The following is a 288,358-nucleotide window of genomic DNA, read 5'->3' on the forward strand; positions in this document are numbered from 1 at the left end:
GACCAGGTGATCATCCCAGCTCGAGCTAAAGACAGCTATATCATCTAGATAAGCTGCACTAAAAGCTTCCAGACCTTGCAGGACTGTGTTCACCAACCTTTGAAAAGTGGCAGGTGCATTTTTCAATCCAAAAGGCATTACTGTGAATTGGTAATGGCCTCCAATGGTTGAAAATGCACTTTTTGCTTTTGCATCCTCTGATAACTTGATCTGCCAATCCCCTGCAGTCAAATCAAAGGTGCTTAGATACTTGGCAGATGCCAGTGTATCTATTAGCTCATCTGCCCTGGGTATAGGGTGAGCATCAGTTTTGGTTACCTGGTTGAGACCTCTATAGTCTACAGAAAACCGCATTTCCTTCTTTCCATCCTTGGAATGAGGTTTTGGTACAAGTACCACAGGAGAGGCCCATGGACTTTCAGAGTGCTCAACCACTCCCAGTTCAAGCATTTTCTTCACTTCTTGCTTTATGCAGTCTCTGACATGGTCAGGCGGCCTATAGATCTTACTTTTGACAGGCAAGCTGTCTCCAGTATCTATAGTGTGCTCACACCAAGAAGTGGTGCCTGGCACAGTAGAGAAGAGCTCAGAAAACTGACCCAGTAGATTTATGCAGTGGTCTTTCTGCTCAGCAGTAAGACAATCTGCCAAAACTACACCTTCCACTAGAGCATCTTGTTCTGTGGAAGAGAAGAGATCAGGGAGAGGCTCACTCTCTTCTTCCTGTCCCTCATCTGTTGCCATGAGCAGGGTGAGATCAGCCCTGTCATAGTAGGGTTTTAGGCGATTGACATGGAGCACCCTAAGGGGACTCCTGGCAGTGTCTAAGTCAACTAAGTAGGTGACTTTACCCTTCTTTTCAACAATTATGTGGGGTCCACTCCATTTGTCTTGGAGTGCTCTTGGTGCCACAGGCTCCAAGACCCACATTTTCTGCCCTGGTTGGTACTGAACCAAAACAGCCTTCTGGTCATGCCATTGCTTTTGGAGCTCTTGGCTGGCCTGAAGGTTTTTACTGGCCTTTTTCATGTACTCAGCCATCCTAGATCTGAGGCCAAGTACATAGTCCACTATGTCTTGCTTTGGAGCTTTTAAAGGTTGTTCCCAACCCTCCTTAACAAGTGTTAGAGGACCTCTTACAGGGTGTCCAAATAGGAGTTCAAAGGGGCTGAAGCCCACTCCTTTTTGGGGTACCTCCCTGTAAGCAAAAAGGAGGCAAGGTAACAGGATATCCCATCTCCTGCTGAGTTTTTCAGGGAGTCCCATAATCATGCCTTTGAGAGTTTTGTTAAATCTCTCCACCAGTCCATTTGTTTGTGGATGATAGGGTGTGGTGAACTTGTATGTCACACCACATTCCTTCCACATGGCCTTTAAGTAAGCAGACATGAAATTGCTTCCCCTGTCTGATACCACCTCTTTTGGGAAGCCCACCCTGGAAAATATTCCCAGGAGGGCCTTTGCCACTGCAGGAGCTGTAGTGGTCCTTAGAGGAATTGCTTCAGGATATCTGGTGGCATGGTCCACTACCACCAAGATAAACCTATTGCCTGAAGCAGTAGGAGGGTCAAGGGGGCCAACTAAGTCAACCCCTACCCTTTCAAAGGGAACCCCAACCACAGGCAGTGGTATAAGGGGTGCCTTTGGAGTGCCACCTGTTTTGCCACTGGCTTGACAGGTTTCACAGGACTTACAAAATTCCTTTGTGTCCTCTGACATTCTAGGCCAATGAAACAAGGGGACAAGCCTGTCCCAAGTTTTCATTTGCCCCAAATGTCCAGCTAAGGGAATGTCGTGGGCTAGAGTTAGGAGGAACTTTCTGTACTCCTGAGGAATCACCAATCTCCTGGCAGCTCCAGGTTTTGGATCCCTTGCTTCAGTGTACAAAAGGTTATCCTCCCAGTAAACTCTGTGAGAGTCACTGACATCCCCATTTGCTTGTTTGACAGCTTGCTGCCTTAGACCCTCTAGTGTGGGACAGGTATGCTGTGCCACACTCAGCTCCTCCCTGGCACGCCCCCCTTCACCCAAAAGCTCAGCAGTGTCTGATTCCAGCTCCTCTGGTGTAGGTTCTGCACAGGGTGGAAATTCTTCTTCCTCAGAAGTTGAATCCACTGTAGAGGGAGGGATAGTAGGTAGTGTTTTACCTTTACTAACCCTAGCTTTAGGGAGCACTTGGTCCATTCTTCCAGGATCCAAGTCACCCTGTCCTTTTTGCTTTTTGGCCTGAGCCCTCGTTAAAGCAAAAATATGCCCTGGAATGCCCAGCATTGCTGCATGAGCCTCCAACTCCACTTCTGCCCAAGCTGATGTCTCTAAATCATTCCCTAATAGACAGTCTACAGGTAAATCTGAGGCAACCACAACTTTCTTTGGACCAGTAACCCCCCCCCCAGTTGAGATTCACAACAGCCATGGGGTGGCTAAGAGTGTTGTTATGAGCATCGGTTACTTGGTACTGGTGACCAAGTAGGTGTTGTTCAGGGTGGACCAGTTTCTCTATTACCATGGTAACACTGGCACCTGTGTCCCTGTACGCCTGAACCTCAACACCATTTATTAGTGGTAGTTGCTTGTACTTATCCATGCTAAGGGGACAAGCAACCAAGGTGGCTAAATCAATAGCCCCCTCGGAGACTAACATGTAGTCTCCCTAATTAGACCAACCCCAACTAAGTTACCAAAAGTGAGCCCAGCTACTCCCTTGGATTGGCTATTAGTAGGTTTGCTCCCACCACCACTGCTATTACTAGGGGCACTAGGTGTAGCAGCAGGGGTTGTAATGGTAGGAGGCTTGGTGCTTTTCTTTGGACAACTGGGATCTGTTGTCCAATGGCCTTTTATTTTACATAAATAGCACCATGGTTTCTTTTCTTTGTTTTGATTTGAAGAGGATTTGGGCCCACCACCCCCACCAGAGTGTTTTTGTGGGCCTGATGAAGACTCATTTTTAGATTTGTCCCCACCCTTGTCAGAAGACTTACCATCCTTCTTCTTGCCATCTTTGTCACCCCCTGTATGAACTTTTCTGTTCACCCTTGTTCTGACCCATTTGTCTGACTTCTTTCCCAATTGTTGGGGAGAGGTCAGATCAGAGTCTACCAGGTACTGGTGTAACAAATCAGACACACAATTATTAAGTATATGCTCTCTCAGGATTAAGTTATACAGGCTTTCATAGTCAGAAACTTTACTGCCATGTAACCACCCCTCCAAGGCCTTCACTGAATGGTCAACAAAGTCTACCCAGTCTTGTGAAGACTCCTTTTTGGTTTATCTGAACTTTATCCTGTACTGTTCAGTGGTTAAGCCATAACCACCTAGGAGTGCATTCTTAAGAACTGTAAAATTATTGGCATCACTTTCCTTTACAGTAAGGAGTCTATCCCTACCCTTTCCACTGAAAGATAGCCATAGGATAGCAGCCCACTGCCTTTGAGGGACCTCCTGTACAGCACAGGCCCTCTCAAGTGCAGCAAACCACTTGTTAATGTCATCCCCCTCCTTATAAGGGGGAACTATCTTGTGCAGATTCCTAGAATCATGCTCTTTTGCAGGATGACTATGGGGAATACTGCTGCTGCCACCATGGGTTTCTAAACCCAATTTCTGTCTTTCTCTTTCTATTTCCAAGGACTGCCTATCTAAATCCAGCTGTTGCTTCTTGAGCTTCAGCCTGGATTGTTCCACTCTAAATCTATTGAGCTCCCTTTCTAACACTCTGTCATCAGGGTGGGTGGGTTGGTCATGTCTTGAAACAGAAGAATGGTGAGAATGAACAGAGGGAGACCTGGCCCTAACAGATGGCACACTAACATTTTGGCCTACAGAAGTGACACTTCTACTGTGATGAGAAACAACACTATTACTGTGATGTGAAGCAACACTCTTACTGTGATGTGAATTCACATCAGTACCAGCTATACTAGGTGGCCTGCTAAGGGGCGGGTTGGAAAGATTCCCTCCCAAATCTTTTGCTGGGGGGGCCCCAGAATCAGAGTGGGAACCATCAGCTAATTTCTCACCAGAAGTGCCAACAAAAGTCTTGTCTTGTTCAACTAGCATGTTAACTAATAGTTCTCTAGATGGATTCTTCCCTACCCCTAAACCTCTTTCTACACAGAGACTCCTTGCTGCCTTCCAGCTAAGGTGATCATAAGCAGTCTTGGACAGATCAACAGTTTGGCCTGTGCCAGACATTTTAGAAAGTGTTTAAGGGACAGAAAAAGAAAGAAAAAGTTTTCAGAACTTTTTAAAGGACAGAAAAAAAACTTTTTAAGAACTTTTTGAAAGTTTTAGAGGTACTTTTCAGCACTTAGTAAAGAAGTGAGAGAAGAAACAGCAAAACCTTTTGGTTAGGTGTACATACACTGAACTTGTTTTGTATATTTTTCTCTTATGAAAAGTACAATGACAAAAGTGGTAAGTAGTTGCAAAGTACTTATCCCACCGCTGCACAATCGATGTAGGAGGCTGGACTGGCTTGTAGTGAGTACCAAGGGGTACTTACACCTTGCACCAGGCCCAGGTATCCCTTATTAGTGTAGAGGGGTGTCTAGCAGCTTAGGCTGATAGAAAAGGTAGCTTAGCAGAGCAGCTTAGGCTGAACTAGGAGACGAGTGAAGCTCCTACAGTACCACTAGTGTCATATGCACAATATCATAAGAAAACACAATACACAGATATACTAAAAATAAAGGTACTTTATTTTTATGACAATATGCCAAAAGTATCTTGGTGAGTACCCTCAGTATGAGGATAGCAAATATACACAAGATATATGTACACAATACTAAAATATGCAGTAATAGCAATAGAAAACAGTGCAAACAATGTATAGTCACAATAGAATGCAATGGGGGCACATAGGGATAGGGGCAACACAAACCATATACTCTAGAAGTGGAATGCGAACCACAAATGGACCCCAAACCTATGTGACCTCGTAGAGGGTCACTGGGACTGTAAGAAAACAGTGAGGGTTAGAAAAATAGCCCACCCCAAGACCCTGAAAAGTGGGTGCAAAGTGCACCTAAGTTCCCCAAAGAGCACAGAAGTCGTGATAGGGAAATTCTGCAGGAAAGACCAACACCAGCAATGCAACAACAATGGATTTCCAGATGAGGGTACCTGTGGAACAAGGGGACCAAGTCCAAAAGTCACGATCAAGTCGGGAGTGGGCAGATGCCCAGGAAATGCCATCTGTGGATGCAAAGAAGCTGCCACCGGATGGTAGAAGCTGAGGATTCTGCACGAACGACAAGGGCTAGAAACTTCCCCTTTGGAGGATGGATGTCCCACGTCATGAAGAGTCGTGCAGAAGTGTTTTCCCGTAGAAAGACCGCAAACAAGCCTTGCTAGCTGCAAGGGTCGCGGTTAGGGTTTTTGGATGCTGCTGTGGCCCAGGAGGGACCAGGATGTTACCAATTGCGTGAGGGGACAGAGGGGGCGTCCAGCAAGACAGAGTGCCCACTCAGAAGCAAGCAGCACCCGCAGAAGTGCCAGAACAGGCACTACGAAGTGGAGTGAATCGGTGCTCACCCGAAGCTGCACAAGAGAGTCCCACGCCGCTGGAGGAGAACTCAGGAGGTCGTGCAATGCAGGTTAGAGTGCCGGGGACCCAGGCTTGGCTGTGCACGAAGGAAATCCTCGGTGAGTGCACAGGAGCCGGAGTAGCTGCAAAACACGCGGTTCCCAGCAATGCAGTCTAGCGTGGGGAGGCAAGGACATACCTCCACCAAACTTGGACTGAAGAGTCACTGGACTGTGTGAGTCACTTGGACAGAGTTGCTGAGTTCAAGGGACCTCGCTCGTCGTGCTGAGAGGAGACCCAGAGGACCGGTGATGCAGTTCTTTGGTGCCTGCGGTTGCAGGGGGAAGATTCCGTAGACCCACGGGAGATTTCTTCGGAGCTTCTAGTGCAGAGAGGAGGCAGACTACCCCCACAGCATGCACCACCAGGAAAACAGTCGAGAAGGCGGCAGGATCAGCGTTTCAAGGTCACAGTAGTCGTTTTCGCTACTTTGTTGCAGTTTGGCAGGCTTCCAGCGCGGTCAGCAGTCGATTCCTTGGCAGAAGGTGAAGAGGGAGATGCAGAGGAACTCTGATGAGCTCTTGCATTCGTTATCTGAGGAATTCCCCAAAGCAGAGACCCTAAATAGCCAGAAAAGGAGGTTTGGCTACTTAGGAGAGAGGATAGGCTAGCAACACCTGAAGGAGCCTATCAGAAGGAGTCTCTGACGTCACCTGCTGGCCCTGGCCACTCAGAGCAGTCCAGTGTGCCAGCAGCACCTCTGTTTCCAAGATGGCAGAGGTCTGGAGCACACTGGAGGAGCTCTGGGCACCTCCCAGGGGAGGTGCAGGTCAGGGGAGTGGTCACTCCCCTTTCCTTTGTCCAGTTTCGCGCCAGAGCAGGGCTGAGGGATCCCTGAACCGGTGTAGACTGGCTTATGCAGAGATGGGCACCATCTGTGCCCATCAAAGCATTTACAGAGGCTGGGGGAGGCTACTCCTCCCCAGCCCTGACACCTTATTCCAAAGGGAGAGGGTGTAACACCCTCTCTCTGAGGACGTCCTTTGTTCTGCATTCCTGGGCCAAGCCTGGCTGGACCCCAGGAGGGCAGAAACCTGTCTGAGGGGTTGGCAGCAGCAGCAGCTGCAGTGAAACCCCGGGAAAGGCAGTTTGGCAGTACCCGGGTCTGTGCTAGAGACCCGGGGAATCATGGGATTGTCTCCCCAATACCAGGATGGCATTGGTGGGGCAATTCCATGATCTTAGACATGTTACATGGCCATATTCGGAGTTACCATTGTGAAGCTACACATAGGTAGTGACCTATATGTAGTGCATGCGTGTAATGGTGTCCCCGCACTCACAAAGTCCTGGGAATTGGCCCTGAACAATGTGGGGGCACCTTGGCTATTGCCAGGGTGCCCACACACTAAGTAACTTAGCACCCAACCTTTACCAGGTAAAGGTTAGACATATAGGTGACTTATAAGTTACTTAAGTGCAGTGTAAAATGGCTGTGAAATAACGTGGACGTTATTTCACTCAGGCTGCAGTGGCAGGCCTGTGTAAGAATTGTTAGAGCTCCCTATAGGTTGCCAAAAGAATTGCTGCAGCCCATAGGGATCTCCTGGAACCCCAATACCCTGGGTACCTCAGTACCATATACTAGGGAATTATAAGGGTGTTCCAGTATGCCAATGTAAATTGGTAAAATTGGTCACTAGCCTGTTAGTGACAATTTGGAAAGAAATGAGAGAGCATAACCACTGAGGTTCTGATTAGCAGAGCCTCAGTGAGACAGTTAGTCATAACACAGGTAACACATACAGGGCACACTTATGAGCACTGGGGCCCTGGCTGGCAGGGTCCCAGTGACACATACAACTAAAACAACATATATACAGTGAAATATGGGGGTAACATGCCAGGCAAGATGGTACTTTCCTACAGTGATGTACTGTGTGAGGTCATAAACAGTGCATTGCGGGCCGTAAGTTATAGTTAGGTCTGGTAACTACATAACTGCTGCTGAATTTTTATGGTTTTGTGCAAGTAAATTCAGTACCTAACTACAACGTCCCTGTAACCTTCGGTTTTACTGAATACTGAATATATATATATATAAATTCTCTTTCCCATACTTCTCTCAAAGTGCTCCATAGCATAGCTGAAATCCGAAAATCGTGTTTGATGTGAAATATATTGAATAGCACTGTGGTCAACACAAATTGTGCATTCAATCCCCTGAAAAGTAAGTTTAATGGTTCACTCAAGAGTTTGAGTTCTAATTCAGCAAATATTAAGATTGTCACCTGAGTTTTACCGATTTTGCGCGAAACGTCGCTAACTGCAGATAATTTGCCAAAATTAAATGCAACAAATCAAGCAATCTCATCCACAAACATAGGCTCCACAGAAAACAAAAAATCATGCGGGAGCAGCTGGCGTTCAGCACACTTCTCAACCGGAACCAGAGAGTTCTAACGGCAAGAGTGGCGTGTTATGAAGCTTCCCCTAAATAGTGCTTGACTTTCGGTTTCACAATTCCAACGTTAGATGCCAAGTCCTTACTGGTATCTTCTCACCCAACCAGAGTGAGTCATTAACATTTCTTTTGCACATCATGAGACTAACACAAAGAATAGGTGTGGTAAATTGATGCAGGTCCCATAAATCCTTGAAATTCTGCTGATTTGCCACTGCTCACTTTTTCAACCACTACAAGCACTCCATGAGGGTGCATGTGTTTTCCAGCTCTCTCCCTGGTGTACTTCTCGTCCCCCCTCTGACACACCCCATTAAGCTCTCTCTCACCCGTGTGCTTCTCCCCCGCCACACTGCACTCGCCCTCTAGTGCTCCCTCCACGTTGCGTCTCACGAGTGCCCTTCTCCCCCCAGTTCCACGCTACTTTCCCTTGCGGATGTCCTTCTATTCTCCCCCACGCTCCACGCTGCTCTGTTTTCTGCTTCTTATCCGACCCTGCCTGTTGCTTCTCTCACCCATGCCCGCCATGTTGTTTCTGTCCCACCCCACTTGCCCTCTGTGTTGCTTCCCCCCACCAGTGGCCATGTTTTGTTTCCAAACTCCCCACCCACCCTCCACATTATTTCCACCATCCCCTTAAAAGTACTTTTGCACTACTTTTTTAAAAATTATTTTTATTTTCCGATCAAACTCGGACCAGTACATAAAAAGACAAAAACCTGCCTGTGGTAATTTGTAAGTTCGCACGTGCGTGGTGCGTCCGTCTACAAAATGTCTCGACCAACCACGTCATAGGCGTTGTGTTCTCCCCTTTAGCCATGTTCCACAGCCGTAGGGATGCTGCAGAGCATCGCTAAAAAGCATTGGCACAACCAATAGGTCACATAGGTGAGACCTTGTTATTTCTACACTGGCAAAACGTTTTTCCCCGGGAGCCAAAGCCTTTCGCACACCCCTCCATTAGATATGGTGGCTCCCATGCGCCCCTTTTCCACCTCCCACACTCTGTACTCGAGAGGACGTCGGGTGGGTCATGAAATGAGCCCCGGGACTCTGGTTAACCCCGACACGTATGAGGTCAGGCTTGAATAACCTTTGACCCGTCCCTCCTGCTCTGCCAGGCACAACTTCCTGTGGGGAAGGTATTCGAAATCAATTAGCGCAGAACAACTCATGGCCTAATGCTGCAGAGCCGCCCCCTCTCCCGACCCCTCCTTTAGAGACCACCCCGGGTACTGACGACCCTCCATTTCTCATAGGCACGTGACCCCTAGAACTGCAAACAGCCCCACGGGGCGAGGCCTCGTGAAATGTGCCCCACACGTGTCCCCCAAAAGTGCAAACAGCATGTCATGTGACCAGGGGAGCGGCTACAGTGGGGTGCTTGGTTTGCACCCCCTAATAAGTGCATTTTTTGTTAGGTTCTAGGGTTCAGGCACCCTAAATCCCAGATGCCGGTGACAGTTTCGGATTTCACCTGGGATTAGAAGCGCTGGAAAAACAGAAGTTTGTCTCAGACACTCTGAAGTGTTTTTTTTTTTTTTTTAATCTGTCCTCTCCTTTCTTTAAACTCGCGCACACATGCACGCACCTGCAGATCCTTTAACACTTAAAAATAAAGACCCAATCAAGGCATTTTGAGCTTTGATGGCTTTGTAATGTCTGAACATGATTCTATCCCCCACTTCCTTACCATACTTTGGGCCTCATTTACAAGAATATGATGCATCAGATTTCTGGCACTGCCCTGTGGCCCCCTAAGGACGCCATGGGTGCTCTGTATTTACAATGCAGCACTCCAAGGCGCGTGCTTCCACGGATGCGTCGGAAATTCTGATCCATTGCTGGACTGGTATAAAAACAATGACGCAACTCCAGCAATGCAAGGAAGGCTCCCATAGAGAAAAGCCAGCGTCAGTTTAACGCCTGCTCTGAGCAGGCGTTACATTTTTGACGCAGTGAAATCTTGTCAATTTCACTGCGCCAGTTCTGTGTGGCATTCAAAGTGGGACGCCTACCTTGCCTACATTATACCTGGCGCAGGTATAATGTCGTGCAAGGCTTTACAAACTGGCGCAATAGTCCCACTGCGCCAGTTTGTAAATGTGGCGCAGTGTAGGGGACAGCTTTGGGCCACTGCTGCATCAAAAAGATTATGCAACGGTGGCGCAAGGGGCTTGCAAATAAGCCCCTTTGTCTTTTTGCCCTGTATTTCAACTGGCGCAGCACTTGATAACAGAACTGGAAATAATATTTCAGGCAATGCCTTGCTGATGAAATGCCCGGTGGTAATTCACCTCCCCAGGCTGCACACATGCGCAGTGGCAGGTCAGCTGGATCAGAACAGAAGCTGCCCCAAGCGAAGACAATAAATCACTGTGAATATGGGGATTTCTAAAGAGACCTTTCTGTTTAGGACTTTTATCAACTTTAGCATGAGAAGAAAATTGATGGACGCATTAGTGGAGGGATGTAAATTATGTGGCCCTCCAGCAGAAGTCAGGGGCCCTGAAACCGTAATTGGACCTTAGGGACATACAAAGGCCTTCGGCCATCAGGATGTCGTTTAAAGAATGGGGTCCCCTCTACTCCAGGGACTGCAAGAGAATGAGGAATGCAGGGCCGTACTTTACCATGTGCGAGGTGGGCCTTCGCACAGGACGCCGACCACCAGAGGAGCGCAGGAGCACCGTGGAGCAGTCCCCTCTGACCACGGTCCAAAGAAAAGTGTGTTCAAACGCTGGCCCATATTTATGGGGAATTGGCGTGGGGCAGTGCTGTAAGTGTTCTTGCTGTGCTGCCCTACACCAGCGTGAAAGGGAAGGAATGCTCCACATTTATGATGTACAGTGCATTCCTGTCCTTTCCCCAGCACACAATTTGCAGTCTAATGCCAACGCAGGCACCCTTGCACCATGGTGCATGGGTGCCTGCGTTGCATGCAGGACTGTTTTTGTGCAACAATCCCAAGTGGCATTTTTCTCTCTCTATGTGTGCTGCAGAACACAGCACACATGGAAATAAAAAAACCAAGGAGAACTACAAATATTTCTCCTCGTTACGCCTGCTCTGGGGAGGCGTAAGGTTTTGACGCTGCCCCAGGTTTATGTCGTTAAGTAAATCTGGGGCAGCATCAAAATCCATGGGTGTTGCAAGGGAAAACCCACTGCAACGCCCAAGGCATGCAATCCTGGTGCAGAGTAAGGCAACGCAGCGACTTGCACTGGTTTGTCTCACTACATATCTACGAGGCCGTTCAAAGCCACGCAAAGTGGCTTTGCGTGGCCTCCTAGATATGTTTGTGAGGCCTGAAGCACTGGAGCATCAACAAAAGTGGTGCTCTGGCAGTGCAACCTCTCATAAATAGGCCCTCCTGTTTGTAGAGGCTGCTGACACTCATGTCCGCATTTTGTCTGTTTTAATTCGCACGGCGCTCCTTAATATGCTCCCCCTCCACTGTCCACTAGTTCTCCCAAAATTTTGACACATAAATAAAGACCAATAGGTGGGGGCAAGGCTGGACTGGCCGTACCATGCATCAGGCATTTCCCCGGGAGGCTGGAAGGGTGGGGGCTGCTTTTGATACTGGCGGCCGGTTTTGTAGCAGTGCTGCAGTTTTAAAAGCACTGTAGAGTTCCTTGTATATCCAACAGTTTTTTCAGGCAACAATAAAAGTGCCAGGATAGCTCTGGTGAATAATGTACCTGCTGGGGAGAGATCTGAGCGTTGTCTAGTGACAGTTTTGACTCATCTAAGGTAGTGCAGACAGTTATATATTATGCCTGCTGCAAAGACCGTGTACTATGCAGATCACAAAACAGTATTTTATGTGCATAGCTCAGTGGGATTCTGCGTCTGTCACAGAGATGCTCCTGTTACTGCGCAGTTCATAAATTACAATCATAATCTAGCCCAGTGAGCTATGAACTGCCATCAAAGAGCTGCATGCAAACTGCATGGTACAGGTTAAAAAGTTATGTTTCTTTCACAGTCTTTGATCATCCTAATTTTGGTAAAAGTTTTTTTTTTTTTTGGTAGAAATAAATTATTAGTAAAGTCAACCCTAAACACTGTATTGCGTTTTGAATCCTGAGATTATCCTTCTCCAGACAAAGCCCTTTTAAAACATGCTTACCAGTATGGATGACATGTGAATCCTATGCCTTCTAGTCCCCTGTTTCTTATGCAACATTTTCTATACACTGATTTACACATGTATGATTAATTGTCTCTGTTTGTGTGTGTGATGTAAAGTGCTGCGACACCCTACACTTGTAAGAGAGGTGCTATAAAATAAATTAAATACATATGAGCTGCTATGGAGAGATGAGAGGCGCTGTTAGAGGGGGGTAGTGAGGGAATCATTGAAGAGCCCCGGTAAGATTGCCTTATCCTGGTGCGCTGTACGGCCATCGTTTACTACGCTTTAAAAACAAATACAATTGAATGTAGAATGAAAAATGTGTGTAGAATGCACCCTTTTTGCCATTTTCCCCCAACTTTTCTTGAGGGGGGGAATAACCCCCCAAGCCCAATTGTAGTGGTGAGGCTCACTCACTATGCACCCTAGGGGGGCTGGTCTGACAACATTTGCCAGGGCTGCTTTGGGTTCCCAGTAGCCCTGGCTTCAAATTTGGTTTTACCCAAGACACTATGGGGGTCATTATGACCCCAGCTGTTGGTGATGTGGCAGTAGTACCGCCAACAGGCTGGCAGTACATATCGCCACATTATGACATTGGCTGAAGCCAACCCGCCAATTTACCATTACAACCGCCATGGCGGTAGCAGCCGCCGGGCCGGATATAACAATCTCCAGCCCAGCGGCCGCTATTGTACCACCGGCGGCATTTTTACCCTGCCTACCGCCATGGTTTTCGTGGCATTCGCAATGCCACGAAAACCACGGCAGTAGGCCCTACCAGTGACAGGGAATCCCTTCCCTGTCACTGGTAGGAGGCTCGCCCACCCCCACAAACACTCCCCAGACGCCCCCACCTCCCCCCTCCATCCACACTCCACCCTTCCAATCACCCCCATTCACGCACACTCGCAGACACGCACCATGCATACACGCATTCACTCACACAGGCATACACGCATTCATTTATGCATACATCCATTCATTCTTGCACACATCCGTACACACATTCACACTGACACGCATTCACATTTCCATCTACGCAAACAACACTACACACACACACAGACGCATTCACGCACACACTCACACATTCATGCACACAACCCCCCCCACACACACAACACCCCCCACCCCACTCCCCTGTCAGAAGCCCAACTTACCTGCATCCATGGGGTCTTCCGGCAGGGAACGGGACGGGGCGCTGCTACCACCAGCATAACACAGCCAGGCCGTATTATTTGTCATAATACGGCTGGCAGCGGTCTACTGGCGTGGCGCTGCTGGTGGTAGCTGCGTCACCTTAACACCATCCGCCTGCATGGCCACAGCCGGACTTCCGCTCTTCGTGTGGCGGAAATCCGGCTGTGGTCATAATTAGGGGGACAGATGTTCGCCGCGCCGGTAGGCGGCATTTACCGCCAATCTTAAAATGAGGGCCTATGTTAGCAAAGGCCAGCTATGGAGCAAGGGGCTTCGGTGCACAGTGAAGGCTGCATGACACCTGAGAAATGCGTCCCATGCATCAGAGGACCTGGAGGGCAGGTCCCTGCAGCCCCTGTGGTTCTGGGGTTGGTGGGGTACCCTTCAAGGGGCCCTCTTTTGGCCCCATGCTATTACTTTTTGTCACCTATGGGAGCCCCTGGGGCCACTCACCACATTTTGTTACCCCCCTGTTGAAGGAAGCCATGTTAAACCCCTGACATACAGCTGGACTGATTTGCCCAGGGTTATAAGCCTGGCGAGGAGAATGCTGGGATTGGAATCCGAGTCTTGACGTGGGGTTCGACAGCTGACAGTCCCGCCACTAGACCGCATCTCCTCCCATCACTAACAGAAGGCCAGCGAGGCGCTTAGACCGACGGGTCAGTGCGCACGGCCAGCAGGCGAGGCCCAGCTTTAAGAACCAAACCCTGCTAATTAAATCAGTGCAGGAAGCGTGCAGTCCCAGGGGGCGGCCCTCGAGCCCTGGACGGCTGTCCTCGTTTCTTTCCAAGGGTTTCCTGAAACCAGATAGGCCGGCATTAACGCCATTAACCTCCTGGCCTCTGTGCCTGGGCTATGCCATGTTGAGCCCCCACCCCAACTCCACTTCCTGGTCTAGCTATAGTGACGTTTGCTCATATAGCTACTGCTGTTACAGTTAGGAGCTCTCAGGTGATGGGAGGGGACCAGTACACATCCAAACCAGGTCCCATCATCCCATTCTCCGAATCATCCCAGCGGGGGGCCTTTGAGGAGGATACCAAGAAAGATGGTTAACTCGAGAAGTTCAGGGAACCACAGGAAAGTGACCTGTCTTGAATTTCAAAGACCAAAGGCAAATAAATCTACATCTTTGGGGTTTGATGACCAAGCTACGCCACACAAATTAATTTGCCTGCCCGCCGACCCACACTCACACTGCAAGTACACGTGGGAATAGAAACAAGGTCCAGCAGGCTTTGTACATTCCCGAATGTGGACACTTTGAACTGCACCTATCCTAAGAGTCTCCATCATGTCTTGATTACACATGCCTTCTGTTTTCCATGATCCCTGACCAACCACCTATGTGTTCAGAGATCACTATGACAAATGATGCTGAGTGTTACATACTTGGTCCATATTTCTCATTTTTTCCTGCAACGCAACTCAGCGAGCGACCTTACTGCGCTCCATGACAGAGAGAGGGCAGGACTGCGCCGTATTGGACATTATACTACACATTCCTGTGTTCTCCTGGCACTGGTGCACTTTTGGCTGCCTGGCGCCAATACAGGTCCCCTTGCGTCATGGGGCAAGGATCCCTGCTATGTAGGTAGGATTGTTTTTGTGCAGGGAGTGTCACCTTCCAGGACTAAAACAGTCCTCAGATGCATTTTACTCTTTCCATGTGGGTTGCAGAATGCAGCACATGTAGATAGAGGAAACAACACAGAGAAATAAAGATATTTATTCTAGTTACGTCTCACCTGCGGAGCAGCAGCATTTTGATGCATTCTCAGCTTCACCACCATGGTAAATCTGGGAATGCACCAAAATCCATCAGTGGATGTGTGGCACAACCACGCTCCTTCCATGGAATGCGGATGTATAATGGAACAACGCATGTGGGATCCACGCATGCCTTAACAATGCAGTCAGAACAATGACTGCGTTGTTTCCACGCAGGCCTTTACCACGCATGCCTTTACAACGATTTATTGTTGTAAAAGCATGCCTAGTAAAGGCATGTGTGGGAATGGCATGTGTGATTCTATCATGCTACCCCCCCAACCGACCCTAAGGCCCAAAAGTACCCTACCCCTAATACTTAAACTACCCGACCCCCACCTGCCCTAAAAACAAAACTACCCCAACACCCCCGCCAACCCTGAGCCCTAATACCTTCTCCCACCCCCCACCCACCCTATAAACAACCGACACACCCACCAGCCCCAAAAACAAGACTACCCCAAACCCCCACCCACCCCTAAAAATAAAACTACCCTGACACCCCACCCACCCTAAAAACAAAACTACCCTGACCCCCCCACACTGCCCCTAAAAACAAACCTACCCCAACCCCCCCACTCACCCTAAAAACTAAATTACCCGACCCCCCATCCCGTCCCTAAAAAAAAAAAAAAAATAGCCCAAACCCCCCACCGACAAACCAAGCCCTTTATCCACCCCACCCCTAAAAACTACCCCAACCCTGCCTCAACCCCACTTACCTGACCGTGTCCTCTCCTGATCCACTCTGTCTTTTTCTCTGCCTTAACCACTCATATGCGTAGTTCAGCACATGCGTGGGTAAGGCCCAACCCCCCCCACCGCAAACCCTTTATCCACCGCCCACCCCTAAAAACTACCCTCAACCCCACTTACCTGACCGGGTCCTCTCCTGATCCACTCTATCTTTTTCTCTGCCTTAACCACGCATATGCGTAGTTCAGCACATGCTTGGTTAAGGCAGAGAAAAAGTCATGCGTTGTTCCGGCAAGCGTGGTTACACTTGCGTTTGAAACCTCTGTGTTGTTCCCAACACATTGTTCAGGATGTTCCCCTGATATGCCTCCCTGGAGCACAGAAACGCCAGGCAGCGATTTGCGCTGCCTTGCCTCACTTCAGATTTATAAGCCACTCAGGGCCACACAGGGAGGCCTTGCGTGTCATGATAAATCTCACTTAGGTTTGGCGTTGCCTCCGCACCCCTTTGCATTGTGCTAAAATCCAGCACGTGGGGGGATGGAGGCCTTAAATAATCGCGCTAAGCTTGCTTAGCACCATTAATTAACGCCTGGGTATGGGCAGGCGTTAGGGGACCTGTAGGCATATCAGAGACCATGGAAAGAGCCCACAGGTGCCCTTCCCTGGCCCTAGGGACACCCCACCCACACCAGAGGGACACCACAGGATGGGGGACCCATTCCAGGTAAGTCCAGGTAAGTATTCTTTTTTTTTTTTTTTTTTAATTCCACACTCTGGGGCCTGACTTGGGGCCCCGACTTGGGGCCCCCTGCATGACGCTGGCCCCAATGGCCATGCCCAGGGGACATACATCCCCTGGGCATGGCCATTGGGGTGGTGGGCATGGCTCCCGTCTTTACTAAGACAGGAGCCATGTCCATGGGGGGTTGTGCAGTAGGATATGGCGCTACACTGCTTAGAGGCAATTTTTTTGCCTCTAAATGTTGTAGCGTCATAACTCGGTGCACAAGCCCCGGTTCCACCTACGCCTCCCAGGCTCTGTTACCGTCCTTTACAAGGACGCTAACAGGGCATTTGCGCCGGCTAGCGCCATTCCATAGATATGGCACCCGGCCGGCGTCTAGGAATGGTGCTAGCCCTGGCTATACCTTTTCACGCAAAACTGCGCTAACGCAGTTTTGCGTGAAAAAGTATAAATCAGGCCCTTTGTGGCCCCTCTGGTCCCCTCATTACGTTTATGTACAGCAGATGATTCATGATTTATACAAAGTGTTCCTGCTACTCCGCTGCAATGTCCCGTTTCATTTTAAAATACGTTTACTGCGTGTATCCAAAAAAATGTAGCATTTAAAGATCTATCACATCCTCTTTTTCCATCCTTTACACATACTTTTATAATATTTAAAGGTCTCTCGTGCCTCCCCACTCCAGCATTATTCATCTCAGGTACTGTTTCCTCTTGAATATTCCACTTCCCATCCTCTCCTGAAGCAGAGAGTTATGATATTTAAACATCTTGCATATGTCTAATCTTTTTCCAGTTATTTTTGTGCTGCTGACGAATTTCCCAGCTGACCCATCCTTGCACGTCTTGATTTCCACCTGACATCCTCCCTAAAAGTTTTAACTATGGCATTGCTGAGAGGTACCTAATCTACAGATATGTCCATACAGGGACCCCAGTGCTAACCTTCAGAGCTCAGTGCTGGCATGAAAGGAAATGCCACTTGGCTAAAGAGGCTGAATTGTGCCAATGAACCCCATTCAGAGGGAACAGTGCAAGTATTCACAAGATTGTGCCATAATAAATCCTGTATATAGAGGGCAAGCATCCTATCTAAAGAAGGCTCCACTGCGCACCATTAAAGAGTGGGGCCTGTGTGTTTAACTGTGCCCTGTAAATCAGGCCTGTGTGCATGACACAACAGTGGATGGATTTCTCTTGTTGCCATGAATGTCACAACATCTCATGGGCTGAAGGAGAATGTCTTGTGCAGCTTTTTAGTGTGCCGCTTTTTAGTTTGCAGCCTACCAGACAGCACAGCTGTCTGATATGCTGAAGACATCTTGGGGACTTTCAGAACGTTGACCTAGGAATGCACTGATTACCATTGGCTTTGTGGTTTGTAACTCACACTTTCTGGCTTTCCATTTTCTGGATTTATTTGCTTTCGGCTCTCCAAGTTCAGTTTATCTCTCCCATTGCCTAAACCATGTTTTCTTTATACTTCTACTAACTCACTTTCTGTTAACAGGCCTTTAAATCATGTTCTTAAGTCATCACATTTACTGTGCATTCAAAGCCTGAGGTCAAATGTCAAGCGCTGTCTTTTGTTCACTTTTCTTTCTCCGACTTCAAAGGGAGAGGATTTATGTGACAATCTTGCTGGATATTAGGGGTAAGAAAGAGTCTTTTTCTAGGACACAGCAACATTTAAGTGAACTTTGTAAGTATTTCAGAAAATATCAGAATTATGAACGCACAAATGAAGCACATTTTTTGTTATTTCTGAAGTGTGTTGGAAACAAATACTTTAATATGATCAAAACAAATCATAAATTATTATGGTTGTTTGATAAGCTTTGATATTGTTACTCGACTTTGATATCTTCACTGTTTTTTCCTTTAATCTCCCCTTCTCTCGTTTCTTTTTCCTTTATCTCTTTTTCCTTTTATTTACAGTCTTTTCCTTTATTTATTCAATAATCAGGTGCTAACATACTCTTGTTTATAGTAACTTGCAATATTATTATGGTTATCTTGCACCTTCAATAAAATTATTTATCCCAAAAAAAGAATCATTAAACTAGGTGATGCAATTTCCACACATTTTCGTCCGGGCACTGTGTAGTTTTATTAGTAAACTGTACGTCTGTGCAAACGTAATGGTCATTTCAATTGCAAATGTGTTGTCTGTGATGACAGTGTGCTACCATGAATACTCCACTCCATGCCACTCCACTCTACACTACTCCACACCACTGCACTCTACTCTGCACCACTCCAATTTACATCACTCCACTCTACATCTCTCTATTCTACCCTGTACCACTCTGCCAATGCACTCTTCGCAACTCTACTCTACACCACTGCACTCTAGACCACTCCAGTCTAGGCCACACTAATCTACTCTGTACAACTCCACTCTTTGCCACTGTACTCTACGCCACTCTGCAACACTGCACTCTACACCGCTGCTCTCTATTTCAGTGCACTCTATGCCAATGCGTTTTACTCTGTAACACTCTACTCTATGCCCCTGCAGTCTATGCCAATCCACTGCATGCCACTCTAATCTACTCTGCACCACTCCAGTCTAGGCCACACCAATCTACTCTGTACAACTCCACTCTTTGCCATTGTACTCTACCTCACTCTGCAACACTGCACTCTATGCCAGTGCACTCTATGACAATGCGTTTTACTCTGTAACACTCTACTCTATGCCCCTGCAGTCTATGCCAATCCACTGTACGCCACTATAATCTACTCTGCACCACTGCACTCTACACCATTGTACTATATGACTATATGCCATTACACTCCTCGCAATTGCACTCTACCATGCACCACTCCATGCCTCTTCACTCTACTCTGAAACAATCTACTCTATGCCACTGCACTCTGTGATACTCCAGTCTATGCTACTGTACTCTGTACCACTTCACTTTTAGCCACTGAAGTCTACGCCAATGCACTCTACACAACTGCACTCTATGTCACTGCACTTGACTCTGCAACACTGCACTCTCTGCCACTGTACTCTGCACTACTCCACTGTATGCCACAGCATTCTATGTCATTATACTCTACTCTGCACTACTCTATGCTACTCTGCTCTGCACCACTTTACGCCACTTCACTCTGTGCCACTTGACTCTACTCTGCACTCTATGCCACTGCACTCAATGCCACTCGACGCTACTCTGCACCTTTGCCCTCTGCGTAACTCAACTCAATGCCACTCCCCTGTGCACCACTCTTTGCCCTTCTATTCTATGCCACTCTACTCTGAAAACTTCCACTCTGCACCACTCCACTCTATGCACCACTCTAATCTACACCACAGCATTCTAGGACACTGGATTGTACACCACTAAATTCAATGCCACTGCTCTCAATGCCACTGCACTCAACACTCACTCTGCAACACTCCACGCCAATGGAGTCTACACCAGTCCACTCTACTACGTCATTCCAGTGTATGCGACTCCACACTATGCCATTCCAGTACACAACACTCTCTGCCACTCCACTCTACAACACTTTATGCCACTCTTCGCCATTCAACTCTATGACACACCACGCTACTCCACGCCACTCACCTCTATGCTACTAACTTTTAATCATGTTGAACATGCTTGTTTCCTATGGGGCCACTCTACAAACATTTCAACCCAGGCAGATTCTACAAGCAAGAGCAGGAGGGAAACCTGAAATCTACCCAGCAATAGCAGAAGGAAACTTCTTAGGTTGTGCTGCGAGGTCATACAGAATGTGTGTTTTAAATACATATGACACTGGATTACAAACAGAGTCGAGTTGTGCATGTCTGGCTTGGACACGGAGTACACACAGAAGGTTCCAGGTTAGGAGAGGTTCCAAGCTCGGAGCGCTTCTGAAGGCCAGGAGCTTCCCACCAGCACTCTGAAGGTTCCCACCACCTCTGCCTGCGCTGCCCTTATGTGCGTCCTGGATAGCAGGCTGCACCAGTGCTTAATTTGTGCTTGATGTTTCCGGTGCTGAGCGCTGGCGCTTATTTTTAAGGGCTGGCGCTTATTCTTCTGCCCCCAGCGCTTGCTGGGAGCAAAAGGCACATATGGGAAAGACAGAGGAGCAGAAAAATTAAAAAGTGTTGCAATGGGAGAAAGAAGAAAGCTGCAAGAGTGAGCTGAAGGGGCAGGGAGTGAGTGTAATGGATTGAAGAGGCCCGAGATGGCTTCAGGATTACTCTGCCTCAGTATTCCATGTACACACATTTAATTGCTGCAGGCACTTGTTTAAGAGGAGGGCTTTGAGCACTGGCACCTTTTTATTTACAAATTAAGCACTGGGCTGCACGATGCTGGTCTTTCCTCTAGCAGGCAATAAGTGCTGCATATTGCCCTGCTGCAGCTGCTGTTCGCTGAGGTGTTGTCTAAAAGGATTTCCAGCTAGCCTAAAGAGACCACGAACTGAAGAGGGGCACTCTGATCCCCCAAAGAATCACTATCACAGCCAGTGGAGAGCTACAGCAGCAAAGAGGAAGTGCAAGTGAGCTGGAGACCTGGAGCCTGGTCCCTTGCACCACTCAGTGGCCTTTTTGTTATTAATATTGTCCTTGCATCATCCCTTGCTACCCTTTAGCCTGCATCTGATACAGTCATGGACCTCACTAGCCTTTCTCTGGACCAGAAGAGTGGCCTGGTGTGACGCAAGAGAACTTCCCACACTCCAACCCCCCCTTCCTGGTCAGGAAACAGGGAACTAGCCACAAACTTGTCCCATGAACAGACAAAGAGGTACTACGTGGTAGAGTATAGGAGGGTAAAAACTTACCATCAGGAAAAGTAGCATCCCCTCAAACACACTGGAGGGCTTATTTACGAGGCCCGTGACATAGGGCGGTGCAGCAAGTGTCTTGCTTCACCACCCCTCACCACCAGAAAAGTGCAGACGTACCGTATTTACAAGATCCGCCACATTCCTGTCCTCTCCCCCTCACTGGCTCACAGATTGCTGCCTTGCACCAACACAGGCACCCTTGCACCATGGTGAAGGATCCCTGCATTGTAGGGATGATTGTTTTTGTGTAGGAAGGGACACCTTCCTGCACATAAACAATGACGAGAGGCGTTTTCCTCTCTCTGTGTGCTGCCGAATGCAGTACACATAGAAATAGGAAAAAACGGAGAGAGTTATACATATTTCTCCCCGTTGTGCCTCTGCTGTGGCGTACGAATCTGACGCATTCCCAGCCTTGTAAATCTGGGAATGCGTCAGATTCCTTTGTGTTCCATGGGTGTTGCGTGGGAACACCCCAAGCAACACCCATGGAACCCCTTCTTTCACGCAGTGTTATGCATGAAAGGTGTCCATATTCACAAGGCCATGAAAAGCCACGCAAGGTGGCTTTGCATGGCCTTCTATATGTGAGCCTGCAGACTGCACCACCGAAGCATTAAAAAAAACAATGCTCAAGTGGCGCAGTGTGCCGCTAGGGCCTCGTAAATGAGGCCCTAGAATTTATAGTCTTGTACCCAGATATAAGAGGAAGAATACAGTTTCAAGCATCCAGATCAGGGGAGCCTGGCTACCCAAGGCACATTGCCTCCACAAAATGATCAATTGTTCTAACATGAAAATGCCCACAGGACACATCCATTTCTCTTCTTGTCAAAGATGCTAATGAGGACTTTACCAGACCGTGGAGATCACATAATCCTGAAGAAGGCAATTTCACAAATTGAACTTGCCAAAACTTTGGTTTGAAATATCACTGCCCTTTCATACTGATGGACCTTGACATTAATGCGTTTTTTTCACTTTCAGGATTAATATATGAGTCCTAGTATCCAGTATTCCTTAGATTATACCAAGTTTCTTAAGTTTACTACTGGCTCTTGGCTTTCCATTTGAATCCTCTGCACACTTTTGTGGATGGGGAAGTTAAACTTCCACCCAAAGCCTGCAGCAGTGCACGCAACCCTCGTCGGTGCCCCCTGGCATCAGTGGGTACCACTCATCATCTCGCTCTAGAAGCCTACATTTTCTTGGTTTTAGGTTCATTTCCTGCTTGGTTACACGGAACACAACTGGGTATCTGTGTGCATTAAAACTGCAGTCCATCCTGTGTTCAGCGTGGACCTAGCAAGGGCAGATGTTTTCAGGGACTGATATTAACTACCGAGAAGGTACAAAATGTACATTTTAATTCATTTCATCAACGTTTACTTTGTCAAGATTACTGATATGTCATGGATTGGGCCTTCCTATCTTAGTCACCCCTAAAAACAGAATCCCTTCTAGGCCCAGTGTGTTATCCAGCAGCCCTCAGAAGTCACAATAGAGCTGGTAAATGGGGTCATAAGTCACATCAAGTGAGGGTGGAGGTACTAGTTTAAAAAGCATTGGCAAAGCCAATTAGGTTTCGCCTTTGGAGGCCTATTGGCTTTGGTTTTAGCCATGCTGTACAGCGTCTCCGATGGTGTGCAGCATGGCTAGAAAGGAGGAAGAAAAGCCTATGATGCAGCCGGCTATGTCATTTTGTAGGTACCGGCGTCAAGCATGCACACGCCACAAAAATGAAGCAAATGTTTTTTTTAAAGTTTATTTTTGTTTACCAATCAAAGTTAGATCACTAACCAAAGAAAAACAAACATTTGCAATACAATGGGTCTTGCATTTGCTCAAGTTAGAGCTATTAGCGTTGTACACTCCTGACCGAACCTTTCTTGCCATATAAGACATGACGTAAGCATGCCATTCACTAATGAAATCAAGCAAATTTGAAAAGGCAAGCCCACGAACCAACCAAACTGATAGGCGTGACATGGGTGTGGTTAAAAGACACAGAGAGATTGCAACAGGGGCCAGAACGCTTGCACGCTTGACCCTAAAAAAAGGAGCGCAAGAAGGAGGAAGAAACCCAGGTGCTGGGTAAGCAACGCAGATGACAGAAGCAGCACAGATGAGGACGAAATCATGGAGGCGGGGAAGCAGAAGGAGGGTGGGAGAAACAGAAGAGAGGCTGGCAGAAGCAACATGAGTGCGGGTTGAGGACGTGAAGAAAGTTAAAAAATGTGTGAAGAGGACAAACGTGGTAAGCGGAGGAAATGCATACATTTTCCAAGAGTGCTTAGAAAAAAGCATGACTAATATTTCTAAAGTAAAAATATGTAAGGAGCAAGAAAATACATTTGTATGTAGAAGAAAGGGGAAGGAAGGCATTAGTTCAAATGTTAAAGCACACATGAGAGCAGTTCGAAGAGTAAAACTGTAAAAAATAGAAAGCCTTGAGCGGCTTGAAGGACAAAGTTGAGGTACAATAAATGTTTACAATGTTATGAAAAGAAATGTGCTGGGAGAAGTGGCAATAACATTAAAAGGTAAAAATGCATTCAGTCTTCTGTGCAGTCTTGTGGAATGCTTAAGAAATGCAGGGATTAAGTTTTTCAAATTATGAAGATATTAACAGTAAGAAACACAGCGTGCAGAAGACAGAAAAACCCTAGATGGAAAGGTTTAAAACTGATAGTGCACTGGAGAGCAAGTAGCAGGGCCAAGTTGGGTAAAACTGTAAATGAACTGAGAGTCGGCTTGAAGAAACAAGCATTGGTAAAGCCAATGAGTTTCGCCCTTGTTTTTTCTGTTGCATCCTATTTTACTAACTGGATAATAAATATTAGAAAAAGGTTATAAAAATGTTTGTTTTAAACGTGATAAACCGTAAATAGTTGTTTATGTTGTGATGTATGTTGAATTAATATCCCAGTGTACCAAACTTGTAATTTGTACCTTTTTTAATAGGGCATTGCATTAGAGTATAGTAATGTGTAGTTAGTAAAGTGCCACTGCACCTGCTGCACCATTTAAATCATGCCCCTTTTAACTGTAAGGTAACCAAAATTGTGACTGACTGTTTAGTAGTAAAATATAGCAAAAATTGGTGTTTAGAGGAGTTATGATGACTTTTGGCCCCGGTACCACTGTACCTGCTGCATCATTCAAATCATGACCCTATTGCCTGTTGCTTTACATCTGGCTCGATACGCCATTGCAAGATGGCCGACATGTTTTCACACATTTTCAACGTGTATTGACTTGCGTTCAGTTCATCTTTTCGCGTACAAACACTAAGAAGTAACCAATCAACAAAAAACAGAAGGTGTACTTTGGGCTCACTCCACACGATGGCAAAAGCAGAAGAGCAGGAAGTGACCTGTTAGCCAATAAAAAGCAAGTAAATTCAAGCGCCGTTGGAGTGACCTGTGAATGAAGATACTGGAAGTTCAGGTAAGTAAGGGGCGAAGTAGGGGCGTGCTTTGAGTCCCTTTAAGGATTTTTTTTTAGTAACAGAAGATTACTCAAGCACAGCGAAAGCGCTGTGCAGACGCAACCTAAAAACATGTTTAGAGTGGAACTTTTATGATGTTATGAAAAAAAATGTGCTGAGAAAAGTGGGAAAACACTAGGGGTGGGCCGAATTGGCAGAGTTTCATTCCACAGAATTACATCAAAATTCCACGGAATTCTGCCAAGGGGCAGAGTGGGCACCACAATGTGCAGTGCATACCCCTCGGGCCCTTAGATAATTAAGTATGTAAGTGCACCAAGGGGTATCCACTCCCGTGCATACTCCTCTGTGCACTTACATATTTATGTAAGGGCACCAAGGGGTATGTGCACTGCAGTGCTACTTAAACAGGGCGGGAAGGGGGAGCAGCCCCCCTATGTTTAAAATCACTGCAGATTAAAGTTTATTGTTCAATGGGTTTTTTTTAAATAGAGGGACTGCTCCCTCTCAGTCCTGTTTAAGTAACATTGCAGTGCTGATGTAATTCTGCCGGCAGGACAGCAGAATTTATTAGTAATTCCATGATACACGACTAATGTGGAATTACTAAATTACTCCAATCCAGCTGGCGAACTTAAAAATTCTGCTTACTCTTAAAAAAACACAGACAATGTGGGAAAAGCATGCACTCTCATGGAGTGCTTTTAGACAAAGAAAAAAAGTTCTCCAAAAGCAGACACTTGTGCGAGGATAAAAAAGAGCCAAAAAGAGAGATGGTAAAGAGGCTATGTTCCACAGGAGGCACAAAGGCTAAATAGATGGACTAAAACAAATAAAGCCATCAAATAGAAGCAAGAAAATAAGAGTATCAAAACGAAAAGCCAATGGAAAGCAATGGACGGAGCTGCTCTCCAGGTCACCTATCGAAATGTTCCTAATAAGTCTTTTGCAATTAGACAGCTGCACTGTCTGGCAGGCTTTGACCTAAAAACATTTTTGTTCTTTCCAGAGGTTGGTGGGCATCAGTGTGTGTCATTTAGAAGGTGGAACAGCGCCCTCTAGTGCACATTTTGTGTTGGACAACCAACCCATCTATGAAGCACACTCCATAAAACCAGTTTTTCTTTATTTTTCTGATTATTACCATAGCCACGGGGCATTTGAGTGCGGGTGAGTAGTGCACTTTGCAAATGCTTTGATTGATTGATTAATATGGAGTCATGTAGTTTCTAAGCCACAACGTTCATGACTTTTATGAGTTCTGATACGTAAGTGATTGTCACTACCTAAAACAACGCCATCCAAGTGTTGGGGTCTGGGAAGGCTGCAGTTGAATATACCCTTAAGAAAGCTACATCATAGGAAGTAAGTGATGGAAGAAGAAAAGATCTAAAAACTTAAATATAGAAATATTTTTTAGTTTAAATTGCTTTTATTGTTGTCTTCTAGATTTCCTCATACTCCAACCTACAACCACTGGCCGGTGGCGTGATAAGCGTGCTGTGTCAGCAGTAAGGTACAGGAAAATACTAGACAACCAATCAACCCAATTAGCACGCCCTCACCCTCCCGGATCTATAACAAGATAGAGTAATTTCTACCATTGAACACATTAACAGCCAAGACAGTGGAGTCTCTCTCTGAGCCTTTGAGTCTCCCTCGATGTGGGAATGATGGAGCAGTGTTGACGCTCTAATTTATAGTGTAGTGCAGAGCTCAATTTGTAAATAAAAGCATGCTGGTGTCCAAAGCCCTCCTCTTAAACACGCGTCTGCTGCTGCAATTAAATGTGCGAACACGGAATACTGAGGCAGTGTAATCCTGAAGCCATCTCGGGCCTCTTCAATCCATTTACAGCCACTCCCTGCCCCTTCAGCTCACTCTTGAAGCTTTCGGCTTTTTCCCCACTGTGACGCTTTTTCGTTTTTTTCTTCCTCCGTCTTTCCCATATGTGTCTTTTGCTCCCAGTTAATGCCTGATGCAGAAAACTAAGTGCTGGCCCTCAAAAATAAGTGCTGGTGCTCTGCAGCACAAATTAAGTACTGGTGTAGTGTTGTGTGACACAAAGCCCCTTAGAAACTTGGGTCACACAAGTTCTCTAAGTTCCTGTGATAGGAAGGTAGTGCAAGGCCCCCATGTTTTCTCAAATTTGGTGAGAGTTTCCCTGTGCTTAGGAGTTCCCATAATCTGTTGAGCCATCAGCCACATTTTGGGGCAGTTTCCCTCTCCACAAAGCTGTAATCACCTATTTGGCAGCACATGCAGTTAAAGTAATGCCTTTGCCTCTCTCTGATGTAGTGGGTATGTTTGCTGTTAGGGAAGCCCAGTAGGATGTACACTTGGATCTGCAGAATGTCAATGGAAAAATTGGGTTAATACTGGTCAGTACTTCCGGTGAGTATCAGTTTAGTTTGGAACACCACATTAGCAAGTGGATCACTGTCTGTCTCCCTACAATTCCTCCAGCAGGTGGAGACCTTCACGTGGCACTAAATGTGTATAGAAGCCCAGGTATAGTATCAATCTAGTGTGTGTTTATCAGGAGCTCCATGACTGAGCTACTTGTGGCAGAAGCGCGGCTCGATGAAAGGTATCAGTCCATTCTTCTTCTCTAGATCTATTCTAAAGCATTCCATGAAAGTAAACTGAGGATAAATCATTACTAGATCTCGACCCAAACAAGTTGAGTTATCAAAAAAGAAAATGAAATCAATAGGAGAGTACTTTAAAACCACACTGGATAAGTCAATAACAATATTAGCCCAACTTCAAGTCATTCCCACTGTTGAAGCCTCTTGTCTTTTGATGAAACCACTGAAGACCGCTCAAGAACAAGATGCTAATGTTTTGCTTTCACCACGAGTTTTTTGCACCCTAATTTAATAAAACACAAAACACCTCGTAAAAGTACTGCAATGTTGGTAAATGAGTGTATCACGGCCTTAATTAACTATATGGTTGATGAACAGAAACAAATGTTACCCCAATCAATAATCAATAGCGAGAAGGTACCTTCAGAGAGGATCAGAATCCTCAGAGCTTAGATTCCTATATGGTGTTTACACAGGGTTCTCCCAGCTGTAATTTAGTTGACATTGAAACAGATTGTAGCTAATTAGAATATCTTAGAAACACCAGCTAAAGAACTAAAAGCAATGTCTGATATGAAATGTAACTTGATAACGTATGGCTGCACTATTTTTTGTTATATATATATATATATGTATATATATATATATAATAAAAAATGTGATTCAAGCAAAACACAAACTATGCAAACACAGCGAGTGATGTCTAAAAAAATACCCAAACCAACCCTTTGTGATGAAAAATTGAGGTCACAGAGATCAAGCATCAAATCAATTAGATGGAATCATAAATGGTTATGGAATTGTGGATGAAGATTAGGACCCAGAACATTTACAAAGATTATTTACTAATAACGATGATCAAATCAGTCCCAAAAAAGAGTAAAAGGAAAGTCTCACAAGACTAAAAAATATACTCTATCCACCTCGGCTCCTCTCACAGGCTTCTTCTATCTCGGCTTCCTCTAAACGTAGACCGGGGCTAGTTTTCGCATGAAGGAATCCAGATTATTCTAGATTTAAGATTTGGACATCACTTATGCTGCTCTGGCTGAGGTTCCTGTATCCTACCGGTTTCCAAAAGATGTTTTTTTTTGTGTAAGATGACAAGTGGCTTCCTCCAGTGTTGCTCTGTTTCTCGCTCTCCGTTCCGCAAAGTCCCTAGAGCCGCATTTTTTTGAGTTTGTCCTTCAGGTTAAGAGTAGAGCTCAGGGGAAGTGGGCCATTAACTTTTAATGTGCCTGCAGATTTTAGACATGACAGATCCAAGATCAAATCAGGGAATATTCGTTACTTAATGATAAGGGGGGATGTAGCCTTTCCATGACATGGGACTCCCATATTGTAGTGATTAGAGGAACCTATTTTGCTTTGTCAGCCAAGCTGGAAAAGATTCATGAAGGGGTTCTCTAGGACCGTAGACCCTTAACACATGAAGACCGTGTCCCAAAATACCAGGTGTAGGATGCTTGACATGAGAAGTCTGGTGCAGCTCACTGAGCTCAAAAAAGCAGAACATGCCTCTGCCAAAAAACAAAAAAAATACAAAAAGGGGCAACAAAACAAATACAAGCGGGAAATCTCAAGCGCAAAGATCAGGAGTGAAAGAAATGTTGGATTCCAGCAGGAACTAGATAGGTTAGACGCCTTCCATAGACATTCTCAGTGGATGGGTACCAAGGATGCTGTAAATGATACGTAGGTGAAGGGATGCATAACAAGAGCAGGATTAACCTCATTGAAGAAGAAGCAAAGAGAGAGCCTCCAAGGCACAACCTCCCCAGAGGAGGTCATCAGGGCTATCAAAAGCTTGCAACCAACCAAAGCACAGGCAGGGTGGGTTTCACTGCAGCCAGAATTGAAAGCAATAATGACCAAACTGAGTTTGCATCAGCTGGGAAGGTAGCTGCTATGATGGCAGAAGCTAGGATATCCGTGTTACTGGAAGTTGGCAAGGACCCTGAGGATGTTGATCAAACTGCCCCATGTCTCTGTTGAACTTCAATCTAAAGATGTTTATCAATGGCCCTTGACACTACACTTCAACAACTCGATATCCCATCAGATGCGTCTGGACAAGAGAGGGTTCCTGGCAAAAAAAGTAACTCACCTAGTGGCTACTGCACATCAAGGTGCAGGAGTGTACTGCTGCTGTCAGTAGATGCTGAGGAGGCATTCTGCAGAGGTGGTTGGAGCTTTTTACAGCCAGTGCTCTATTTGTAAAAGAATAAGAGCCGGTGCCCAAAGGACTGCTTAGACACCTGTGGTTGGTGCTATACAATATCAGAGCATGAATAGAAGGGTGCACAGTCCTGAATCAGCGCCAGGCCTCTTTAATTCACTGCCCGGCACTCCCTGCCCAGTTTTCTCACTTTTACAGGTTTCTGCTTTCTCCCTGGTGATAGATTTTCTGAATGTCTTTTCCTCTGTCTCTATGTTTTATTTGTTTTCCCTCTGTTGGTCCCTGGATATGTCTGATTTGGAAAATCAAGTGCTGGTCCCCAAAATAAGTGCTGGTGCCCCCAACTGGCAACCACCGGCTCAAATTAAGCACTGCTCACAGTGGCTTCGACATCCACGTGTTTCGGTACCAGTTTTAGACCTAGCAAAACATGAATCAGCTCATCACAAGACAATCAAGGACAGGTGCTCCTCGTAGATTCCATTAGAGCTAGGCAGGCTGCCCCTCTCTTCCCTGTTTACACTGTGTCTAGAGCCTCTTGTACAAAGGATGGGGATGGCATTAGATCTCAAGGGGTTAAGAATCTTGGGAGCTCCAGGCAAGACATAGTTTTGGGGCCCCTGTTTGAAACAACTTTGTATTTAATGACTTATCTTCAGGGTCCTTGATGCCAAAGATTATAGAACAGTGGTTGCAGCCTGTGGTCCGGGAACCCTGGGGGTCGGTGAAGCCTCCTCAGGGGGTCCGTGACTGCTTCAAAAAGTCAATAATATTAACAGATTAATAAAGTGCATTACAAAAAGTGGCTAAATGTTTTAAAATATACTGGAAATGTTAAGGACTTTAAAATTGGAGGCTAAAAATTAAATTAGTATTACATTGATTAGTGGGAGCGGCGCAGGTGCATGAAACAGAATATAATATGGACAATGCGTGGCTTCAATTGAATTTAGAAAAGCTCCAACCTTCATATTTAAATTATGTTGTTTATGTATATTTGATTGCAAATTAAATAACGTGGTATTTGTGTTTGATGAATGCTTGTTTGAAAATTGTTTGTATATTGTTGTGCACTACTAATCATTAATGATGTTTAGCCCGGGGACCCCAGCTTCCAGTAATGACACAGTGGGGGGTGTCCCACAATTCCACTAATGATTCAGAGGGGGTCTCTGGGTTCCAGTAATGATAAAGTGGGGGTCCCTGGATTCCACTTATGATTCAGTGGGACTCACCAGGTTCCAGTAATGATAAAACAGGGTTCCATAGGAGTCAAAAGGTTGGAAACCACTCACATGGAATAATACTTGCAAGGTTGAGAAATAGACTGAGATAGGAAGAGAAAGGTCATTTTTCCTGGGGGCCCTTTGGAAGGTGCGGGCTTTCGGCATTGCCTACTTTGTCCATGCCTTAACACACAACCATTTACAGATGATATCCTGATCTCCTTGTCAGAACAGATGCAATCGTTGCAGCCTCGGCTCGATGGGCTCCAGGGATTCTGCTCTCCATCAGGCTTTAGGTTTAACGTGCGTAAGTATTTGGCCCTAAATATCTACATACGTATCCCTGGCCAATCAGGTTTGAGCAAAAACACTTAACACACCTGCAGCGGATTTGGTTGGATTTTCTAGAAGGAGGGAAGAGATCAAGGGTGACATCCCAACCTGGATACCAACCAGTAAGAAGGGAGGGTTGGACATTCTCAGTTGTACTTTGTACTACCAATCAGAACCCCTCAGACATTTCCTGGAAAGAACAAAAGCAGAGAAAGACTGACATTGGTGTCTTACAGACCTCTCTGCAGCAGGGAGACCCTTGCAGGTGACCCTCTGGCTTTCCACGAATGATAGACACGTCCTTTATGATATGACGAGGTCTCAGTCACAGGGGCTCCGCTGAGAGTTGGGACGAGGTTGGAGTGAAACATGGGTTAAAGAACTTCTCTTCACACTACATTGTGCAGTTGGGCATTTCTGGGTTTGAGCCCGGCTGGATGGGGACCCCTTTACAAGCTGGCAGGGAGGGTGTGGTACCCCGCTAGGAGACCTCTCGGTCAAGGGTTGAAGAAGTCTTTTGAACATCTCGCATCAGAGTTTGGTTTCAGGGGCCTGAACGTTTCAGACATGCACAAGTATAACAATGGGCCATGACTGCATCCGGGAGAGAAGTGGTGACCCATCCGTGGCTCTGTCTGAGAAACTGCTCTGAAAGATACCCAAGAGGGACACTTCCTAGCCTGAATTTATAGATATTACTCAAAGGTGGGGGCGGTTTGAGGAGGGAGGGGTTGGCACATCTGCAGGGAGGTTTACTGCCAGATGGGTATGTCCCTTTTGTAAAACCAGTGCAACATGAGATTTCGCAATCCATACAAGGCATCACTCATGGCCGAGGACCAGCTATGGCGACCAACATTACGTAGAAGCTGCAACCCACGCGCACTCTCAAAACGGTCACATGACCTTGACTTGCCTTTGTGTTCTGCATCTTACTCCTCAACAATATAGATTTTTAAGATTAACATTTCTGCCTAACGTAAAGATAACACATCACAAATTGTTCAATACACTAAATAATATTTGTAATATTATTTAGTGTCATATAACGATCTGATAAATTGAGAATACAAAAATACGCATTGGCTACTATGAAGTTAAAATGATGATGGTTTTAATATTGCCGTCAATGTGACAAACAATACAAGGGTGATTATCATGTGCTGGAAAAGTCAATAGTGGCAGCTACCTCATAACATTAATTAATCATATGCACTTAAATGACAGCATTAGTTCATTTCTTTATATATATATATATATATATATATATATATATATATATATATAGTATAATTCTGCACATGTGTGTTTGGCCGGCTGCCTCGCAACCCGGCACTTTGCTGCCAGCACTGTGTTGCCGTGTTGGAGACAGCAGGCTCCCACCAGTCTGCCTTGGAGGGCCAAGCCAGGGCACTCCGCCAATCCCAATGCTGCTGTCATGCTGCCAGCAGCATGAAAGCAGCATTGGGATTGGCCGCATGGCAGGCTGTCAGCCTGTGCCCGCTGTGGGTGAGGACCAAGGAGCAGCGACACAGAGGCGGCGAGTAATTTATTTTTTTGTGTTTGTCATTCCCCCCTCCTCCCGCCACACGCCGCCCCGACCCTTTTCTGTGCCACGAGCTGCTACTGACTGTACTTCTTACAATATATTTTCAAAGACACGAGGCCACAACAGTGGAAGTTTACATGTATCATCAATAATAACGTTTTCAAAAACACAAGGTTTCATGATGCACATAGCTAAAGCAATGCTGCCACTAAGTGGACAGTTTAGGGAAGTTCACCAACCTCTAGTTGTCAATAACATTTTTAATAAATAAATATGTATATCATAGACGCTGGAATTAGGGGTGCGAGAGGCGCTGCAGCATCCCCAAAAATAAACGTGCTGAAGTTTTGAAAGTGAATAAGCGATTAAGATGCCTAACTTGTTACATTTGCTGCGTGCTCAAAGACAGACAGAAGTCTAATATCGAGCGTTGTCATCTGACAAATTGCTTTTTCTTTTGACATGAAAATTGTTGTTTACTTTTCTTCCGCTGAGGCGCAAGGGACTTGAAAATAAGCCCCAATATGTTTTCTGCCTGCATTTATTTTTAAAAGCTGATAAACACAGAAAATCGGGCTTCTTTTAAGCGAGTCTCCGTGCTGTCTCATGAATTATAGGCCAACAGCTGAGCAGAGGGACAACATGGAAAATTAAAAAATAGGATGAAATTTCTTTAAGTAATGGCTTATGTCAACATTTTAATGCAATTTGATGTAAAAATGCTGCTAGAGAACATGGTATGCAATTTTTGTGACAAATGAATAGTTCTGCAAGCTGCAAATACGAATAGTCTTGACTATAGTACAAAACTATGCAGGGTGAGCCGAGTATGAAGCTAAAATTATATGTCACAAAGAAATTTGAAATTGTTTCCATATATTATGGTTTCCTGTGAAATATGACTGATACCACTGCATTTTGTGCAATAAAAACACCCACATACAGTTTAAGGACAGCTATGGTTATGAATTAAAACCAAACAAAATTCACCAGTTATAACCGTCTCCACAGAACGTATCTAGAACAACTACCATGCAATGGTCTCTCACTCTAAATGCAATACTTAGGACCTCACAAAATGTTTACTAATACATAAAAGCACCTAAAAGGGTAACATAATTAAATAACACAATGAAACAAATACTTTATACATAATTACTTCATTGAGAGTGTTGATGAACATCTAACCTGTGTAATATTACATATTTATGTCATTTGTAATGGCATCACGCACATTAAGAATGAGGTTATGAGCATTGCATTCGGTGTGTTAGTACTGGTTTGCTGGCTGTTGCGCGAGCTATGGTTTGCAACGTTAACCATCACTGGTGATTTTTTTTGTTTTTTTTGTTTTAATTCATACACCTACCTGTACTTTAACTGTGCTAAGTGAATTTCTGAGTTTTTCAAACACGTTAGTCTTATAACCAAAACTAACCATGACTTCAGTTTAACGGCTTTCTCAGCAACTATATATAATTTCATTCAGTATAACATGTCAAAAGTGATGTCACTACAGACATCAAATACTGCCTTACCATTAACAATGTTAATTACTCTACTATGGATTATAAACTGAACTTTGTGTATGTGTTGAAATGTAAATACTTTCTGTGAAGCGCTGTCTTTTGTAGTACATTTGGTCTGGTCATACGCATTGCATTTGGGCATAAGCTATGGTTTACATGACGGTTGTGCCATGTTATGGTACCAAAGTAATTAGCAAGTCAAAGATTTTTCATCTCTTCCCCTACCCTCCAATTAAGGGATCTCATTGAACCTTAAAATGTGTGTACTGGGCTTAACTTGCTAAAAAAACTGCAAAAATTCAGACAGATTTATTACGCAACACCAATGTCATTATTCAATGACAAATTCCAATATGTGTGGCAACTCCTGTTACCATAATCATTGGAATTAGGAGTTTTGCAATAAATACCTGCAGATGAAACATGTTAATAGTTATCACTGGAAAAATGCACAGTAATTACCTGAGCATGTGGATTTTGGTGCACAAAGCACCAAAATCCATGTTCTTCCCATAGAATATAATAACCATAATTAGTGCTCCAATAAACTCCGAACATCTTGGTTTCTGTTTTTAATTGGGTGCAATAATTATTGCCCCCAGTAGGGGCCAACTCAATGAGGGCATAAGTGTCTGGCAGATCTGTGAAACGGTGGCAGAATTATTAGTCAATGAAAGTCTGTATGGCCTCCGTAGCCCCTTCTAAGTACCTGGATCAGCTTGCAACCTGAGATTTGAGATTCCTACACTTGGCTTAACTTGCTAAAAGGTTATCAGATTTCATGTAGATTCATTACATATCGCCCAGGTTATCAGCAAATTAAAATATTTTGCTCCCGGCCTTTTAAGCTTGTTCAAGCCATAATGGAGCTGCATGAAACTTGCCTACCCAAAGTGGGTAAACATGCAGCGATCTGCTGATGTTCAGGTGAATTGCAGTAAGGATGGTGTAGACATTAAATGTAAATTAGCACTTGTATAGCGCACTACTCACCCGTTAGGGTCTCAAGGCGCTGTACTCATACCGCTATGGAACCCCTCCTGGCTTTTCCCTGTGAGGCACCCACTCCTGAGCACCCCCAGGGTGAAGCCAGGCATCCAAGCGCTGTTGGGGCCGTTGTGGAGATTAAGCAAGCTATTGCCCAGAGTTGCAGAGTGGGACCCATGAATTAGATTAGGCACCGAGGCGAGAATTATCTGGTCAAGGGGAATTGAGCCCAAGACCTGCTGAAGCGGGACTTGAACCCTGGTCTTGAGCCAGATCTCTGCTTCAGGGTCTGCCGCTCTAACCATTGAGCCACACATTAGAAAATCAATACTCCCCTGGACCCCTTCCTGTTAACTACGCCCTCTTTTGACAGATCTTTTAATTAAAAAAAAATACGAAGAGTAACTAAACATTCTAAGAATCTGCCAAAGTTCATGATGATCCATAAAACAGCTCTAAAGTTATAGATACATCAACAAACACCTACTCAACTGTCAAGATAGCTCTACAATTTAATCATTCAAAGCTCGTCCTGATAACTAATGGATTTGCATCAAAACAAGCAAAGGTAGTTCTCTGAAAAAAGTTGTACTTTCATGCCAAGTATGGTGTAATTATCTTAAGTGATTTTTTTCTATAGCAATATCAAAGTTTCCTTTGGGATTTAAAGTGGGGGGAACTCTTTTTTTTTTATCCCTGTTGTACCTCCACGAATCTCTAAGAACAGGTCTCAATAAACTTCACACGCTGAAACAAAGCTTTGTGCACATTTGTCAAATGGCGCCAAAGATATAAACAAAACCAAAGTGACCTTTTCAATGGAAACTCAGACTTGAGAACAAATCTTTGAGGTCTCTGGTATATAACGCACAGGGCATTTAGTAATCTATTTTCACCCCTTAATCTATTTATTGTCATTCCCATTTTGCTTCTGCCAACCACACCTCACAGCACGGGGCAAGGGGTCAGCCCACTTCTGCCCACTGGGTCTTCGTAGTGTGAGTGGCATGTTTCTTGTGCACATCCGCTTAAAAAGTAGTCCTCTTCATTGCCACACTGGTGGGACAGTTCATGACTTCATTTCTGTTTTCAAACCACTATTATTTATTTTTATGACTCATTTTCTTTTACTTTTTTTCCAAGCAAATGCATACTAACTTTATTTGGTGGCATTTTAGTTTGTGGTATTTCTAAACTTGACACCTACTGATTATGGTTACAAAAATAAATAAAAATGCAGGCTGGTCAAGACCAGACCTGCTGGCTTTGTAACTGTATTTTAGAGACGTACAGAGCACTTTGGAAATAGACCAATACACTGTTTTTCACAACCGTTTCTTCAGTAAACCTGTTATGTACAGTGCACATCAGAGAAGTCAGTCCACATGGTCAGGGGTATTTTAAATCACCTCACAAGAAACTGAGCTTTTAAGACTTTGATTTACATAAATCACACCACACAAACCACAGCAGACTAGTCATGTTACCATAACATATCACATCTTACACAGCATTGCAAAAGATACAGAATTATGCAATGCACATCATTACAAAAAGAAAATATGTATTTGCTATAATCATCGGATTGCAGTGTCTCTCTGTCTTGGGGATTCTCATCCAGTGTCTACTCCTGCCATCTAGTGGTGGGTACAGATTTTTCCTTGAGGGCCCCAGGCATGACTTGGATGATTCATCCCACGTGTCTCTCTGGCCCACAATGAAATACAGCACAGACTCCAATCTAGATAATTTTAGTCCAAATTGTATTTATGTGGCTGTATGTCAAGAAATGTGCATAAGTTAACAGAGTTATCACTGTCTCCCTCTGCTTTCTGTCAACCGTCTCTGAAAACCAGAATTGCTAATTTGTTCAGAAATCTGAAGCCAGGAGAACTGGCTTGGGGTGGCTTCCTTTTCCAAGAGCCTCTCTACGCTATCCGGTAGAAGAGCCTTTGTGTGGGTGATGCTCCTAACAGAAGGGTAATATCCATCCTTAAGGACCCCCAACAGGGGACACAAAGAGGTGTGAACTATCTGCACAGGGCTATGAACAGCCACAAAGACACTGTTCAGGAAAGAGGTGGTTTTACCAAAATAAACCTTCTCACTAGGAACAAGAGACTGCATCCCGCTTCTCATCCATCATCTACCAAGTGGCAGTGCTACAGGAAGCCTTCTCAGCAGCCTCTCTCAGCAAAAGGACCTCATCCACCTACTATGGGAGCCTTGTCTCCTTTGTCCTCACTTCACTGTCGGTCTCCTCCCACCTGCATCTCTCGTGATACGCTTTCGCTGTCTGGGAAAACAACCTCAGCCCCATCTTGTGCACAGGAAGAGGCCGGGACTTCCCAAATGGAACCCACAGGCTTCCATCACGCAGCTTCCCTTGTAGAACATTGTATACACTGCAATGGCCACACGCACAACATACACTTGAATGGGATTAGGTAATAAAACAAGGTATAACTCTGACTCAGCACTGGCGAGACACTCTCAGCCACTGGCAAAGAAATTATTTTCAGAGAGTAAAATAAAATCTATTACAGAATAGCGAGGTAAGATCTTTAAATTAGACCTTTTCTGTGACTCCGCCCCTCACCTTCTTCAGAGTGCAGACCTGTACCAAAGGTGGGATACTGCAGATCCTTCCATCATCCAATGCGTGCAATAAAAACTCCATCAGATACTATAGTTTCACAAAGAAATAGGGAAAGGTTATCATCTGATTGACAAAGGGGATGACTACCAGGCGAGGCCCGTCCTTTAGGGCAGAGGCCACCCCCCCCCCACCTTTTGACCTTCATGAAGAGTGTGTCAGGCGGAGCAAAGGTCAGCCCTACAGACACTCATCATGTTCAGGTCAGGCAGCCAGGAGCAGACATGCTTGATTTGCGCAGACTCCTGACTGCTTGAGCTGAACTTTGCTGGGCTGAAGAGGTCACAGTTCCTGTGGGCGTGACCTCCTCGGCTCAGCAAAGGTGCCTCAAGGCCCTCCCCCGGGTGACGAGGGAAGCGTCACCCATTGACTTCGACCCGGGTGCTTCAGGTTTAAGCCCTCAAGCGCCCACGGCGAGTGTCAATCAGTGACACCTCGTCACAGAGTGGGGTGGGGTCAGCAGTCTCACTGACCCTATCCCACTCTGTGACGAGGCTGGGACTGCTGCCTTCGTGTGTGTGTGTGTGTGTGTGTGTGTGTGTGTGTGTGTGGGAGATCGATCTTTTAAAATGAATGTTTGGTGCATGCATGTTTGAATGTTATGAGCGTTGTTAATGGATGGGCGTGCATGCGTGTGTGAACGAATGTGTGTGTGTATGTGTGTGCGCGTGTGTGTGTGTGTGTGTGTGTGCGCACTTCCCGCCCGCCCCCTCCCTCCCTCCTAAACCTACCGGCCACCACTGGTGACTACCTTGGGCAGAAACTTTGTGTGTCACACTTGCCTGCAAATATGGCTCATTTCTGGCCAGTAACAATAGCTCACTGGATCTCCTGAATTAAATTATGGCAAACAAATGATACCTTCTATGGCTGAATGGTCCTGCATCCTGTTGGTAACTCTTGGTAACCATGGATGCTGGTGCGATATCACCAAGTTGAGTTTGCGGTGTGGAGGGTGGTATCCACCGCTCATGCTGGAAGGTTATGCTGTAGAGGTAGCTTTCTGAATCCTTCCACTAACCTCTCCATCTCATTCCGCCATTGGTACATCGTACTCATCCAATAAATTAATTGGGGCAAGGCACACACAAATATTCCCTAAACCATCTTTCCACAGTGCACCCCCCTGAGATTTGGCTGTGAGTACATGGAGGTTAGGGGTTCCCTTGCTGCAACCAGATGTTTGCAGGAGTGATCAGTTGTTTGGAGCAAGGCAACAGGAATGTCTTGTTCATCCATATTCATAGGTTTCTTTGTGATGACCACGTATTCTCCCCACAAAGTAGTTCTCACTGCATGATGCATGTTCAGAGAGGTTTAAGATTTACAAATGTGAATCCTGCTTAGCTCGAGTGTAGCCCCCTTATTTTTGCAAGCAGTATTTTTTGTTTCCAATTCAAATCACAACCACTCCACCTATGAGGAGTTTCATGAATGCTGTAGCATAAACCCCATCACCTTTAATTCCAAGAAACCGAGTACCAGACATGAACAATGCAGTAATACCTCAACACCCTACACGTTGAAGGACGCTTGCCATGTAGGCAAGTGCTTCAGTGCCCTACGTAGGGGCAGTAAGCACAATATAAATGTTGCAATACAATACAATGTTGAAGGGGGCATCGGGTGAGGTATACAAACCCTGTTTCACGATTGTTCATGCAAGTGCCCCACCCTGCTTGGGCTGCATCTGTTAACAAGGTCACCTGCAGGCTCCAACTATCAAGATGATGTGCAAGTTTCTCCACTCTTTGTTCGCCAACGGTGGTGATGTACACTTAGGCACAGTAGCACATCATGGCCTTCCACATCCAATGCCCATGGAATGCTGATGCTTCATCAGCAAGGATTGCCCAGGGTAGTTTCATCCTGGTGCTGACTGAGCTTGTGGTGAATACATCCTGTTCTTCTTCATCATCCTGCATGAAGAGTCATCTTTGCACTACTGTTGCTGTTACCATCACTAGATCCTAGCTGGACTGACTCCTGTGCTTGCAAGCAGAAGCTGGCATCAGGGACCAGAAGAAAAGGCAAAAAGGTGCCTTGCTGTCCAACCTTTCAGAGATGGAAGTCTTGTAGAGAGGAACCCCTTTTAGAAATGTCTCCACCATCTATTTGATGGAATAATCTCTGTCCACCTGTGAAGCCAACATTCATATCACCTACACAGAGATGCACCATCCAGCTCTGACAGACATTTGATTAAAACCCTCCAACAAGTGATGCTGAAGACAAGTACTATAAAGTGAGACATGCCACGTGCACAGGTCTTGGAGCAGTGGCTCTATCAGGATGTAAAAGCATGTGTTGTTGAGCTCGCTCATGGAGTAACACACGGACCTCCAGTAGAGTTATTATCAGACACGGTATTCTACATCGGCAGTGCAGGGGCCAACTTTATAAAACTTTAACTTTGCACTTGTATAGTGCACTATTCACCCGTTAGAGTCTCAAGGTGCTGTACGCATACTGCTGTGGAACCCCTCCTGGCTTTTCCCGGTGAGGCACCCACTCCTGGGCAACCCCCAGGGTGAAGCCAGGCATCCAAGCGCTGTCAGGGCCGTTGTGGAGATTAAGCAAGCTATTGCCCAGAGTTACAGAGTGAGACCCATTAATTAGATTAGGCACCAAGGCGATAATTATCTGGTCCAAGGGAATTGAGCCCAAGACCCGCCAAGGTGGGAATTGAACCCTGGTCCCGGGCCAGATCTCTGCATCAGGGTCTGCCACTCTAACCATAGTGCCACACTTCTCCACCCAAACTTTGTTTGCTTTATATACACAGGGTGAATGTCCTACCCTTTTCTACACATAGGGTGATTGCCCTGGTCTTCACATGGGGTGGACTATACAGGGGGTGACTGTCCCAGACTTTACTGTGTCCTAGAACTTCTCTTCTCCCAACTTTAACATTGTTTTGAGATTGGAAGGAAATTGATTGATCCACTATATGCAAGCCCTGTTTTGTTCCCTCAGCTTACATGACCACATCATGAAAGTAAGCCACCTTACGTGGAGAGCTCTAATGAAGCGAGGATGACACACAGGGGTGAGAGTATAACCCTTCTCCACTAATAGAATTCACAATTATTCCATCATCTTCCTCTTCCCCATCTGATCTACATTTATGCTGGTGCTACAATGTCTCATTTCAGGTTGCCTCAATCTTAATATAGGTTAAAAAAGATAAGAAAACTTCATGTAAAAAAATCTTTGGTAGAAAATGTGCATTTTAAATAAAAAGTACAAAACGTGAGAACATATTCAGTGAGTGTTTTTCTGCAAATTTAAATAGTGTTTTCCCAATTATAGCGTAAAACATACCCTCTAACCCTTAATGTACCTTCCTTGGTTTCACCCACGTCAAATCTAACCCTCTAGAAAGCCAAATCTGCAAACCAACCCTAAACCTCAACACTAAACCGAGGCTACAAACTACCCAACGTCTAACCTTCAACTGATTTTATTTATTTTCAGATTTATCTAGCGCTTACTAGACCCAGGGCTCTTGGAACAGTTTACAAACATTACTAGGAATATTATAACAAAAAGTATGCACGTTAAGTGCCTTGTAGCTGGTATATCATACATCTACTATTACATGAGCGAAGCCAATCAGATTCTATTTACAGATCAGGGGATAAGACGTTAACTATGTAGGTATTTCTGGATTAGTAGGCGTTTTATGCTCCTCTTGAGAGTATCATTTCACAGAGTAACCATATTCTAGGTGGACTTCCAGAGATGGGAGATGGTTTTTTTTTCTTGAACCTAATTGGTTTTAGAAGTACAGATTTCGCACTACAAAGAGAATGATTACTCCAGATACTTTCGCACAGTCACTCTGTGACAAACCCTTGACCAAACCCAGAAACTAACTCCCAAATCATTATCCTTGCCTACTAACGACTCCTTACGCCAAACTTAATCCTAGCCCATGAGCTATGCCTTACCATAACCTTAGTTTAAGAATTTCTCTTAATCAGCATCCTGTTTCTGTCCCCTAAGCCCAACTTTTTTGATACTTAAGGTCGGTCCTTTGCTTTCATTTCAAACAATTTTCTTCTCACTTTACTTTCTCACTGTTTTCCACTTTTGACCTATGGGGTATCTCCTAACTACATATCTTCTGAACAGGTTCTTTGACTCTCGGTCAATTGTTGGTTCAATACCGTATAACTATTTGAGGCCAAACCTCTGATCGAGATGGTTTGTAAGGCTCTCAAGAATCATGGCCTGTAATATGTGGTTGCCTCGAGTCCACTGGTGCCTAGCTGACTTTTGGTTTCAATCGTATGTGTGGCAACCAATGGGAAGAGTTGTGTCTTTAGTCAGGTATGTTGTGGGAGGGTCAAGACACGTCCAAAGCAGTATGCTACCCAACAGCAAGCCACCAGGCCTCAACTTTCACACCCCAAAAAATAATGCAACTTTAAATATTTATATAAAATATAATGCATATTTACAGACAGACACTAAGCACATCTTGGGGCGAAAGCAAAATGGCAAATTTGTTTTTTTAGCAAATCTTTATTTGAAGATATTTTCACCAATACAATATACAGATCTTATCTTTTTTCATCACTGTACTCACAACTCAGAAAAAGACTTGCTCATAACATCACAAAAATAAAACTAAACACAAAAATAAAAATAAATTTAATTAGTATAACTATGGTAAATGAGAAAGAACATTAAAGATTCTTACAGACAAAATTGCAACTAATCGGATATGAGCACAATCTGAAAAATGGACATCATTAAATTGAAAAAGATGCGCACACAAAAATATACAAACCGTCAGGATGCTGTAACAACACAATTACACATAAAATGTAAAAATGTTATCCTCTTTGTAGTACTGGGGTGGGGAGAGGAAGCAGGCACTTTGTGGGATACCCTTCAAACAGGGGGCACTATGTGAAATTTAAGTTACATAGTTGGTACAAATTCACAGAAACATTCATGGCACCTCAGTAATGCGAAGGCTAGTTTATGAATTCAGCATGAATTTATTTCTTTTTCGACTCAGCACGTAGTCACAAATTTATGTTCTTAGAACATAAAATGAACTGAGCCCTATTTAGATAAGCACGAGAAAAAAATAATTAAAACAAATATATGATCTCTGTAAGCTCTGTACTGGTGAAAGTCTAAACAATGCAGACATTTAAATTATGGGACCCAGATAACAGTGTGACGGGAGGAGACGACAAGGAGGTCTCACCCACTCACCACCTGATCTGGGAATCTTGTTACAGTCTCACTTTTCATCCCATAACCGGACAATATCCCAACAGTCTCACCTATCTATGATCCCACCCGGCTGTCTCACTGCCTTTCCTCTGTTTATCTGGGAATGTCTCTCACAACCTCCCAAGAGTCACATTACATCTGACCTCCGGATCACGAATCTCTCGACTGTCTCACAGTTTCCCCCGGTCTGGGAGTGTCTCTCCCAACAGTCTCACATATCTTTTTATCTAGTCGGCTGGCTCAGTCTCCCGCTCTAGTGATCTGGGAGTGTCTCACAACCTTTTAACATTCACACCGCCTCTGTCCTTCTGACTTGACTGTCTCGCTGCCTCCCTGATGCAGGCGTGTCTCACAACCTCCCACAGTCACACCGCCTCCAACCTTCTCATCCCTCATCTCTCCTGATCTGGGTATGCCCCAACAGTCGCGGTCTCAAAGCCGATGACCTCCTGAGGCGTTAATCTACAGACAGTCTCACAGACGGTCACTTTGTGTCCAGGATCACACATCATCCTCAAAACGAACTTATCTAAGATAACTGTGGTCTCACAGACCATTGGCTCCATATCTGTGCTTACCGACAGGTCTCACAGTCAGTTCCACCTGCCCATCCCCCCACCACCCACCTCCTGGTCCCTTCACCCTCCCCAGTGAAAGCAGAATGAGCGGACAGTATCACCTATAAGTCTAGGAGCGCATTACCTATAGGTCCAGGAAAGGAATGAATTCAAATATATCTATGTATGTACAGATCATGCCATAGGATAATGCCTATAGCACTAACAAGGGCCCTGTATTTACAGACTGATATCCTCAGCTCTCCAATCACTGCAGCTGTGCAAGGTAAATAAGGCACCTGGGGCCATATTACAGAATCACTGCACTGGTGCAAAAAAAGGGGACACACTCATGTGCCCCAATTTGCTGCTTGTGTAGCCTTTAAAGGAGCTAACAGTATTTACCCCAGAAAGGGCAAAACATTGAGCAAATTGATTTCACCTGCATTTTGTCCTATATATAAAATGTGAAAAATAGATGAAGTTTGAAGAAAAATCAATTTCTTGACTACCTATCTAGCAATCAAACCCTACAGTATGTATGTAGTGGTCAGTCGGCCTGTTACATTTTGTAGACTATTCACTGGCTAGGATTTGTTAAAATCACTATTGCACATATAAAATGATTTTTAATTAATGAGTGATCTACGCATATGTGTCTAGTGAAATATGGTTTGTGGTCACCGTTGAGGATGTGGAGACGAGATGGCACGCGGAGTTTGTTCGATGCCCCTTCTCGGACTCAACAATGGTAGTATATAGAGTGTTACTCGCAGAGGGTTTATGCTGTCTGTTCATGTGTAGCAGTTATACATAAAGGTATTTATCTTGCAGCAGAACAGAAAGTGCTGATTCTGCTAGGGTGAGATCAAATATCATAAAATTGAGTCCATGGACTGGGGCTGTAAAAGGGAATCGTGAGATCGTAAAAGGTTATTCCTCGAGCGAGACTATGCGAATAACACAAAGTTTTATCGTTGCACTAATTCTAGCTCGCACTGTCCGGACTCGTTTATTTCTAAAGAGGTGATCCTGCAATCTATTTCCTACATTATTGCCATTGTATGGACTGGGAGGAAACCCTTTTATTGCATTTCTCATTACACCAGCAGAAAAATAAAGCAACGTAGATTTACCCACCTAAGGTTTAAAGTCAAGGTGTCAGACTGCATGACTTGGAAGGCAGTAGAATCCATTAAAGACCAACCCCCTCTTAAAAGAAGATTGGCCCCACTATTTACATCAAATGGAAGATTGGGAATAAAGTGGAACAATGCTAAGCCACAAGACAATCTCCAGAGTCTAGGGGTGGCCAAGCACCTAATGAGCCATTAATGATGGAGACAGCAGACATGGAACGCCAGATTCCGATACCGACCCACCCCGCAAACAGACGACACAAGGGCCATTATTGGATGTCCGCAGAACCTCTGCACTCCAAAGACAGAACAGTCCCATAGCGAGTCATTGTAGACTAGCGAGTCCACTGTTGGTGGGACCACCAAGCCTGGTGAATTGGCTGTAGGCGAAACTGGAAGGTACCGTACTCTGGGCTCACTCAAAGTCTCGACCTGGTATCCACCGTTAACGCGTGCACATAGTCGGACACTCAGCGGACGGCCTGTTGGTGTGGTTTACATTGATTGTTCCAGGAGGCAAACTCTACATAAAGAGTGACAAGGAAGTGCCAACACAAAATATTTTGGGTAGTGCCGGCTTGTGCGGAATGGCTCTGAATCCGGAGCACGTCCGCCGCGCAGTGCATGCAGTCGGAGAGTGTCGTGTGCCGGGGCAACAGGGAGCCTTTGAAAAGGCACCTATTTCATGGCATGGTCAAGGTTATAAAAGTCAAAAGTCTATGAGGAACCCCTGCAAAGAGCTGTCACTTGTTCTGCAGGGGACAGGAAGACACAGCCCTGTTAATGTTCCTTGCGAAAACTCTGGGAACAAACACAAAAAACAGACAAACCACCCACAATCCACAAATTCAAGATCCATTGCCAGCAGGAATCATTAACGACGGGTGGTTCTTTTTACACATTATAGTACAAAGTGCAATTACAGGCTATATACAATGCACTCGCTTCTAGTTGGATGCGTATTTTCGGGAGGGGTGGGGGCGTGAAGAGTGTAACCACCCACCCAGTGTATCGTAAGGGTCCAATACCCTCAACCAGCTGAAATTGTGCCTGTGAGGCTGGCATGAGGTGTGCAAACTTGGCCGATTGGAATGCACGTTTTCAGTTAACAGTTCCGGGGTGGGGTGGGTGGTGCATGAAGTGTTGTCGAGAAACGTCTGTTACCGTCCATCGCTCGCCGTCGCTTGCTAATGTTCCGTTCCATGCAGGGCCCTCTCGGCGGTCACCCCTTCTCAGTATTTGGGGACTTTAGTGTAGTCTTCGTTGTGGACACTTCGGCACAGGCAGATGGAGAGAATCATGCCCAATAGCTGCAACGAGAGAGAGGGGGTACATGGGCCGTGAGGTGGGGAATGTAAAAGGAGGAGTTTAGAAAAGGTGAGGGAAGGTTGGGGGGGTTGAGACAGAGAGGAATATATTGACAGCCCAGGAGAGGCACATTATGAACACACATCTCTAGCCATACCTGGTCTAAAGCTAAAAAGACACCCCAGGCTCCATTTTACGCAGTGTAGAACCGCTCCACTATAATCTGTTGAGTCACAGTACATACAAACACAAAATGGCGCCTAGCCACCCCAGAGCTCTACTGAAACATGGCTCCCACTTCTAGACTTCGTGCAAGTATGTCATCATTAATTCCATACGCTCAGGGCATTTTCATGGGGCACTGGTGTTTACAACCATAACATCGTGGGGATGGTTTGCTACCGAACTGTATTACTATGGCCGGACAGGCCACTGTCCCGCTCGGGCATTTTCCCAGTGGGCTGCTTTTAGAGGCGGCTGGACTACCATCAAAGCACCCGTCTCCCTATTCTGGTAGCTGCCCTTCTGCAATGTGGGGGGTGGGTTCATATTTTTTGGCCTGGTCATGCGTATTCGATTTATTTGACTGCTCCGTATAATATCTTCGGAACAATGTCTGTACGCAATAAGGATTGATTGATTCTTTGAGGTGGTCTTTTATTTAAACAGAACCTACTGACCAGATTTGATAAAGAATGATTTTGCAACTATTTAATGAAATTCAATTTTCAATATACAAATAATGTTATTTAATTAGAGAAAAGCATATAATCCGCTCCGGACTATACTTTTTGCATAAAGATTTCCCTTTGTTTTGTGAATACCATACACTGCTTGTACCTTGGTGATGGAGGACGAACGAAGTTAAATATTGATATTTTTGACTCCTTTGGCAAGAAAAAAATAAAACAGGATTAATACAGACCTGTGTTATTTTCAGTGTTAAGCTATATGGCGAGGTAGTCCGTGTATCTGGACATTGAACTGTGACCATTCATAAATATCCCTCTCCTGGATCTTGGCAGCAAGGAAACATATTGGACATTCCTCATCATGTATTTGTTATATTAAACTGTTGTGAAAGCAATTCTTATCTTTCAAACTGGGACATATTTATTGCAGTGAGGAAAGTGTGCAGAAATGCGCAATTTTAATACCTTAAAAACCCGATAGGTCAAAGAACCAAGTAGGGATTCTTAGTTACAAAGAATTTCCAATTTAAAAGTATGCACAGTCAATGAATATGTGGATGAACTGGATAAATCAAGAAAAGAGATGAGTAACTAGCCCTGCACCTCATTGGTACATTTTTGTACATAACTTTAAGGAATGGTGTTGGTCAGCCTAATCTTCAAGAATTGAGTCCTTTTGAGATGCTAGAGGTGAGTTGTACAGGCACCGCCTTTCCCAGCCTCATATCACGAGGCATAACATTTTAATGAAGACAACTTAAACCTTAAGAAAGATTTCTAATCTGGGTTTGTGAGCAGGTCTTTTATTTGTAATAAACAGTTTCCATCAGTGCTTAATTTGTAAATAAAAACGTGCAGGTGCCCAAAGCTCTCCTCTGAAACACGCGGCTGCTGCATTTAAATGTGCGAGCACTGAATACTGAGGCAACATAATCCTGAAACCATCTTGGGCCTCTTTAATCCATTTACAGCCACTCCCTGCCCATTCAGCTCACTCTTGCAGCTTTCTACTTTTTCTCTTTGTGACGCTTTTTCGTTTTTCTCTTCCTACATCTTTCCCATGTTTTTCTTTTGCTTACAGTGAAAGCTTGAGGCAGAATAATAAGTGCCGACCCTAAAAAATAAGTGGCGATGCCCAGCACCGGAAACCACCAACACAAATTAAGCAATGGTTTCCATATGTTTTATTGGATGTCTGATAAATCACAACAATGAAGAAAGTTGAGCCATGTGAGTAGTTCAAAGATTTGACTACGAACATTTTTAAACTCAGGTACTTTCTGAGAAGACAAACAGTAGCTGACGGAGCCTTGCAATTATCAGATCACCAGTCGCCATTTTGTAAAATCCCTGGGGATTACAAGAATAGTTGGAACCTGGGAATTCAGCACAAAGGAAGCATTGTCCATCATTAACCACCTCTCCCTCCGTAAAAGTAACACACATTAAAGAGCCCATCTTCCTCAGGTCCCACGCTGACCAGTACCAATCCGAGACGTACTTTGGGGGGGGGGGGGGGGGAAGCAGAGGAGTCCGTGAATGAAAATCTACGAGGTGATGCTGCAAAACCTCCATCCTATCAGTAAAGAAGGCTTCCCTAGTACTCTCTGCTGCCAAAATACCTAGAATCCCAGGTCAGTACCCAGGCTCCCCGCAGAGCGGTACCCAAGACACTATCCTACCATGCTGGGGAGTACCCCAAGCCTCTATGACATCACTCTACAGAGTACCCCGAGCCTCTATGACTTCACTCTACAGAAGTACCCCAAGGCTCAATTCTACCATTCTGCAGAGTACCCAAAGTCTCTATATTACATCACTCTACAGAGTACTCAAAGCCTCTATATTACATCACTCTACAGAGTACCCCAAGCCTCTATGACATCACTCTACAGAGTACCCCAAGCCTCTATGACATCACTCTACAGAGTACCCCAAGCCTCTATGACATCACTCTACAGAGTACTCAAAGCCTCTATTGCATGCCTCTATAGAGTAACCCAAGCCTCTATGACATCACTCTACAGAGTACCAAAAGGCTCTATGACATCAGTCTACAGAGTACCAAAAGGCTCTATGACATCAGTCTACAGAGTACCACAACGCTGTATTCTACCGTCCTGCAGAGTACTCCAATGCACTCGTCTACTATCCCACAGAGTACCTCCTACTGCTCTATCCTACAATCTTGCACAGTACAACCAAGACTATATACTAATGACCTCAGAGTCCCCTAAGGCGCTATCCTACCTCCCAGCAGAGTACCACAAACCTGTGTTACCACCCTGCAGAGTATCCCAAGGCTCGGCCCTATGTCCCAAATTGCACAGCATGACAATGGCCCTTTCCTAAGTCCTACAGACAGGAGCCCGGACACGCAGCTCACCTCAGTAATCGCCGCTCATATTCCCTACTAGCAGAACCATGCCAGTGACCCTTCACACTCTACTCACCTCAATGACTGCCACTCCTATACACACGCCCAAAATGATGCCAATGTTGTCCTGCAGCCAAGTCTCCACCTGCTGCATGCAGCCCTGTACAGAGAAGACAGAGAAAGCAAGAGTTACAAGTGGTACCACAGCAGCAAAAACATCTGTCCAACCACTCCTCCCACTAAACTAAAGGAAGGTAGGGGAGTGAACAGAAATGTCATGCTCTGTACTGGGACTACTTCATCTCAGAAGCAAGGAAGGTCCAAGGTCATGTTCCATATGCTTGGCTGTCACTGGTAATGAGGTCTTAAAACCAAGTCCAACACACACAAAATGGGTGAGGAGGGAACTTCCGGAGCAGTCAGTTCCAGGTTCCCTCTTATCCCACTCCTAGACTGTCTCACTTGTTCTCTTATTTGTCACTTTACATTACTCTGAATCCTGTTCTGACCGGAGGCCCATGTGCCCTACAATTTGCAGACATGTACGATGGCATGCACTGGCTAAATATGCTTGTCCTAGAGCAGATAACCCTGCAACACCCCATGATAGAAGACTCGCATGTTGGCCTGGACTGGCCAGGAGTGGTTCTCTTAGAGGTGATACCAATGCTTCATCACGCAAGACTCTCGCATTGGTGTGGACAGGCTTGGCAGTGTCCCATGAACCAAGACCCCTCTACTTGTTCACCACCCCCAAAAACAGCACATACTTACATTGGTGTACACAGGCCAGGAAGCATTGATGGCAACAGTACAGAACCCATGCTCGCTTGCATTGTCAGCAACACCGCAGGAGCACGGATACTTGGTCATGCTCGAGTTGGCAATTACATGGTTCTCCGTCCAGTTCTGAGGGCTCGTCCAGCCGCAGCATTTCAGCTGAAAGAGAAAGGTGACATTTAGATCCACCTGGAACCACCTACCCACCCGGTTTGTTTCCAGTGGATGATCATTTGGTTGAAAGGATGAAGGGCTCAAGAGGACAAGGGGTGAAATCTGGTGTCCAAGGTCCTACGTGTTCAACCTCAGGGATTGAAGACGTTTCCAACAGTGGGCAGTTGGAACTTTACGGTGACTTTTACTAAGTGGCAGGGTTCAAGCAAAGGACGGGCGAGTGTGAACAGATGCATCTCATTTAGCTTAAGGCCACAGAAGTAAGAGATTAAAAGATGTCATTCAAAGTCAGTTTTATGACTGACTATGTATCGCCTATTCTAACTGGTCCATCATCTTAAATATTTAGTGCTAGTGTCATGATACAGAAACTTGGTTTGTGCAGAACGTGCTTCATTACACATTCCTGACATTTATATGTTGTGAACTGCAAGGGTTACTATTACCTGGTTTAATCATATTATATTTCATTTCTATCTACTGTGTCATTAGAAGTGTGCATACACAGAGAACACAAACATATTTAACTTCTGTTAATTGCCATTGCCATGCTGCATCAAATTATAACACAAGAAGGGTGAATGCCTGAAATTGAAAATAGTGTAACATGAGTTGCTGAGCTGCATATGTTCCTGTGGATTCTCTAGAAAATTTAATGTAACACGTATTTATTACTTTTGGCCACAGATCTGAGTTATTGTGTGAGGGTAATTATCCTGTAAGCATCTGTTTGTAGTGTGTACTGCTGTAGATTCACATGCTTTGCATCCCCCTGACGTCTAGTGTTGGTCTCAGATATTACAAGCTGAACATGGAATGACTCGTCCCTTAGTCCACAATGCATAGAGGCACCGCCTCCACCCCTAAGATAGTTTTGTGCACAGCAGCTGTAAGGTGAGAGTGGAGTGTAAGAGTAAGCATACTGTATGTGCTCTGTGCATTGTAGTGTAGTGTAGTCCTGGACCTACGGTCGATCAGAAAAGCACTGGGCCTGCTGTCTGTGACCTGAGAGGAGCCCGGAAGGACTGGACCTCCAACTTCTTATACTCAGGACAAAAATGTGGACTACAAGGGCCACAAGAAAGTTCTCCTGTGTGGCTACAGGAAGACAACAAGATGCACAATACCTTTTCTTGAAAGTACCCAGGTGACCAGTGGCAACTGGACTTTGACGGGACCCTGCTGTTGGCCTCTGCCTGACACCCTGTGAGTCTCCAAGTGTTTCCACCTGAAGTCCCGGGGCCTCCTGTGGTAGACTGCAATTTAAAAGACTAACTCTGAGGGTAAAATCTTTGACCAGGCAAAACCTAGTTGGCATATCCAACCTGCGCTCTATCACAATCAGCCTTAGTTTGTTCCTAGGCCCCGGTCTACTGAGACCATTGACTATCATTGGCATTTTCAGAACCATTTCTACTTATAAAACTTTAAAAAATCATATCTGTGGCTCACCTGAAGGGATTTTTGCAATTTTATTGTCATTTTTGCTTATTAACTATCACTCTATTTTTCTAATCCGATTGTGGATTTTTATTCCTTTGCATTTTGACTCTCTCACTTTTTTGGGTACTCCATAAATACCTTTACATTGCCCTAATTTAAGTGGGTCTGCTCTGTGCCAGAGCTATCAGGCGGTTGAGTTCAGGTTAATTTAGTGACTTGAAGGGTTAACCATGACAAGGATTGTGATTATTCCTTTAAATGGGTAGTCACCTATCCTAAACAATAATCCAATTTCTTCCAATCAACTGGAGGAAAAAAACACCTGTAATGTTCAATCCCAACACCAGATGGCAGTAGTACGCAACGCATGTGTATTTACAGGCATATTTGCTGTGAACACAATGTTATGTTGAAAGTAGGACAGGACCCAACCGATTTCTGAACTGCAGGTTGCATGCAGGTGCCAGTAACAGCTGTAGAACACGCCACGCTGAATAACTAACTCAAAGCAGATAATAACAGTGGCGGAGTGGTGGGTCACATATGTATAAAGGGCGGCATTTATACCGCCCTCACTCCCCCAAGTAGAGCACTGAAGCACTTGCCTACATGGGTAGCAGGCTAAACCTTATAGGATGTTTGTTTAGAAGAGTGTTTTCGTTTTTTTATCCTATGTAGAAAGTGTTTCCATGTTGTGTATGAAGTCCCCTGAGGTGGGGTTATTGCTCTATGGGATAAATTGCTTAGTAATGTGGTGCGAGAGAGAAAAGCACAATTTCTGGTTTTAAGTAAGCTGGCAGCTTTAAACAGCTCTGCAGGTCCACTTATGGTAGTTCTTATGTTGATAATCTACTCAGCTAGTTATTGCACTTGGTTGTCCAACGTGATGTTTTGTTTAAAGATTTTTGGTCCTTGTCAGGCATGGTTGAAAACAGACGTGGTGGGGAGATCTGCTGGGATGGGCTTTGTTTCTAGCATCCAACATCTGAATATCTGTGAGATGCAGAGAAGCTGGTGTGTAGCTTGCTGGGACCTGCAATGGTGGACTAGACCAGGAATTAGATTAGCACCGTGAGCTTGTTCTGTCAGGAAAATCAGCTTGAACTGCACTGCGCGGTGCACCAGGGGGCGCTGCTTCTTTCTGCCACTCAAGGAGATTTTTTATTTTTTATTCGAGCGGCACCTTTCTCAACACAAATGGTTGCGACCTGCTGTGACTGGCCGCATTGAGAAATCTCACCAGGAGGTTTTCTAGGGACTGAAAATCATGCTAGGGGATTCAAATTCTTGCTCGTACTCGCCAACGTAATGTGTGCAACCTGCGCACAGGAAAAATCTCTGCCACACGGACCTTGATGGCGTTTTGCCTGAACTCCACACTCCAAGTGGAACAGAGTGGGCAAAACTCTGAGGGCTGAGCTGAATTTTTCACCCACCCCTAATGGTGTGAAGGGCACTGGAAGCCAGAAATGTGTTCTATATGTTGTAATCAAACAGCTGGGGGAGGGGAGAGCGAAGCTCATGGTGTGAAGAGCTCTGGACCTTAGTGATGTGTTTCAGTCCCTGTAGTTGAACAGCTGGAGGAGAGCACTGCTCATTAGTAGAAAAGCACTGCACATCAGTGCGCGGGTCAGGTCCCATCAAGTACAACCACAGAGGATTCTTCACCCCACTCTTACGTGTCCTCAACCCCACTTTCATCCCCACACTCACGTTTTTTTGCACATAGTCCCAGGCGTCCTCTGTAGCCGTGTTCTGCATGTCCTCATAGTTGTACGTGATAATAAGTTTGTTGATGACTCCTGAAAGCTCTGTTTTTAGCTGTGAAAACAGAAAAAACACATTTGTACCAAACAAGAAAAAAAGACTCGTACCAGAAGTCATCACCCAGGGGCAAAATATCAGAGGTCTCTGAATAAGGCCTGTTGAAAAGTTCCCCTCCTGGCTTGTTTAGAACAAGCCTAAAGAGGGGGATAGACCAGTACGGCGGTAGTAGAGACCAGTTACCCTAAAAGCAAGAGGGGTTGGGGTACAGAGAGCAACATGTCAGGAGGAGCCTACCTGTCACTGCAGCCTCTCTACTGGACAGTGCAATACTGAATACAGAGGGAACCCACTTTCCATCATAATACTCTCAAGGTGAAGGACTAATGCACTGTTTCTCAAACCTATTTTATTTCCTAAAGAGGTTACCATCTAAAGTCTGAAAAGCACTGAAATTTACAATTTTTTAATTACCTAAGCAATCATGGCTTCTCCAAAAGATACTGCTCGTCCCTCACAGAAAACACTGCACATGGTACCACTGATTACTTTATTGGGGTGACACCGCCTACACCAGAACAGTGCTCACCGAAATTAGAAGGACTGCAATTCAACAGTATAGAATTCCTCAGATAATGCACACATATACCACGGTTTGCAACCAGATAAGCTTGGAGGGTTTATATAGAGAGGAATGGACGGAGAGTCCCACTCAGAAGTAATCCATGGACACAATGGATTAAATACAGATGGAGGTCTGCAGTACCACTGTCAGCTGCTAGATCTCCTCACAGAGTAGTATATAGAGGCACAAAAGGATTAAATACAGATGGAATCTGCAGTACCAGTCAGCTGCTAGATGTCCTCGCAGAGCGTGTATAAAGGGAAACACAGGGATTAAATACAGATGGAAGTCTGCAGTACCACTGTCACCTGATGTCCTCACAGAGCTTATATAGAGACACAAATGGATTAAATCTGATGGAAGTCTGCAGTACCAGTATCAGCTGCTAGATGTCCTCAGAGAGCTTATAGAGGGAAGACGAACTCCTGCAGTTCCCCTCACATGCTGTACAAGTTATTGTTGTTCAGTTATCTACAACTGGGGAAACATGTATGGCTTTTATGCTTAGAACACGCCTAAAAAAAAAAAAAAATTTTAAAATCACAACTGAGAATATTTCAGGGCATTAACAGATTTTTTTAGATCATTATTAACTGATATTGGAAGACAGATGTAACAATTGAAAACACAAGTATTTTTCAGTAACTATTGTATTTTAGCAATAATATACTTTATTAACTGGCTGGAATTTAGTTACAGTCTTGCACAACAGGCTGTGAGCATGGCCTCTGGCAATGTACTGTGACTAGAACATTGGCCCCTGTATGACTGGTCTTGACATGCAGCAGTGGCCAACACTCACTGGGCACAAGGCACGGCCTTCATTTACAACCTGTGCACAACACTCCAATATCAATCCCCTGCTGGGCAACCTTGAGGCATGGTGCTCAAAGGCCATGCCTCAAGGTTGGTGGGTCCCTGGTGTGGCTTCTGGTCATGCCCTACCACCAATATCAACTGTGGACTGGACTCCAAAACTTTCCAGGCAACATTCTAATATGTCCACCCCCCATAATCAGTCAAAAACACTATCCCTGAAAGTAAATCATGGCCATAATTACTGTTCCCGTGCTCTCATGCAGACTTTTAAACAAGAGTTTATTTACCGTTACTTATTTAGCACAAGGTATTTTTCTCAAGTGTTTAAATGTGAAGAACCAAAATTTCGTTTCATCTTGGAAACAAAGGCAACGGTTGTTGGAAATCTTGACGTGAATTTAAGATGTTTTTTTTATTTTTTTACAAGAGGAGAACGTGTAATGTGATCAAATGTAGTTAGAAATTATTATATGTTGTGAAAATTAACAATACAATGAGGGTATTAAAAAGATAATAAATGGTCTTTATGATAATTTGGTATGAATCATGAAGAATGCCAGTTAGGTGGGTTTAAAACTGAAATTAAATTTATCAAAATATAAGGCTTTTGTTTCTAAATAAGAGATATATTTGGGAATTAAATAAAAAAAAAATGTAATGATGCATTTAAAAAAATGAAGCAGGGAGGTGCTACTGTTCTCCAAGTAATACATTAGCATGCTACTCACCGAAAAGCGCTTCGACAGCTCGTCAGGCGTAGTAAGCGCTATATAAATAAAACTGCATTCATAGAGGGTAAGGTGCAAAAGTAGTATGTGACCTGCAAAACAGGCCATTCAGATTTACGAACCCTTTTAAACAGGGTTTCAATCTACCACCCTGCATAAGAAGCCAGCAAGAGAGTTTACACTTCAGTGGAGGCATCAACCCCTTTACATTAGGCCTGGGCAGAATTCGCGGAGTTCTGCTATATGGAACTCCGCCAAGTACTGAAGGAGTTTGGGTAAGTGGCGCTGTTTGCACCAGAGGGCGCTAACTTCTTTCTGCCGCTAGAGTAGATTTTATACTCGAGCGGCAGCTTCCTCAGCACGAGCGGCAGCTTCCTCAGCACGAGCGGCAGCTTCCTCAGCACGAGCGGCAGCTTTCTCAATGCGGGCGGGCGTGATCTGCCATGCCTGCCTGTGTTCAGAAATCTTGCTCACCAAAATAGCGATTTCTCTTGCTCGCGCCCGTCAACGTAACGTTGGTGAGCCGTGCAACAGTAAAAACTCAGCTCCACGTCAATTCACGTAGTTTAGTTTTTCGGAACTCCGTGCTCCAGGCGGAGTGGGGAAAACTCCGCCGGCAGAGCAGAATTCTTCTCTCAACCCTACTTTACACAGGCTTTGAAATCCACCACCCTCCATTCGAAGCCAGCAAAGATGGTTCACTGGGAGCATCAACCCCTTTACACAGTTTTTTAAATCTACGGACCACCCTACAAAGCCAGAAAAAAGGGTTCACAGTTCAGTAGTTACAGTGACCCCCTTTAACACTGATCTTTGATTTACAATCCACCCTAAAAGGCCAGCAAATATGGTTCACAGTTCAGTGGGTACACTGACCCCTTTTACACAGGTTTTTAACTTACCGTGCACCCTACAAAGCTAGAAAAATGAGTTCACAGTTCAGTGGATACGCAAATCCATTTACACAGGTTAATTTACCGTCAACCCTACAAAGCCATCAAATATTCTTTAGTAGGCTACACCGACCCCTTTAAACAGGTTTTTAATCTACTGCCCATCATACGAAGCCAGCAAAGATGGTTCAGTGGGATACATTGATCCCTTTAAATAGGTTTTTAATCTACAGTCCACCCTACAAAACCAGAACAAGCATTTACAATGCAACGGGTCTCGCGTTTGCTCATGTTAGAGCCGATCGCGTTGTAAACTCCTAACCCGACTTTTCACGTATCGGGCAAAAGTGCATTTATGTACATAACCCGAAAAAGTGAAATCAAGTACATAAAGCGCTCGACTTCTGCCAAGAGATCGGGCTTGTAAATTAGAGAAAAAAAAGTCCACGAGCCGATGGAAAACAGCGAGCCTCGCATGTTTTCTGTACTTGGCCACTGCGCTGGAGGAGGGCTAGCCACCGGAAAAGGCATGACGTATGTGTGCCTCCGACTAATGAAAGCAAGCGGATTTTATTAGGGAAGCCCACGAACCAATAAAAAACACTGACGTGAAGTTGACAGGGCTCCGAGCCCTTTTCTAAATACAAAAGAGAGTGCATGCATCGCAGGCTCGACCCTAAAAATGGGTTCACAGTTCAGTGGATACACCGATCCTTTTTACACCGATGTTTAATCTACCATCCACCCTACAAAGCCAGCAAGTAGGGTTCATTGGAATACACCAACCCCCTTACACCGGTTTTTAATCTACCTTCCACTCTACGACACCAGCAAACTCGATTCTAGTTTGACTGTTGTTCCTGTTTTCAAGAGCCCGGCGGGGCCAATTAACATGAAGATCCCTCGCCCTCTCCAGCTTTAAATAAACATTTCAGTGGCTGATTAAACAAACCCGGGGTTGCGAGGACACTGGAGGTTTGTTGAATGCCAGAGGAACTCTGCCCTAGTGCCAAGGTTTCCTGCTGCCCGGGGACAGCCAAACAAGGGCCGAGCAGAGCAAACACAGCCAGGCTTCCCCGGAGCTGGACAGAGCCAGGTGCGGTGAGCAACGAAAGACGGGCACTAGAGACTGCAGCTAGGGGCAAACCTGGCACTACCCAGGGGAAAACCCAACATGTGCACTACAGACTGTACCTAGGGGCAAGCCTGGCACTACCCAGGGGAAAACCCAACATGTGCACTAGAGACTGTACCTAGGGGCTAGCCTGGCACTGCCTGACGGGCACTACCCAGGGGAAAACCCAACATGTACACTACAGACTGCACCTAGGGGCAAACCTGGCACTGCCTGACGGGCACTACCCAGGGGAAAATCTAATGTGCACTACAGACTGCACCTAGGGGCAAACCTGGCACTGCCTGGCGGGCACTACCCAGGGGAAAATCTAACGTGCACTGCAGACTGCACCTAGGGGAAAACCTGGCACTGCCTGACGGGCACTACCCAGGGGAAAATCTAACGTGCACTACAGACTGAACCTAGGGGCAAACTTGGCACCGCCTGATGGGCACTACCCAGGAGAAAGCCCAACATGAGGACTACAGACTGCACCTAGGGGCAAACTTGGCACCGCCTGATGGGCACTACCGAGGGGAAAATCTAGTGTGCACTACAGACTGTAGCTATGGGCAAACCTGGACCTGCCTGACGGGCACCACCCAGGGGAAACCCAACATGTGGGGGAAAACACAACATGTGCTTTACAGACGCCAACCAGGAGGAAACCCAACATGTGTACCACAGACACCAGGAGTCACCACCCAGGGGAAAACACGTGCTTCACAGACACCAACCAGGAGAAAACCCAACATGAGCCCTGCAGACACTAGGAGTCACCACCCAGGGGGAAACACGTGCTTTATAAACACCACCCAGGGGAAAACCCAACACGTGCCCTAAAGACACCAGGAGTCACCACCCAGGGGAAAAAACACGTGCTTTATAAAAACCACCCACGGGAAAACCAAACATGAGCACTGCAGACACGAGGAGTCACGACCCTGGGGGAAACACGTGCTTCACAGACACCAACCATGGGAAACTCAACACGAGCCGTACAGACTAGGAGTCACCGCCCAGGGGAAAACATGTGCTTTACAGACACCAACCAGGAGAAAACCCAACATGAGCCCTGCAGACACTAGGAGTCACCACCCAGGGGGAAACACGTGCTTTATAAACACCACCCAGGGGAAAACCCAACATGTGCCCTAAAGACACTAGGAGTCACCACCCAGGGGAAAAAACACGTGCTTCACAGACACCAACCAGGAGAAAACCAAACATGAGCCCTGCAGACACGAGGAGTCACCACCCTGGGGGAAACACGTGCTTCACAGACACCAACCATGGGAAACTCAACACGAGCCGTACAGAGACTAGGAGTCACCACCCAGGGGAAAACACGTGCTTCAAAGACACCAACCATGGGAAACCTAACACGAGCCGTACAGACACTAGGAGTCACCGCCCAGGGGAAAACACGTGCTTTACAGACACCAACCAGGGGAAAACCCAACATGAGCCCTGCAGACACCAGGAGTCACCACCCGGGGGAAACACGTGCTTTACAGACACCACCCACGGGAAACCCTAAAAACCTTAGTCTTCAAGGAGGAAACCCAACATGTGCTTTACAGACACCACCCACAGGAAAATGCAACACGTTCTTTACAGACACCAGCTAAGGGATATAACTCAACACAGGTGGTACAGACACAGCCTAAGGGATATAATTGAACACATGCTTTATAGACACCACCTAAGGGATAACTCAACACATGCTTTACAGACCCAGGGGCAAACCCAACATGTGCTTTACGGGCACCACCAGGGTACATTAGACGTGTTTTAGAGACGCGACCTAGGGTGTAAACCCAACATGTGCTTTACGGGCACCACCAGGGTACAATTACACATGTTTTAGAGACATGTCCTAGGGTCAATCCAGCATGTGCTTTATGGGCACCACCAGGGTACATTAGACATGTTTTAGAGACACGGCCTGCAGGTCGTTCAAGCATGTGCTTTATGATACATTAAACGTTTTAGTGACACATAGCATATAGGTCATGCCAGCATGTGGTTTAGGGGGTCATTGGACATGCTTTATAGACACCATCTAGTGGTCAATCCAACAAGTGGTTTATGAACGCCACCTAGGGCTCATTAGACAGATCCCACCTGGGGGAACTTCAATGAGCTGCTTTACAAGCATCAGTTAAGATAAACTTAGATCCAAGCTTCATTAACATATAAAGGGAGTCAAAGAAATACAGTAGAGTTGTGAGAGAGAACATTCAATGTGCCCAACCCCCAACCTCTGCAAATCTACCAATCCATGGCCTCACGGGGAGCTCACGTCACTGTAAGCACCGCACCTAGAATGAAACAGAGTATTGCATGGCCATATAAACCTGAGTTCCAGGCACCGCTGCTGTCCCTCGCTCAGTAAACAAAGGACAATGATGGGAGAGGCAACATTACACAATTCATGGCACTGGTGGCCGCCCCTCCACCCACATGCCAGGAATCCCTGGGCCACAATCGAAGAGGTGGACTGGCAAAATGGAGCTCGGATGGACATGTGAGCGAGACATGTCCCAGCGCTGCTGGTCTTGCGGTTATGTTATGTGGTTTTGTACAGCGCACGACTCACCCGGGAGGGTATCCTGGCACTGAAGCAGGAGCTGCGTGAGGCCGAGCTGTGGCCGAGTGAGGAGTCAGGTCTTTAGTTTCTTGCAGAATTCAAGAACTGAGGAGGCAGCTCTGATATGCAGAAATCAGTTGTTTCAGGCTTTAGGAGTGAGGTAGGGGAATGCATGACCCCCGGATCTAGTTCAGCTTAAGCAGGGGGTGCAAGTAGATGTTTATACGGTTGTTGAGGTATGTGAGGTCCGTGCTGCGAGCTCTTTGAGGTGCAGGGTGATGTGTGTGTTCTCGCCTGGCAGAAATTCCCCTGAATTCCCAATAGGCCAGTCCACCTCTGCACACAAAGGTACCAACCTGGTATATTATTCTAGGAAAATAATTCAACGCTGGAGGTTGTTGCAAAACAATTTTGAACAGGCCTCAGCTGCGTGGAATCGGGACTTGTAAATATTATGAATGAAAGGTCACGAGCCAGACAGGAAATGTCTCAAGAGTCAAAGAAAATGCACTGTTGGATCCGACTGTGGGATCCAGTCTGATGTCAACCCTTTCACTGTTGACTGGTCAACATTACCTGTTGATGTGGGCTTGTGTGCATAGGCTAGCATTGCTTCAGTCCTTGGAATCGGAACCTCCCTCGCCACAGCGGAGGGCGGCTCATAGCACCATACCCATCGTCACGTGATCCCAACCCTCCAATCCATCCCCCACCGTAAGCAGGCAAAGTAAACTTTTTCAAACCCCTTGCGATTACCCCATGACAATGTAGATTTTGCAACCGGTGACAGCGCCAAAGCCATATCCATCTTCACCGTTAAGTATGTACAGCGCCTGATCACTGCCTTCCAGCCTCTTGGCGCTAGCTGTCTTGGACGTACTACTCAGGAACTGGGGAAAATGTAAATCTTTGGTACTTTACTTCTAATCTAGGAACAAACTATATACTCTGACCAGTTACAAATATTGGCGATGGACTCCATCAGACTGATCACAACACTAAGGGTCTCTCCAAGACGCCCCACACATCTTCCATGTACTATTTCGTCGTGTTCTCAGGTATCACACTAGTGGAACCCACTCTCTCCATTGAGATTTCCTCTTTTCTCCAATCATTCTAAGGTATTTCACAACTCCCTTTTATTTCAGGAGGGCTGGAGAAGTTGTGTGGACACTCATTACTGGAGGTGGAGAAGAAAAAAACATAATAAGAAAAACACTGATTTTAGTTGCCCTAAGTTCAGACGGTGGAAAGAACTCTCCAGCTTCCATCCAAACACCTGTTGGCCTGGAAGGCAGAGCCTCTCAGCCTTCTGAGGCAAGGAAGTGAGCCTTGATTAATCAGGAGCCCTCGGAAACAACAGTCCAACCAAACTGCGAGGTCTGGTACACACCTCCGGAAGGACAGGTGAAGACAGACAGATACACTTACGGTGTCACGCTGGAGGTAGATCAGAACTCCTGCAGCCACCTGGGCGATGAGAATCAGCAGGAGGCCGGTGAAGTACTGCAAAGAGAGGAGACAGAGTCACGTTAGCGCCAACACGAGGCGGACCTGGCCAATCCCTACTGAGCATCATCAGTTCCAACAGGGCTTCTTTGCACGGCACGAGGGATGGAAGAGGTTACAGTCCTTCTTTGATTTCACCCCACATTACCCAACTGAGGAAGATCTCCCCCACCCCCGAAGACATTAGAACAGGTCTACCAGATGGCTCCAGGTCACCAGAGCACAACTTTTACAACCCTTGTCTTTCTTTTTACAAATTATTTTTCAGATGAGTTAGTCACATTGTTCCAGCTGAAACAACAACAGAACTCTCAAAAAGTATTGTGTTTTTAATGCAATTAAAAGACGTTCAAAGACTTGAAACAAGTGTCAGGGACATAGGGTCACCCTGTGTTAAGCCATGTAAACACACCCTCGCCTTCCCAGAAAGGAGTGGAACACTCCAGCTCACCCAGATACCCTCAGTAAGAGAGACTAGGGAGGGTCACCAGTTTCTAGAGCATTCCATGTGAGTGGGGGGTCAAGGTTGCCAGGCTCACCAGATGGACGCGGCTGTTGCAGTAAGGAACTAGCCAGCATCCATCTTGCTGCTTGGTTGACCAGACTCATCACTGCATGAGGGAAAGTGTTTTGAGGGTGTAGATTGTCCAGTTTTCTTTGAACAGGCAAAGGTCTCCCTGGGTGGTTCTCAGTGTTCCAGCTCTGGAGCTCAACAGCAAGCCTCGCCTAAAATGTGTAGAACACCACCGAGCTACGAAGAACCGATCAGGTTCTTCATAAATATCCAAGAGGCGACAATTATTTCAAACCTTCCGAAAATATAGTCAAGGACCCGAAAGAATCTCAGGCAGACTTGAGCCAGTGTCGGCCAGTACTCACCATGCCCAGCAGGCAGCGGATCTCATTCACAGCCCCGATGCAGCCGAGGAAGCCCATCACCATGGTCACAGCACCCACGGTGATGAGGATGTAGGAGCCGGTCTTCAGCGAATCCGACGACTCCTCTGTAGGGACAAGAGTAGAGTTAATGTCACCTAAAGGGTACCCGAAAGCTACACTATAGTAACTCCTCCCAGCCAATGCGAAAGGACATGTCAAGAGGTGGCAACAAGCTTGTAGACCTTCAAACTAAACCTTTATCTAAAATCTTTAATATAGTTATATATTTTTTATTCATTTAGTGCTTCTCTCCACAGAATGGCTGCACCTTCCCTCTTACAAAACCATGAGGAGTGACTTGGGAATTCCAATAGCACCCAGGTGCCCATGAAAGGCTGGTGAAAGTGACACAAAGGTAGCCCCGTCAGGCCACCTGGCAAGGGATCGACTCTCGGAAGTCACTGCTCAGCGGCCAAGAGTTCGGCTTTACCGTGATAACCTGCCTCTGGCCAGGACACGAAGCAGCGTTACCAAAATGTTCCCATTTAAAACCGGTCGTTATGAAGGTAAAGCGGAGGACCATGGACACTACGCCCCAAGTGGGCACTTCAAATCAGACCTTCTGAAGGTCATTATCTGAAATTTTGTTAGTTTCATTGAATTAAGGAACCTCAGACCTAACAAATTGACCCAAAAATTGCCCCCAACATGACTGCCTGCATCTAGCCTAAAATGATGTCCTCCAACCTCCACTCACACGTACTGTTCATCAACGAAACTTATTACCTCCTGTTTAATTAGTCCATATTCACGTGAGTGGGTTTGAAGTTGACTTGGACAGGTAGACGGGAATCTGGAAAGAGCGTTACGTCTTCAGAACTGAGGATCTCCTTTCTATAAGAGACTTGTCCCACTTCGAGAGAGATCAGGGACCACTTCGAGAGAGATCAGGGACCACTTCGAGAGAGATCAGGGACCACCTCTCCTCCTTGGGTAATCTGGGGAGCATTCAGCAAATGCCTGGAAAGACTTCCATCCCCAAGGACATATCCTGGTCCTCGGTCAGTGGATCCAAGTCCTATGTGAAAGCACTCCAGACGTCACTTCAGATGACAAGACAATCTCTGGAGGATCTGGGTTCAGAAGAGCAGAGCGTTCACATCATTACATGACACCCCTTAACTGTTCCTGCACTCCGTCCACCTGGCAGAAGGCGGCTGCACGCTTCCTGGTATTTCTGCGCAGAAATCCATTTCCTCTGCGTAGGATCCCCACAGAAATGTGTGCAAATGTTTTCATTGTATCAACTAAACGGTTTACCATTTTTGGTAGCAATGACTTGAGCAATTTTCTAAAGGAGGTTTGAATGAATCTTTAGAGCCAGTAAAAATGATGGGGGCCAGGAACTCGAACAAATACTGGGAAGCATTGTTGACAGCCTGATGCGCTTCGAGGCCACCTCATTCATATGAAGCACTACACACATGTTACAATGCCATGCAGGACAAACTGAATAGATGGAAAATGACAAGCCCACCCCCAACACGTCCGTCGGACCCCTGGAGTGAATTGAGGGGGTCAGAAAACTCCCCATGTAGAGAGTTAGAGGGCATTTAGAACAACTTAGGGTTGTGGGATTGACAAGCACTTCTACTTAACTTTAAGATTCTTTCATAGGTAGGATTTATTGAAGTAGGCGGTCACCTATGGACTCACGACATATTCGAGGAATAAAAGTTAAACTAAAAACATATTCAACTAAATGAAAATCAGTGGATGGTTTGGCTAGGACCATCTAGACCAGGGCTGCCCAAGCCACTTCTCTCCGTCACTTCAGGAGTTTCTATACTTTCGGGGTTGCAGTTCTCAGGCTATCACCATAGGTTTCCTCGGGCAGTAATGTATGTTTACACGCTGCACACGTCCAGATATCAGACTGCACTTGAGAGGAAGGTCACTGACAGGGCCCTGTGGTCAGCAGACATGTCCTAGTCAGAGCAGGGCACCTGTTGTGATCAGGGGACACCTGTTTAGATGCCATGCGCCCCCCCCCCCTCTCCTGCTTCTCGCACACACAACCTCTCTTGTGCCACAGCGCAGACAGCTGCCCAGGGAGCCCCTCCCTGCAAGAGCTGGGGGTGGGATAGGACAACACATGTCAGTGAAGCCTGCAGTAGGGCCAGGAGAACAGAGGGGGGCACTCACAGAAGAGCCCCTTGAGGGGGCAGTCACTGTGTGAACGGGTTATGCCCATACATGCCACATACGTAGGGTAAACTGTGCTGATGCCCGCAGAAAGTGGGTGCACTCCGGCAGAGGAAAGAAACGCTGGGGCGTGCAGCTGAAAACATGGTGGCCACAGGAGTGAAGAATGATTGGATATGAGGCTGCCGCCCATCTCCTGAGGATGCTTCACACCCCAGAACAGACATCGGCTGCACCGAGACCCCAAACAATTAGCTGGAAACCTGCCCTTGGCAGGGGTTTCCAGCTCGTTGTGTGCACACCGTGTGAAACCAACAGAGCTAACAATGGTTCTCTTGGAGGAGGCTTCAAAGCCTATGCTTCCCAACAGTGCTTAATTTGTGCCGGTGCTTTCGGTACCGGCACTTATTTGTAAACATCGGAACATATTTATGGGAAACAACTACATGGCGGCGCTGTGTTTGTACATCTTTAAACAAGTTAAGCATTAACCTATTAAATATGTTAGAAAAATGATAAAACTGAACTTCAACTTAATATTTAGAGTGGTGTGTGTTATGCCAGCTGCAGTGAACCAGTGAGTAATAAATAAATGTGGCCCTGGCACAAACTTGAGAACAAGGCAAACAGTTATTTAATAGGGTTTAAAGTTCACCAATAAACAGAAATAAGACGCTGGTGCTCCAAAAGATGGTGCAGTGAATGTGATTGGTGACAAAAGTGAACACTTGAGTGCGCTAGTGTTTCTATAATATGACATGATGTTGGCTAAATGGTCTTCAGGGTAAGAAGCTGACTGAAGACAGGAGTACAGGCTCAGGCACCGAGCTTCCTCCACCAGAACCATTGTTAGTTGTGTTAATATTGTGCACACAGGACCTCGGGAATACCAGGTGGCCCTATATTTTGTTCTGTTTCATGATGGGATGCCAGCTCGTCTTCGGAGCCAATATCGCGCGACACACGGTGGCACCATAAAAGTGGGGAGGTTCGATCAGTGGTGTAACAAAGGTCCCCGCAACACCCAAAGTGCCAGAGGGCTCCCGAGCTCCAGGAGACCCCTTCAGCTCAGGACCCTGGCCTGAGACCTCCTGAGTGAGATTTTTTTGGGGGTGTACTTTGCGGTGGGGGGGGGGGGGGAGGGGTTTGGGGGGGGGAGAGGGGTTTGGGGGGGGGCAGAGGGCTCAAAATCCGATACACCCTTGGGTTTGATCTGTTCGTTCCACCCCTCACATACCTTTTAAGGTCTGAATGTGTGTTGATAGTTTCCTTAGTTCCATAGCTGCCAGGTTTCTCAGGTCCATGCGTGATGTGCTGCTCCAGTTCAGGGTTTTTCTTTGATTCGTGGGACTTGTAGCCCTCTTTTATAATGCAATAAACAAGACTACAAGTCCCAGAAGTAAAAAAAAAAAAAAAAAAAAAGGGACTGGAGTAGCATTTCACGCACGGACCTGGGAAACTTGGCGGGCCTGTATTACAACTTTTGGGACTGTGGCTTTCAGGATCACATGCTAGACATCTTCGTGCACTGTCGTGTCAGGTCTAAGGACACCGGCCCAACACAGGACAGTTTGTGGGGCCTTTTAACTAAGACCTTGTTTTCCATCTCATGAAGGGATGCAAACTTCACGTCTCCGTAGTTCCTAAAGATTTGTACATAAAAAGGAAAATAACCCTATTGGGGGAGTGAGATTTGGGGTGGGGGGAGGGTCGACAGGTGCAACCAGTCTGCAGACAGCTGCACTGACAGCCACAGCCGGCACAGATAGATCCCTCACTGATCGCTCCTCTGGGAACCCCAGCAGCAGCTGACAGGCAGACTGTGCGAAGCTGCTCTAGGGGCGGGGGGCGCCTCTCCAGTGTCTCAGGATGTGGGGGACAAGATTAAGGGTGAGGTGCACAAGAGAAGCTGAATAAAGGGTGAGGTGCACAAGAGAAGCTGAATAAAGGGTGAGGTGCACAAGAGAAGCTGAATAAAGGGTGAGGTGCACAAGAGGCTAGCTAAAGGGTGAGGTGCACAAGAGGATATATAGATGAGGTGCACAGGAGGCTAGATAAAGGGTGAGGTGCAAAGGAGGGTAGATAAAGGGTAAGGTGCACAGGAGGCTAGATAAAGGGTGAGGTGCACAAGAGGCTAGATAGATGAGGTGCACAGGAGGCTAGATAAAGGGTGAGGTGCACAAGAGGCTAGATAGATGAGGTGCACAGGAGGCTAGATAAAGGGTGAGGTGCACAGGAGGCTAGATAGATGAGGTGCACAGGAGGCTAGATAGATGAGGTGCACAGGAGGCTAGATAAAGGGTGAGGTGCACAGGAGGCTAGATAAAGGGTGAGGTGCACAAGAGGCTAGATAAAGGGTGAGGTGCACAAGAGGCTAGATAAAGGGTGAGGTGCACAGGAGGCTAGATAAAGGGTGGGGTGCACAGGAGGCTAGATAAAGGGTGGGGTGCACAGGAGGCTAGATAAAGGGTGAGGTGCACAGGAGGCTAGATAAAGGGTGAGGTGCACAGGAGGCTAGATAAAGGGTGAGGTGCACAGGAGGCTAGATAAAGGGTGAGGTGCACAGGAGGCTAGATAGATGAGGTGCACAGGAGGCTAGATAAAGGGTGAGGTGCACAGGAGGCTAGATAAAGGGTGAGGTGCACAGGAGGCTAGATAAAGGGTGAGGTGCACAGGAGGCTAGATAAAGGGTGAGGTGCACAGGAGGCTAGATAAAGGGTGAGGTGAACAAGAGGCTGGATAGAGGATGAGGTGAACAAGAGGCTGGATAGAGGATGAGGTGCACAAGAGGCTAGGTAGAGAATGAGGTGCACAAAAGGCTAGCTAGAGGATGAGGTAAACAAGAGGCTAGCTAGAGGATGAGGTAAACAAGAGGCTAGCTAGAGGATGAGGTAAACAAGAGGCTAGCTAGAGGATGAAGTAAACAAGAGGCTGGATAGAGGATGAGGTGCACAAGAGGCTAGATAGAGGATGAGGTGCACAAGAGGCTAGATAGAGGATGAGGTGCGCAAGAGGCTAGATAGAGGATGAGGTGCACAAGAGAGGCTAGCTAAAGGGTGAGGTGCACAAGAGAGGCTAGCTAAAGGGTGAGGTGCACAAGAGAGGCTAGCTAAAGGGTGAGGTGCACAAGAGGCTAGATATAGTGTACAGTGCATGAGATGGTAGATAAATGGTGAAGTGCACAAAAGGCTAGATAAAGGATGAGGTGCACAAGAGAGCTTAAATAAATGGTGAGGTGCGCAAAGTGCTAGGTGAGGGCAAGGTGCACAAGGGAGCTAGATGAAGGGTGAGGTGCACAAACGAGGTAAGATAAAAGGTGAGCTGCAAAAGAGGCTAGATCAAGGGTGAGGTGTGTGAGGTAGTAGGTGAAGAACAAGTGGCACGAGGGAGGTAGATGAAGGATGAGGTAGACAACAGGCTAGATAAAGGGTGAGATGCACAACAGGCTCGATAAAGGATTATGTGCACCACAGGCTAGATATAGTGTGCGGTGCATGAGATGGTAGATAAAGGGTGAAGTGCACAAAAGGCTAGATAAATGGTGAGGTGCACAAGGGGCTAGATAAAGGGTGAGGTGCTAGATAAAGGGTGAGGTGCACAAGAGAGCTTACATAAATGGTGAGGTGCGTGACGTGCTAAGTGAAGGGTGAGGTGCACGAGGGAGCTAGATGAAGGGTTAGGCATACAATGTGCTAGATAATGGACTAGGTGCACTGGGGAGCTAGATATGGGGCCTCATTATTAGTTTGGCGGTAACGCCATCAGGGCACCTGTGCGGCCTGAACCACGTCGGCCCTATTTTGAGTTCCCAGTGGGGAACAGGGCCTTAACATTGCAGCCGGCTCCTAATGGAGCCGGCTGCAATGTGGCGGTGCGGCGGGTGCAGCAACACCGGTCGCGCATTCCACTGCCTGTAATTAGGGCAGTGGAATGCGTAATGGGGCTGTGCAAGTGGGCCCCTGCACTTCCCATGCCAAGTGTATCAGCAGTGCAGGGGCCCCCAGGGCCCCCCCAATCCCCCATTCCGCAAGCCTTTCCATGGCAGTGTAGAGACTAGATAAAGGGTGAGGTGCACAAGAGAGGCTAGAAAAAGGGTGAGGTGCACAAGAGGCCAGGTAAATTGTGAGGTGCACAAGAGAGGCCAGATAAAAGGTGGGGTGCACAAGAGAGACTAGATAAAAGCTGACGTGCACAAGACAGGCTAGATAAAAGATGAGTTGCATGAAACAGTAGATAAAGGGTGAGGTGCACAAGAGAGGCTAGATAAAGGGCGAGGTGCACAAGAGGCTAGATAAAGGGCGAGGTGTACAAGAGGCTAGATAAAGGGCGAGGTGCACAACAGACTAGATAAAGGGTGAGGTGCACAACAGACTGGATAAAGGGTGAGGTGCACAACAGACTGGATAAAGGGTGAGGTGCACAAGAGAGGCTAGGTAAAGGGTTGGGTACACAAGAGGCCAGGTAAATTGTGAGGTGCTCAAGAGAGGCTAGATAAAAGATGAGGTGCATGAAGCAGTAGATAAAGGACGAGGTACACAAGAGGCTAGCTAAAGGGTAGGGTGCACAAGTAGCTAGATAGAGGATGAGGTGCACAAGAGGCTAGGTAAAGGGTTAGGCACACAAGAGAGGCTACATAAAGGCTGAGGCGCACAAGAGGCTACATAAAGGGTGAGGCGCACAAGAGGCTAGATGAAGGGTGTGGTGCACAAGAGGTTAGATAAAGGGTGAGATGCACAAGAGAGGCTAGATAAAAGGTGAGGTGCACAAGAGGCTAGATAAAGGGTGAGATGCACAACTGGCTCGATAAAGGATTATGTGTACCACAGGCTAGATATAGTGTGCGGTGCATGAGATGGTAGATAAAGGGTGAAGTGCACAAAAGGCTAGATAAATGGTGAGGTGCACAAGGGGCTAGATAAAGGGTGAGGTGCTAGATAAAGGGTGAGGTGCACAAGAGAGCTTACATAAATGGTGAGGTGCGTGACGTGCTAAGTGAAGGGTGAGGTACACGAGGGAGCTAGATGAAGGGTTAGGCATACAATGTGCTAGATAATGGACTAGGTGCACTGGGGAGCTAGATATGGGGCCTCATTATGAGTTTGGCGGTAACGCCATCAGGGCACCTGTGCGGCCTGAACCACGTCGGCCCTATTTTGAGTTCCCAGTGGGGAACAGGGCCTTAACATTGCAGCCGGCTCCTAATGGAGCCGGCTGCAATGTGGCGGTGCGGCGGGTGCAGCAACACCGGTCGCGCATTCCACTGCCTGTAATTAGGGCAGTGGAATGCGTAATGGGGCTGTGCAAGTGGGCCCCTGCACTTCCCATGCCAAGTGTATCAGCAGTGCAGGGGCCCCCAGGGCCCCCCCAATCCCCCATTCCGCAAGCCTTTCCATGGCGGTGTAGAGACTAGATAAAGGGTGAGGTGCACAAGAGAGGCTAGAAAAAGGGTGAGGTGCACAAGAGGCCAGGTAAATTGTGAGGTGCACAAGAGAGGCCAGATAAAAGGTGGGGTGCACAAGAGAGGCCAGATAAAAGGTGGGGTGCACAAGAGAGACTAGATAAAAGATGAGTTGCATGAAACAGTAGATAAAGGGTGAGGTGCACAAGAGAGGCTAGATAAAGGGCGAGGTGCACAAGAGGCTAGATAAAGGGCGAGGTGCACAAGAGGCTAGATAAAGGGCGAGGTGCACAACAGGCTAGATAAAGGGTGAGGTGCACAACAGACTGGATAAAGGGTGAGGTGCACAAGAGAGGCTAGGTAAAGGGTTGGGTACACAAGAGGCCAGGTAAATTGTGAGGTGCTCAAGAGAGGCTAGATAAAAGATGAGGTGCATGAAGCAGTAGATAAAGGACGAGGTACACAAGAGGCTAGCTAAAGGGTAGGGTGCACAAGTAGCTAGATAGAGGATGAGGTGCACAAGAGGCTAGGTAAAGGGTTAGGCACACAAGAGAGGCTACATAAAGGCTGAGGCGCACAAGAGGCTACATAAAGGGTGAGGCGCACAAGAGGCTAGATGAAGGGTGTGGTGCACAAGAGGTTAGATAAAGGGTGAGATGCACAAGAGAGGCTAGATAAAAGGTGAGGTGCACAAGAGGCTAGATAAAGGGTGAGATGCACAACTGGCTCGATAAAGGATTATGTGTACCACAGGCTAGATATAGTGTGCGGTGCATGAGATGGTAGATAAAGGGTGAAGTGCACAAAAGGCTAGATAAATGGTGAGGTGCACAAGGGGCTAGATAAAGGGTGAGGTGCTAGATAAAGGGTGAGGTGCACAAGAGAGCTTACATAAATGGTGAGGTGCGTGACGTGCTAAGTGAAGGGTGAGGTACACGAGGGAGCTAGATGAAGGGTTAGGCATACAATGTGCTAGATAATGGACTAGGTGCACTGGGGAGCTAGATATGGGGCCTCATTATGAGTTTGGCGGTAACGCCATCAGGGCACCTGTGCGGCCTGAACCACGTCGGCCCTATTTTGAGTTCCCAGTGGGGAACAGGGCCTTAACATTGCAGCCGGCTCCTAATGGAGCCGGCTGCAATGTGGCGGTGCGGCGGGTGCAGCAACACCGGTCACGCATTCCACTGCCTGTAATTAGGGCAGTGGAATGCGTAATGGGGCTGTGCAAGTGGGCCCCTGCACTTCCCATGCCAAGTGTATCAGCAGTGCAGGGGCCCCCAGGGCCCCCCCAATCCCCCATTCCGCAAGCCTTTCCATGGCGGTGTAGAGACTAGATAAAGGGTGAGGTGCACAAGAGAGGCTAGAAAAAGGGTGAGGTGCACAAGAGGCCAGGTAAATTGTGAGGTGCACAAGAGAGGCCAGATAAAAGGTGGGGTGCACAAGAGAGGCCAGATAAAAGGTGGGGTGCACAAGAGAGACTAGATAAAAGATGAGTTGCATGAAACAGTAGATAAAGGGTGAGGTGCACAAGAGAGGCTAGATAAAGGGCGAGGTGCACAAGAGGCTAGATAAAGGGCGAGGTGCACAAGAGGCTAGATAAAGGGCGAGGTGCACAACAGGCTAGATAAAGGGTGAGGTGCACAACAGACTGGATAAAGGGTGAGGTGCACAAGAGAGGCTAGGTAAAGGGTTGGGTACACAAGAGGCCAGGTAAATTGTGAGGTGCTCAAGAGAGGCTAGATAAAAGATGAGGTGCATGAAGCAGTAGATAAAGGACGAGGTACACAAGAGGCTAGCTAAAGGGTAGGGTGCACAAGTAGCTAGATAGAGGATGAGGTGCACAAGAGGCTAGGTAAAGGGTTAGGCACACAAGAGAGGCTACATAAAGGCTGAGGCGCACAAGAGGCTACATAAAGGGTGAGGCGCACAAGAGGCTAGATGAAGGGTGTGGTGCACAAGAGGTTAGATAAAGGGTGAGATGCACAAGAGAGGCTAGATAAAAGGTGAGGTGCACAAGAGGCTAGATAAAGGGTGAGATGCACAACAGGCTCGATAAAGGATTATGTGCACCACAGGCTAGATATAGTGTGCGGTGCATGAGATGGTAGATAAAGGGTGAAGTGCACAAAAGGCTAGATAAATGGTGAGGTGCACAAGGGGCTAGATAAAGGGTGAGGTGCTAGATAAATGGTGAGGTGCACAAGAGAGCTTACATAAATGGTGAGGTGCGTGACGTGCTAAGTGAAGGGTGAGGTGCACGAGGGAGCTAGATGAAGGGTTAGGCATACAATGTGCTAGATAATGGACTAGGTGCACTGGGGAGCTAGATATGGGGCCTCATTATGAGTTTGGCGGTAACGCCATCAGGGCACCTGTGCGGCCTGAACCACGTCGGCCCTATTTTGAGTTCCCAGTGGGGAACAGGGCCTTAACATTGCAGCCGGCTCCTAATGGAGCCGGCTGCAATGTGGCGGTGCGGCGGGTGCAGCAACACCGGTCGCGCATTCCACTGCCTGTAATTAGGGCAGTGGAATGCGTAATGGGGCTGTCCAAGTGGGCCCCTGCACTTCCCATGCCAAGTGTATCAGCAGTGCAGGGGCCCCCAGGGCCCCCCCAATCCCCCATTCCGCAAGCCTTTCCATGGCGGTGTAGAGACTAGATAAAGGGTGAGGTGCACAAGAGAGGCTAGAAAAAGGGCGAGGTGCACAAGAGGCCAGGTAAATTGTGAGGTGCACAAGAGAGGCCAGATAAAAGGTGGGGTGCACAAGAGAGGCCAGATAAAAGGTGGGGTGCACAAGAGAGACTAGATAAAAGCTGACGTGCACAAGACAGGCTAGATAAAAGATGAGTTGCATGAAACAGTAGATAAAGGGTGAGGTGCACAAGAGAGGCTAGATAAAGGGCGAGGTGCACAAGAGGCTAGATAAAGGGCGAGGTGCACAAGAGGCTAGATAAAGGGCGAGGTGCACAAGAGGCTAGATAAAGGGCGAGGTGCACAAGAGGCTAGATAAAGGGCGAGGTGTACAAGAGGCTAGATAAAGGGCGAGGTGCACAACAGACTGGATAAAGGGTGAGGTGCACAACAGACTGGATAAAGGGTGAGGTGCACAAGAGAGGCTAGGTAAAGGGTTGGGTACACAAGAGGCCAGGTAAATTGTGAGGTGCACAAGAGAGGCTAGATAAAAGATGAGGTGCATGAAGCAGTAGATAAAGGACGAGGTACACAAGAGGCTAGCTAAAGGGTAGGGTGCACAAGTAGCTAGATAGAGGATGAGGTGCACAAGAGGCTAGGTAAAGGGTTAGGCACACAAGAGAGGCTACATAAAGGCTGAGGCGCACAAGAGGCTACATAAAGGGTGAGGCGCACAAGAGGCTAGATGAAGGGTGTGGTGCACAAGAGGTTAGATAAAGGGTGAGATGCACAAGAGAGGCTAGATAAAAGGTGAGATGCACAAGAGAGGCTAGATAAAGGGTGAGGTGCACAAGGGAGTTAAAGGTTGAGGCGTACAATGGTATTAGTTAAAGGGGAGGTACACAAAGGGTAGGGTGCAGAATTGAGGTGCAGAGGGTGTGGTTAAGGCTTGCCAGTTTTGTGCATGGTCAAAGCCCCAGAGTGTGGGTGAAATGTTGCCTCCTACCGCTGAACCCAGTAGCAGAGATCAGAAATGGAACAAACAGGATTATGTTTTTTGAATCTGGATGGCTTTGGGAGTCTTCTTTAAAAAGAGCGGACTAAAATGTAAAATAAACTGATTTACTGCACACGACGGCAATACTACCTTTGGTGTTGCAAACTGCATTATATGAGCTTTGTGTGTCAGACCACCTGTGTGCCTAGCTCTGCTTAGGACATAATGACTAGTGCAGTGTTTAAAAAATGTGTGGTTTGACGCACAGCGCGTGTAATATACCTGGCGCAAGGTTTACAATGTGTGTGAATGGATGAACACCTAGTGGGTATGAACTACACGTTGCAGGGTTTACAGTGTGTGTGTGTGTGTGTGTGTGTGTGTGTGTGTGTAGCTGGATACACATGTGTGATACACCTGGCGCAGTGTTTACAATGTGTGTGAATGGATGCACACTGAGCGGGTATGAACTACACCGTGCAGGGTTTACAGTGTGTGTGAGCTGGATGCACATCATATGTGATACACATGGTGTAGTGTTTACAATGTGTGTGAATGGATGTACACCTATTGGGTATAAACTACACGGTGCAGTGTTTACAGTGTGTGTGTGTAGCTGGATGCATATCATATGTGATGCACATGGTGCAGTGTTTACAATGTGTGTGTGTGAGTGTGTGTGTGTGTGTGTGTGGCTGGAAGCACATATGTGATGCACGTGGTGCATTGTTTACAATGTGTGTGAATAGATGCACACCTAGCGGGTGTGAACTACATGGTGCAGTGTTTCCAGTGTGTGTGGGGGGGGGGGGGAAGTTTGTGTGTGTATAGCTATATGCACATCATATGTGATACACGGTGCATTGTTTACAGTGTGTGTGTGGGTGTCTGTGTGTAGCTGGATGCACATCATGTGTGATACACATGGTGCAGTGCTTACAGTGTGTATGTGTGTGTAGCTGGATGCACATCATATGTGATACACGTGGTGCTGTGCTTAGTGTGTGTGTGTGTGTGTGTGTGTGTGGCTGGAAGCACATATGTGATGCATGTGGTGCAGTGTTTACAATGTGTGTGACTGGATAAACACCTAGCGGGTATGAACTACATGGTGCAGTGTTTACAGTGTGTGTGTGTGTGTGTGTGTGTAGCTGGATGCACATCATATGTGATACACATAGTGCAGCGTTTATAATGTGTGTGAATGAATGAACACCTAGCGGGTATGAATTACACGGTGCAGTGTTTACAGTGCGTGTGTAGCTGGATGTATATCATGTGTGATACATATGGTGCAGTGCTTGCAGTGTGTGTGGCTGGATGCACATCATGTGTGATACATATGGTGCAGTGCTTGCAGTGTGCCACTGCATGAACACAGTCTGTATGATGTAGTGTTTACAGTGTGTGTGTGACTTGCTGCACAGCACGTATGATACACATGGTGAGGTGTACAATTTGTGTGACTGGATGAATACACAACGTGTATAATATAAACTGTTCAGAGGTTACAGTTTCTGTGACTGGATGCACAGCGTGTATGATACACATGGTAGTGTTTACAGTTTGTGTGACTGGATGAAAACAGCGTGTATGATGAATGATGCAGTGTTGGTGGGAAGTGGAACAAGCACTGGCAAAGCTAATGGGGTTGGATGTCATGTAGTAAAGCATATAAACACTGTTGTGCACAAATGAAAACACTAGAAATAGTGGAAATGGTAGGAGTGATAATGTTGTCTAAAGTTAAAAGTTGCAATGGTTCACATCGAGTCCTGACAAAAGCATTTTCAAAAACTATATTGAAATAAAAAAATACAAAAATAAATGTGTGCTGTGTGAGATGTATTTAAAAGACAAAAAATGAATTGGTGATAATTAGATGTATTTTTCAGCTATAAAATAGTCCCTCATGCACTGCATAGCAGCCCTCCACAAGAGGTGGAATGATACTCCCAAATGCAGCCAACCGCAGGAGGTGAGAGAGTTCTACTCCTCTGGGTGGAGCCAAAGGCCAGTCAATGTATAGTTTAAAGAGTGGTTAACAATAGGTCAAGCAGACAGCTGCAGCGGCAAGCCACACTTAAAAAGCTGATGCTTCACATAGGCAGAGAAGAAACCAACATGCTCTTGCGCTCCCTGGTCAGTGTGTTTCCTGCTAAGTGGGGATGTGTGCTTGAGGAGGGAGCAATCAATCAATCAAGACCCATAAAGCATGGCAAATCATCTGTGAGGGCCTCGAGGCGCTTGAGTTGCTAGCTGCTTTGCAGTGCTCTGTTCATTCAAACAGCCATGTCTTGAGCCCTTTTCTGAATTCCCCGAGTGATACGGTGTTCCTGAGGTGCAGGGGAAGGTCATTCCAGGCTTTGGCCGCCAGGTGAGAGAAGGAGCGTCCTCTGCTATTGGCTCGGTGGATCCAGGGGGAAGAGGGAGGTGAATCACAAGTGTCTGGTCGGTTGGTGGAAGGTCATTTGTTTGTTGATGTACGCTGGTCCTTTGTTGTGCAGGGCTTTCTATGTGTGGGTCCATCCTGCTGAAGCATGATCGAATATAAGGAGATATGAGAGGATCTTAAAACTAGTCCACTTACCCTTGGATAGAGCTTTGCAAGAAGTACCAGGCCCTCAAGGGTTGGTGTGACATTGCTGCTTTAGATACCGGGCCTCGTGGCAGTGGAAGCTTTTTAACACCAGTGGCGGCCGGCAGTTTTAGGAGGGGGGGGGGGCAGCACACTTGCACTCATTCTTTCACACACACACAAACACACGCACATCCATTAACACTCATCAAGATTCAAACATGCACACACGCACCAAACATTCATTTAAGATGATAACACACACACACACACACGCACACCCATTAACACTCATCAACATTCAAACATGCACACACGCACCAAACATTCATTTAAGATGATAACACACACACACACACACTTCAGCCTTGGTCCCAGGAGGGTTGGGACTGCTGCCTTCCCTCGCTGGCTGACCTTAGATCTCCAATGAGGGAAGGCAGCAGTCCCAACTTCATCAATGAGACTTCTGACCCCACCCCATGCTGTGACGAGGTGTCACTGATTGACACTCGCCCTGGAGGCTTCAGGGCTTAAACCTGAAGCACCCAGGTCGAAGTCAATGGGTGACGCTTCCCTCGTCACCCGGGGGAGGGCCTAGAGGCTGTGACCTCCTCAGCCCTGCAAAGTTCAACTCAGGCAGCCAGGAGTCTGCGCAAATCGCGCATGTCTGCTCCTGGCTGCCTGACCTGAACATGAAGAGTGTCTGTCAGGCTGACCTTTGTTCAGCCTGACCGGCACTCTTCATAATGGGTGAAAGGTGGGGGGTGTGGCCCCTCCACCCTAAAGGGCGGGCCATGCCTGTTTAATACACATTTCAATGGAGAGGATTAGAGATTTTTTTTTCAGTTTTATGTTCAATGATTAGATGCATTTTTATTTTTTCTACTGCCATCTACATTTATTTAAGGTTTTGTAGAGTGTTTAACCAGATAAAGAAAAACATTATTTTTTCATGAACCTCAGAATATTTTTTGAACCAGGATCAGGTGGAAGAGTATTTTACTATGGAGAAGCGAGCACCACAGATGCCCGGCCACCTGCCTTACAAGTACAGAACATGGGATTGCATGAAGCATCCAGGTGCACAAGCTGAGACTCAACTACTGAGAAGCGAGCAACTAGACGGGTTCATTTTCATTTCAAGATCAACCAATTTTTCTACTCTACTGATATGTATTTTTATTTTGGAGAGGATTGATATATATTTTCCTTAGGGAATAACTTGAATTTTCTGTAATTCAGATTTATTCCATATGTTTTCCTAGTTTAGGGAGTCATTCGCAAGTTGTTTTCTTTTTTTAAATTGCTAAACCAATACTATTTTCTCTTTTGGAGTATTTCTGCAAATCACATTTCCTACTTACTGAGGGTACTGGTCTAATTTTCTATTATCCCAACATCAAAGAGTTTCTTCTGAAGACATATTTATGTCCTCCTTTCAGACAATCAGTTCGCATTCCTTATTTTTGAAATTTCCGTTTATTTCCTTCCTTTGGAGCTGATCAATATACTTGGTCTTAAAATAAAAAATAGCATTAATCAACAATAATAATACATTTCCCTTCTTTCTGGGGTAATTGGTCTACTTTTCCTCTCCCCACAATCATCATACTCTTTTCCTCAGTGGTGTACTTTTCATAACTTACTTTTGTTTGTGTGCCAGTGTTGTTATTTTACGCCGTTAACATGGCCCGATGTGCCTAGTATTTCTTTTCCACGATTAGTTAAAAAGTCCCCTTTACTTTTGGTTGAAATTTTTTTTTTTTTGCATGATGGTAAAAGAACCTGCCTGTCCCCAGATCTCTGGCTCTTTGTTACTCCCTTAAAATAATGCATCAAAACTCGGTGCTCTCATTGCATTCTTTAATCAGGGGCTGGCCTTTATGCTGTGGAGTCTTTTGTTAAAGGGAAGCTAAATGTATCATGGTTGGGATGAAGGCGAGAGAAGAGTGGCTGCCTGCTGGACCCCCTGCACACTCCCTTCTAAACACCTGGAAGATGCCCCCCTCGGTCCCCCATTACCCACTTCCTGCATGATGCAGCAACCAAGGTGCCTTAGTGCACGGGAGCAGCAGGTGTGTTAAGGCCACATCCAAAGTGGGGGTTAAGGTTCTGGAGAAGGTTGCTAGAGAAAAATCTGTTGCTAACTAGGGGAGGGGAGGAGAGGAGAAAGAGAGAGAAAAAGAGGAGAGAGAGAGAGAAAAAGAGGAGAGAGAGAGAGAGAGAGAGGAGAGAGAACGAGAGAGAGAGGAGAGAGAAAGAGAGAGAGAGGAGAGAGAAAGAGAGAGGAGAGAGAGAGAGAGAGAGAAAAAGAGAGAGAGAGGAGAGAGAGAGAGAGAGAGAAAGAGAGAGAGAGAGAGAGAGAGGAGAGAGAAAGAGAGGAGAGAGAGAGAAAGAGAGAGAGAGAGATCTCCACCCTAGTTAGCAACAGATCTGCACCATCTTTTGTCCTCAATGAAAGGGGAAAAGGGCATAAGGCATCTGTCAGACCCTAGATGGTGACTGTGACATAAGAATGAGGGTGTTTGATTCCCAAATAAGAAGCTGCAAAATTGGTGAAAAAACAAACTTATCTTCTTACAGCGGATGCATACTTGAGTAGAGATGCCCTGGGAGACTATAGTTCATACATATTAAGAAAAAAAAGAACCCTATGAATGAATGAATGATTGAGTGATTTATAAAGAGTGCGTATACCATCAGGCCTCTTGGTGCTAGCAAATACCCTGGACCGGGATTTCAACCTATTGTAATTGTGAATCTGAAAACAGCCAGGTTTTGAGCGATTTCCTAAATTGAGTTATATTGAACTGAAGTTTTAGATGCAATGGTAGACCCTTTATTACTTCCAAATAGTATGCATCGTTTTGAGGTCGTACATAGCAACTCACAAATGCTGATTTTCAGACGTGTTGTTATCTATGTGGGCTTTTAACCACACCCACCTAACGCCCATCGCTATCACTCGTTTATCGGCTTGCCTTCAAAAATCCTTTGTTCTCATTGGCAAATGTTTTACGTTTGTCCCTCCTTGGTGCGGTTTTGTTATCGCCTTGGACATTGCCCCTGTTACATGGCTAATTGCACTTTTGCCGATACATTTGACTGCGAGCAAACTTCTCTTTCCTTTTGGGTGTCTCGCTCATGATCATGGCGGCCGTCAGCTCGCTTATGTGAAACGGTTTTGTTTTTCATTTTCAATTTATGTGGCAAGAAAAGTCCGGTTAGGGGTTTACAATGTTAATAGCTCTAACTCAAGCAAATGCGAGACCCGCTGCATTGCAAAAGCTTTTTGGATGTTTGACAGCAGAAGACTGCACTGCAAGCGTCCCGAAACCAGCCTGGACTCTGCAAGCACTGACACTTGCACCCATTTCAAAGAAGGTATTTGCATACAATTTACTTAGTACCCGTGGAAGACAGTAGGTGAGTGGATATCTGGAAATAGGGAAAAAGGGTAGAACGAAAGATAAAAGCTAAACAAGCATTTGCAATGCAACAGGTCTCACATTTCTCCAAATTAGAGCTATTGGCAGTTGTAAACTCTCTACCGGAATTGTCTTGCCTCATAATGGAATAAAAACAAGCGCGATTGCGCTGCTAAGAAATGGAAATAGAAACGGTCTCAGGGTCGATGTCATGCAGAGCGCTCTATTTCTGCCAAGCGAGATCGCACTGCGAAAACAAAGAAAAAAAGTAGTCCACAAACCGGACGGAAAATTGCGAGCCTTGTATGTTTTCAGTACTTGGTCGCTGCGCTCGAGGAGGGCTAACCACCAGAAAAGGCATGACGTATGCATGCCTTCCACTAATGAAAGCAAGCAGATTTTAAAAGGCAAGCCCACGAACCAATGAAAGACACTAAATGGGAAATGGGCGGGGCTCCGAGCCCTTTTCTAACTATTACAGCGTCTCGCAAGCGATACGCATGCGCTATCGCATTCTATGCAAGCTTGACTCTAAAAAGAGAGAAAAGCAGGAGAAGGATGACAGAGTGGGAACTAGAGAACAAGCGTTGAGACAAAGAGGAAGGAAGATGGGCAGGAGGAAGGACTGGCTGGCGTGATTTTGCAAATAGTGTGGAGAACAATCCACCATCTGCAGAGAGCTTTTTTTTGTTTTTCTTTTAAAATGTGTGTGCAAAAGCACCACTCGACTTACGCAAAACAGCAATAAAACTGGTTTTGTCCACCAATATCCATATTCCGAAGCCTAGAATCACTGCTCCAAGGATCTGAAAAAGAAAAGAATGTGTTCCAAAGAACAATTAGAACCTGTTCACAACTAATATAAATCTGCAAATAAAAGTGTTAATGCTCAAATAAAGTCTCATTACAGCCACATATACTAAGATAAAGGTAGTATTACCACTTGTTGTACTGTGAATAGCAGCTGGTAATATTGTCCAAAGAACAGAGGCCATTTTGTTACCCCTGGAAGGATGAAAGGCTCATTAGTCCACCTGGTATCACGATACACCTGGTACGCATCTCTGCAGCTACTACATTAACCCACTGAGTTATCTTAAAATTAGGGCAAGTTTTCTGATAAGGCTAAGGGTCATCTGTACAACAAATGTACTCCACTAGGATTGGGGAGGTCAGGGGGAGTTAATGGCAGCTAGTGCCTAATTTGTGCTGGTGTTTTCCAGTGCTCAGCACCAGAAGATTCGTAACATCAATAAATAAGTATCACAGTCTACCACATGGTGGCCCTGTCTCCTTTTGATGCAACACAGCACATCAGCAGAGTGTTTAACAATGTTTAGATATATTTTAAAAACAATCATGCCAGGGTGTCTAGACCCTTTTTACAACTCTCTTTGACCTGCAAAAGTTCAAATTGTCACATCTGAAGGAGGCTGGTGATGATTAACAGGTAGCTTGGTACAGGCATTTGGCAGCAGTGGCAGGGATAGCAGGTGGTGGTTGAGCCCTGGCATTTTTTTTTTTGACCAGTTAATTGCTGATGGTAGAAGAAGCTCATGAATAAGAAACTTCTTGGGAGATGCCGGCGATAGATTCAGGAACAAAGGCAGCGCTGGGAGGAGCATCTTATCTAGTCAGCTTCCTAGACCCTTGGCATCCATTGACTGGTCTTGAAACCACTGGCAGATCATGAGAGTAGGGTTGTGGGGCCATAAAATACTTTGTAAACATTCTAAAGTCAAAGGCCATGATTTAAGATGTAATCAATATTTGCCTAAAAGATAAATGCTATTGTCATTATATTAATCTGCTTTTGGTACTGACCAATATTTGAATAAACATCCCAGATATGTTTCAGCGAATGGCACCTGAAGACGTTTAGAATGCAACCAATACCTTGGAAAGAGAAACTAGTGCTGGGTTCCAGGAAGATGATTAAAAATGTGTCCTGTATGCAGAAGTGTTCGAATCTGGCTCTGTATATACTATCTCAAAGTGAGAGATAGTGTGCACAGAGTCCAAGGGTTCCCCTTAGAGGCTGATAGTGGCAAAATTAGATAATATTAACGTTCTACTTTGTGGTAGTGTGGGTGAGCAGTAGGCTTATCAGAGGGTGAAAGCACTTAAATCCTGGCTATTTAGAGCATAACCCCTCAGACTATCCCTGAGTCCATCCTCAGCGCTGGGAAGCCTTCGGGTAGCCATGCGCTCTACAAAAGACTTAACATAACATAGTCCGTCACTTCCTGAGGCCTAGCTGTCTGTGAAGCCAGGGACTTAGCTGGTGCCTTGACCTGCCTATAGAGTCTCTATCCAGGTGGAAGTGATCTGCTTCCAAAACTGCACTCCTGAACCATTCTAAATTGTATGGTTCCCTCCCCAGCACCACTGGGCACCCCCCCCCCCCATTCCTCAGTCAGTGCACCACGTCTGATGGCCTTTGTGGCACTGGTCCTGCATTTACAGTATGGCACAGGACAGAGGCAAAGTGTTTCCCCTATTTACATACTGTCCTATCTCCATGCGAATATCTCTCCTAAGATATCACCGGAGCTATATGGGCACCGGCACTATCAGTACTACAGAAGGGGTCACACAAGGGTCTGTGGTCCCTTCTGCGGTGCAAATGTGCCCCGAAGCACACGCCTATTGGCCCGCTGGGGCACTGGCTCTGTGGTGCATGCTGACCGAGTGCAGCAGATCACTCTTGTAAGAAGTTGGCTCTGTATATACTTTTGCAAAGTGAGAGATAGTGTGCACAGAGTCCAAGGGTTCCCCTTAGAGGTTGATAGTGGCAAAAAGAGATAATTCTAATGCTCTATTTTGTGGTAGTGTGGTCGAGCAGCAGGCTTATCAGAGGGTAGTGTTAAGCATTTGTTGTACACACACAGGCAATAACTGAGGAACACACACTCAAAGACTCAACTCCAGGCCAATAGTTTTTTATATAGAAACATAGTTTCTTAATTTATTTTAGAACCACAAGTTTCAAGATTTGAGGTAAGTACATAAAATGCAAGGTACTTCATACAGGTAAGTATAGAACTTTGAATTAAAGCAGTAGTACACACAGTAGAGGTTAAAATGGCAATAAGCTATTTTAAAAGTGGACACTGCAAAAATCAACAGTTCCTGGGGGAGGTAAGTTTGGTCAGGTTTCGCAGGTAAAAGAAGCACTTACACAGTCAGTCTCCTGGGCATAGGAAGCCCACCGTTGGGGGTTCAAGGCAACACCAAAGCCACAGCACCAGCAACAAAGGGCCAGTCAGGTGCAGAGGTCAAAGGAGGGCCCAAAACACATAGGCACCTATGAAAAACACGGGTGCTATGGTCCTAGTCTGCTTACAGGAAAGTACCTGTGTCCTTGGGGAGCAGACCAGAGGGGGTTTGTAGAGCACTGGGGGGAGGGGGGAAGACGCACATAAGCCCACAAAACACACCCTCAGCAGCACAGGGGCGGCCGGGTGCAGAAGGCAAAGTAGGGGTCGGTTTGCTATAGAAAACAATGGAGGGACCCAGGGATCACTTAGGCGATGCCGGGAGGGCACAGGGTGGCTTCTCTGGCCAGCCACCGACTGGGCTAGGATGAGGGCCGCCTGCTGGTCACTCCTGCACTGGTAGGTGGTTCCTCTTGGTCCTGGGGTTTGCGAGTGCAGTGCTTGGTCCAGGCGTCGGGTTCCTTAGTTACCAGGCAGTCGCGGTCAGGGGGAACCCCTGGATCCTCTCTGCAGGCGTCGCTGTGGGGGTGCAGGGAGGTCGACTCAGGGTGTCCACATTGGAGTCACCTGGGAGTCCTCTCTGCGGTGTTGGTTTCTCCAAACTGGAGCCGGGGGCGTAGGGTGCAGAGTGTGAAGTCTCACGCTTCCGGCGGGAGGTGAGAGTCTCTTTAAAAGTTGCTACAAAGTTGCAAAGTTGTTGCAGTTCCTGAACAGTGCCGCTGTTCTCTGCGTTTCTTGGTCCTCTAGGTGCAGGGCAGTCCTCGGACTACTCCTTGTTTTTCTCATTATCTCCTCCGGCCTTGCTGCCAAAAGTGGGGGCTGTGGTCGAGGGGGCGGGCATCTCCACTAGCTGGGATGCTGTAACAAAAGGCATGAGCCTTTGAGGCTCACCGCCAGGTGTTACAGTTCCTGCGGGGGAGGTGAGAAGCACCTCCACCCGATTCAGGCTTTGTTCCTGGCCACAGAGTGACAAAGGCACTCACCCCATGTGGCCAGAAACTTGTCTGGTTGTGGCAGGCTGGCAGAAACTGGTCAGCCTAGCATTAGGAGTCGGATTGGTATTCAGGGGGCATCTCTAAGATGCCCTATTGGTGTATTTTACAATAAATCCCACACTGGCATCAGTGTGCATTTATTGTGGTGAGAAGTTTGATACCAAACTTCCCAGATTTCAGTGTAGCCATTATGGAACTGTGGAGCTCGTAATTGACGGACTCCCAGACCATATACTCTTTGTGGCTACCCTGCACTTACAATGTCCAAGGCTGTTTAGTCCTGGTTTCACCTCATGTCTCTTTAATCCACCACCAGACACTCCCTGCATCTTTATCTCGCTCTTGCAATGTTTCTCCCCTTCTTTTTTCCTTTGTCACTGCCATTCCATAGTTTTCATTCCACCTTTTTGTGTTTTTTTTTTTCTCTTGCTTGCCCTAGATCAAAGTTTGTTGAGAAAAAGTCATCTGTAATCACAAAGGGTAGTTAAACATTTTTTTTGTGAGTTCACTCCACTTCCAATCTGTTAATGTAAGACCATCAAAAACAGAGGGAAGACACTTCACTCGCTCACTCAACCTCTCCTGTTTGTGTTTAAAGGGACTCTCTCCCACTAGGGTTCCCAGTGGCATGCTTCATCATTGAGTCCTCACCCAGAAACCTTCTGTTTCTGGCTGAGATCCACCTGGATCATTAATGAGTTCCCTCTCTTTTCGGTAATCTTAGAGGAAAAATAGCCATTTATGTCAACCACCGACTCAGAGTAAGCACTGGACAGAGACAGATCTACGTGGCATCTTCAATGTAAACACAGTCACCATTTCAAAACTATCTTAATGCGAAAGGAAAGATTTTCCATATATGACTTAGTATGACTTATGCAAAGTTCAAAACACAATGCACTTAATTTGTAGTGAATTTTAGAAGCAAGGTTTATGAAGAATGCTACTTATTAAAGCACTGGGGTAACAATAACTCCTGCAGTGCGGGCGGGCACTAATTATTGAAGTCCCTCATTTTATTTATTGGTTTCTAATTCAAAACATTTTCCTTTTTGATTGGGATCAATGCCACAAATTAACAATTTGAGAGTAGAGTGGAAACAAGGTGGTGATATACAGTATAACATGAGCAGTTAGTAGAAGCTAAAATAAAAAAAATATATACATGTATATTTTGTATGAAATGTTACAGATGATTCAGTCTGTGCTTAATTTGTACATATACACGTGCCGGTGCCCAAAGCTCTCCTTTGAAACACACAACTGCTGCATTTAAATGTGCGAGCACTGAATACAGAGGCAGCGTAATCCTAAAGCCATCCCGGGCCTCTTCAAATCGATTTACAGCCTCTCCCTGCCCCTTCAGCTCACTCTTGCAGCTTTCTGCTTTCTCCCTTTGTGGGGCTTTTTCGTTTTTCTCTTCCTCCGTCTTTCCCATATTTGTCTTTTGCTCACAGTAAGTGCTTGAGGCTGAAAAATAAGTGCCGGTACTGGCTACCACCCGCTCAAATAAAGCACCAATTCAGCTACAATCTAAAGAATCTAAAAAAATGACATCAGTTCTTCATCATTAATGTCCTAAGTTGCTGACGCTTCCCAGCACTAAACCCTGCCAGGTGGAATACTCAAATCTCTCTTGCAGTGAATGAAAATAATGAAAACTAAAGAGTCGGTGATAAAAAACAAACAAAAAACAGTGCAAGGATGCTGGCACTCCTGGAAAGATAGCATTTTACCTCTGAAGCATTCCCCATCCCCTAATAGAAGGGCTGTGGTGATATTGCACCACCTAAATATGGCTCCTTGAGGCTCCTGCCATCTCTTGTGGTATCACCAACCTAGATAGGGTAACTCACAGATGACGATGGGCTTGTTTTGAAGTGCCCACCCCCCCACAAGAAGATGATTCTCCCCGCATGCCACAAGCGTACAAAGAGAAACTGAAGAGTGAAAACACCCATCTTTGACCAATCTGGGTGCAGAACATCTATAATGAGCTACCATTGGACGTATGCCTGCCCATTGCTTACAATTGATTTGCTTTATTGTCAATCTAATTTGCTTGCATCTTATTTGATAGCCTGACTTTCTATTCATGTGCTTGTCCCTCTTCTGGAGAATAGCCTCTCTATGATCCTTCTGATTGGCTGCCTTGTATCCTTCCACTGCTCAGTTTTAGGCACCTATGTTTTTCTTTCAGCACTCCACGAGTGTTTTATAGCCCTCACCCTATGTGCCGCTCCCGCCCTCACAATACACCCACCTCCACAATGTGTTGCTCTCTTGGTGTTCCAGCTGGTCTGCAAAATCACAGCAATGCAGATACTTTGCTGGAGTATGGCTGAAGAAGATAACTTAAGGGTTGTTTTTGTTTTATCGCCTGCATTCCACATATTGCTTGAAAAGCACAGGCTTTGGCACACAAAGCCTTTTATGGCTGAAGGGCTGTAGGAAAATGGCTCCCTGTTGCAGTTACCCCCCACTTTTTGCCTGATACTGACTTGAGTGAGAAGTGTGCTGGGACCCTGCTAACCAGGCCCCAGCACCAGTTCTCTTTCACTAAAAATGTACCATTGTTTTCACAATTGGCACACAGACAACCACCAAATGATGCACAAAGTGCAGACTGCGCACATTATTGCTTCTCAGCAGGTTACATGTGGACAAGCGCCACTACAGACACATCCGTAGGACTTGACTGTTTACAACAGGGAGGCACTCTCACTAAATGTGCAAAGTGCACTCTCCAATGTAGCCCCCACCAGTGTAGAGGGGCCCCTAGAAGTCGATGCTGTTAGGAGCCAAATCCAGCAGCGTTTGGTGCCTACCCCAGAGCAGTGCTCTATCAAAGGAGTGTCTTGTCTTGGTGGGATGTGTGTCTGTGTGTGTGTGCACGTGTGTACATGTGTGTGCATGTGTGTGCATGTGTGTGCATGTGTGTGTACACGTATGTGTGTACGTATGTGTGTGTGTACGTATGTGTGTGTACGTATGTGTGTGTATCTCAGTGTATGAAACTATCATCCATCCAACTATTCACCCTCTAATAAACACTCTAAAAGCCAATAGGTCTGGCTTCAATGTGCGTAAGAAACTAGCAGCATTTGGTGGCTATCCCTAGACCAGAGCTCTATCAAAGGAGGGTATTGTCTTGGTGGGATATGTGTGTGTGTGTGTGTGTGTTATAAACTATCATCCATCCAACTATTCACCCTCTAATAAACACTCTAAAAGCCAATAGGTCTGGTTCACTGTGCGTAAGAAACTAGCAGCATTTGGTGGCTATCCCTAGACCAGAGCTCTATCAAAGGAGAGTCTTGTCTTGGTGGGATGAGTGTCTGTGTGTGTCCGCGCGTGTATCTCAGTGTATTTAACTATCATCCATCCAACTATTCACCCTCTAATAAACACTCACAAAGCCAATAGGTCTGGCTTCAATGTGCGTAAGAAACCAGCCGCATTCCTGCAGGCCTTTCGTGGCACATTACCGCCAGACATGTTGGCTTCATAGAGTGCTCCAGTAGACAAAATGCGAGTCCCTACCAAGATATTTCCAAAAGGCCCACTGAAGAGACACACACGGGAGCTGCTTTCTGCGTGGAGGGCACGCACCAGATATAGAATTTCATGTCTGATATTTGGAGTACTTCTAAGATGTAAAATGTTCCCTCAGGCATTAGAATCTACATAGGAACCGAGATAATAGAGAAAATAGGTTTGTGGGCGGAGTCAAAGTCCATATTATGTACATTTTAACGAATCAGTAACAAATGGTAACGCACAGATGCGCTGTCAAGCCAGACCGAAAACCTAATTGTGTCACATTTGGACGCCACAGCCACAAGATGGCAGTGTATACGAGTCAAGGGTGTTTGTGTCATATGTTTGTGTGCATCCATGTAGCCCTGGGGCAGACAGCACTACAGTCACGTGGCAACATTTTAGTGCCGAATAGACACTTATCAGCACAAGTGTTCATAGGGCTGGAATGTCTTAGGAGAAGCCGTTATGCGGTGCTACTACGTCTCACTACACAAACAATAGTAAAATCAAAACTAAAACATGGAATAAAAAAAATAAAAAAATAAAAAAATAAAGTAAATAAATAAAACATAAAAAAATATAATAATATAGCGCCATAAATAGCAGGAGCCAATGTGCCGCTAGATGTCTGCTTACTTACATGCAGTGTTTAAATTGTAAAATACAGGAGTGCCAGGGCCCTCGTAAGGAGGCCACTGCAGCGCGCGCCACCCACTGTCGCCAACCGGGCTGCCAACGATCCCAACACAACTACTAGCCACACACTCCTGCAAGTGTGACAACGCAGACTATTCCAGGCCCTCCGAGCTAAAAGAATGGCTTGGGCAGCAGAGAATAGTAATTGTAATGTACATTGAATTAATAATTTACTATTGTGGTCATTTCTAAATTAACCAGATAGTGCCACCTTGTGGAAGGCTGTCACAAGCGCCGGTGTTGAGAATGAAGTGCCGCTGCCGAGCATCGGATACCACCGGCTCAAATGAAGCACTGCCTACTTGCTTTAATGGTACCCATTACAGAAATATAATCTAGCCTGGACCCAAACAGGGGTGTGCTGTCATTGCATGGAGCTGGTGTAAAACACAGGTAAGCTAAGGTCAGGCAGGGGAGACCGGGGCATCCGGTCACACCGCAGGGGGGCAGATGAGCCTCCATCACCCTGGCTCCTGTGACAGTCATCACCTCCACGCCCTGACATCAGCATTTTCGATTTGGAAGGCAAACGTGTCTCTTTGCCTTTTGTGTTTATTTTAATACTTACATTTTCTGAGATTCTGACAAGGCAAGCAACTGATGACTTTTGGCCGATTTGCATGCCAGTGTTTTGTTAAGGTCAAGGGCAAGGAGCAGAAGGGTCCTGGTTCGTGATTGGCTGGCGCCCCTCCCTCCTCCAGCTTTACATATCTCATATCCTGAGCGGAAACCAGTCGAGCTGGGCTGCTCCCTGCACCCCAGAGCGGCTGCCAAGGCACTGCCTGGGGTTTTAATGAGGGAGATAACATGAGCGGGCCCCTCCTCAGCCGGTTCACTCGCCAAAGCTTGGCCACGTGGCTCCACCTGTCTGAAGGTCTCTTCTTGTGCTTTTGAGGTGGGGGGAGGGGGAACCCTTCCAACAGGCACACCTTACAATAGTTTATTTCTTGTATCTTAAGCTCCGAACAGGCCACAAGTTACTGTGTGCTACCCCGCGCCCACCACCACGCACCCCCCAAACTGGATCCAGGATGGTGGTGGTGGTCGTTTGCCAGCCACTGGTGAGATGAATTAGTAGTCCGAAGCTCATGAAGCAGAGACTCCTGGTGGTCATGCAAAGAACTGCACTGGCAGAAGTCATGGAATGGGCGAGACTAAGCACACTCAGCAGCGACCACCAGTGGGCAGGCAGAGAATGGCACCGGGCAGTGGCCTCACCACTTGGCAGGGTGTCACCGGGGAGAGCTGCCTCCCCTGGAGGGAATTGCAGGGAAACGCTCCACTGAACAAACTATTGCATCTGTAAAACATCTGCTTTACAGATGGAATAGCCCTGCCAGCTGGCGGCTGGACAGGACAGCGGAGCCTGGGATATCAAATGTCGTCCTCAGCTGAGCCAGGCTGTTCATGGGTTAACTCAGAGCCAGGGTTCAGAAAAGAGAACAAGGGGGCAGGCTCCTGGCACAGGGATCCGGGGGGGGAGGGGGGCAGGCTCCTGACACAAAGGGAACCAGGGGGCAGGCTCCGGACACAAAGGGAACCAGAGGGAGCAGGCTCCTGACACAGAGAGAACCAGAGGGGGACAGGCTCCTGAGACAAAGGGAACCAGAGGGGGCATGCTCCTGAGACAAAGGGAACCAGAGGGGGCAGGCTCCTGAGACAAAGGGAACCAGAGTGGGCAGGCTCCTGAGACAAAGGGAACCAGAGTGGGCAGGCTCCTGATACAAAGGGAACCAGAGGGGGCAGGCTCCTGATACAAAGGGAACCAGAGGGGGCAGGCTCCTGAGACAAAGGGAACCAGAGGGGGGCAGGATCCTGAGACAAAGGGAACCAGAGGGGGGCAGGTTCCTGACACAGGGAACCAAGGGGGACAGGCTCCTGACACAGACAACCAGAGGGGGCATGCTCATGACACAGGGAACCAGGGGGGCGGCTCCTTACTGTATGAAGGAATGTGCTCTTCAGCTGCCCTCTGCATCCAGATGCACTCCTCACCTGCCCCAGTGCACTGGGGCACCCTCTGCTGTGATGCTCCCCTGCACTTGCTGCAGAGCCGTGATCCTCCTCGGCCTTTGCACATGGATGTGCTCTCTTACAGGCAGCCCCTGGCACGCAGAGGTGCTTCTCAGCTAAGGAGACCACACGTCATGGAATGCCCGGGGCAGTCCCAGTTTTCAGACCTCCCCACAGTGCTTCATTTGTAAATAAAAACGTGCCGGTGCCTAAAGCCCTGCTGTGAAACACGCGGCTGATGCATTTCAATGTGCGAGCACAGAATACAGAGGCTGCATAATCCTGAAGCCACCTCGGGCCTCTTTAATTCATTTACAGCCACTCCCTGCCCCTTCAGCTCACTCTTGCAGCTTTCTGCTTTCTCCCTTTGTGACGCTTTTTCATGTTTGTTCTCCCTCCATCTTTCCCATGTGTCTCTTATGGTCGCAGTAAATGCTTGAGGCAGAAAAATAAGTGCCGGCCCTCAAAAATTAGTGCAGGTGCCCCGCACCGGAAACCACAGGCTCAATTTAAGCACGCAGGCTAGGTGTCACAGCGTGCTTTTCCTAAGTTTGAATACATCGCCCGCTTCTTGGGATAAACTGAAGATCAAATGATCTTGCAAAAGCAGAAAGAAAACGTATGGTCTCATTTCCATGGGGGCTCTTAAAGGCTAGAAATATTTATCTGTTCCTTCTGTGCGGCACAGGAGGTCGGCTGCATGCGTCCAGCAGATGAGTGAGTGTGAGAGAGAGAGAGGGGGCGAGGGAGGTTGGGGAGGGGGGGTTCAGGCTGGATGTCCTACCATACTTAATGTTAGTAGACGTCGCCATGTTAATATGTGATTAAAATTAAATAAACACACACAAGCTGGGAAATGCCAGACTTAGAAGTAATGCTTCAGTCCTACTTTTATGTCTGATCTGGCCCTTCTCTTCTCAGCCATACGTGTGCGCAGCTGTGCTGCTCATGTGCACGTGCTCCTCCTGGGAGTCCTCTGTGCAGGGAGGTGCTCATTCACTGATAGCACCTTGCACATAGATGCGCTCCACAGCTGCCCCTGAGCACAGCTGGCTTGTGCGTCTCCGGCCGCAGCCTCCAGTGGCCGACTCCAGACAGGAATGCCGGGAATTCATTTGCTTATGAAAGATCCCTTGAGATAGCGTTCTCTCTGCTCTCAATGTGGGAAAATACTTTCCAAGTCTTCCCCAGTGCGCCTCCCGTCCAGCGCCTCCACGAGAGCGCACGGGGAGGGGTCGGAGGCTGCCCAGGAAGGGTCCCAAGGACCCATCCTGGCATGAACGGTGTGCCCGCTGCGTGCCAGTCCCTGGCAGAACAACTACGGCAACGGATGCTAGTCTGAGAATCCGTGCATCCTTGCCAGCCAGAAGTAAAGCCTGGCATCCTTAGCAGGTGGTACACTGGCTAGGGCTGGCAGACCTAAGAAGCAGTGCGCCCGTGCCAACCACAAGCGGTGCCACGCCAGACTCGGCTGTAGTAAACCCATGCCAGCCAGAAGCGGTATACGCCCTGGTACATCTGCCAGTCCTGATCGATATACCCACAGCATGCTCAGCCACCCACTGCCACTGATGCTAGTCTGGCATCTTTGCCAGCCTGAGGTACCCGCTGCTGCCCAGTGAAGACTGGCAACCTTAGAAGAGGGTATACTGGCCAGAACGGGCAGCCTTAGCAACAGTCCACCGTTGCCAACCAGAAGGAATGCAATGCCAGACTCAGATGTCCCAAACCCATGCCAGCAGAAGCAGCGCCATGCCACACTCAGCTGTAGTGAACCTATGCCAGCCAGAAGCGGTATACACCCTGGTACCTTCCCCAGTCCTGATCAGTATACCCACTGCTTGCTCAGGCACGCCTGACTTGCATGCCAACCAGCTATTACTAGCATTGAAAGAAGGATACCAAACTCAAATATTATATATATATATATATATATATATATATATATATATCACAAATTACAAAGAAACGCCACACTCCCGGAAACAAGATAGGCAGATTTTAATCTCAAAAGCGGGCAGCAGACTCAGGTACCACAATGCGTTTCAACATGCCGTCTTCCTCATTGTTGTTTTCAGCCCTTTTTATAGGCACACAAGGCATTATGGGATATGTAGTTAAAATTACTGCTGAAAACAATTAATTATGGTGCAGTCACCACGAGTCTCAGAGTAATAATCAAAGTTAGTAAAATTCCATTATTCATGTTACTCTCACAATACTCTAGCGCAAATTATTGCTAGTGTTCTCTTGCTGCTGACAGCGTGTACATCTTTAAATGCCTGCACCATTACTAGCAGTAAATAAATCACTGTTTAAACAGTACCTCTGCGTGTCGGGGAAAGGTCATAGTTGGTGTCACCAGATTCCTTGGTAAATTGTGTGCTCTGCTTTTCAGATCGGATTGGTTTTATATATCCATTCATCCATTCATTCTCTCTCTCATATTCATTTTCTCTCTCTCTCTCTCACATTCTCTCTCCCCTGACAGGAGCCGAGCATTTTATCATTTTTTTTTTTTTTTTTTACCTATTGCAATCTCATAGCCGCAGTCATAATAACAACATGAAAAGTCCCTGAATAAAAAAAAAAATTATGATAAACTACTACTGGACTGATTTCACCCCCAGAAAAGAAAACCCGAGACTGCTGTGTAACAGGATAAGAGACTGTAAACTGTAGAACAGCAGCACCATCACCACACTAATCAACAGAAGCAGCCGCTTGGAATGCTGGGAATTTCTAGGTCGCCATGATGCCTGACATTTAAAATGGCTGCCAGCATGATGACCAGTGACACTCAAGCTAGAAGTATCCGACTAAAACAGTAGATTTAATTTGTTTTGAGTTTAAGAGTAGGGCTTTACTATCAACACATGATTGCACATGTATGTCTTAACTTGCACCGAAATGTTATATGGCCTAGTTTCAATACCGTTTTTATATTAATCCGAAGTGTACATTAATCTTACTGTACTTGCAAAGTCTCGTGTACTTCTGAGGCCTGGAAGCCATTTTTATGATCTGGTTTAACAGTGCAGCTGTCACCAGACAATTATGTGACAATCACTACGAGAGGCGCTTTGCCTCCACCCACGTGTTGAGAACCAGGAGCGCATGTTTTGATTGGGCAGAACTTGTGTGCTTCCACAAAAAAAGGGATTTGTCTCTACTCTAGCTGTGATCACTTTGTTTATTGATCGAGCTGCCTGGGTGTGGACTTTCAGGCACTCACATGACATTGTAATGCTATTAAAGTGTCATAGATAACTTTATTTTTATGGTGTTTTTCTCTGGCGGCAACACAGATGGGAGGAGGGCAGTCATTAACCTACATGGAATTTTAGGTCTGGCTTGGCCGTGCAACTCTCATCTGACTTTTCAACCTAGACCAATATTATTCTAGAGTTCTTTGCTTTTACACAAGTACATTTCAATTCCAATGTTATCTATCATACAACATTCCTTTAAAGTCAGACCTATTGGCGTTGCTAATGCTTGCAATTCAAGATACATCAGAAACACATTCCTGGAAGTAATCTAAGGCACACAGTAGGTAAAGGGAGGGTTGTAGTTACAGCGCAGGTCAGAAGGAGGGAGGAAACCACCTTTTTCAGATAATACAACAGTATGTGGTAGAAAGCCAAGCTTGCCCAGATGGCAGCGATGAACGGCTTTAGAACTTGAGATCTTTCTTCAGGCCTGTCCTTTCTCGAATACTGTTCAACCTTAGGTCACTAATATTTCTGTAAGACCATGGCATAGCTCTTGTGCCAGTTACCTCCTGCACCCCTCGCAGATGCGGTCTGTACACTTTATCCTGGCATGTGCCCGCTTGCTGGACTGGCACCCAGTGCAGAAGGCCTAGAGGGAGAGGAGGGGCTCTGGCAAAGATGGTATGTACGTGAACCGCCATAGCTGGTAAACCGCATGAATGAGTAAATGGGCAAAGCTGCTCCTGGTCCTAGTAATGATTTACCAGCTAGGTGAACCCTGCCTTCCCTAGGCGGGGACTTATCACAGCAACGTCACAGACAGCCTTGAGAGGTGCAGATACAGCCTGCAACCTAGGAACACGTGCAAAGTGCAAGGCCTTGGACCCAGCAATGCGCACTGTGCAGGTCTGAAGAGGTTAACGTGGGGCTGCAGCAGGGAAAGAATTGCACACGAGGACACTATGCATGGGGCTGCTGGGGCACTATACACGGGTGCTGCTGGGACATTATAGGTGCTGTTTGGAGGCTTCACAAGGGCGCTACTAGTAAACAATGCACGGGGGCTAGCGGGAAGCATTTTATAGATGCCTCTAGGACACTATACAGAAGTGCTGCTAGGGAGACATTACATAGATGCTGCCAGGACACTATACACAGCTGCTGCTGGGACATTATAGGTGCTGAAGGGAGGCTTCACACAGGCGCTACTGGTAAACAATACACGGGGATAGTGAAAGCATTATATAAGTGCCCCCCAGACACGATGCAGAGGTGCTGCTGGGACACTATGCATGGGGCTGCTGGGGCACTATACACTGGTGCTGTTGGGAGGCTTCACATTGGGGCTACTGGTAAACAATGCACAGGGGCTAGCGGGAAGTATTATATAGGTGCCCCCCAGTCACGATGCAGATGTGCTGCTGGGACACTATACACGCGTGCTGCTGGGACATTATAGGTGCTGCGTGGAGGCTTCACATTGGGGCTACTGGTAAACAATGCACGGGGCTAGTGGGAAGCATTATATAGGTGCCTCCATGACACTATACAGAAGTGCTGCTAGGGCATTTTGCATGGGTGCTGCTGCTGGGACACTATAGGTGCTGCTGGGAGGCTTCACATGGGGGCTACCGGTAAGCAATGCACAGGGGATAGTGGAAGCTATATATAGGTGCTTCCAGGACACCATACACAGGTGTTGCTGGGACACTATACATGGGTGCTACTAGAAGGCGTTCTGTAGGTGCTGCTAGAACACTACACACAGCATATGCTGGAATATTGTGCACTTGTGCCACTAGGACATCAGGCATGGGTGTAGCAGTACATTTATATGGGTGCTGCTAAGACACTATACACAGCTGCTGCCGGGACATTATGCACGTGTGCTGCTGGGACACTATACATGGGTGCTACTAGAAGACGTTCTGTAGGTGCTGCTAGGACACTACACACAGCTGCCGCTAGAACATCAACCACAGGTGCAGTAGCACACCTATATGCATTATACATGGGTGCTGCTTGGGCATTATACACAGGAGCTACTGGGATGCATTACATAGGTGCTTCCAGGGCAATCGACAAAGGTGCTGCTGGGATTTTTTACATAAGTGCAGCTGTTGCATTATGCACAGGTTCTGCTGGGAGGCTTCATAAGGGTGCTGCTAGTACACAATGCACGGAAGCTACTGGGAAGTGTTACACAGGTGTTGATGGGACATTATGCATGGGTGCTGCTGGGACACTATACACGGGTGCAGCAGTACACTGATCTGGGCGCTGCTGCCACAGGATTGTGCACGGGTGCTGCCAGGACACATATATGGGTGCTGCTTGGACACTATGCACAGATGTTGCTCTGACTCTCTATCCCACTACTGTTGAGGCACTTTACGCTACAAGGACACTGTACTATCCCAGCAGTGTCAGTGTAAAGATACCCTACAATGCACCACTTTCCACCTCCAGGATTTCGTACACATGGCCCTGACAGCACACCGGACAGTAATGCACTGATCTTACACTGCTAGTAAAGGTCACATTCTAAACACCTATAGGCACTTAAAACAACAGTCTAGAAAAGCTGGCTGCATGGCCACCACACCTCTGACTTTGTGCCGGGACAGTCAGGGCCATAGAATGAGGTGGGTGGAATTCGTGGAGTTTCACTCAGTGGAATTCCACAGAGTTACATAAAAAAAAAAAATAATAAATAACGTATAGAAAACATGCATGTCACGCTGCAATTTAGCACTAGGAGCGCGAGCAAGGGTACAGAGTGGTACACAAGCACACGTGGCCATTTGAGCTGATTTTGCTGCTGTTGAGTAGAAAATCTACTCGAGAGGCAGAAAACCTACCCTAAAAGCAGATCTGACTACGACTGCTCGTGACCACCCGTGATAGAAAATCACGCTAGGAGACACCAAATCTCACTCATGATTCTGGGGCCTCATGGGAAAAATTCCACCATGCGGCAATTGGCGGAATTTACCCAGAACCCGGTGTTACAAGAGAAATGCGGAGTCCCAAATTTCTGACAATTCCGCTGGCAGAATGAAACATTCCGCCCACCCCTACCCAAGATTCTGTGTTTCTTACAGTCTTGTCATATTTGTAAGAGAGAAGCCAGGTCACACGCATCCATGGACCACAATCTCACTCGTGGCAGCTTCAATGGACCTACTGACTTTCATGAAGTAACTCTTCTAGAATTATCACATTTCTGTTAAAAATGATCATTTCGAATTAAAAGCCTGAAATCTCCATTGTATGCCCTACATATTGAAAGGTGTTGCTGCACCCCCCGGCTGCCTCCATGACCAGTTACACAGGATCGTACAGAGATGAAGAGATGAAGACATGCAGATTCCCCCCCCCCCCAACAGCGTAACAGGTACTTACAAAGAACAGGAGGTTGAACAGGAAAAGGAAGTATTTCGTCACTTTCATGCAGCCTGTCGCCATCTTGTTCCGCTAAATTGGACCTGTGAAGAAGAAGATGGTCATTTGAGGGGAGCAAGAGGGACTACAAGGGTCTCAAAGTTTGAAACCACGAATGAGAAAAAAAAAACAATTGAATTGCTCACTGCGGTACCAAAATACAAACATTAGAATTCGGAATTCCCATTTCCAAAATCAGTTTCTCTGAACTTCTTTTTACACACCCATAAACAAAATATAGTGTGATCTAGAACAGTGGTCCCCAACCTTTTGACTTCTGTGGACCCCCCACTTTATCATTACTGGAACCTGGGGATCCCCACTGGATCTTTATTGGAATCCGAGGACAGCCCCATTTAGTCATTACTGAAAGCCAGGGACCTAATGTGTTATTATTTAATTTTCTAAGCAATCGCGGACCCCCTGAGGAGGCTTCGCGACCCCCAGGGGTCCCGGACCACAGGCTGGGAACCACTGATTTATAACACAGGTCGAAGCTACCCCCCTCTCCCCCCCCCCCCGGAACCGCACCGTAAGAGGAGTAAAGTGATCATTTATTATTGTTCTATTTCATATTTTCAGTTTCCATGAGGATTTCACTCCCTGGCCCCTAGCAACAGGCTGCGTGCCATTATCCTTGGTTAATGTTTAACCTCCTCTCTCACGCACACTGATAGGCCAGATATTCACTGCAGCTGCCAACTTCAGTTTATAATCACTCAGGAAATCGGTGGCCAACCCTTGGAAACTGGGTCATTTCTTACTCCAAGCTTTTAGTCACCCAACCACTTAATAAAATGCAATAAGACACAGCCGCCGTTCAAGATAGATGCTGCTTCAAAAATGTTTTACAGAGAAGGATAAACAGAAAAAAAGTGAAGTCCATATTTTTAGACATTCGAGCGCTCAGTCATGCAAGGTATGGGATATGCCCGGTTGGTTTATGTGGGGGACCGGTTTCCATGGCGATGAAGAAAGCAGCGTGTACATGATCCCACCCAAAAACCTTCAGCGAATTTTCCCATTATCTCGTGTGGCTTGTACAGTGCTGCGATATGTGGCATTAATCACTTCGGAGCGCTAGAAGTGAGAAGAGTGGAAGATTCACTTCAGTTCAGGAACTTCAAGCAATTTAAACGGATCAGAGACACTTCCTGGAGGTAATATCAAAGGTGCGGGTCCTGTGGGTGACCTTGTGGTGTCCCTGGACAAAGGTCTGGTCGTTTTGTGTTTTAAAGATACTTCCAAGGGCACAGGTCAGGCAGTTACCTGGAAGTGGAAAGCGCTAAGTTAGGAGCTACATGTCTTGCTGTGATCTGCTCGCTATAGTTTTATTAACAAAGGTTATTATAATAAAAATAAAGCTGTCTCGACCAGACCTAAAAGTGAGACACAAAAAAGTGCAACCTGAGCGCGGGCAAGAGGTGGAAGGAGGGGGAGGGTGGGTCAGACCCAGTGTTTTTGAGATAAGAGATGCATTGGGTTGTGAGTAGAGGGGGGGGGGGCAGATCAGATTCCCATTCAGGCCTGAATTCGATCGCTAGGACGCGCACAAAAGGGAAGGCAGGACAGCAGCTGAGCGGGAACAGAGCGGCCATTGTGTCTTCCAGAACCCCCCCCACTCCCCCCCCCGACCCTTTGTGTCCGCAGTGCCTGTGAAAGGAGTTTGGGAAACAGGAGCTCACCCCTTGTTGCCCCACACATGCTGTAGAAGTAAAGTAGTGGGGGGGGGCAGAATAAAGCATAAGAGGCCCCACCCCTAGCGAACCTCTTGTGTAACGAGACACTGTGGGAAAGTGCCAGGCCTGGCACTGACAGGGCTTCGGTACAGCTAGGGCACTCCCTTAATAGTGCCAGGCCTGGCAGAGCTTCGGAACAGCCAGGGCACTCCCAGAGTAGTGCCAGGCCAGGAACTGGCAGAGCTTCAGAACAGCTAGGGCACTCCCTTAATAGTGCCAGGCCTGGCAGAGCTTCGGAACAGCCAGGGCACTCCCAGAGTAGTGCCAGGCCGGGCACTGGCAGAGCTTCAGAACAGCTAGGACGCTCCCCGAGTAGTGCCAGGCCGGGCACTGGCAGAGCTTCAGAACAGATAGGGCACTCCCTTAATAGTGCCAGGCCTGGCACAGCTTCGGAACAGCCAGTGCTCTCCCTAGGTACTGCCAGGCCTGGCACAGAGCTGCAGAATAGACAGGGCTCTCCCTTAATAGTGCCAGGCCTAACACAGCGAGAGCTTCTGAACAGCCAGGGCCAGACCTGGCACGGACAGAGGTCTGGAACAGCCAGGGCTCCCAAACACGTAGAAGAGATACGTTTGTGCCATCATGGCCAGAGCTGCCAACCTTGGAACTGGGAAACCATGTTCGAGTCTCGGCGTCGCCTCAACATCCTGTGATTCTGGGCACATCACAGTCTATAGGTACTCGGAAAACCTTGTATAATGCAACTGCTCGTCATGCAAAGCACTCCAATATCTTCCGGTCGAGTTTGCGCTATATTTAAAAAAATGCAAAACAAGCGTGGCACAGGGGCCTTTCTCGCATCCAGACCGACCCCAAATAAAGAAACCAGGAGCCGAAAGCCGAGTCAGCCCAACGGAATCCTCACTGCAGTACGATACAGCCTTGGTGACTTACTGGAACAAAGCCCCAGCCGCCCTCCCACAAAATAAAATATTTAAAAGAATAAACACTCTAAGAGGCCCGCAAAAAGGAGAAGAGATTGCTTGCGGCTGGGGACAGGCACAAGGTGCTCGGAGACGCACCTTGGCAGCACACACGGCTCACGTGCAAGGACGGGCAATCTTGCACCAGATCTCCCTGTGGTGAAAACATCGACACAAGCAAACACTCACCAGATACAGCCTGAAACAGGCACTGTTAGACAGGGCAAACCACAAACCGAGAGAGGACGGAGTTTGCCAACAGTGCGGCTTGGGAGCAGCAGAGAGTGAGAGAGACTTTCTCCCCTCATGCCCCGCCCACAGGTTGAGAAACGTATTCCCATCACCCTGCGAGGAAAACGAAGTCGAAACCAAAAGAAACTGTCGCTTCATATACAAGACGTGCCAGAAACGTCGCAGGAGGCACCATAAGGGGCCACCAAAAGGCAGGTGCTCCAATATTAAAAGTAATCTGCAACACGCCTCTGATATATTATGCCAATGAAGCAGTGCTTAATTTGAGCCGGTGGTTTCCGGGGCGGGGCACCGGCTCTTATTTTTGGGGGCATCACTTATGTTTGTGCATCAGGCAATTACTATGAGCAAAAGACTCAGATGGGAAAGATGGAGGAAGAGGAAAACGAAAATGCGTCACAAAGGGAGCAATAAGAAAGCTGCAAGAGTGAGTTGAAGGGGCCGCGAGTGACTAAATGGATTAAAGAGGCCCGAGATGGCTGTGGGATTACGCTGCCTCAGTATTCTGTGCTCGCACATCTAATTGCAGCAGCCGCAGAGTTCAGAGGTGAGCCTTGGGCACCGGCACGTTTTTATTTACAAATTAAGCACTGCAGTGAAATTCCTTGTAGTATTTCAAAGGGCAGCACTGTGGCACAGAAAACGTTTGGTCACAGACGGGCCTCTCCTGAGAGTTCAAATGCAGGCTCCCGGGGCTCATACTGTACTTCCACCACCAACCACCTCTCCCCCGTTCTCTCCCCCCCCCCCCCCCCGCGCCACCTGTAAACTATTCCCCGTGTCCAAAGTCAACCATATTGTTTATGCACAAGATATGTTTTTGATGCCTGTGGCCTGGAAAGTTCTGGGGGTGACCTCCGGTTACCCTAAATAGACACATTTTCAATGCAAAACCGGCGCTAAAAAGAAATGGAACCATTCACAACAGTCCTGCGGCTCTGAGTAGTTGGTAGGGCTGGGGCAGAGTCAGGAAACTTGGAGACTCTGCAACAGTTCAGTAAGACTTGGCGGTAGGTCCAGGAATCGTTAGACTTCATTATAGGTCCGTGAACTGCAAGGTCGGTGGGGCTGAGACAGGGTCTGTCTTTGCCCCAGCCCCACTAGCTTCTCTTGAAATGCCCCAGCCCCACTAGCTTCTCTTGAAATGCCCCAGCCCCACTAGCCTCCCCTGATGTGCCCCAGCCCCACTAGCCTCCCCTGATGTGCCCCAGCCCCACTAGCTTCTCTTGAAATGCCCCAGCCCATGTCCTGAAATGCCCCAGCCCCACTAGCTTCTCTTGAAATGCACCAGCCCCACTAGCTTCTCCTGAAGTGCCCCAGCCCCACTAGCTTCTCCTGAAGTGCCCCAGCCCCACTAGCCTCTCCTGAAGTGCCCCAGCCCCACTAGCCTCTCCTGAAGTGCCCCAGCCCCACTAGCCTCTCCTGAAGTGCCCCAGCCCCACTAGCCTCTCCTGAAGTGCCCCAGCCCCACTAGCCTCTCCTGAAGTGCCCCAGCCCCACTAGCCTCTCCTGAAGTGCCCCAGCCCCACTAGCCTCTCCTGAAGTGCCCCAGCCCCACTAGCTTCTCCTGAAGTGCCCCAGCCCCACTAGCTTCTCCTGAAGTGCCCCAGCCCCACTAGCTTCTCCTGAAGTGCCCCAGCCCCACTAGCTTCTCCTGAAGTGCCCCAGCCCCACTAGCTTCTCCTGAAGTGCCCCATCCCCACTAGCTTCTCCTGAAGTGCCCCATCCCCACTAGCCTCTCCTGAAGTGCCCCAGCCCCACTAGCCTCTCCTGAAGTGCCCCAGCCCCACTAGCCTCACCTGATTTGCCCCAGCCCCACTAGCCTCACCTGATGTGCCCCAGCCCCACTAGCCTCACCTGATGTGCCCCAGCCCCACTAGCCTCACCTGATGTGCCCCAGGCCCACTAGCCTCACCTGATGTGCCCCAGCCCCACTAGCTTCTCTTGAAATGCCCCAGCCCCACTAGCCTCTCCTGATGTGCCCCAGCCCCACTAGCCTCTCCTGATGTGCCCCAGCCCCACTAGCCTCTCCTGATGTGCCCCAGCCCCACTAGCCTCTCCTGAAGTGCCCCAGCCCCACTAGCCTCTCCTGAAGTGCCCCAGCCCCACTAGCCTCACCTGATTTGCCCCAGCCCCACTAGCCTCACCTGATGTGCCCCAGCCCCACTAGCCTCACCTGATGTGCCCCAGCCCCACTAGCCTCACCTGATGTGCCCCAGCCCCACTAGCCTCACCTGATGTGCCCCAGCCCCACTAGCCTCACCTGATGTGCCCCAGCCCCACTAGCCTCACCTGATGTGCCCCAGCCCCACTAGCTTCTCTTGAAATGCCCCAGCCCCACTAGCCTCTCCTGATGTGCCCCAGCCCCACTAGCCTCTCCTGATGTGCCCCAGCCCCACTAGCCTCTCCTGATGTGCCCCAGCCCCACTAGCCTCTCCTGATGTGCCCCAGCCCCACTAGCCTCTCCTGATGTGCCCCAGCCCCACTAGCCTCTCCTGATGTGCCCCAGCCCCACTAGCCTCTCCTGATGTGCCCCAGCCCCACTAGCCTCACCTGATGTGCCCCAGCCCCACTAGCCTCACCTGATGTGCCCCAGCCCCACTAGCCTCACCTGATGTGCCCCAGCCCCACTAGCCTCACCTGATGTGCCCCAGCCCCACTCGCCTCTCTTGAAAAGCCTCACTTCCCCCATCAGGCAGTCTGTTTCCGATAGAGGGCGCCGTGCACAGGTTATTCAGCCACACTGATTCTGACAGTAAGTAATCCCTGCACAGGCACCTGGGTCCGGTCCCAGCCCTGCCAACCAAATACAGAAGCCCAGGCGGTGGTCCCTGAGCAGGGCCTGCGGGGCGAGGCTGCCAGGCTGGCATCCTGGGCTCCGCTGCTGGGCTGGATAGAAGTGCGCCGAACAAGCATGGTTTTGCTTTGCAGCTGGGTTTGCAGTATAAAAACTCCTACAGGGCAGGAGGTGTTGGGTCTGGGCCAGCACAGCCGCCTGGACTTTGGAGGAGAGATAAAGGAAGGGGGCAGAGAGTGTGCATCGGTGGAAGAAGTCCATGTAAACCTCTGCTGCACATTGTGGGGAAGACACAACCACCAAGTGCAAAACTTCCAATGAGAGACCTCTAGAGCTATGTGGAATTAACTTAACCTTTGTCGAGGGTGAAGTTTGTCTAACAAGCTTCCCATCCAGAAGCCCATGAGATGGGTGACCCCAGGAATGGGCCCATCCAGAAGCCTATGATATGGTGACCCCAAGAATAGACCAACAACCTGCCCACCCAGAAGTCCATGAAATGGGTGACCCCAAAAATAGACCAACAAGCTGCCCATCCAGAAGCCTATGATATGGGTGACCCCAAGAATAGACCAACAACCTGCCCATCCAGAGGCCCATGATATCGGTGACCCCAGGAATGGGCCAACAAGCTGCCTATCCAGAAGCCTATGATATGGTGACCCCAAGAGTGGGCCAACAAGCTGACCTTCCAGAAGCCTATGATATGGTGACCCCAAGAGTGGGCCAACAAGCTGACCTTCCAGAAGCCTATGATATGGTGACCCCAAGAATGGGCCTTGGTCTAAGGCTCTTTCCTTCTACATCAGAGCTAGAAAATACAAACTCGATCTTCAATGCCATCGTCGCAGTAGGTGCAATGTGGAGCCCCCAAAGTGTCCTGCCCCCTCACCACTGCTCTTCAATATCTCCATGCACCCCTACATGATTTTCACCCAGCACCACATCCAAATGTATGTGGATCGCACCCAGATTAATTCCCTTCCTTGTGCACACAAGTCTGGAGAAGATGGTGAACATTCTGCAGTGCATCAATCACTTCCGGGATTGGACGAAAGGACCCATCAGATGCTCAAACAGAGCCAAAACGAAACCCTAGTCTTGGCAAACACGGCTTCATCACTCACCTTCAACCGGCCTCTGGACCTAAAACTCCCCTGGCACTTTCTCAGCAGGTGAGGAACCCAAGAGTCCTCCCTCCGGTGCTCATTTAAGCTTCTGTCTCCTACCCTCTCTCCCCAAGTTGTCCAGACAGTCAACCTTCACCTGTTACTCATGAAAACCCCTCTCTGGACTCCAGACAGCCCATGGAACAGAAGCATCAGCGCCTCTGGTGATGTATCGGCTTAGGTTATGTAACCTGACCCACAAATACTTTAAAAAACATCTCCTGGTCACAAAGATTACAAAGCTAGGCAGCTGCAAAACGCCCTGTGCACAGAATCATTTGAAGTTTCATCACTGGCTAACTCTTGAACATACAATCAAATACAAACCTCTCTGCACAAGGCTTTCCTGGGCAAAGACGTGTGCTAGTTGCAAAATAATTCTCAACATTAAACCACAGTTCACCAACCCAAATGCCATAGCTTCGCACAGTTCCAAGCTACCTTCAATTCAGAAACTCTTTAAGACAGAGTTATCGAGAAGAGTTTTAAACTACATTCACCTCACGTTGTGACCAAATAATGACATGTTTTAGGACCAGTTCCCATGACCATCGGGAACACAAATCATGTATTGTTTATCCTCCATTAACCTGTATATATCTATTTTTCCTTAAAGTTCTCTGAAGTGATGGAGGTGACAAGTTTGTTCACATAAAACTTCCAGATAAATCGCTGAAAGACTGATTTAGAACTCGGCGGACGGGTCACTCTGTCACAAGGCCGCTCGATGGCCCATCTCCCGAAATCTAAATCCCAGAGAACAGAATGGGATTTTGATTTCAGCAGACAGGATATCCGTCACTGTTGCGACAGGGTAACCTATCCACTGAGTTCTAAATCAGGATCTGAGTATTGATTGGGGATGGTCATGTCACCAGAGTCATGGGCATCTCACCAACAGGATTGATTAGAAAGAAGAACTGGCAGATTTTGTATGTCATCCGCCGATCCCAGCGCACATCTACGGTCCATGGCTTAGAGGTATCAGTCCACCAGGACTTTTAAGTGTCATCAGCAGACTGGTAACATTTGAGTTTAGATGGTGCAAAGATTCCTGCCAGAGGGAGAAAATAAACATTGAAAAGCAGGAAGTGGGGCAATTGCTGATCCCCTTGGTACCAGACATGTGAGCGATTGGATGGGTGACAAACGGTGGAGATGAAAAGTTCTGAAAGTGGTTAGTGAGATGAGTTTCACTAGTCCCCTACCTACAACTGGACTCACTAATTTAGACGTCTTTTCAAAAAGCTGGATTTAAACAGAGTTAAAAGCAAATGACAATTCTAATCAAATCAATCAGAAAAAACATGGGATACACCTCCTTCATGAGATCATCTATAACAGATGGACTAGCAATTCTATCCCGGGCGAGCATGGAACGGATGCCTTACTGGGTACCAGATGGCCATCACCATCTATGTTAGATTAACAGCAGCATGTTCTAGGGTGCTGGAAAGAAGAGGAGAAATCAGGAATAGATCTGAGGGCTCAATTGCGCGTTGATTTGGAAGAAAGGTTTTACATTGAGAGAGAGCTTCTTCTTAAATCAAAGAGGCGTCCTCCAGTTGTCTTAGATGATCAACAACCAGCAGGACTTGATGCTTCACTTTAAGCATGGATTGCAGGTGCACATCTAGGATGGATAAACTAAGCCTCAAGTATCACTTGTTGCCCAGGAGTTCCTTCCAATTAATACAGTGGACCACATCCTCCTAATTAAGGTTGAAAGAGCCACTCAGCCTCACGGATACTGCCTACAACTGGATCCAACTCATTTACAATTGCAAGCAACAAGAAAGCAATGGACAAGTTCAGTCATCCAGATACAAGCCAGAGACCCCCATGGAGTGCCACAGTGAGACCACCCGCTTTCACCCCTGCTGTTCATCCTCTGTGCGGAACTACTGACTCACGGATGGGACAATTTTCGCTTTGACTCCAGGTGTGTACGAACTCCCAGACTTATCTTTTCCTGGAAAAAGAATTCATGGCATCTGGAGAGATCACAACTTGCCTGGGTCAGTGGGACAGTATGATAACTAGCTAGAAGAGAGACCATGTTGGTTTTAACTAATGATTATCCTGTTTGGGTGCCCTCCACTACCCAAGCTCCTACTCAGAAAGGAAACAGACATTTTTCATTTTACTCACTCCACAAATTAACACAATAGTCAAAAAAGCACCAGATTTTGGTCTTCCTGTGACAGCAGATTTCTCTTACCCGTCTTATCATGGTCGTTTTCACCTTCTGGTTTCGAGACTTCAGACCATTTCTCGGGAGGGATCCCGCTTCACAGTTAAAATGTATAGATTACAGTTATGGATCGTTCAACACTTTGGATTTAGTGAATTGACATACATTTTCTGCCTTGAAAAAGTCAATCTGACGAAACACGTGCCGGCTGTTGCATGGGACTAGCTGTTCCTTGTTATTGTCTTCATCTTAGGAAAAATGAAAACGGTGGAACGTGAATGCGCTAGACTCGTCCTTTCGTGTTGGACCACTAATATTAATGGGGTGTGCCGTGGTAATTTGAACATTGTATTAGAACTTGTTAACTGGCCTTCAGTAGAGAAGATTAGACTCGAAGTGGCTGGGTGTATACCAGTTTGGCACCCTTCCTAAGGACTGTCTACGAATCAGAAAATTCGAATTATTTACGCAATATACACAAGGGAAGTGCGAACCAGTTGCAGAGCCACTGTCTTTTGTATTTCATAATAAAAAGCACCAGATACTGCTTTCCATATTTCAAGAAATCCTTAAAATTTCCAGACAAACTACCACCAATTGGAGCTCAGAGACCTGCTCATGGCACAACTGGTTATTTCCAACAGTCTCTCCAAATGAATGAAGACAGAGTACAGCGAATACAAAACCCAGCTGAGAATTAACCTAAATATGTGAGAAGATGAACCACACTGTAAAACCCCTTCTTTTGCTCCCAGAAGGGGCAAACATAAAACTTAAAGACCAGGTCCTCCGTACAAGGTGTACCGGGCGGGGGTGCAATCCAGGCACTCGGAAGAAACTGCAGCCTCACTGCTTGACAGTGAAGAGTCATGTCAGCTACTGAACCCACTTTGTGGCAAACTTTATGCACCAAAGTCGTGGAGGCCATCCTTTGTAAATCTAGGACCAAGGTTCTAACACGCCCTCAAACCATGCATTAGAACTGCGACCAGTCATGGGGCGATCATAGCAACTGGAGCGCCCAAGACAAGGTTGCAAACCCAAGTAAAAAAAGGTTTATTGATTAAGACCCCCAACAGGGATCTACAAAATAAAGTTACCAAAATGGAGTTGTAGAGTGAAGTCTACAAATACATAGAACATTTTAAAACCATGTCAGACAAGCTTTTCAATATCTACGTCTGCTTGGACAGAGAACTTGGACCTGATGTCTAAAGTGGACATAATCAATCAATAAACTCAGCCCGCCCTCAAATAATCAGACCTCAGGCACCAATACAGAACTAAAGGGGTCTTTAAAGACCTCATCTCCAGATTAATAAAAAGATGCAACCCAATATTGCAAACTGAAGAAGACCATGCAGAGAACTCACCATGCTCCTTTAATTACCTGAAACTGACAGGTCAATCCTATTTAAACCCTGTATCCAGCCCAACATCATGCCCCCGCCTTGTCCATAGCACCCCCGTGTCCCACTGACAATGATTTCAAGGTAACTGGATTCTTCCAACCAACAAGTATAAAAGTTCACTGTGCATGTATGTTCCATACAAAACTTCATGTATGATCAAGTGCGATGAAGTAGAAACAAAGCAACACGTCAACCCTGTAAATACGTGCATTTCTCCGAATCCTAAGAATGTACTTTTAGCTATGAGAGCACTGATTCTCACTGATGTCTGGACTGAAGCTGGAGGACAGGATATCCTACCTGCAGAAGGGGCGAGTATGTGTTCGGAGCGCTGGGATTCCAAAATCCAACCAGAACCTAACACGAGGTCCCTCTTGAGAAGCATCAGTCCAAGATGTTTGTAGTGTAGAACAATTGACATTGTGCGCTAATTCAGTCAGTAGTAAAGGGAACGTGGAAAGAGGTTCGACATAATTTGCTCTACGTAGTGAGAACATCATTTATTTTGTAGGGGATCACAGAAAAGCATGGCTTCAACTTGAAGCCTGTGCCAGTTACCAGCATGACACCTGGATCTGCAGATCTACTGCTGTAATAAGAAAGCCAGGGACTGAAATTGTCAAGCCAGGTCAGTCAGTCAGTCTGGTTACCAGGGACTCCCTCCGGGCTCTCTGGAAATACTTTAGATCATATTCTGCAATGAAAGATTTCCTAGAAAATGTGGAAGGGAGTTCATGGGATTCTGTGGAAATTCGTCTGGTTTAATAATCGAAAAGGCGTGTGAGTATATGAGGCCCATGGAAATGGGGGGTGGGCGGGGAATCTACTGGAAGAGATCCATTAGCTGTATATATATAAGACGCATTCTAATAACAATCTTTAGTTTTCACAATCTGGTCTGTCGGCCCCTGTATTAAACCCCCACCCTTAGCAAGGTCATGAAGCCCAATCCTAAAGCGACTGATGCAGGAAGTGGTCTATATGGTCCTTAGGTGGGTGGTTCTGGGGTAATTTCATTCAAGTTAATTTGTTCTGTTTAAACTAGACCTGGGCGAAGTTCGCAGAGTTCTGCATCGCGGAACTCCGCAGAGTGACCAAAAAAACTTTGCCAGGGTACGCGGAGTTCCACAAGCAGAGGAGTGTGTTAGGTCTTGCGATTCAAAGTGATTGTTAGTGCCAGGTGTTTGTCCCGCCCTGAAAAATCAGTGAAATGGCACCACAAGCAGCAGAAGGGGGTGCTGCTTCTTTTCTGCTGCTCAAGTAGATTTTATACTCTAGCAGCAACTTCCTCAACGCGAAAGGAAGATTTCTTAATGCGGGCGGTAACGACCATTTACAGCTGCCTGCGTTGAGAAATCATTTTGGGAGGTGGTGATTTTCCTCGCTCGCGCTTGCCAAATTAACTTTGGCGAGCACAAAACTTGTGTTTTTCGAAACTCCGCGAGTGGAGCGGAACTCACAGCCCACCTAGTTTAAACTTTCTCCACAAAGTCTTTCCTTGATTTAAAAAAAAAAAAAAAAAAATCCACTCCTGTGAGGTCACATGGGTCCTGGTGAGTGCCCTTCATAATATCTATATATATGTATATATATTTAAAAAAAAAAAAAAAACCTCCATACAGTCTACCTTCCCAGGATCACACAGCTCCCCAGCTTCAATTTTATGGGTCTCTGGTCCCATTTTTCTGTCCACTCCCTGTCAACAGCCTCTTCTGTACTGCTCGTTTCGTCACTGTTCTTATAACCGGATGCCCCCTTCTTCCACTGTTTTAACCCTGTATTACATCCCTACCTAAATCTTGTAATCTCTATCTGTTCTTTTTTACCTCATCTACCTATACTCTAGCAGCTTTACGCATGCATGCAGCTAAGTACCTTCCACCTGCTTATACAGCAGTACCTCTGCCATCTTACCACTGCTTCTACATATGCACACCCTTAGTGCTTCAGCTCTACCTACACTCTAGTACCTATACCGCATTACCTCAAACCTCTCTGTATGAATACACTAACCTCTACCTATACCATGTCACTACTTCTAACTATGCTAGAGTATTTCTAACCCCATGTATACCATAGCACTTCTCTGATTATTACGGAGTACCACTGTCCATGCATATACTCGAACTCTACCCTGCTGATACAAAAGAACCTCAGTCCCTGCCTACGACTTGTCATCCTTCCTTATTTCTATGTGCGCCCAAGCACCTTTGCCCCCTTCCCAGTACCCTAGTATTTCTAAAACTACCTGCACTCTGGTACAATGTTTATACCCTAGTACTCCTCCTTCTTTCTATGCCCAAATAGACTTCCCCCCTTCCACACACCGTGCCCTCTTTTTCCTTTGAGCATGATCTCGCCTCCTTTCCCTAGTGTTGTTTACTGTTGAATTTGAAAAGGATCTTACTAGTTTTGAACATTTAAGGACATGGATACTCCCAGCCTGGGTAAGCCAGAGCGTTGTTCCTCATTTTGATATTCTCTGAAATGAGTTGTGGCTGTGTACAAAGATGGCGCAGGGCGGCTGTGACCTGTACACAAAGGGAGGATGGCGACAGGGCCTGTATCTGACCCATAAGGATGGACTCCTAGGAGCAGAGATTGACTTCAGATCCTCTGGTCTAGAACACTGCAGAGGATGGAGATGGCTACTGCCCCTCTCAAAAGGTTTAAGGATTTTTTACGCATCTTTCGGAAACCCCACTGTCTTGACTACATTTTCAAACGAAGCCACCAAAGCATCCACATTTTAATTACAGCTTCCCACTTCACCTATTGTGTGTTTCTGGGCAAATCACTCTGTCAGTTCACTCTTCTGCACAAAATGGGAACTTGCTAAGCATTTATCCTCAGGTTAACAAATAAAGCCCTCCTGAGAAGCACCTAAAACTCTATTCCGTAGTTTCAGGGAATTTCCGCTGATGCAATTTTGCTTCTCATCCAGCTTTTTATTTACATTATCCTAACATGTCAGGATAGGAAACTTGTTCTGCCCAAGATGATGGGACAAGAGCTGCGAAGGGCTGGAGAAAGCACCAGCAGCCCCAGAAGGCAAGAAGAAGAACCAGAGCCCCCCATCTGTGTCTGAGGGGGGTTGTGAGAGGAGTGGGTGGGATGGTGGTGTGGTAATTCTGGTCAGTTTGGTGGTGATGGAGCAGGGCTGGACAGGGTGAGTGGGCCGGATAGAGGTCAGGATATAACCACCCAGGTTAGGGCACTCCTGCTGCCCTCACTCACCCAGAGAGACTACAGTGACTCAAGTACAGAACACAACACGACTGGGAGTAAACACTTGTGTTTCAAACCTTGCACGGCAGAGTGGAGACACACACCATCCGGCTTTGGCACAGATGATGGGGATAACCAGAGGAGACCCATTTTAGGATCCACTTAAGCAGAATATGGAAATCCCAGCCCATTTACAAGAGCCATGCTGACTGTGCTTAGAAGAGAGAGGTCTCCAGTTCTTTCTAGAGAGCAGGGTCAGTCCAATGCGGATGGGGCTGTTTTTCCTGAATGTGAACTGCATTCTGGTCTCTCTCTTACATTTATGCAGCCCAAGTCTGGTGATGCCCTGGTTTGGCGCAACCTGCAAGATTTGTGCATTTTTTGGCCATGTACTCGGACGTACAGTTTCTGGATATGATAATGATATTATTGGGGACTTGTAGCGTGCAGTATACCCGAAGGAGTCAATGCACCAGCCACTACCAAGCGGAGAGCGAAAGGGACCCTACAGTAAGGGAGGTGAAGAGTAAAAATATGTGTTTTTTAAACATCGCAAGGACCCAGCTTCTGAAATATGGGCAGGCAGAGTACTCCAGAGTTTGGCAGCATCCACTGAGATGGTCCGACCTCCCCACCTGGCCTTGCGGAATCTGGGAACCCGCGCCTCCTTGTGAAGCGAGGATCCGAGCAGCCTACTCAGGGAGTACCAGGGGAACAAGGAATTGAGTGGACTAGAGCCTTTTTGATGCAAGTCCAGAAAAACAATGCAAAGAGCCTTGAAATCCATCCTTTTTTTGACTGGAAGCCAATGGAGGGAGCGAATACCTTCTCTGACCGACATATATAAGTTACATTAGATACTTATGAATCCCTGCTCTCGTTTTTATATCACACTGATCAAATGTTTTATTATCATAAGCATTTCACTATTCAAAAACTGTGGAAAGATAAATAAATGTTAGAAAAGTACACTTATTACTTAAATTCAAATATTAAAATCTTGAAAGTCTGTGTTTGTACAATACTACTTTTCTTCTCATAGTATTATACCCATTATTATATTCCTTGAACAAATATTCCCTTACTATGTATTTACATATCTATGTATTACTCTAGGGATACTGTACTGGGGAAAAATTTAATAAAAATAAAATCTATAAATAAAATTCAAATTAATAAATTAAAGTAAAAATAAATTATGAATAAAAGAAAAAAAAAATAATATATACATATATATATATAATAAATAAAGATAATATAAATGTACTCTTGTAAGCTTTACTTTGTTTCCCCCTCACCCTATGTCTCTATCAATCTATGCTCCATCCCCACTCTGACTCATCCCAAACCCATTCTACTACATTCATCTCCAAAATAACCCTGCATAAGCTCTCCCTTCCTCTTCAACATCTAGCTCACCCCAAACCTCAGTTTACTACCATGATCTCCCAAACAACCCTACTAAATTCTCCCTCATTTATCTCACCTTTGACTCATCCAAAACCCCTCCTGCTACTATGATCTCCCTAACCCTTTCCACAGACTCTTCCCTCCCCCATCTCCCCTTTACTCATCTCAAGTCTCATCCTATTACTATAAACTCCCAATTAACACTTCTGGATTCTTCCCTCCTATATCCCTCCATTACTCAAGCCAACCAACTAACAAATTCATATAACCTCTGCTCAAATTAACTCATAATAATACTAATACTGTACTCAGTTCCGGAGTAGCGTGCTACTCGCCGAAAAGCGCTTCGACACCTCATCAGGGGTAGTAAGCGCTATATAAATACTATTGCAATACAATACATGTCTTGGAATTTTAAGGACAGGACAGGACAGGATGCTGCGTTCTGGACAACCTAAAGTTTATTAACACAGCTGGTGTCAAAGTTGAGACAAGCTTTGAGAGCGAGGAAGTGTAACTCCCTCAAGTTGGGTTAAGGCACTAGACCCTCAACAGGCCTCTGATGAGAAGAGCTGCAGCGTGTAGGATGCCCCTGTGGGTTGCCAGGGTGGCTGATGAACTCTGCATCTAACCAGAGAGAGGGCTAAAGCCTTCACCACTGGTCGGAAATTAGCTTTGGGTAGGCAGGCTTCCCATTTCCAAGAGCGAGAGCAGATATCATGCGCTCTTGGTTAGGTTGGCGATGTGTTCCTTGACAGAGTGGTCTGTGTTCTGGGTGGGTGCAAGTGGCTTTCCACTGCCAGTCATCTGGGGTACATGTTGGATAAGTGATTGGTGCTGTGTGTAGTCCGGAAGGATTCTACCATGATCGGTTTAAGGTTTAGACAGGAGTTTGAATTACAAGTTCAGGATTACCTCGAGGTAGGTTTTGAGATTTATCTATTTCCACTCAAAGTGCATACAACTCAAGGAGTATCTGAGCACTAGGTGTATTTGAAAGACCTCAGCTGAAAACGCAGATCTGCCCCAGAACCTCCTAATCTCTCCTGAAAAGCCAGGTTTTAACAGCCCTGTGAAATTCCAGATATGATTTAGTCCTTCTTATAACCACTGCCAACATATTCCAAAGCCTGGCTGCTGCTACTGAGAAAAGCCCCCTCATCCTAGCCCTTCTAAATCTGGGGGTATTGATGAGATGACTAATGTTGCCAGCAGGATAGGTTTCCAGGCAATGTTGTGTATTTTCAGTGCATTAACAAAACTTAACTACAGCTTGGTCCTGAAGAAGGTCGATCTAGAATCATGTTTACCCGCCAAAACGTGCGTCGACTATTTTAATTTGTCATCCCAGCATGCAACACTAGAACAGCTGAAAGGAAGATCTATTGCCCAGTGGGATGTTGTGTTTTGTTAATGTTTTCAGTGTACCCCTGATTCCACACCTTAAATTATTAAGGTTGGGGGAACCCAGTTTCTATGTGATGCTTTCAGTGTATTGACAGGTCATGATGTGGTTGCCATGGGTACAAATCCAGGGATTCTACATATAACCTGAAGATAATCGGGTCGATGGTGGAACCTTGGCGGATTCCACAAGGGTTGGGCATTTTTCTGAGATCTTGAGGTTCCTATCTGGATCTCAGTTTATTCGTGGCACCCTAAGATGGATGTAGCTTGGGGTCATACTGTGTGGGCATGCTCAGTGAGCTGATATAACTCACATTTCCGCTGACCGCCCCCAGTCCAGGCTCTGTGAAATCGGAAGGCTGCAGCCTTCATGGATACATTAATGTGCTGTATGTTCATTTACGTGTTGTGGAATAACTCGAGGCAGGCGGTGGTGACCCCGCACATTAGACTAATCGCCTGAAAGGTTGTCCATGAAATGGCTGAAGCGTGTAAGGGAAGGAAGCTCAAGACGTGCTCACTCAGCCCGAGTCTAGCGCCTTGAAGCGCCATCTAGTTCTTGCCGTGTCTCAATCACCTCATAGCTATGAATGAAGTCACCCGCGTCAACATGTGGCCCACAGCTCATCCCCACTGCACCCTGCTGACTTTTGAAAGGCAGGACCACCACCAGATAGATGAATAGACGTCACATCCTGTGTGGTACCACAGCCACGGCCTGGAGACTCACTGGTGGCCAGTGGCAGTCGGCTTGGGCGAAAGCGACAGTCTCCTCCTTGCCCGCACCGTGAAAGAAACTGGCATCATAGTGAAAAGGAGAGGTTCCTTTGCATTCGCTTCATGAATGTGTTCAGTATGTAAAAATTGTCACTTAGTGCTGGTCTGGTGGGTGGGGTCGTTCTCTTTTCAAAGAAGAAAGGTCAGGCCAACCGAGGGCGCCGGTCTGTCCCCATAATGTTTGTTTTCTAATAAGAGACCATTTAATGACAAACAAAATGGACGTCCCAATGTCTTCGTTTATTGGATGAATGGGAACGCAAGACGTTTCCATCAAGAGGGGCCAGGTCTGTGGGGAAAGGCTAGAGGTGGCCTGAGCTACAGGGAAATTCTAGAGGTGGCCTGACCTACGGGGAAGGTCTAGAGGTGGCCTGGCCTATGGGGAGACTATAGGAGGCCTGGTCTACAGGGAAAGACCAGAGATGTCCTGGCCTACAGGGAAAGACCAGAGATGACCTGACCTACGGGGAAAAGCTAGAGGTGGATAGGCCTACAGGGAAGATCTAGAGATAGCCTGGCCTGTATGGAGACTATAGGAAGCCTGCTCTATGAGTAAAGACCAGAGATGTCCTGGCCTACAGGGAAAGACCAGAGATGTCCTGGCCTACAGGGAAAGACCAGAGATGTCCTGGCCTACAGGGAAAGACCAGAGATGTCCTGGCCTACAGGGAAAGACCAGAGATGTCCTGGCCTACAGGGAAAGACCAGAGATGTCCTGGCCTACAGGGAAAGACCAGAGATGTCCTGGCCTACAGGGAAAGACCAGAGATGTCCTGGCCTACAGGGAAAGACCAGAGATGTCCTGGCCTACAGGGAAAGACCAGAGATGTCCTGGCCTACAAGGAAAGACCAGAGATGTCCTGGCCTACAGGGAAAGACCAGAGATGTCCTGGCCTACAGGGAAAGACCAGAGATGGCCTGGCCTACAGGGAAAGACCAGAGATGGCCTGGCCTACAGGGAAAGACCAGAAGTGGGCTGACCTACGGGGAAGGTCTAGAGGTGGCCTGGCCCATAGGGAGACTAAAGGAGGCCTGGTCTACAGGCAAAGCCCAGAGGTGGCCTGGTCTACAGGCAAAGGCCAGAAGTGGCCTGGTCTACAGGCAAAGGCCAGAAGTGGCCTGGTCTACAGGCAAAGGCCAGAAGTGGCCTGGTCTACAGGCAAAGGCCAGAAGTGGCCTGACCTTCAGGGAAAGGCTAGAGGTGACTTGGTCTATGGGGAAATATTAAAGGTGACCTGGTCTACGGGGAAATATTAAAGGTGACCTGGCCTACAGGGAAGGCATAGATGTGATCTGGCCCACAGGGAAGGCATAGATGTGATCTGGCCCACAGGGAAGGCATAGATGTGATCTGGCCCACAGGGAAGGCATAGATGTGATCTGGCCCACAGGGAAGGCATAGATGTGATCTGGCCCACAGGGAAGGCATAGATGTGATCTGGCCCACAGGGAAGGCATAGATGTGATCTGGCCTACAGGGAACGGCCAGAGGTAGCCCGGCCTACAGGGAGCGGCCAGAGGTGGCCCGGCCTACAGGGAGCGGCCAGAGGTGGCCCGGCCTACAGGGAGCGGCCAGAGGTGGCCCGGCCTACAGGGAGCGGCCAGAGGTGGCCCGGCCTACAGGGAACAGCCAGAGGTGGTAAAGACTAGATGTGGCCTGGGCTACAGGGAAATATTAAACGTGATCTGGCCTTCAGGGAAATACTAAAGTTGATCTGGCCAACAGTAAAGGCGTAGATGTGATCTGGCCCACAGGGAAAGACTTCAGGTGGCCTGGCCTACAGGGAAATACTAACTCTGAAGGGTCGGCAGGGCAGGAACAGGGTCCGTCTGAGGTCTGGGACTAGCCTCACATGATAGTAGCATTTCAGATAAAGTTATTCGTATGTGTGGCTGCAGGTGACCGTTCCCCAGCCCTGCCTCCCTTTCATAAATTGCTTGATCTCTTGTGTTCAAACTGGCTATCCTGACCCAAAATGACCCAACCGGTCTATGTCAGGCAACAGTACCCACCCCGGTGGCATAGCGTGCTGCATGGGCTCTGAGGAAAGGGTCCCCTTCCTCGTGTGAGTGTTAAGACAGCTAGGTGTGCTGCAATGCGGCCCTCGAACCTTTGGGGCCATGGGCCACCGCCTGGGTCACCCTAGTGACAGCCACAGCCGGGCCCTTCGGTACCTGCAGGGCAGTTCTGCGCGCTGAATTCTCAGCAGAGGAGTAAGAAACGTTTGCAGGTGTTCACACATCTCACTACGTTGCGGTTGCGACCTCTTCAAATAATGTAGGTTAAACATACACCTGCAATTGACACAAAGAAGAAGCGCTTCCTGAACACTTTAAGCTGCCCCGAGGCGCTTTAAAAAGTACTTCCATGGATAAAAAGAGCAAACCCGTCAATGACTGACAGGACTTGAGGACCTGGCCACAGGGGCGCGGCTGAGGGGGGGGGGGCTTCTCCTCTGAGGGGCGAGGGTGAGGATGCAGGCCTTCTCTGAGGGGCGAGGGTGAGAGAGGGCAGGCCTTCTCCTCTGAGGGGCGAGGGTGAGAGAGGGCAGGCCTTCTCCTCTGAGGGGCGAGGGTGAGGAGGCAGGCCTTCGCCTCTGAGGGGCGAGGGTGAGGGGGCAGGCCTTCTCCTCCGAGGGGCGAGGGCGAGGAGGCAGGCCTTCTCCTCCGAGGGGCGAGGGTGAGAGAGGGCAGGCCTTCTCCTCTGAGGGGCGAGGGTGAGGGGGCAGGCCTTCGCCTCTGAGGGGCGAGGGTGAGGGGGCAGGCCTTCTCCTCCGAGGGGCGAGGGCGAGGAGGCAGGCCTTCTCCTCCGAGGGGCGAGGGTGAGAGAGGGCAGGCCTTCGCCTCTGAGGGGCGAGGGTGAGGGGGCAGGCCTTCGCCTCTGAGGGGCGAGGGTGAGGAGGCAGGCCTTCTCCTCCGAGGGGCGAGGGTGAGAGGGGGCAGGCCTTCTCCTCCGAGGGGCGAGGGTGAGAGGGGGCAGGCCTTCTCCTCCGAGGGGCGAGGGTGAGAGGGGGCAGGTCTTCTCCTCCGAGGGGCGAGGGTGAGAGGGGGCAGGCCTTCGCCTCCGAGGGGCGAGGGTGAGAGGGGGCAGGCCTTCTCCTCCGAGGGGCGAGGGTGAGAGGGGGCAGGCCTTCTCCTCCGAGGGGCGAGGGTGAGAGGGGGCAGGCCTTCGCCTCTGAGGGGCGAGGGTAGCCTCCGAGGGGTGAGGGTGAGAGGAGGCAGGCCTTCGCCTCCGAGGGGCGAGGGTGAGAGGAGGCAGGCCTTCTCTGAGGGGCGAGGGTGAGAGGAGGCAGGCCTTCTCTGAGGGGCGAGGGTGAGGGGGCAGGCCTTCTCTGAGGGGCGAGGGTGAGAGGAGGCAGGCCTTCTCTGAGGGGCGAGGGTGAGAGGAGGCAGGCCTTCTCTGAGGGGCGAGGGTGAGAGGGGGCAGGCCTTCTCCTCTGAGGGGCGAGGGTGAGAGGGGGCAGGCCTTCTCCTCTGAGGGGCGAGGGTGAGGAGGCAGGCCTTCTTCTCTGAGGGGCGAGGGTGAGGGGGCAGGCCTTCTCCTCTGAGGGGCGAGGGTGAGAGGGGGCAGGCCTTCTCCTCTGAGGGGCGAGGGTGAGGAGGCAGGCCTTCGCCTCCGAGGGGCGAGGGTGAGAGGGGGCAGGCCTTCTCCGCCGAGGGGCGAGGGTGAGAGGAGGCAGGCCTTCTCCTCCGAGGGGCGAGGGTGAGAGGGGGCAGGCCTTCTCCTCCGAGGGGCGAGGGTGAGAGGGGGCAGGCCTTCTCCTCCGAGGGGCGAGGGTGAGAGGAGGCAGGCCTTCTCCTCCGAGGGGCGAGGGTGAGAGGGGGCAGGCCTTCTCCTCCGAGGGGCGAGGGTGAGAGGGGGCAGGCCTTCTCCTCCGAGGGGCGAGGGTGAGAGGGGGCAGGCCTTCGCCTCTGAGGGGCGAGGGTAGCCTCCGAGGGGTGAGGGTGAGAGGAGGCAGGCCTTCGCCTCCGAGGGGCGAGGGTGAGAGGAGGCAGGCCTTCTCTGAGGGGCGAGGGTGAGAGGAGGCAGGCCTTCTCTGAGGGGCGAGGGTGAGGGGGCAGGCCTTCTCCTCTGAGGGGCGAGGGTGAGGGGGCAGGCCTTCTCCTCTGAGGGGCGAGGGTGAGAGGGGGCAGGCCTTCGCCTCTGAGGGGCGAGGGTGAGGGGGCAGGCCTTCTCCTCTGAGGGGCGAGGGTGAGGAGGCAGGCCTTCTTCTCTGAGGGGCGAGGGTGAGGGGGCAGGCCTTCTCCTCTGAGGGGCGAGGGTGAGAGGGGGCAGGCCTTCTCCTCTGAGGGGCGAGGGTGAGGAGGCAGGCCTTCGCCTCCGAGGGGCGAGGGTGAGAGGGGGCAGGCCTTCTCCGCCGAGGGGCGAGGGGGCAGGCCTTCTCCGCCGAGGGGCGAGGGTGAGAGGGCGCAGGCCTTCTCCTCCGAGGGGCGAGGGTGAGAGGAGGCAGGCCTTCTCTGAGGGGCGAGGGTGAGGAGGCAGGCCTTCTCCTCTGAGGGGCGAGGGTGAGAGGGGGCAGGCCTTCTCCTCCGAGGGGCGAGGGTGAGAGGAGGCAGGCCTTCTCCTCCGAGGGGCGAGGGTGAGAGGAGGCAGGCCTTCTCCTCCGAGGGGCGAGGGTGAGAGGAGGCAGGCCTTCTCCTCCGAGGGGCGAGGGTGAGAGGAGGCAGGCCTTCTCCTCCGAGGGGCGAGGGTGAGAGGAGGCAGGCCTTCTCCTCCGAGGGGCGAGGGTGAGAGGAGGCAGGCCTTCTCCTCCGAGGGGCGAGGGTGAGAGGAGGCAGGCCTTCTCCTCCGAGGGGCGAGGGTGAGAGGAGGCAGGCCTTCTCCTCCGAGGGGCGAGGGTGAGAGGGGGCAGGCCTTCGCCTCTGAGGGGCGAGGGTGAGGAGGCAGGCCTTCGCCTCTGAGGGGCGAGGGTAGCCTCCGAGGGGTGAGGGTGAGAGGAGGCAGGCCTTCTCTGAGGGGCGAGGGTGAGAGGAGGCAGGCCTTCTCTGAGGGGCGAGGGTGAGAGGAGGCAGGCCTTCTCTGAGGGGCGAGGGTGAGAGGAGGCAGGCCTTCTCTGAGGGGCGAGGGTGAGGGGGCAAGCCTGATTTGAGGGGCAAGGGTGAAGAGGCAGGCCTTCTTTTCTGAGGGACAAGGGTGAGGAGGCAGGCCTTCTTCTCTGAGGGGCAAGGGTGAGGAGGCAGGGTGAGGAGGCAGGCCTTCTCTGAGGGGTGAGGGTGAGGGGGCAGGCCTTCTTCTCTTAGGGGCAAGGGTGAGGAGGCAGGCCTTCTTCTCTGAGGGGCAAGGGTGAGGAGGCAGGGTGAGGGGGCAGGCCTTCTCTGAGGGGTGAGGGTGAGGGGGCATGCCTTCTCTGAGGGGTGAGGGTGAGGGGGCAGGCCTTCTCTGAGGGGTGAGGGTGAGGGGGCAGGCCTTCTCTGAGGGGCGAGGGTGAGGGGGCATGCCTTCTCTGAGGGGCGAGGGTGAGGGGGCAGGTCTCCTCTGAGGGGCGAGGGCGAGGAGGCAGGCCTTCGCCTCTGAGGGGCGAGGGCGAGGAGGCAGGCCTTCGCCTCTGAGGGGCGAGGGGGCAGGCCTTCTCTGAGGGGCGAGGGTGAGGAGGCAGGCCTTCTTCTCTGAGGGGCGAGGGTGAGGAGGCAGGCCTTCTTCTCTATGGGGCGAGGGTGAGGAGGCAGGCCTTCTTCTCTGAGGGGCGAGGGTGAGGAGGCAGGCCTTCTCTGAGGGGCGAGGGTGAGGACGCAGGCCCTCTTCTCTGAGGGGCGAGGGGGCAGGCCTTCTCTGAGGGGTGAGGGTGAGGGGGCAGGCCTTCTTCTCTGAGGGGCGAGGGTGAGGGGGCAGGCCTTCTCTGAGGGGCAAGGGTGAGGGGGCAGGCCTTCTCTGAGGGGGCAGGCCTTCTCTGAGGGGGCAGGCCTTCTCTGAGGGGGCAGGCCTTCTCTGAGGGGGCAGGCCTACGCCTCTGAGGGGCGAGGGTGAGGGGGCAGGCCTTCTCTGAGGGGCGAGGGGGCAGGCCTTCTCTGAGGGGCGAGGGGGCAGGCCTTCTCTGAGGGGCGAGGGGGCAGGCCTTCTCTGAGGGGCGAGGGGGCAGGCCTTCTCTGAGGGGCGAGGGGGCAGGCCTTCTCTGAGGGGCGAGGGTGAGGAGGCAGGCCTTCTCTGAGGGGCGAGGGTGAGGAGGCAGGCCTTCTCTGAGGGGCGAGGGTGAGGAGGCAGGCCTTCTCCTCTGAAGGGTGAGGGGGCAGGCCTTCTCTGAGGGGCGAGGGTGAGGAGGCAGGCCTTCTCTGGGTGAGGAGGCAGGCCTTCGCCTCGGAGGGGCGAGGGGGAGGAGGCAGGCCTTCGCCTCGGAGGGGCGAGGGGGAGGAGGCAGGCCTTCGCCTCGGAGGGGCGAGGGGGAGGAGGCAGGCCTTCGCCTCGGAGGGGCGAGGGGGAAGGAGGCAGGCCTTCGCCTCGGAGGGGCGAGGGGGAGGAGGCAGGCCTTCGCCTCTGAGGGGCAAGGGCGAGGAGGCAGGCCTTCGCCTCTGAGGGGCAAGGGCGAAGAGGCAGGCCTTCGCCTCTGAGGGGCAAGGGCGAGGAGGCAGGCCTTCGCCTCTGAGGGGCGAGGGCGAGGAGGCAGGCCTTCGCCTCTGAGGGGCGAGGGCGAGGAGGCAGGCCTTCGCCTCTGAGGGGCGAGGGTGAGGAGGCAGGCCTTCGCCTCTGAGGGGCGAGGGTGAGGAGGCAGGCCTTCTCTGAGGGGCGAGGGTGAGGAGGCAGGCCTTCTTCTCTGAGGGGTGAGGGGGCAGGCCTTCTTCTCTGAGGGGTGAGGGTGAGGGGGCAGGCCTTCCTCTCTGAGGGGTGAGGGTGAGGGGGCAGGCCTTCTTCTCCGAGGGGCGAGGGTGAGGGGGCAGGCCTTCTCTGAGGGGGCAGGCCTTCGCCTCTGAGGGGCGAGGGTGAGGGGGCAGGCGTTCTCTGAGGGGTGAGGGTGAGGGGGCAGACCTTCTCTGAGGGGTGAGGGTGAGGGGGCAGGCCTTCTCTGAGGGGCGAGGGTGAGGGGGCAGGCCTTCTCTGAGGGGCGAGGGTGAGGGGGCAGGCCTTCTCTGAGGGGCGAGGAGGCAGGCCTTCTCTGAGGGGTGAGGGTGAGGGTGAGGAGGCAGGCCTTCTCTGAGGGGTGAGGGTGAGGAGGCAGGCCTTCTCTGAGGGGTGAGGGTGAGGAGGCAGGCCTTCTCTGAGGGGTGAGGGTGAGGAGGCAGGCCTTCTCTGAGGGGTAAGGGGGCAGGCCTTCTCTGAGGGGTGAGGGGGCAGGCCTTCTCTGAGGGGTGAGGGGGCAGGCCTTCTCTGAGGGGTGAGGGGGCAGGCCTTCTCTGAGGGGTGAGGGGGCAGGCCTTCTCTGAGGGGTGAGGGGGCAGGCCTTCTCTGAGGGGTGAGGGGGCAGGCCTTCTCTGAGGGGTGAGGGGGCAGGCCTTCTCTGAGGGGCGAGGGTGAGGAGGCAGGCCTTCTCCTCTGAGGGGTGAGGGGGCAGGCCTTCTCTGAGGGGTGAGGGTGAGGGGGCAGGCCTTCTCTGAGGGGTGAGGTGAGGGGGCAGGCCTTCTCTGAGGGGTGAGGGTGAGGGGGCAGGCCTTCTCGGAGGGGCGAGGGTGAGGGGGCAGGCCTTCTCGGAGGGGCGAGGGTGAGGGGGCAGGCCTTCTCGGAGGGGCGAGGGTGAGGAGGCAGGCCTTCTCGGAGGGGCGAGGGTGAGGAGGCAGGCCTTCTCTGAGGGGCGAGGGTGAGGAGGCAGGCCTTCTCTGAGGGGTGAGGGTGAGGAGGCAGGCCTTCTCTGAGGGGTGAGGGGGCAGGCCTTCTCTGAGGGGTGAGGGGGCAGGCCTTCTCTGAGGGGTGAGGGGGCAGGCCTTCTCTGAGGGGTGAGGGGGCAGGCCTTCTCTGAGGGGTGAGGGGGCAGGCCTTCTCTGAGGGGCGAGGGTGAGGAGGCAGGCCTTCTCCTCTGAGGGGTGAGGGGGCAGGCCTTCTCTGAGGGGTGAGGGGGCAGGCCTTCTCTGAGGGGCGAGGGTGAGGAGGCAGGCCTTCTCTGAGGGGTGAGGGTGAGGAGGCAGGCCTTCTCTGAGGGGCGAGGGTGAGGAGGCAGGCCTTCTCTGAGGGGTGAGGGGGCAGGCCTTCTTCTCTGAGGGGCAAGGGTGAGGAGGCAGGCCTTCTTCTCTGAGGGGCAAGGGTGAGGAGGCAGGGTGAGGGGGCAGGCCTTCTCTGAGGGGCGAGGGTGAGGAGGCAGGCTTTCGCCTCTGAGGGGTGAGGGTGAGGGGGCATGCCTTCTCTGAGGGGTGAGGGTGAGGGGGCATGCCTTCTCTGAGGGGTGAGGGTGAGGGGGCAGGCCTTCTCTGAGGGGTGAGGGTGAGGGGGCAGGTCTCCTCTGAGGGGCGAGGGTGAGGGGGCAGGTCTCCTCTGAGGGGCGAGGGCGAGGAGGCAGGCCTTCGCCTCTGAGGGGCGAGGGCGAGGAGGCAGGCCTTCGCCTCTGAGGGGCGAGGGCGAGGAGGCAGGCCTTCGCCTCTGAGGGGCGAGGGCGAGGAGGCAGGCCTTCTCTGAGGGGCGAGGGCGAGGAGGCAGGCCTTCTCTGAGGGGCGAGGGTGAGGAGGCAGGCCTTCTTCTCTGAGGGGCGAGGGTGAGGACGCAGGCCTTCTTCTCTGAGGGGCGAGGGTGAGGAGGCAGGCCTTCTCTGAGGGGCGAGGGTGAGGGGGCAGGCCTTCTTCTCTGAGGGGCGAGGGTGAGGGGGCAGGCCTTCTTCTCTGAGGGGCGAGGGTGAGGGGCAGGCCTTCTCTGAGGGGCAAGGGTGAGGGGGCAGGCCTTCTCTGAGGGGGCAGGCCTTCTCTGAGGGGGCAGGCCTACGCCTCTGAGGGGCGAGGGTGAGGGGGCAGGCCTTCTCTGAGGGGCGAGGGTGAGGGGGGCAGGCCTTCTCTGAGGGGCGAGGGGGCAGGCCTTCTCTGAGGGGCGAGGGGGCAGGCCTTCTCTGAGGGGCGAGGGGGCAGGCCTTCTCTGAGGGGCGAGGGGGCAGGCCTTCTCTGAGGGGCGAGGGGGCAGGCCTTCTCTGAGGGGCGAGGGGGCAGGCCTTCTCTGAGGGGCGAGGGGGCAGGCCTTCTCTGAGGGGCGAGGGTGAGGAGGCAGGCCTTCTCCTCTGAAGGGTGAGGGGGCAGGCCTTCTCTGAGGGGCGAGGGTGAGGAGGCAGGCCTTCTCTGGGTGAGGAGGCAGGCCTTCGCCTCGGAGGGGCGAGGGTGAGGAGGCAGGCCTTCGCCTCTGAGGGGCGAGGGGGAGGAGGCAGGCCTTCGCCTCTGAGGGGCAAGGGGGAGGAGGCAGGCCTTCGCCTCTGAGGGGCAAGGGGGAGGAGGCAGGCCTTCGCCTCTGAGGGGCAAGGGGGAGGAGGCAGGCCTTCGCCTCTGAGGGGCAAGGGGGAGGAGGCAGGCCTTCGCCTCTGAGGGGCAAGGGCGAGGAGGCAGGCCTTCGCCTCTGAGGGGCAAGGGCGAGGAGGCAGGCCTTCGCCTCTGAGGGGCAAGGGCGAGGAGGCAGGCCTTCGCCTCTGAGGGGCAAGGGCGAGGAGGCAGGCCTTCGCCTCTGAGGGGCAGGGGCGAGGAGGCAGGCCTTCGCCTCTGAGGGGCGAGGAGGCAGGCCTTCGCCTCTGAGGGGCGAGGAGGCAGGCCTTCGCCTCTGAGGGGCGAGGAGGCAGGCCTTCGCCTCTGAGGGGCGAGGAGGCAGGCCTTCGCCTCTGAGGGGCGAGGAGGCAGGCCTTCGCCTCTGAGGGGCGAGGAGGCAGGCCTTCGCCTCTGAGGGGCGAGGAGGCAGGCCTTCGCCTCTGAGGGGCGAGGAGGCAGGCCTTCGCCTCTGAGGGGCGAGGGTGAGGAGGCAGGCCTTCTCTGAGGGGCGAGGGTGAGGAGGCAGGCCTTCTCTGAGGGGCGAGGGTGAGGAGGCAGGCCTTCTCTGAGGGGCGAGGGTGAGGAGGCAGGCCTTCTCTGAGGGGCGAGGGTGAGGAGGCAGGCCTTCTCTGAGGGGCGAGGGTGAGGAGGCAGGCCTTCTTCTCTGAGGGGTGAGGGGGCAGGCCTTCCTCTCTGAGGGGTGAGGGGGCAGGCCTTCCTCTCTGAGGGGTGAGGGGGCAGGCCTTCCTCTCTGAGGGGTGAGGGGGCAGGCCTTCCTCTCTGAGGGGTGAGGGGGCAGGCCTTCTTCTCCGAGGGGCGAGGGTGAGGGGGCAGGCCTTCTCTGAGGGGGCAGGCCTTCGCCTCTGAGGGGCGAGGGTGAGGGGGCAGGCGTTCTCTGAGGGGTGAGGGTGAGGGGGCAGACCTTCTCTGAGGGGTGAGGGTGAGGGGGCAGGCCTTCTCTGAGGGGCGAGGGTGAGGGGGCAGGCCTTCTCTGAGGGGCGAGGGTGAGGAGGCAGGCCTTCTCTGAGGGGCGAGGGTGAGGAGGCAGGCCTTCTCTGAGGGGCGAGGGTGAGGAGGCAGGCCTTCTCTGAGGGGCGAGGGTGAGGAGGCAGGCCTTCTCTGAGGGGCGAGGGTGAGGAGGCAGGCCTTCTCTGAGGGGCGAGGGTGAGGAGGCAGGCCTTCTCTGAGGGGCGAGGGTGAGGAGGCAGGCCTTCTCTGAGGGGTGAGGGTGAGGAGGCAGGCCTTCTCTGAGGGGTGAGGGTGAGGAGGCATGCCTTCTCTGAGGGGTGAGGGGGCAGGCCTTCTCTGAGGGGTGAGGGGGCAGGCCTTCTCTGAGGGGTGAGGGGGCAGGCCTTCTCTGAGGGGCGAGGGTGAGGGGGCAGGCCTTCTCTGAGGGGCGAGGGTGAGGGGTGAGGGGGCAGGCCTTCTCTGAGGGGCGAGGGTGAGGGGGCAGGCCTTCTCTGAGGGGTGAGGGTGAGGGGGCAGGCCTTCTCTGAGGGGCGAGGGTGAGGGGGCAGGCCTTCTCTGAGGGGTGAGGGTGAGGGGGCAGGCCTTCTCTGAGGGGTGAGGGTGAGGGGGCAGGCCTTCTCTGAGGGGTGAGGGTGAGGGGGCAGGCCTTCTCTGAGGGGCGAGGGTGAGGGGGCAGGCCTTCTCTGAGGGGCGAGGGTGAGGGGGCAGGCCTTCTCTGAGGGGTGAGGGTGAGGAGGCAGGCCTTCTCTGAGGGGTGAGGGTGAGGAGGCAGGCCTTCTCTGAGGGGTTAGGGGGCAGGTCTTCTCTGAGGGGTGAGGGGGCAGGCCTTCTCTGAGGGGTGAGGGGGCAGGCCTTCTCTGAGGGGTGAGGGGGCAGGCCTTCTCTGAGGGGTGAGGGGGCAGGCCTTCTCTGAGGGGTGAGGGGGCAGGCCTTCTCTGATGGGCGAGGGTGAGGAGGCAGGCCTTGTCCTCTGGGGGCGAGGGTGAGGGGGCACGCCTTGTCCTCTGGGGGCGAGGGTGAGGGGGCACGCCTTGTCCTCTGGGGGCGAGGGTGAGGGGGCAGGCCTTCTCTGAGGGGCGAGGGTGAGGGAGCAGGCCTTCTCCTCCGAGGGACTAGGGTGAGGGGGCAGGCCTTCTCCTCCGAGGGGCTAGGGTGAGGGGGCAGGCCTTCTCTGAGGGGTGAGGGTGAGGAGGCAGGCCTTCTCTGAGGGGTGAGGGTGAGGAGGCAGGCCTTCTCTGAGGGGTTAGGGGGCAGGTCTTCCCTGAGGGGTGAGGGGGCAGGCCTTCTCTGAGGGGTGAGGGGGCAGGCCTTCTCTGAGGGGTGAGGGGGCAGGCCTTCTCTGAGGGGTGAGGGGGCAGGCCTTCTCTGAGGGGTGAGGGTGAGGGGGCAGGCCTTCTCTGAGGGGTGAGGGTGAGGGGGCAGACCTTCTCTGAGGGGTGAGGGTGAGGGGGCAGGCCTTCTCTGAGGGGCGAGGGTGAGGGGGCAGGCCTTCTCTGAGGGGCGAGGGTGAGGAGGCAGGCCTTCTCTGAGGGGCGAGGGTGAGGAGGCAGGCCTTCTCTGAGGGGCGAGGGTGAGGAGGCAGGCCTTCTCTGAGGGGCGAGGGTGAGGAGGCAGGCCTTCTCTGAGGGGTGAGGGTGAGGAGGCAGGCCTTCTCTGAGGGGTGAGGGTGAGGAGGCAGGCCTTCTCTGAGGGGTGAGGGTGAGGAGGCATGCCTTCTCTGAGGGGTGAGGGGGCAGGCCTTCTCTGAGGGGTGAGGGGGCAGGCCTTCTCTGAGGGGTGAGGGGGCAGGCCTTCTCTGAGGGGCGAGGGTGAGGGGGCAGGCCTTCTCTGAGGGGCGAGGGTGAGGGGTGAGGGGGCAGGCCTTCTCTGAGGGGCGAGGGTGAGGGGGCAGGCCTTCTCTGAGGGGTGAGGGTGAGGGGGCAGGCCTTCTCTGAGGGGCGAGGGTGAGGGGGCAGGCCTTCTCTGAGGGGTGAGGGTGAGGGGGCAGGCCTTCTCTGAGGGGTGAGGGTGAGGGGGCAGGCCTTCTCTGAGGGGTGAGGGTGAGGGGGCAGGCCTTCTCTGAGGGGCGAGGGTGAGGGGGCAGGCCTTCTCTGAGGGGCGAGGGTGAGGGGGCAGGCCTTCTCTGAGGGGTGAGGGTGAGGAGGCAGGCCTTCTCTGAGGGGTGAGGGTGAGGAGGCAGGCCTTCTCTGAGGGGTTAGGGGGCAGGTCTTCTCTGAGGGGTGAGGGGGCAGGCCTTCTCTGAGGGGTGAGGGGGCAGGCCTTCTCTGAGGGGTGAGGGGGCAGGCCTTCTCTGAGGGGTGAGGGGGCAGGCCTTCTCTGAGGGGTGAGGGGGCAGGCCTTCTCTGAGGGGTGAGGGGGCAGGCCTTCTCTGATGGGCGTGGGTGAGGAGGCAGGCCTTCTCTGATGGGCGAGGGTGAGGAGGCAGGCCTTGTCCTCTGGGGGCGAGGGTGAGGGGGCACGCCTTGTCCTCTGGGGGCGAGGGTGAGGGGGCACGCCTTGTCCTCTGGGGGCGAGGGTGAGGGGGCACGCCTTGTCCTCTGGGGGCGAGGGTGAGGGGGCAGGCCTTCTCTGAGGGGCGAGGGTGAGGGAGCAGGCCTTCTCCTCCGAGGGACTAGGGTGAGGGGGCAGGCCTTCTCCTCCGAGGGGCTAGGGTGAGGGGGCAGGCCTTCTCTGAGGGGTGAGGGTGAGGAGGCAGGCCTTCTCTGAGGGGTGAGGGTGAGGAGGCAGGCCTTCTCTGAGGGGTTAGGGGGCAGGTCTTCCCTGAGGGGTGAGGGGGCAGGCCTTCTCTGAGGGGTGAGGGGGCAGGCCTTCTCTGAGGGGTGAGGGGGCAGGCCTTCTCTGAGGGGTGAGGGGGCAGGCCTTCTCTGAGGGGTGAGGGGGCAGGCCTTCTCTGAGGGGTGAGGGGGCAGGCCTTCTCTGATGGGCGAGGGTGAGGAGGCAGGCCTTGTCCTCTGGGGGCGAGGGTGAGGGGGCACGCCTTGTCCTCTGGGGGCGAGGGTGAGGGGGCACGCCTTGTCCTCTGGGGGCGAGGGTGAGGGGGCAGGCCTTCTCTGAGGGGCGAGGGTGAGGGAGCAGGCCTTCTCCTCCGAGGGACTAGGGTGAGGGGGCAGGCCTTCTCCTCCGAGGGGCTAGGGTGAGGGGGCAGGCCTTCTCTGAGGGGCGAGGGTGAGAGGGGGCAGGCCTTCTCTTCGGAGGGGCGAGGGAGCAGGCCTTCTTCTCTGAGGGGCGAGGGTGAGGGGGCAGGCCTTCTCTTCGGAGGGGCGAGGGTGAGGATGCAGGCCTTCTTCTCTGAGGGGCGAGGGTGAGGGGGCAGGCCTTCTCTGAGGGGCGAGGGTGAGAGGGGGCAGGCCTTCTCCTCGGAGGGGCGAGGGTGAGGGAGCACGCCTTGTCCTCTGGGGGCGAGGGTGAGGGGTAGGTCTAGGGGTTGATGATGAGGAGGAGGAATGCTTCTCCGACGAGTCACCAAGCACGGAGAAAGCACAACCAGAATACTTTGAGGGGGGTCTACATGGGGTGGGGTCTCTGTGACATGTGCTTCCTGATACCTAGCGCTTCGGCTGCCATAACTTACCTGGAAAAGACGAGTGGGTTGAGCGCCTGCTGCACGACGAGTAACGCGGACCAGGTCACAGGCTTGGGGGTCCCCTGGTGTTCAAAAACGATGTTCTGTGGGTTTGAGAACCGCCTGCATGGAAGACAGACGTGGGGGTCAGTAGTTGCTGCTGTGCGGGACAGGAAAGCACCTAACAGTGAAGGAATCCCCCGGCGGAGAGCCCCCGGCCCCCGGCCCAGGGGGGGGACCCCCCTTCCCCCGGCCCAGGGGGGGACCCCCCTCCCGCGCCACTGCATGGTCTTTACATGACCAGACGCATTGTGTCCCCTCTGAACAAGGCGGGGGGAGCAGCTCCGTCCTGTCTCGGGGTGGGGCCGACCCTCCAGTCTCCCCCACAGTCAGTCCCCTTTGTCCGGTGTTATTCTCTGGATGTCATCTCCCCTGACAAGCATTGTCCACGGTAAGCTGCGCCCCCTCCCGAGCCCACTCCAGAGCCCATCAAAGCCCCCGCCTCGCGTTCCCACGGCCGGGCGAGGGGCCGAAGCAGGCGAACCCGTGCACCCTGTCCAGCTGCTGCGGGACTCGGGGTGGCACTGCTCCGGCAGGCACTGCTCTGCTCCGGCAGGACCTCTTCTGGGCCAGCAGGCACTGCTCCGCACCGGCAGGACCTCTTCTGGGCCAGCAGGCACTGCTCTGTCACCTGACAGGCCACTGTGGCGGCCCTGCGCCTGCAGGCACTGCTCTGCACCGGCAGGCACTGCTCCGCACCAGGAGGACCTCTTCTGCACCGGCAGGCACTGCTCTGCACCGGCAGGACCTCTTCTGCACCGGCAGGACCTCTTCTGGGCCAGCAGGCATTGCTCTGTCACCTGACAGGCCACTGTGGCGGCCCTGCGCCAGCAGGCACTGCTCTGCGCCGGCAGGACCTCTTCTGGGCCAGCAGGCACTGCTCCGCACCGGCAGGACCTCTTCTGGGCCAGCAGGCACTGCTCTGTCACCTGACAGGCCACTGTGGCGGCCCTGCGCCAGCAGGCACTGCTCTGCCAGAAGTCTATATACTCAGACCAGCAAGGAGCCAGGATGCCATGCTCTGCCAGTCTGAGCAGCACCGCAGCTGCCACTGGGCGGGGGGTTCCCGCTGGTATACTTGTTTTGAGATGTGTTTCCTGCAACAATTACCACAAATCATACTAACACCTTTTGTAGAATTTATTCTTGCAAACAATGAACTAAAAATTGAAGTTACCCAGTGAGACATAGGCCACTGGGTGTCAAAGGGAAGCCGCAGACCCTGACACCCTTTGGGGCGGGGGAAGGGCTTTGAAGACGCTTTACTGAGAGCTGTGTCAGGTAACACTGGGCATCATGAGTGAACTGGGGCTCAGGTGTGTAAAAACCCTCACAAGGCCCAGCGTCGAGGAACATTTCAGTGCACGTGCCTGGATGTGATTTCAGCCTCACGTTCTGGCCCATACAAGGTGCCAACTGACCTGTGGACTCCTAGCAAGCCCGATCCTGGACACTGCCAAGCCACCTGGTCTGTTTACTGTTGGCAGCAGTGAGACTAGGCCCTGCCACTTCAGTGTTTCTGTGCACTGGGCAGCAATCGAACTATGGAGGGCTGGATGCCAGAGGTGCCCCCAGCAGGTGCCCGCAGTGGGCACAGCTGGTAACGAGCGCCTGTACACAGCTGCCAAGAGGCTACGTGCTCGTTAAGACTCCTTCAGCAGGTCCTGGCTTCTTAGCCAGCAGCACTTTGAAGGCTGGTGGCTTGAATCCCATGTCTTCAATGCTTTGAGTGGAACTACAAGTACCAGAAGGCAATATGATGTTGGCCCAAAAGCTACGATTGGATACAATTAAGTTTCACAGGCGATATGGGAACTATTGGCAGCTGTGCACCGACAGAGGGGATGTTGTAGATGCACCATTTACATCTTTCCATGGAGGGAGGAGGGGAGGCTGCATAGCTATGTAACCAATCCAAGCGTATGGGCCTAGGAGAGTGGGCCTCAGCACGTGTGTGGGGCTAGAAGTGTGAGCCTCAGCATGTGTTTGGACCTCAGCATGTGTGTGTGGACCTAGAAGCGTTGGCCTCAGCGTGTGTTTGGACCTCAGCGTGTGTGTGTGTGGACCTAGAAGTGTTGTCCTCAGCGTGTGTTTGGACCTCAGCATGTGTGTGGGCCTAGATGTGTGGGCCTCGGCGTGTGTGTGGACCTCAGCATGTGTGTGGGCCTAGATGTGTGGGCCTCGGCGTGTGTGTGGACCTCAGCATGTGTGTGGACCTAGAAGTGTGAAAACCCCAGCATGTGTGTGGACCTCAGCATGTGTGTGGGCCTAGAAGTATGGGCCTCACCGTGTGTATGTGTGTGGACCTCAGCATGTGTGTGTGTGGACCTAGAAGTGTGGGCCTCAGCGTGTGTTTGGACCTCAGCGTGTGTGTGTTGACTTCAGCATGTGTGTGGGCCTAGAAGTGTAGGCCTCAGCCTGTGTGTGGACCTCAGCGTGTGTGTGGACCTAGAAGTGTGGGCCTCAGCGTGTTTGTGTGTGTGTGTGTGTGTGTGTGTGTGTGTGTGTGTGTGTGTGTGTGTGGGCCTCAGCATGTGTTTGGGCCTCAGCGTGTGTGTGGACCTAGAAGTGTGGGCCTCAGCATGTGTGTGGACAACCGCGTGTGGGCCTCCGCAAGTGTGTTGGCCTCAGCATGTCGATATGAGATTAGAAATACACTGTTGTCCTTATAAATTCACAGATCAGTGGTGGGTTGGGGGCTAAAAGTGGCCCTTGAGACTGTGTACATAGCAGCTTCATATTGTTCTCATTGTGTGCAGGGAGTGCACTGAACGTCTCTAGGAGGGTGGGGGGAGGTGCGGGGGCAAATGAGTCTACAACAAAGTTGCATGTTCCCTCAGGTCTGTTTGCTAGGGTGGACTCCTGAGACCCCTCTGTTCACCAACTGTAAACACAGCCCTCTGCACCCAGGCCCGGCTCTAGGATGTTTTGTTTGGTGGGGCCATGAAAACGAAGGGGTACTGGCCAAGAAACAAATCTGTTTAATGATCTGATATTTTAGGTATTGGCACCTGTATGCTTTTGACATGTTAACACAATACTCCGCACCCAAGGAGCTCCATACTTTGCTTTCTCTGATGTGCTGTGGGGAGGGACGCTTCTTGTCAGATCTTTAAGATGCAGAACTTTGCATCTCCTGGACATATGCAGCAGCAGACATGTTTCTGCCGCTATACCGGCCACTTTACAGCGTTTCATGTTTTAAAAAAATAAAAAAAATAAAAAAAATGCCAGCTTTTTGCTTTGCAAATCATTGAAGTTTAAAAATGCAAAACAGTAAATCGAAAATCTTAATTTAGTTTTCAGGATATCGGTGCTGGTAATTTGTGCATCATAGCAGATACTAAACTCTGCTTACTTCACACGACCCCCCAGGCCTGAAAATGTCCAAAGTCACTCATTAAATAACGATAATGGGGAGCCCCTGGGGATGCGTGCCCGGTTAAAACATGAAGGTGAAAACCTTTTGTTTTTAAGTTCTAAATGGCCTTGGATGGGCCAGAGTAATCCTTGGTTGGAGCCCTGCTCCGCCAGAGATCCCCTGCAGCCCCTGCATAGTGGAATATCCTGCACAGGGCGCTATGCTAGAGACGTCCTCCTACTCACAGCGCTATCATCGACCCAGAGGGCCGATATTGCACTGCCACAGAGTCACGGGACAGGAGTCACAGCACTGTTCAGCTCAAATGGTGCTGTAGCACACAGTCCCACCACCGAACCCAGCGACGCGGCACCACACAGCCACACCACAGAACCCAGCGACGCGGCACCACACAGCCACACCACAGAACGCAGCACCACACAGCCACACCACAGAACGCAGCACCACACAGCCCCACCACAGAACCCAGTGACACAGCCCCACCACAGAACCCAGCGACGCGGCACCACACAGCCACACCACAGAACACAGCACCACACAGCCACACCACAGAACCCAGTGACACAGCCCCACCACAGAACCCAGCGACGCGGCACCACACAGCCCAACCATGCAACCCAGTGAGGCAGCACCACACAGTCCCACCACGGAACCCAGCGACGCGGTACCACACAGCCACACCACAGAACCCAGCGACGCGGCACCACACAGCCCCACCACAGAACCCAGCGACGCGGCACCACACAACCCCACCACAGAACCCAGTGACTGCAGCACCACACAGCCCCACCACAGAACCCAGCGACGCGGCACCACACAGCCCCACCACAGAACACAGCACCACACAGCCACACCACAGAAACAAGTGACACAGCCCCATCACAGAACCCAGTGACACAGCCCCACCACAGAACCCAGTGACACAGCCCCACCACAGAACCCAGTGACACAGCCCCACCACAGAACCCAGTGACACAGCCCCACCACAGAACCCAGTGACACAGCCCCACCACAGAACCCAGTGACACAGCCCCACCACAGAACCCAGTGACACAGCCCCACCACAGAACCCAGTGACACAGCCCCACCACAGAACCCAGTGACACAGCCCCACCACAGAACCCAGTGACACAGCCCCACCACAGAACCCAGTGACACAGCCCCACCACAGAACCCAGCGACACAGCCCCACCACAGAACCCAGCGACGCGGCACCACACAGCCCCACCACAGAACCCAGCGACGCGGCACCACACAGCCCCACCACAGAACCCAGCGACGCGGCACCACACAGCCCCACCACAGAACCCAGCGACGCGGCACCACACAGCCCCACCACAGAACCCAGCGACGCGGCACCACACAGCCCCACCACAGAACCCAGCGACGCGGCACCACACAGCCCCACCACAGAACCCAGCGACGCGGCACCACACAGCCCCACCACAGAACCCAGCGACGCGGCACCACAAAGCCCCACCACAGAACCCAGCGACGCGGCACCACACAGCCCCACCACAGAACCCAGCGACGCGGCACCACACAGCCCCACCACAGAACCCAGCGACGCGGCACCACACAGCCCCACCACAGAACCCAGCGACGCGGCACCACACAGCCACACCACAGAACCCAGCGACGCGGCACCACACAGCCACACCACAGAACACAGCACCACACAGCCACACCACAGAAACAAGTGACACAGCCCCACCACAGAACCCAGTGACACAGCCCCACCACAGAACCCAGTGACACAGCCCCACCACAGAACCCAGTGACACAGCCCCACCACAGAACCCAGTGACACAGCCCCACCACAGAACCCAGTGACACAGCCCCACCACAGAACCCAGTGACACAGCCCCACCACAGAACCCAGTGACACTGCCCCACCACAGAACCCAGTGACACTGCCCCACCACAGAACCCAGTGACACTGCCCCACCACAGAACCCAGTGACACTGCCCCACCACAGAACCCAGTGACTCCGCACTCCACAGCCCAACCACAGAACCCAGCGACGCGGCACCACACAGCCCAACCATGCAACCCAGTGAGGCAGCACCACACAGTCCCACCACAGAACCCAGTGACTCAGCACTCCACAGCCCAACCACAGAACCCAGTGACTCAGCACCACACAGCCACACCATAGAAACAAGTGACTTAGCACTCCACAGCCCAACCATAGAAACAAGTGACTTAGCACTCCACAGCCCAACCATAGAAACAAGTGACTTAGCACTCCACAGCCCAACCATAGAAACAAGTGACTTAGCACTCCACAGCCCAACCATAGAAACAAGTGACTTAGCACTCCACAGCCCAACCACCGAACCCAGTGATGCAGCAGCACACAGTCCCACCATAGAACCCAGTGACGCAGCACATCACATAGCCCCACCACAGAACCCAGTGACGCAGCACCACACAGCCCCACCACAGAACCCAGTGACGCAGCACCACACAGCCCCACCACAGAACCCAGTGACGCAGCACCACACAGCCCCACCACAGAACCCAGTGACGCAGCACCACACAGCCCCACCACAGAACCCAGTGACGCAGCACCACACAGCCCCACCACAGAACCCAGTGACGCAGCACCACACAGCCCCACCACAGAACCCAGTGACGCAGCACCACACAGCCCCACCACAGAACCCAGTGACGCAGCACCACACAGCCCCACCACAGAACCCAGTGACGCAGCACCACACAGCCCCACCACAGAACCCAGTGACGCAGCACCACACAGCCCCCCCACAGAACCCAGTGACAGCAGCACACAGTCCCACCACAGAACCCAGTGACAGCAGCACACAGTCCCACCACAGAACCCAGTGACGCAGCACCACACAGCCACACCACAGAACCCAGTGACGTGGCACCACACAGCCCCACCACAGAACCCAGTGACAGCAGCAGCACACAGTCCCACCACAGAAACCAGTGACAGCACCACACAGCCCCACCACGGAACCCAGTGACGCAGCACCACACAGCCCCACCACGGAACCCAGTGACGCAGCACCACACAGCCCCACCATAGAAACAAGTGACTCAGCACTCCACAGTCCCACCATAGAACCAAGTGAGGCAGCACCACACAGCCCAACATTAGAAACAAGCAACGCAGCAGCACACAGCCCCACCACAGAACCAAGTGACATAACAGCACACAGCAGCACCACCACCACCACAGAACCATCTGACACAGCACCACACAGCCCCACCATGGAACCCATTGATGCAGCACCACACAGCCCCACCACGGAACCCAGTGACGCTGGACCACACAGCCCCACCACGGAACCCAGTGACACAGCACCACATAGCCCCACCATGGAACCCACATAGCCCCACCACGGAACCCAGTGCCGCGGCACCACACAGCCCCACCATAGAACCAAGTGACGCAGCAGCACACGGCACCAACACAGAACCATGTGACGCACATGACCCAGCCCCACCACAGAACCAAGTGATGTGCCACCGCACAGCCCTACCATAGAACCATGTGATGCAGCAGCACACAGTTCCACAATACAACCAAATGACGTGACACCACACAGCCCTCCCATAGAACCAAGTGACGTGGCACCACACAGCCCTACTGTAGAACTATGCGACGCAGCAGCACACAGCCCCACAATACAACCAAGTGATGCAACACCACACAGCCCTCCCATAGAACCAAGAGATGCGGCACCACACAGCCCCACCAAAGAACCATGTGGCGCAGCAGCACACAGCCCCACAATAGAACCAAGTGATGTGCCAGCACACAGCCTTACCACAGAACCAAGGGACGCAGAAGCACCCAGCAATAGACCAATTGATGCTGCCGCACACAGCCCCGCCACAGAACCAAGTGACACAGAAGCACACAGCCCCACCATAGAACCAAATGTTTCAGCAACACACAGCCGCACACAGCCCGACCATAGAGCCAAGTGAACAGCACACAGCCCCACCATAGAGCCAAGTGACAACAGCACACAGCCCCACCATAGAGCCAAGTGACACAGCACCACACAGCCCCACCATAGAGCCAAGTGACACAACAGCACACAGCCCCACCATAGAACCCAGTGACACAGCAACACACAGCCGCACCATAGAGCCAAGGGACACAGCATCACACAGCCCCACCATATAGCCAAGAGACACAGCACCACACAGCCCAGCCGTAGAACCAAGGGAGGCTGCAGTACACAGCCCCGTCGTAGAACCAAGTGACACAGCAACACACAGCCCCACCATAGAGCCAAGTGACACAACAGCACACAGCCCCACCATAGAGCCAAGGGACACAACAGCACACAGCCCCACCATAGAGCCAAGGGAGGCTGCAGTACACAGCCCCGTCGTAGAACCAAGTGACACAGCAACACACAGCCCCACCATAGAGCCAAGGGACACAGCATCACACAGCCCCACCATAGAGCCAAGTGACACAACAACACGCAGCCCCACCATAGAGCCAAGTGACACAGCAACACGCAGCCCCACCATAGAGCCAAGTGACACAGCAACACACAGCCGCACCATAGAACCCAGTGACTCAGCACTCCACAGCCCAACCACAGAACCCAGTGACACAGCAGCACACAGCCCCACCACAGAACCAAATGACTCAGCAACACACAGCAGCACACTCCCCGACCATAGAGCCAAGTGACACAACAGCACACAGCCCCACCATAGAGCCAAGTGACACAACAGCACACAGCCCCACCATAGAACCCAGTGACACAGCAACACACAGCCGCACCATAGAGCCAAGGGACACAGCATCACACAGCCCCACCATATAGCCAAGAGACACAGCACCACACAGCCGCACCATAGAGCCAAGAGACACAGCACCACACAGCCCCACCATACAGCCAAGAGACACAGCACCACACAGCCCAGCCATAGAACCAAGGGAGGCTGCAGTACACAGCCCCGTCATAGAACCAAGTGACACAGCAACACACAGCCCCACCGTAGAACGCAGTGACGCAGCAGCACACAGCCCCACCATAGAGCCAAGGGACACAGCAGCACACAGCCCCACCATAGAGCCAAGTGACAGAACAGCACACAGCCCCACCATAGAGCCAAGTGACACAACAGCACACAGCCCCACCATAGAGTCAAGGGAGGCTGCAGTACACAACCCCATCATAGAACCAAGTGACACAACAGCACACAGCCCCACCATAGAGCCAAGTGGCACAACAGCACACAGCCCCACCATAGAGCCAAGGGACACACAGCCCCACCATAGAGCCAAGGGACACAACAGCACACAGCCCCACCATAGAGCCAAGTGGCACAACAGCACACAGCCCCACCATAGAGCCAAGGGACACAACAGCACACAGCCCCACCATAGAGCCAAGTGGCACAACAGTGCACACAGCCCCACCATAGAGCCAAGTGACACAACAGCACACAGCCCAGCCACAGAACTAAGGGAGGCTGCCGTACACAGCCGCACCATCGAACCAAGTAATGCAGCAGCAGCACACAAATATTTATGGTTTAAAAGCACTGCTGCAGAGTTCCTTGTGTATCCATCAATTTCCAGGAAACAATAAAAATGTCAAGATATCTGAGATGGAGGTTTGTCTAGCGGCAGTTGGGACTCCTTACAAAGTAGCGCAAAGGGCCAGTGTGCCTGATGCAAAAAGCATGTACCAGGTTATCACAGAACTGTATTTTCTGTAAATAACTCAGTGGGTTGTGTCACAGAGGTCCTTTTGTTAATTGCAATTTATAATTTGCAAACTAGTATAGCACAGTGAGCTATCAACGGTCATCAAAGAGCTGCGTGCACGCTGAAAGGCGGGAGGTTAGAACGTTATGTTTTCCCCAATCTTTTGTTATCCTAGTGTTTTAAAAAATATTTGTTTGGGCAGAAACCAATTCTTATCAGTAAATTCAGCCCTAATCACTGCGGTACATTTTAAATCCCGATTTTGTGATTCTCCAGAATTAACACTTAAAAACTGCCAATGAGTATGGGGGATGTGTGACTCGTGCACCTTGTAATGCTCATTTTCTTAAGTAACATTTCATATACTCTGAGTTACACACATAGTATTCATTGCCTCTGCAGTGTGTGTGTGATGCACTCCGACACCCTACACTAGCAGTAGAAAAGACATGCATGTGAGCGCGGGGCTCTGGAGAGACGAGGGGCACTGTTGGAGGATGGGGGGGGGGGAGAAAATCTATGGAGGAGGTCGTTGGGAGGGCGCCAACGAAGACTGACACCTCACGCCGCCAGTGCTAAAGCTGGTCCGGCCCAGTCTGCTTTGCCCAGGACCATGGGCCAGTGCCGGCTCGTGAGTGCGCAGCCCTGAAGAGTTTCTGCTGCCGATGGCTGGTCTGTGTGCAGTCTAGCATGTCAGGCTTAGGGTTTGCAGTCTAGCATGTCGGGCTCAGAGTTTGCATGTCGGGCTCAGAGTTTGCATGTCGGGCTCAGAGTTTGCAGTCTAGCATGTCGGGCTCAGAGTTTGCATGTCAGGCTCATAGTTTGCAGTCTAGCATGTCGGGCTCAGAGTTTGTATGTCGGGCTCAGAGTTTGCAGTCTAGCATGTCAGGCTCAGAGTTTGCATGTCGGGCTCAGAGTTTGCAGTCTACCATGTCAGGCTGAGGGTTTGTATGTCAAGCGCAGAGTTTGCAGTATAGCATGTCAGGCTCAGAGTTTGCATGTCGGGCTCAAAGTTTGCAGTCTAGCATGTCAGGCTTAGGGTTTGCAGTCTAGAATGTCAGAATCAGAGTTTTTAGGTCGGGCTCAGAGTTTGTACGTCGGGCTCAGAGTTTGCAGTCTAGCATGTCGGGCTCAGAGTTTGTACGTCAGGCTCAGAGTTTGCAGTCTAGCATGTCGGGCTCAGAGTTTGTACGTCAGGCTCAGAGTTTGCAGTCTAGCATGTCGGGCCAGGAGTTTGCAATCAAGCATGTCTAGCACGTCGGGCTCTCAGGGACTGCACTCTAGCACGTCGGGCTCTCAGAGACTGCACTCTAGCACGTCGGCCTCTCAGAGACTGCACTCTAGCACGTCGGCCTCTCAGAGACTGCACTCTAGCACGTCGGCCTCTCAGAGACTGCACTCTAGCACGTCGGCCTCTCAGAGACTGCACTCTAGCACGTCGGCCTCTCAGAGACTGCACTCTAGCACGTCGGGCTCTCAGAGACTGCACTCTAGCACGTCGGGCTCTCAGAGACTGCACTCTAGCACGTCGGGCTCTCAGAGACTGCACTCTAGCACGTCGGGCTCTCAGAGACTGCACTCTAGCACGTCGGGCTCTCAGGGACTGCACTCTAGCACGTCGGGCTCTCAGGGACTGCACTCTAGCACGTCGGGCTCTCAGGGACTGCACTCTAGCACGTCGGGCTCTCAGGGACTGCACTCTAGCACGTCGGGCTCTCAGGGACTGCACTCTAGCAGAGACTGCACTCTAGCACGTCGGGCTCTCAGAGACTGCACTCTAGCACGTCGGGCTCTCAGAGACTGCACTCTAGCACGTCGGGCTCTCAGAGACTGCACTCTAGCACGTCGGGCTCTCAGAGACTGCACTCTAGCACGTCGGGCTCTCAGAGACTGCACTCTAGCACGTCGGGCTCAGGGTTGTGAGGAAGAATGGTGATACGGAGGATCAGAGATACCAAAGGGATCAGAGCAGGATGTTAGGCATTCACTCTCTCTCTTCTTGGCATTCTTAAAGGGACTTGAGACATTTTTCACATGTATGTGTAGTGCAGGTTGGCACCAAGGATGCTGGAGGAGACACCAATTTCCAGACAATCATGAAGGAAACAAGCTCTTCACTTAATCAAGTCCTTGATACCGTTGAGCTCTGGTGACAAGTCAACAACACAGAGCAACAGAGAACTCCAAGAGCTAACCAAGATGGCACAGCAGCATGGAGGTGTACCACCGAGCCGCGGTAACAATAGTACACAGCCCTAACGCTGAGAGCAGGTGAGTGGAGTGTCACAGCCCTACCACAGCATCACACGGCGGGAAGAGGTATGTAAACTTCTGAACTTGTGTTTTCACAGAAACACCGTTTTTTTTTTTTTTTTTTTTTTAAAAGGTGGGGACATTTTATGCAGTTGACCTGGGTACACTGGCGACAGTTTTCTGTATGCAAACCTCCAAGGATTTCAGTAATGACATGGGTGGGTCCAGGCCCCACCAATCACCTGAGGTCTGCCAGGCTACACTTCAAATTTCGGTCCATTGCCGAGTATAAAAAGACCGCATATGCCTTCTATATAAACCTGCTGCCAAGTCATTCCTGGTACTATCGCCTAGGTCTGCGTGATCACGTGACACGTCATCTTCTGCAACTGCACATCCCCCGCGCCCTGCAGCAAATCCCAAGATGTCCGGTAGGGGACCCTCCCCATCACATCAATACCGGCCCTTGAATCCCCAGCCTCTCTCCATCCTCCACCCTTAGACAGCAGAGCTATCTCTCGGCTCACACACCTCACTTTCATACGGGGCATTTGTATGTTGCAGCCTTTGCCAGTGACCTGGATGTTTGATGCTTTTTACAGACGTGGTTCCCTGGGTCGATGCTCGCCTGCCCCCCCTCTAGTTGGACAGGTCTTGCACGGTTTATGGGGGTTCTTTGGTGCAAAGGTATCGGATGTCTCCCGGCCCAATGCGGCTCAGTTCTGAGTGACAAGTCCGACATACCTGACGACAGGTCATTTAATCATGCACTTCAGTTTATTTTTACACCCCGACATGCCCTCCTTGCCCCCAAGGCAGGAGGTAAAAGATGCAGAAAGAACTGGGTGAGAAAAATGAAAACAGTGAAGTATTCTGAACTCAGCAGGATTTCCGGCTACATAGTCCGTTCTTTCTTTCTGCTTTCCCGCTGCATTGTGGGCGCTGTAAATAATAGATTGTGGCTGGCTCTGGTAGAAGTGCTCGGATAATCAGTTTGTTTACATGAGATGGGACACCAAAGAAGGCCTCATGCTCAACACTAGTTCAGCAATGTTTTATCTTTAGTCCTGGTAATAAAACTGCCTTAAGTGCCTCGAGGAGGAGCCTTGGCGCGGGGAAGCAGGAGGAGTGGAAATCGCACGGGAGAGGGGGAGGCCCAGCCTGCTTGCTGAAACCAGGCGCTACAAAGCATATGTGCTTAATGGGTCAAGTCCACAAAATCTGGAGACATTAAGTCTCATGAAATAGGTTTTCAATGTCCCTTGGTACCAGGCACTACAAATGTTTCCAGTGCCACATGTGAAAATGTGTCAGTCTTGTGAGAGGGAATTTCGTGCTTAGTTTTTTTAAGTTAAAAAACAGAAGTTCCAGGGCCCAGAAAACTTCTAAAGAGGCCTCTGTCGCGTGCACCACCCACTCCCACTGCCAGGGCTGCCCAATGCCAGACCCAGCGCGAACCATCAACCTCCTACGTTTAATTAATATTAAACTGGTAAACACTTTGTTGAGGTGCTCTGTGGGGTACAAAATGTAGACAATGTCACTAGGTGGTGAACTGTTAAAATGATGTGCCAGTGTTAAGAATTAAGCGCTGTGCTGAGACCTGGCAAACACCCACACAAATTAAGCAGTGGGGGATTTCAAACTCTTGCGAGGCAGAGCTTCAGGGTCACAGGACGCATTTGGGTTCCAGTTAGAGGTGGACGGAACTTGTGGAGTTTGACTCCGTGGAATTACACGGAACGAGATTCCACAGAATTCCACCAACGGGCGGAAAATATGCAGCACGCACTGCAATTTAGTGTCGGTAGCGTGAGCAGCGCTGGAAATCAGCACGAACGGCACCATGCGTTGCGCAAGAGCACGTGGCCATTTGAATCGATTTTCCTGCTTCCCAGGTAGCAAATCTACTCGAGCGTCAGCAAATCTACTCGAGCGTCAGCAAATCTACTCGAATGGCAGCAAATCTACTCGAATGGCAGCGCTCGGACTGCGACTGCTTGTGAACAGCGACTGCCAGCATTAGAAAATCTTGCTAGGGGACGCCAAATCTCACGCTCGCTTGCACTCACCAGCTTGCATATTCTGGAGCCGCACAGGAGAAAAATTCAGCCACACAACGATTGCCAGAATTTGGCCAGAGCTCCACAGCAAAATTTAACGTGGAGTGTCCAGAATTCTGCCAATTCCTCAGACACAACTGAACATTCTGCCCACCCCTAGTTCCAGTGTCTCCTGAGAGACGTCTGCGCGGAACTAGAGTCGCACAAGAAGTGGAAATGTTTGGAGTTCAGGAGTCTTACCAGGAGGTGTTCCAGTCTCATGTGAGGGGAGTTCATGCGCTCCTCCTCATAGACCGCTGGAACACTTCCAAGGAACACTGCCTAACAGAGATCTGAAACCCACACCACGAGACTCTAGAACAGGGGTCTCCAAACTTTTTAATGCCGCACCCCCCCAGTTGAAAAATAAAAATCATTGGGCCCCCATTCAGAATTTTTCACAAATATTTTATAAAGATGGCAATATATGTCTAGCTGTATTTAAACATTGCAATTAAATACTGTTGCAATTTTAAAAATGCAATAATATGTTTCTGCTTAAAACAAAACACTGGCCTTCCCCCCCCCCCCCCGGGATCGCTTGACGCCCCTCTTTGAAGACCCCTGCTATAGAACATTTTTCACAGATGCGGTTACTCTGTCCTATACAATGTGTGTGTAACAGTAGTGCCAGGATATGGTACAGATAATAACTGGAGTTCTAGAATGTAGTTGAAGGCTTATGTTCCTGTCAGATCTCCAAGGAAGAGTAGGGTTCTAGAGTGGGGGCCTCCAGGGCAGAGTGGATGGTTTTAAGGTAGACCAGTGCCATTCGAGAGCCAGGAGGTAGGAGGAGGCCAGGGAGTTGTAGGGTCTGAGGTTATGAGGGAAATATGAATTCAAGGGGAGTCCCAAGGTGGATTTTTTTTTTTGGGGGGGGGGGAGCGCATCAGAGAGAAAGGTTGGGGTTCTAGAGTGGAATAGTGGGGTCACAGAGTGAACTATTAGGGTTCCAGATCAGAGTGTAGGTTCAAGGACACGCTAGGGTTCTATCTAGAGTGAAGCCGAGCCTCTGTCGTGAGGTGGACGTGTTCATCAGTCAAGTGGGGGAGCTGTTTCAGGGTTCCAAAGCTAAGAGCATGGTTCGAAGTAATGGGGCCTTTTCTGAGATGAACAACCACCGAATATGCTTCTATGCATTTCCGGTTCCGTAGGACTAGGTCCACTGGAATTATGCAGCAGGACAGGGTCAAATTATGCGGCAGGACAGGGTCAAATTATGCGAAATAATGCGGTACAGTCTGTAAAAGTATTACTTCAATATTTCAAGACTGTCTGGCCATTGGTTACACCCCATTAGTACTAGTTAAACGCCCAAATATCGCAATAAGTAACAGAAAGGGGACCAGTCAACCTTTACAAAGGGTCTTTCATTTCGTGGCAACACGTGTTGCTTCATTTTTAGTAACTTTCAACCGTTTGAGCTACACACATTTTTTTGCACAGATTATGCGGCAGACGGTGGATTATGTGGCAAATGTATAACTAGGCGAAAATCGGGGCCGCACAATCGCATAATTGCAGTGGCCCTGCTTAGGGTATGCGCAGATTGCAGATGAGAGGTCGCATGTCCAGTACGGCCCAGTGGCCATCACAGTCCGCCTTCTGGCCTCGTGCTCATCTGCCCTCGCGGATCTGCCCCTGGTATGGAGGGCGTCCACGTGCCCTGAGCAGAAGAGGGCAAACCCTACCCCCCACTCACGTGTAACAAGCGAAACCGAAGACGTGCGTTTCATATTTCCATTAGGACTACAAATATGTAGGGCCGAAGCGCTTTCTCAATCCCACCTCACAGCGCTACATAACCTACCGACACAGCCTCACCGCCCGGGCCCTCTGTGGCCAATGGTGGCCTTTGACTCGCAATGGCAATGAAACTTGCTACACCCCAGAGGAAATGTGTACACTTCCATCGCTAGTGCACGTGTGAGGAACATCACACGTCCAACCTGAACCCGACTTCTCTGCAGCATGACCTTGCTCAGAACCAGATTACACCCCCTACAGCCGGCCCCCAGCACTGCACACGACTCTACGTGCCAGGTGGGCACAGGAACCACGCATCCGTGCCAGGTGGGCCGGTCAAGGACCACGACGCCCAGCGGCCGCCCTTGGGGCCCACGCTTTCCAGCAATTGTGAAGTGAGGAATTCACACGACTGAGGGGGGAAGGGAGGCTCAGCTCAGTTCACAAGGCCAAAGGCCTTTCCCTCCTCTGCGGACTGCTGACTTTTCAAGTTCGTGGTATCATTCCGTTCCAAGATAGCCTAGCCTGTTGAGTACCTGCTGTATACAGGCAACTCTACCCAGCCTTTCATCCTTCCCAGGCCGATAAAATATCTATCATTGGTTCCTGCAGGAGGAGTGCCAAGTCTGAACTCTACTAAAATAGCCTTAGCATTCATAAATGTGTATAAACTACCAACATGCTGCCCTTGAACTGCTTTACAACCGCCTAACAGACAGTCTTATACATTGCACAGTGAAGTTCACACGCAGCCGAGTGGCTCGAAGCGACCCTGTCTAGTATTGTCAAGGGCGAGCGACAGTGCACCTCAGAGAGAAACCCGAGTGCACACAGAAAAGCGCAGTGATACACAGGTGTAAATCTCTTATGCCTCAGCAACCACACTTGTTTCTTTTCCATCTGAGTGTGACACCGCACTGCTGCCGGCTTTGCACCAAGTGTGCACTTGTGTGTTTGTGCACGGAAGAGAATTTCGTTTCTAAATGCGATTTGTGCTCCTAAAAGTATTTCCAGGCGCTGTTGATGTTGCACCGACATTGGGTTTTGCTCCTGAACAGGACAACACAACCCTGCACACTTAACGCTTGGGGCGATTGTGCACTGTATCGTGATTCATGACCTAAATGGGACTTGGCACATAAGCTCGATTTGTTTTTCTAAATGTTTTCCAAATCATGCTTTTGTTGCACCAGGGGCTATCTTTATCTCAATGATCTGTCGACCCAATGTGACGTCATGCGGAAGCACACCTCACACCTTTACACAAACGGGGAACTCCTGCAGCCACATGTATCTATATACATAGGGCCTGATTTAGAGATTGGCAGAGGGGGTTACCCAGTCCAAAAGGTTTCCCCCCCTCTTCGCCCCCCCCCCCCCACCCCAAGAAGCTGCTGCAAACTTGAAAAATAAAATAATAATAAACTATGTTTTTAGGGGGCAGGGCCATGAGGATGAGAGGCAACAGGGGTAGTGGAAGGCGCAATCCCCTCAGTGCGCATGTGTGTTTGGCCGGCGGCTGTCTCAGCATGGTCATACACACATGCGCACGAGCGGTCTCCAGCCCGGCACTGTGTGGCCTGGTTGGAGATAGCAGGCACAGGCTCCCAGTCTGCCTGGGAGCGCAAATCGAGAGAGCTCGGGCGATTCCGGACGCTGCTCTCATGCTGCCAGCAGCACGTTAGGATTGGTCGCACGGCAGGGTGGGAGCCTGTGCTTTCTGCAAGGAACCCAGAAGAGCGGCAAACTGGCGGCAATGCGGCAGGCAAGTTTTTTTGTGCGTCTTTTTTGTATTACGCTCCCCCCACCCGCTGCCACTTTGCCCCGACTCCTGCCTAGATGAAACGGGTGCTCTGAACACATTTGGGGCAAACCAGGGAGGTTTACAGGCGGATGCAGTTTATCCTGCACCATGCCATGCGTAGGGCTGCAAAGTGCAGATAGGGGAGGCGCACACAAAATCTCACACGCCACGAGTGTGCAAGGGCAGATCAGTTAAGAGACTTTACGTCTCCGTAAGGGAAGACATGATTTAACAGCAATCCAAAACCAAGTGCAGTGGGGGCAGGGGGTGAGGTCCTGTACAAGGGTATGGAACTCTTGCAGTGGCCAGCAATTCCAGATTTCACCCCTTACCCTTGAATTTTGTACACAGGACATTCATAACTGCAACTCTCCTTCGAAGAATCAGTCCAACAGTGAAGCTTGTCCTGATTTTGTGAACTCTTGCATTTTGGTACAAAATTAATCTTTTTCTGCATACAAATGATTGTTTTAGTCTGAAATGTGTTTGTTTTTTTGTCAACCCAAGGTGTCCTCTACCTCTTGCTGGAGTTGCTTCCAAGGGAGATTTTGCATCAATAGGTTTTTGCTCTCAAATGTTATTTTCCCTCTATCGTTGCTTCTGTGCACCTGATGATCTAGTGAGCTTTAATTGTGCACTTTAACCGTGATTCGTGTTTCAGTGTTTCAAACTGTTTGCACACCCAAAACTGATGTTTCAACAAGGGTGAAATGTACTATTAACCAATAGTGATGTCATACAGATGCACACTTGCATCTAAAGTTAGATATTACCAGCACATTTTCTCTCTGTAGTTAGACATTTTGCACCTAGATGTGATACCACACTCCTGCTGACTATGCACCAAGACTGGCTTTGCAGTCCTACCAATGTCACACTTAATTGTGATTTTGAAAAAATGTGAATTTTCCCAAAAGTTTCTACGTGCATGTCAATGTTTCAGCTAAATGGGGTTTTGCTTCCACATTTGATGTTGCTCCTAAATGTGCTGCTTCTAAAGTTGTTTGCACAGATATTTTTTTTTAACCAAAATTAGATTTTGCAACTAAATGTTATTTGTGCTGGTAGGAAATCGGGTTATTAGTTCAAAGGACATGGATACACCAAAAGTAATGTCCGCAGTCTCCCTTTCCTAGGAACAGATTATCCTTTTATAGCGCTTGGGAGTATGGTCTGGCACCGAGATCTGTTCTTCTTCGCCCTTAGAATAACGGGGGTCCCTGAGGACATCTCCACTCATTGGAGAGCCTTTTTACCTGTGTTCTGCATCATCCCACTGGGGATGGGGGTCCCTAGGGCCATATTTTAATAAAATACGGGGTTTCTGTGCCCCAGATGGGCTGTTTTGTGTGTGTGTTTTACGCCAGGTGTTGCACTGCAGTCCACCAGAGAGCTTTATTAAAGCCACCTGACCTGACTTTTTTTTAATTTTTATTCTTGGAAAGCCTGCATTTTACTGCTCACCTTCCTCATACAGAACTGGTCTCCTGTCCGAGCACCTGGCTCGTCTCCTGGGCTGCTGGACTTCCTCGACAGCGCTCAGGGCCCATAGGAGAGCACATTCCCTGCCTGATCCTCCCAGGTCCCAAGGCTATATTTAGTCACTTGCAGGGCACCTGTGTCAGCAGAAGGTAAGGACCCCCTCTTTTTGGGGGTCACAGTGCTGCAGGGCCAGTTCACAGAAGATCCAGCAGAACCCTTCAGGGTTCCTTTACCAACAGGCCTACCCTTCTGCTTCCCTCCAGAGGCTGTAGAAATGCCATCACCACTGGCCCTGGAGAAAAAGTCAAGTCCCTGGGTCCACACTGAATCGTCATGGAGTGAGTCTCTGCAGAGGGGTCAGGTGTCCTCTCTTCCAGATGTGCATTCATTCACGGCTTCTCTAGGACCAGATTGCTCTATAAAATCTCTCCATTTTACAGGGTATTTAAGTGGGGTGTGGAAAGCTCCAGACTGTAGGCACCTCTGACAGATGCCATGTTGACATCATTCCACTCCCCAACATCACTCTGGGAATCTACAAGGTGGCATCTTGAAGTGGTCTGTTGAAATACCTTCTCTGGAAGCCAAAGCCCTGCCCCCCAGGTGCCACAGCAGCCTCGTCCCTTCCCTCTAAACCTTGTGGTGCTCCCGATAGGGCTGCATTCAGTTATGGCAACTGGCACATGCAGATACCACCCCCTACCTGGGCCTCTCCCAGGGACAGGGCCAATCACTGGTAAAGGCCCCGACTGCATGAGGAGGACTTTGATCCCCAGCTGCCGAGCAGAGTAACTAACTCGGCCAAACAGTGTGATTCAAAGGCCAGCATCCAATTGGGAGCCAAATCAGAGAAAAATGATACAAGTGCCAGGAGAAGTGGTAATGAATGTTATACCTGCTTTAGAGATGCTGATTTACCCTAACATTAGCATGCCAACCTGGTCTTAAGGAACAGGTATGCTAAAACTGTAGTCTGGTGCAGATTTCATGCCTAGTGTACGATACAGTGAAGCGCACACACACTTTTCATTAAATTACTACAAATATACACGTTCACTCTGTAATGTTCAGTCATATTAGAAGTCCTGACCAGGGAAGCACCAGTCCAGGAGGGGGTCCTCTCTGTGACAAGCTACATATGTGCAGATATCGAGTTGAGGTAGACGGAGGTCGCGCTCACTCAGCCTATACCTGCAGGCACTATATATGTGCGCAACCAGATGTTCATGTGCAACGAGCCCACAGACTCTTACCTTAGCTGTACGGCAACCAACTTTAACTGAAGGTAGGCACTTCTGGCTAGCACTTTCAGAGCTTACAGTGGGTAACTGAAACATGCAGGCTGCAGTCTTATTTAAAAAAAAAAATCAGGGGGGTTAATAAATGGGGTTAAACCCATTCCTCAAGGTGCTCCTGAAAATGTCCCACATGCATGGTAATGCTTCAATGCAGATGTGCTTTTGCGCCTCCATGGTCTGTTACCCAAATGTGATGTCATACCGATGCATACACATAGTCTGACATATTACTACTGCATTTGCCCTCTGTACGGAAAGGCGATCTGCGTATTTTGCCCACGTTGTGTTTCCTTAGCTAGATCAACAGCCTCAGGTTTCTGAGGGATCTTATTATGGCCACCAAACCTCAAAACGAGAGGTTTATATCAGGACAGACTCCAGGAGTCAGTTATAACACCTCAAAGATCTTGCTCACCTCTCCCCTATGCCAAGCAGCTGTCAAATACCACAAACCTCTCCCCCGAAAGCCAACACGAAATATGTAATAAGTGACAAATACCTTAGATTGGCATTGAGTTCCAGACTAGGACAAAGAAGGCAAGATTTTTTATATATCAAATTTCTGTATTGAGTTTTATTAAATTAATACATTATGAAACTCAGGTACAGGCAGGTACCACAAGACCATATTTTCCAATATTCTGCAAATATACTTCCCCTTTTACTATGAAGATGTAAAGAAAACAAATACATATTGTTTCATGTATGTGTGAGTTGCAACCCTTCAAGGGGGAGGTCAGTTGAATATATGGTTGGGATGGCATTAGGTGCTCACTTTGTTGGTATAATGCTCCATCCATCCACTCAAGATTTTAATATGTTTTTGAGACAGCTCCTGGCCTCATCTATTAGTTTCTCGAGAATACATCAGTCCATTGTACATGTCTTGTTTCCACAACGTGACAACTAGGGCATGCAAGGGTTGCTTCCTGCAGTTTTGGGCTAGGTCTCTATTCCCCAGGGTCATTTCTTGCGAGACCCTCGTCCTTCACAACATTAAATAAGGCCAACTTTGAACTTCCTTGTATTGGTTATGTCATTATAGTCTGGAGGGTAAAGAACATCCCCGACCAGAAGGTCTTTAGGGCTGGATAAGCTCACACAGTAGGTAGAAAGTATCCCACTGGGGGCTGACATCTCAGGCATTCCAGCCCTGGTCCCTTCTGAAAATACAACAGTCTTTTGGGGGTCAGGTAAATTCTACAAGGGTGTTTTAACTGTATCAGGTGAAGCCTGTTGGAGATTACTGCTGCACATGAAGCCATAAGCGACAACATCCACGACTAATCGCCAACAGAGCCGATATCAATCTCCTATGTTTTCCTAAGTTCGTTAAAATGGACAGGTGAATTGATCGCTAGGGTTTTGTATACGCAAGAGACCTTCCCCTCCTTGGAGGAGGAGACACCTCACCAGTTTTGCCTCAAGGGTACTAAACTCCAGAACCTCCTCAAGGATGGATATTTAAAGTATAACTCTGCCAGAGTTGTAGATATATGTAAACCTGGAATGGTAGTAACCCATGTTCTTCTCTGATTTCTTCAAAGGACTTCATTACACCTCCGCTAGTCACGTGTCTCAGAATACAGATGCCAAGACAATCCCATCCCTGGAGGCCATTTGTGGAAGTCATCTCTGTGAAAGGGGCTGTAAGCCCAAACATTCTACGTATTTCAGGTCTTCCTTATCTCCAATACCACCCGAGTAGGGGGAACCTCCAAAGCAAATTTTCCACCATACAAAAACTGGATCAGGGACTTCTCCCTGAAAGGCCGCAGCTCTGTAACATATTCTGGATCCACACTGGATCCCGTGTGTCTGGAATGTATTCTTTTTTTTCTGCTACTACCAGGTGAGCAGCCCTGTAATAAGACCGGGATCAATCATAGCTAAACCTCCATCGTACATGGACTTGCAACATTTGGGGAATGCAATCCAAGGGTGGCCTTTAATCCATAGCCAGGGTAAAGTATACAAAATCTGGGGGAGGGAGATCATTTTCAGCAAGATGATTCTCCCCATGATTGACGGGTTAGGGACATACATGTCTGTGAATCTCTACAGATAACCATCACGCAAAGCGATTATGTTCAAGCTGTCTCTTCCACCCTTTAAAGGCGATCTCACAGAGATCAAAAGCTCTGGGTAGTAACCTGCATTTCATTTTGAGCTACCCATGCCCCGCAGCTCTCCACGGGGGAGAGTGGATACAAGTTTGTTTTCATACAATTACCCCCAAGGCTTGTATATTGGCTGACGGCCTCCAACAACTACATTACTGCTGGTCCGGAGGATGCTGGGTTACTTACATAAATTAGTTGATCATCTGCATAGAATGGTTTTATATCTTCCAGTTTCTCCGACCACCTAAAATCGAGTGACTCGTTCAGACTGCTAGATCCTGTGGGCAAGGGGTCCAATTGCAATAGCCACTATTGTCAACACAAATAGGGCTGACCAGGAATTTCCAATCATGACCCTGACCTTGTCTAGTACATAGCATATAGGTATTTTGTTCCGTTTATACCGTATTTTGTTCCATATATAGCATACCGGTATTTTGTTCAGTACAGAGCGTATTTTGTCCCATATATAGCGTAAAGGTATTTTGTTCCGTATAGAGCGTACAGGTATAGCGGACAAAACGTGGGCCCACGGTTGCGCGCTTCAGCACCCCAAAGGGCTGATCTTATAACGCGCTATGAAAAGCCTTCTCTAGATCGATAAATAGCAAGTCTAGAGGCTCCCTTAAGGAGTGACTCACAGCAATCGAGTCAATTGCATGGTGAATATTGTGTGAAGTCGCTCGGTGTGGCACAAAGCCACATTGGTCAGGGTGGCACAAAGCCACTTTGGTCAGGTTGGCACAAAGCCACATTGGTCAGGGTGGCTCAAGCTAGTTATAACTATACCAAGTTTCTGCACCAATATTTTGGCCAAGATGTTTGCCTCCAAATCAATTAGGAAAAAATAGGCAACTTTTGGATAGCCAGGAAAAGAGGCGTTCATCATTTCAGTACTAAATTATCATTTTAAATAGTTGCACCAAAAATGGGAAATGTCAACAGGTTTGGCTTTAATGTGCTACTGCATGCACACAGCATTTGTGCATGCCTGTGTTTGTGTGTTTAACCCAGGCCTGTGTGCTTTGCCAATGCTCCTTTCAAAGGGTTTTGTACAGTATGTGTAAATACATCATTTGGCTGAATTCCCCCCACGAACTCCGTGTTGCTGTTTATTGGCCAGAAGGAGTCTCGTGAACATGGATGACTGCTGTGTTACTTGTTAAGAGTGGTCCTGAGGTGGTCTATAAATCTTAAATAGCTGGGAGGTAGAAAGTGGCCCAGGCATGACAGCATAGCAGTGAAAGTAAGGGAGCGAAACAAACTAACAAAGAACAGAAAAATAGCATTCATAAACCACACATCCAACAAATGGGAAAGAAACTCAACAAATGGAAACTGAAAGGAAGTCACAATGAAAGATACAGAATAAACCAAACAAATTGTCCGAAATAAAATAATCTTGTTGAGTGAAAAGAAATAAAAGAAGGGGGTTAAAAAGAAACGAAATAAAATGTTGGAATCACCATCTGAGAAAGTTGGTGTGAAATGCTAACAAAAGCGTTGCGTGTGGAACATTCGGCTCTCAGGTGAAGTCTGGGCCGCAGCGCCTCTGGCCGCCGTCCAGAGCGAAACCGGAGCCGGTGAAATCCCGACGCTGAACGCCAAGAGAGGGGCTGAGGTCCACGGCCTGTCGAGCCCTGCCAGGCAGGCAGGGGACATGGACCCCTATCATCCATGGCGCAGGGAGCATCTTCAGCGGGAGGGATGCCCGGGCAAGGCCTCGCCAGTAATTTCAGTTTCAAGATGAATTGCAGAGTGTTTTATCATCCGGAAACTGAGTGCGAGGGATTTTCCAGAGCATTATCACCATTGCTTATGTCAGACTACCCACACACTAAAGTGAGCAAACTAAAGAATAGAAATCAATGTCCTCAATATGTGCCCTCTTTCTTCCTCTTTGTTTTAGGGGCGAGCGCAAAGCGCTCCGGCCCTCTTCTAACCTCTCTTTAGGGGGATTTTAACCAGGCCCATGTTACGTCAGTCACTTTCGTTGGTTCGTGGGCTTGCCTTTTAAAATCCGCTTGTTTTTATTCATGAAAGGCATGCATACGTCATGCCTTTCCGGTGTTTAGCCCAAGAGCACCGCTGGAAACTGCTGGAAACATACAAGGCTCTAGGTTTTCAAGCAGCGTGAGCACGCTCGCTTTTTTTTTTCCCCATTTAACGTGGCAAGAAAAGTCCGGTTAGGAGTTTACAACGCTAATAGCTCTAACTCGACGTAATGCGAGACCCGTTGCATCACAAATACTTTTTTTTTTTTGCAGTTTACATAGCACAAACTCGACCCAAAAGTATTGGAGAGCTTTACACGGGCACCAGTTACAAGGACGTATTCATTTTTTGGTAGACACACGGAGATTAGGTTACTTGCCCAGAATCACAGGATGTTGAACTCATGCAGAGACTCGAACCTGGTTCCTCAGCTCCAAAGGGGGTCGCCCTGCCACATCCCCTTTCTCAAAGAACTCACAGGTTGTGCAACTACAATAATCTAATAAAACTAACTTGTATATATAGCGCTTCATGTAGCATGTCTCGCGCGTCTAAGCACTGCAAAAACGTGTTGCTTTCTCCCAGTTGAATGGTTTTCAAGGTAATAACAGGAGACTGGGATACCGAGCTGGCCTAGTGAGCTTCGAACTCCTGGTCTAGAAATAACTTCTGATATCAGGGTCCTGCCACTCTCACACCACCTGCACAAGAACATCCCAAGAACGAGCTCATTACAAGTTTCTCACCCCAGTAGCGCCACCCATGGCATGACTTCTATATGCCACACTTTCATGGCACCCCCCCACTCACCTGACACTAGTACAGGGCCTCCAGAAGCAGTGTAGGGTACCCAGACCCCCCTCACACTTGTCATGTTTGTGATTCTTCCACTAGTCCAGAACACTTTTCTAGCGCCTCGTTCTCTCTCTCTCGCCTCCTGACTTCAAACAAGCACTAGAGAAGCTGATTTCTTTAAACTTGAAAGGCATGTCTCTCTCTACTAAATTTTAGAAAGAAAACCTTATTTTGAAAACTTCCACCTTCCCATAAATATTAACATTTCATTTTAGTGAGGTTCTGATGGAGCAGACCATCCTAGCTTGATTCGCTGCCTGACGAAGAAAGGACCCAGGCAAGCCACTGCTAGTCCAGTTATGGGGTAACCTGATGAAGCCCATCAAGGGCGAAACATATTTATATACATGGAGAAGCTCAGTTCAGGCTTAAATACATCTCGCGGAGTTGGGCCAAGAGTGATGTACATTTGGGTGGACCTTCTCTGTAATTGTTCTGTGAGAAAACAAGCAATGGAATGGAATGTGCCCTGAGTAAGTGCAAGTGGTTAAAATTAATTTAACCATAATATTGCCTTAGTGGAAAAATGCCACATACCTCTCCCTCTACAGTCTGTACTAGAATCTGTGACCAAGAAGAATATAGTTGAAGTCAATCCAAGTTGGCAGAAATATGGATTAAACGGAGTCAGAAAGCAAGTTCACGCCGCTGTAAATCTGCATGCCTTCACGTATGGACCCCGGCTAGTGCCTCGTCCTTTAAGAAAGGCACTGGACACAGCCTATGCTGAAGTATACCCACTTTATTTCTATTTCCTACTTCTCTAGACACCTGCTCTACTGGCAGTCTAGACTTCCTGCCCCACTGGCAGATCAACCAATCACATCGAAGAGCAGTGTACGTCTTGGTCATGCGTCATACGGGGCAGCCATCTTTCAAAGGTGTCATTGCGTTGGTTACACAATGGGGAATCAATTAAATCGAACATCTCTTTACCATTTTCATTTCACCGGTACAGAATATAGGCTAAATTCAGTGAGTTATGCCCACCCCTAATTTTAGGGAAGAATGCAGACACCACCCAGGACGTTTGCGTTCAGCAGTGCATAATTCTGAACACTTGTAGGGAGCTCCGTAGTACTGGGTGTAAAAATGTACAACACCAAATACCCTGGGCTCCTAAAATGCTTTTTAGAAGTAAGTGTGAGGCGCCTTGTGCCTAGATCTGCCAGTCTTGATACATAAGGGGGGGTGGAAGGGGGAGATCAAGCTTTAATCCTGGCATCAGTTCAATATTCAATGATTCTAGGCATATCACTTAATCTCCTTGTGCCACCCCCAAAAAGGTGTAACTTAAAAGTGCTTCTGTTGTAAAGTGCTCTAAAGCACTCACTCCAGGTTTCCACTATAAAAAAAAGAAACAAAATGCACAAAATACACAAAAAGATACTTTAACCTATTCGCAGTGAGACAGATTTAAATCAACTTCATCCTCTGAAATTCTGTTGCAGGAATCAGAAAATACTCCCAGCATGCATGTTACGCTTTAGATCTTCCTAGCCCTCGCTACAACAGTGGTTTGTGGGGTGGGGGGTCCATTTTCCGTATTGGCCCTAACTTCTTAGAATTAATACCCACTTTTCCAGAATGATTCAGAACAGTCCTTCCTTTGGGAAAGTCATTAAGCCTCGGATTGAACGATAAATTCCATGGCGTTACGGCCAAATTCCACCAACTGCTGTGTGCCAGTTTTTTCTCGCCAATGTTAAGTTGTCGAGCGAGAATTGGTGTCCCAGAGCGTGATTTTCAGGCGCTTGGTGGGCACATATGAGATTTTCTCTCTACGAACAGTCATGGCCGTTCGCAGTGGGAAAATTGCCGCTGGAGTAGAAAATCCACTCGAGTGGCAGCACCCTCCGTCATGTCACGTGGTGTCGTTTCCACCTAGTTTTCAGGGTGGAACAAGCTCCTGGCGTTAAAAATCAGCACGATATGCAGATTTCCACCCGTTCGCAGAACTCCGCGGAATTTCATGCATCTCCGCTGCATTTAGTGAGTGAAACTCCCTGAGTAACGCCCACCCATGACTAGGGCCTGTTATTCTCCGATTATCCTACAGCTGTAATGGGGTCCTGTAAGGTTTATACTCCCCCCCCCCCCCGTCTCTAGTGCCACAAAACATTTTTGCAGCGCGCATGCGCTTTAGAAAGAGCCATTGACTAATAGCAGGATTATCTCACAGCCTCAAGGGCAGTAGGTCTGAAGAACCCAGTCAGCGTGGAGCCTTCTAGAACATCAGACCCAGAGGGAAGGCCCCCCTGAACTGCTCTGTAGTAAAGAGGTACCTGGGTGTTACCCCTGCACTGAAGGCCCCACTTCCGGGGAGGGTAAGCCCAGCCCACGGCCCTCTTCATAGCTGCTTTCAGACTGTCTTAAAGAAACAAAACCGCCTTCCGGCCTCGTCCACGACTTTTATGCGTATGGTAAAGACGTCCAATCTGCAGGAGCTGTGCCATAGCAAGGGGCTCACCGAAGCTGGCACAATGGCAGCCTGGCATCATTCTGATATAATTCAGGGTGTAAATGTGGCAATGCCCCCGGAGTATCAAGTTTGAATTCAGTTATTTCTGCACAATCCTGAATCTATACTTTGGGGGCGTGGCTTATGCCTGGGAGGTTAATGCGTCAAGTGTGCGCCTCGAAGCCCGTCTGTGCCAGGGCAGCTGGTGCATGCAAGGGCTCGTGGGCATGTCGACTTTAAACTTTTAAGAATTCCCTCACCTAGACCCCAGCCTCGAAGTCCCGACGCGGCGTCCCTTAAAGTTTTGGAGGGGTCCTTTCTGGGCACATAGCACATGCCATCCATGCGAGTGTGTGCAACAGGAGCATCCGATCACCTAGGCAAGGGGTGGGATGGGCCTTGTCCTGGCAACGAGGAAATCAGTCACGAGGAAACTGGACAAACCGGTTCTGAGCAGCCTCTCGCCCGGCTTATTCATGGGCCAAAATGGCTGCATCACCTTTCCAAGCTGGACTTTCCCCTGGCTAGCTCAGAGGGATGGCCTCCACTCCCACCCCCCACCCCCCACACCCCCAACACGTCTTTGGTCACCGAATAAGCCACAATGCAAAACTGGTGATTGTCTAGTCATTTCATTTTTCCATCAACTTTTGTCACTTTTATTTACAACTTTTAACCACTATCATTTAAATTTCAAGCGGTTGGGGGACGGGGTCATTTTACTCTATGTGTGACACTCGACACCCTTTAAGGAGAGTGCGCCAGGCTAACTTATACCACGCGCGCCTGTTCAGACTCCAAATGTAGTGTACACAGGGCCACTGTAAGTATGCGGCAAGGGAGAACCAAATTATGCAGGGTTGGCTACAGTATGTGGCAAGAAAAGACAAATTATGTGGGGTAATGTAGCACACTGACAGTATTTACTTCATTATTTTGCCTTTTTTACACATGGTAACGCTTCTGAAAAAGATTACACCTTATTAGTACCATGTTAACACCCAAATACAGCAATAAGTAACCGAAAGATAATCAATTAACCTTTGTCAAGGGCCTTCTACTGTGCAGGAACACAAGTTAACATATTTTTAGGGTCGAGCCTGCGTTGCATGCGCTCACGCATGCGTTTCGCAGGGAGACTCTTTAGTATTTAGAAAAGGGCTCGGAGCCCTGTCAACTTCACGTCAGTGTTTTTTATTGGTTGGTGGGCTTCCCTAATAAAATCTGCTTGCTTTCATTAGTCGAAGGCACGCATGACGCCTTTTCCGGTGGCTAGCCCTCCTCGAGTGCAGCGACCAAGTACAGAAAACATGCGAGGCTCGTTGTTTTCCATCGGGCTCGTGGACTTTTTTTTCTCTAATTTACGAGCCAGATCTCGCTTGGCAGAAGTCGAGCGCTTTACATACTTGATTTCACTTTTTCGGGTTATGTACATAAATGCACTTTTGCCCGATAGGTGAAAAGTCGGGTTAGGAGTTTACAACGCGATCAGCTCTAACATGAGCAAACGCGAGACCCGATGCATTGTAAATGCTTGTTTAGTAACTTTTGATCAGTTTGAGATAGAAACTTTTTTGGGTTAAATCTGCAGATTGCATACATGAGGAATTATGTGGCGAATGTAGAAAAAAAACATAAATATGTGGAAAGTGCCACAACATCACACAATTCCAGTGGTCCGGACTACACACAATTTCTCTTCTGCACAGGGACAGTGGAGCATACTACACATTGTGCGATGTCCCATGTCGCCTCTTATGGATTTGTGTCAGGCAAGCTGTTTAGTCACCAGGAATGGTCTGAAAGTGACCAAACCCTGGTAACACAGTTGGCACCTTTGAAGCAACACTGTACCAGGCTGACCACAGGAAGCCTCCATGAGGACTTCCTTATGAGATCTTGTTGAGGGGTGGGGCTAGGTAGGAAACTACCTCCAAGGATCACCACTCCTTGCAAAGGGTTAGCTGCAGGGGTCCTGTCCGGACCTCCAAGAATGGATTCAGTGCTGGGCCCTCTCCATCACCGCACAGAAAGAGCCAGTGTGCCCAGAACTTTCTGCCGGGGACCCAAGGGTCATCCAGGGGCTGAGGGTGCCACCTGGATTGCTTGACATTAGCAGTGAGTGAAGATAACTTATGCGAACCACTGGAGGCAGATCCTTCTGCCACCTTGCCGCCAAGACCTGGAACACCCTTCCTTCGCTCCTACAACAGACCGAAGACCTGCTGACTTTCAGGAAGCGCCTCAAAACCTGGCTATTCGAGCAGTAGCAGCATCCCCCCCTCCCCTCAGCACCTTGAGACCCTTACAGGGGGTATTGCGCTCTACAGATACAGATACATTGACTGATTGATTGATGCAAACAGCATGTTCAATGGTAGAGGTGAACTGGAACATAATGAGGTAAGCTGTCAGGAGAACTCCTCATTCTGTAACACGAGTCTCACCATTTGTGTCTTTGAAGGGAAGAGAACTGGGGGTGAACGAGTGTCCCGTGTGGTTGAGAGCAAAGGAAAAAGCAGTAGTGGATAGAAAACTGATAAAAGAAAAAGTTCAAGAGATGCAGTAGACTATTATAACAAAAGGATGGGTGTGAAACAATGCCACCTACGAAGGGGTGATTGGATTGTTATAAAGAAAGGAGGCATAGTTCAAAAAGGGGATAGTACGTACTCTGTTCCACATAAAGTAAAGGAAGTTGGACGTAATGTGGTGATTTCGGAAAATGGAACGACGTGGAGTATGGGAAATATATGCAAGGTTTATCAATCATAAACATTGACCACTCAGTGGCAGCCCGATGTATTATATGAAATGTTATAAAGACTTGGTCAGAACTTGAAAATAACTTAATATGAAGATTGCATCTAAAGTGAAAAATGTAAAAATTCAATTACCATTCATTGTATCTTCTTAGGCATTTTTAGACACTGTTAAAAGGTATTGTTTTATTTTGAATTTTTTATTTCTCTATTTGAATGATATAAGGGGGAGGTGTGTGAAGATCAATCAATCAATCAATCAATCACAAACATTTATAAAGCACGCTACTCACCCGTGAGGGTCTCGAGGCACTAGGGGGAGGGGATTACTGCTTCTCGAAGAGCCAGGTCTTGAGTTGCCTCCGGAATGTGAGGTGGTCCTTGGTGGTCCTGAGGTTGGTGGGGAGGGAATTCCATGTCTTGGCCACCAGGTAGGAGAAGGATTTCCCACCTGCCGTGGTGCGGCGGATGCGAGGGACGGCGGCGAGTGCGAGGTTGGCGGAACAAAGTTGACGGGTGGGCGTGTAGAAACTGAGGCGACGGTTGAGGTATTCGGGTCCCTTGTTGTGGAGGGCTTTGTGTGCGTGGGTGAGGAGCCGGAAGGTGGTCCTTTTGTTGGCGGGAAGCCAGTGCAGGTGTCTCAGGTGGGCGGAGATGTGGCTGTTGCGGGGTATGTCGAGGACGAGGCGGGCGGAGGCGTTTTGTATTCGCTGCAGACGTTTCTGGAGTTTAGCGGTGGTTCCTGCGTATAGGGTGTTACCGTAGTCCAGGCGATAACTCATGGGAAGAGCATGTTCATGGTAGAGGTGAACGGGACTGTAACGAGGTAAGCTGTGAGGTCAGATGGAATGGGGAGAAAGGAGAAAATAAGAGCTGAAGAGCAGGGACGCTCTGCTGGAGATGTGGCACTGTAAACTTGTTGGAAAATAAAGAAGCAAAGGAAAGGAGTGATCTTTACACAGTGCTTCTATCAGTGATGCTGTGGAGACAGCCAACGATGCTGAGACCATAACCCCTTGTACTGCTCACAGGAAGGTACATTCATGGTGTCTTGTGATTTGAACAGTGCCAGAAGCACAAAACACATTTATCCTGGAGATTAAATACATACACCAAGTGGAAGTCTACGGGAGCTAGGCGCTCAAAACAAATGCAGCATTCTTCCCAGCCGCCTTCGACAGGGGGGCCAACTCTGGTGTCTGTCTTAGCACACAAAGGAAAATGAACCTTGTAGTGGAATGTCTACATAGGTTGGGCTGTACCTGTGTCCACGGGAAGGGCCGGCACCTTTTTGAATGTGATTTTTGCAGAAGACCAGAGGACAGCCTGATAAGATTTAGCTTAGAACATGTTGCCATGTTGCCATATAGAATATGAATAGAGTTGGTACTGGGCATCCAAGAAGGTTACCCATCTTGTGTGGGTGCCACCAGTGAGCCTTGCTCATTTTGGTCTTCCAGAATCTACCTTTGACCAGAAGATCATGACTTTCAGAAGTATGTTTGCTCCTTCCTTTAGGTCCATCGGGATGTATCTCCAGGGACGTTGGTGCCCTCTTCACAAGCATGACTTCATTTCTGCTCATGGACAATGCTCTACGTCTGTTCCCCAGATCATCCTACTGTCTTCGCTGGTTAATGAAAAGATTTTAAATTTTATCGGAAGGGTTGGAAAGTTTGTGTCCTGTATACTCAAACGGAGGGCCGGGGAGCCATTAGAGGCCCAGCACCTTTACTCCAAAACATTGTCGGTAAACAACTAAAGGTGCTGTTCCTAGGAAAGAAATGATGGACGAGTGCTTGAATTGGGCTGTTGCGGAGTCTTAGTACTCATGAAAAGATATCCTCACGCACCCAGATGGGTGTCATGCTTCATCATAGGGCAAGCTCCTCGTCCGTCCGGCGCTGCAATGCCCGACGGGCCCCGAGAGAGGGCATTTTTTCAGAGATCTTTTTCTTACATATGCCGTAATGATGGCCTTGCATGTGAGGGGGTGTGGTGTGCACCATACCTCATTAGTCCCACGTTCCTGCCCGAAGATCTTCAGAGCTTTGTGGGCGAGCTGAGAGAAGTAATAATTACAGATATTACACGTCCCCCGCATTAGGGGTATATTATTGGGCGCTTCTCTCTATTTCTCGATGGGTGATATAACACTGCGTGTCAATCGGCTCAGACACTACCACCCAGAGTCAGGCGTAAGGGGACCCTTAGCCAGAGGTTCCCAGCTCTCATCTAGTAATTATTTCCATGACTGGAAATTCTGGACTTCCAAAAGGAAAAGGATGACATTTCGTGACTTGTACGTTTAAAATTACATTTTTTCCCATTGGAATTTCCATGCCAAAGTGTAAATGTGGAATGTTCTGCTAACTTAATCCCCCTAATTGCTATTCAAGCTTTTTTTTTTTTTTTTTTACAACCACAGCTTCCCTTACGCAAAATACTTTTTATCAGGGCTCTAAACACTGACAAAGAATTATTATACAAGATACTAAACAGCTAAATAATTAAAGGCACACCCTCTAATAAATATAGACAAAACTGGGACAAGATGAACTTTCAATTTATCTCAAATTCATGCAAGGTAAATGTTGTGAGATCACAGCAGTGGGGATTTAACTTTCTTTTTTTTTTAAATTAGTAAAAAACAGCGTTCTTTGTTACATTTTTCTTATAGTACATCTGATATGTGGCATTAAAAGCATATTGTATGCAGGGCCACTGGAATTATGCGGCACCAGAGGGTCAAATTATGCAGCAGGATTTTTGCAAATTATGCGGCAGGAAAAGGCAAGTTATGCCACATAATGCGGGACACTTTGTAATAATATTACTTCAATGTTTTAAACTTGACAACACTGTCTGAGCATTGGTTGCACCTCGCTAGTACCATTTTAATACCCAAAAGGTGACCAGTCCAGTTTTGTAAAGGGCCTTTCACTGTGCAGCAACACCTGTTGCTTCACTTTTAGTAACTTTTGAACCATTTGAGTTAGAAACATTTTTTTTGTTGTTAAAATCTGCAGATTATGCGGCAGATGATAGATTATGTGGCAAATGCGGCAAATCTGTAACTATGCGAAAATCGCCACCGCCGCACAATTCCAGTGGCCCCGGTTGTAAGCAAACAAACCCAAATGTATGATTGACTTTTTAGTGTCCAAGCAAGGTTGACAAAAATATTACATTTATTCATCCCTTTTAGTTTTTTCACACCCAGCTGGCAATTAGCTTCATGTTATGCGTAACCCCTTTATGCAGTCCTTGCTTTTTGTATAGCCAGAACCACTTTTCATACTGTGGGCTTTGTACCCATCCACACAATGTTAAAAGTGAAACTACACGTTTCAGAATACAAGATTCTGTTTGCTAAAATATTAGGACTCGCTGAAGGTGCTGAACAGGTCAGGGGGCCACTTGACTGCAATGAAGAAGAAAAATAATAATAAAATTATATATATATATATATATATATATATATATATATATATATATATATATATATATATAAACATTTAACCCATCCATTGCTACTGTCCCTTTTATGACAGTATTCAGGGGCATGATTGCCAATGTGCTGTTGATAGACCTGACTGCCACCCTAAAATGATCCTTAATCAGAGTTAAAGTAGCGAAGAGTTGATTTATTGGAGGCCTGCCTGGGCCAATACTTCAGGCCATGACCTGACTTCCAGAAGAGGCTGCTGGTGCCCACTAGAGAGAGGCTCAGATACACTGTCCTCCATTAAAAGAGAGCACTGCCTTGGTGTGAGGATTGTCTGTGCCAAGGTGAGACAATACGTTATTCGTGGCCAGAGTTTTAGGGGGTCTCACAACATTTCACCATATACCCCTGGCCACCTGGGCGGCCTCCCCACAGTACCTCAGTCCAGAATCATTCATAGAATCAGTCTCCTCGGCGTTCCCGACCTCCAGGAAGCCACACTCCGAGGACACCTGGGGCAGACGCCCCTGGGCAGAGGAAGTCCTGCCACTGCCTCACCAAGTTCTGGTGGGTGGGCCACAGAGGAGGGCGAGGTGATGAAATTAGTGACATATTTAAAGGGGAACTGCAGCTAAACTATAAAGAAACGACGATATAGCCACATCCAACAGGCTAATATAAGCCGTCTGTCCCACATATATTTCCAGCCCCTACACCAGGGGGCGCTCTGAGTTTGTACACGAAGTCACACAAAACCTCTACTTTCTCAGGTTCCCACATAGGAAATGTTGATACACGGTCCTTGCAGTATAACACAAGCCCCCACACAGTGCAGGTTTCACACATCTGTGCCACACTGTAACGGAAGCTGACACGCTCACACAGTGCGGGGGTATGTGCAGTGGAGTAACACAACTTAAAGCCCTCCCCCCCTCCCCCTGCAAAGTACAAGAGGGCGACCCTCCGAACTCAGGCGCTCCCGGGCCACGGTACTAAGCTGAAAGGGCCCCCTGGAGCTCGGAGCCCAACACCGCGGGGGCCGCGGGCGCCTTTGTTACGTCGCTGGGTATGTGTGCATGACTTGTGGGCAGGAAGTGACCAAATATTACTTCATGAGCTCACAAGGAAACCCTCAGGGCCTCAGAGAGCAGCGCGAAGGTGCCACCCACTAATGATGGTAACTGGGCGAGGAGGAGGGGAAGGCTTCCACTACAGTGTGAAACACTTCCTGCGTGGGTTCCCCATCCGGGCACTTCAGTGATCCGAACATTCGAGAGCTTCCGGCATCAAATTAGGCCCACGGTGAAAAACGTGGGCCAAGATTTTCCATATGACAGGGATGGTCTTAAGACCTCACCAGATTAGGTTTTGACTTGAAGGTCATATTTTCATTTTATTAAACCGGACATGAATTCCAAAGCCAATAGGTCTCGCCTTTCTGAACTATTAGCCTTGTCAATGTCTTTGAGATACTGTGCAGAATGGGCAACAAAAATAAGCCATGACGATGCAATGCACGAATGTGTGTGTACAACTTGTGATGCTTCTGGCAGGCGCCTACTGAAGGACACAGGCGCTATTTCCCCGTAAAACGTCCCACGAGGGTGGATGACACTTTTCTGCTGAGTAAAATCGTTTTTCTAAAAGCACAATGGCCAGATTGTGGGTGGGATGGTCGTGGGTGGAAACAATGACTGATTCTGAGGACGAGGACAGAACAATGCAAATGCGCACACACATTATATATATATATATATATATATACAGGGAGTGCAGAATTATTAGGCAAGTTGTATTTTTGAGGATTAATTTTATTATTGAACAACAACCATGTTCTCAATGAACCCAAAAAACTCATTAATATCAAAGCTGAATATTTTTGGAAGTAGTTTTTAGTTTGTTTTTAGTTTTAGCTATGTTAGGGGGATATCTGTGTGTGCAGGTGACTATTACTGTGCATAATTATTAGGCAACTTAACAAAAAAAAAATATATACCCATTTCAATTATTTATTATTACCAGTGAAACCAATATAACATCTCAACATTCACAAATATACATTTCTGACATTCAAAAACAAAACAAAAACAAATCAGTGACCAATATAGCCACCTTTCTTTGCAAGGACACTAAAAAGCCTGCCATCCATGGATTCTGTCAGTGTTTTGATCTGTTCACCATCAACAATGCGTGCAGCAGCAACCACAGCTTCCCAGACACTGTTCAGAGAGGTGTACTGTTTTCCCTCCTTGTAAATCTCACACTTGATGATGGACCACAGGTTCTCAATGGGGTTCAGATCAGGTGAACAAGGAGGCCATGTCATTAGATTTCCTTCTTTTATACCCTTTCTTGCCAGCCACGCTGTGGAGTACTTGGACGCGTGTGATGGAGCATTGCCCTGCATGAAAATCATGTTTTTCTTGAAGGATGCAGACTTCTTCCTGTACCACTGCTTGAAGAAGGTGTCTTCCAGGAACTGGCAGTAGGACTGGGAGTTGAGCTGGACTCCATCCTCAACCCGAAAAGGCCCCACAAGCTCATCTTTGATGATACCAGCCCAAACCAGTACTCCACCTCCACCTTGCTGGCGTCTGAGTCGGACTGGAGCTCTCTGCCCTTTACCAATCCAGCCACGGGCCCATCCATCTGGCCCATCAAGACTCACTCTCATTTCATCAGTCCATAAAACCTTAGAAAAATCAGTCTTGAGATATTTCTTGACCCAGTCTTGACGTTTCAGCTTGTGTGTCTTGTTCAGTGGTGGTCGTCTTTCAGCCTTTCTTACCTTGGCCATGTCTCTGAGTATTGCACACCTTGTGCTTTTGGGCACTCCAGTGATTTTGCAGCTCTGAAATATGGCCAAACTGGTGGCAAGTGGCATCGTGGCAGCTGCACGCTTGACTTTTCTCAGTTCATGGGCATTTATTTTGCGCCTTGGTTTTTCCACACGCTTCTTGCGACCCTGTTGACTATTTTGAATGAAACGCTTGATTGTTCGATGATCACGCTTCAGAAGCTTTGCAATTTTAAGAGTGCTGCATCCCTCTGCAAGATATCTCACTATTTTTGACTTTTCTGAGCCTGTCAAGTCCTTCTTTTGACCCATTTTGCCAAAGGAAAGGAAGTTGCCTAATAATTATGCACACCTGATATAGGGTGTTGATGTCATTAGACCACACCCCTTCTCATTACAGAGATGCACATCACCTAATATGCTTAATTGGTAGTAGGCTTTCGAGCCTATACAGCTTGGAGTAAGACAACATGCATAAAGAGGATGATGTGGTCAACATACTCATTTGCCTAATAATTCTGCACTCCCTGTATATATATATATATATATATATATATATATATATATATATATATATATATATATATATATATATATATATTAAAAAGTCAGAGCGGAGGGAAGCAATGGACAGGGTGTCAGGAAGAGGGAGGAGCACATGTGGTGGGGAGCAGATATGAACGAAAAGCAGCTCACGAGGGAGAGAGCAATTAGGGGAAGAGGAGGGAGCAACCGGGAGCACATGGAGAGTGGGGTAGATCTGCACTTAAGAGTGAAAGAAAACACTTGCACTCACATCCGTGCTCAAGGAAAAGAAGCATTTGCAATGCAACGGGTCTTGCGTTTGCTCGAGTTAGAGCATTGTATATTCCTAACTGGACTTTTCCAGCCACATAAATTGAAAATGAAAAGTTAAACAGATGACATAAGCGAGCTGATTAAAAGCGCCACTGGCCCAGGAGCATGAGCACGAAGGAGAGATACAAAAGGAAAAAGAAGTTTGCTCACAGTCGCACGCATCAGCAATCATGCAATTATCCATGTAACAGGGTCAGTGTCGAAGGCGGTAACAAAACTGCCCCAAGGAGGGACAAACGTAAAGCATTTACCAATGACAAAGGAGCTTTGAAAGTCAAGCCGATGAATGAGCGATCGTGATGGGCGTGCGGTGGGTGTGGTTAAAAGCCCACAGATAGATTACAACAGGTCACAGCGCTTGCACGCACAACCTAAAAAGTAGTTCCTTGAATATAAGCAATGGAGGGATACAAGTGAACTAATTCAAGAGATAGTAAAGAAGCTAGGTTCCAGGGGAAGGAAAAACACAAGAAGGCAAGCCATACAACACGTAGCAGACATACGAGTGTGACAATAAAGCAAAACAAGCATTGGCATAGCCAATAGGTCTTGCCATTGGGAACTTATAAGTATTTAGCCATGCAGCACATTAAACCTTTATCACAAATAAGCTGTTTGTGCATTCCTTCATACACTTGGCATTAGACTGTAATGGTCAGAACACCCCCTCGAGGACACCACAATAAAAATAGCATTTGGAAGAAACCTAGTGTGGGTACCCAGAAGATGAGCTGGACTGAAACAGTACATCGTGCTGAATGTTTTGGTGGTCATCCCATTGTCCCAGGACCACCACAGGCTAAGTTATGGGCATAAATGTGCTGTAAAAGGAATGCCCCGCAAAGAATTATGGGGCGAATAAGAGTGCAACCCTGAGCGCAGTGAATATCGTAATATTGGGAGAGCTGTGTTGAGGGTTTCCCTTATGTTTTTCCTAATTAAAAGGCACTAGTTTTTATATTTGTAAACTGCTTAACTTGGGAAGAATTTAGGAATAGGGCGGCACATTTAACTGGTGCTCTTTTCAATCTTCCGGTCGAGTTTGCACAAATTGAAGAGAAACCCCCTCCAGCTTGCAACCTTTGTTGGGCGCAGAAAGTGCAGAGAAACAGTGAGAAGCCAGAGGAAGAAACAGCATCCCACCATGGAGCATGAAGCCAGAGGCAAAAGAAAAAAGTAGTGCACAAAACACTCGTACAACAATCCATGTAATAGGGTCAGTCTACAGGGCGGGAGCAAAACATCCCCAAGGCTAGACAAACCTAAATCATTTACCTAACAAACCAAAGGAATTTTGAAAGGCAGGCCAAGGAACGAATGAAAGCGATGGGCGTGGAGGAAGCCCACAGAAGTAGATTACAGTATGTCGAAAGAGAGTGCATGCGCGCTGCCTAGGATTGACCTAGAAATAAGAGGTAATGGGTGGGCTTTAAGCCCACTACGTTTTTTGTGTGCTGCAAAAGAGGTATTTTACAAACAGATAACTAAAAGCGGTCGGCAGGCAAGACATAAAAAATTAACCTATTTCTATCATTCCATGTTTTCAGTACAGTGGTCCCTGGAAAGAGCAGTTTTCCCATAAATCTTAAGGGAAACTTGTGCCCACAGGAGGTTGCCAGAGCACCCATATCTGTTTGCACACCAAAGTCATGTGTGGTCTGTTTACATCCCGTTCACAGATTGTGCTGTCAAGCAGACTGTTGAGTCAGCGCTCTAGTGGAAGCCTGTAGTCCTCTTTCTATGACCCCCATAAGCAGGAACCTGAAAACAAACCACAGGCTTTCAAAGGAGAAGGCTATGGAATATTTTGTCTTTAAATAAATTGTTCCTGGCTCCCACAACCAAGCTCTTTAAAAAAGTGTGCGTAGGCGTGACGAAGAGGAAGAAATGAATGTGCCACATTGTGCCAAGTTCTTTTACAAGAAACAAATAGAGGAACAAAAACTAGATTGTTAAAATGTTTGTAATTTCCCGAACTCCATGCGTTAAGGTAAGTGTAAAAAGTGTGGAAAGGATTAATCTAAGTAGTCAGATTTTACGTACTGCACATGCGCAAAATGGAAATAAGATACAGTGAAGGCACACTGACGTCCAATCGGATTTTAAATTAAGGAGCTGTACGAGTATTGGTTATAGCAACACCAAAGTCACTGTTTGTGGGCTCCGAGATCCAGCCTTTGCACACTGTAGCCCCTTCTACTGAAAGCGCTTCTCGCCAGACATTCCGGTCACTTCCGGGCCATGAGAATTAGAAACTACATAGAAAGCCACTTTTGAAACTTAAGTTATTGTATACGTCATCCCAGTGCTGATCCCACCTTGCTATAAATCCCATTGTCCCCCTTCTCCTCGTCCTGTAAATGGTATTTAATACCCATAAAGTCCCGCAGAAAGTTCTAGGCTACAGCTTTAGTTAAATTTTTATTCTGGTCAATTTTAGCCGTAGAACCTCACAATGATCCCATGGAATCATTACTTCCTCTGAACTATGTCATTGATCCGCCCACAGTTCTCTGTGTAGAGTCATTGATACTGCGTAAAATGTTTACAATGGTGAAATTCTGTACGGTCTACAAGTGTTACACAAACTCAAAGTGTGGTTTTATTCTTTTCACTGCAGTGCTTAAGTTTAGTTTTTTCATATTTCAATTATAGGATAAATAAATAAACGTAGTTTATTATCCTTTCCTTGTTAAAGGATTTACAGCGGTTGCTGATGGCGGGGAGGGCGACGCTCCTCCGCCCAAGCGGAGGAGCAGACACTGATACTGATTGTGTTAAAATGGGAGCTGAACTACAGAATGAAATGAAAGACAAAAAACGCCAGGGCTGCATTTAATGCATCTAATATAAATGCCACTTGGCAGCTAGGAACAAAGGCCCACTTCCGTCCTAACAAAATCAGGAGGACAAAAAGACTTCTCAACTGCACAACATGCATGAGAGGTCAATCCAACCATGAACATGCAGGGTTAACCTTGGAAGCATTCACAGCTCCAGCCACGCAGAGAAAATGAAATTAAGGCTCAGATCTGGAAAAGTGTGAGGTATTCTAGCTGGAGCAAACTGGCTTACTAAAGATTAAGATGGGTAGGCTGCCTTAAATTGCACCCTGACCTCAGGTACCAGCGTTGGGAGTGGACCAGATGGGCACACAAAAGGGGACTCCTGCCAGCCAGAAATTCTAAGTATTGGATGGGGCTGGTGGTTGACTGGGGGCAGCTGAGGGCATGCCCCAATGGTGTAACGAGACACCTGTGGCATAGGGTTCCACCCACATTCCATCAGGCCTCGGTGCCCGCCCCCCCCCCCCCCCCAAATCATTCTGGGTTACGCCACTGGTATGCCCAGCAAGGGAGACGTGCATGGGCAGAAGGGCAAGCATCCTCTTGCTCTCCTTAAGGTGTCCCTGCGGACAACTGTCCAGTGGGAAACAGTGAAAGAAGGATCAGGCCATTATGTGCGCTATTTTTTTTTTTTTTTTTAACTGTTAATTTGTTTTTGCAAGATAAACTTCATACATACATAGAGTGCGCGTCAGCAACTTTGCATACAATATTTTGACATCAGCATGGATTGTACTAAGGTCAAGCCACATAAAGATAACATCAATTACCAGTATCAGTAAAAATTCTGAGCATAGAGTTCGAAGCATTTCCTATTTATTAGCCCTTCCCAACTAGTCTACCTTCACAACCTTGAAGGCACTCCTGGAGTCTACATGTCCCATCCAGTGGATTCCATATCTGGTGTTGGTGCGCATGTCACCCAGCCATTATCCCCCCCTTCAGAGTTCTCCCCTGATGTAGTGTCCTCTTCAGGGAACCTTCCCAGTAAGTAGGCCCAAAGCTGGACAGCTGCAACTGTCCCCCTAGCCGTACGTGATATTTTCATATGAATATCCTCGGCTGCCCCCCATTCCATGATGTCTCTGAGCCAGTGAACAGCAGTGTTCGTGTATTCATCCAACCAATGGCCACTCTCCTTTTGCCAGTCACCAAGAGAGTTGGGTTATTTTACAGTAAACTTTGCATCCCCTGGGGCATTCCGGCACTTCCAGGAGACAGACAAGTGGTGTCTGTGGGACATGCATTTCTGTGGCAAGTTCTATACGCTCCACAACCTGTCCCCAATAAGCCTAAACCGAGGCACAGCTCCATGCCAAATGAATAAAATTAGCGTCAGCCATACCGCATCGTGGGCAGGATCTATTTTATTTAGTCATTGTGGGGTGACATGTGTACGATGTAGGTAGTGAAAATGCAGAAGTCTGAACCTATTATTACAGGATATTTTGCGAACCAACCCCAGTGTTTTCTCCCACTCTGCATCAGAGATAGGTACCCACTCCCCTCTCCCACATGCTTCATGCGGGATACCAGTACAGTGTCCCATCAGTTCGAATGGCTTTGAAAAAGAGAGTTATTAGGTGTCTCCCCTCTCCCCAGTCAATGAGCCCCTCCAATACCGTGAAGGTTTTTGGAGCCGTGGTGAATCCCCATCCAGATCTCTCTGGCGATACTCTCCAATTTAGCGTAGTGTAAAAAGTGATGCAGACCTATCCCAAAGGTGTCCTGTGCTTCCTGGAAGGTAATAAATGTGTCCCCTGCGTATAGGGACCCGGCCTCCATACATCCTCCCTCTCGCTACAATGCCATGGACATGATAGAGTCAATGTCTCATAAAAACTTCATATCCCATATATTCAGCTTCCTGCTAAAGGGAGCTGCCCGTATGAGCCAGTGCACCACTTTCCTCCATATACTGGCCATGTGCATAACCACGTATAGTACCAGGGTGTCCGACCTCCCTATCTGCAGCAGTAACCAAGGTAGTGTATTAGCACCTAACCTGTCACCCAGTAAGCGCTTCTACCAGTTATTCGATGGGGCTAGCCATCTAGCAGCATGCTGCAAATGCACTGCCTAATAGTAGAAGTGTACATCCGGGACTGCTAGACCCCCTCTTCCATGTCCCTCTGCAAGGGTGGGTGATACTCGGTTACGTCTGCCCGTCCAGATCAACGAGACTAATATATTGTTCAATTTGTGAAAGAACCTGCCTTCCAGAATGCACTATAACCAACTCACAGGATGCAGGTACCTACTTACAGAATACAGTAGTACCAGCTCACAGGAGACAGGATTCAACTCTCAGCATGCAGTAGGACCCACTCACAGGATGCATGCATCTACTCTCAGCATGCAGTAGGACCCACTCACAGGATGCATGCATCTACTCTCAGCATGCAGTAGGACCCACTCACAGGATGCATGCATCTACTCTCAGCATGCAGTAGGACCCACTCACAGGATGTAAGTGCCTACTCCCAGGCTGTAGGAGCCACTCACAGCACACATGCAAGTACCTGCTAATCTAATCCAGTACCTGCCTCTTCTTTCAGACCACAACACATTTCAGGTGCAAACACCTTGATGCAGGCACCAGCACACAGGATGAAGTATATGCACAAGCTCCCAGAATGTTCACAGCATCAAGGTGCATCCATCTGCTCTCAAGTAGTGAAAGCCAGTGCAGTAAAAATTTAAGCAGACAAGGCCATATGAACACCATTTAAGGGACCTGCAGAGCTGTTCAAAGCTACCGGTGTACAGAAAACCATACAACTGTGCACCTGCCTCTCACAATACTTCAACCACCGTTCTGTGTCCCATAACACGATAACCGCACCTCGGTGGCCATCACACGCAATACTGAAACTTCCCACATAGGCTCAAAACAGCATCCTTCCAACCACACACCCTGCATGATGCAGAATGCTAAGCATGTTAGGAAGCACTTCAGCGCCTCACATTGGGGAGGTAGGCACTATATAACTGTTGCACTACAACACAATACCTCCTCTCAGACCATGATACCCGTTTACACGCTGTGGTACCCACACACAGGACCCTCATGGCACGAGTCCTTACACCTGTTCTCAGGCTGCGGTACCTCCTTTGAGTTAGTGACATCTCCTCCTGGCAGCGGTACCTTGCTCTTCTTGCAGGTAGAGGTACCTGCTCTTGTATAGTGGTACCCTCCTCTCAGGGAGTGGTACCCTGCTCTTGGACAGCGGGATCTCCTTTCTGGTAGTGGTACCCTTTTCTTGGGCAGCAGAAACTCCTGTCGAGGAGTGGTACCCTGATCTTGGATAGTAGTAACCTGCTCTTGGGTGGTGGAACCCTGCTCTTGTGGCGTGGTACCCAGCTGTTGGGTAGTGGGAACTCCTCTCAGATAGTGGTATCTTCTTCTCCAGTAGTGTTACACTGCTATTGGGTAGCTGGACCTCCTTTCAGGTAATGGCACCCTGCGCTTGGGTAGTGGTACCCTGCTCTCAGGAACTGGTATCCTGCTCTGGAGTAGTGGTACTCTACTCTTGGGGCGCATAATCTCCTTTCATGTAGTGGTACCCTGCTCTCAGGCAGCGGGCCTCCTTTCAGACAGTGGTACCCTGCTGTCAGGTAGTGGTACCTTCCTCTCTGGCAGCAGTACTGCCTCTCGGCCAATGTACAACTGCTGCTCTTTCTAAGACTGGGCAGCGGTATCTCCTCAGTCCATGCACTGCAGGCTGTGAACACTGATTTTAAGAACCAAAATCAAAAACTGCATGGTAAGCAGAACTCAGTCAGCCATGACCCTCCTGCCTAATATCTTCAATAAAGAAATTAGAGAAAAGGAAAAAAAAAAAAAAAAAAAAAAAAAAAACAGAAGAACACACACAAATTTACTTGGGAGAAGCAATAACTATTTTCCTATCTTGCCCAGTGTTTTAAAGAGGAAATAAAAACATTCACCCGGGTTTGACTGAAAACAGGAAAATGCAAGGCCCGGCCCCCAAAGCTGGTCTTAAAGCGCCCAGAATATGAATGGCGAACGGAGCTGCAGGCGGCAAATGGCACCTGAGCACACAAGACCCCCCAACAATTTCCTTGGCAGCAAGTAGGGCTACGTAAAGGGCACAGGTAAAGCCAGTAGAAGGCCCAGGGAAGGAGCACAATGAGGCACCCCAACATGGAGGGCACCCAGATTAGGCAAGCAGGCCTGGCCTGGCAACCTGACATGCTTTGAGTGCGTAGAATGCAGCCAGAATACTAGGGGTGGGCGGCATACTCCGCCGGCAGAGTTCGACGGTTGCGTGGAGTTCTGCCCAAATTCCTCCAACCACCGTGTGTCAGAGTTTTGCTCTTGTGCGCGGCTCGCGAATGGTAAGTTGGTGAGATTTGGCGTCCCCTGGCGAGATTTTCGGATGCTAGGAGGGCACTCAGCAGGATTTCTCCAAAACAGGCAGTCGCAACCATTCGCAGTCAGAAAGCTATTGCTAGAGTAGAAAATCTACTTAAGTGGCAGGAAAATCAACTAGAGGAGTTGTGCCCTCTTGTACACTGTGTGCTGCTGTTTGCGCTGATTTTTCAGTGAAGAATGAGCTCCTGGCGCTAAATCACAGCGAGAGCAGAGTGATCTTACTTCTGCCCATTCACTGAATCTCATGGAGTTGATTTGTAACTCTGCGTAATTTCGCGGAGTTAAACTCTGCAGGCTCTGCCCAGGCCTGAAGAATACTTCAAAATACGTCTCTTACAATAGCCATGGAAGGGGGCCAATGTGGGGGGGGTTATGGCCGAGTGACCCGAGTGGACAAGTTATGGAATTCTGCAGCCACTTAACGGGCTCTGGGGCTACAGCGTGTCCTCGTGGCTCCATCTGGCTCTGCGCCAAGGACAGGCCCTAGCGCCACGAAGCGTGTGCGCGTCCGGTGCACCGATTTCCGCAGATAGTCCTCGAGCTGCCGACCGCCCCGTTGTTATCCAGTCTGAAGATGCAAATTACAATCTAGGTCACCAGCTTCAATGTTCTCAAGGTCAAACCATATCTTGTTTCCTCCGGGACATCGTGAAACTGTTTTTTCTGGTCACACTGTCTGTGAATAGCAAATCTACAATGCAGAGTGGGGTAGTCTCAGCGTTTCATTTTTCATGGTGGATAAAAGTAGGACCGAGTTGGGCATCATTGGCATTTAAGGTATTAAGGGATTTACAAAGATAATACACCAGGGCACATAACCACCGAAAGGGGAAGATTTTCTGCATTATTACTGACGGTTGTTGTAGTAACAGTAATCCGCACAAGTCGTGATTTTCTGCCTCGGGTGGCACCACCTCTAGCCTGCACATACACCGGTGTTTGATGAGTGATACAGAGTTGGATGGACGAGAAACCTGCAAGTTGAAGACACAGCAGGTGACATAGCGCCTGGAAGAGAGGGCGCTAGTTGTGGCAGGATGCACAGAAAGATCTCTAGGTTGTCACGAGCAGCACAGATGCAAAGGTGCCTGGTGCACAAAGCCACAGCAGGAGATTGTGGCGACAGGCAGCCGAGATAAACTGATGCCTGGGAGAGGAACTTATTTTTGTGGCAGGAGGCATAGCTGGAAAATACATCCCCTGCTCGTGGCAGGAGCGCACATCCATACACAGGTGACTGGAACAGAAAGCTTCATGATGCAGCAGGCCACGGACATAGCCACCAGGCTGTGACAGCAGGAATCACAGCTACCTGCGAGAGAAAGCGCCTCGTTGTATAATCACAGCTAACCTGCGAGAGAAAGCGCCTCGTTGTATAATCACAGCTACCTGCGAGAGAAAGCGGCTCTTTGTGGCAGGATACGCAGGTAAATGCCTGGACCTCCAGGTTGTGGTAGGCAGCGGAGAGACGTGAGTGCCTGGAATCCGACGCCATATTGAGCCAGACCACAGGTATAGCCACCGTGGTGTGGCAGCAGGCAGGACAGATTAATAGCTGCCTGAATGAGAAAGCGCCTAGTTGTGGCCAGATGGGCAGATACACAAGGGCCCGGAATTGAGAGGTCCATGGTGTAGCAGGCAACAGACCTTGGTGCCGTGACTTGAAAACCTCGGCAGTTGCAACAGAAAGTACAGATGAATAACTGCTTGGGAGAATGACTGTCTGGGAGAATGACTGCCTGGGAGGAAGCTTCACACCTATCAGCCTGGAATTCAAATCTCAGGTTGTGGCTGTGAAAGGTAAACTCCAGGCCTTGCCAGCGCCTCGAAGAGAAAGTTTCGAGCCGCACAGATGATTTCCTGGAAGGGAGCACAAGCTGCCTCAGGCCTAATGGGAAGAGGAACCTCCGACAGATACCCAGCATCAGGCTGCGGGGGCCCTTGGTACCTGGCTCGGGTGTCTGGCCACGGGCGGGTTCGCACCCGCACAGGTACTGAGGCTGATCTGAAGCTTTCATGCGAGCGTGCAGGGGGGTGCGTGCGTGTGTGTGTGTGTGTGTGTGTGGGGGGGGGGGGGGGGGGTTGGGGTGTTGGTAGCGGATCACATACATAATCACCTGCCTCCGACTGTGCATAACGAGGCCTGAGAATACACTCGGTTCTGCGAACCCCGAGAGCGCAGGAGCGCAGCGCAGCGCTCGGGGCCACGGATGGCGAGGGTGTCCTTGTTACACCCGGCATCAAACACAAGCAGTGTGAGCGCTCTTAGCTGGTCTGTAGATGCATTCTGTGCCTGTCACGGCGCTCAGTCCTCGCCCCCATCTGCGGCCTCACTGCCTCACATCCGCCTCCCACTAATTTACACAATTCACTCCCTCGCTTCAATTTTAGTTTTGACCTTGTTAGTCACCATCAGGTGGGTTTAAATAAAAAAAATATATATATATATATATATATATAGAAAAAAGGTCTGTTTCTGCGTTTTCTCCTCGGCTTTTGTCAGTGTCTGTGCCATGATTGGTGGCGGGACGTCACAATTCACGCAAGGCCCCACGGGCTCCCCTATACTCACTGGGTAGCGAAATAATGCACACAAGGATCCATTGGCTGCCCTGTAAGTCACCGTGTGAGCTCATAATGTGCAAACCGCTCCACACCACTTTGTGTTGTCATAATGTACAAGGCCTCTCTGCCCTTCACCCCCCCCCACTTCACTGTGTGACGTCATAATAAAAACAGGGCTCTATTATTTCCGTTCTACCTCACTGTGTGAAGTCATAATGTACAAGACCTACCCATACAACACTTTGTGACGTCACAGTGCAAAAAGGCCTAATTGTCGTCTAAACGCGTCACTGTGTGCGGTCTCAATGTACAAGGCCCTTCTGACCCCATACATCCCTTTGTGATGTCATAGTGCAAGCAAGGCTTCTTTGTCGCCGGAGTACGTCACGAATGATGTCATAACGCGCAGGTTTAGCGCTCACCCCTCTACGGAGAGGGTGTTTCTCGATGTAATATATAATTCAGACAAAGGCTCCTGACTGCAACAATTAGACTCGATGTGTGACGTCATAAGGCACAAAAGTTCCCACTGAAGATACGCGTCACTGTGTGATCTTGTACCTCACGCGAGGTCGACTTCCATATGGAGAACATGTTTCGTTGGGCGGAGTCCTAATGTGCGCACGACTCTTGCCCCCTTCAGAGGCTTGGTTATATGATGTCACCAATCACACGCAGTTCCCCCGCCTCCCCTGTACAAATTAAACGTCTTATTGTGCGCTGTGAACGTACTGGGCCTCCTCTGTCCCAACGCACGGAGGACGTGGACTGGTGCAGTGTCCCAGCGCCAAGAGGCGCCTCTGTTTCTTCATGCACGGATAGAGGTGCGATGCACGTGCCATCCCGTTTATAGCGCACACTGCAAACCATATCACTTTGGCCCTTGAGAGAATTTGCAGTGTTTATTCAGCGTTTGTAAAGGGGTCGTAAAGAAAGCGCTACGACCTGGAGCTGTTTGTGTTACTGTGAGCTCCTCCTTTCTAACACTGCCCACCAGTGCCAGGTCTTCACACAGACCCCTCGTGCCAGCACCTCACTCTTCGCAGTAGTGTCAGCTTGTCAAACTACCAGGCTCTTGCACTGCCCCCCAGGGCCAGCTCCTCATAGTTACCAATAGTGCCAGCTTGCCACACTCCCAGCGCCTCACACTGCCCACCAGAGCCAGTTCCTCACATTTCCCAACAGTGCCAGCTTGTCACACTCCCTGCGCCTCACACTGCCCGCCAGTGCCAGCTCCTCACATTTCCCAACAGTGCCAGCTCACTTATCACACTCCCAGCGCCTCACACTGCCCACCAGTGCCAGCTCCTCACATTCCCCAATAATGCCAGCTTGTCACACTCCCTGCGCCTCACACTGCCCGCCAGTGCCAGCTCCTCACATTCCCCAATAATGCCAGCTTGTCACACTCCCTGCGCCTCACATTGCCCGCCAGTGCCAGCTCCTCACATTCCCCAATAATGCCAGCTTGTCACACTCCCTGCGCCTCACACTGCCCTCCAGTGCCAGCTCCTCACATTTCCCAACAGTGCCAGCTTGTCACACTCCCTGCGCCTCACACTGCCCGCCAGTGCCAGCTCCTCACATTTCCCAACAGTGCCAGCTCAATTATCACACTCCCAGCGCCTCACACTGCCCACCAGTGCCAGCTCCTCACATTCCCCAATAATGCCAGCTTGTCACACTCCCTGCGCCTCACACTGCCCGCCAGTGCCAGCTCCTCACATTCCCCAATAATGCCAGCTTGTCACACTCCCTGCGCCTCACATTGCCCGCCAGTGCCAGCTCCTCACATTCCCCAATAATGCCAGCTTGTCACACTCCCTGCGCCTCACACTGCCCTCCAGTGCCAGCTCCTCACATTCCCCAATAATGCCAGCTTGTCACACTCCCTGCGCCTCACATTGCCCGCCAGTGCCAGCTCCTCACATTCCCCAATGCCAGCTTGTCACACTCCCAGCGCCTCACACTGCCCGCCAGTGCCAGCACCTCACATTCCCCAATAATGCCAGCTTGTCACACTCCCTGCGCCTCACATTGCCCACCAGTGCCAGCTCCTCACATTTCCCACCAGTGCCAGCTTGTCACAAAACCAGTCCCTCACACTGCTTCACAGTGCCAACTCCTCATACTTCATAATAGTACCAAATTGGCACATTTTTAGTGTCTTACACCGATCACCAGTGCCAGGTCCACATACTTGCCACCAGTGCCTGCTTGTCACACTACCAGCTTCTCACACCGCCTCCAGTGCTAGCTCCTTACTCTGCCCACCAGTGCCAGCTTCTGAAACTTCCCAACAGTGCCAGCTTGTCACACTCCTAGCACCTTACACTGCCCACCTGTGCCAGCTACTGAAACTTCCCAAAAGTGCAAGCTTGTCACACTCCTAGCTCCTTACAGTGCCCACCTGTGCCAGCTACTGAACCTTTCCAGTGCCGGCTTGTCACACTCCTAGCTCCTTACACTGCCCACCTGGGCCAGCACCTGAACCTTTCCAACACACTCCTAGCGCCTTACACTGACAAGTGCCAGCTCCTGAAACTTCCAAACAGTGCCAGCTTGTCACACTACCAGCCCCTCAGACTGCCCCCAGTGCCAACTCTTCATACTTCCCAATAGTGCCAAACTGTTACATTTCTAGTGTCTTACACCCCTCACTAGTGCCAGCTCCTCTTACCTCCCACCAGTGCCTGTTTGTCACACTACCAGTTCCTCACACTGCCTACCAGTGCCAGCTCCTGATGTTCCCAACAGTGCCAGCTTGTCACATCCTATCACCCCACAATGCGCACCAGATCCCACTCCCCACACTGCCCAACAGTGCAAGGTGAACATACACACGCCTGTCAGGAGGCACAACGTTTAAATAGTCGAGTTCACTGCCCAGCCCGTCATGGGGCACGACTGCTGCCCACACCCAACCACGTCCCATGACGCCACGATTCACGCAGGGTGCAAAGGTGGGTTGTCAGCTGGACTCCCCCAGTAGGAAGGACGCACTCAGCGCCCGTGTGAGATAAACGCATCCTGTTCTTTTGAAATCACGTGTGTGCACTGAGCATGCTGGGAGGCCGCGGGCGGGTTCAGTGCAGGATTTCAACACACGCTGGCTGACGAGGATCACACACTCACTCATGACTGGAAAACCCGAGACCGGCTCATCACACCTCATGTGCATCCGTTACGAATCGGAAACGAGTGAGCCACCCACAGCACCGGCGAGCTATCCACAGTGAGCCACCCACAGCACCGGCGAGCCAGCCACAGCATCGGCGAGCTATCCACAGTGAGCCACCCACAGCACCAGTCATAGAACCAGTGGGCAGTGAGCCACCCACAGCACCAGCGGGCCAGTCATAGCACCAGTGATCATTCATAGCACCAGCGAGCCACCCACAGCACCAGCGAGCTATCCACAGTGAGCCACCCACAGCACCAGTCATAGCACCAGTGAGCAGTGAGCCACCCACAGCACCAGTCGTAGCACCAGTGAGCAGTGAGCCACCCACAGCACCAGCGACCAGTCATAGGACCAGTGAGCATTCATAGCACTAGCGAGCCACCCACAGCGCCGGCGAGCTATCCACAGTGAGCCACCCACAGCACCAGTGATCAGTGAGCCACCCACAGCACCAGCGGGCCAGTCATAGCACCAGTGATCATTCATAGCACCAGCGAGCCACCCACAGCACCGGCGAGCTATCCACAGTGAGCCACCCACAGCACCAGTCAGAGCACCAGTGAGCAGTGAGCCACCCACAGCACCAGCGGGCCAGTCATAGCACCAGTGATCATTCATAGCACCAGCGAGCCACCCACAGCATTGGCGAGCCATTCATAGTGAGCCAGGCGTAGCACCAGCGAGCCAGTTGTAGAACCAGCGAGCCAGTCGTAGCACCCGCGAGCCAGTCGTAGCACCAGCGAGCCAGTCGTAGCACCAGTCATAGTGAGCCAGTCATAGCACCAGTAAGCCACCCACAGCACTAGCGAGCCAGTCGTAGCACCAGCGAGCCACCCACAGCACCAGTGAGCCAGCCACAGCACCAGTGCCCCCACGCACGGATGGGGTGGGGAAGCCTAGAAGTCACAAGGGAGCACCACGAGGCGCTGACCCACTCGGGGGATGACGTCACTGCGCCCTCGCAAGAGGTCACGGGAACCACCCAGGGCAAGTTCCCTTTCATTAGAAATACTTCGCCACCGCAGATGGAGGAAAGTCTCTCCTTTGTGGCTCCGCTTTGGATTTTTCTTCGACTCTTTAAAATTAACTTTTTTTCTCTCGGAAGTGATTGGAATTAAACAGATTTCCCACGTTCAAGCTACAGTTATGTGCTTTGATGGCAACATACGAGCTGGAGGTGTGTCCAGGTTTAAACGTTTGGCACAAGCGTTATTCAATCTAGTGGCCAAAGGCACCTGCGGCGCACGCGCAGCTCTCCTGAGCTCTCTCTGAAGTGACCCACTTAAAGAGCTGTCAGCGGGGAACTTCGGCTACACCACGGCCATCCCGGATATCCCTCCCGCTGTACTGCAAGAGCAATATATCCAAGGGCACTTGTCATATGGCAGACGGGATATCCCTCACGTTTGTGATGAAGTAATCATTCTGCCAAAGTCCAAATCCGGCCTCCAATTTCAAATTACTTCCCATCTACAGACATTTAAAAAAAATGAATTTTGACATTTTGCTTTTTAATCTATGCACACTTTATTAATCTGTAATTATTAGATATACATTCAAGCAGAGGCAGGCCCGGTGTAGTCTTCGTGGACCCCCGGGGGTCCATGGACCACATGTTACAAGCCACTGTTGCAAGGTATTGCCATATTTTACTGACACAACTTTGTCTGCTAGTAGAGAGTACTCGAGCTTCCTTTCAACCCAATAAACATGTCCGCTACCACTTAGGAGGTTCACCATGTAGGTTGTAGACCTGGCTTTTTGATATTATTCACCACAACTCAGTACTTCCAACTAAGAAATATTAGGCCCAGGGAAATTTCATCCGGCGTGATGGTTGTTAAATACCCATGATTATGTCATAGTTGCGTAATGACTACCTTCGTCAGGTAAAAATGCTATCACAGGTGCAAGGGACTAAGATGATTGAACAGAAAATGGCCTGTTGTGTGAGTTTACACTATAATTGAGAAAAGTGTTTAGCGTCCAACATAGACGCAGCGATGCCTTTCACAGCTCAAAATGTCAGACCCCCATTTCACATTGCATAATTTTTTGTAATCTTTTGGGCAATTTGTGTAATTCCTGCAACTGAAATGACACCAGTTTCACATATCAGGTACTCTACAGCAGGACTCAGCCTCCTTCAGTTGGTCCGTAATACTCTTTGGAGTTCACACAATCATCACTGAGTAATCAGAGAGAATCAGAAAAGACCCCAAGATGCCAGGGATCCTAGGAACGTCTTAAGTAGTGGTGGGCGATAAACTCTACTGGCGGAGTTTTGGCTGCTCCACTATACCGGCCGAATTTCACCAAACGTCGCGTGGCAGAGTTTTTTTTCCTCGAGCCTGGCTCGCCAATAGTAAGCTTAGCGTGATTTTCGTGTTCTAGGAGGGCACCCAGTGGGATTTTCCCAACACGGGTGTTTGTTATCGTTTGCGTTGGGAAAGCTGTCGCTCAAGTAGAAAATCTACTTGAGCAGCAGTAAAACCAACTCGAGCAGCAGGGCCCTCTGGTGCATCGCATGGTGCCATTTGCGCTTAATTCTCAGCTTGGAACAATTGCCTGGCACAAAGTCAGCTTGACATACTAATTTCTACCTGTGGAACTCCACTGAACCTTGCAGAGTTTTTATGTTTCTCCGCAGAATTCCGCGGAGTGAAATTCTGCAAGTTCCGTCCACCCCTAGTCCTAAAAAGCTTCCAGCACTAAATTACATGCATCATTTATATAGAAGTAAAATGGATTGGGTAAGTAGACAGAAGAGTTTGACACCTGTGGCTGTTTCAAATGGATGTAGTTTTCTTCTGCTAAAGTGCATTCACACCCAAATAAGAATGGGGGGCCGCCCAGAGGTCCATGACAGTGTTTAGGATATCCCATTTTTTCTGCAAGGCCTTCAGTTTTTGTCACTGATTTTCTCTAATCACCAAGTCAAACGCAGATGAAAAGTCAAGTTACGAAACAGCTTCATCCTTTTTTGGAACTGTAAACTTGAGAACAGTGGGAGTTAAAACAACACTTCAATCTATAGAAGAGGGAACGTCCCTCAAGCGGGGACATGATATTCCCATCACCCACTGCATCAGTTCACGAAGAAGGATTCTTACATATATCTTATGGTCTATATTGATCCCACTAGCACACCTATGGGGTTTACGATTTCCAGCTAAGCCCTTATGAACTGGCACAATAGCAGTGTTTTTCCATGATTTGCAGGAGTTCATTAAATAATCAAAAATAAACATTTGTTTTTTTTTAAAGTTGCGTCGGCCAAGACTGTAAAATTAGGGAAACGTCCATAATGATCATGTTGGACCCTAGGGCTTTCCAGGCGCAAGAAGCCATCTTGTCAAAGACACCATTATTTTAAATTTCTGGTCCGGACCCATTTTAACCTTCACACAGGATTAAGTTTCCCAGGTGAAATCCAGATCCTGGTCAGACAGTGGTTGAATTTCATTGGATCTCCTCTCGATCCATGGTGGATCACCATGATCTCTTTATGTGTTTTTTCAGTTCTGAAATTTCCAAAGGTATCCCAAGATTCTGTTTGTGAAAGTACTCCGTCAGTTACATATCTGGTCAAATAAATTGGAATATTCTCCTGTGCAGGCTGGTTGGCGATCTTTCAGGATGCAGAACTGCTGTAAAAATCTGTGCGTCTACTTTTCTTGCGTGAAAATCAAGGAGCATGTTCGGGATGCCTGCAGCGAATATCTTTTCATTCATTCAATAATTTATTCAACATGCCCTCCATAAGCATCCATCTTTATGGTCACATCAAAACTAATAATGAAAGGTCTACTATTTTGTCCACATTTTAGGGACAATACCTCTTTCCTCAGGAAGTGAAAATACCTTAAATGAAACACTAAACTTCTTGCCCTTCCTAGCTTCTCTTCAGGGCTGAACTGGCCACTCTGGCATTTCCGCCTTAGACTGCGACCTTGGGGGCTAGCTTTAGAGTGGGATGGGCACCCACCCATAGCCCCAAGACCCTATTCTGGTCAAAGATTCACTCAGAGTCCTGGCAGTTACCAAGCCTGGTTCTGATTTCCTATTCAGTCAGTATCGCTTTTCCACTAAATATCACATTGTCGATTCACTTGGCACTATATATAAAACACGCTTTGATAAGGCCAGCAGGGGTGGATAAAGGGCTTCAAACAGGGAATGGCAAACCTTCCATATAGGACAGATGTCACGCGTCGCAACAGCTTTTAGGATGCTCTTCCCCTTCTCCGTGCACCTCACTTACAATAGGCTGAAGCTTTTATTGTGAAAAATGCATATATTTAAATATAAAACTTAAATACTGTAACTGGATTTGTCTCCAAATCCAATAGGACTTGCCTTCGCCAATGTTTTTTTGTTGGCGCTGTGCATCATCAGCAAAACAAAATTACTTTTGTGAATGCGCACAGTATGGGTAAAAAAAATAAACAATGCCATGACATGTATGTGCTGCTGCACTTGCACGCATCATGATATTTTGGCTGCCTACCAAGATGACATGTGCTTGCCTCACCACACTTCCACACAAACACAGCATGACCATTGTTAGGTGTCGGCTACACTGCGCATGCCCGGTCTCAAAGAGACATGTCGTGTTCCATCTGAGGGCTTATACGCGCCACCCATCTCTTACTATTGGTCAACTTCAGTGTTGCTGTCATTTTCTTTGATGCCATTCGTCATGGCATGCGGACATCATGCCCTCTTCACATGTTTGACCCTCCTGTAACCCATGGACCAAGTACATGTCTCCTTTCACTGCTCCTGGTTTGCGGAGCTAATTTTTTCTTTGTTTTCAAGTACTCCATGGGAGTACCTGTGCTTCCAGGCCGTCTCCCTTGTACACATACACATATACCACTAAAATGCATGCATGTACATAAATACATTTATATAAAAGTTGTTAAAACATGAACAGCACTTTTTTTTTTGCACGATCCAATGGTATTAGAGCACTCGCTCTGTCCTCCATTTTGCCAAAGCGCAAACATGAGCCAATGATATTGGAGCGCTTTAAGTGCTCACCAGTTACATTACACAATGACACATTCATTTCTATTCATGATCCTGCTTCAATGAAGGTATTGGTCCCCCTTCATTGTTGCTTCCTCCCTCCCTCTCCATCGCTGCTTGCCCACCTCCCCATCCCCTCACCTTTCCCTGCTTGACCCGCCCCCCCACTACCTCCCTCGTCGCTGCTGCTTTCATTTCTTTATTTTTTTTTGCATGATGCGAGGATATTGGAGTGCTTGTCCCGTCCTCCATCTTGCCATAGTGCTAGCACCAGCAGATGGTATTGAAGCGCTTTAAATGCTCACAAGTTACCTTACACAATGACACATTTATTGTCGAAGGCAGGGGGAAGCGTGAGGGGGTTGCCCAGAATCACAATCTGTTCACACAACCCCGAGATTCTAACCTGGTACCCCAGTTCCCTGTCGGCAGTTGTGGCTGTTACACCACATTCTTGCTTCACTTCAAAGCTCCTCAACTGCTTCTCACTATCACTTGCACATTTGTTTAGCAAGGCCCCATTAACAATGAACAAGCACTGGTAAAGCCAACAGATCTCAGCAATGCCCGAGCTACAAGCCTTCTCAATGTGAATGTCTTTTAGCCATGTTTTCTAGCAGACCGTCTGCTGTTCAGCATGGCTGAAAGTCACTGAAAAACGTGCTATGATGCGACCAGGCCATGTCATGTCCCTTTTTGTCTGTCAGAAGGGGCAGGACAATTAACTCAGCGTTTGCTTAATATCCAGCGAGTCTGGGCTTTCAGCCATGCTGAACAGCAGATCTGCTGCTAGACATCATGGCTAAAATCCACTCACATTGACAAGGCCAATTGCTCAGGCATTGCCGAGACCAATTGGCTTTGCCAATGCTTGTTTGATTTACTGTATAAGATTGTGTAGGCCAGTAGGGGAGAAAAAAATAAAACATCTGGCAGAGGGGGAGTGGATGGTGGAGAAGGCAAAGGTGGCTTGGGGGTAGCAACGGCAAGTGGGCAGGTTAGTAACACAGGAGCTCGAAGCTGGGGGAGGTGAGGGATAATACTTTAAAAAAATACAAAAGACAAAAACAGACAGAGGTGAGGGCAGCACATGGAGTGATGAGGTATTTAAGAGGAGGCAGCAACACACGAGACACAGCAGGAAAAGACTTGCATTTCCCTTAGTGTTCATAAAAAGTAGCTCCATGAATGTGGCAATGGAAGGATAAAAGTCATCCAATCGAAAGGATGGTAAAGAGGGTAAGCTCCAGGGGAGGGACAAACACAAGAGAAAGGAAAGCCACTCAATAAGAACAAGCAAATGCCAGTCATGAGAAAGCCAACCAATCATGAGCAGCAGGTGAGCTCTAACTCCATTGTAAAGCTTCAGTGTGGGCCACAAGAGATCTTTTGCTAACAAAAGCTCCCTGCGGATGAAACCTAGATGACAACAGCTATATGAGGTGGTGTGAAGGAGACCTGTTCCAATAGCTTATCTATAGTGCCTGAAAGCCCATCTTAAGGACAGACGGGTGCTACTCTGTAAACTATCTGGATGGGTGTATAAAGGAGTGTCAGTGTGCCTCACTTCAGGACAGAGGTGGTCTAGGAACTACTGCAGCACACCTCTGAGCAGGACACAAGTGGGAAGGAATGGTCTCTAAGGCAGGATTGGCATGGATCTTTAAGGGGCAGACATGGAACATCTGTAAGATACTGTTGAGTGCCTCGCTGCCCGGCGGAGGAGTGGACTGCGAGAGCACACCCCGTGCCGGTGAAGACTGGCTGCGGGGTAGTGCCAGTGTGCATCTGGGCGGACGAGAGACAAGATGGTCTGTAAAGCAGTGCCGGTGTACCCCTCTCATCACTGTGACAGGTCATGTACCCTCCTATCAGAGGAGAAGAATCTTCCGTCATACATCCGGTGGGGCCAATGGGAGCGGCCGAGGATGAGAGCGCACTACTGAGAGCCAATATTAAGGGATCTATCAGGGGATGAGCGAAGGACAGACTATCTGCAACATCCGAACACCTCGGCTTGCAGGGACGCATTGGCCGCAGTGGGCAGAAGGCATTTCCCCAGGAGGCTGGAGGGGTGGGGCCCGGTTTTGCAGCAGTAGGGGCAGGTTTTGAGCGATTCTGCAATATTGTCCCCCAGTAACAGCTGGTGCTTTGGGTTCCCAGCCCTGCTGGTCTACTTGTGGGGCACAGAAGGGCACGTTTAGTCAAAGGGGTTCTTGTGACTTCCCACAAAGGCAATCCAGCCACTCAGTTAAAATAATACCGACACTGAGGTTTTTCTCAGAGACATTTTTCTCACTTCTTTACAAGTGGACGTCTTGGCCCTGGTTAATAAATAGGTTTTGATTACAATTTAGGAGGAGCTGTTTCCCAAACTGGGGGGGTCAGAGCTGAATTTTGACAGGTCATCAAGGTACTCGTATGGCGGAATCACAAGGATAACACACTCATATGCACGCTGTCACTCACTCATGCTCACTTGCATTTACTCACTCATTGTCACTCACACTCATTCTCTGGCTGCTTCACACTGCCTTATACTTAGTCACTCGTGCTCATTCTTTACTGCCACTCACAATCTCATTCTCACTTATGTGAACATTGCTCTGTGCAGAGAGGCCAGGGAGTGGATGGGCATATGGCTGCCGCAGCTGAGGCATACCGGTGGAGCGTTTGTAGCAAAGCAAATGGATTGTGGGGTGTCTCTGTGGAGACAGAGAAGGTAAGAAAGAATGGAAGAAATGCAGTCCACACGGCTGGGTCCTGATGCACAACTGCCAAGTATCAGTCACAAGGCGTCGCTGCACCTCAACTGATACAGAAATTAGTCCAATTCTGAATCGTGCAAAGCCACTAACACGTGCATGTCAGCTTTGGGCCCTACAACACCCTTCGAGCGTGGGTCTTGGATTATGTGAATAAACCAATATGCCATGCCCAAAGCTATAGAAAACAAGGGTACAGAGAATATATGTGCATCAAACAAAAACAAAAACAAAAAAATACAAAGAAGGCTTTCCTATACTCGAGTTTAGATCCCTCTTCATGACCTTGAAAATGGAAAAGAATTTACCCAGAGAACTGCGGGAAGAACTCGATTCAGCTCTTACGAAGACAGAGAATATTAGATGTGTACTTGATGGGATGGAAATGTTACCGTAAACTCCGATTCAAGACTTACAGGTGGACCTTCTGGCTGCCTACAGGAGGTGACTGAGGGCATATGAGTGACTTACCCCATGTAGGAAGGCCCGATTCATGGGCATTACATTTAAGTGGGTTAGTTTGGTCACAAAGGTTTTTTAATTCTAAAAATTGGGTGGCAGTTATACAAAGTTTGGGAAGTACTGTGCTAGAAGGCAGCTCACAGAATTACAATCTTACAATATGTAACCACTAAAATGATACATGTATTTAGAGATCCAGCTCTAGCCAGAAGTGAAAGCAACAATATGAGAGACTCTCCAGGGAGAGGAGATACATTTGATAGCCCAAAATCCGAGTTAAAAGGAAACTATTGCTGTACATTAGAAATATAGCAACACTGTTACCAGTGTCTGCCTTTGGTACTTTTGTGGTAGGAAAGGAAACACTATTCCGAAGGCTGGGGCCCTTTTCAGGCAGGGACATTTAGTCATGAGGGATTCAGATGCTACATAATGCTTGGCACACACCCTGGTGGGATGCCTTGGCCCTGGGACTGCTGGTTATAGGTCTGTCCCGACCACATCTAGGAAGGTACAGAGCCTTCTACAGCAAGCTGTGTGCCTGAATAAATAAAATGCATTATCCAATCTGCGTAATAACAGTTAAAGGTGGATGCTTTTCCGCTTCTCTGAGCACCACACTGGAAATGGGGAGAAGATTTTATTGTGAAAGATATTGTGTATATATATATATATATATATAGATATATATATATAAATATAAATATAAAGCTGAAATATTGTAGCTGGATGTGTGTCCACCCCAAGTTAGTCCTTGGAGGAATCAGCTCAGGACAGGTCATTCCCACCTCTCCCTCTTAGAACTTCCAACATTTGGCCTTTATTCTCTTGAAAGTGGTCAAGACCTGCCAGGGCTTAATTTGTAAAAATAAATATATAAGTAAGTGCCACAACACCTCCCTCTTTTTAACCTTTCCTGGTAATTTAACAGTATCCAACCTCCTTAGCCTCCCTCCTCGTCCCGGCTGCAGGAACTGGTGTTATTGATTACTCCTGTTAACCATGCACCACAAAGAAACTGGGGGGGAAACAGGAACAGTTCCCTGGGAGCAGACGACTAATGCCAATGACTAGCAAGAACTAACAATCACTGTATCAACCACTAACCTTGGGCTCTGGTGCAGCGTCTACCCATCAAAAAGTGCTTCAATGTCCAGTCAGAGGTAGTAGGCGCTATATAAATGCAATTAGAATACATTACAAAAATACACAATGTACCCAACACAGGAATTGGTCTCCTACTCGCCAGTCAAGCCCATAGCCTCAGGTGCCCGCAAGTCATCCAGTCTCAGATGCCCTGATCGAGGCAAGGTCTCACTGGTCCAGAGCGTTGAAGTTCACCGGTGCTACGTGTGAGTACTGCATCCAATCTTTCTTTTTGGGATTTGTAACCCTGTTTATCACACTGTAAAATCAAGACTGCAAGTTCCAGAATCAAAACAAGCATTTGCAATGCAAAGGGTCTCGCGTTTGCTCGTGTTAGAGCTGATAGCGTTGTAAACTCCTAACCGGACTTTTCACTGGTAATGAAACCTATCGGCAAAAGTGCAATTATGTACGTAACCGGAAAAAGTGCAATTAACTGTGTAACAGGGTCGATATCCTGTAAAACGCTCGACTCCTGCCAAGCGAGATCGCGCTGGGAAAATAGAGAAAAAGTAGTCCACGAGCCGGACGAAAACAGCGAGCCTCGCATGTTTTCTGTACTTGGTCGATGCGCTCGAGGAGGGCTAGCCACCGGAAAAGGCATGACGTGTGCATGCCTTCCACTAATGAAATCAAGAAGATTCTAACAGGCAAGCCCACAAACCTATAAAAGACACGGACGTGACATGGACAGGGCTGCGAGCCCTTTTTAATTCCTAAAGCGTCTCGCTTAGCGAAACCCATGCGCATGCGACGCAGGCTCAACCCTAAAAAGAAAAAAATACAAGAAGGTAGACTGAAGCAAAACCTGGGACAGGTAAGAGCGTTACTGGGGTCATACATGCCGTTTGTTTTCCTCCCTGTGCTTCAAGGGAGATTCAAGGCCCCCCCCAGATGCTGCACACATAACCCCTCATCAGTGCAATCGTCATGCCATACGCTGGAGCCCTGATTTGGTGTCCGAGTGAGTATTTGCTCTGAAATGCTCTACCTAGCAGAGGGAATCTGCAGAACAGCTGACTATATATACCCTGGACTCTGAGTCACCACAATTAACACAGGTGGAGGCTTATTAACTTGGTATGTGATTTTAAGGGCGACCGGTTACACCTGAGATAATTTATTGCTGTTATTAGAAAACCGGTGTACACCTCCAACCAGGCTATTACATGTCTAGCTGCCATTAAATGTATATAAAATGTATTGGATTTTTCCATGTGGAAGAAGTGGCTAGTGCGCGTGGAGAAAGGAAATTCAGGCCACAGCTCAGGCAGCAGAAGTGTAAAAAGGTGTTATGGCTTATAAACGCAGACATTCCGGAGTGCAGTGCGGAACATTTACGCATGTTTTGGGGGTGTACTGGTGCGTAGCCACAGAACAAGGGCCGTGCATCAAAATACGTTAACACATTGGTTCCCAACCTGGGGTCCGGTTCATCCCCCAACCACCCTTAAAAACTACCCCGATACCCCACCCACCCACACTGAGCCCTAAAACCTACCCGACTCCCCCACCCTAAAAACTGAACCCCACCCCAAAAATTAAACTACCCTACCTCTAAAAACAAAATCACCCCGACCCCACCACACCAAAAATAAAACTACACTGGCCCCCCACCTGCCTTAAAAATAAAACTACCCCACCCCTAAAAACAAAATTACCCAGATCCCCCACCCCCAAAAACCAACACTACCCAGATCCCCGCACCTGACCGTGTCCTCATCCGACGGTGACTACCTTTTTATCCGCCTTAACCACGCATGTGCTTTGTTAAGCACATGCGTGGTTAAGGCAGAGAAAATGGGACTCATTGTTAACACAAGCAAGGTTCTGCTTGCGTTAACAATGTAGGTTGTTGTACCGGAGTCGCCGTTCCGGAAGTTCCCCATTGGCTTTAATTGATGGAAACACTTGAAGCTTCCTGATGTATTCTTTTTGAGCAGTTATTTCAAGGTAGTTACTAGCTGAGCTGTGAAGTGTGTGCTTTCAAAACACAGTTCTAACAACTTAATTGTCCTCTTTCTACAACAGCGTACACAAGCGGAAAAAAAAGAAAAAAAAAAGTGGAAACTGAGAAAAGACAACTTAATAAAATAAAGCTAGCTTTACAAAATAGAAATGTTGTAATCTTGTTTGACCTGCTGGGCATGTTTTTGTCAGTTACAAGCCTTTTGTTTGCAAGACACTGGAAGTTAGAACCAAATAGTACCTCAATCACATCTGGAGAAGCAGAAGGGCACTAATTAAGTTGAATCAATCAGTGCTTGGTCCCTGCTCCACACAGAGGAATGGAAGTGATTCCAGGCACGCCTTGACGAATCACGTGGCTGTAAAGAAGAGTGTCAAGCAAACCAACCAATGGTGAGTGACAGGCGGGCTCCAAGCCCCTTACTGAAAACAACAGTATCTTGCATACGAGACACATGGCACGTGCATGCACTCGCAGGTTGGGCCCTAAAAATGTACAGTCTGGGTGTTACCAAAATCTATATTTTAAAAGCACTTTTATATCAAACCTTTTTGCACATTTTATAGCAGCTTATTTTATACTGTGTGCAATGCAAGTTTAAAACAATGGCTTGCATATCCACAGATTGTGACCTCTTTGCAATAAACTTACACAAGCCACTATTCTCCATTGGACCAATCAGGATTAAGTTCTGTGGATCTCTGGTTACAGACACCGACCTCTGCAGTGCATTAACTAACAGAGGTTTCATCCTGTACAATAGTGTATATCCCACTGATTGTATTTTCAATGAAGCTGTGCCTTATTTCCTATGTAGTTACCTGAAGGTGGAAAAAAAAAAAATGCAGAATATTTTTTTTTTTAGCCATGCCTTTGATCCCACCGCCACACTCACTCACCCCACCCCCATTGCACACAGCACCACAGTCCTCATACTTTTATTTTTAAATGTACTTGGACCTGTGTATAGAGCACAAGTGAGTGTGTATCAATTTCCTGCCATACAGGCTTTGAAGTGGATTAATGTTCATGTTAAAGACACAGGAGGCGCACGCCAAGAGCTTTAGAAGCACACGCCTGTAACACCAATACACAACTACTTTAGGTGTGTGTGGAAACTCCTTAGTAAGCACCTCGTGGAGGTTCAGCGTCTTACCTAATGCACACCTCACAGCAGGTGTGTTACATGGAGGCCTCCATTACTCAACAAAACTCAGCCAGTAACACGTCTGGCACTCAGGCAAGGCTGGACTGGCCCTAGGACTTAGGGTGTTTCCCTGGGAGGCTGGAAGGGTGGGGGCGCTTCTGTTACTGGTGGGCTGGTTTTGTAGCAGTTTGAAAAGCACTGCAGAGTTCCTTGTATATCCAATAGTGTTTTCAGACACCAATGAAAGTGTCAAGATAGCTCTGGTGAATAATGTACCTGCTGGACAGAGATCAGTTTTGCCTAGTGAGAGTTTTAACTAATCCGAGGTAGCACAGAGGGGTAATGTGCCTGCTGCAAAGACCGTGTACTATGCAGATCAAAGAGCAGTATTTTATGTGCAATGTTCAGTGGTAGACTGCTTGTGTCACAGAGATGCTCCTGTTACTGCGCAGTTCATACGTTACAATCATAATCTAGCTCAGTGAGCTATGAACGGCCATCAAAGAGCTGCTTGCAAACTGCATGGTACAGGTTAGAAAGTCGATTTCCTTCTCCAACCTTTGCTTATCCTAATTTTGCTAAAAATGGTTTGGGCAGAAATAGATTAATAGTGAAGTCAACCCTCACCGCTGGGTTACCTTCTGAATCCTGCGTTTATGCTTCCCCAGACCAGCAGGCAACCTTAAAACAGGCGCCCCTGCACTCGGGGGCAGGCGGTGAGTACACACGGGGGCCGGGGCGGTGAGTGCACTCGGGGGCCGGGGCGGTGAGTGCACTCGGGGGCAGGCGGTGAGTGCACACGGGGGCCGGGGCGGTGAGTGCACACGGGGGTCGGGGCGGTGAGTGCACACGGGGGTCGGGGCGGTGAGTGCACACGGGGGTCGGGGCGGTGAGTGCACTCGGGGGCCGGGGCGGTGAGTGCACACACGGGGGTCGGGGCGGTGAGTGCACACACGGGGGTCGGGGCGGTGAGTGCACACACGGGGGTCGGGGCGGTGAGTGCACTCGGGGGCCGGGGCGGTGAGTGCACTCGGGGGCCGGGGCGGTGAGTGCACTCGGGGGCCGGGGCGGTGAGTGCACTCGGGGGCCGGGGCGGTGAGTGCACTCGGGGGCCGGGGCGGTGAGTGCACTCGGGGGCCGGGGCGGTGAGTGCACTCGGGGGTCGGGGCGGTGAGTGCACTCGGGGGTCGGGGCGGTGAGTGCACTCGGGGGTCGGGGCGGTGAGTGCACTCGGGGGTCGGGGCGGTGAGTGCACTCGGGGGTCGGGGCGGTGAGTGCACTCGGGGGTCGGGGCGGTGAGTGCACTCGGGGGTCGGGGCGGTGAGTGCACTCGGGGGTCGGGGCGGTGAGTGCACTCGGGGGTCGGGGCGGTGAGTGCACTCGGGGGCCGGGGCGGTGAGTGCACTCGGGGGCCGGGGCGGTGTGTGCACTCGGGGGCCGGGGCGGTGTGTGCACTCGGGGGCCGGGGCGGTGAGTGCACTCGGGGGCCGGGGCGGTGAGTGCACTCGGGGGCCGGGGCGGTGAGTGCACTCGGGGGCAGGCGGTGAGTGCACACGGGGCGGTGAGTGCACACACAGGGCCGGGGCCGGGGCTGTGACGGTGAGTGCACACACAGGGCCGGGGCTGTGACGGTGAGTGCACACACAGGGCCGGGGCTGTGACGGTGAGTGTACACTCTGTGTGTGCTGCAGTGTTCATAGTTCAGCCTGGGGGCACAGCCCCTCCCGGAGTGGGGCCCAGCAAGTGGCGGCCTGCGACACACACACACAAAGATGCACACACACCGAGACAGGTAACAACATATTTGCACACTTAAATATAGGAAGACAGAGACAGTGACAAAGGCTAACACACACCCCGAAACAGGCAAAAACCGATCTGCACACCTAAACAAAGGCCGACAGAAACGGACAGAGCCACGACGACGAACACACACACATGCTGGCATAAAAATACGCCTTAAAAAAGAAACCAAAGCTGCGGCATTGCACACAGGCCTGCATACAGAGGCACGCGGGCCGACAGAAACAGGCAAGATCGAAACAAACACGTGTCTAAATGAACAGACACAGACCCGTGCCGAGAATCACACAATGCAACACACCCCCACATACAGGCAGGGAAACAGAACCAGACGCGCCACGGGAGGAAGCCACGAACAGAAACACACAAACACAGGCCTGATGTGTACAGCCACAGCAATCCAGGTGAACACACACAGGCGCATGCGAACAGGGTGAAAAGCGCAAAACACAGGAGAACAGATAAAAACATATAAGCCTGCACAGACATCCAGGTAAACACAGCCAGACACACGCGAACAGATAGACAACCACACACACAACCAGGCGAACAGATCATGACAGGCATAAACACACACAGGCACACGCGAACAGACAGACCAGCAGGCAGACGAATAAAGACACAAATACTCCATTCACAACAAACAAATGCAGCCAAGCTCACCCTGTCTAATTTTCCGCCATCACAACAAAAACGTGTCCTTCTCCCTTAAAGTTTATAATCGTGTGACGAGGCTCCCTTCTAGTTTAATGTCACTGCGATTGTGATGCGGTGCCCTTTACGGTCAATTGTACCTCAAACACTTATATTTGTAACTGTAAAACGCCCTAAAGTCGAGAATGGCGTGGTAGGCGCTTCACAAAACTTTAAATTAATAAAATAACACGCGCAGGTGAAGCTGCGTTCAGACAGGGCTGCGGAGGTGCCCCCTCTGGAGCCGCCTCGGGGCGGGTCCATCAGTGAGGAAGCGCTATATGCACCTTCCTTCACTCAAGGCGCAGAGCTGGCTGGGCAGGCAGCACCGGCACCCACTGTTCTCACACCCAGTCTTTATTTATAGTCCAGTATCTGTCCAGGTAGCGGTCCGAGTCTCGGCTGGACAGATCGAGGTATGGCCTCACCCCGGCTGGAGCTACCTTGTTGGGCCCTATAATAGCTGAGCAGAATTCGGAAATACCAGGGCGCAGCGCTCCGTGAATCACACACACTCATTCCCCCGCCTACGCCATGTGTGACCCTGGGAATCCAGCGAACTGCCCCGTATGAATATGTATTCATTGCTTGCTGCTGCCACCACACTCACAACCACGGGAGACACCCAAGGAGAATCATGGGTGCAGGCAGGCACGTGGCCTGCTTCAGGCCCAGGTCACCCTGTGCACGAGGAACGCCTGCAGGTGTCACGTGCCTTGTGTCAGCCACCATGTCTGTCTGTGCATTGAGGGTCCCCTGGGTATCATGGGATACTCACCAACACACACACCACGGAAGACACCCAACAGGTTCATGGGTGCACGACAGACACGTGGCCTGCTTCAGGCCCAAGTCTCCCTGTGCACGAGGAACGCCTGCTGGTGTCATGGGACTTGTGTCAGACTCTAGGTCTGTGCTTTAACCCCTAGGACTGTCGTCGGCCCACCTTCCCTACCCCCCAATTCTGCTTGTGAATAAAGGGGTTTCTGCACATGGCTTCACGTCCTCTGATCCCCTGCTTATTACGAGGTCTCTAAAGTCAAGCACTGTGCACTGAGCAGTGCTGGAATTAGAAAACATTTTACTCTGGGAACCCATAAATTGGAAGATCAAGGTGTACAACAAAAAAGGGGTGGAGTCGCTAGGAGGGTAGTCATGAACACAGTATGACAGCTAACTTATTCAGTTATTTTTAAAAACTGCCAGAAAGACATTGGCGACAAGGAGAGAGGTGACAGTGAATTTGTTCTGGCTTGATTGGCTGCAAAATCTGCAACGTCCTATGGGGTTAAGGCACCTGCTACGGAGAGCTTTGTGTCCCCAGTCTATTTCAGGAAATAATAATAATATTGCTTAAGTAACTCTTGTGGCTAATGTCTCCTACACAGCTCGTTTATCATGCAGATTTTTATTTTATGTAGACCGGTAGAGGGGCTACTGCTTTTGACAAAGAGATCCATTTATTACTTCCAGTTCATAAATTGCAATCCTTCTAATATAGCACAGTGAGCTATGAATCAGCGTCAAGGCCCTGCTTGCAAACTGCAAGGCATAGGTTTAGAACCTTATTGGGTTTTTCTCGATCTGTTGTTATTATAAGGCTGCTAAAAAGGGTTTCTTAAGGTAATGATGAAGTCATATTTGTAGGGTCAACCACAGGCACTGCCTCACGTTTTAAATCCTGTGTTTCTCCCGGTCATGCACATTAAACGTGCAAGATCCCTCTGCTATGTCCCGGCCCAGACATGGAACGGGCTACCTCTCACGCTCAGGCAGACCACATCACTGAAGCTGTCCAGGAAGGAAGTCAAGACCTGGCTCATTGATTGATCAGCACACCCACATACAACGCCATGAGACCCTACGGGTGATTAGCCGCACTTTAGAAATCACTGATTGATTGATGCAATCCCCACCAGTCAAGATGAAGGGGGACTCCTACACCTTGAAACCTTAATTGTCTTATGTACCATCCCGTACATTGATTTAAACATGTGTATAATTTATGTCAATATATAATTTGTGCTTGTGATATAAAGCGCTGACACTGTACACCTGGATGAGTAGCACTATAAAAGACAGCATAAACAAAAATTAAGTGGTACTTTAATTGTTTTTCTTGTAAATGCTTGTACACACTGATACGTCTGACACTCTTGCAGTGCCTGAGCAGTGCATATACAGGGACCGAAAAACTTGAAAAGGTCGACTCCAAATCTTAAGTTTCTCACAAGTACTTATGAAGTGATACAAGTTGAGTGCCCTGGCTTTCCTCTGTTGGGTTGGCATCGAAGTGTTAGTCTTCAGGTAACACCCAGCCAGAATAAGTCTGAAACAATAGGAGGGCCCATGGCTCTTTAAATCAGGTCTTTGTTTTGGGTCCAGCTGGCAGTGAAAGTAGTCATAAGGCCCTTTCACCACCTACAAGTTGCTGCTCAGAATGAAAGACAGACAACATGCAGGCGATGCTGAATGTGACCCGGTGTCTGCAAATTGCACCAGATAAAATCCTGTATATTTCACCGATGGCATCCAGATCCCTGATCTGTCTCAATAATAGCTGCTGGGTCCAGCTGGATCCCCCTTCATTCCAGCACTTGCACTGAGGAATACCCGACATACCCCAGCTCCTAGGTCTGTAAGTGAACAAGAAACCTTGAAGTTGTCACATGATCTGCCCTAGAACACCCCCCACCCCCAAACTCTGACAGTGGACTGAGGTGGCAGGTTCATCATACCTTCTTATACACCCCCAGACCTGATGAGAAACCCACCCCCTCCCATCTGACTGAAATCACCAAGATTCACCCTCAAAGGGGCGCCTTATGCACACTGGTGGATGCCACGGGTGGGCTATGGCCTGTTTCACCCTAATGTATACCGAGGGGTCCCTGGGAGGTAAGAAGTGTGATATCCGTGTCAGTCAGTGCTTCATTTGTGCTTGTTGTTTCCGGTGCTGAGCACCAGCACTTAATTTTGAGGGCCGGGGCTTATTCTTCTGCCTCAAGCATTTGCTGCTAACAAAAGACACATATGGGATAGACGGGGGAAGGGAAAAATGAAAAAGCGTCACAAAGGGAGAAAGCTGCAAGAGTGAGCTGAAGGGGCCGGGAGTGGCTTTATATGGATTGAAGAGGCCCGAGATGGCTTCAGGATTGCGCCGCTTCAGTATTCAGTGTTCACACATTTAATTGCAGCAGCTGCGAGTTTAAGGAGAGGGCTTTGGGCACCGGTACCTTTTTATTTACAAATTAAGCACTTGTGTCAGCTCATGGATTTCCTTGCATCTATGGATCCTAAAGGGATCCAGCCGCCTGCATCTGCCCCTATGGTTATTTGAGTGCTGAGGGGTCCCTGAGAGGGAAGGGGTGTGAGGTGTGTGTCAGCCCCTAGGCCTTCACACCCACACCTCTGGGTTCCAGAGGGTGTCAGCACACAGCCAGATTCTGCCCTGGGAATACTTTTATAGTGAGGAGACGTGTGTGGGGCCTGTTTCAGGTCCTAGGCTAGGGGAGTGCAAAGGGGGGGGGGGGGGAGGGTACCAGAGGAGTCAGCAGCCTATGTACTGAGGGCTCCATGGAAGGGAGGGCTGACTGATCTCTGCCCCTAGGTTTGCTCCTGTGCTAAAAAGTGGGGCGAGAGGTGCATTTCTGCTTTCAGCCTGGAATGGTCACTGAAGAGCCCCTGAGACTGATGTGCACCTCTAGGCCTGCATGTTAACTGAGAGGGATATACCTCCAGTTTCAGCCCCCGGGGTGCGCGTGCATATTCACCCAGGCACCACTGAGAACGCTCTGCGCCTTATTTAAATCCATATACATTGCAAGGTCGAAGGTCACATTCTTTTAAGACACTGGGACAATAAGTGATTTGCCTAAAATCACAAGACGCCGCGGCGACGCCGAGACCCGAACCTGATTCCCCAGCTCCAGGGTCAGCAGCTCTGGTGGCGAGGCCTCATCTTCTCACCTGGGCCTGGATGCTCACGAGGAACCCCTGAGAATAAGGTAGGACTTGTTGCCCCAGCAGTGCGCGTCCTTTTCAAACCCCCGAGGGTGGCAGGGGAGCTACAGCTCCCATCTCTGTCTAGGCGCTAACGATGGAGCGTGACCGCTCGTGACCTCGGAAACTGCTCAGGTGCCTTTTAGAGGGGCTACGCCACCCCCTCGACAATTATGGCGCACACCCACGTACACGCATGCAGTGCCCCACAGCTTTTTATATATTTTAGGGGAGCGTCCACTGATTCCAGAGTACTCCAAAGACCATCACAAGCCTAAACACTTATCTTCGCCCCTCCCACCCTTCAAAGTCAACAAACCACGTCCTTCACCTCTCAACCATCTGAAACAATCAGAGACACGTGTGGTTCTGTCCAGAGCTCGTCAGCCTGAAGAAAACACGGTTTCAGACTAGTGACAGTGCTCTCGGGGGTCTAACATGCCAGGTGTAGGGGTACGTCTGAGCAGTGTCACCGCACACATCCCCTCCAGGCACAGAGGTGTCACGATCAGCCACGACAAGCGTGTACTCACTCCCGCCTGTGGCTGACTTGGGGGTGCACACTTCACCCACATCCCACATGGCCACCTGTCACGCTGCTAGGGTGACCAGGAGACCACTTTCCATCCCTGGACCTCGCTCTCACGTATCAATGTTGTCATCAGGTGTGTTGGTTCAATTGTAATAAATGAACACTACATCTCCCAGAATGCACCTTTGTGTACATTCAAACTCCGAACTTTAAAAGGTGTGTCCGGTGACATGGATTCCCACTACGCCACCCCTACAAGCCCAGGAATCCGATCGCGCAGGTGTAAAACTGGAAACCATATGGAATCTGGGTCTGAAGTTTACGTCAGCAGGGAGTCCACGCACTCGTGTCTAGCGCGGCGAAGCAGCAGTGAGAAGGCATGTAGGCGCAAGAAGACGCGAACTATTCAAGTAAATTGCTTATTCCCTCGTGCCCACCTCACCAGGCAGGCCGAACAAAGAACCCAAACGGGCAACTTTTCAGAAAGAGACGGAGGTACACCGCAAGCCCTCACTGTGTGCCAGACCACGAACCACACACATCTACCCCCCTCCCTCCCAAAGAGGCCACACACCTCCCAAGGTGAGAAGGCGCAAAACGAAGCTTGTTGCATCAGAAACCGGGCAAGGGGCGCCCCGCACCCCCCGTTAAATGTACTATTATGCTTTTATTCGTGACTTATACGGAAAATGCCATCCACCCAACTAGGGCACCGCAGCTGGTCGGGCGGGTAAACAGAACTTTCGCCCCCCTTTAGACTCCCAGAAAAGTTTTGAAGTTAATTGCAAAGTTCTCCCGAAGGAGTCTGCGCTCTTCCCCCCACCCCCGGGGCACCCGTCGAGTCACCCATGGAAAAATACAGACACTAGTGAACTCAACAACCTCACCTTAAACACCCCCAGAGAGGGGGCATGTACCAAGCTCCCCCTCCCGGCCACCCTCCCCCATGCCGGCCGGGGTCCCCTAAACGCCCAGAGACCACAAGGGAACCTTTGTGCGCCCGCCGAGCAGACATCAAGCGCTTTGAAAACTTCCTCGCCCCACCGTGCCCAGGTTCACTCCCACCCCTCCCCCTGGCAGAGTCTGGGGTTCACCGGGTCACTTACCTGCACAGGTACCCCGACTCCTAGACCAGCAGAGACCCGATCGGGAGATGTGACTGCCTTGGCCGTCTCCAGCTGTACTGAGGCTCTCGGTGGAGGTGGCGTCTCAGGCGGAGCAGTCTCTCCCCTCCCTCCAGCTCTGTCTCCTTCCTTCCCTCCCTCCCACACCAGGCCTCCCCCTGGTGGCAGCTCTGGGGAGCACCGGGGTGAACCCTTCCCCTCCAGCAGGCGGATAAAACTCCCCCATCCACGCCTGTTTATCGGAATCCAAACATATCTTTGGAGTGAAACAGAGGGTGTCTCGGCACCCGGGGCTTCGTGGAAGAGGGGCGCCTTTTATTTATATTTTAGACGGACCTCCTTTGCAAACGCAGCTAAAGATGGATAGAACCAAACGAGCATCGTTTTTTTATTTCTTACAATTTTAGATATTGATAAAATTGGCCCAAGGGCTCTGCACGAGCACCGGATTACTTTACACAAGGACAGATATTTTTTTTAAAGACACCAGTGGATTAAGTAGTTAGCCCAGAATCACAGGAAGTCGCTGTGACGCCGGGACTCGGCAGCGCTGTCCATTAGGCCACATGTCTTCGCTGTGAGAGGTTTGCAAACTGCAGCCGTGTTTTGGAAACTATGAGAAAAATAACAGAACATTTCCCCCCCCTCGCCACTATACTGCACCACTCCATTTATAGAATGTACTCACCACCCATAGATACCGAGTGCATTTACTGAGCGTCAGGCCACTGCCACAATGCATTATGGGCTTTGTAGTGTCACTTTTAAAAGTTCAGGTATGGAGCAGTATCCTAACATGTAGCATCACAAATACTGTTGGTTAAAAAGACAAACCCTATACACTGCAGGAGAGTCTCTTGCAAGCTTCGTGCGGACGCAGACGGAAGTTTTCATTAGTAACAGAGGGTTTTATTTTTTTGTGCAGTGCTTAATATCTCAGTTTAGTCATTTCTAAGAAAGAGTTTAAAAAAACAAGCATAAGTCTAACTCGCTTTAATGGTACCACATTATAGACCTGGGAAGGCTGAAAGGCTGAATTGACCGTGCCAGAATTCAGTCTCATGACTTGAAAGTCACAGCTGATGTCAGCAGGGAGAGCCTTCTTGAGTCACCCCCCCCCCCTCCCCCATTCCATTTATTACTTTCTATTTGGAGTTGGTTTACTGGGTTTTTCTTGTTTCATTTTCCATGTGACTGGCACCCACGATGTGGAAAACCCCATTCAGTGAGGACTGTCCGAGCTATTTGGGAAAGGTCAGTTCCTCCTCCATGGGAGCAGATGAGTGGAACTCTGGAAAATACCCTTTGACCCCGCCCCCCTCCCCCGTGCCCCCACCTCACTGCAGCCTGGGGAAACTCCAAATGAGGATTCAAGTCCAAAAAGTGAGTGATCCTCACGAGGGACATCATTGTTTAGGAAAAAGGATTTCACTCTGTATTTAGAGTTTGTTCCAGATATTATAGGATCCAGTTCCTGCCTAAACTATGTGTATGTATGTATGTATGTTATATTTATCGCAAACCTAGCCTAAGCAGCGGTCCACTATGTCCAGAGAGGAAAAGTTAATATTTCAGAGGGGTCATGTGAGCCATCAGGAGGCTTCAGTTTAATTCCGGGATGTTAGTGAGAGATGTGATTTCAGAATATTGAGGGTCAAAATCATTATAAAAGAAGAGTGTGTTGTGTGTCCATCATGGGAGAATTAGCCTATTACAGGGTGAGTTGGACTTTTTGTTTCCTGGTCCTTTTTAGTGCTGTGTTGTCAAAATGTTTATCTTCTGCTCTTTCATGGCTGCAAGCAGGTCTGTATGTTGCAGAGCGTGCAAACTGTTATCAGAGCGATAAAATAACATGATGGTGGTTTCTACCCTGGCTTCGGCAACCACACAGGGGCGGCTCCTTCGCTATGGCGGAGGAGCGCCGCCCCCCTGTCAGCAGCTGAAAACCTTAAAAAAGAAAACAATAATAAACAATGTTTATTATCTTTTTATTTTTAAAGGGGCGGGCCATGGGGAATGAAAGGCAGGGAGGGGGAGTGCTCAGCACTCCCTCCTCAGTGCGCATGTATGTTTTGCCAACCGTCTCAAGCCGGCCAAACACACATGCGCACAGGGCTCTCCAACCCGGCACTGTGTTGCCGGGGTGGAGAGAGCAGGCACAGGCTCCCAGTCTGCCTTGCAGCGCCCATCCAGGGCTCTCCAGCCAATCATAACACTGCTCTGAGCGGCGTCAGGATTGGCCACGGGCAGTCTGGGAGCCTGTGCCTGAAGTGCAGCAGAGAGCAGCGGTGCGGTCAAGGTAAGTTTCTTCTTTGTATATATTTTTCAACTTTGTTTTGTTCCCCCTGCCCTCGTCCGGCCACTATGCCCTTTCGCCAGCCGCGACAGCAACCACATACCGCCTCAACCAGATGGGAATATTTTGAACTGAAATCCGCCACACTTCCATCCACTCAGTACTCTATTGTGTGTGTGTGGGGGGGGTTGAGATTTGAGGGCTGTGCTGGATAGTGGCTCTCCTACGAGCTCTGCGGAGCATCCACTGTGCCAGCACGTTTAGCGTCAGCTATGCTGCTGCTCTGTCAATGATTTGTGTCATTGGGTCCGCACAGAGCTACAGGGCTCGCCAGCAACGGGCTGGCGGCCCACGTTTTGTGTTTCCTACCTTGCTGCAAAGTCATGGAACAACTCCCTCCCCCTACCTTTACACATTTCACACCCTCCTAGTCTTCAGGAAAAAGCTCAAGACATGGCTATTTGAGGAGTAGCCACTGACACACAGCAACTTCCCAGAGCGCCTGGATACCCCCCGGTTTGATAAGCAGTGCATTACAAATCGACCGATTGATTGATTGATTGCCTGGGCTGTTGAAAGGCCTCGGTGAAGTTGGGTAGCTCCCAAGATGGTGCTGCCCGAGTGACTATGCTATCCCTTATGGTGATATCTGTGCGGAGGACCCAGGAGCTGGCATTCGTACAGAACTCTTGATCGGCTGAGTCGGGGGTATTCGTGAATCCTCCCGACAGCACCCCCACACTGAATTAATAGAACTCTGGCTCCCTCTTGCTATTGAGCCTTGAAGCGCCCTGCGTCTCACCCATAATTAACCCACGGCCTGATCCCGGCTGCTGACTCTTTGCATGGACCATGAATCTGCCCCCTAATATTGGCTTGGCTCCTTTTTCACACAAACTGTTCATATCCAAGGCATGCCTACCCTGGGCTGACTCTGCTATTGTTCATCTTCTCTGCTCTTCCAGTGATGTCTGGTCTCTTCATCAAAGCTTGGTCCATGGATTACCGCTCATGTTCTACCTGCAGAATGCTCTGCTTTCTTCAGCTTCTGCTGTCAATGCACTGGCCCGTTCATCTTGGTTGCTCAGACGGTGAGGTGTCGACGGCTATTATCAATGCAACTACTGCGCCTTTCTGTTAACATTACAGCACACTGATGATGTCTACGCGGCCTTACTGAGGCTCTCTTTCCACCTGTTTCATTTTTTTCAAGTTGACCAGCACGGATTTGCTCTGATCTGTCTATTTCAGATGCTCCTTCCTTGGTGGAATGGACCATCTGAAATCCAGATTTATACCAGCGACCGGTAGTCAGTCGCTGGTATAAATCTGAGAAAGTACCTGGACTTGCAGTTTTGGTCCACAAAGTGCTATCTGCAGTGTTTGCCCCTCAACCTGTGACACCTCATCTGGGATCAGCGCTTTGGGCCTTTGAATTGTCTCTCTGTTCTCAGACCCCACCGCACTGGGCGACCTCAAACACACTAAAATAATACAATATGTCAGATGCCAAAGATGCCAAGAAATGCTCCGGACAGGAACCCCCGACTACCAGAATCCCCTATGAAGGATAAATCGAAGGACTCCACTACAATGGAAGCCACCCTGATAAAGATTTAATGCAGCGCATGACATTGCACACTGTACCAAGACGAACACGGATCTCCTTCAAGTGGGAGTGGTGGGTATCAGGAGAGAGCTGAAGAGTTTGAACATTAGTCTCACCCATGCTGAATCTGGAATATGAAACAGAGAGGATCCTGCTGCAGCCCATGGGAAGCAGTTACAAAGGGGAGACCAGATCATTTCTTCCCTCAAACAGGACATTACCAGTATCGAAGAGTGGAGCAGACTCCGCAAACTCAGAATATTTGGACTTCCTGAGGGCGCAAAGATGAAAGCCTCTTCCATGGTAAAGTTTTTAGAGTCCTGGATCCCGGCCACCCTACAAATATCCTTTTAAAGAGACTTTGAAATCAAGCACACCCACCGGACTCATTCATTGGTCCTTCAAGATTAAAAATCGTCTTCAGAGGCAGAACACAGATCTTCGATGAACCTGCCGATCTTGGTACCTTCCTGGACAATACGTCTGAGCCTCACGTGGATGAGGATGGTGCCACTGGTTTCCCCTCCACCTGACTCTTTCGAGGTTGTATCTGGTGCGACTTCTCTATGTACATTTGGCCTTGTCCATACATGTATTGGAACTGTGACCTTGATACCTCCGGTCCATGGCAGAGCTCCGATCACCACCCGGGGCACCGATGATAGTCTATCTTTTCATATGAATTACATTGTGTCCCTCTTATAGATGTGCTGACATTTTTTTGTTACGCAGCTCACATTTTGGTCACTTTGCGCTGCACAATCTGGGTGTTATTACAGATGTTCCTCATTTGCATCGTATTCCTGTCTTGTGTTACGACTGCTCCAGGACTTGAGTGGCTGCTGATTACCTCAGTCTCAACCCTCATAGAGCTGGGGTTTGGGTTGTGGACTACAGATTACTTTGATGTTTGTTGCCCTAGTGCTGTTGTAAGAGTGCTGTGTTTACTACACACCTGTTTTATCATAGATTGCCCCCTCCTATATGTTCATTGGATGAGTCCCCCACCCCCTTCGGACCGATGGACCGAATCATGGTTATTAATGTGAATTCTTGTGCTTTATTTTGCCTCATACATGTTTGCCTCCAACTGGTCTCAAAGGAGGTATAATTTTTCTCCAAGAACCTAAAGTCAGCCACAAACACGCCCTATCCCTTTGCACTGGCCCGATCTCCGACTTGGCTGGTTCCCCTGCGGTCTCAAAAAGAATGATGTGGTTACACTCATTGCAAAATGCTCCGGCCTCTCTATCATTGCAGTGGAGCAGGACATCGGGGGCTGATGGTCTATTACCAGACTCTCAAATAGTGGTGATGGTGAAACTTTATGCCATTAATGTATACATCCCAATGGTGACAATCCCCCATTTTGGCACACAATTCCAATCTTACCTCCTTACCAGAGTCAGCACGCATCATTCTGGGGGAGACTGCAACTTACCCATGGATGTAATTCTTGACAGACAATCAGCAGTCCAAAATAGACCTCCCAAAGCACATAAAGGCATGATCAATTCATGCACGACCCATAAAGTATTAGGTGTCTGGTGCCTGCAGAACCCTACAGGATGCGACTTCAGGTTCTTCTGTTTCCCTCACTAGTCCTTCTCTAGGATCAACTATATTTTGCTCAGTGCTGGTCTATCTCTGGACTTTCTGGACTCCTTAATAGAACCCATTTTAGTTTCTGACCACGCGACCACCACAGCATCTTTTAAATTCTCCACCACAGGGCCCAAGAGAAGGGGTTTGTACATGAACACTGATCTCTTAAACTCTGAAGAGTGCAGACTATGGCTGGATAAAGGCATTTCTTGATTTTAAAGGAAGTCACTGGTTCAGTTTTCTCTCTGGTGGTCTTATGGGGCACCCTGAAATGTGCTAATAGGGGCTTCTGCATCAGCTGAATGGCATAAAGAATAAGAACCCTTTCTCAACTTAGATAACACAATTAAAGAAAAGACATCTGTAGCAAGTTGGCTCTGTATATACTATTTCAAAGTAAGAAATGGTGTGCACAGAGTCCAAGGGTTCCCCTTAGAGGTTGATAGTGGCAAAAAGAGATAATTCTAATGCTCTATTTTGTGGTAGTGTGGTCGAGCAGTAGGCTTATCAGAGGGTAGTGTTAAGCATTTGTTGTACACACACAGGCAATAAATGAGGAACACACACTCAAAGACAATTCCAGGCCAATAGGTTTTTATATAGAAAAATATATTTTCTTAGTTTATTTTAAGAACCACAGGTTCAATATTTACAAGTAATACTTCAAATGAAAGGTATTTCATTCAGGTATTCTAGGAACTTGAATAACCACAATAGCATGTACAGTTTTGACAAAAATGGCAATAAGCTATTTTAAAAGTGGACACAGTGCAAAAATCAACAGTTCCTGGGGGAGGTAAGTAATTGTTAAGTTCACAGATAAGTAAAACACTTACAGGGTCCAAGGTAGCCCAACGTTGGGGGTTCAAGGCAACCCCAAAGTTACCACACCAGCAGCTCAGGGCCGGTCAGGTGAAGAGGTCAAAGAGGTGCACAAAACACATAGGCTTCAATGGAAACAGATGTGCCCCGGTTCCAGTCTGCCAGCAGGTAAGTACCCGCGTCTTCGGAGGGCAGACCAGGGGGTTTTGTAGGGCACCGGTGGGGGGACCCAAGCAGGCACAGAAAGTACACCCTCAGCGGCACAGGGGCGGCCGGGTGCAGAGTGCAAACAGGCGTCGGGTTTGGTATTGAAAGCAATGGGGAGACCTGGGGGTCTCTTTAACGATGCAGGCAGGCACAGGGGGGCTCCTCGGGGTAGCCACCACCTGGGCTAGGCAGAGGGTCGACTGGGGTCACTCCTGCACTGGAGTTCGGTTCCTTCAGGTCCTGGGGGCTGCGGGTGCAGTGTTGGTTCCAGGCGTCGGGTCCCTTGTTACAGGCAGTCGCGGTCAGGGGGAGCCTCCAGATTTCCTCTGCAGGCGTCGCTGTGGGGGCTCAGGGGGGTCAACTCTGGCTACTCACGGGCTCGCAGTCACCTGGGAGTCCTCCCTGTAGTGTTAGTTTTCCGCAGGTCGAGCCGGGGGCGTTGGGTGCAGAGTGGAAAGTCTCACGCTTCTGGCAGGAAACGTGAAGTCTTTAAAGTTGCTTCTTTGTTGCAGAAAGTTGCAGTTTGTTGAACAGGGCCGCTGTTCTCGGGAGCTTCTTGGTCCTTTGGATGCAGGGCAGTCGTCTGTGGCTTCAGAGGTCGCTGGTCCCTGTTGGATGCGTCGCTGTTGCAGTTTTCGTCGAAGTAGGGAGACAGGCCGCTGGGGCTGGGGCCAAATCAGTTGTCGTCTCTGTCTTCACAGCAGGGCTTCAGGTCAGCAGTCCTTCTTCTTCTTTAGGTTGCAGGAATCTATCTTCCTCGGTTCTGGGAGCCCCTAAATACTGAATTAAGGGGTGTGTTTAGGTCTGGGAGGGCAGTAGCCAATGGCTACTGTCATTGAGGGTGGCTACACCCTCTTTGTGCCTCCTCCCTGTGGGGAGGGAGGCACATCCCTAATCCTATTGGGGGAATCCTCCATCCACAGGATGGAGGATTTCTAAAAGTAAGAGTCACCTCAGCTCAGGACACCTTAGGGGCTGTCCTGACTGGTGGGTGACTCCTCCTTGTTTTTCTCATTATCTCCTCCATCCTTGCCGCCACAAGTGGGGGCAGTGGCCGGAGGGGCGGGCATCTCCACTAGGTGGGATGCCCTGTAGCGCTGTAACAAAGGGGGTGAGCCCTTGAGGCTCACCGCCAGGTGTTACAGTTCCTGCAGGGGGAGGTGAGAAGCATCTCCACCCAGTACAGGCTTTGTTCCTAGCCACAAAGTGACAAAGTCACTCTCCCCATGTGGCCAGCAACGTCTGGTGTGTGGCAGGCTGGCAAAACTAGTCAGCCCACACTGGAAGTCGGGTATGTTTTCAGGGGGCATCTCTAAGATGCCCTCTGGGTGTATTTTACAATAAATTGCACACTGGCATCAGTGTGCATTTATTGTGCTGAGAAGTTTGATACCAAACTTCCCAGTTTTCAGTGTAGCCATTATGGTGCTGTGGAGTTCGTGTTTGACAAACTCCCAGAACATATACTCTTACGGCTACCCTGCACTTACAATGTCTAAGGTTTTGCTTAGACACTGTAGGGGCATAGTGTTCATGCACCTATGCCCTCACCTGTGGTATAGTACACACTGCCTTAGGGCTGTAAGGCCTGCTAGAGGGGTGACTTACCTATGCCACAGGCAGTGTGAGGTTGTTATGGCACCCTGAGGGGAGTGCCATGTCGACTTATTCATTTTCTCCCCACCAGCACACACAAGCTGTGAAGCAGTGTGCATGTGCTGAGTGAGGGGCCCCTAGGGTGGCATAAGATATGCTGCAGCCCTTAGAGACCTTCCCTGGCATCAGGGCCCTTGGTACCAGTTACAAGGGACTTACCTGGGTGCCAGGGTTGTGCCAATTGTGGAGACAAAGGTACAGTTTAGGGAAAGAACACTAGTGCTGGGGCCTGGTTAGCAGGGTCCCAGCACACTTTCAAGTCATAACTTAGCATCAGCAAAGGCAAAAAGTCAGAGGGTAACCATGCCAAGGAGGCATTTCCTTCCAACATCTCTGTATAGACACTCCAATGACCTCTCTCTGATGGCAGAGATTAAAAGACTCAAATATGAGTATAATTCCATTATCAGTAAGAAAGCACACTTGACAGTTCAGACCCAAGAGAGTAAACACTCTTCTATCTAAATAAAGCCAGCAAATCCCTAGCAGTTTACCTGAAGTTTAAACATAATTATTCTATCACAACAGCAATTAAAGATTTCCAAGCCACTACTAACACTAAAGCCTCAGACATTTTAGAGATCTTTAAAAATTCTATGTCTCTTTAGTACCCCTAATTTGTATCCTCAAAATATGCTTCTGCATTTTTCCTTAAAAACCTACCCATGAAATCTTTCTCAGATGCAGAGAAACTATCCCTCAATAAGGCAGTTAAGTCTGAACAAATTGTTCTGACAATTAAACCCATCCCCGGTGGTAAGGCCTCTGGTCCTGATGGACTCCCAATAGAGTATACAAGTCCCTTTCTGAGTCAATCTTGCCATCCCTGGAATAACTGTTCCAACATTGTGCCCTTTCCGGTGAAGTCTCCGGCTCGGCAACTGAGGCTACCATAATTGTCCTCCCCAAGGAGGCGAAACACCTTCTTGACACTAAGAACTACAGACCCATCTCCCTTCTAAATGTGGAGGCAAAAGTCTACCTAATACCCTAGTGAAAAGCACTAGAATCTCTGATCCCTAAACTGATTCGTCAACCACAGTCTGGGTGTGTGACGGGCAGACTGGCGTTCAATAAGACCCGTCTCTTTAGCCACATAATCAGGAAAGCCACCCTTGCCCTTTCTCCGGCTATTGCGTTTAACGCCAAAAAGTTTTTTTTTAAAGTATATTGGCCTTTTCTTGAGGTGTCCTTGGATTGTTACAATTCGGGTGACTTCTTCTCCTCTCTGGTTATGTTGCTATAGGCTGCACCGATTGCTAGGATAAGAATCAATAGAGATCTATCTTCCCCTTCTCTCTACATCAGAGCCCTCATCAAGGTTGTCCCCTATTTCCCCTTCTGTTCCTTCTGGTGATAGACCCTCTGTTGGTTTTTATTAATGAGTTTCCTGATTAGGCCTGGGCAGAGTTCATGGCTTTCCAGTCTGTGGAATTCCGCGGAGCTGATTACAAACTCCTCGGGATTCCACAGAGGCAGAGATCTGTGAGCCACAGAGTCCTGAATGTGCCAAATATCGGAAGCGATAGGCGGGGTCGGGCTAGGTCCAACCCCGCTAAGCATTTCAGAGATCGGGTGCATTCAGGAGAGGGCCGTAGGCAGTGAAAGCTGCCATTTTCGGCCTCTTGTGCACCGGCCTGCCCCATGTGCAGTGCAGGCCGGTGCACAAGAGGCCAGAAATGGCAGCTTTCTTTCGCTGCCTACGGTCCTGGACTGAAATCAGGCCTGCCCCATGCAGCGAAAGCTGCCAGGCCTCTTGTGCACCAGCCTGACACGAGGAAGACTGGTGCAAAAAGGCCTTAAACAGCAGCTTTTGTTCGCTGCCTATGACCCTGCCAGTTTCAGTCCTTGTTTGTGCACCAGTGTGCAGGACAAGAGAGACAAGGACTTACCTGGGTCCTCCGTGGGGGGTGGGGGGGGTCCTCCGTTCCTCTTTTCCTCCACAGTGGCCTGGCTCTCTGCCTCCCTCTACCCCCTGTTCCCGGGCCCAACCCGGGCAGCGGAGGGAGGCCTGGTGGATCAGAGCTGGTGCCGGCAGCAGCTCCAAGCTGCCGTGCCAATGTCGGTCATGCTGAGAGTGCACAATGCAGGCCAGTTATGGGCTACACAGCAAATGCGCAGACTGTCTGCGCTGTGTAGCCCATAACTGGGCTGGAGTGCACCCTGGGTGAGCTCCGCTCTACTGGCGGGGCTAGCTGAGTTTTTTGGACAAACTCCGCTCTCCAAGCAGAACGTGGGGTGCCAAAACCTCTGTTAGCTCCGCCGGCAGAGCTCCCCGCCCACCTCTACTCCTGATATCAAAGGTGTCACATTTGGATCGCTTACTTTCAACACAGCCACCAATAAATGATGATCTATTTATCTCCTCAGAAAACCCTGACACAACAACCTCATTTTCCTGATTCAGTCTTTTTGGAATTGTCGGGCTACACCTTAAACAGAGATAAGACGGAGGTTATGCTTCTCAGTGTCCACTGTGACTTCTCTTGTATTGGACTTTCCGGTCTTCATTGGCAACCCAAAATGACTAAATATCTTGGCATCTGGTTTTCCAGTTATCTCTCTGAGTCATCATCTATCAATGTGCAGAAGACCTTAGATAAAATCAAGGATCTCCTATCTGGGTCCCCAAAATTCATATTGTGGTGGAAGAGATTGGAAACTTTGAAAAATGATGATTAAGCCATTTGTGAATTTTTTGGTCATGATGCTTCCTGTATGTTTATCCCTAAGGTTTTTTTACTACAGCCAACAAGCTATCCTCTGGCTTCATTTTGTCCAACAAAAAACCCAGAATGAGCGTTAAGAAGCTCAGATTACCATGCCCGACGGGAGGATGCAGTCTTGCCAATCAGTTCATTACCAAATGTCCGTTCTCGTCCCACGCGGTGCCTGCTGGTTTGATACTTGGTCCACTATGGCAGTGCCTCGATGGAACGCCGCCTTATCTCACCATGCTCACTACTGGCAGCATTGATAGTGCCCACTCTGATGCCACCTTGCTCTACCCTGGCCTTCCCTGAAACTATTTGTACTCTTAAGATGGTGGATACAGTTTTGTCCTCCATCCTATCTAAATGTTTGACCCTCTCTTTATGGAATAATCCAAAAACAGTAATACCGGTCTCAGCCAAAGTTGGGCATCAACGGGTATTGAGGTGGTATCTAACCTGTTGGTGGATGGCATCCTTCTCCCCTTTGCCTCACTCCAAGAGAAATACTCCTTATCCAATATAGATCTCTACAGCTTTCTAAAAATCAAAGTGAAAATCTCTTAATTAGATACACTTCCTCCTTGAACTCTCCCTCAACTTATTCAGCAAATGAGTAGCAGTGGCCACGTAGCATAAAAAATGTACAAGGTTTTACATAGCGCATTCATCACATCTTCCTCCCCAATTCAGAAACGGTGGTCTAAATATCTTCGAACATTGAATCTTCCTCCCATTCCAGACTCCAACTGGCTACAAATCTCTAACAATCTTCTTTGAAATAAAATGATTCCCTCTGTGTCTCAGATGTGGTTTTATACCTCACACGTCTTATATTGGACACCGTCTAGAATGTTTAAGCTGAATTTGATTGAATCTGATCTTTGCTTGTCCTGCAAAGAAGTTACTGCTAATCCTGATCATAGGTTTGTGACATGCAAGCACCTTTCTACTTATTGGGCTGCGCTTCATGAACGTCTCACCATTTTTTAAGGGTGTCCTTTCCCCTAAATGTGCCCCTTATTATGTGGGGACCATATGCATTAAACCCCTCTCTGGACTTACCTGACAGCGATCTGGCTCTATTGTACCTTATGTTGACGGTGGCCATTAAAGTAATCTAACTAGAGTCAAAAGTACTGAATACCATCTCCTTTCACACATGGTGGGCAGGAGTCACTTACCTTAGAAGTATGCATACAATTTGTCACCTTCCCCTGGGTCTGCTGTCCTGCGTGCACTCCTTCACCTTACTTTTACCTACTTCCGTTCGTCCTTTCTATTGCTTTGTAGATCTAATCATAATGGCCCAAAGGATCGATCGATCTATCTATCTATCTATCTATCTATCTATCTATCTATCTATCTATCTATCTATCTATCTATCTATCTATCTATCTCTCTCTCTCTACCTCTCTATCTCTCGTTCCCTATCTATCTCTCTGTGGGTTTGTATAGTGCACTTGTCATCCATGAGGGTATGCATGCGCTATACGCTGCAGAACGTTAGTCAAAAAGCCCGGTCCTGAGGCCTTTCCTGAACTCCTGGATGGATGCAACCATTCTCAGATGGGACAGGTGGCTGTTAAAGGCTTTAGCTGTGATGAAGGAAAAAGCGTGGCCTCCGAAGGAGCTGTGGTGGATGCGAGGGGTGACTGCAAGAAAGATGGTTGCTCAGCAAAGGTGACTGGAGGGTTGGTAGAAGTTCAGTTGGTGGCTGAGGTGGGTCTGAGGTTGTAAAAGGCCTTGTATGTGTAAGTCAGGATTTTGAATTGACAGCGTTTGTTCATAGGCATCAAGTGGAGGTTCCTTAGGTGGGGGGGAGATGTGGGTTCTTCTAGAGAGGCCCTGGATTAGTCTTGCGGCTCAGTTTTGGTTGACTTGGAGTCGTATTGTGAGGTGAGCTCAGATTCCTGGGTAGAGGGCATTTCCCTAGTCAAGGCGGCTGGTGATGAGTGCCTGGGTGACTATTCTTCCCACAGTAACTGGGAGCCAGTTGAAGATTTTCCGCAGCATACGTAGGGTGGAGAAGCAGGTGGCAGTGACTGGGTTGATCTGTTTCTCCATGCTCAGTTTATTTTCTGTGAACACCCCCAGGTTCCTGGTGGCATTAGAGGGGGAAGGAGGAGGACCAAGTTCGTCGGGCTACCAGGAGACATCCCAGGGTGAGGCAGAGTTTCCAAATAGGAGGACTTCTGGTTTGTCTGTTTTCAACCTGAGGCATTTGTCCTTCATCCATTTGGTGATAGAGTTCATGCAGAGGTGGAACTTGACTTTTGCAGTGGACGTGTCTTTAGATAGCTGGAGGATGAGTTGAGTGTCTTCTGCATAGGATATAGTTATTAGTCCAAGGCTTCTGACAATGCTGGTCGGGGGGTCATGTAGACACTGAAGAGGGTGAGGCTAAGGGAAGAGCCCTGTGGCACTCTGCATATGATGTCTTTGGGTTCAGAGTTGAAGGGAGGGAGGGAGGAGGACTCTTTGCAATCTGCCGGAGTGGAAAGAGGTAATCCACTGAAGGGCATTTCCTCGCAACCCTATCTGGTGGAGTCTCTTGATCAACATGTGGTGGTAGACCGACTGTGTCAAACGCTGCTGAGAGATCAAGGAGAATGAAAGCAGCTGAATCTCATTGGTCAAGCAGGGTTCTGATGTCGTCTGTGGCGGTGGTCAGGGCGGATTAGGTGCAGTGGTTGACTCTGAAAAAAGTTTGAGAGGCGTCCTGAAGTTTGTGGTCTTCTAGGTAGGTGGTGAGTTGCTGGTTAATGGCTTTCTCAATGACCTTGGTTGAGAAGGGAGAGAGATTGGGTGGAAGTTCATGTGGGTTCGCAGAGGGGTTATGTTTATGTTCCCATCTGATATGCCTTTTCAGATGTATTTATGAGCTGAATATTGTAGCATTAGGCCTTTGTGTCTATCTTTCATTACTACATGCAATGTTTTGATATAGGATGAGAGTATTATGATAGTATGACATTTATATGTTGTGTTTCCCGATATAGACCTTATGGCATCTTTTGGTCGGTCCCCTACTCATACCTCTGATATCACCTGTTGTGTTTGTCATTCTTTTGCCATGTTGGGCCTCTGATATATGTAATATGTGCATATTTTCTGTATTTACTAAAAATTTAGTAAATTATTCAGAACAAAAAAAAGTATTTGTGTGGATAGCTGGAACCTATCGAAGTGTCAGCAGAACACAGTACATGGTCAAAGGCAAAAAAACAGTCAAAGAGTCATTGGAGTGATAGCTGTGTCCTGAGAGTGGAGGTGGACTTTTGCGTCATAGTAATGTAGTGTTCTTTCCCAAATTGGAGCAGGGCAGCAGCGGACCTTATGGATGCTGGGATGTTGCTCCAGACCCTCTGGGCACAGATGAAGAAGACTGTTGCCTTGGTTTTTATTTTTTAAGTTGTTAGGATCCACTCTGATGGTGTCTTGGCTGCGGGTGCGCCAAGAGCCACAGGAAATGATGAGCTCAGACCTGCCAACTCACATGGTGCCACCATGTCTCCCAGGATATAGGCTCCTTTAACAGGGTAGAAGAACCGATATATGGTGGCAGACAACATGAGTTGGAAACTCCAGCAGAGAGTGGGTTTTTAAGTTATTGGTGGAGACTGAACACAGGTGATATCCATCTGGGCTTTACAACCTTTCCAGCACATCAGCAGCAGACCTGTGAGCTTCTGTTTGTTTTGGGGGGCTCTTTGGACAAAGCCCCACCTCTCTAGATTGGCTTGCCCGCTCAGAAGCACTCTCATATCTAGAGTGGAAGCGGGTTCAGGGCACAATCCCTCTCAGGACCAACCCCCAAGTTCCTTAATCTCACCAAGGTAGTTTTTTTTTAAGTTGACACATCTATGCGTCTAGGTACCAGAAAGGCTGGTGTGCTGGCTGTGACAACATGGCAGCTTTGCAGAAGATGCCGCTGGTTTAGAGGATGGTGCAGGCTGGCAAGAAGAGCCTGCGCAGATCAAGCAGAGTGGGGGTGACATGGTCCTTGAGAAGGCATCCTACGGCATGCAGGATTGCCTTAAGGAGGACTAGTGTAGAGTATGGGAGGCCATGCAGCAGGGCATTGCCACCAAACCAGATGTGAAGACACAAAGGCTTGAGCATCAGTTTTGAAGTCCCATTCTGATGATAATGTTTTCAGTTTTGTAGTAAGGAGAGCTGGTGCCAGGCTGTCCTTGTTTTCTTGGTGATGTGTTTCTTAGGGGCGACTGGGCACTGGGTGAAGGGTGGGCTTCGAATAAACCTACATCAGTATTGTGCAGAGCAAACTGCGGCTCTAGGTTGTGGGTAAGACCTCAGTAGAAAGAGAATCACAAATACCCCCTGTTGAATGTTAGCAGAACACATAAAAATGTTCTAAAGAATTAAGGTCAGCGCAAGGTGACACCATGGCAGCAACATGGAGCTGATGGTCACTCGGACACCACACCACAATGTAGCCGCAGAGGGCTGTCTAAAAACAGCCTTGTATTGGTAAAACAAATTTAATCTGGCAGAGCTTTCAAACCAAGGCATTCGGATTGGGCTTTTAGACACAGCTGGGATGACTAGGCCCACGCTGGAGGGGCTTACATCCCTCCTTAGAGGCCACTCCCCACCATCTTTTCTTTCTACTCAACTGTCCCCTCCTACTGGGATCCAATTAATATTGCACATACACCCACCTATATCCATTGGCCGATGGGGTGGTTAAGTGCTGTAATAGTTGTGATGTATACAGCTTTAAAAAGTCAATATCCCCAGAATGTCCCCTCTCCTCCCTCCTATGGTCTCGTCCAGTGATATAGTTTGTCATAAATATTATTCGATGGTCTACCATACATGTACGTGTCTGAATTCACCTCTCTACCACGAAGAAGGGCTAGAGGACTGTAATGGTTGTCGGCTGAGTAGGGGAGTGTTGTGTAAGACCCTAATGTACCTGGGGCACATCAGTTCTCTGGAGTCTTGGGACAAGAAGGTGATACATGGTCACCATGTCTTCTCAAACTGGATCTCCTTTTTGTCCTATGTGGGTGACATCTTTTCCATAGCCAGGGGTTCCAAAACCTTGTTTAGCCAGGCTTCATAGTCCAGGGCAATGTCTTCCACGGAAAGTGCGGTGATCACCTGCCTGAAAGCGCACACCAATAAAGTGATCGCTCTACCTCTCAATGAGTGTAACAGGTATATCCGCCTGTAGGGTCTATACTGGAATTAGCCAATATCAGTGTTGAACATTCTGCTAATACTGGACGGCATGGGCTGCTAGCATTATTCTAATTTAGGGCATCGCCACAACAGATGGGTTAGCGTTCCTACACCACCACAGATTCTCCAACACCTGGAGTCATTTTTGGGAACCAGTTGTGTAAGCGTGCTAGGATGTAGTGCCAGTAGAGTGTAGTTTTGGTTAGCACCTCTTCACCAGTGCTACTCCCAGCAGAAGTGTTGACCCTGTAAGATATATCTGCACATTCCCCCTCTGGGAGAGCGTGTCCCAGCTCCATCTTCCACCTCTGTTGTGCTGGGGATATCCCAGGGTTGATATCTTTCCAGAAGAATTTGTAAATATCAGCTAGCAGGTATTTATCACCCTGTCTCGTTATTATCTATTTCTCAAAGGGTGTAAGAGGGTGGCTGGCATTTAGGATGAGTCACACAATATCTGATTTGTAGATAGCGCGTGTGTTCTTTCTCAGGAAGCCTATAGACCGTTTTCAGCTGCTCAAACAGCTGGATGCCCTCTGCACTACTTAAGTCCCCTACATGTTTATACTTCACAGTCTGCCACTCTATATATACACTGTGCCCTCCTTAGCTGGTGAAAATTCTAGGTTGTTGATGATGGGCGTCAGCGAGGATGGTATGCTTGTAGGGCCGGTTGGAACCACCACTCAGCCTCTAAGATGGCTCCACTGACACACCACGGTCTGTGCCTCTTGGGCACACAGGGCACCTGTCAAATATGGATACCTGAAATGTGTTGCTCCATAGAACCCCAAAGCTTCTTTGAGGCTCAACTGTGCCAATCCCCTAAGTACCAAAGCTTCACAGCCAAGTAATAGTGCATAACGTGTGGGAACCCTAGTTCTCCCTCTGCCACTTTTTTCTTCGATTGGAGGGGTTTTTTCCCTTCACAAAGGAGGTTTTCTATGCCCTTCTGCACTTTATCAATGTAGCTCTGGAATGGCTGTAGTGTCCCCGATCAAAAGACTTTTCAGCATCAATAGAAAGCAAGAAGGCCAGTGCCTAGATGTACCTATTTAATCTTGGATGTGTATTAATTATTTAGTGTTGTTGCCACCCCACTTCTCGGGGCTGAAGCCTGTTTGATCTGAGTCCACCCAATCCCCATATATAGGGTCCCAACCAGTGTGCTATTATGTGCTATTCTGCCTGTAAAACCCTTGGTATCTAAGTTGAGGTGGGACATGAGTCTATATGAAGCACATTGTTCTGTATCCTTGCCCGACTTGTAATAACTGCCTCGCTCATGGTGGGTGTGAAGAGCCTATTTCAGCAAGAGTTGTAAAGGCAGGTCAGTAGGGGTGCCAACAAGGGGCACCCTTGCCAGATGCTTGTTTCTGGTCCAGGGAGGACCTGGCTTGGCAATTCGGGCTGGCCTTTCCCATGGGAAGCAGGGTCAGGCCTGATTTGCATATGGCCGGGTCCAAACTAGAATGGCATGGTGAGCAAATAAACAATGACTGTGACTGGGGTGAATGTTTGACATTGTTCAGCATTCCGTCCATCATCTGTTCTTTTTGCACTTTCGAGTCACTTCAGCCTCTCAGCTCGCAGTGTACCCCCAGCTTAGTTTAAATATTGGATGGGGGCACACAGCGTGGTTGTCAGGGTTCCTGTTGTGGTATTTAAAACAGGAAGTTCAACTTCATGCATCCCTTGAAATAAGGCCATGAGCTCCCACCTTAGAAGGCTGATTGCTCCCTTGAGCTGATGTTATTGCTTGTTGCTGTCTGTTGGGCCTATTCTGTTTAGAAGGGCTCATGGTCACCATTATAGCCCCTGGGTCTCGCTTGCGGATAGTGCTTGCCACTCACAGTTGTGCTGTAGAGCAATCAACTACTGGACACAATACATTATCTGGTCCTTCTTTTTCTTGCGGTTGTGCATCTTGGAAAATATTCCCCTGTCCATTCTCTGGAAGAGGAGGGCCTCCGTTGTTGGCCAAGATGTCTCTCATGCCTTTATCACAGCACAGCAGTGTACATTGGCTTTCAACTTTGATTTGTAAGCTAAAGAGACAACAAAGCATGGTGGTTCCTCTCACGCGGTCTCCATAAGTATGACCATGCATGCCCACGCCATGCACTGCATTGGTTGCACATGCAATCTTTGTTTTGTTAAGCAGGCCTACAATAGGTGTGGCTTAGGAGTTATTTCTGGTCTCTTAGCTCCTCGTGGCCTTACAAGACCCCTGACATCCAAGTCACTTTTGGAAATGTATCTTATGTTATCTCTTCTGCTTCTGACTTCTTGATCTTCTCCCTGCATATAAATTTCCAAGCACCTTGATGCTTTTTTGGCAAATAAAGCAATTGGAGCTGGAACAACCTGCCCACGCACCTCAGACAAAGCCCGTCTCTCACCATCTTCAGGAAGAACCTCAAAACATGGCTCTTGGAATGAGGCCCAGACCCACCACCAGCGCCTTGAGACCCTCACAGGTGAGTAGTTGTGCTTTACAAAAACTGATTGATTGATAGATTGATTGAGGTTGACTTTCGGGTGTAGGCATTGGATTTGTTGGGTTATGGGAAACAGGGAATCTCATCTTGTTGTGAGTTGTGACTGAGCTTTCACAAGGCTTAAACAACATGAAGAAGGAAGGTAAACTGGGTTCTATGTGGAATCTCCAGTTCCCCCCTTGGTAGCTTGACCCAGCAAGTGAGGCATGTGGTGCAAATGCAGCAACTAACCAAATATGATAAAACAATGCAGATAAGAAAAGAAAGCAAACCTAAAAGACCCTGCAGACTCTGTTAATGTTGGGATCAACAGATACTGCAAAACATGGGGTAAACAGCACTGATTACCACAGCAAACATTTCTGATCCCATAACAGGCAAAAGTGCATTTATTGTAGGGATTGCAAAAATCAGTCAGCGTCTCCTACCAGCAGTCTGTTTCTGAAGCGAGAAAGTGCGTTTAGGAAAGATGTACTTAAAAAGGAATCAACCTACTCACTCCCAGACAACTTACACAACTTCAAAGAAAACATTCACCATAAAAGCATCCTTGATCAAGAGGTGCCCACATCTTCCAGACCGGTTCCTCACATACAAGTCCACCAGTCGACAGTTTTCATTTGCGGGGTGGAGGCGTATCCAAAACTCTTGCCCAGGATAATGTCCAACTGGCCTGGGGAGCCCCCAGCACTAGCAACAACTTGCAGTGCCCAAAGGACAGTCTTCACTGTCCACACACAGGGGAGGAGTTGCTCAGGAGTAGGAGTGTTGAGTAGTAACTGAAGGTTGTGGCTCCTTTTGTGCCTTGTGCAGAGGAACTTTTCCAGCTTCCAAACTCTACCCAATGCTGGATGTTACTCCTGATTCTGTCATCACTTTGATGCCAAAAGTTACTGACTAAAATGTCAGCCTGTGTTTACTGATTTGCGTTGACCCTGCAGCTTGGGTGAACAAAAACGTATTTGTAAAATCGACTTCTATTCGAGGAAACAAGTGACAAAAGCTTTCCTTCACTCCTAGACCTCACACTTTTACTATGTACAGCTGCACAAAACTTTGTGCACAGGCACAAGATTTATCAAAGTGACCGGTACAGCAACTTTAAAATGAAACATCCGTCCACAGCTGGCTGTATTCTGAGCAGGCCTGTGAGTCCACCACCTGTGTCTCCAGTGGATATGTAGAGCATCTGTCATGCAGTCCTGAATCCAGTACATGATGCCAGCTGCTGCTCTGTGACCCATGGATGGATTCCTTGGAGGCCCACTCAAGCAGCCATTTCACATGGTCTCTTTCCTCTTCCCACCACCCCACGCTTATCCGCAGGGACATAGGACAGGATAAGAGCAACACTCTAGTCACTCAGGCACAACACCAGCACTCTCTCCACATGGGGTTTGGTGCCGTTCAAACTGTCCAAAAAATACTCCCCCATGGAGTGCTACCCACCTGCTAGTTCACTGTGGCAGCAGCAGTAAGCCCATAAAAACATTCATGCAAAAATAACAGACTTCTGTAGAAGACTTAAAATGAACTTGCAAAATGTATTTTCTTCACATCAAGGGCCTGATTCACAAAGGCAAACAATTACTCACTTAGTGTTTATTTTTTGGCATTCACAACCTACAAAAAGTTTTAATAACAACAAATAGTAAACTGACACATAAGTGTAAGTTTACCTTTGTGAATTAGGCTTTAGAATGCACAAAAAAGTGCATACGTGCAAAAAGGCACATATAGGTGTATGATGTAGTCAGCTTCCATATCCTGTAGGGTGGGGGCAAGCTTGAGACCCTCACAGCCCCCCCCCCCCTTGCAAAAGAGGGGTAAAGGGAGTTTTAATGTGAAAAATCACCCGTAGGTTCGAGTATGTCTTGACTCAATCATGATGTTCTCCTTGCCTCCTCTAATACAAGGACACTGCTGCTGGAAGCAGGAGTGCATGTGGCTGGATCCAAGCTGAGGTGGCATGGAGGGTCGAAGACGATGGGTTGGAATGCCACCCTAGCCGTTGCCAGTGGTTAGATTTATTGCAAGCATTCCTCCCATCACCTTTGTGTGTTTGATGTAACACCCTTAGAGGCAAGCGTATGCCCAAATGTATGTCCCCCATCTCACTGTGCCACTGGAACAAAGCCACACCCAACGGATGAGCCTCAATCAAGACGAAACCAGTCTTGGGTTGCTTATGTTTCAGTTGATGGAGGACATGGCCTGCCGCTTTGGGCTGCATGCGGGGGAGCTGTATGAAGCCGCATGGGCCTTGGGGATCCCCCTCTGCCCCCCCATGAAAGTGTGGTGGATGCCCTTGGTGGGCACCAGAGCACCCACCCTTTTTTGGGCCAGCCCCGGGGGATGGACTCACCCGGCTAAAATCTGCCCGGGCAAGGGGTGTGGGGGCACGTGCCCCCCTCTCCCATCACATATGCAGCCAGGCCCTGGGGGATGGGGTCCCTAGGGCCAAAAGCGCCTCAGGAAAGGTGGCCTTTGCCCTCTCTCCCTAAAAAATGCAATTGGCTTTAGGGGGTTGCTGGGACCCATAGCAGCCCGGGGAGGGTGGGGCACATGCCTCCCTCTCTCTGAAATAGGTTAGCGGACCCCAGAGGATGGAGTCCTTGGGGACAAAAGTGGCCTGGGGAGGGGGCAACGTGCTCCCCTCTCCTTTCACATATGTGGCTGGGCCCATTTACCGGCTGATTTCTACAGAGTGAAACCAGAACACCTGGATAAATCATGCTTCCCAGCTTAAATTGTGGGAACTCACACAAATATTTTAGTTCACTAAAACTCTTTTTTTCTTCATTATTGCATCTGAAAGGACTTTCGAATATGTGTGTTCGGACTACCAGTTGTACAAAATTGTCACTTTTGGTAAGTACTCAGTGCAGTGATACAATGTGTCCTATTAATGTCAAATCTTCCACATGTTAAAGAAATACACTTTTTTTTTACTTTTAAGAGACTTTATCATATTTTACGTTGTCTGTTGTATGATTTACACAAAACATCTTGTCAGGGTTTGGCTTGTGCATGGGCTCTTCGATCCGAGGCAGTCCCTTGGCTCTGGCTTGGCTCTCCCTGTTAATTTGTTGGCTCGCTCTCCTCTAGTATTTACCAGCGCAACGCTAAGAGGGATGTGTTGTGACTCGTGTACAACAGCCATTGTCACGTCATCAGGCAGCTGAAAGGCCGAGTTAGTCCTGCTATAATTGGCCTAGTGAAGTGAATCATGAAGGGCAGGATGGTAGCTTGATGCATTTAGTACAACCAGAGGAGTCCGTATAGGCACAGAAAAGGCAAGGTTTGCCTTGTACATCACAAAAATATTCAAATATATAATCAGTGCCCTTTCAAAACCCCTAGATTTCAAGCTAATTTTATGTTGAGATTGGGATCCAAAGTGAGGAGTTTGTCCCTATGTTTTAGAAAATGTTAGCAGTGGAGAACCCTTGTAGTAGGCTTTGCTCTGTGGCTTTCTGCGCTTGCTTGTTCAAATTTGAAGAAGGTATTCACGCCCCACCACTTTCAAACTTCACCAGCCGCCACTGTTTCTCACCTAATAAATCCCTAAACCCCAGGGATTCAGAATTTAACAAGCACAATGAATATCACCCATTATGAGTTTCCCTTTCCAAAATGGAGAATAAAATACGGATTGTGGGACTACCCATGCCCACATTTGTACAAATGTCAGCCGAGATTCTTAGAGACTACCGGGCAGACAGGGGCTAGTGGCCCCAACTCTGGAGACTGAGGTTCTTTGCCACTGGTTACCTGGGGTCCATCCTTCTAAGGCTTTGCAAACTGTGCCAAGTACAACCCCTTCCCACGTGACTCTCAGGGTAGCAAGGGCAACCACACCAAGGATTCTCAGGGAGGTAATGTAGAGGCAAGAGCTCAGAAAGCAACAATCAACCAACAGCCACAATAACTGTATGCCCAAACCAGTGCTTGTCTTTTTATAAAAGAAAGTACTTGAGTCACACATCAGAACTAAATACTGCACAATCCAATTTACAAATGCGGGGCACTTCCCCTGATTGTGATGCCCCATGGGCACTATACCCCTTTTCTCTTTAGTGCTCTCTCCGACCTGGGTGACCCTATTAGCAGTGCTTAATTTGTGCTTGTCGTGTCGGATGCTGAGCACCGGCACTTATTTTTGAGGGCCGGGACTTATTCTTCTGACTCAAGCATTTGTTGCGAGCAAAAGACACACGTTTGGGAAAGATGGATGAAGTAAAAAACAAAAAAGCGTCACAAAGGGAGAAAGCAGAAAGCTGCAAGAGTGATCTGAAGGGGCGGGCAGTGGCTTTATATGGATTGAAAAGGCCGAGATGGCTTCAGGATTACGCCACCTCAGTATTCCATGTTCACATATTTAATTGCAGCAGCCGCATGTTTAAGAGGAGGGCTTTGAGCACCGGCACCTTTTTATTTACAAGTTAAGCACTGCCTATTAGAGATAGTCCCAAGTAGTCTATGGGAAAGGTATGATTTGGGCACAGGTGCAGATTATGTTCCCCGCACTTTCACGTGATCAAGCAGTTCATTTGTTTCTACCTCCATTGTCAACGAGGGCAGAAACAGTCCCAAGCCTCATTTTTGAGTCAGCACATTGCAGTCTCTCTGTTCCGACAGCAGGCAGAGTGCTGCATTACTCGAAGTTGGGTGGTTTAGATCCCACTTTTATACTCAATTTCTAGAAGGGGGAAGTGGACTCACTAACTAAGGAATCTGAAGAACTTCGAGTTGGTTCTCTTTGGAATGTCTTTTTTAGCTGTTCCTGAGACAAAGTGTTTGTGCAAGGTGGAGTATCTCACAGCAGGTAACAATTAGGAGTGGGTGAAATATTCAGTTGCGCCGAAGGAATTGGCAGAATTTAGGTGACTACACGTTACTGTTGTATCTCGGAGTTCCCACCAATTGTCGCGTGGTGGATTTTTTTCTCACGCAGCTCCAGGGCAGTAAGTCAGCATGCGTGAGCAAGATTTGGTGTCCCATAGGTCAATTTTCAGTTGCTAGGAGGCCCTCCCATGAGATTCTCCTAACGCTGGCAGTTGTGGATGGTCGTGACCGTTCGCGGTCAGAAGGCTACTGCTCAAGTAGAAAAACGACTTGAGCGGCAGCAAAATCGACTTGAGTAGTGGCGCAATCTGGCTCACTGTGTGGTTCCGTCCATGCTCACTTATCAGTGTGGCTTGTGCTCCCGATACTAAATCACAGCGCGAGCAGCACGGCATGACTGATTCCACCCATTGACAGAACTCAGTGGAATCTTGCAGCGTTTTTATGTAACTCTGTGGGATTCTGCAGAGTCAAATTCTGTGAGTTCTGCGCACCTCTAGTAGCAATTCTGCTGCCTTCATGCAAGAATATCCAAAACAAAGGCATAATAAAGTGTGAGATGTTAGCTCCTGGCTGTCATCAGACTTTCTGAAAAAGTCATCAGGGACAGACAAAAGGATAATCGTTGTATAGAAACATCCTCACCTTGAACAGCATAAAGTGCAGTCCTATCCCCCTCCTGCCCATCTACTAAGTGGCAGTGCACAGGGGAAACTAATCAGCAGTCATTTGCTAACAAGACCACTGAATTTCCAAGGGTAGATTTGTCTGCATACTCCCTCACTTGAGTTGCTGGATCTCCACCCTCCAGACACAGAAATGCAGTAAAAATACTTCCCCTGTCCGAGGAAGCAGTGTCCACCTTCTGTGTTATGCCACGCTAAACCAGGGCCTATCCAAAATGAACCCCAAAGTCCCCACTGCTCCGACTCTCATCAGACAGTGAGGCCTACTAGCATTGCTTATTTTGAGCCGGTGGTTGCTGTGGGGTCCACCAGCACTTATTTTTGGGGACCAGCACTTATTTGCCTCATCAGATATTTACGGAGTGCAACAGAGGGAACAAAACCCAGATCGGAAAGATGGGGAAACCGAAAGATGGCAAAACAGTCACAAAGCAAGAAAGAAGGTACTCGCGAGAGCGAGGACTGCAGCACTGAGAGTATGGTACTGTATTAAAGACTACTAGCCTTGGCATTCAGCAAGCCACCGTTAACTGCACCACCCACCAGCTCGGCACTGAGCTTCAGGCACCTGCACTCTTTCTTTTACAAATCAAGCACTGTCTTCTACCAAAATTCTGCTACATACCCACTGCAGATAAATGCACTCAATGACCATGGTGAGTTAGCATAAGGGTTTAGGGGTCACTGGGCTGCACTCTCCTTTACACAGAGAAAAAGTTCAGGTCGCATTACTTGGTACGCTGCCACCTCCGCTTTGTGACTTACCAAGGACACGGGCAGCAGTCCTTCCCCTGCTATGATGGAACACTTTGTGCCCCCTTCCAGGTCACAGATCAGGATCTGGGCCTCACATTACCAGCCACAGGCCTAGGACTATGCACAGACACTGGATTAGTGTGATACTAGGGCCAAACAAAAAATCAAAATACCAGTGTCACATGCCGTAGGGTACTCCGGGCAAGGGTACATACAGATTTACTGCACAGGGGACAGCCACACACCAACAGAATAGATGTAAAAAATATTTTGTGAACCCTTTCACACTATTTCTTGGTAGAACATGTATCTAAGATCACCCTAGGAAAGCTTAGTAACCCAGCATTGCTGACTTGCTCAGTCAGTTGTTAACTCCAGTGATATTTGTGTCAGCAAATGTCAGCTCCCCCATTCTAAAAACCATTCAAACACAACTGGTGCTACAGAAAATTAACCACAGAACTATTTCCAAACAAGAAACACAAGTGGTGGAGTAGAGGGGGGCCACCAGGGAGGGTGGGCCACACCACAATGGCACGAACAACAGGACACAAACTGGCCACAAACCACAGGCTCACCAATATCACGTTGGCCAACTTCAAGGGAATGTTGGCCGCCTCTGTCTTGAGCTCACTTTCTTCGATGCGCCACACTACCTGAAGATCCTCTATGATTGGACATGACGGGTCAGATGCTGCAGGGGAGGGGATCTTCTGTCCATCTACCCAGACATCTCAGCCCCCTTCTTTGGTCCACGCTGGTCACCATATGACATACAGGCATACTACATTCTCCATCTCACAGGTCCTACAGCAACTACACCCATCTACCCCAACTCTTACCTCCGCAGCAGAATACAGCTGACAGGACCTTTGGGAGAATGTATACAGGTGCAAGGGAGGACCAAAGCATGACAAGATGGGTGATCACCTACTCAAAACAGGAACATCTTCTCAAATCAGTGTGGTGAGCAACCTGAAGCTTAAAAAAAATCTTGGCAGTCCCCGAACTGGAGCTGATGAGACCAGTGATGTTGACATGCTTAGACTGATGCATCTTCATTAGGTACTCAGGAGAAGTGATCAACAGGCTGCGGAGAGCACGAACACAGGCAGCCAGAGTGCCTAAACTGGCGACAGTGCAGCCACATTGAATTATCCCCTAAAGCCTTCCACTGGATGTGCTGAATAACTGAAAGGTTTCCCTGCACCGCACACGAAGCTTACTGTGACAACGGGTCAAGATTTCTCCATTATGCCCTACGAGAAATGGGGTCTCTAGTTGGCAGAGGTATACACCTTTGTCCAAGTAGGGACCACAATCCTAGTCATGGTAAGTCACAACACAATCTAAATTATCCTGTGCCCACCCTCCGGTAGCTTGGCACTGAGCAGACAGGCTTAACTTACAAGTCAATGTGTAAAGTATTTGTGCAGAAATGTCTCAATTAACACAGTGAAAACAACACAAAAAGACACCACACAGGTCTGGAAAAATAGAGAATATTTATCTAAATGAAAATACTGTTGAAACAATGAAAATCCAATGTACACAAGTAAAGTTATGGATTGTTAAAGATTAAATCCAACTGAAGCGCCTAGAAAACACAATAGCTCTAACTGGGGCTATCACAGCGTCGTTCACGGAGTCGTTCCCAACAATCCGGCACTACCGGTGCCGGTTACGGAGTCACACAGACCCTAAAGTACACTATTTTTTTTAAAACAAAAAACAAGGATGTCACACGGAGTCGGAAAGGGGTGTTGATGAAGTTCGGTGCAGCGTCAGTCCCTTACGGCTTCCGAAGAAAGAAGTGTCAGTTTCGTGCAACGAAGCAGGTGGAGGTGAGGCATTGGTTCTATCCGGAAGCAGGGGGAGATTATGCGTCGTCATCTGCAATGCGTTGATTCCTCGTGACCCAGCAGGGTAGCTGGTTCCAGTCCATCAGGAGGTGATGTGTTGACTTCGCAGTGTCGCAATGACCCTGAGTGATGTCAGCGGAGTCACTGCAATGTCGGACTTGCGCTGCAGGCCGCGGTCATTGCGTGCAGCGAGGTCCACGGAGCAGGAGCAGGAACAGGCTGCAGCGTCGCTGGCATCGCTGAAGTCATTCTGGAGTCGCTGGATTGTGGTACTAGCAAAAAGCTAGTAGTTGAATATTTGCTGTCCCTGAGACTTCAGAACAGGAGGCAAGCTCAATCTAAGACCATGGAGAGCACTTTGAGGGAAGGCAGAGTCCTTCCAACACAGTCATAGGCCAGCAGGGCAACAGCAGGGCAGCAGTCCTTTGCAGCAAAGCAGTCCAGAGAGTCCTCTTGGGCAGCCAGGTAGATCTTCTGATAGAAGAGAGTTTATAGGACTAGGTGCTCACTGTAATTTCACCAAGTAGTTATATGAATCAATCAATTATAAACACAGTGCTCTGACAGGAGGATCCTCCCACTCCTCCGATGTCTCTCAAAGAAAAAAAAAACAATGTCAACAAGTGTCAAGGCACACGTGAATTAAAGGAGACGATAATCTCATTGACTTCCTCAGTGCTCAGCAGAGTATTTGGGTAGAGTTAATGATGAGTTCAAGAGAGCTTATTAGTTCTCCAAGTAGTCCCAAGTACTACAAATCCATTAATAAACATTGTAGTGTGTAATCCGCATAAGTCAGTGCGGAGTATTTGTATATGCACCTCCTATCTGAAATCCTATCGAAAAGACCCCGCGGACACGAAATTAACGTGTCCCGAAAGCTGAGTACGCTCCCTGGTCGCCATGTTAGCTGGCTCTTATGCTGAAACACGTGTTGGCTGTTGTCTGTCGTACCAGTATTTGAATACTACATCTCAAGAATAAACTGGATTCATGCTAATTCGTCTTGGTCTGCATTGTACCTGATCATTTGGAGGAGGACTTTACTGTACATAATCATGGACTATGTCTCCTTTAATTCACGTGTGCCTTGACTTTTGTTGACAGATCTTCTGACAGAGTTCAAGTACAGGTCCCGAAGCGTCTGAGTTGGTGGGATAGAGATCCAGTTTATATACCCAAAAATGCATTTGGGTCGATGTGGGAGTGAAACTGGACACACAGACCTTGCAATGGCAGGCCTGAGACATGGTTAAAAGGCTACGTATGTGGGTGGCACAATCAGTGCTGCAGGCCCACTAGTAGCATTTAATTTACAGGCCCTAAGCACATGTAGTGCACTTTACTTGGGAATTATAAGTAAATCAAATATGCCATTTGAGAATGAACCAATGTTACCATGTTTAAGGGAGAGAGCATATGCACTTTAGCACTAGTTAGCTGTGGTAAAGTGCCCAGAGTCCTAAAACCAGCAAAAACAGTGTCTGAGAAGTGGAGGGAGGCAGGCAAAAAGTTGGGGGATGACCACCCTGAGGCTGTCAGGTCAAACATGCTCCAAACAGGAACCTGTGCTTTACAACTGCACTCTTGTTCAACCAATGAAATTCAAGGATTGGACATTCAGAGCTCCAGGCTATGAAACACCCTCAACTCAAGGATAACAGCTGAACCCACATGAAACATCTCAGCATGCATTCCTCTGAAATCTTCACAGTATGTGATTTGCTGATGAAAATGGAATAGGGTTCGGGTTGTGTGAAATTTGAGTCATTTGCGTTTGTGTAACTATGTGAAATTTCAGGAAAATTATCTATAATTATGCAAAATGCAATTTCATCATTTCATGCTATATTTTACTAAGTGCTTGTGTCACTTTTTGATCCAAGGAAGCATTTTGCTGTAAAAAACTAGTGCAGTAAACACAAGTGACATGTGCAACAACCACTCGCATACTGGCCATTCAAGTTATTTCAATATATTTTCTTGAAAATGTTGCTGCAAATGACACGCAGTTATTCCACGTGATATCATTTCGGGAATTTTGCATTACAAATGTAATGTGAAATTGAATGCGAATTATGCTGGTCTAATTTAAACTTCACGGGGTCTAGACAGGGTCCCACCCATCTCGCATTGACTCTGTTAAACCCACAGTGCTTGTTGGGGTTAACTTTCCCAACTTTATAAAGTATCATCTTGCCTATACCTTAAAACAGATGTAGTCCTCTTTATTAGATAACTTTAATTCCTGGTTGAAGTGGTGGCAGCCAATCAGAACTCAGGTTAGGTCTGTCGGGATCTGCACAACCCTAGATATACAAAGTGTTTTTTAGCATTAATTGCCCACATTCAGACCCAGACACTCATGCAGCCATTCAGAAACCCACTCAGACACTGACTCACCCACAGACTTACTCTGACGCACACACTCATCGATCCAGTCAGACTCTCACGCACCCATTCACTAAGTCACTCAGACACTGACTCACCCACTCGCAGACCTACTCACTGACGCATACACTCATTGACCCAGTCAGACCCTCATGCACCTACTCACAGATGCACTCACACTAACGCACCCAACCACATACCCACTCAGACCCTCATGCACCCACTCACTGACGCACCCACTGACAGACCTACTCAGACACTGACACATTCACTCACAGATCCATTCAGGCACCCACTCACAGACTGACTTAGACACTCATGCATCCACTAACAGACCAACTCAGACACCGACGTACCCACTCACAGACCCACTCACGCCCTCGCCATGCACTGCTAATTACCCCACAAATTTGAGCGCTCATGACATCTATGATAATATCATTGATAATGTCACTGTATCATTGTCAGTAAAATTATAGATCAGAAAACTGTGCACGGAGAGGAAGCGATTTATAGTTACCTTAATGCGCGAATTATAGTTTCTTGGAAGAATTCTAACTATAACTGCTGAATTGCTCTGGTTTTGGACAAGTAAATTCAGGACATAACTATAACGTCCCAAAAACCCTTGGTTTTTTAAGTGAATTTCTAAAGTTTTTGTTATTCTATTTCCTAACTATAATGTCCCTGTAACCTTTGTTTTTTAGTGAATATATATCTATTTATATTATATATATATATATATATATATATATATATATATATATATATATATATACCTATATATATATCCATCCCAGGTTATCTGTTGCTTTATACGTATGCAAACCTGTATTCCTCATTTTCCATAATGAATATTACATTTTATTTTGGGCACTATACAAACACTCAAGAGCGAGGGGGTTTTATGTCTTAGCACCTACTCTTCCAACGCATTTTGCTATTTAGGGCAGGACTAAGTCAGCACGATGAGTATTTGAAAAAACAAAATAATGCTTCCATCGCCATGGGAGTCATCTCCCATTGCGAGGGGAGCATTATTACAATTTTACTGTCCCTCACTGCCAGGGTTTGCCTGGAGGTGACAGACTAAGAATATGCCTATATGTTTGTCTGGCCAGGAGTTTGGCTGTGGGGGTGAAGGAGTAGTCCCCGCCGTAGCCAAACGTAAGGTCCGCTCCAGTGCTTAATTTGGAAATTAGGAGGTGCCGGTGCTCAAAGCCCTTCTCTTAAACACGAGGCTGCTGGAATTAAATCTGCGAGCACTGAATACTGAGACAGTAATCCTGAAGCCATCTCGGGCCTCTTCAATCCATTTACAGCCACTCCCTGCCCCTTCAGCTCATCCTGCAACTTTCTACTTTCTACTCTTTATGACGCTTTTTAGTTTTTCCTTCTTCCGTCTTTCCCATCTGTGTCTTTTGCTCGCAGCAAATACTTGAGGCATAAGAATAAGCCCCGGCCTCAAAAATAAGTGCCGGTGCTCAGCACCAGAAACAACAAGCACAAATTAAGCACTGGTCCGCTCGTAGCAGAATCGGGCAGGTACCTTTAGCTTGGTAGTATGCATACTCCATCCCGGTAAAAAACACTTCTGCCTGTAACGCAGGCGCCCTTGCACCATGGTGGAAGGCTGCCTGCATTGGTGTTTGGCAGCACACAGTGTACCGGTGCTAGAAGCCAGCAAAAAAGTGTCATATCAGTTGATTTGGCGCATTTCTGCTCTCTCACGCAGCACAGCAACTTTGCTTGCTGCCTTGCGTCGTGTGAATAATGTGTAAGTGTGCCCCCTAGTGTCAGTATTACCCAAGGCAGTGGTTCAAGTCCAGTCAGTCTCTGAGAGGACCTTTCAGACCAGCTCTCAGGCTAAGTGGGCAATTGCCCAGGGCCTTCCATCTCCAGGGCCTTCCATCTTACCAGGGGCCCCTGGGAAACTGGACTTTCTCTCTTACCTGAGTCCATTAGTCTATTTCTCTATCTCAACCTCTGAAGTATTATTCTAAATTACTTGGCATCAAGGCGCATGAAGAAGCAGAAAGCAGGCAATAAAATGCAAAGTTGTCTCAAACAGGGACACCTAAAGTATGTCTCGCCACAGGACCCAAAATTCTTAACAAAACGCTGTCTCGTGCTGTTAGAGGGAAATCTGTTAATAAAATAAAACAAATAATTTTGACACAATAATATAGGTTTAATCGATTTTTCAGCTGGGAACAACAGGCAGTCTCACATAGAGGCCATGACTGAAGTTCAAAGTTCTGGTTCAAACACCAGTAGCATTTATACTGTAAAAACCACAAAAAACGGTGGTGAAGAGTTCACCATTGACGTAAGCAACTACAAGCAGTACAGATAAGATAATGAGGTGCCTCTGGAAAGAAGTACTTGCACTTGTTGGCCTCATGGGTGGGTAAGTTACAATTACGTCATTCACCATATCTATCTTTCTGCACAACAAGAGATTATATCTTGCGTGCTGCTCATGGTAGCCCTCCCTTGCAAATACTGATCTGACCCTTTACACAGTTCCCCTTAACACAATATGAATGACTTGTGGTTTTTAGGACCCCTGTGCTAAGGAAGGATACACCCTTCTGTTTCACCCTGTTCATGCTAAGTGAACATTTTGAAAGCAATAGTTGGTGCAGCTTTAAAGAAAAACTCTCATTCTAATGTGGCCTGGGCCTCTTGTGTGTTTCAGCACAGCTAACTTAACAATGCAGCATGTGTATAAGTTTCCTAAGTAATAAGTGTTTGTTTGTCCTAAATATGACCTGCCTTTTCTATTGAACCCACAGTCTGGCTTTTTTTAACATGTCATGTATTAAGCCTTTCACTACTTACATTGGTTTACAACTATCTAGCCTAAAATGTTTGTATTGAGATTTGGGGAACTTATGTTTGTTTGTATGTGATGTATTCCTATTCTTCCTAGATCAGTGCGTCACGCACACATTTCTGCAGCAGGCGCTAAACCCACTGGGCTATGTCAGTGGCTAATGAGAGCAGATAAGGGAGCTGAACTGAGCCTTTAAGAGTTTTACTACAGAGCCCACTGGCGAAGATCTAATGCCAACTTTGCAATGCTTTGGCCCGGAGCCCGAGTCCCCAGGCTTCAGCCAGGTCTGGTCTGTGCTGCACGTGCTGCGGCCAGTGAGGCCACGTGACTGTCTGTGGACCGGGGGTACCCTACAGACCGCCTTCACTGGCGCCAGCATCCAGCTTCGCCGCGCAGACCTCTGCGTCCTGGGCTCTTTCTAAGACTCAGAGGTTTTTATGTCTTCCGCCGGAAGCTGAGGCCAAGAAATAGCAGAACAGAAACAGAGAAATAGAGAAGAGGCCACAGAGGAGACACCCATCAAGAGGCTGCTTTCTATATATGTATTTTATTAAGACAACTTAGCCCATAAAGTACACCTGTTAGTGTGTATCATATGTGTTCTAACCGCAAGTGCTGCCGATTTTGGAGCTGTGAATCAACGTCCGAGTCTCGGCGTCGGTTCATCATCCTGTGATTCTGCGCAAATCACGCATTCTGCACGTGAATACCAAGAAATGTATGTGGTTGTGGCCTTGTATCCTGTAACTGGTGCTCGTGTAAAGTGCTCCAGTGTCTTCGGGTCGATTTCGCGCTATATAAAACCGTATGTGTGTGTGTATATATATATATAGTTAAAACCCAAAACATTTCAACTACATTTATTTAATTAAAAATGCCCCGTGGCAAGTCGAAGTAGTGTTCGAGAGTCCATGACGGGCTGGCTTTAATTAATATTGACTTTTTTGTTGTTGTTGTTATGTCTAGTGAAGTGAAAATTCCCGTGCCTAGAGAGGTTGTGTTGTTGTCTAAACAGTCATTAATAATGCTAAGGGTGAGGTGACGTGATCTCACCAGTGATGCTATTGATGACACTGCTCGTGATATTACCTGTGACATCATAGATGAGGTCACGATCTGTGCATGGAGTGAGTTATGATAAGTGTGTACTCTTAAGCAAGGGTGAAATGAAGCAACCACTATGACACTTTCCGCAGGGGCGCCCTGGGACGTTGTGGCCTTTATTAGCTTTGATCTGTGGCTTCTACGTCACGTGACAAAAGCAGAGATTAATAAATACTGTAGAACAGAAAATACCGTGACGCAGCAGTGGGCGGGGCCACGGGGCGCCAAAGCGTCTGGACCCATGACTGAGAAAGGGAAATGAAATTGCGAAAAAAAGAGAAGAGAAGTCAAACGAGTGTCAAAGCACGAGAGAAGGAAGGAAAATAGTAAGAGTAAAAGGAACGAAAAGGAAAGCCAGGACTCGGGATGGAAAGAAGGAACAAGAGAAGAACAGAAACGAAAAAAGGAAAGAAATACAGATGATGGAAAGAAAAACAGATGAAGGAAAGAAGAAGCATAGAATGGAGAAAAGAAGAGAAAGAAGGGTAGTAATAAGAAAAAGAACATAGCATCCAAAGAAATAAAGAAGAAAAGTGTACATAGAGAAAGAAGGAAAACAAAAAAATAGAATGAAACAACGTGAAGGCAAAAATAAAGAAAGGATTAAAGAAAGGAGGAAGGAAGGATAGAAATAAGTATGGAGAAAAGAGCAGCAAGAATAAAATAATGAAGGAATAAAGAGATACAAAAATAGAAGAAGAGAAAGACAATAGGTGAGCAAGAACATAGAAAGAATAAGAGACAGAATAAGAATGGAAGGAAAGTAGGTGAAGATTAATGAATGGAAAGAAGAGAAATTTATAATGCATTAAAGACAAAAAGGATTAAGAACAAATGCCGGAAAGAATGGGAGAAAGAAGGACAACAGGATGATAAAAAGAAAGGAAGAGAAAAAAAGAAATAACTATTTAAATGTAAAAATGAAAAGAAGTATAGAAGATAAAGTAAGAATATAAAGAGAACAGGAAAATAAGAGAGGTGGAGTAAAAGAAAAATGAACAGGAGGAAAAAAGATGGAAAGGAATGTAATGAAAATTGAGAGTAGAAACTAATGAAACATGAAATACAGAAAATGGAAAAGAAGAAAAGAGTTAACAATGAAAAAAAGAAGAAGAAAAAAGAAAGTTAATGCAGAATGAAAGAACAAAGAAAATAAAAAAACTTTTTTTTTGGCCAGATTCTTTTAAAATTGCAGTGTAAAATGCACCAGTTTGCACAATATTTTCAACAGCACTTCAGCCATCAATTTCACAATTTTTCTAGCCAGCGGGTGCATCCAGTCACAAGCGCTGAACTTCTAGCCAGCCAGCAGTGGTGTACCAAAAGCCATTGCAGCCCCGGCGGAACGGGGTGGTCCCCAAGCTCCAAGGTGTTCCCTCAGCAAAACTGGGAGGTGGTGGAACAGGGGGAAGAGGGTCCCTCCATCACTTTGTTGCAGTACCCCTCCCCCACACACACTTTTTGCCTAGTTTCTCGATGCAACTTGGATTGGAGTGCACTGGGATCCTGCCAATCAGGTTCCCAACGCCAGTGTTCTTTCCCTAAAAAATGCAAAGGTAATTGGAAACACCTTTAGCTGCCACTATAAGTTCCTAGTAAAGAGTACTTAGGTACCTAGGGCATGGGGTACTAAGGGTAGGCCCCTGAGGGCAGCAGCACTGATAATGCCACCCTCTAGGGCCATGTATCCAGACGCACCCAGCACTGCTATGGCAGGCTGGGTGTCCTGGTGGAATCCTAAAATGCAAACTCGACATGGCACACTGCCTGTGTTCCCTGTCCACTACACACTGCATGCAATATAGATAAGTCACCCCTGTGGCAGGCCTTTCAGCCCTAAGGCAGGGTGCACTATACTGTGTGTGAGGGCATAGCTGCATAAGCAATACGCCCCCACTGTGTCCTTGCCAAACCTGGGACATAGTGAGTGAACAGAGTAGCCATTTTAAATGCATGTGCTGGACACTGGTCAGTACGAGTTTCACAGCTACATGATGGCCACTCTGAACTCTTGGTTGTTTGGTATCAAACAACTCAGACTAATAAATCCAAACTGGTACCAGTGTTGGATTTATTATAAAATATAGCCAGGGGTCACCTTAGAGGTACCCCCTGAAAAAGCTAACTACCCTGGCATGTTTGCTGGCCGGTCCCATCCAGCCTGCCACCACCAGACAGGATTCTGGGCCCCTGGGGAGAGAGCCATTGCTCTCTGGGGCCAGAGAACAAAGCCCATCCTGGGAAGAGATTCTACCCCACCTCCCCTAGGAATGTGCACAGCCCTGCCTAAGAGCTTCAAAGGGCTTACCGCCCTTGAAGCTCGACCCCCAAGACTGTTGCTAGCAGCAGATGGCCTCTCCCATTGCAAACCCCCACTTTTGGCGGGAGCAACTGCGGGAATCTACACAGAGGATAGGAGGAGAGGCCCCACCTGGCATTCACCACCCTTAAGGTGTTGCCTGCGAGGTGGACACTCAATTTCATTTTCTTCCAACTTGGATGGAAGGAAAATAGTACATCAGGTGAAGGGATGTGACCGCTGCCCACCGGAAGTGATCACTTAGTGGGTGTAGCCACCATAAGGTAGATGATCCATTGGTCACTACCAGCTTCCTCCTAAAATGCCTCATAAATTTAGTATTTAGTGGGCATCCCTAGACCAAGAACTCAGATTCGACAGACAAGAAGAAGCCCAGCACCAAGCAGAACCGAAGCACGAGAACTGTGGACCTTTGTTATCGCAGAAAAGGTGCCAAACCTGCCTGCTGCACCCAGGACCAGAAAGTCGCACTGAGGAGCTGCTGAATAACTGAACAACTCAACAAAAACCCCAAAGGACCTCCAGTCTTTGTCAATCACCAGAGCACTCCCTCCCCCAGTCCAAAACCAAAGAACCACCAGCAAGCCAGTGAGGGTCACTTAACTGACCAGCCGCTAACTCCTGAACCGACGTCCCAGCTGGACCAAACTTCACCCCGATGACAGCGAGGACAAACCCTGACAGTGTGCCAAGATTGGTGGCACTGCACCCTCCAGTGGTCAAATGTTGCCAATACCCTGGGTATTGGTCAGCTAATGTCGGACACCAAGAAAAACTGCCCACCAGGGGCTGCAAAAGGACCAAGAGGAAGCCCCAGTTGAGGGTCTTCAGAAGGAACCCGGACCTCCCGCCAGAGTGCCCCCATTTTCCTGTAAACAACCCCTGAACCAACTTACCTCCTGCTCCTGGGGGCATCTTTGCTCACAGCTTCTGGCTCACTGATTCGCTCTGCAACCGGATGCCTTCTGCTCTGCACCAAAGAACCCGCTGTGCTCTAAGGGTCCCCAACCCCTTGCGACCTCAACACTCCAAGGGGACCTCAAGGATTTATCTTTAAACTTACCTGTGCAGTGCTTTTCCAAGTGGTTCCTTGCAGTGGGCTTGCTCCAGAGACCTTCTCCCGCTGCTCCTGCTGGAACCGAGAGCCACCCGAACTACTCCAGCTGGCACAGTGTGTCCACCGATGACCTCGACCAACCTGCAAAAGAAGAACCAGCTGTATGAGTTTCTATGTATTTTTAAAGGTGATCCTCCATTGACTCCTATGGTGCATAATTACCTATGAAAAGACTATTTTTATTAAACTTCAAAAAGTCATATCTCAAAAAGTACTTAACCAATTCTGATGGTCTTGGTCTTAAAATGTAAATAACATCCCGAAGTATTTTTATAAATTGGTCTCAAGTCATTCCTTTGAGTGTGTGGGCTACAAGATTGATACTGTGAGTACAACAAATTATTTGCAGTTCTCCAAAAGATTGACCTAACTCCTTGACCAAGCTACCTCCAAAGATTAGAGCATTAGGTGATCTAGTTGTACCCCTGTAAACCTATGTTGTGGTTGCCTGGACCCCCCTCCACAGTGTGCGTAGCTTTGCACACTACATAGAGGACCAGCCTCCTACAGGGGCCCCTCACGTTTTGGTATGCCACTGCCAGCGGATGAATCTAGTCATGTGTGCCGAACTGTAACAAAGCTAGTGGCTGCATCTACTCACATTCAATTCAATCTGTTCATGAGTGTGGATCTTGACCTTGCCAGCAGGTGCGCTGTAATAAAGTTGAACGCAGTGACACATTGATGTGTTAACGGACTATGTGTCAACTCAGCGTGACGCTATATTGGTTTGCGAGCAGATTCATGATAGAACAGAATTAGCTTGACATGTTGACAGTCTAGGCATCATCTCAGCATAGTGCCATATTGAATTGGAAAAAAATTATTTGCAGCAGTTGGAGCGTTTATGAGAAACGCAGCATCAGCACCTATTTAGTGGATTGTGCAGCAGGAGCAACATATTAAAAGGATCGTGTTTTTCATGGGAGCATTACCAAAGATTTTGAAACAATTTTCCACAATGGAGACTTTGACTGAGTGGCATCTGAAACAGATTATATGTCACAAAACAAAATAAGTGGGAACAGTTTTAGGCATTTGATGACTAGTGAAGGACCAGATATTGTTGTAAGACTCTTACCACGGAGGTAAGACTTCTTGGTTTTAGGTGGCAGCATCACCGCATGTGGGTGACGGAGTCAGTCCCACACCGACTGGAAGCTGTCAGCCTAACCTCGGCTAGCTAGCAGCACCTCACCCAAACCTAGAAAGTAAAGCTGATTTGTGGCAGCCTGACGCATGACACTCTGACTCCTCAGGAAGTTGTGGTGGAACAGAGCTTACCCCTTTATCTCATTTGCATACTTTGCACACATGCAAAGACAGACAAAGAGATGCAGGATAAGTTTCAATACATTTATTGATAGAATAGTATTCTATGATAAAAGCCATGCGCTCTAATTATTAGGAACATGAACCACAATGCAGTAATGATTATGACCATTACAGTAAAACATATAAACAGTCCCAGTATCCCGGAATAATCATTAGTCTAAGAATTCCTACCTACACTTCTAGCATCTAACGTGAGATCATAACAGTGTTAGCCCTTCTGTCCATACCGGTCTATGTAGGGAGCCCCCCCCCCGAACCGATACCTGAAATCAGGGGTCTGCCTGTTGGTCTGCTGGCAGTCCTCTTGGTTGTCTGTGGAGTCAAGGCCAAGATCAGCAAATCTGTGACGAAGTGGCACACAGAGTAAGATGGCTGGCTGAAATGTCCCCTCTAACCTCCTTTGGCCCGCGTGGTGTTCTGAGAACAGGCCTGACATGATAATATGTCTAGGTTCAGAAGGTTGGCTCTGTAACTCTTGTACTGGCAATACTAGGTAAACTATCAGAAGCACAGAATGAAATGTCATGCAAAAAAACTAACAACAATGCTTTCGCAGAAAGGCAGCTGATTAGAAAATAAAACAACACTGGTAAAATGTAATAAAATTAAATAAAAAAAGAAATGAATATAAATGAAAAAGGGCATAGGCTGCAGACCTGGACCTAAAATAAGTGTGCACAAGCAAAGCCCTAAATTGAACGCACAACACTATAACACAATATTTCATCTAGGGTCATCTTCATGTTAGTATCGTCCAGTAACTAGGTATCAGCTCGAATGCCAGAGTCAACTTTTGTTGTTGTTTTTTGTTGCGCATATATTAGTATAAAATGCAAAATTGACCCCCTCCTCCTCCCCCCCCATTTTTCTTAAGGCACCGAGGAGAGCTTTCTTTGAAGTGGGGGAAACTGGACAGCGTGTTTAGCCACTATGTGCATGTGTGTGGGACATCTTTGAGTTCAGAACGCAAGTTATCATTATTATTATTACAATGCCGTAGGACAGAGGGTCAAGAAGTTCTTGAACACTTACCCGATTTGTCCAAGTGATTACGCTTGTGATTTGGACAAATTTGAGATATGTTTGAAGAAACTTGATTTGCATTATTTACCTAAAGTCTCTGCTGGGCTTGAAAGATATCACTTTGGGAAAAAGATGCAGAAATCAGGAGAAAAGGTAGAAGAATATGTAACTGTACTCAGGAAGTTGGCTTCTACTTGCAACTTTGGTATGAATTGTTATGTAGGACTAAGGGATCAGTTTATGTTGAGCTGCAGTGTAGAGAAATCCAAAGAAACATTTTGGCAGAAGGATAAATCCCACGTTAACAGAAGTAATTGCTATTGTGAAAGCGTGTGAACAGTCAAGCATGTGTGGAAGAAATAAAGAAAGGCTCCACCACAAAGAATTAAGAAGAAATTTAAGTTGTTAGGGCAAAAACCAAAAATATTGGCGGAAATCATAGTGGAAATCCCCAAACCGATGTAGCTGTCCTTTTGCGCACTCCTCTCTTATGCAACTATTTTCTTCTCTGCAATAATCATAAGTTTAAATGTGTGTTGTCAGGCGATATGCAGTGCCCCAAACTTACATAATCTGTATCAACCAATCCGAGTGCTGGACTCTCCCCACCAGCTGCCTGACGCACCTTTTCCGTGCCTCGTGGGTTGGTGTTCCTTTTAAAAAAAAAACTTCACAACTACATCAACGTTTTTTTCTTAATTCAATTACTCTGTTCTTCTGATAGTTATTGATTGTCATTTATAGAAATACAAACTACAATATTATTTCATTCATTGCTTCAGTGTAACCAATATGTTCACTCATCTGGTGGGGGCGTGAATCCTCAAACCCCATCACAGCAAGTTCCATCTTATATTGAAAGGTGCATTAAAGAAAGAGATAGTAAGAAATTCCAGGGGTGTGTGCTTCAGGTGTGGTGAATATGGTCATTTAGCCAACAACAAAGAGTGCCCAGAATGGAAAGCTGCTTGTAAAACGTTTGGGAGGAAAGGTCCCTTAGCTAAATGTTGTAAGAGTATTTATTTAACAAACAATCAGAGAAGTGAAATGAGAGGAGGATGTTGAGTGTGAAGGAAACATCTTACAAGTGAAAGAGGACAGCAATAATGTCTGTTCCAGGTAGTTCAGATTGAAAAGACGTCTGTGTGAATGTTGTTTGACTCTGGAGCCAAAATAACCGTGATCCCCAGGTAGGTGTATGAAACAGAACGGAAAGTAGACCTCACCTTAATGAAAGCTGACATTCTACCCAAAGGTTATGGGTGGGGAGGACCAATCCAATTGTTGGGTTATTTCACAGGAGAGATGCACTTTAAATAAATATACAGAGCTGGGTGCATCTATCAAAGGTGATTTTCTGATCAGTTGGTTCATCAGAAGGACTTATCAGTTTTATTTAGATCCAAATGAGAGCCCATCTGTTCTACTGAAGGAAATGAGCCAGATTAGTCAGATTGAAGACAACACTCCTATCAAAAAAGAATTTCCAGAAGTATTTAATGAAGAGTTGGGTTGTCATAAAGGTTGTGTCCATAACATTTTATTGATGAGAAACTCAGTGTCGGTAGTGAGTAAAGTTAGAGATATTCTGTTGGGTGCCAAGGATAAGATGACAGTGGAAGTGGATAGAATCATGAAGTGGTGAATAATTGAAAAGGTTGAAGCAATGGAATGGCTTTCTCTGGCAGTGATGGAGCATAAATCCAATGGTGGTGAGAGGGTATGTGTGGATCTATGAAGACTCAATAAAAATGTGATTGTAGACCAGTTCCCTCTAACATCACTGAAATGTTGATAATCTTAAAAACTGCAAGACATTTTTTTTCTATGGATTTAACTTTGGCTTGCCATCAAATAAAATTACACAAGGGCTCACAAGATTGAAAGGCTTTTATAACTACAGTTGGCACTTTTTAAGTTTCTAAGTTTTACGTTTCTAAGTCCTTTCGCACTTATATCTGCAGGTGCCATAGTTCAATGAGCAATGGATAATATTTTGAGTGGCATACAGAGTGTAAACATATATATAAGGGTGATGTGCTTATTTATGGGTAATGTTGAAGAACACAACAGTAGTGCGAGGGGGGTGCTAAACAGATTGAGAGGTAATGGTCTCACATTAAAAGCAAAGAAATGTAGGTTTACTCTTGCTGAACTAAACTATTTGTGTCATAGCATTACTTCAGGTTGAATCGAACAGAAAAAGGAATTAATGAACGCAATAAATAAGATTGCAAATCCAACATGTAAAGAAGAAGTAGTACATTTTCTCGGTATGGCAGAATGCCATAATAAGTTTATCCCTAATTTTGCTAATAAAACCAAGAGCATGAGGTTTTTGTTGAAAAATGGTATGTTATTTAAGTGGACAACAGTCGTGGTTCACTTCGCTCACAAGGGTTGGGGCGGGTGCAACGCGTGGGGGTGGGAAAGGGTAAAATGTAGTACAAAAATAAAATAAAACTTACCTGATCCGCCGCACCGATCCTCTTTCTCCTGTCGCTACAGGTGCAGGCTCCCAGTCTGCCCTGTGGCCAATCCTGACGCTGCTTACAGCAGCGTCAGGATTGGCTGGGAGCGCCCAGCCAGGGTGCTCCCAGGCAGACTGGGAGCCTGTGCATGCTCTCTCCAGCTCGGCAACTGTGTTGCCAGGCTGGAGAGAGCCTACTGTGCATGTGTGTTTGCCGGGCTGAGACAGCCAGCCAAACATACATGCGCACTGAGGGGAGTGCACAGTGCACTCCCCTCACTGCTCGTCACCCCTGTGGCCCCACCCCTTTAACAAACAAAACGGTAATAAACATGGTTCATTATCGTTTCTTTGTTAAAAGTTTTGCAGCTTCTGCTGCTGGCGGGATGACGCTCCTCCACCCTAACGGAGGAGCCACCGGTGGTGGACAGATGAGAGTGAGGATGAGTTTAAAAGTGTCAAGTTGTGTTTGAAAGTTGCCTATAGCTTGCAAACCTTTGGCCCAGATAAGGACACCATCATTATGTCAGTTGCCAGCTCCAAAGTGTTGGAAGCAGTTTTGATGCAAAGATGTGAAGAGTAGAGCTCACAATTCTGTTCATCTTGAGAGTTTTGAGGAGGGCAGAATTGAATTATTCAGTGAGAGAAAAGGAAGCATTGGGGATATATTGGTGTATACTATAGCTGAGGAAATTAGTTTGGGGGAATAGGTTTGAAATTAAAACAGATCATAAACCTTTGAAGGAAGTCTTTGAGAGAAAAGGACTGGATGCAATCTCCGGTAAAATTAGAAAGTGGGTGGCATCCTTACAAGAGCTTCAGTTTCATGTAACATATGCGCCTGGTGTGAGAAATAACCCTGCAGACTGTTGCACATGTCTTATAGCTAAAGATGGAAAAGAAGATGTCAGTGAAAGTGATGAGGTAGAAGTAGAGGGCTTTAAGGTGTGCCTGGTCAGGGACAAAATTGGGAGGATGAGTGGATGGAAGGTGTTAACAATGATGCAGTCCTAAAGCGGATGCGTAACAGACTCCAGACTGAGTGGGATTGCAAAGATAAATCTGACAGTGACTTAATTGTGTTTTTGAAAGTAAAAGATGAACTCTCTTTTCAAAGGGGTTTATTATTTCATGGAACCCGATTATTATCTCCTCCTTCACTGAGAGATGATCTTATCAATCTTGCTCATGAGAGTCATCCAGGAATATCCAAGACCAAAGAGAAGCTAAGATTGTCATTCTGGTTGCCAGGCATGGATATTCCGATAGAGAGAAGTGTAAGAGAGTGTGATGAATGTTTAGAGAGCAACAAAGCATTGAACTGTAAGGCACAGCCGATGATACTGAGAGATTTACCCAAAGGACCATGGGAGGATGTGGCATTAGATATTCTTAGTCTCATCAGATTTACAGGTGTGTATGAAAATGTTATCTTACTTTTAGACATGTTTTCTAGATGGCTAGGAGTGTCTATCACTAACTCAATTGAAACTAGTGATGTAGTTACGTTTCTTGACCAAGTGTTTGCGAGAGAAAGATTCTCTTTAACATAGTTGTCTCACAGTGGAGTACAATTGGTATCGAGAGAAATGGAGAGTTATGTTGGAAGAAAGAACTTCTAAAGAAGGTAAATCATTACAGGTTGATTCCTCACACAACCACAGAGGTGGCTCTGTTTCAGTTGTTTCGTAAAAGAAAGGCAAACACTTTCATTTGTCCAGCATGGAAAAACAAAAATATGGAGGGTGGATTGCATCCTGAGAAAGATTTGGATAAAGTTAGAGAATTGGAACAAAAGAAAAGACAGAGCAACAAGAAATGTTTTGACATTTGTAAAGCAGTGAAAGAAACAGTAATACAAGTAGGTGATGTGGTGAAAGTTAGGAATCATCCTGGAATTAACCCAACACAATCCAAATCTAAATTTATGTGGCCATTAAAGGGCATTAAAGTATTCAAGAATGCAGTCAGACAGCAGATCACAGGAGATGGAACCTAAACAGAATAGCAAAACTGCCAATAACATCAAGAGCGGAAGGAAAGGGGAGACTGATAATTGACAATTGCAATCGTATGAATGGTGATAAAGGTCTGAGGAGGAGAACTAGGAGGTGCGAGAAGCCAAGTTATTTACAAGATTATGTTTAACTGATTTTCTGTCTAGAATATACTTCTAATTTATGTTATTTTTTATGTGCTTTGCTGTTTAAAAAACAAAAAGAAGAATAAACTATTTTATTAGTATATACATTAATTCTTCGTTTTGTGGAAAGGGAGATGTGTGGTATCTGACCATTCACTATGACCACTTACTATGTCATCACATTCTAGCACCTGGGGGGTTGGAACATAAAGGGTCAGTATAAGCCGGGCTGGGGAATGTGATGCATCTGTTGGTGTTGGCTGAGGCGATTACCTTGAGTTAATAAAGAAGATAACCACCAAGCTTGGAAGTGTATGTATCTTATTTACGAACACCATGCGCGCCCTCGTTTAGAGGTCACCGGCTGTAGAGAACTGATATTGGTGGCAGTGACAGCAGGATCTGTTGTTTACCTGTCGACTGGTAGGACAAGTGGCCTACCAGCCTCTCCTGTGTTTTTAAATTGGACTTCTAGTCCTGTGGAAGAAGGCTCCTTCTCCCATCCATGTGGGACATCCATCCATGGGTACCATTTCGGGACATCCATCCATTGCACGTGTACAGATGAGTAGTACAGATTGTGTGTGATACAGATGTGTATAGCTACACTGGGATCTATTTTGTACTTGTTACGTTCCTGTAGTACCTACGATGGCTGGTTGGAGCCCAGAGAGAAGATGTGAATTGTAAGTTCTCCCCCCAAGCATTCCAGGGATCCATTGTAGAATGAGGAGCATTAAGGAAAGGAGACAGAAGGATGCTTGGAAAGGAGTATCCCCATCCCTATTCAGGCCCACGGTTGTCCAGAAAGGCACCAAAAGTTAACTAGTTAAAAGGGGCAGCCTTCCCTGCCTTTATGCCCTCCTTGCGTGTTTCCCTAAAAGGAGACTCCCAACTTCACCCACCATCCCACTCACATCCTGTGACAAAGACTTTGGTTGGACCAGTCTGAGTGAAATAAGCAGAAGGGCTGACCTGCTCAGACCGCGTCTTAGAGCTAACCGAACACACAAGTGCTGTCTGCAACTTTAGGATAGAGCTAGGATAGAAATTCCATCTAGTGTGGCAAGATTTCTCTTCTAGGAACCTGGGTCTCACCACCAGGGGTGAACAGGAAACTTTTATTTTATTGTTGAGGTATAGACCGCCAATTCCCTTTGCCACGTTTAGTACCAGAAACCTGGAGGAACTTTGACCAAAACTGGCAAGAGAGACATCTTGGACCCAGCTCTCATGGACAGAGCTAACTAATTGCTAAGAATGGCCCTTGGAAGCACCTTTATACAAAGGAGATGCTGGTCACAAGGAGAGGAACTGTGAAGAAGTTGAGGCAGGACAAGCCAAAGGCATCCACTGCAATGCCAAAAAATGCCTGTGCCACATTGTGTGGGGGAGGTCTTGGAGTCTCTGACATGTCCCCGCACTGAGCCCGGACTGTGTACCTCCACAGATGGAGCATCCAAGTTCTGATGCAACAACCAAGCACCAAGATGTCTTGAGGTTCTACAACCAACAGGACTTCAGTCTGTGATCACTATGGGAGACATGAAAGTGCCAGAAGTGAACTGCATCAACTGAGGGGCCTGCACAAATGACTGAGAACAAGGGGTGGACACATAACTTATTTGGTTTGTAGTTTTGTCTCTACCATGAGGAAGATTGCCAACAATAATACCTCTCCAGCCATAAACACTGCATCTCCACCCGCACCATCCCCGATTTGACTTGCAGTGGCTTCACAAAACCTTAGGGAGGCCTTCTGCATGACTCGACATCTACAGGCTCTGTCAGTTGTACCCACCCTGAAGACGTACTTCACTTCTGAGGTCCATATCCACAAAATAAGCAGAACTTTCAGTGATACGATTAGAGCCAAAGAGAACACAGTTAACTATGTTGTCTCAAGCCGTGAAACCAAGTCTGGGTTGTGTTGATTTACAAAATGGTAGATTATGGGCTGAATTTATCTGACCCTCTCCTCACAGATCTCACTACCCATGTCCAGTCTGCTCATCTCTCTGCTTCTCAACTCATTTAGATGTCAGGGGAACAGTGTTTCCTCTTATCAGGGTTGTTACTGGCTGACCAAAGCGAAAATACATTAGGAGGATTTGAAAGTGTAGACTGGCATCAGACGGACCAACCTACTTATCGTGATCATGTTTGATGCCACTCCGCCAGCATTTGTTCTGTTTGACATACAAACCATGGAGATTGTGGAGAGAAACAATCCAGAAATGTCCAGCACATAGAAAGAAATCTCCCAGTGCATCAAGGACATTGGTTATGCTTTTCGTCAAAGTCAGACCCCCATTTAGGTGTCTGTCAAAAATGTATGTGATAGCAGGCCCACCACGTCATGGTGGACCTGCCATCGCTATGGGCCTTATTTACAAGAAACTGCTGCGTCGTGATCGATGCACCAGTTTTCTTGTGTCATGCTGCGCCCCCCTAACGATGCCATGGTAGCGCTGTATTTACACTACAGTGCTCCAAGGCGCACAGTGTCAACAGCCGCATCAGAAATTCTGACCCAGTTGTGGCGCTAAGTCTTTGCATTGCTGGACTAGTGTCAAAAATGTTAACGCTAGTCCAGTAATGCTAGGGGGGGGCCATTATAAATAGCACAGCATCATATTAAAGCCTGCTCTGAGCAGGCGTTAAAAAAATGACACTGTGAAGGTGCAGAATGGCGTAGTGGAATCTTGTAGATTTCTGCGGGCCTTTTTGCGGGGGAACGCCGACCTTGCATACATTATACCTGACGCATGTATAATGTGGCCAAAAGGCTTTACAAACTGGCACAATGATCCCATTGCACTGGTTTGTAAATACAGCAACGTGTAGGGGCTGTTTGCACTGCCGTAGCGTAAGAAAATAATGGTGGTACAGTGGTGCCAGGGGCTTGTAAATGAGTCTCTATGTTCTTTTCCACCTTGAGGCACTGGAGGCAGAATCACTGACAACCCAGCCATAGGGTGATGGGCTTGCCAAAGCCCAAGTGATGCCCTTCATGTTCTTCACCAGTCTTGTGATTAAAGCGTGTGTAATCACAAGTAGTGAGCGGTCGCTGAGATCTGTATGTTAGTACTGATATAGCATGAACCCTAGAAATGTCACTACTCAACCAAGATGGTCTGGCTGCCATCAGATACAGAGAAGCAGCTAAGATACAGAGGCCCATATTTATACTTTTTAGCGCCGCATTTGCGTAATTTTTTTACGCACAAGAGGCGCAAACTTACAAAATACAATTATTTTGCAAGTTTGCGACGTTTTTGCATCAAAAAATGAAGCAAATGCGGTGCTAAAAAAGTATAAATATGGGCCAGAGTTCACAACCAAGATAAATGTTGCTGATCAGGAGCACGTCTTTATGTCTCATTTCCCCTTTTTTTCTTTATTTGTGCATATTAGAGGCAAATCACTGAGTGCATCCACTGATAAACGGTGAAGTACAACACATCAGTGTATCAGAGAAGCAAATGAGCTCGACTTTTTCTAGGTGGGTTTGAAAAGGAGTTTCCTATTAAGAAATTTGTAAGTAAAATGCAGTCAAACTGCGATTTTACAGTTTTACTGCAAATGTTTCCAATGAGCTTATCTAGCAATTCATAGGTCTTACGGCCATCTCTGAAAGACAAATCATGAATGTTTACTTCTGCATCTGCTATAGTGCCCAGCAGCAGTATTTGTTTGCAGCAACAAATCTCTTATGTGCCTTTCAGAACAATGTGCGCATCATAAAAACATTAAGAGGCAGATTTATGGAAAGTGGAGCTGCCCCAAGTGCGGCGCCACTTTCCTTGCGCCCCTTAGCGCCCCCTATAGTCACCATGTATGCACCGTATTTAAAATATGGCGTACCATGGCGCAGGGTGGGGGCAATAGCCACTTTAGCGCCGCCTTATTATAAAAAAAATGACGCTAGGGTGGCTCTAGGCGCTCTTAAATTTACCCCTAGATTATGAAAGATACATTTTCTTATGCGACGCAAGAAATACGGAGTCCAAATACTCAGTCCATTATTTCAGTGTTTCAGTGCCATTTATTAGTAAGGATGTTTCACTCAGGACAGGTTTTGGGCATTGAATGGCCCACCACATAAATTCCAGAACTGTCAGTTTATTTCTTGGAATGCACTTCTTATCATTTATTCCAAACGAACAGTTGAAAGTTAGCACTTGGTAGCCATCACTTGTCTCCCTCTCTGCCACTTTTCTCTTTCTCTGTTATTCTCTGGCACATTTCAAGTAGAACTGACCTGCAAAAGAAAATATTTTGAAACCTTAATGTTAGGCATAGAACAGTATATGTGACAGGTCAGACTCCCAAGGCAGCCCGTGGTAGGACATGAAAGTAGATACGGAGACAACCTGTGACCAGTCAGTCACGAAACAGCTAAACCATCTTACAGCTGGTCCTAAGATATCTCTCATCCCAGGTCTCAGCCAAGATGACTTCAAAGACATTGACCTTATCAACCCGCAGTAGATGGTACCTGATGTTCCAGAACTTTCAGTACTGGAGTCTGTGGTCAAACACAGGCTGGGCAAGACAGGAGCCACTCCTGGCAGCATACCCCCTGCAACCTTGGAGCCAGCCTGATGCAGATCCATTAGATCTCTGGATTCCAAATTCCTGGAGAGCCAATTAGACTGCCTTTTTTACCTGTCCATGGGGGGTCAGAGATATAGGACTGGGTGTTTAGAACAAGACAAAGATTCCAAAGGATGCTTTTGGAAAAGATCAAGCACTATCGCTCATTTCCATGGCCAATGACTGGTTCATGAAGTCATGAAGTATTCACCAAGAAAGGGTTGGCGGTTAGAACAAACCTCGGGAAAAGCAGAAATGGAGGAGGGATCGTCAGGGACTACCAGATTTCAAGATAGACAGGCCACTTATGACTTGTGGTGACCGGAATTATTGCAGTATTATTTACAGCGATAGGAGCAGGGCCGTTGAAAGAGACAAACATTTTCTCATAGTTTGTAGTCATTTTTCCAGTCAGAGAACAAGGAAAATTTTCTCCCAACAATTGCAAAACCTCAATGTTTAAAATTGTCAGCTTATTCATGATTGAGGACGCCTACCTGGCGAATTGGAACAAGCTCTACTATTTGAGATAAAGAAACCAGATTCTATCCACACAGCTGAAGATCCTAGGGCCTCATTAAGATATTGGCGGATGGGCCACTCTCTCACAATGGTGATGGATATCCCATCTGCCGAAATTCAAATCCCATAGAATACAATGGGATTTCGATTTTGTCAGACAGGATATACGTCACCGTTGTGACAGAGTAATCCCTCTGCCAATATCTAAATCAGGCCCTTAGTTTTCATAGCTTTTCTTAAAGGAGAAGAGCCCCTATCAAAACTGAAAATGATGGCTGTCGCAGTTTACAGCAAATGTTGCAGAGATATTATCAATGATGTCATAGAAGATGTTATGGGTGTTGTAAAATGTGGGGTAATTGGATGTGCATGGCAAAAGGGTGTGAGTTACAGTCACTTTAGGGCACGAGTTATAGTTACTTGAAATAACTCTAACAGTTGGATTTCTTTGGTTTTGTGTGAGTAAATTATGAACCTAACAATAAGGTCCCTGTAACCTTTGCTTTTTTAGTGAATTTCTAAGGTTTTATAAATGCTAATTCCTTACTATAACGCCTCTGTTACCTTTGGAATTTTCAGTAAATTTCTATGTGTTTTTGTAACGCAGTGGGGGAAGGGCGCAGGGCCTGGACTGCAGCCAGGCTCTGCTCTTAAACCTCCCGCAAGCAGCCAACCCTTGATACGTATGGCCTTTTGCAGAGCATGGCGGGGGTTGGCCGCAGGGCCTAGCCTGCGGCTGTGGCCGTACGGGCAGGCACATAACATCGCACGGGGTTGGTCAGTCAGGTCCATCTCTCCTAAGGGGTCAGGATACCTGTTTTCGGACCCCTTATGTCCGTTTTTTATTGTTTTTTCCTCCCCCTGGGTCAATGCAAGAAACAAAGTGGCAGCCGAAACGTTCCTCTCAAGTTGTGGCCCGACAATCAGGGCCTTCCTTTTCCCCGGGATCTGCGGATCCACCAATGGTGGATCCGCATCCCTAGATATCTATATTTCTTTTTCTTTTAATAACTCCAAAACTACTGAACGGATTTACAACATTCAGAATATGAGATCTTTCTGGACCAAGATCTAGCTTTTGCCAAATTAGGTGTAATTCTATTCAGCAGTTCGGGCTGTAATGGTGTTCACAATTTCCAGGGGAAACTGCATTGAGAAAACATGTTTTTTTGGACCAATCCCTTTTTCTCAGCTTCTGCTTGGCAGACCACCCCAAAACTTTAGAGAAAGGAGCTGGGGTGGATTAAGGGGGTCATTCCGACCCCGGCGGGCGGGAACCGCCCAAAGACCGCACCGCGGTCAAATGACCGCGGGGGTCATTACAACTTTCCCGCTGGGCCGGCGGGCGATCTCCAAAAGATCGCCCGCCGGCCCAACGGGAAAGCCCCTGCAAAGAGGAAGCCGGCTCCGAATGGAGCCAGCGGATTTGCAGGGGTGCGACGGGTGCAGTGGCACCCGTCGCGATTTTCAGTGTCTGCAAAGCAGACACTGAAAATCTTCATGGGGCCCTGTTAGGGGGCCCCTGCACTGCCCATGCCAGTGGCATGGGCAGTGCAAGTGCCCACAGGGGCCCCACGACACCCGTTCCCGCCATCCTGTTCCTGGCGGTAAAAACCGCCAGGAACAGGATGGCGGGAAGGGGGTCGGAATCCCCAGCGCCGCCATGGAGGATTCCCTGTGCCAGGGGTAAACCGGTGGGAAACCGCCGGTTCCCCTTTTCTGACCGCGGCTTTACCGCCGCGGTCAGAATAGCCCAGGAAGCACCTGGTTTGAAACCGCCAGGGTCGGAATGAGGGCCTAAATCTTTTTTGTGAATGTTTTGTGAAGGATTGTCAAACAGCGACACCCTTTCAGGCTTAGAGTATTGCATAAACTATGCAAAAAAGAAGCAGAGAATTCTGGGTAGTTCCCAAGTTTAGGTGAGGAGCAGTTCTGTATAGAGCACCCTACAACACCAGTGACACGCTGAACCTGCTCACCTAAAATGTCTGTTTTTCTAGCAAAGTTTTTAAGCAAAGGATTAGCACAGTACTATCCATGCCAAGCTAGAAAGGGACAAGGTCTTTTGCCATTTCTACAACAAAGACATTAAACATAGGATTAGCACAGAGCCATCCACACCATCTGTGATGTCATCAGTGATGTCATAGAACATGTCACGAGCGAGGTAATTGTGAGGTCATAAGTAATGCATGGCGGGGTCAAGTTAAACTGGTAATTTTCTGTGCATTTAGTTTAAAACATTAATGTTGTCGCCTTACATATTCACCTAACTATATTGTTACTTTAACCTTTTTTCAGTAACTATATATATATATATATATATATAAAATGTAATTTAAAAAAAAGATAACCACCTATGTGGGTAGTAAAGCTCAGCATTGTAAAATGTCTAAAATGGCCCCTGTGGTAAAGGTGCTTAATGGTAATTATTGTGTGGTAAATGTAACATACCACAGGAAGGTTTTGTCTCATTCCATGCACCTACCAGATAGAATGTCAGAGACTAAGATGGGACTGTTGCACCTGAATTATTATGAAAGGTTGTCCCAAGGGAACATCCCAGGTTAGCCTAGGATTTGGCTGTCCCCACGAACGTGAGGACAGTTAATGATTTTTCACAACTTTTATTACCATCTGCAATATTTTGAATAAGCATTAGTTGGACATTGATTCATTGATTATGGGTTGATTTTGCAGAGGCATGGGAATATAAAAACATGGAAGTTGGGTGTAGTATATCCTCAAAAAGCCCCAAAACTCAGAAAAGACTTTTGTAAGGATAAGTGGTTTATTTTGCTAATAAGACATTTACATCTATTTAAAAAATACTCTGAAATTCTCTGAAAATCATTCATAGCTGGTTTGTGGAATGGTAATGCATGGTGATGTAGTATTCTTGAAAAAGGTGAGTCTTCAACTCTATTCTAAATTGGATCTGCGCTGGGGCGGTCCTGATGGATGCAGGGATGTTGTTCCAGACCCTGGGCTCATATAAAGAAAAGCCCTGTTGTGTTATTTCTTTCGTTTTTACACTTCTTAGTCTGCAGCCAGATTATGTCTGGAGTGTGGATATGCTAAGAAACACCAGAGGTGGTTATCTGGTCTGCAAGATGGCAGGGCTGCTGGTCGGGATGGCTTTGTAAATGGTGCATCTGGTTTTGTAGATGGTGCGGATTGGCAAGTGGGGCTACAGGAGTTTCATAAAGGTGTGGGGAGATCATATTTCTTTAGGCCCTGGATGAGATGTGCTGCAGAACGTGGGATGCTTCTGTGGGGTGCCAGTGTGAGGCTGGGAGGCCGTGGAGCAGGGTGTTACTATTAAATAGAAGCCGTAGTACGGGAGTATGACAGCAGTTCTGTATTCACTTACAGGAAGAAACGGTTGCACTTTCTTTAAAAGAGACAGATGATTAGGGGCGAGCGCAAAGTGCTCCGTCCCTCTTCTAATCTCTCTTTAGGGGGATTTTAACCAGGCCCATGTTATGTCAGTCACTTTCATTGGCTTGTGGGCTTGCCTTTTAAAATCTGCTTGTTTTCATTCGTGAAAGGCATGCGCAGGTCATGCCTTTTCTGGTGTTTAGCCCTCCTCGAGAGCACCGGTAAACTACTGGAAACATATGAGGCTCCATATTTTCCATATGGTTTCTGGACTACTTTTTCATTTTATTTCGCAGAGCGATCGCGCTCGGTTTTTTTTCTTGATTTAATGTGGCCATAAAAGACCGGTTAGGTGTTTATAACGCTAATGGCTCTAATTCGATGTAATGTGAATCCCGTTGCATTGCACAGGGTGCATTCAAGTGACTTGGTATCCAGTGAAAGTTGGGGTTCAAAGCTGGCAATGCTCATGTCATTCAGCCAAGTTTGGACTCATTTTTAGGGTCAACCCTGCGAGTGCATGCACCAGCGCATGCCTCTCACATGTGAGATGCTGTTGTCTTCAGTAAAGGAGTTGAAGCCCACCTGTCGCTCACCATTTGTTGGATTGCGTGGCACTCTTCCTAACAGCCTCTTTATTCATCAAGGCATGTCTGGCATCATTTCCTTTCCTCTGTGTGGAGCAGGGACCACCACTAATTAATTTCAACTTAATTGGTGTCTGTCCACTACTCCCGATGTGATCGAGGTAATATTTTGTTATAACTTCCAGTGCCCTACAAACAGAAGGTTTGCGACTGGCAAAAACGTGCCCAACAGGACACATAAAATTGCAAAGTTTTATTTTTTAAGCCTAACTTTATTTTATTTTGTTACGTTGTCTTTCCTCAATTTCAACAAAAGTTTTTTTTTTGGTTTTGAATTGTGGGCGCTGTGATCAAAAGATAACAATTAACTTGTTTGAAATATGCGAGACCCATTGCATTGCAAATGCATGTGATTTTTTGTTGTTCTTGACAAATAACAGGAATTTTGGCTTTGTTGGGTTGAGCTTCAGTTGGTTGGGGTTTGATTGGCCTTTGAGAGTCATGACTCAACAAAACCACCAGCCCAGGCCAATAAATCAATGTCTAACAACTGCTTATTCTTTAGAAAATACTTTTTTACTGAAACCACACTGAGGCCCTCACTACAGGTTTGGCAGTCCCATGACCAGCACAGTGGCGATGGCGGTTGCACCGCCGGTGGCCCAGCAGGGAAGACCACCATATTATGAGCATGGCGGTGTTCCCAACAGAACACAGCCAATACACCACCAGTGCCTCCAGTGCGGACAGACCGCTGCAGCCGGTGGCAGGCATCTTCAGGCCAGAGGAGACCATGTTTCCGCCGACCATATTACGAGGTTGCACACCGCCAGTATTTCTGGGGCGGTTACACCGCCACAAAAAGCCTGGTGGAAACGAACAACATTAAAGGAGACACTCACCTCCAGGAACACAGACATGTCCGCAGCTGCCATGGAACCCGAACTTGAAGTCTTCCCACTTCTCCTGTGGGCCATACTAATCCAGAACCAGCGGCGGTGACGAAGACAACAACCGTAAGTACACCCACCTAGCACACACTGGAGGGAAGGCCATTAGTACACACCCATAAACAACACACAAACCCGGCACAGCTAAACACGGCTGCACACACATGCAAACATACACCCGTACCAACACACAAAGACATCTACATACACACACACAAACAACACACACCACGTCCAACATACATGTACCATACACATGCCACACCGTGCACACACGCCACCGTCAAACTCATCTACACACAGCACCACTGAGTCACACAACTGCAACACCATCATAACCACACAAAGGCATTGTCAAAGAGGCATACTGCACACCTCTACAGGAAAACACATACTAGCAGCAACATTTAACAACAGCACACAACTAAAACAAACAATAACACTGACAAACAATGTGTCTGAGCACATGCCATGTCCACCCAACCCACAAAGTACATCACAGATGCATCACAACACACACACCACTACAACACAATGCCACACAACACCAACACAACACATCACAACATGTTTGTAGCACAACTCACCCACACAACTCATGCTGCTACACAAACACATCACATACACAGAAGACACACCAAATCGCACAGGTGCAACACATACATGTGGAAGGAAAGTCAGGACAAGTTTGTAACCATCGACAGCAATGGTGAAATGGTGCAGATATATTAAAATATATAAGTAGATGTATAAAAAACTATTTACAAAATGGGCCTACTGGCCAGTCCAATAGTCCTCAGTGCCCCTGGCACACTGGGCAATGTCTCTTGGCCCAACTTGACTCCTGACTGCAAAGTTGCCTCCACATGGCAGGGGCATCAATGGGGCAAGCAGACACCTCAGTGGTGATGGGGGGTAGAGGTAGGGGCTTGGGTTTGGAAGAGGGTCCTTTGGCTTAGGCTTTGTGGGGGTGTTGGCCTTAGACCTCAACTTAGGGGGAGGACCCTTGGTTTTAGGTTTGGGAGGGCTCTCCCTAGGTTTTGTGGGGGTCGAAGTCTTAGGTGTGGTAGGGACATGGGCAGCACCAGGGGGGCCATGGGAGGACTGGGAGGTGGAAGTACTGTGTCTGGGGAGGTTAGCACGGTGCTCGGGGGAAACAGGAACTGGGTCAGTGGGCGGGAATAGGGCAAACTCATACACAAATCTTTTTCTAGGAACACATGGGAAAAATGTTTGGGAGTGGAGGGAGAGGGAGTGCTTGAGAGGTGTGTACGGGTATGTGCCTTGGATGCTGGTGCATGGGTGGATGCCATGTGTGTGCTGGGTTTCTGTTGGGGGTGTGTGTGTGTGTGTGTGTGTGTGTGTGTGCAGGCGTTTAGGTGTACTGGGAGGATGGGGGGAGGAGATGCAGGGAGATGCCAGGTTGGATGTGTGTGTCTGATGGGGTGGTGTGTGCAGGTAAGGTGGATGTACGGGTGTTGGTAGTCATGGTGAGTGCGCATGTAGTGTATGGGGTGGATGTATGCAGGTCTGGTATTGTGGTGATAGTGGGCATGAGGGGACTGGTGGCTGGATCTGGGAGTTTTGATGTGGTGATAGCAGATTTGAGTGGTGTAGTGTCTGTGAGGGAGGAGGTGGTGGGGGAGTTTGTGTAGAGAGTGGATGTTGTTGTGTCTGCATGTGTCTGTTGTCTGTGTGCATGGCGGTGGTGTGACTTGTGGTGCCTGATTTTATGTTTGTGAACTGTGTCTGTTGAGGTGTATGAATGGGGTCTGACTGTGTGCTTTGTATGAATGTGGGGAGAGGCGTGTGGGATTGGGCACAGGTAGCTGGAGGGGGGACAGGAGACGAAGGGACACTGGCTGCCGTCAACGAGGAGGCCATAGCATGAAAGGATCTCTGCAAGCCAGTCAGGGAACCGTGAATGCCTTCCAGGTAGGCATTCGTCTGTTGCATCTGTGATGCCAGTCCCTGGATGGCATTCACAATGGTTGACTGTCCCACAGAGATGGACCTCAGGAGGCCAAGAGCCTCCTCATTGAGGGCAGCAGGGCTGACTTGGGCAGGGGCAGAGATGCCTGCAAAGCGGAGACTCCAACCCTCCTGGGTGAGCAGGCACAGGCAACTGGGTGGGGAGCTACAGGGAGGGTGGTGCTGATAAGGATGGTGGCGGACAAGGATGGTGCTAGGCTGGTCCCAGATGGGTCTGTCACCACCAGGGAGCATCCATTGGAAGAGGGATCCGTAGATGATGTAGTCGTTCTGGTCTCCTTCGTGGCACTCCCCTCGCCCTCCGTCCCACTGCTCCCCTCGGCTCCACTGGTCTCAGCCTCCTGGGTCCCATGGGCTGCAGGTCCCCACTTGCCGGTGCCCCTTCTCCTTCGCCTAATGATGCTGATGCACACAAAAACAGAGGAGGAAAGGGAGGGAGGGATGGAGAGGAAGAAAGGGTGCCATGGGTCAATACCTACCCATTATTCACCCGGAGTAACAACCTCAAAATCTGCTGATAGGCCATGTCATTGAATGCCTTTGAACTGACATGCACATCTGGCTGAAATCATAGGACAAACTGAAGCTATGCAGTGAAGACCTACTGATGTGGAAAATATGGCACACCTTGACTTGATGTAGGGTCCTACAATGCACAGTAGCACTGTACTTGCCAGACTACCATGCTCGTTTACATAGACATACCCTGTACTCCTTACCCATACGATTCCTGCATGACAAGGTGGGAAGCCAACAAATCCATTAACAATGTGTACAGTAATATCTTAGCCCCCTGAAGCCATCTACACCTACAGCATGAGGCAGCGGATTGAGAACTCACCTCTGTAATAATGGCAGACTAATACTGATGGCAATGCCCTAACACCTCAGGTATACTGTTGTTGATGGAAGGATCTGCTCTCTCAAAAGATGAGTAATGTGTCCTGACAAACTCAAACAAGGGAGTACGTCCCCGCATGAGTCACTATCTGCCTGGCATTGGCAGACATAATCGAGTAAAATCCTGCCTGGGTGGCTCATACCCATAGCCAATGTGCAAGTATCAATGATCTACACCACATCTTCCCACTAGTAGGCTACCCAAACCCATACATGCCTACCATTAGCCAGTTGTGAGTGTGTACTTACCCCCTTGTGGATGCTGTGCTGCCCTCAAGCGTCCATCCACCTCAGGGTAGGCCACTGCCAAAATGCGGGCTGTTAGAGGGGTCAGGGTCCCTGAGGCACCCCTCCCTCGTTGGGAGGACATCCCCAGCTGGGCCTCAGCGGTCTTATGGGCCCAGCATCGCAGGTCCTCCCACTGCTTTCTGCAGTGGGTGCTTCACCAAGCCTGGACCCCCAGGGTCTGCACTTGCTTGGCGATGGCACACCAAATCCCCTTCTTCTGATGGGCGCTTACCAGACAGACAGAAGGAGAAAGTCATGTAGCGTGGCATCACAGCAACAGCAGTGGACTCTACACATCATACACACCTCATGACCACACAAACGTGCACGTACGCCACTAACACACAAAATCCTTTGCCATCTACATGCATCCACTTGGTGTGCGTCATCACAACGTCACACACATCACAAGCAGACAGGACAGGAACATTTGACTCACCTGCTGCTCTGGTGCCCGATATAATTGTCCATACAAGGGTAGGACCCCGTCTATTAGCTTCTCCAGCTCCTCCTGGGTGAACGCAGGGGCCCTATCTCCTGCAGGACTTGGCATAATGGCTTCCAGAGACAGAACACAGCAGCACACACAGTGGAGGTCTTGCTTGCACGAGTGTCAAGAGTCAAGTGAGTTATGCAACAAAAAATGGCGGTCACGTCCCCCGCATACATGACTGTTACCGCCGGCGGTGATCATCATTGGCCCCAGTCTCGTGTAGGCAACAATTTTAGCCTATGAGGAGTTGCACAGCGATTGACACCGCCTCCCGCCATGAATACTAACGCCGGCGGAATTAGGTCACTTCCATCTGTCCTGTGCTTGCAGGACAGGCGGCTGCAATTTTACATACATTTTGTGTATTGTGAATGATAAGTGCGTCATGAATGATTTTAGTAACATTTGCACAGTTGACCTATGTTCACACATGACAACATGGTACACATATTTGATCTTCATGCATAGTGTTGTTGGATGTACAGATGACTATGACACGACATGTGCAGTCACTTGCTGGCTCATAGACGGGGTAACCATATCTAAATGTTCAAATTTCACATACACCTCATTACCTATGGAAATAGGGTGTTGTTACATGGAAGTGTCAAATGTATCATGTCTGGCAAACTGTCCATCTGGGCCTGGAACTGTCATCAACACCCTCAGTCTACATGGCCAAATGGATTCAGTTTTTCAGCGTTATGTCCACACTACTCTTGTGTGCTACGTGTATTGTGTTCGATGGCTTGTGAACTGACAACATCAACTTGTGGTTATTCCTCTCTCCCATTCCTAGATTCCATGTAATGGTGAGAATGAGACATGCACCTGTGTACCGGACCCTTGTCGATCTTGCTACCCTGGAAGAAAGACACATCATACAGACCTATCTTCTGAACGGTCAGACCATCATGGAACTGTGTAACCGGTTGGAGCCAGATCTCTTGTCTACCATACGTTATCCCTATGCCATACCTCCAACAGTGCAGGTGTTGTCTGTGCTACACTTCCTTGCCTCAGGCTTGTTCCAGATCACAGTGGGCTTGGCAGCAGGGATGTCACAGCCCATCTTCAGTCATGTGTTGAAGGATACACTGTGTGCTTTACTTAAACATCTGGACCGCTCCATCAGGTTCCCCCAATGTGCGGATTTGCCCACTGTTAAAGCTGGCGTCTATGATATGGCACGTATCCCTCATGTGATAGGGGCCATAGATGGCACCCACATTACTCTGGTACTTCCCAGGGCCAATGAACAAGTGTACAGGAACAGGAAAAACTTTTACTCCATAAATGTCCAGGTTGTGTGTCTCGCTGACCAGTATATCTCCCAAGTGATGGCCAAGTTTCCTGGTTCTGTGGATGACTCCTACATTCTGAGGAACAGCAATGTCCCACACATGATGGTCAACTACAGAGAGAGAGGGCCTGGCTCATTGGTATGTCTCCAATTGTATGTCGGCATCTGTTATCTCACCTCTCTTTACATACTGCCCTCTGTCACTACACACATTGTGATGTGTCAAATCTTTTGTGCACACAGGCGACTCTGGCTATCTTAACCTGTGGTGGCTGCTAACACCAGTGAGATACCCGACCACAGATGGGGAAGACCATTTCAATGAGGCTACTGAAGGCCAGATTCCGGTGTCTACACATCCTAGGAGGTGCCCTGCTCTACAGACCACTAAAGGTGTGCCAGATAGTTGTTGCGTGCTGCATGCTACACAATCTAGCCCTGAGACATCACATCCTGTTACTGGATGTTGAGGAGGTGGCAGCTGGACCAGTGGCTGATGATGGTGACACAGATAGGGATGAGGAGGCAGGTGATGAGGATGCATCTGACACTAGAACAGAGTTGATCAAACAGTACTTTCTATGACATACAGGTATGTGTTTATTATGTTGCATGTGTACTGTACTGCTGTCTGCCTTGTGGCATTGCTCCTCCTGATGTTTGCCATCAGTGGAGGTGGCAAGTGCAGCTATCCCACTGTGTGTGTTTGGGGGACAACTTGTTGGCCATCAGGAGAGGAGTTACTGTTCTGATGTCAGAGCTACTTTAACTAGTCTAGCATCATATCTGCAATGACTTGGGCATGTTGTATGTTCCCTGTAGTGCTATGTCAACTGCAATTGGACTGCCACACATATTGTGGTTAACAGTATTGCTACCTATCCTCACTGTACACCATGGATTAATGACAGTGGGACTTGCCTTTGGTGTAGTAATGTCGGCTGTGAGGGATGTACCATTAGGAATGCATGTGTGGAACATATGGGTCTGCCATAGTAAGATGTGTTAACATTCCACTTGCCTATTCGCACTAGGGAGCTTGACAATGTACTGCATTTGTGTTGGTTGTGCAACATTGACTCTTATCGTGATGTTATCCCTGTCTTGGTCTCTTTGCAGGTCTGTTGGGTGGTGCTACTCTGGTTCCTGGCTTGACTAGTGGCTCCCTTGCCACTGAATTACAGAATATGACTGTTGTACTGTCATACTCCCTGCACATTGCACCCCCTTCTGCCCATCTTCCAGACTTTTAATGGTCAATGTGTTGACTATAGTTACATTTTATACAACAGTAAATCTTACTTATTACAATAAAGACAGATAAGCAGCAGCTGTGCTCAATGCTGTTTATTGTGATACACAAGTGCAATGGGTGAAGAGTGGGGCCATGGTGGCTTAAATCATCAGAGCTGTTGGCCCAGCTGCAGGTAGTACAGGTCCAGTATCAAAGAGCCATAGGAACATGGCGACATGACAGTGGACAGTCAACAGGGTGTATCAGTAGCACACAAGGGAGAATGTTCAGGAGAGGCTTACTTCCTGGCAGGTTTTGGTCTTGGCATCAGGTCCTGCAGGATGTCTGGATGGCGAACCTTGTATGCCTTGGGGTTCCTCAGTTACAGAGGAAGGGGTGCTAGTGGCCTGTGGGTCCTGTGGCAGGGCCTCCATTCCACTAGCTGTGGCAGAAGTGGATGGCTCAGTTGCTATGTGGCTAGTGGAAAGGGCCTGCTGGGTGGAGGACGCATGCAGGATGGTAGTTAGTTCTTTGAGCACCCCTGCAATGGAGGCCATAGTGGCATTGTGTGTCTGCCACTGCTGAATGGCCTCCTTGTGGTATTCCCTCTGCAGCCTCTAGTTCTCTTGCAAGGTAGAGAGGATCTGGCCCATCTTGTCCTGGGATTTCTGGTATGCTCCCAGGACTTTGAGATGGCCTCCTGGCCACTCGTTTCCCTTGTGGGCCTCATCCCTTGGCCCACAGGTGCCCTCCAACTGCCCCTTGCCCTCTGTGCCTGTGCTCACTCACAGTTAAAACAGGACCTTCATCTTCTTGGGTGTGTGGGGTTGACCCTGTACGTGGGGCACACTGCTGATTGGCCAGTCCTTGGAACACAGGTTTGGGGACGAGGGGTTGGCTGTGCGATTGTTGCCACTTGGGTGGGGGACTCAGATATAGTCAGGGTAGGGCTGGTGGTGGTGGAATGACCAGATGGGCCAGGTAAGTCGTAATAGTCCAGACATCCACTGGGGCCTTTATCCTCGGGAGGGCTGGCTGTTTCTGGCATCTTCTGCAAGGTGGCAGTGGCAGGGACACCTGTTGATGGAGAGGGAGAGTGTTACATTGTGGAGGTGTACATCTTTGTTTCATACTCTGGCGCATACAGTGGCTTGACTTGATTCCCAGAGATGGCAATGACAGCTGCAGCACTGCAGACATTGTCTGTGGGTGATAGATTATGACATTAGTTCCATGTTACATTGAGGGTTGTGGATAGTGGATAGCATTGCTGTCATTGCCATGTAGTAGTACGCAGTCGACACATCCAGTTGGTGTAGCTTGTGCGTTGGTTTCACATGCAGATGTTCCACTGTGAAGTGGTTATTGCATCTTTTCATGTGTAGGGAATAATGCATTGTGGGAGTTGTGGTGCTTGCCATTCTGAGTGCTATCCATGCACAAGGGAGGGACTGTGTGGGGATAGTGGCAGTGGGCTGGTGTGGCATGCAGGGGAGGGACATTAGGTGATTGGGGGTGTGCAGTAGTGGACTTTGCGTGAATTGGGGAGTGATAGGGTGGTGGGGAGGCATGCTGTACAGGAGTCTTTGGTGCCAAGGGAGTGCTGTTGACTTACCAGAGTCCAGTCCTCTGGTTATTCCAGTCAGACCCTCTGGATGCATGATGTCCAAGACCTTCTCCTCCCACAATGTGAACTCTGGGGGAGGAGGTGGAGGACCACCGCCAGCCTTGTTGATGGCAATCTGGTATCATGAGGCCCTGGAACGCACTTTCCCCCTAAGGTCGTTCCACCTCTTTCTGATGTCCTCCCTTTTGCATGGATGGGTGCCCACTGAGTTTACCATGTCAACTATCCTCCTCCATAACTCCATTTTCCTGGCTATGGATGTTTCCTGGACGTGTGCTCCCAACGGTTGTGGCTCTACCCTTACGATTTCATCTACCATGTGTCTGTGAATTGTGGGTGCTTTGGAGGGGACATGTTGGTTGTGATGTGGTTTGGGGGAGGGGGGTGTCATTTGCAAGGGTGGGGTGTTTGGGGCTTGATGGGGTTTGGGGGGTGCTTAATTTTGTGCGCTGGTGTGTAGTGGTGTTTGTGTGCAGTTATGATGTGTGCATGGTGTTGATGGTGCAGTTGTGTGATGTGTGTAGTGTATATGTGCATATGGAGTATAAGTGGTAGGTGATGGGTTTGTGGCTCCTTACTGTCTGTAGTTCTAGTTGAAAAGGATTGTGGGTTGTGTGTGGGTGTGTTTTATAGCAGTGGGTGTGTGTAGTGTGGGAATGTGTGTCAGGTGTGGGGTGTCAATTTGAGCGCATCGGTTCGCACCGCCAATAGTTTTCTGCCGTGCAATGAATGTTCTGCTGATCTCTTGGTCGTAATATGGAGGGCGGGATTTTGTCAGCGTGGCGGGGCAGGTGGTGGGACCGCCTCTCTCCTGCCCTCGGTCCGCCTGGCGATCTTGGATTTGTGACTGTTTTTGGGCGGTCTTCAGTTTGTGATTCGTAATACAACCGTTGGGATACCGCCGTCACTAGTAGTCTTTTGGTGGCCGTCAACACCGTGGTCTTATGAAAAGACTGACAAACTCTTAATGAAGGCCTGAATGTAATATTATATTGCACATAATACTGCAGATGTTAACTGATGTGAATAATCACTAATGCTTCTGGAGTCTGCTTGGGAGACAGCCTAGGCTCTTCCCTTGGGACACCAACTCATAATATTTCAGGTGCAGCAGTCACAGTTTAGTCTTTGGGGCTGTAATTTGCAGGTGCATCAAATGAGAAAATACCTTAAAGGGGTAACAGTGCATACAATTTCAATTTTTATTTTTTTTCCTTCATCCCTTCTTCATTTCACCCTTTTTCGCAGTCAAATTACACTGCAAAAAGTGGATTTGCTGACTTTTTCACATACAAATTAGGTAAATGTAAAAATCAGTAATAAATAAATGAAACTAATGGATTAATTATAATTGTTGGTTAAAAACTGTCTTTGTTTTTTTCTCCCACAAACCTGTTTTCCCATACTTTTGTCCCATTAATAAAACACATTTTTGCAAACTTAATGAGATACGAAAAGCTTTTCATGGACTTTCATTAAAATATCAAAACTCTGGCAATTTTACACCCCCATGCAGTGGATGCATTAATCTACTGAGCCACCCAGCAGGTTTTCAACAGGAGACTAAACATTCTAACTGGGAAACAAACACTTAACTTCTGGTAATAAGGTGGAAGGTATTTGGGCTGGAGATCAAGCATTGGTAAGTACAAACAGTGCATGGTGCAGTAATAAACCTGGTGCGGGATTCCATGCCACTTACATGTTTCAGTCCTTGAAATTAAGGATAAAAATGGAAATCAGTGTCTGCACAGAGATTTCTGCAGTGGTTCCAACATTCTGGGCACTTTTCATCTATTGATATTTTCCAGGATTTTCAATTGAAAGATCAAAGGGAAAATATTTGAATAAGTGAATTTTTCAAGGGGACCTCATAATTTTATTATTAAACAAACTCCAATGTCCACCCAACTGCTAATGCTGGTGTTAGTGTGATAGACAGACATATTGAGGTAGGGCATGCCAGAGGGATGCTCTTAAAAGTGATATATCCTAAATAAAAATACTTCTGCTTGTAATATAGCATGGAGTGTGAGGACTATCGTACCTAGTGGCATAACGTTGACGTGTCACCCTCAGAGTGAGGACAAAACGCGCAGAGACTTTCTATCATGAGAGTCCAGTTTATACCAATTCTCAAGAAGTTGATCCTCAGGAAGTTGGAACTAAACCAAGTGAAATTGTTTAAAAGCAAGGGTAAAACACAGGGGCGGCTTCCCCATTAGAGCGGAGTAGTGCCCCCCACTCACAAAAATGCCCCCAGACACTGCCCAGAGATGAAAAATAAAATGGTAATAAAGTTTTTTTTTCTTTCTTTTTTTAATCACCCGTACTGAACCGAGTGTCAGGACGGGGCGGGCCAGCTGAGTGCTAGTAGCAGGCAGGAGTGATGGGCTGCCTGCGCACTTGATTAAAGTGAGCATGTCTCTTTGGCTGGCATACTTGCGAAGGCCAGTCAGACATGGCACTTTAAACCTCTCAACCCAGTTGTCTTAGACAGCTGGGCTGAGAGCAAGCACAGCCCTCCAGTGCCTTCAGGAGCACCGAAAGAGGACGCTCACATCAATCCTGGTGCTTCTCTCATGCTGGTTAACCAGGGCGAGGAGGATGTGTCAGTCAGCAACTTGCAAGATAAGTTATTTTTTATAATATATTTATGTATCTTCCTTACATGTAGTGTGCATGTGTGCATGCACCCACTCATTTTTTTGCCCCATCACTCTCTTTAGTTCCCAACCGCCCCTAGTAAGACAAGCACTTATACAGTCAATAGATTTGGTGTGGGCTGCCAACCTTCTGGTTTTGCCAGTGCTTTTTTATTCTGTAATGGTTTTTGTAAAACTTATAGGAACATTTTTAAAGTGGCGGCTGGTACCCTACATTTGGTGGGGCAACCAACCAAATATTTAGGGTACCAGCAGAATAAACCCCATATTGCACCCCATATTACACTGCTGTTCCCATACAAACAAGACAATGTGTGGTAATCCTGGCCTGCAGCACTCCTAGTATCAGGGCTTCTCAGTTCTGACCTGTTATTCAGACACACCACAGGGGCGTAGCTACTATTGGTGCAGCAGGTGCAGTGGCGCCAGGAGCCAGAGCCCTTCAGGACCCATTGAGTCCTAATAATTGCTGTATTTAGCTACCTCAACAATAGGTAAAGGGGCCATTATCATTTGCACCAGGGCCCATGACATCCTTGGTATGCTACTGAGACACCACATACCTGCCCTGCAGTATTCCCATTTATTTACACCAGGGGTGTCCAGCGTAGGTCCAGGCGCTTAATCCAAGCCACATTTTCTGGAGATCCTCATAAAATATATTTACACACAGGTAATCCCGGTGAAATTATTATACATAGCCTGTGGTTTCCTGAAAACCTGTTACTGAGCTGGCCTCCCTGGGTCTATGTTGGATGCCCCTGCCCAAAACAAAAGTGTTGGGTAGGTGGGTAATGGCTGCCTTGGACCTGCGGCTGCAAAGGTCTCCAAGTTAGACAAGATTTGTAATTTCCTCAGGTCACAGTAGCATATTTATTACTGATGGAGACCTGACAAGCTGCAAATATCACATGCCTCTCTCTGCCCCTGAATGGGCCTGCACACACAACGGTGTCCTGTGCCTCACACCTGACATGTGGCACTGCTTTTGTCCTGGACCGCGCACCATACTCTCAGTTCTGGCAATGAATATACTGAAGCCATGAGTCAAAGATTCTTGAGTTTATTAGAAACATTCTAAAGCTTGATCCCTGTGACAGCAGCAGTGGTTCATTGTGAGACATTTCACTAGAAACTCACTGTTTTATACAAATACATTAACGCACAAAGAAGAACTAAATGAAACAACGGAAAATAACCTTGAATTTGTCTAATAGCATGCTGATGCAACACTTTGGCTGCAAAGAAGTATGCATAAAAGACTGAAAAAACATAAAAAATAAACAAAATGCCCTTGCCCCCGCTGGCTCGCATCCTCCGGTCCTCGTGAGTCGGTGCTCTGAGTGCAGCACTGGGATTCTCCACACCAATCCAGACACTGTTCTCATGCTGCTGATAATGTTCAGCAGCCTGAGGGCAGGGCCAGGATTGGCTGGAACAGGCTGCCTTGACGCTCCTGGAGGCAATGGAGGCCTGTGCTCCACCTTGCTGTCTTAGATAGCTAGGTGGAGAGGTTCACACTGCGCATGTCAGGCCGGCTATCGCAAGACAGACAGACAAAATGGCATGCGCAATGTAAACTGGTGCAGTGAGCATCGCTCCCCTGCTGCCAGTCAGCAGCAGTGGCCCCACCCCCAAACACAGCTCGGCTAGGGATAGGGAAAAATAAAATGGTAATAAATGTTTATTAGCATTTTATTTTTCTCCTTTGCAGCAGCACTAGCAGCAGGTGGGCGACGCTCCTTTGCCCTATTAGAGGGGCTGCCACTGCATTTTTGTTTCATCAGTTTTGTTCATCCATTTTTCGTTTTGTCGAGTGTAACGGAACGGCCACCGACAACGGGTCCACAGTGCTGGCCGCGTCCGTAGCAACATACCCCCGGGGCACCAGAGAGAGCCTAGGGGGTATGACGTCTGACGCAGGAGGCGTCGGGACGTTTAAAAACAGAGAAGACGGACCAAAAGGGAACGCGAGAGAAGAGACGGAGAGAGACGCGCCGCGGAGACAAACCGAGGAAAGAAGAAAAGGAGAAACGGAACCCGGCCGAACGGAACCTAACGGAAAGGAGAGGAACCACAGGGCGCCTCCCGCCCCTGTGGAAGAGAAGCCGGGAGACCGCCAAACAGCCAGCCGCGTCCCCGGAGGGGCGTGGCCTCCTCAGGTACGTGTGTACCGTAACTGGGGCGTTCTGACAGAGTGGCTGTCAGGAATAAGGGGCGGTTGGGGGAATAAAGGGAGGAAACCGGGGAGGTCCTGCAGAGCAGGGGAGACCCTCTAACAGAAAGGGAAACCTAACCTCGACCTCCCTAACCCACATATAGGAGCGCCACTACAAGAAACTATCATGAGAAAGGGAAATTCCTGGGATCACACCAAAAGAGCTAAGGGCACAAACAATTAAAGATTATCCCGTCACAACCGCCAACCCTTCTACCTATCCCCGCACTACCCTACTAACCCTATAGAGACTTTTTTCCCCGTACGCCCCACTTACCTGCTTTTGTTCTTCTTTTTCGTTTCTAGGAAACCTGGGCGGCTGGAACAAGGGGAAGACCGGACCCCTCTCGAGGTTGGACCAGACCACATTGGGATCACCGCAAGAGCCCTGAAAGGAAAAGAAAGGGGTCTTGAGTGAATGTAACGGACAAATCTTGTGAAAAGAAACAAGAGATTAAAACACTCCGCAGTAATTAGAACTTAAATAAATCTGTTATCCCCCTCAAATCTTGCGCCTGTCGCATTATTCCAATATCTCTCTTGTGTGATAACGAACCCATTACATCGAGAGAACACATTGGGCCAGTAGTGCACATTGTGCAAGGAAAGATTGCTATCACTAACAGGAAAGTTAGCCAATAACTGAAGAGGACAGACCTACTGCCCAAAGGTATAGTGTAGTATACAGATGATGAAAAATGTGAATGGCTTAGCAACAGGCCAATGAATAAAGAGGGTTGGATGAACGCCCCTATAAGTAAGTATATTATAAGTATAATTTTATTAAAATCAAGAGGTCTTGGCTAACACAGGGCATAAAATAATAAACACTCTCGGTATAGGGAAAAGTTTTATAAACAAATATTGGTAAAGTCAGTAAGTCTGGCATTGGTTGCCAGTGTTTTGGCTTTGTCAATGCTTGTTTTGTTTTGCCAGGTTTTTATAAAACCTTTTTTGGGGGAAACAACTGGTATCTTGCCATCATGAAAATACTAAAACATTGCCTAAGAGCAAAAATATATTTTGTATATGTATGGTTTATGATAGCCCAAACCCAGCAAAAAGGCAGCAGAGCGCTACACATGGCCAAAGAAAAGCATAAAGTGAACAAGTAATTTGAGAGAAAATTGAGTTGTGGACGGTTAATGCATTGTGACGTAGTGCTCTTTAAAGAGGTGCGTCTTCAACTAAATTGGAGAAACTTTGGGGTGTCTTAATAGACACGGGGTGTTCTCAAAAGCACCCATTGCCAAAGTAGTTCTTGGTGCTGAGGTGAACTATTTTGTGTGTGTATGTACACCTTGTGAAAGGACATAGGGGGTCATTACAACCCTGGCGGACGGTGTTAAAGCGGCGGTAAGACTGCCAACAGGCCGACGGTAAAAAAATTGCAATTACGACCGTGGCGGAAACCGCCAACAAAGACAGCCACTTTAACACTCCGACCGCTACGGTGGTACAAACAAACAGCTTGGCGGTCACCGCCAACAGACAGGCGGGAGACAATGTACCGCCCACACTATTATGACAGGCCAATCCGCCACCTTTTCCGGGGTGGATTCACCGTGGATAAAAACACGGCGGAAACAGGAATTCCGAATGGAAAACGCTCACCTCTACACACCCCACGAGGAACGAGGACACCATGGAACCGGAACTCCAAATTTTACCTGCGATAGTCTTCCTGCTCCTCTACCAGGAGCACGAACGCCAGCGGCGAAGACCACGGTGAGTACTGCACCTACCACACAGGGGAGGCAAAAAACAGGGGGACACACACGCAACACCCCCATCCCACCCTCACCCACTACAACACACACACTAATACATGTTGATACATTACAGTTACACCCCCCAAGCCCCTCAGAAGAATGCAAAGAAAAAAGGAAATGATTGTAACCATTGTAATATATTAAAATCCAGTACTCAAAAATATATATACACTATAAACAAATATATACACCAATAATACAAGTCCAGGTATTGCACCATTTATAGTCCGTGGACCACTGGGCCCAAAATGCATGGGCGAGGCCCACACTCGATACCCGATCAAAACAGAGAGAACACTGCAGGGGCATCAGATAGAAATACAACAGGCACCTCAGGGGGAAGGGGGGGCACCTCAGCCGGATGAGTGCACAACGCCAGATCCACGACGGGGCTCAATGCCCTCTGTTCAATTCTGGGGAGTGCAAAGCCACAGTCTCTCAAGTCTCTACAGTGGGTGGTTTGCCCACTGTTCAATCCTGGGGAGTGCAAAGCCACAGTCTCTCAAGTCTATACAGTGGGTGGTTTGCCCACTGTTCAATCCTGGGGAGTGCAAAGCCACAGTCTCTCAAGTCTCTACAGTGGGTGGGTTGTCCACTGTTCAATCCTGGGGAGTGCAAAGCCACAGTCTCTCAAGTCTCTCCAGTGGGTGGTTTGCCCACTGTTCAATCCTGGGGAGTGCAAAGCCACAGTCTCTCAAGTCTCTACAGTGGGTGGGTTGCCCACTGTTCAGTCCTGGGGAGTGCAAAGCCACAGTCTCACAAGTCTCTACAGTGGGTGGGCTGCCCACTGCCATATCCTGGGGAGTGCAAAGCCACAGTCTCTCAAGTGGATAACAGTCTCCACTGGTTCTGGAGGGGGACTGGTGCCCAGAGTGCTTCATCCTGTGAAGGACAAAGGTAGTGGATGACAGTCTCCACTGGTTCTGGAGGGGGACTGGTGCCCAGAGTGCTTCATCCTGTGAAGGACAGAGGTAGTGGATGGATCTCTCCACTGGTTCTGGAGGGGGACTGGTGCCCAGAGTGCTTCATCCTGTGAAGGACAGAGGTAGTGGATGACAGTCTCCACTGGTTCTGGAGGGGGACTGGTGCCCAGAGTGCTTCATCCTGTGAAGGACAGAGATAGTGGATGACAGTCTCCACTGGTTCTGGAGGGGGACTGGTGCCCAGAGTGCTTCATCCTGTGAAGGACAGAGGAAGTGGATGGATCTCTCCACTGGTTCTGGAGGGGAACTGGTGCCCAGAGTGCATCACTCACCCCGTGACGGACCCAGTTGCGTCAGTGCCCCTGCCGCTCATGGGCTAGCGGTGCTTGAGTTGGCGGTGCCCTGTTCAGCGGTGCTTGAGTTGGCGGTGCCCGGCCCAGCAGTGCTTGATTTTGCGGTGCCCTGTTCAGCGGTGCTTTATTTGGCGGTGCCCGGGCCATCGGTGCTTGATTTGGCGGTGCCCTGTTCAGCGGTGCTTGAGTTGGGGGTGCCCTGTTCAGCGGTGCTTGAGTTGGCGGTGCCCTGTTCAGCGGTGCCTGATTTGGCGGTGCCCTGTTCAGCGGTGCTTGAGTTTGCGGTGCCTGGCCCAGCGGTGCTTGATTTGGCGGTGCCTGGCCCAGCAGTGCTTGATTTGGTGGTGCCCTGTTCAGCGGTGCTTGATTTGGCAGTGCCCTGCCCAGCGGTGCTTGATTTGGTGGTGCCCTGTTCAGCGGTGCTTGATTTGGCAGTGTCCTGTTCAGCGGTGCTTGATTTGGCGGTGCCCAGCCCAGCGGTGCCTGTGCTGGCGGTCCTTCATGGCCCAGCGGGGCTTGTGCTGGCGGTCCTTAATGGCCCAGCGGTGCTTGTGCTGGCGGTCCTTCATGGCCCAGCAGTGCTTGTGCTGGCGGTCCTTCATGGCCCAGCGGGGCTTGTGCTGGCGGTCCTTCATGGCCCAGCGGGGCTTGTGCTGGCGGTCCTTCATGGCCCAGCGGGGCTTGTGCTGGCGGTGGCCTCCTGGGCAGCTGGGCTGCGGCTGGCGGTGGCCTCCTGGGCAGCTGGGCAGGGGCTGGCGGTGGCCTCCTGGGCAGCTGGGCAGGGGCTGGTGGTGGCCTCCTGGGCAGCTGGGCTGGGGCTGGCGGGGCCCTCCTGGGCAGCTGGGCTGGGGCTGGCGGGGCCCTCCTGGGCAGCTAGGCTAGGGCTTGCGGGGTCCTCCTGGGCAGCTCGGCTAGGGCTGGCGGTGGCCTCCTGGGCAGTTGGGCTGGGGCTGGCAGGGCTCTCCTGGACAGCTGAGCTGGGGCTGGCGGGGCCCTCCTTGTCAGCTAGGCTGGGGCTGGCGGGGCCCTCCTGGGCAGCTGGGATGGGGCTGGTCTTCTCCGCCGTGCACCTCTTCCCAGACTTGCCGGGCTTCTTGTGGCCCTTCCCCACCTTGACTACACAGCTGACTCCACACTCCCACCGGGACCCCTGGAAGCGGCTTTGGTGGCTGGAGACTTCCCCCTCTCCCGCCAGGCACTGGCCAACTTCTGATGCTTCACAGGGGGGGGACTGGTTGTGCTGTGGCTCCGTGCCACACTGGCTGTCCTGGTGGCCGGTGCACTCCACATACCTGTTACAACAGGCACCACTGGTCCCGTAGATGTTGTGGCTGAGGTGCTACTTCGGGACCTATGAGATGGACAGGGTGGGGGAGGTGTGGGAAAATGGTCAAGGCCGGACAGGAAAATTCTTTTGGACACACTGGGACGGGTAGCTGGAGGGGGTTTGGGAGTGGAGAAAGAGGTGGTGGTAGTAGGAGGTGTACGTTTGGTGACTTTGGGTGCAGGTGCATGCGCTGGAGGCTGTCGTGAGGTGGATGGCTGTTGGGTGGGTGTGTGCCTGCGTTTGTGTATCTTGGGAGGGGGCGTCACAGACACACTGGGAGAGGACACAGGGGACGTGTGAATGGTAGTGGGGGTGGTGACTGCACGTGAGCGGGGTGTGCTGGTGGGTGTGCTGGTGAGGGACGTAGTGGCTGTAGAGGTAGTGCATGCAGGTGTGAGTGTAGACTAGACTGGGAGGGAGAAGGGAGACGATGAGGAGGGGGACACAGTGGAGGCAGTGGATGTTGGTGTGTCTGCATGTGTGTGTTGCTTGCCTGAGTGCCTGTGGGATGTGTGGTGCTTATGTTTGCCTGAGCTTCCCTTGTGTGGTGAGGTGTGTGCAGGCTGGTCTGATGGTGTGCTTGGGATAGGCAGAGGTACAGGGGATTGGGTCTGGGTGGAGGAAGTTGGAGGGGGAGGCTAGAGACGGGGACAATGGCTGCCATCAGTGCTGAGGCCAGAGTTTGAAAAGCTCGGTGAAGGGCCACCTGACCAGAATAAATGCCCTCCAGGAATTCATTAGTTTGTTGCAACTGCCTTTCTACACCCTGGATGGCATTCAGAATGGTAGACCGCCCAACAGTGAGGGACCTGAGGAGGTCAGTGGCCTCCTCACTGAGGGCAGCAGGGGTGACTGGGGCAGGGCCTGAGGTGCCTGGGGCGAAGGTAATGCCCACCCTCCTGGGTGAGCGGGCACGGGCGAAGGCTGAGGGGCTGCTGGGAGGGTGGTGCCTGTAGGGTGTGGTGGCGGCTGTACCTGTAGATGCGGGGGAGCACAGATGTTGCCGCCACCACAAGGGAGCTCCCATCAGAGGACGAGTCCGTGTCGCTGGTGTCAGCTCCTGTCCCCGCCGTGTAGCTCCCCTCGCCCTCCGTCCCACTGGTGAATTCCGAGTCCTTAGTCTTCCCCCCCAGGGCCATGTGGGATGCAGCTCCCTCGTACTCCGGTGCCACTGCTCCTCCGCCTGATAATGCTAATGCACACAAGAACAGGGAGACCAAAAAAAGAGGGGGAGACAGAAGAAAGACATGTTGAGTGCATGGATTATCGCTACCGTTGGCGGACAAGACAGACACAGAGGCCCCCTGCACTATGCCGCGCTCTTGGGCTCCACAGTGCAATTCCTGGGAAATGGCCTACAAGGCTATGGACGACATCTGCACACATAGATGACACAGGGGCATGAATAGCTGTACTTGGCACTCTACAGAGGAGGGGTGTGGGGCCACAGGGCCATGCCTTACGGAGGGGCCTAGCCTATGGAACTCGCCCTGGCCTAGAAAAACCCACAGCCCTCCTCCCCCACCCAGACAACTCCACTGCTTGCAAAGTCAGCTGAATGAGAGTGTACTCACCTCCTTGTGTCTGCTGTGATGCCCTTAAGCGCCCATCCAACTATGGGTAGGCCACCACCAGGATCCTGAACATCAGGGGGGTCATGGTTCGACGGGCACCCCTCCCACGTTGGGAGGCCATCCCCAGCTGAGCCTCCACCATCTTCTTGCTCCAGCGGCGAATGTCCTCCCATCTTTTCCGACAGTGGGTGCTCCATCTGTGGTAGATCCCCAGGGTCCGGACGTCCTTGGGGATGGCACGCCAAATATCTTTCTTCTGGTGGGCGCTGACCTACATGAAATGTACAGGGGAAGAAGAGAAGTCATTACCAACTGCACCGTCAAAGTGAGTGGCCCCCATCCCTACCCTTGCCATGTGGCACATGCACTCACCGTCTTACATGCACGCAGCATTCTGCCCCCTTCCTTCTTACATCCAGCCCTCTCCACACAGGCATAGCCCATACAACATGCTCCCTGTGTACTTACCTGTTTGTCTGGAGGACCGTAGAGTAGCGTGTACTGGGGGAGGACCCCATCAACAAGCTTCTCCAACTCCTCCGATGTGAAGGCAGGGGCCCTTTCCCCAGACGCAGGAGCCATTGTCTCTTCCAGACTGAGGTCACAGCAGCACTTGCAGTGTAGGTCCTCTCCTGTCGAAGATCAGGTATCGAGTGATTGAAGTGATAGAAAATGGCGGTCACGTCCGTGGCAGTGCGTACCATCGCCGCCGGCGTACATCGTCATTGGCTCCTGGGACCCATAGGGTCCAATGTTAACCAATGCAGCATTGCGCCGCGGTCTCCGACCGCCTACTGCGACGGTGTAGAACGCCAGTGCAGTTAGCTCACATCCCATTGTTCCACTTTAGAGGTCAGGCAGCCGCCATTGCAGGGGCCCACATGGCCTCATTTTCAACTGCGTCTCACATACCTAGGACTAGTCTCAACACACATACAGGCCACCTTTTGTGTATGATTGGTGTTCTGTGTAAACTGTGGTTAGTTACCTCTGAGTTGTTTGACTCTGTGCTCGCTGTTGTCCTTCATAGGCACCGTCCGCTGGGACATGTGAGGCGATGGCGGCATCCTCCGGTGTACCGACCGTTGGTGGACCTGTCGACAATGGAGGAGCAACATTTGATAATCACCTACAGGTTTGACCGTGCCACAATCCAGGGACTGTGTACCCAGTTGGAGCCAGACCTGATGTCAGCAATCTGCCATCCCACAGGAAACCCCCCTCAAGTGCAGGTGCTGTCAGTGCTCCATTTCCTTGCAAGTGGGTCATATCAAACAACTGTGGCCATGGCATCAGGGATGTCCCAGCCTATGTTTTCCAACGTATTGTCCAGAGTGTTGTCTGCCCTTCTGAAACAAATGCGGAGCTACATCGGTTTCCCTCAGGTGGAGGATTTGACTACAGTGAAAGGTGATTTCTATGCCCTGGGACATATCTCCAACATCATAGGTGCCATTGATGGGACCCATGTGGCTTTGCCCCCCCCCCCCAGGAGTGAACAGGTGTACAGAAACTGGAAGAGTTATCATTCTATGAATGTACAGATGGTATGTTTGGCAGACCAGTACATCTCCCATGTGAATGCCATGTTCCCTGGCTCAGTGCATGACGCCTACATCCTGCGGAATAGCAGCATCCCTTATGTGATGGGTCAACTCCAGAGGCACCGTGTGTGGCTATTATGTGAGCCCCTGGAAGCAAGACAGTGGGAATGGTTGTCTGGGGTTATACCTACAGGTTAGTGTGTGTCTAACAGTTGTCCCTTGCCATTTGCAGGTGACTCTGGGTACCCCAACCTGTCATGGCTACTGACCCCAGTGAGGAATCCCAGGACCAGGGCAGAGGAACGCTACAATGAGGCCCATGAGTGAACTAGGAGGGTGATCGAGCGGACCTTCGACCTCCTGAAGGCCAGGTTCAGGTGCCTCCACATGACAGATGGATCCCTATTCTACTCACCAAAGAAGGTGTGCCAGATCATCGTGGCCTGCTGTATGCTTCACAACTTGGCTTTGCGACGACAGGTGCCTTTTCTGCAGGAGGATGGTCCAGATGGCGGTGTTGTGGCAGCTGTGGAGCCTGTGGACAGTGACGAGGATGAAGCAGAGGAAGAAGACATGCAGAACAGGGACTCAGTGGTCCAGCAATATTTCCAGTGAAACACAGGTGAGAATACAATCCTGCCTACTACATGTACTTTTACAATACTACCTCTATCCTGTCTGTCGTTTTCACCCAGTGTATGTTCACTGAGTTGTCACTTTCCCTTATGGTTTCACAGATGTGGGTCCCACTGTGTGTCATCTGCTTAAATTCCTCATGGACTAGAGCTGTGTGACATAGGTATGTTGACATTACTATTTCAAAAACATTTTGTCACTGTAATTGCAAATACACTATTTCGAAATCACAGACAGACTCCAGATCATTTTGTGCTTTAGGTGTGTTTATTTAAATGCAAAATATTGGAGGGGGAACTTAAATGGTGAGGGGTGATGGCGGAGGAGTGTCCATGGCAGAGTCCAGTCTATTAGTCTCACAGGTACATTGCCCATATGGGCATAGGAAGTGGAGCTGGGGCAGTTTATTTATGGACAGGGTGACAAAGTGGGACAGTAGGATGACAATCAGGGTGGTCTCATTTCTTGGCGGGGGTCTTGGCATTGTTCTCTGTCTTGTTCCTGGATCTCAGGGACCGTTTGCGGGGTGGTTCTCCGTCTGCAGGGGTGAGGTGCTGGTGTGGTGGTCCTGTGGCAGGGCGTCCTGTCCACTAGCGCCGGAGGAGGTGGTTGGCAGTTCATCGTCCATGCTAGTGTCAGGGGCCCCTTGTAGTGCCACAGTGTCCCTCCTGGTGTTGAGTACTTCCTTCAGCACCCCTACGATGGTGCCCAGGGTGGAGCTGATGGTTCTGAATTCCTCCCTGAAGCCCAAATACTGTTCCTCCTGCATGCGCTGGGTCTCCTGAAACTTGGCCAGTACCGTTGCCATCGTCTCCTGAGAGTGGTGGTATGCTCCCAGGATGGAGGAGAGGGCCTCGTGGAGAGTGGGTTCCCTTGGCCTGTCCGCCCCCTGTCGCACGGCAGCCCTCCCAGTTCCCGTGTTCCTGGGCCTCCATCCCCTGGACTGTGTGCCCACTGCCACTGCCCCCAGGTCCCTGTTGTTGTTGGGTTGGTGGGTTATCCTGGGTTCCCTGTAGTGGTGGACACACAGCTGATTGACGTGTCCTGTGGACGGAGGTATGGGCCCGCTGGGTGGGTGCTGTGCTGGTGTTTCCAGAGAGGGGAAGGTCTGTGGTGGCCTGTGCCTGTGTGAGGGGAACCGACTGTCCAGAGGTCCCCGATGGTCTGGGCTGGTCATCTAGATCCAGTTGGACAGAGCTGCTGTCATCACTGTGGGCCTCTTCTGTGGGTGGAGTGGACATGTCTGGACCCTCCTGTCTGGTGATGTTGGGTAGGGGTCCTGCAGGGGTGGAAAGGCATGATTATTGCATCTGTGTGTGCCATGGTGTGCAATGGGTGGGTGACCGTGTACCCCAGTGCTGGCATTCCTGTGTGGGAGCTTGTGTGATGATGGTTTAGGGGGGTGTATGGCTATGTGCAGTGTTCATGCTTTAGTGATGGGTGTCCATGCTTTGTTGTTGCATGCAGGGCTTGGTGTTGGGATGGGTTGTTTGTGATATTGGTACATTTGTGAGGTGTTGGTGTGATGGGGGTGAGGGCGAGGGTGGGGGTATGTGATAGCATGCAGGTAGCGTGGGGGATGTAATAGTAAAGCTTTGACTTACCAGAGTCCATTCCTCCAGCTACTCCTGCGAGGCCCTCAGGATGCAGAATCGCCAAGACCTGCTCCTCCCATGTTGTTAGTTGTAGGGGAGGAGGTGGGGGTCCGCCGCCAGTCCGCTGAACTGCCAGGTGGTGTCTTGAGACCACGGAACGCACCTTCCCCCGTAGGTCGTTCCACCTTTTCCTGATGTCCTCCCTATTTCTTGGGTGTTGTCCCACTGCGTTGACCCTGTCCACTATTCTTCGCCATAGCTCCATCTCCCTTGCAATTGAGGTGTGCTGCACCTGTGATCCGAATAGCTGTGGCTCTACCCGAACGATTTTCTCCACCATGACCCTGAGCTCCTCATCCGAGAACCTGGGGTGTCTTTGCCGTGACATGGGGTGGTGTAGGTGATGTGTGGGGTGGAGTGGGTGGTGATAAGTGTGCTGATATGTAGTGGTGTGTTGTGCGTGGAAGTTGTGTGGGTGATGGTGTTATGTGCCTGTGGATGCTGTTGTACTTGCTGGTGGTGTCTCTCTCTGGCCTTCTTTCTGTATTCTTTGTCGTGGGGGTTTGTGGGTGATGTGGGTGTGTGTTTTATATTGTAATGGCTGTGTGGGAGTGGTGTGTGTATGTGTCTCAGGTGTGTGTATTTTGAATCGGCCAATGTGGCTGTGTTTTGTAGATGTGTGTGTATTTTGAGCGCGGTGGTGTGTACCGCCAATGGAATACCGCAGTTGAAAGACCGCCACGTGGATTCGTGTGTCATGATAGTGTGGGCGTATTTCTGTTGGCGTCAGTTTATTACTGACCTTTGGTGTGGCGGACTTGTGTGGGTGTCTGAATTTTGGTGGATTCCGAGATGTGAGTCATAATAGCTGTGGTGGAATTCCACAGCCATGGCGGTGTGTTGGCGGTCTTCTTCACGTCAGTAAGCGGCTTTTACCGCCAATGTTGTAATGAGGGCCATAATGTGTCACTCACAGTGACGTTAACCAATGGCTGAAGTGGGCTGACCCACTGTCCCATGTTGTATGCAATGCTGGGAAGATGAACAAGCATTTGCAATGTAATAGGTCTCACATATTTAGAACACGTTAATTGCTATCTTTTGGCGACAGCGCCCATGAGCAAAAAACAAAGGAAAATATGCATGGAAACTGAGAAAAGACGACATGGCAAAATAAAGAAGTTAGCTTTAAAAAAGAAAACTTTACAATTTTATTTGTGCTGCTGGGCACGTGTTTGCCAGTCACAAGACTTCTATTTACCGGGCACTAGAAGTTAAAAAGAAGAAATAGTACCTCGATCACATCGGGAGCAGCGGACAGGCGCTAATTAAGTTGAATCAATTAATGCTTTTTCCCTGCTCCGCACACAAGAACAGAAATTATGCCAACGAATTACGAGGCTGTAAAGATGAGTGCCACGCAAACCAACCAATGGTGAGCGGCAGGCGGGCTCCAAGCCCTTAACTGTACATAACAGAGTCTCGCAAGCAGTCGCAGGCTCAACCCTAAAAAAGTGAATGGGACAAGAGACCAATGAATGAAGGGGGCTGGCTAAAGGTGCTTACAGATATCTTATTATGTAAAATGACAAGATCTTGGCCACAAACCTTGGAGTTGCATGACTTAAATTATTTCTGCCTCCTCAGACCACATTTAATCGCGAAGGTTCATTTGCCTTTTTCTTTTTGCAAAATGCGGAAAAACTGGTTAATGAGCTGTGTTTTGGAAACTCTCCCTCTGGGGTTCGGGCTGGCTGGTGCACTATTTCTGTCTGTTTGTGTTACCTGAGCAACTTGGCTGCAGGAATCCTGAGGGATGAGCTGGTGTTTCGCCAACAAGCCGTGCAAACAAGGTGTTACGGTTTCATCGTCTGATCAAACATGAAGGAGCTGGAGAAGGCAGGCCAGGAGCGGTGGGGGCTGGCGACTTCCGCGGCTTCAGGCCGCAAAACACAGGAACTAGAAACAGGCCCGAAGCAGGGGAGGCTGACCTGTGCGAGCTGGGCCCGCGCCCAGGGCGCAGACCCTCCGCGGGGCGCAGGAGCTACCTGCAGTAGTTTTTTTTTCGACGTGGTTCCAAACAAAAGTGCATTTAAATACTGTTTCTGGAGGCAGCGTCTGCATTTTGACTGCTTTTCTTCTCATGAGTCTCCTCTCTCTCGAAACACCCCCTCTACCCCCCCACACACCATTTACCTTCATTCTATGTCTCTCATTTTTTCCATCACAGAGATACTGAGAGGAATCTGGGGGGGTGCCTAATTTGGTTTCGCCCAGGGCGCTCTCTGAGTACAGGCCCCTCCACCGCTCCAGGCCTCAAAGTAAAGGTTCTGGATGGGGCAGGCTCGAAGCAGGAGAGGCTGGGAACCGTCCAGGATGCTGTGATGTAAAATGCTGGTTCAAACTGCAGAGTAAATGTAAACCCGCTGACAGCATTCTTAAAAACACAGTAACATATGGTGCATTTCACACCACAACTTTTCTATAAATGTCCTCAAAGCCATACTTTTAAGAGACATTTCCGAACTGGTTTTTATGAATAGTCCAATATTTACATGGAGGTTGAAGCAAGCCTGCACTTCCTAGAGTTCTTGGGTGGTTTGTTCTACCCCCTCAGGCAGCCTTGTTAACTTTGGAAACATGTTACATTTTAATGCACAATCTCCCTTCAAATGTACCACAGTACCTAAAAGCCGTGGATTTTTTTTTCTTTCTTTCTTCTTACATTCGACTTCCTTTATTTTTCCTATCTTGTGGCATCAGGAAGAGAAAAATGAAAAATGTGCACAGATCCAATAATCTCAGACCTAGACAGCAGAGCTGCCTCTCAGGTTCGACCTATTTGTGCATAATGTTACTATATTTACGTAGCGCTTACTACCCCATACGAGGCTTTGAAGCACTTGTCAGCGAGTAGCACCCTACACCGGAACCCAAATTGATTAGTGGTGGATTAGTATAGGGAAATAGGAGTATAGTATTAATGTTAGTATAGAGAGATATGAATTAATTTAAGCGGAGGACATGAGTCTGTTAGTTGGATTGAATAGAACAATGGAGGGATAGAGGAGGGAAGAATGCAAAATTGCTTAGTAAGATGAGGTTTGGGATGAGTAAAAGAGAGGTGATGGAGAGACGATTCTCTAGAAAGGGATTAGGGAGATCATATTAGTAAAATGAGGTTTGGTACAAATCAATGGAGGTTTGGGGTGAGCCAGGAGGGAAAGAGGAGGAAGGAGTCTAGAAGGGGTTATTGTGGAGATGATACTAGTAGAATGAGTTTGGGATGAGTAGAGATAGAGGACCCATCTACAAACTCAGACAGTAGAGCTGCTCTCCGTTAAGGGACCCTACGGGTTCAAATGGAAAGATATCACTTGGGTCACAGCAGTGTTAAGAGGCAGGCCCTGGGCTGCATTAATGATGATAATGTCGTAAGACACAATCAGTACAGATGATGAAATGCTTGAGCGAAGAATTAAAAGTCAAAGGTCATACATAATGTCCCACCCTCAGAAGGGGCATCACTCACACACAAAAGCTTTTTATCTTCAGTAAATACAAGACATTCTCATGAAAGACGTGTGCCATTTTTTGAAAATAAAAGAGTTTTGTGCTTTTTTTTTGTCCGTAGATTTCAGTCTGCCTTTGGGTATTTAAACTGCATGTGGACAGACACTGGGCCTGATTTAGATATCAGCAGATGGGTTACTCGTCACAACGGTGACAGATATCCCATCCGCCAAAATCTAAATCCCTTAGGAAATAATGGGATTTAGGCCCTCATTATGAACTCGGCGGTGAAACCCGCCGAGTTCGCCGCTGGCAGTCAACAAAAGACCGCCAGCGTGCAGAGGACCCTGCCAGCCACATTATGAACACTCCACTGGGCTGGTGGGCAGAAACAGTGTTTCCGACAGCTGGCCCAGCGAAATGCAGGGCCTGTACATTGACGCCGGCTCCACATGGAGCCAGCGTCAATGTAGGAGTGCGGCGGGAGCAGCAGCACCTGTCGCGCATGTCACTGCCCGTAAATCGGGCAGTGACATGCGCGACGGGGCTGTGCATGGGGGCCCCCGCACTGCCCATACTAAGTGCATGGGCCCCCATAGCCCGAGGCACCCATTCCGGCAGCCTTTCCCTGGCAGGGTAAACCGCCAGGGAAAGGCTGGTGGAAATTGCCTCATTATCCGGCAGGCAGCGCTGCTTGCAGCACTGCCCTGTCGGATATGTAACTCGGCCATCACTAGGCTGTCTGGCGGCAGAAGCCTGGCGGTGGCGGAGTTACTCCAGTGGCAGTTCTGCCACGTTCATTATATGGCGGTCTGGGCCACCATGGCGGTGGCAGTAATTACTGCCGGCATTGCGGCCCAGACCGCCATGTTCATAATGAGGGCCTTAGACTTCAGCAGACAGAATATCTGTCACCGTTGTGACAGAGTAACCCAACCACCAATATCTAAATCAGGCCCTTAGATATTTGCGGGTGGGTTACTCCGTCACACCGTTGTCGGATATCTCATCCACTGACATTTAAATCCCATGGGAAATAATGGGGTTTAGACTTCGATGGACGGGACATCCGTCACCGTTGTGACAGAGTAACCCATCCACCAATATCTAAATCAGGCCCACTGTCTACTCGTGTGTCCGCCCCAGTGGCTAAACTTAATTTCCTCTGCATGTGATTCGCTTGTTCCATCTCCTATTTAATGCTTCCTTGGGATCATTCACTTCCTGCTTTTCCCCTTCTTCATTCTTCTCCTCGTTCTTTTTCTCCTTTTCCTCCTCTTCCCTGCCCAGCAGGTATGTATGACCCCAGGAACATGGCTGCACCACTACTGACTGACTGGTTCTAATAATAGGTACGAAGAAGCTGCTTGGAAGTACCTCCCAGGGCCCCAGTCTGTATTCTTGCCGGTGTACCCCATCACTCAGTATCCTCTTCCCAGCAGCTTCTACTCTTCCCTCTGATCCCACTCATTTAGGATTCAAAATGCCGAAGGAGCGGATCGGAAGGTATTGCGGAAGCTGTTGAGGGTGTGGAAAGCTTATGTTTGCAGCGATGGCACGATCATTGCATGTTTAAAACTGCACCAGAAATCCCTGCAGCTCAGCGGCTCCCTCCAGCAGCACTGCAGGAATCTCAACTCGTTAAACACCCAAAGAGTTGGGAATTCTGTGTGCTTTTATACCCTTTGGGATCAGCACAGTTGTACCTAGGCCTCGGAGGTGATGCATAAAAACTCTGAGATTCTGTGGAGTTCCGCGAGTGGGCGGAATTCAGGAACATTGCACTGCTTGTGCTGAACTTCAGCGCCAGGATCTTTTTCTGCATTGTAAAATCAATGCAAACTGTGCCACGCAGTGCGCCAGAGGGTGCTGCTTTTTTTCTGCCACTTGTGTAGATTTTCTACTCGAGTGGCACCTTTCTCACACGAACAGTCACAACCTGCCGTGACTGCCTGCATTGAGACATCTCACCAGGAGGTGTTCTAGTGTCTGAAAATCGCACGAGGGTGCGCAAATTCTCACTCACACTCGTGAGCCGTGTTCGAGAAAAAACTCCACCACATGGCACTTGGTGGTGTTTTTTTGCCGGAACTCCAGGCTTCCTGCGGAAGTGGAAAAAACTCAGCAACCTCTGCCCATGGAGTGGAATATTTCACCCACCCCTAGTTATACTCCATACCATGGGGTTTAACCGGTGATTGAAAGGTACTTGCATGGCTTTATTGAATGGTACCAGCAATTACCGGTGCATAATGTGTACCCTGCATGTAACATGAAACTCCAAATGATGGCCTTAATGTTATAAAACCAGTTAACATGGGTGCCTTGAGTGTGTTATTATATTAAGCATTTAGTTACTGGTCAAATTAGTTCCACCTTACAATGTGGGCCCCATTTAGTGGTTGCTGTTGTTGGAATGTTGGTTGTGACAGGTGATGTTGGAGATGGTGTTGGAAAGGTAGTTGGTGGACCCCCTGCTCCCATGGTTTGAGCTAATAAACATCATTGTTGTGCGTAAACTGTATTGGAGGTTTCCTACAGTGCCCACGAGTGGTAATATTTAGTGACCGGTGTTCACAAAGACCTCTTGCCAGTCTCTGGATCATCTGGGCAAAAAAGAAAAATCCTGGAAAGAACTGAGTCACCAAATTACAGTCTTGCAAAAATACACTTCAACTTGTAGAAGTTATTCCTGGTACCAATCTATGGGAAGTATTATTACTCTGTTTGAATTACAGTGATTTGGTTTGTTACTGGTGGAAGAAGGTTAATGGAGTTTTGGTGAAAGTTGTCTGGTCCCTGAAAACTGCCAACAGACCCTGCCCGAAGGATCTCTTCTGGGAATAGGTGTCTCAAGTCTGATGCCAAGTGTCATTGCGCACTCTACCGGAGAGCTACTGATGTAGTCCCCTCTGGATTAGCCTTAGAAGTAATTGCAGTTTTAGGTGCCATTATACGTAGATATCAACATATTTGGCACAAAAGGTTGGGGCGCGGGGCAGTATCGTCAACCGCACCAGTCACGGTCACAAAATCCTTGAAAGCACCTTGAACAGTTGCCAGCTTCTGCTGCTTGGGACCTGCCCCTACCCAGTGGTGCTCCCTTGGGTTTTGTAGTGCCCACCCTTGAGCACAGAATGAGTAAGGACAAAGCTGGAGACAATGCAAGTCCTGAGATGTTGGCTGGAAAATCGAATTGGGGCCTCTCGGGAAGGTAGAAGATGAACACAGACTCCAAAGCACCGGATAGATGGGGAGGCGATCAGGGATGAAGCAGCCTCACCATCAATGGACACGGAAGGTGACGGCTCTCTTCCTCAGGGCCGGGTGGATGCCCTTGTGCTGCAGTTGGTGACTAAGCAGCTAAGAGGATGCACCCTCAGGTTCCTGAGGCAGGTGCAGTTGAACAGCTATTTCCACATCCTTCACTGTGACCTCAACTGTGTACTTTGCTGGTAGTCGGTGACTTCTTCTGAAAGATACAATTCAGCCTCTTCCTCGTGCCTTGGTTCCAATTCATTGAAAGCAGTGGGTTCTTCAGGTTGGCTCAGACTTCCACCCATTGTACAAGGTGGACAAACACCAGCAAGGCCATGACCCTAGAAGTCAGCACGTCACACCTACACTGCAGTGCAGCTGCTCGTTGGATGCTGGAAAAACTTGGAGCAAAGTACCGACCAAGGAGTCCAGTACTTATTTTCAGGCCACGCCAATCAGATTTTGATTCCTGGGGGTTGGGGGACCTCCAATCCAGGAAGGCCGCGACCACTGTATGATCAGCTAATGCAGCTTCTCTGGTCCTGATTGAGCCAGTCCAGCTGGGATGTGTATCATCCATAGATAGAAGGTTAGATCATATAGGTATGTAAGTACCTGGAAGGAAGGGCAGACTTCATTGTTAGTGAAATGGACATGTATATGATGTTGGCACAATTTGTGGGATTTGGGGAAATTTGCATTACGCTTCTTATGCATAATTTGCCAAATGCAAATATCCAGAACCTGGGCAGCTGTTTCCAATGCGATTGCATTGTTTGCAATCATTTTTAGAGCAAAATTCGCCCTCGCATCAAAATTCGATGCAATGGCAGATTTTGTGCAAATATATATATATATATATATATATATATATATATATATATATAGTCCTAAATGACTGATTTGCATTTCACATATTGAAGCATAAGATTGCGTTATTTTCCTGAAATTCATGTCATTACACAAAAGCAAATTACGCAAATTTTGCAAACACACATTGTCAGTATGGCATACACTGGGGATACGTTTAGTCTCCAGTGTATTGAGTGCACTAAGTTTGTTTGAGAGTGTGGGAGACACACCTGCACTTTAAAGTCCTATATAGTTATGTATAGTTATTAGAGGCTAGATGGAACCCCCAGATTCCGTTGCTATCACTTTGTGTACCCCAGACGGCTGGCACTGTACTTCCGTGTGCAGAGAGTTTACACAACACACACACAATAGGGGGTTGAATGAGTGTTTCCCTCTTGTCAACAGAGCGGCCAATCAGTGTTTACAAGGCCTCGAGCAGCCCTACAGCACAATCACTAACTTGTGGAAGTGTGTCATTCTCAATCTACGTTCTTTCAAGACTACTTCAAAGGGTCACAAGACAATTGCGTTGTTTGAGGACACAGCCTAGTTTCAAGAGTGACTCATTTTATTTGAAGGGTTTGCAAAACTGCATGTGATTGCCCTGTTCAAATGCTGCAGCCGAGACAAGGCCTCCATGACTTGATGTTTTTAAATTAGACATTTCTTCTGCTACAGTCTAGTGGCGTCTTCCTTGCCACCATGTGCTCAGTAACCTCCTGATCTTAAATTTCAGACTTTAACCCCCAACTTGCGGTCACCGTTCCGAGTCCTGCATTTGTTTCTAGTCTGCAAGCCCAGTGCACAAGTATGTCGCATGTTCTTTGTGAGTAGTAAAGGAATGTCTAAGACAGGACATGTTTCACCTGCTACCTGAAGAAGGGGTTCCCTGGGACACCGAGCACTAATGCAAGTACCATCAGCACATTTAACTTTAAGTCACCCCACTGAAATGTTTCAAAACATGATCCTGTCCGCAGCAAATCCTGTCCTTTCCCCTGTGCTGCACAATTGGCTGCCATGGGCTAACAAAGGCACCCTCGTACCATGGAGGAATTCTTGTTTTGGGTCACAAAGGGACACCTTCCTGCACAAACCAATCACTGGAGGTGATTTACTATTACTACGTGGGCTGCAGAGTGCAGCACACATAGAAAAAGGAAAAAACAAGGAGAAATTATGATATTTCTCTTTGTTGCGCCTCTGTTACCTCCCCTGGGGAGGCGTAGGCTTTCGATGCATTCCTAGGTTTACCAAATCTTGTAAATCCTGGAATGCGTAAAAGTCACCCATCGCAACACCTATGGAATGCCTCTTTGACGCACAGTAAGGCAATGCATGGACTTGTGCTGCGTTGCCTTACTCCAAAACTACCAAAAAAAGTTGCTTTGCCTGGCCTTGTAGATATGGGCCTCCAGCCTGCACAAAAAGTGACGCACTAGCAGCACAAGCTGCTTGTAAATAAGCCCAGGAGTATTTTTATTTCTAGAGAAAGGACTGTTACGTTGTTATTTCCTCATATTTCCTCAGGCCTACTTCAGAAAAACCGAATTCTTTGCAAAGGCGACTCTCTTGAACTTTGTATTGTGCTGACTCACCTACTATTATTGTTACGAAGTACATCATTTGAGGGTCAAATCAAGACCTCCCCACCCCCAACTCAATCGTTGTAAACCCCCTCCTTCTATAATCTATATCTGGTATGCATGCATATGGGATTTCATCCGTGATGCCATGAATTATGTCAATTAACATGTCATGACTGATTTAACCTGTTAGGTCATAAGCAGTCACCAGTAGGTAGTTATAGTTAGGACCTACTTTCCATATGAAAATCATTTTTTGTTTTGCTAATAACTGTGTCGCTGTTTGACGAATCTTGACAAAATTTACCAAACTAGTTTGCCACTCACTTTAGCTGTTGTCTGGAAAGTTTTGGGGTGATTTGTCAAGCAGGAGCTGAGAAAAAGGGGGTGAGGGGCATCCCAAAACATTGTTTCCCGATACAATTTCCCATAGGGACTGACTAAAGCCAGAACCGCTGGACGGAATTACACCAAATTTGGCAGAAAGCTAGTTCTTGGCCCAAAAAGATCTCTTTTGCAATATATTGTAAATCTGTTCAGTAGTTTTGGCATTATTCAAGAAAAAAGATGTATGTATATCTAGGAACATGAATCCACCCTGGTGGAGCTATGCACCAACAGCAGTTCTGTGATGGGCTGGCTTCATCATGACAAGAATGTTGTGGTAGATGAAAAGTGATAGAAGGGGTCACGGAGGAGGAACCCTGACCCCATGGGACTGATGGAGGGGTCTGGGAGGGACTCCTCTTGGGCAAGAAATTGCCCAAACATGTTTTGTTTTTGGGGGACGTAAGGATCCATGAATCTATCAGGGTGCTCAGCACAGCTCCCAGTGTGAATCTGTTACAGAGCCATGAATCCAGACACCAACTGAAAAAACATACACCCACTCACAGACCCACTTGCACACTCACACACCCACACAACCATTCACACACTCACTCACACATTCTTACAGCCACTCACACACCCATACCGCCATTCACACTCCCATACTGCAATTGATACATCAACTCAGTGATCCAAATAACCACTCCCAGACCCATACACGCACTCACACACCCACTCATTCAGGCAAGCACACACCCATACAGCCACTCACAGACCCACACAGCCACCTACACACCCACTCACACACCCACACAGCAACAGTACTGACACACCTGCTCACACATCCACAGCCACTGACACACCCCTGAGGGAGCCACACAGCCACTTACACACCCACTCATACACTGACAGCACACTCCCATGCTCACTTACACACTCACACGGCCACCCAAACACCCACTCAGAGAACCAGAAAACCACTGACACACCCACTCACTCACCCATGCAGTCACTCACACATCTGTACAGTCACTCACACACCCACTCCACACATTCCCTGATACACCCACTCAGAGACCCAGATAACAACTCACACAGCCACTCACACACCCACTTACACAGGTACTCACTCATCCATACAACCAGTCACACACCTGTTCAGACTCCCAGAAAATCACTTGAACACCCAATTCACACACCCCTACAGTCACTCACACACCCACTTGCAGATCCAGAAAACCACTCACACACTCATTCACAGATCCACACAAATGCTAAAACACCCACTCACACACCCAGCACACATCCCCACACTCACACAGCCACTCACACACCACTCACACACCTATACAGCCACTTGTACATCCACTTACACACTATCACAGCTAGTGACACACTCACATCCACACAATCACTTACATACCTACTCACACACTTATATAGCCACTTACACACTCACTCATAGATCCAGAAAACCACTCAAACAGCAATACAGGAACTAGACAGATACTCATACACTCTGATTGTCACTCACACAGCTACTCACACACCCACGCACAGGCAGTGATGGAGTTATATAAAATGCAATAGGATATGTTTGTATTAAAGGTGTTCTTGTTTTATATTGAATGTGTGCTTTTGGTTGGGAACAGATCCGCAGATCTCTTGGGCATCCAGCTGCAACATCGTTGACAGACCCTTATTTGGCTGGTAGTCCGTGACAGATCCGCAAATCCAAGTGAGAGAAAATGGATTTGAAAACAAATAGAACCAATGTTTGGGAAAAGGGTTGGCTCTGAAAAGAGCCTTTGTCTGTATGGTGTGTACACCCTGTTGCCTGTGTCTGTGATATATTGTTGCCTCTGTCTTTTTGATACATTCCATCCATGTCAAAGCTAAGTCATTATGGCATACAGAGCCTGTTGGACATGACTTTGCTGAGATAATTTTCCTGAAAAGTTTTGCTTTTGTCTTCCAATATTTGCTGACTCTCTATGCGTGACTTTATGACACTAGGCACTTCCCAACTGCCAGGCAGTGGGAAAGTAGACACTCCCATCCCACCTATGGTAAGAAGGGGCAGTTATGGACATGGTTGAGGTGCTACCCAGAAGGGCCTTGTGAAACAGGTATACCACAAACCAGTGGTGGGTACCACCCTGGCTACTAGGGGGATGTGCACTTGGTGTGCCACCCCATATAAGACCACGTTAACCATGTCCTAGGCCTATGGAAAAGGCCTTCAGGGATGATAGTGCGCCTGCACTCAAGGTGGCAGTCCTGATGAGGGACTACCTCTGTGCTACCTTATGCCTTGCCTGGAGTGGCCTTGACAGTGGGGCTATTGGTAGGCAGAGGGCAAAGCTGGGTACCCTGTCTGGGTGGGGGAGCACCCACATGTGGGTGTCACCTACCTAAAGACAGGGTCAGACGCATCCACAATGGTGGGACAGTCCTCTCTCAGTGGGCCATGGGCACTCTCCCCCTGTATGGGCAAGAGAGAAGAGTGCACGCATGTCCTCCCCTGGAGGGGAGGTGGCGCTGATCAACTTGTGTGGGTCCCGCCACAGCAGCGCCCAGGGTGTGCACAGAGGCCATTGGTCCTTCAGAGGTACTGAGCCTGACATACCAGGCCAGTGGGTGCACACTTACACAATGGGAAATGTCATGTATCTGGCACCTAGCACAGTTTGTCAATCTGGGCATCCTTGTCAAAGGTGGGCCGGATGAAGTAAAGTGAGCAAAGTCCAGGGGTCTCTCCATGCCCATGTGCACATGGGAGCACATATTTATGGGGTGCTTGGCATAGCTGGCCTCGAAGTGCCTACTTGCACACAGGTGTTGGCATGTGTGAGTGGTGACTAGTAACACTCGCCTGGGTGTGCAACTTGCACCCTGGTGGTTTTACTACATAGGTACAGGAGCTGGCATTACTTACGAGGGTGTGCACATTTGCACACGGGTAATCTAAGATAGGATCAGAGCCTGATAGAACAAGCCAGTATTGGTGCACTTGCACCTTTGTGGTGGCTTTAATGAAAGCATCCCATGTGTAAGCATAGGGGTACACCAGGGCATATGTGCCCACGGAGTACTAAACACCCATGTATGTTCACACTACCTATGAGTGCTGCTCTACCCATAAGGTATCATGGGAGAATGACTCCTATTAAGTCTGGCTGCAATAGTGGATTGCTAGGGAGCAGCCTCATGATGTTTGGTATTGTTGAATTCAGAATGATGAACCCCTTCGGATGGTAAAGGTGGTTTTGTCATTGATGCCCTAGAAATGGCACTTCTAGGAAGTGGGCATTTCTAGGTGCTGAAATGGTTCTGACGCCTTGTAAATCAGACTTCATTCAACGGGTCACAGGGGTAGAGCACATCTGTGCATTCCCCAGGTGAGTGCTATAAAACGTGGGCATCCCGAATGACAGATCCCTGCCATTTGGGGCCTGGATAGATAGATTGAGAGGGAGAGGTTTCTGACACTGAGCCTCTCAAAGCCAGGACATGGCCCCACTAAAGATAAAGATCTACATTCCAGAGTGTCAGAGCGGACAGGGAGGACATTTTGGAGAGACATCTGTGGTTCAAAGGAGAATCCTTTGAACCACCCCAAACTTCAAAGAAACCATCTAGTATAACTAAGGGTACTCAATGTTTGCAAGGCAGAGTAACCTTTACGGTGACACAGGACCAGTGCTGCTGGTCCGCGTGGGAACATCGCCAGAACATCCTGTTGTGCCCAGGAGGATAACTGTCTGAGGAGGGGATCTGCGTTCCTCTTCCTGCTTAGAGTCTGGCCTGGGGCTGATTGCCTGCTGCTGTGTGGCATCCCGAAGGGTAACTCTCCAAGGGCAGGTTGGCTTGCCCCCTGTTCTCTGAGGAGGTCTCAGGGACATCAAAGACCTCCTGAGAGGGACTTACATCAACCACCAA

General features: G+C 48.6%; 1 protein-coding gene and 1 long non-coding RNA gene across 4 annotated transcripts; both read right to left on the bottom strand.

The window, feature by feature from the left end:
- Nucleotides 1-42,369: 42,369 nt before the first annotated feature.
- Nucleotides 42,370-199,001, bottom strand: CD82 (CD82 molecule). 3 transcript variants are annotated; one of them, XM_069221795.1, is made up of 10 exons: nt 198,861-198,999; nt 128,077-128,190; nt 96,839-96,921; nt 80,487-80,559; nt 62,513-62,637; nt 61,556-61,630; nt 53,299-53,406; nt 49,963-50,127; nt 49,265-49,348; nt 42,370-46,121 (listed from the first exon to the last, which is right to left on the bottom strand). In XM_069221795.1, exons 3-10 carry the CDS (start codon nt 96,899-96,901, stop codon nt 46,044-46,046), a joined length of 771 nt encoding a protein of 256 aa, XP_069077896.1. In that variant the 5' UTR covers nt 96,902-96,921; nt 128,077-128,190; nt 198,861-198,999; the 3' UTR covers nt 42,370-46,043. The 3 variants fall into 3 exon arrangements, with proteins under 3 accessions (XP_069077896.1, XP_069077895.1, XP_069077897.1); XM_069221794.1 differs by lacking the exon at nt 128,077-128,190 and having other exon boundaries at nt 198,861-199,001; XM_069221796.1 differs by lacking the exons at nt 128,077-128,190; nt 198,861-198,999 and adding an exon at nt 99,729-99,816.
- A 47,441-nt stretch (nt 199,002-246,442) lies between these two features.
- LOC138285957 (uncharacterized) lies at nt 246,443-276,769 on the bottom strand. The gene is made up of 3 exons (XR_011201669.1): nt 276,660-276,769; nt 265,428-265,538; nt 246,443-246,654 (listed from the first exon to the last, which is right to left on the bottom strand). It is a non-coding gene; the product is annotated as an uncharacterized lncRNA (long non-coding RNA).
- Nucleotides 276,770-288,358: the final 11,589 nt, after the last annotated feature.

This window comes from Pleurodeles waltl, chromosome 3_1, assembly GCF_031143425.1.
Source record: "Pleurodeles waltl isolate 20211129_DDA chromosome 3_1, aPleWal1.hap1.20221129, whole genome shotgun sequence".
Taxonomy (NCBI): domain Eukaryota; kingdom Metazoa; phylum Chordata; class Amphibia; order Caudata; family Salamandridae; genus Pleurodeles; species Pleurodeles waltl.

Bases quoted from the DNA above. Each gene is read 5' to 3' on its own strand.
- CD82 (XM_069221794.1), bottom strand. From the start codon at position 96,901: ATGGCGACAGGCTGCATGAAAGTGACGAAATACTTCCTTTTCCTGTTC. The intron at 62,638-80,486 runs GTAAGTCGAGTG...TTGTCCCTACAG, and splicing joins CAGTTTTATTGCTGTTTTGC to AGGAGTCGTCGGATTCGCTG. The intron at 49,349-49,962 runs GTAAGTATGTGC...TTCTCTGTACAG, and splicing joins CCTGGCCTGTGTACACCAAT to GGCTGCATGCAGCAGGTGGA.